Genomic DNA, 282,936 nt, shown 5'->3' with positions numbered 1-282,936 from the left:
AATTCTTTGCACAGAGAGTAGTGGGTGAGTGGAAGAGGCAGTGACATTCAGAAAGTTTCAAAGATTCAAGAGTCAAAAAAACTTTATTGTCATTCTAACCCTACATCAGCTCTGCAGGGCAGAATGAGACAGCGTTTCTCAGGAGCAGTGCAATCATAACATAACAAACACAAGACTAAATAATAAACATAACAATAAATAGTAAAACACAACAGCCACATGTCAGTTAAAATCAAGTTATATGTGTCCAAAGCAGAGTCAGGTGGAGCAGCTATTTAGCAGTCTGACTGCCTGTGGGAGGGAGCTATTTAGTAGCCTTGTGGTTTTAGTTTTGATGCTCCTGTAACGTTTACCTGATGGCAGAAGAACAAACAGTTCATGGAGAGGGTGTGAGGGGTCTTTAATGATGTACCGTGTGTTCTGGAAGCATCGACTCTGAAAGAGGTCTTGGACAGAAGGTAGGGAGACCCCAATAACCTTCTCTGCTCCCCTAACCACCCTCTGCAAGGCTTTTTTTGTCGACAGCACTGCAGCTGGACTACCATTAGAAGCATTTAAGAAACTCTGAGACAGCCACATGGATGATAAGAAAAATGGAGGGATATGTCAGAGGGAAGGGCTAAATCAATCAGAATAGGATAAGAGGTTGGCACAATATCACAGACTGAAGGGCCTGCACTATGCTGTATATGGATGAGAGGGTTATGTCCATGTATGGGTCGATGGGACCATGCAGAATAACATATTAGCATACACTGTATTGGTCAAAGGGTCCGTTAGTCTGCTGCAGTGCTCTATGACCCAATGATTCTATAACTGTTGTGAGCAGGGCAGTGGGCATTGTCTACGTGGACCAGCAAGGCTTTGGACAAAGTCCTGCTCAGGAGGTTGCAAGAAGACTAGATCACATGGGATCTACAGTGGCAAGACTGGCCTTGTAGACAGTGAAGCGGCTAGATTGTAACTCATACTGCTAACCCATGATAAGTAATCTGTCAACACACATCAAAGTTGCTGGTGAACGCAGCAGGCCAGGCAGCATCTCTAGGAAGATGTACAGTCGACGTTTCGGGCCGAGACCCTTCGTCAGGAAGCATAATTAGACCATTTGACCTATCAGGTCCGCTGCACCATTTCATCATGCTGACCCGATCTTCCTCACAGCCTCAATCTCCTGCCTTCTCCCCATATTCCTTCAATCAGTCAATAAGCTATCAACCTCTTCCTTAAATATAAAGACTTGGCTCCCACAGCTGCCTGTGGCAAAGAATTCCACAGATTCACTATTCTCTGGCTAAAGAACCCATTTCTGGTTTAAGAAACTCTTAGACGTGCATATGAATGATGGAAAACGGTAGGCTATGTAAGACAGAAAGATTGGATTGATCTTATAGCAGATTAAAAGGCTGGCACAACATTGTGTGAAGTGGTATTCTTTTCAATGTTCTTTGTAAACCAGAGGAGGACTGAAGCAGTAAATGGCATGGCTCTGGGAAGTGCTGTAGAACAGAGAGATTATGGTGGACAGGTACATAGTTCCCTGAATGTGGTAACACAGGTAGACAGGATGGTGAAGAAGGTAATTAGCACAGTGGACATTGAGTACGGCCATTGGGACATCATGATGTCATGTTACAACTGTACAAGATCCTGGTGGAATAACATGTGAGGAAGGATATGATTAAGCTAGTGAGTGTGCACAAAAGATTCAAAGGGATGTTTCTAGGCCAGAGGACTAGATAGGCTGGGACTGTTTTCACTGGAATTAGTGAATTTGAGGTTTGAACTTATCATGGGGGGCAAAGATAAAAGATGGATGGTCATAATTTTTCTTCCACAGAGTAGAAGCTGAAATAAAGAGGAATAGATTTAAGATGAGGGGAGAAAGATTAGAAAGAGACCTGCGGGACAACTTCTCCACACATAAACAATGAGCTGTCAGAGGAAGTGGTGGAGACAGGTACAATTATAATGTTTAAAAGACATTTGAACAGGTATATGGGCGGAAAAGATTCCCAGCGGGGGTCCCCAACCTTTTCTTATCCCATGGAACCTTATCATAAATCAAGGGGTCCGTGAACCCCTAGTTTAGAGGGACATGACCCAAATACAGATAAATGGGTCTCGCTCAGGTAGGCACCTTAGTTAGCATGAATATAAGAGCAATACCAGAAGATAGGACAGATTCTAGTCCTTTCAATATTCGACAGACTTTTCAATGAGATACTCCCTCCATTTTTCTAATCTCAGCAAGTGCAATCCCAGAGCTATCAAACACTCATTATATGTTAATCCTTTCATTCCTAAAATCCTTCTCATGAACCTCCTCTGGGCCCTCTCACAACTAGCACATCTTCTCTTAGATAAGGGCCCCAAAACTGCTCACAGTACGCCATGCTGTCTGAGCAATGTCTTATAAAACCTCAGCATTACATCCTTGCTTTGATATTCTAATCTTCTCAGAATGACATTACGTTTCCCTTCCTTAACACCAACTCAATCTTTAGGAAACCCTGTACAGGTACTCCAGACCACAACACAAGAAGTTTGCCACACAATCAGTGATAAAATTTCCTCCCACATCACAATTGAGTTTCCAAAATCTTGACTAATCAGTTGATTGTTAAGTATATAAAGGACAAGCATTCGGAGAACACGCCACAATTAACAGTGCACGGTTGATGTCTCCTCAGTAATGAAATGTTTGCAAGTAAATTGCCATGATCAGAGTACAACTCAATCCAACCATCAACTACCCAAGCTACACATTTTCTGAATTACTACCAATAGTCTATGCCTTTAATCCTGTTACCACAGTGCATGACCATACATTTTCCTTCACTATATTCCATCTGCCACTTCTTTGTCCTCAGGATTACTGCCTGTGCCACGTGATAGTGAGAGTAGGACTGCAATGAGGTGGAGGATAAATGCGTGGCTGAGGGATTGGAGCAGGAGGCAGGGATTCAAGTTTTTGGATCATTGGGACCTATTTTGGCGCAGGTGTGACCCGTACAAAAAGGACAGGTTACACTTGAATCCTAGGGGGACCAATATCCTGGCAGGGAGATTAGCGAGGGCTACTAAGGTGACTTTAAACTAGAATGGTTGGGGGGTGGGAATCAAATTAAAGAGGCTAGGAGAGAGGAGGTTAGTTCACAACAGGGAGATGGGAACCAGTACAGAGAGACAGAGGGGTGTAAAATGAGGGTAGAAGCAAAAAGTAGTAAGGTGAAAAGTAAAAGTCGCAGGCCGGCAAATCCAGGGCAAGCATCAAAAAGGGCCACTTTTCAACATAATTGTATAAGGACTAAGAGTGTTGTAAAAGCAAGCCTGAAGGCTTTGTGTGTCAATGCAAGGAGCATTCGTAACCAGGTGGATGAATTAAAAGTGCAGATTGTTATTAATGAATATGATATAGTTGGGATCACAGAGACATGGCTCCAGGGTGACCAAGGATGGGAGCTCAACATTCAGGGATATTCAATATTCAGGAGGGATAGACATGAAAGAAAAGGAGGTGGGGTAGCATTGCTGGTTAGAGAGGAGATTAACGCAATAGAAAGGAAGGACATTAGCCGGAAGGATGTAGAATCGATATGGGTAGAGCTGCGTAACACTAAGGGGCAGAAAACGCTGGTGGGAGTTGTGTACAGGCCACCTAACAGTAATAGTGAGGTTGGGGATGGCATTAAACAGGAAATTAGAAATGTGTGCAGTAAAGGAACAGCAGTTATAATGGGTGACCTCAATCTACATGTAGATTGGGTGAACCAAATTGGTAAGAGTGCTGAGGAAGAGGATTTCTTGGAATGTATGCGGGATGGTTTTTTGGACCAACATGTCGAGGAACCAACTAGAGAGCAGGCTATTCTGGACTGGATATTGAGCAATGAGGAAGGGTTAATTAGCAACCTTGTCGTGAGAGGCCCCTTGGGTAAGAGTGACCATAATATGGTGGAATTCTTCATTAAGATGGAGAGTGACATAGTTAATTCAGAAACAAAGGTTCTGAACTTAAAGAAGGGTAACTTTGAAGGTATGAGACGTGAATTAGCTAAGATAGACTGGCAAATGACACTTAATGGGTTGACGGTGGATATGCAATGGCAAGCATTTAAAGATCGCATGGATGAACTACAACAATTGTTCATCCCAGTTTGGCAAAAGAATAAATCAGGGGAGGTAGTGCACCCATGGCTGACAAGGAAAATTAGGGATAGTATCAATTCCAAAGAAGAAGCATACAAATTAGCCAGAAAAAGTGGCTCACCTGAGGACTGGGAGAAATTCAGAGTCCAGCAGAGGAGGACAAAGGGCTTAATTAGGAAAGGGGAAAAAGATTATGAGAGAAAACTGGCAGGGAACATAAAAACTGACTGTAAAAGCTTTTATATATATGTGAAAAGAAAAAGATTGGTTAAGACAAATGTAGGTCCCCTACAGACAGAAACAGGTGAGTTGATTATGGGGAGCAAGGACATGGCAGATCAATTGAATAACTACTTTGGTTCTGTCTTCACTAAGGAGGACATAAATAATCTTCCGGAAATAGTAGGGGACAGAGGGTCCAGTGAGATGGAGGAACTGAGGGAAATACATGTTAGTAGGGAAGTGGTGTTAGGTAAATTGAAGGGATTAAAGGCAGATAAATCCCCAGGGCCAGATGGTCTGCATTCCAGAGTGCTTAAGGAAGTAGCCCAAGAAATAGTGGCTGCATTAGTGATAATTTTTCAAAATTCTTTAGATTCTGGAGTAGTTCCTGAGGATTGGAGGGTGGCTAATGTAACCCCACTTTTTAAAAAAGGAAGGAGAGAGAAACCATGGAATTATAGACTGGTTAGCCTAACGTCGGTGGTGGGGAAAATGCTAGAGTCAGTTATCAAAGATGTGATAACAGCACATTTGGAAAGCGGTGAAATCATCGGACAAAGTCAGCATGGATTTGTGAAAGGAAAATCATGTCTGACGAATCTCATAGAATTTTTTGAGGATGTAACTAGTAGAGTGGATAGGGGAGAACCAGTGGATTTGGTATATTTGGATTTTCAAAAGTCTTTTGACAAGGTCCCACACAGGAGATTAGTGTGCAAACTTAAAGCACAGGGTATTGTAGGTAAGGTATTGATGTGGATAGAGAATTGGTTGGCAGACAGGAAGCAAAGAGTGGGAATAAACGGGAACTTTTCAGAATGGCAGGCAGTGACTAGTGGGGTACCGCAAGGCTCAGTGCTGGGACCCCAGTTGTTTACAATATATATTAATGACTTAGATGAGGGAATTAAATGCAGCATCTCCAAGTTTGCGGATGACATGAAGCTGGGTAGCAGTGTTAGCTGTGAGGAGGATGCTAAGAGGATGCAGGGTGACTTGGATAGGTTAGGTGAGTGGGCAAATTCATGGCAGATGCAATTTAATGTGGATAAATGTGAGGTTATCCCTTTGGTGTCAAAAACAAGAAAACAGATTATTATTTGAATAGTGGCCGATTAGGAAAAGGGAAGGTGCAACGAGACCTGGGTGTCATTATACACCAGTCATTGAAAGTGGGCATGCAGGTACAGCAGACGGTGAAAACGGAGAATGGTATGCTGGCATTCATAGCAAGAGGAATCAAGTACAGGAGCAGCGAGGTACTACTGCAGTTGTACAAGGCCTTGGTGAGACCACACCTGGAGTATTGTGTGCAGTTTTGGTCCCCTAATCTGAGGAAAGACATCCTTGCCATAGACGGAGTACAAAGAAGGTTCACCAGATTGATTCCTGGGATGGCAGGACTTTCATATGATGAAAAACTGGATCGACTAGGCTTATATTCATTGGAATTTAGAAGATTGAGGGGGGATCCTATTGAAACGTATAAAATCCTAAAAGGATTGGACATGCTAGATGCAGGAAGATTGTTCCCGATGTTGGGGAATTTCAGAACGAGGGGTCACAGTTTGAGGATAAAGGGGAAGCCTTTTAGGACCGAGATTAGGAAAAACTTCTTCACACAGAGAGTGGTGAATCTGTGGAATTCTCTGCCACAGGAAACAGTTGAGGCCAGTTCATTGGCTATATTTAAGAGGGAGTTAGATATGGTCCTTGTGGCTAAAGGGGTCAGGGGGTATGGAGAGAAGGCTGGTACAGGGTTCTGAGTTGGATGATCAGCCATGATCATACTGAATGGCGGTGCAGGCTTGAAGGGCCAAATGGCCTACTCCTGCACCTATTTTCTATGTTTCTATGTTTCTATGTTTCCTTATCTGTCTCAATCCTCCTGCAGATTCCCTGCTTCCTCAATACCAGCAGCTCCTCCACCTATCTTTATATCAACTGCAGACTTGGCCACAAAGCCATCAATTTCTTCATCCAAAATAACATGAAAGGAGGCAGTTTGAAAACCAACCCCTATGGAACACCACATTACCAGCAGCCAACCAAAAAAAGCTCCCTTTATTCCCATTCTTTGCTTTCTCAGTCAGCCATGCTAGTGTGTTTTCTGCAATACCATGAGCTCTTGTCATATTTAACAGCCCCACGTGCATCATTTTGCCAAAGGCCTTTTGATAATCCAAGTACACATCATCCACTGACTCTCCTTTGTCTATCCTGCTGTTATTTTCTCAAAGAATTAGAAACCATAGAAACCATAGAAACTACAGCACAGTAACAGGCCCTTTGGCCCTTCTTGGCTGTGCCGAACCATTTTCTGTCAAGTCCCACTGACCTGCACACGGACCATATCCCTCCATACACCTCCCATCCATGTATCTGTCCAATTTATTCTTAAATGTTAAAAAAGAACCCGCATTTACCACCTTGTCTGGCAGCTCATTCCATACTCCCACCACTTTCTGTGTGAAGCCCCCCCCTAATGTTCCCTTTAAACTTTTCCCCCCTCACCCTTAACCCATGTCCTCTGGTTTTTTTCTCCCCTTGCCTCAGTGGAAAAAGCCTGCTTGCATTCACTCTATCTATACCCATCATAATTTTATATACCTCTATCAAATCTCCCCTCATTCTTCTACGCTCCAGGGAATAAAGTCCTAACCTACTCAACCTTTCTCTGTAACTGAGTTTCTCAAGTCCCGGCAACATCCTTGTAAACCTTCTCTGCACTCTTTCAACCTTATTTATATCCTTCCTGTAATTTGATGACCAAAACTGAACACAATACTCCAGATTCGGCCTCACCAATGCCTTATACAACCTCATCATAACATTCCAGCTCTTATACTCAATACTTCGATTAATAAAGGCCAATGTACCAAAAGGTTTGTCAGGCAAGACTTTTCCTGAAGGAAACCAGGCTGACTTTGGCCTTTTATATCATGTGCACTATGCTATCTACGTGAATGTTGTAACAGTTCGATCCACTGAAACTTTGTTGTATGCTGACAGACTTTTGCACCCATCAATATACTGTCATGTAATTACACATGAAACCAGTGCGAACAGGAAGTTAATGGACTCTTATTGTGCATTTCCAGAATCACACACTGTTGCACAAATTAGGAAAAGTCATAATGGCTGAACTTTGAAATTGAAGGTGGCCCCCAACACCCCCCCCAGCCACAATGGGCACTACAGGAGCCTTGGGTGCTATGGAAGGGATCACTCCATTTGGTTGGTATTTATTCAGCCCAAACAAGATGTATCCGTGGCAGTGTTAGCTGTGAGGAGGATGCTAAGAGGATGCAGGGTGACTTGGATAGGTTGGGTGAGTGGGCAAATTCATGGCAGATGCAATTTAATGTGGATAAATGTGAAGTTATCCACTTTGGTGGCAAAAATAGGAAAACAGATTATTATCTGAATGGTGGCCGATTAGGAAAGGGGGAGTTGCAATGAGACCTGGGTGTCATTATACACCAGTCATTGAAAGTGGGCATACAGGTACAGGAGGCGGTGAAAAAGGCGAATGGTATGCTGGCATTTATAGCAAGAGGATTCGAGTACAGGAGCAGGGAGGTACTACTGCAGTTGTACAAGGCCTTGGTGAGACCACACCTGGAGTATTGTGTGCAGTTTTGGTCCCCTAATCTGAGGAAAGACATCCTTGCCATAGACGGAGTACAAAGAAGGTTCACCAGATTGATTCCTGGGATGGCAGGACTTTCATATGAAGAAAGACTGGATGAACTGGGCTTGTACTCGTTGGAATTTAGAAGATTGAGGGGGGATCTGATTGAAACGTATAAGATCCTAAAGGGATTGGACAGGCTAGATGCAGGAAGACTGTTCCCGATGTTGGGGAAGTCCAGAACGAGGGGCCACAGTTTGAGGATAGAGGGGAAGCCTTTTAGGACCGAGATTAGGAAAAACTTCTTCACACAGAGAGTGGTGAATCTGTGGAATTCTCTGCCACAGGAAACAGTTGAGGCCAGTTCATTGGCTATATTTAAGAGGGAGTTAGATATGGCCCTTGTGGCTACGGGGGTCAGGGGGTATGGAGGGAAGGCTGGGGCGGGGTTCTGAGTTGGATGATCAGCCATGATCATAATAAATGGCGGTGCAGGCTCGTAGGGCCGAATGGCCTACTCCTGCACCTATTTTCTATGTATGTTTCTATGTACATTTTGGTGTCAGAGAAGGGGATGGGCTCTCGGTTGTACCAGACCCAGAGAAAGAGATAAGGAGTCTGTATTACCAGACCCCTGGAGATAGCTCTCCGTTGTACCAGACCCAGGGGAGGGGTGAAGAGTCTGCAAAACCAGACACAATGGAGGAGGGCTCTGTAGTACTGGACATCCCCACTCGGAAGGAAACCACGAAGTCAATGCAGGAATTATATTATGTATTAAATCTTGAACATATCTTAAGCTTCATGTTGACAAATGTGATACTGTAAATAACTTAAATTTCCCTAGAAATATTACCTTGCCAGTAATATACTTCAAAATAAATGTAGAGTTAGCATGCCTATTAATGAGAAAATAACTAATTTGTCGTACTGCAAAGCCTAGGTGTTCATATGCCTTTTCTCAGTAATAAATCAGAAACCACAAGGGAATAACCTTACAAGGTTTGGTTTGTCATTGAACACTAACAAACTCCTAGGGATTTACTGTTAACATAGCACATAGAACATAGAAGGGTTCGGCCCACGATGTTGTACCGAATCAAAACCACCCTAACGATTCCAGCCCGATATAATTTTTGCTCAAGAAATGCATAGCAGAACGGGCGATCAAAGTAGATTTTTTAAAACGTGGAAGGGCCTTCAATATCATGCCACTTGTCAAAATAAAGCAAAAGGAGCATAAATCTAATATTTTATTTATCTAAGAAGACATTGTGTCAGATACTAATGGTAGATTTTTGATTACCAAAGGAACAATTTGTAATAGAAAAATTGTCCTGTTTAATCTACATGGACCTAATGTAGATGATCCTTCTTTTTTTAAAAACTTATTTGGTTTATTGCCAGATTTAAATGAATATATGTTGTTAATGGGTGGTGATTTTAACTGTTGTTTAAATCCTTTGATTGACAAGAGTTCAACCAATCAGCGGCTTCCGAGTTGTTCAGCATCACTTATTAACTCTTTTTTAATTGATTATTGTTATGATTCTTGAGAAATCTACATCCTAATGATAGAGATTATTCCTTTTATTCACATGTTCATAAAAATATTTGAGAATTGATTATTTTATAGCTGATTTCCAATTTTTGTCCCAAGTCCAGAAATGTGAATATGACGCTATCGTTGTTTCGGATCATGCGCCTTTAAGCTTAACTTTTGAATTGAATGATGTCGGTATTGCAAACTTACCTTGGCATTTTCCAGAAAATTTATTACACAATTTGGACTTCGTCAAATTTATTGAGACTCAGATAAAAGATTTTCTTCTTTTTGAGAATTACGGGAGCTGTGTCGAAATTGATTATATGGGATACATTTCAAGCATATTTGTGAGTTCAGATAATCTTCTATTTGGCTAAGCTTAGGAAACAGACAAAAATAGAGTTAGATAAGATTTCAAAACAAATTAAAGGCTTGTATAATACTTATGCAGTCTCTCCTAACATTGATTTATAAAAACAAAGGGTTGAACTTCAATCACAATATAACTTACTATTAACTTATCCTATTGAAAGAAATTTGCTTAAATTGAAAAGTCAATCTTATGTGTTTGGAGATAAAAAAATAATAAGCTATTAGCATCCCAATTAAAGGCAGCGAGAGCTAAAAGATAAATTTTAAAAATTCGTAAGGGAGGTGGTAGTTTAGCCTGTAATTATGAAGACATTAATAAATTTTTTCAAGACTCTTACAGTGAACTTTATAAATCTCAGTTTCCACCTGATCCTTCTGAAATGAATGCCTTTTTACAAAAATTGATTTTCCTAGAATATCTGTTGGAGATCAACAAACTCTTGATACTCCTATTACTGATAAAGAAATTCAGAAAGCTATTCTTTCAATGCAATTTGGTAAAGCTCCTGGATTGGGTGGTTTTTCTGTAGGATTTTATAAAAAATTTGAAAAATTGCTTTCTCCATATATGTTGGAAACGCTTAAAGGTTCTTTTTTGTTAGGAGAGTTACCTTCCACATTTTATGAAGCTTCTATTTCTTTAATTCTTAAGAAAGATAAAGACCCTACTGATTGCGCTTCATAAAGACCTATTTCATTATTAAATGTGGATGCTAAAATTCTTTCAAAAATAATGGCTAGTCGACTGGAGAATATTCTAGCTAAAATTATTTCTCAGGACCAAACAGGTTTTATAAAAGGCCGTTATTCCTTTTCTAATACTCAGAGACTGTTAAATATTATATACACATCCCTGTCTAAGACTCCCCAATGTGTTGTTTCTCTTGATGCTGAAAAGGCATTTGATAGAGTTGAATGGAAATATTTATTTAACGTTTCAGAGAAATTCAATTTTGGTACTAATTTTAATAAGTGGATTAGAATGATTTATAAAAGCCCTATTGCTACTGTTATTACTAATAATTGCAGATCTCCTTTTTTTCGACTTTCGCGGGGTACGAGACAAGGATGTCCGTTAAGTCCCCTGTTATTTAATTTGGTGTTGGAACCTTTGGCCATTGCACTTCGTGAAGCTAAAGATATTCAAGGAATTTCCATAAATGGGACTATTCATAAGATCTCCCTTTATGCTGATGATCTCTTAGTTTATGTTTCGAATCCTGAAGAATCCATTCCTAGTTTATTGAAATTATTAAATGAATTTGGAAAGTTTTTGGGATATAAGCTAAACCTTTATAAAATACATAATTCCCTGTGTGTCACAGGTAGACGTCACAGACGGCGTCACAGGTAGACAGAGTTGTAAAGAAGGCTTTTGGCATCCTGGCATTCATAAATCAAAGTATTGAGTATAGGAGTTGGGATGTTATGGTGAGGATGTATAAGACATTGGTGAAGCCAAATTTGGAGTATTGTGTACAGATCTGGTCACCTAACTATAGGAAGGATATGAGTAAGATTGAAAGAATGCAGAGAAGATTTACTAGGATGTTGCCGGGTCTTCAGGAGTTGAGTTACAGGGAAAGATTGAACAGGTTAGGACTTTATTCCTTGGAGCGAGAAGAATGAGGGGAGATTTGATAGAGGTTTACAAAATTATGAGGGGCATAGACAGAGTAGTCCTCAGTGACATCAGCACCGGACTCTGCAGCGAAGGTTCCCGAGTTCGACCCAGTCGGGCCGCTCCCGGGCACGCTTTCCATCCGTGCTGGGTTGAGTGTCAAGCTCGCAACAGGGCCTCGTAAAAAAAGAAAAACTGTGCTGGGAGAAGGACATGGGGGACCACTCATAGAATCCTTCCTCCAAGACAACCACTTGAAAAGTGGTCACCGAGGCTCTGGCAGAGAATGGCCCACACAAAAAAAAATAGACAGAGTAAATGCGAGTAGGCTCTTTCCACTTAGATTAGGAGAGATAAATACAAGAGGACATAGCTTGAGAGTGAAAGGGGAAAGGTTTAGGGAGAACTTCTTCACTCAGAGAGTGGTGGCAGTGTGGAACGAGCTGCCATCTGATGTGGTAAATGCAGGCCACTCTTAAGTTTTAAGAATAAATTGGATAGATACATGGATGGGAGAGGTCTGGAGGGTTATGGACTGGGTGCAGGTCAATGGGACTAGCAGAATAAAGTTTTGGCACGGACTAGAGAGACTGAATGGCCTGTTTTCTGTGCTGTAGTGTTCTAGGGTTTAAAAAATAAAGGTATCAATCACAGTTAAATTTTAAATAGCGCAAAACAGAAATCATAAATATAAAAAAGATGAGGTAGTGTCCATGGGTACCTCCTTTCTGATAGTAGCAATGAGAAGAGGGCACGCCTTGGGTGATGGGAGTCTGTAGTAATGGATGCCACCTTTTCCAGGCACTACTCCTTGAAGATGTCTTGGATACTATGGAGGCTAGTGCCTAAGATGGAGCTGACTAATTTCACAATTTTCTATAGCTTCTTTTGGTCCTGTGCAGTCGCACCCCCCCCCCCCCCACCCTCCAACATACCAGACAGTGATGCAATCAGTCAGAATGCTCTCCATGAAGTTTGAGTGAATATAGAAGTTTCAGTGTTTTAAGGACAAACCAAATCTCTTCAAAATCCTAATGAAATATAGTCGCTGTATTCCCTTCTTTATAGCTGCATCGATATGTTGGGACCGGGTTAGATCCTCAGAGATCTTGACACCCAGGAACTTGAAATTGCTCACTCTCTCCAGTTCTGGTCCCCCATGATGATTGGTGTGTGTTCCTTCATCTTACCCTTACCGAAGTCCACAATCAGCTCTTTCGCCTTACTGACATTGAGTGCCAGGTTGTTACTGCGACACCACTCCACTAACTGATATATCTCACTCCTGTATGCCCAATCATCTCCATCTGAGATTCTACCAACATCATCAGCAAATTTATAGATGGTATTTGAGCTATACCTAGCCATACGATCTACGGTGTAGAGAGAATAGAGCAGTGGGCTAGGCACGCATACTTGAGGTGCACCAGTGTTGATCGTCAGCCAGGAAGAGATATTATCCGCAATCCACACAGATTGTGGTCTTCCAGTTAGGAAGTTGAGGATCTAATTGCAAAGGGAGGTACAGAGGCCCAGGTTCTGTAGCTTATTGATCAGGACAGTAGGAACGATGGTGTAAAAAGCTGAGCTATAGTCAATGAACAGCAACCTGACATAGGTATTTGTATTGTCCAGGTGAAGAACTATTGGTATTGTGTCTGCTGTAAACTTATCATGGCAAAAGGCAGACTGCAGTGGCTCCTTGCTGAGGCAGGAGTTGATTTTAACCATGACCAACCACTCAAAGCATTTCACCACCATAGATGTGAGTGCTAGCTACTGGACGATAATCATTGAGGCAGCTCACACTACTCCTCTCAGGCAAAGCAATCCCGTAAGAACCTGTTAACCACGCCTTTTACACTAAGGCAGCAAGTTCTTATGGAAGTTCACATTCCAATCATTCCCTTACAAGGGACACTAGCAACATTAAAGTACCTGAGATCCAAAGTACATTTCACAGTGGACAAATTGACAATGGAGTTCCTGTGGTAATGCTTTCATCATCAAAGCACAAGCACCGGTGTTAATGTGTAAAGAGGCTGCACAATGTGACAGCTTTAATGAGTACAGCTTTTCATCCTACCCTGCCTGAGGACGAACATGGTGTCTAACTGGTGCTTTCACAATATGCCAATGAACAAGAAGCCAAGAGTCAATTTGTCCAAAAGGTCAGTGCATTACTTTGTATTCCATGTGATTGGTTTCAAAAATGTATTTGTTACTGAGGCTGGACATTAAACCACAGTTGTTGTTGCCCTTTCTGCAGGACCTACTGGAACCTTGAAATACAGAGGGGTTTTGGGGTGTAAGTCCATAGCTCCCTGAAATAGACAACACAAGTAGGTAGAGTGGTAAAGGTGTATGGTACACTTTATCAAACAAGGCTTTGAGTATTAAAGTTGGGAAGTTATGACACAGCTGTATAAAACTTCAGTCAGACCACATTTGAAACATTGTGTGCATTCTTGGTTTCCATATTATAGGAAAGTTGGGGAGGCTTTGGAAAGCATGTCAAAGAGGTTCACCAAGGTGCTGCCTGGAATGAAGTGTATTAGTTTTTTAGGAGGAGCTGAACAAATTTGGACTGTTTTCTCAAGAGCCTTGGAGGCTAATGACAAGACATGCACAATAAATGCAGGACCAAGGAGGAAATTGGAAGATGGTGAAAGTAGCATTTGGCATGCTTGTCTTCAGTATTGGGAGTTGGAAACACCGTTTTCTTGAACGCACCAGTATCCCTGATTGGCAGCCACGTTTTCTTCGAGGAGTCTGACAAGAAGTATGTCCACAGTCGGCATTGTTTCCAGGGGTGTTAAGCAGTAATAGATTAGTCAATCCCATTAAAACATCTTTGTTAACTGAACAGACCTTGGAAGCAGTTGTGATTCTCAGCTGTATCAGGCTGAAAGAGGAATATTTAATTGCATCCTTAGAGCCATGCTGCATGAGATTGCCATTCCCAAGGCGCCTGGAAGCCATTTCCTCGCACTCACTGACTTCTCTCTCACAGCCAATGTCGAATTAAGTTTACTACCTCATCTTGCATATCGACTGACTGAACCTTTTTGAACAATCTCCTATGTGGGACTTTTTCAGATGCCTTGCATCTAGATGTAGACAACATCCACTGCCTGCCTTCATTTACTTTCTCAGAAAAACTCCATAAGACTGGTACACAAAGTCATACTGACTATCCCTAATCTTTCCATGTCTATCCAAGTGCTCATATATCCAGTCCCTTGGAACGCCCTCCAATAACTTTCCCACTTCTGATGATAGGCTCACCAGCCTATAATTTCCTGGTTTATTTTTAGAGCCTTCCTCAAACAGCAGAACAACCTTAGCTATCCACCTCCACCCATCCTCTAGTACCTCACTTGTCGCTAAGGATGATTTAAGTATCTCTGCAAGAGGCCCTGCAATTTCTACATGCTTTCCACAGGGTCCAAGGGAACACTTTGTCAGGTGTGGGTATTTATACATACTAATTTACCTTAAGACAGCATACACTCCCTCCTGTTGTAATCTGTATAGGGTCCATGACCTTGCTGAAAATTTGCCTCACCCTATCTCAGTCATTTGAGTAAATACAAATGCAACATATTAGTTTAAGATCTCCCCCATCTCTTTTAGCTCCACACATAGATTATCATTCTGATCTTCCAGCGGACTAATTATGTCCCTTGCAGTCCTCTTGTTCTTAACACATCTGTAGAATCCCTTGAGGTTCTCCTTCACCTTGTCTGCTAGAGCATCTTCATACCTTCTTTCAGGCCTCCTGATTTATATAAGTGTTCTCTTGCATTTCTTACACTCCATGTACTTCATTTGTTCCTCCTGCCTATAGCTCCTATGCGCCTCCATTTTTTCCTTAACCAGGGCTTCACTATCTCTTGAAAACCTAGGTTCACTAAATTTGTTATCTTTATTCCAAGCACGTACAAGCTTTATACACTCAAAATTTCACTTTTCAAGGCCTGCCACTTACCAAGTACACTTTTGCCAGTAAACAGCCTGTCTCCAATCCACACTTGCCAGATCCTTTCTGATACCACCAACATTGGTCTTTCTCCAATTTTGAATCTCAATGCATGGACCACACCTATCTTTTCCATATTTACCTTGAAGCTTATGCCATTATGATTACTAGATGCAAAGTGTTCCCCTACACAAACTTTTGTCACCTGCCTTGTCTCATTCGCGGATAGCTGATCAAGTGTCACACACTGTCTTGTTGGGACTACTATGTACTGATTAAGGAAACTTTCCTGAGCCTATTTGACAAACTCTATCCCATCTGGCACTTTTACACTATGGATAGTTAGAATCACCTACTATAATAACCCTATATTTCTTGCAACAGTCTGGAATCTCTCTACAATTATGTTCCTCTAAATCCTGTGGATTGTTGGGTGGTCAATAATATAGAATAATTAATGCAGTCATGCCTTTTTTATTCTTTCAGTGCAATGCAGTTCCACAGGACCCCACATTGACTGTGATCCATAAGACCATAAGATATTGGAGCAGAATCAGGCCATTCAGCCCATCGAGTGCTTAGCCATTCCATCATGGCTGATCCTGGATCCCACACAAACCGATACACTGCCTTCTTGCCATATCTTTCAATGCCTTGATTGATCAGGAAATGATCAAATTCCACTTTAAATATACCCACAGACTTGGTCTCCACCACAGTCTGTGGCAGAGCATTCCACTACCCTCTGGCTAAAAAAAATCCTCCTTGCCTCTTTACCCTCCAGTTCTGGATACCTCCATCACAGGAAACATTCTCTCCCCATCCACCCTATCTAGTCCTTTCAACATTTGGGAGGTTTCAATGAGATCACCCCACGTTCTTCTAAATTTTAGTGGGTACAGGTCCAGAGCTGCAAAATGCTCCTTATATATTCACCCCTTCATTCCCGCGATCATCCTCGTGAATCTCCTTTGGGCTCTCTCCAAAGACAACAGATCCTTTCTGAGATATGGAGCCCAAAACTGTTGACAGTACTCCAAGTGTGGCCTGACTAGTGTCTTATAAAGCCTCAGCATTATTCCCTTGCCTTTATATTCTATTTCCCTTGAAATAAATGCCAAAATTGCATTTGCCTTCTTTATCACAGGCTCGACCTGTAAATTAACTTTCTGGCAGACTTGCACGAGGACTGCTAAATCCCTCTGTACCTCTGATGTTTGAACCTTCTCCCCATTTAGATAATAGTCCATACTATTGTTCCTTTTACCAAAATGCATTATCATACATTTCTCAGCACTGTATTCCATCTGCCACACTTTTGCCCATTCTTTCAACTAGTCTAAGTCCTGCTGCAATCGCATTGCTTCCTCAGCACTACCTATCCCTCCACCTATCTTAGTATCATCTCCAAACTTTGCCACTAAGCCATCAGTTCCAGTATCTATATCTTTGACAAAGTAGCAGTCCCAATACTGACCCCTGAGGAACACCACTAGTCACTGCCAGCCAACCAGAAAAAGCCCCTTTTATTCCCACTCACTGCCTGCTGCCTGTCAGCCATTCCTCTATCCATACCAGTATCTTTCCTGTAATGTCACAGGATTTTATCTTGTTAAGCAGCCTCTTGTGTGGCACCTTATCAAATGCCTTCTGAAAATCCAAGTAAATAACATCCACTGCCTGTTCTTTGTCCACCCTGCTTGTTACTTTCTCGAAGAACTCTATCAGATTTGTCAGGCAAGATTTTCCTTTACAGAAATCATGCAAACTTTGACTTATTTTATCATTAGTCTCCAAGTACCTCGACACCTCATCCTTAATAATAGATTCCCAACACTCTCCCCATCACTGAGGCTACGCTAACTGGCCTATAATTTCCTTTCTTTTGCCTTCCTCCCTTCTTAAAGAGTTGAGCGACATCTGCAATCTTCCAGTTCTTCAGGACCATGCCAGAATCAAGTGGTTCCTGAAAGATCATGACCAATCCATCCATTATCTCTTCAGCAACCCCTCTCAGGACTCTAAGTTATCCACCTTAAGACATAGAAACATAGAAAACCTACAGCACTACACAGGCCCTTCGGCCCACAATGCTGTGCTGAACATGTACTTACTTTAGAAATTACCTAGGGTTACACATAGTCCTCTATTTTTCTAAGCTCCATGTATCTACCCAGGAGTCTCTTAAAAGACCCTATTGTACCCGTCACTACCACCATTGCCGGCAGCCCATTTCATGCACTCACCACTCTCTGCGTAAAAAACCTACCTCTGACATCTCACCTGTACCGACTTCCAAGCACCTTAAAACTGTGCCCTCTTGTGTTAGCCATTTCAGCCCTGGAAAAATGACTATCCACACGATCAATACCTCTCATCATCTTACACACCTCTATAAGGTCACCTCTCATCCTCCGTCGCTCCAAGGAGAAAAGGCCAAGTTCACTCAACCTATTCTCATAAGGCATGCTTCCCAGTCCAGGCAACATCCTTGTAAATCTCCTCTGCACCCTTTCTAGTTTCCACATCCCTCCTGTAGTGAGGTGACCAGAACTGAGCACAGTACACCAAGTGCGGTCTGACCAGGGTCCTATATAGCTGTAACATTACCCTGAGTTCCCATGGTTGATGAAGGCCAATGCACCGTATGCCTTCTTAACCACAGAGTCAACCTGCGTAACAGCTTTGAGTGTCCTATGAACTCGGACCCCAAGATCCCTCTGATCCTCCACACTGCCAAGAGTCTTACCATTAATACTATATTCTGCCATCATATTTGACCTACCAAAATGAACCACTTCACTCTTACCTGGGTTGAACTCCATCTACCACTTCTCGACCCAGTTTTGCATCTTATTGATGTCCCGCTGTAACTTCTGACACCCTTCCACACTGTCCACAACACCCTCAAACTTTGTGCCATCATCAAATTTACTAACTCATCCCTCCACTTCCTCATCCAGATCATTTATAAAAATCATGAAGAGTAGGGGTCCCAGAACAGATCCCTGAGGCACAACACTGGTGACCGACCTTCATGCAGAATATGAACGGTTTACAACCACTCTTTGCCTTCTGTGGGCCAGTTCTGGATCCACAAAGCAATGTCCCCTTGGATCCCATGCCTCCTTACTTCCTCAATATGCCTGGCATGGGGTACCTTATCAAATGCCTTGCTGAAATCCATATACACTACATCTACTGCTCTACCCTCATCAACGTGTTTAGTCACATCCTCAAAAAAGTTCAATCAGCCTCATCTGGCATGACCTACCTTTGACAAAACCATGCTGACTATTCCTAATCATATTATGCCTCTCCAAATGGTCATAAATCCTGCCTCTCAAGCTCTTTTCCATCAACTTACCAACCACTGAAGTAAGACTCACTGGTCTATAATTTCCTGGGCTATCTCCACTCCCTTTCTTGAATAAAGAAACAACATCTGCAACCCTCCAATCCTCTGGAACCTCTCCTGTCCCCATTGATGATGCAAAGATCATCACCAGAGGCTCAGTAATCTCCTCCCTCACCTCCCACAGTAGCCTGGGGTACATCTCGTCTGGTTCCAGAGATTTATCCAACTTGGTGCTTTCCAAAAGCTCCAGCACATCCTCTTCCTTAGTATCTACATGCTCAAGCTTTTCAGTCTGCTGTAAGTCATCACTATAATCACCAAGATCCTTTTCCATAGTGAATACTCCAGCACATCCTTTTCCTTAATGTGTATATGCTCAAGCTTTTCAATCCACTGTAAGTCATTCTTATAAGTACCAAAATCCTTTTCCATAGTGAATACTGAAGTAAAATATCCATTAAGTACCTCTGCTATCTCCTTCAGTTCCATACACACTTTTCCACTGTCACATTTGATTGGTCCTATTCTCTCGTATCTCATCCTCTTGCTCTTCACTCAAAGACCTTTAAGTTTGCCTTGCACTTTTTACTTTGTAATAGCAATGGCGCTCACTCCTGCTTCCTGACACTCATTGGCCTCTGGCACACTGCTCGTGTCTTCCACAGTGAAGACAAATGCTAAGTACCCATTAAGTTCATTGGCCATTTCTTTGTCCCCCATTACTACCTCACCAACATCATTTTCCAGTGGTCCAAAATCAAATCTCATCTTCTTTTTACTCTTTATATAACTGGAAAAAAACTTTTCTTATCCTGCTTTATATTATATAGTCTGACCTCGTATTTCATCTTTTCCTTTCTTATAGCTTTTTAGTTGTCTTTTGTTGGATTTTAAAAGCTTCCTAAACATCACTCACTTTTGCTACCTTATATACCGCTTCCCTGGCGGTTATGCAGTCCTTACCTTCCCTTGCCAGTCACAGTTGCCTATCCCCACCATTTGAGAACTTCTGTGAGACATACCTATTGGCGCCTTGTGAACTATTCCCAGAAATCTCAGCCATCTCTGCTGTGCCGTCATCCCTGCCAGCATCTTCCTCCAATCCACCTGGGCAAGCTCCTCTCTCATGCCTCTGTAATTCTTTTTATTCCATTGTGATACTGTTACATATGAGTTATGCTTCTCCCTCTCAAATTGCAGTACGGATACAATCATATTATGATCACTGCCTCCTAAGAGTTCCTTTACATTAAGCTCCCTAATAAGATCTGGGTTGTTACACAACACCCAATCTAAGTTAACCTTTCTCCGAGCAGGCTCAAGTACAAGCTGCTCTGAAAAGCCATCTCGCGGGCATTCAACAAATTCCTCTCTGGCGATCCGACACCAACTTGATTTTCCCGATCCCCTTGCATATTGAAATTTCCCATTGCAATTGTGACAATGCCCGCAGTATATGCTTTCTCCAGCTCCCTTTGCAATCTCAACTGCACTTCTTGGCTACTATTTGGAGGCCTATATGTGATTCCCACAATGGTTTTTTGTACTGTTGTTCTGCAGGATCTCACACTCAATAGGATCTGGTTCTACGGGACACCATACTCACTGATCCAGTTCCACACTCACAGGGATCTGGATCCACATGATCCTTTTCTCACTGCATTCCAGTTCCACAGGATCCCAGTCTTACTGGGATCCGGTTCTGCATAAATCTGCTCTCAGTGGGATATGGTTCCACATGATCCTACTCTTACATGAATCTGTTCCAACAGAAACACATTCTCTTTGAGATGATCCTATGGGATCCTGCTCGCTCCATGGGAGCCTCACTCACTGGGATCCAGTTAGAAGAAACCTACTCACTGGCATAAATCTATGGCTTTCCTCTCTGTGGGATCTGGTTCCACGGAACACCACTCTAACCATAGGACCTTGGTGGATTCTATCGATCACAGCTGTCACTGGGATTTGATTCTATGGGGCCGTCTTTTTACTGGGATCCAGTTTCAAGGGATCCCACACTCACTGGGATTCGATTCCTCAGGACCTCAATTTGAGTGGGATCTGTTTCCACTGGACTGCACAGTCACTGGGATCACATTCCAGAGGACCCATCTCTGACTGGCATCTGATATTATCTGACACTCCTCTGACTGGCATCGGATTCCATAGCATCACACTCTCTCTGAGATCTGGTTCCACAGGACACTACTCTCCACAGGATCCCACACTCACTGTGATCGGGTTCCACATGATCCCACACTCACTGTGAGCGGGTTCCACAGGATCCCACACTCACTGTGAACGGGTTTCACATGACACACACTCATTGTGAACAGATTCCACAGGATCACACACTCACTGTGAAAAGATTCCACAGGATCCCACACTCACTGTGAACAGATTCCACAGGATCACACACTCACTGTGAATGGGTTCCACAGGATGCCACACTCACTGTGAACGGGTCCCACGGGATCCCACACTCACTGTGAACAGATTCCACATGACACACACTCACTATGAACAGATTCCACGGGATCCCACGCTCACTGTGAACATATTCCACAGGATCCCACACTCACTGTGAACAGATTCCACAGGATCACAAACTCACTGTGAACAGATTCCTCGGGATTCCACACTCACCGTGAACCGTTTCCATAGGATCCCACACTCACTGAACAGGTCCCACAGGATCCCACACTCATGTGAACAGGTTCCATAGGATCCCACACTCACTAAATGGGTCACACAGGATCCCACACTCACTGTGAACAGATTCCACAGGATCCCATACTCACTGTGAACAGGTTCCACAGGATCCCACACTCACTGTGAACCGTTTCCATAGGATCCCACACTCACTGAACGGGTCCCACAGGATCCCACACTCATGTGAACAGGTTCCATAGGATCCCACACTCACTAAATGGGTCACACAGGATCCCACACTCACTGTGAATAGATTCCACAGGATCCTACACTCACTGTGAACGGATTCCACAGGACCACACACTCTCTGTGTACAGATTCCATAGGATCCCACACTCACTGTGAACGGGTTCCACAGGATCACACACTCACTGTGAACGGGTTCCACAGGATCACGCACTCACTGTGAACAGGTTCCACAGAACCCGACACTCACCGTGAACGGGTTCCTCAGGATCCCACACTCACTGAACGGGTCCCATAGGATCACACACTCACTGTGAACAGATTCCACAGGATCACACACACACTGTGAACAGATTCCACAGGATCCCACACTCACTGTGAACAGATTCCACAGGATCACACACTCACTGTGAATGGGTTCCACAGAATCACACACTCACTGTGAACGGGTTCCACATGACACACACTCACTGTGAACAGGTTCCACATGATCCCACACTCACTGTGAACATGTTCCACAGGATCCGACACTCACCGTGAATGGGTTCCACAGGATCCCACACTCACTGTGAACAGGTTCCACAGGATACCACACTCACTGTGAACTGATTCTACAGGATCACACACTCATTGTGAATGGGTTCCACAGGATCACACACTCACTGTCAATGAGTTCCACGGGATCACACACTCACTGTGCACGGGTTCCACAGGATTCCACACTCACTGTGAACGGGTTCCACAGGATCACGCACTCACTGTGAACAGGTTCCACAGAATCCGACACTCACTGTGAACGGGTTCCTCAGGATCCCACACTCACTGAAGGGGTCCCATGGGATCACACACTCACTGTGAACAGATTCCACAGGATCACACACACACTGTGAACAGATTCCACAGGATCCCACACTCACTGTGAACAGGTACCACAGGATCACACACTCACTGTCTATAAGTTCCACACAATCACACACTCACTGTGAACGAGTTTCACAGGATCCCACTCTCACTGTGAACAGGTTCCACAGGATCCCACACTCACCGTGAGCGGGTTCCACACAATCACACACTCACTGTGAACGAGTTTCACAGGATCCCACTCTCACTGTGAACAGGTTCCACAGGATCCCATACTCACCGTAAGCGGGTTCCACAGGATCCCGCACTCACTGAACGGGTCCCACGGGATCACACATTCACTGTGAACAGATTCCACAGGATCACACACTCACTGTGAACAGATTCCACAGGATCCCACACACTGTGAATGGGACCCACAGGATCCCACACTCACTGTCAACAGATTCCACAGGATCCCATACTCACTGTGAGCAAGTTCCACAGGTTCCCACACTCACTGTGAATGGGTTCCACTGGATCACACACTCGCTGTTAACGGGTTCCACATGACACACACTCACTGTGAACGGGTTCCACATGACACACACTCACTGTGAACGGGTCCCACGGGATGACACACTCACTGTGAACGGGTTCCACAGGATCACACGCTCACTATGAATGGGTTCCACAGGATCACACACTCACTGTGAATGGGTTCCACAGGATCCCACTCTCACTGTGAACAGATTTCACATGACACACTCTCACTGTGAACGAGTTCCACAGGATTACACACTCACTGTGAAAGATTCTACAGGATCACACACTCACTGTGAACAGATTCCTTGGGATCTCACACTCACTGTGAATGGGTTCCACAGGATAACACACTCACTGTGAACGGGTTCCACAGGATCACACGCTCACTGTGAACAGATTCTACAGGATCACACACTCACTGTGAACAGATTCCACACGATCACACACTCACTGTGAACAGATTCCTTGGGATCTCACACTCACTGTGAATGGGTTCCACAGGATAACACACTCACTGTGAACGGGTTCCACAGGATCACACGCTCACTGTGAACAGATTCTACAGGATCACACACTCACTGTGAACAAATTCCACAGGATCACACACTCACTGTGAACGGGTTCCACAGGACCCCACACTCACTGTGAACGGGTTCCGGCATTCTGGCAGGCAGGTTTGCCACTGCTGCACGGGTGTGTTTAAACTAAGTAGTAGTGGGGGGTGGGGGGGGGGACGAACTGGAAATATAAGGATGGAGTTAAAGGGAAAGAGAGAATAAGGAAAGTTAAGGAAGACAACAGAATTAACGGGGCAGAAAGCTCAGGAAGGGATCGGAGAGCATGGCCAAGTGCAATCGGAATCGATGTGAAAGGTGAGGGGAGTACTGTAATGGATTAAAAGTATTATATATCACTGCACGAAGTACGAGAAATAAAGTGGATGAGCTTGAGGCTCAGTTGGAAATTGGCAAGTATGATGTTGCAGGAATAACAGAGACATGGCTGCAAAAGGACCAGGGCTGGGAAATAAATATTCAAGGGTATACGTCCTATCGAAAGGACAGACAGGTGGGCAGAGGGGATGGGGTGGCTCTGTTGGTGAGGAATGAAATTCAGTCCCTTGCAAGGGGCAACACAGAATCAGGAGATGTAGAGTCAGTATGGATAGAACTGAGAAATCTCTAAGGGCAAAAAGACCCTAATGGGAGTTATCTACAGGGCCCTAAACAGTAGCCTGGATATAGGGTGCAAGTCGAATCAAGAGTTAAAATTGGCATGTCGCAAAGGTAATGCTACGGTTGTTATGGGGGATTTCAACATGCAGGTAGACTGGGAAAATCAGGTTGGTCCAGACCCCAAGAAAGGGAGTTTGTGGAGTGCCTCTGAGATGGATTCTGAGAGTAGCTTGTACTGGAACCTACCAGGGAGAAGGCAATTCTGGATTTAGTGTTGTGTAATGAACCGGATTTGATAAGGGAACTCGAGGTAAAGAAGCCATCAGGAGGTAGTGACCATAGTATGATAAGTTTTCAAATACAATTTGAGAGGGAGAAGGGAAAATCGGAAGTGTCAGTATTGCAGTTGAACAAAGGGGACTATGGAGCCATGAGGGAGGAGCTGGCCAAAGTTGATTGGAAAAATACCCTAGCAGGGATGACAGTGGAACAACAATGGCAGGTACTTCTGGGAAGGTGCAGGATCAGTTCATTCCAAAGAGGAAGAAAGATCCTAAGGGGAGTAAGGGACGACCATGGATGACAAAGGAAGTCAAGCATAGTATGAAAATAACTGTCTACATCTGCGCCAGGTGCATCGAGATGCAGCTCCTAAGGGACCGCGTTACGGAACTGGAGCTGCAGCTCGATGACCTTCGTCTGGTCAGGGAGAGTGAGGAGGTGATAGAGAGGAGTTGCAGGCAGGTGGTCACGCCGGGGCCACGGGAGGCAGACAAGTGGGTCACAGTTAGGAGGGGGAAGGGGAAAGGTCAGGTAATAGGGAGTACCCCAGTGGCTGTGCCCCTTAACAACAGGTACTCCTGTTTGAGTACTGTTGGGGGGGACAGCTTACCCGGGGGAAGCGACAGTGGCTGTGCCTCCGGCACAGAGTCCGGCCCTGTAGCTCAGAAGGGTAGGGAAAGGAAGAGGAGGGCAGTTGTGATAGGGGACTTGATAGTAAGGGGGTCAGATAGGCGATTCTGTGGACACAGTCCAGAGACCCGGATGGTAGTTTGCCTCCCTGGTGCCAGGGTCCGGGATATTTCTGATCGTTTCCAAGAAATCCTGAAGTGGGAGGGTGAGGAGCCAGAGGTCGTGGTACATATAGGTACCAATGACATAGGTAGGAAAAGGGATGAGGTCCTGAAAGGAGAATATAGGGAGCTAGGAAGGGAGTTGAGAAAAAGGACCGCAAAGGTAGTAATCTCGGGATTACTGCCTGTGCCACGCGACAGTGAGAGTAGGAATGTGATGAGGTGGAGGATAAATGCGTGGCTGAGGGATTGGAGCATGGGGCAGGGATTCAAGTTTTTGGATCATTGGGACCTCTTTTGGCGCAGGCGTGACCTGTACAAAAAGGACGGGTTGCACTTGAATCCTAGGGGGACCAATATCCTGGCAGGGAGATTAGCGGGGGCTACTGAGGTGACTTTAAACTAGAGTGGTTGGGGGGTGGGAATCAAATTAAAGAGGCAAGGCGTGAGGAGGTTAGTTCACAACAGGGGGATGGGAACCAGTGCAGAGAGGCAGAGGGGTGTAAAGTGAGGGTAGAAACAAAAAGTACTATGGAGAAAAGTAAAAGTGGCAGGCCGACAAATCCAGGGCAAGCATTAAAAAGGGCCACTTTTCAGCATAATTGTATAAGGGCTAAGAGAGTTGTAAAAGAGCGCCTGAAGGCTTTGTGTGTCAATGCAAGGAGCATTCGTAATAAGGTGGATGAATTGAAAATGCAGATTGTTATTAATGATTATGATATAGTTGGGATCACAGAGACATGGCTCCAGGGTGACCAGGGATGGGAGCTCAACGTTCAGGGATATTCAATATTCAGGAGGGATAGACATGAAGGAAGGGGAGGTGGGGTGGCGTTGCTAGTCAAAGAAGAGATTAACACAATAGAAAGGAAGGACATAAGCCGGGAAGATGTGGAATCGATATGGGTAGAGCTGCGTAACACTAAGGGGCAGAAGACGCTGGTGGGAGTTGTGTACAGGCCACCTAACAGTAGTAGTGAGGTCGGAGATGGTATTAAACAGGAAATTAGAAATGTGTGCAATAAAGGAACAGCAGTTATAATGGGTGACTTCAATCTACATGTAGATTGGGTGAACCAAATTGGTAAAGGTGCTGAGGAAGAGGATTTCTTGGAATGTATGCGGGATGATTTTTTGAACCAACATGTCGAGGAACCGACTGGAGAGCAGGCTATTCTAGACTGGGTTTTGAGCAATGAGGAAGGGTTAATTAGCAATCTTGTCGTGAGAGGCCCCTTGGGTAAGAGTGACCACAATATGGTGGAATTCTTCATTAAGATGGAGAGTGACAGAGTTAATTCAGAAACAAAGGTTCTGAACTTAAAGAGGGGTAACTTTGAAGGTATGAGACGTGAATTAGCTAAGATAGACTGGCAAATGACACTTGAAGGATTGACGGTGGATATGCAATGGCAAGCATTTAAAGGTTGCATGGATGAACTGCAACAAATGTTCATCCCAGTTTGGCAAAAGAATAAATCAAGGAAGGTAGTGCACCCGTGGCTGACAAGAGAAATTAGGGATAGTATCAATTCCAAAGAAGAAGCATACAAATTAGCCAGAGAAAGTGGCTCACCTGAGGACTGGGAGAAATTCAGAGTTCAGCAGAGGAGGACAAAGGGCTTAATTAGGAAGGGGAAGAAAGATTATGAGAGAAAACTGGCAGGCAACATAAAAACGGACTGTAAAAGCTTTTATAGATATGTAAAAAGGAAAAGACTGGTAAAAACAAATGTAGGTCCCCTGCAGACAGAAACAGGTGAATTGATTATGGGGAGCAAGGACATGGCAGACCAATTGAATAATTACTTTGGTTCTGTCTTCACTAAGGAGGACATAAATAATCTTTCGGAAATAGTAGGGGACTGAGGGTCCAGTGAGATGGAGGAACTGAGCGAAATACATGTTAGTAGGGAAGTGGTGTTAGGTAAATTGAAGGGATTGAAGGCAGATAAATCCCCAGGGCCAGATGGTCTGCATCCCAGGGTGCTTAAGGAAGTAGCCCAAGAAATAGTGGATGCATTAGTGATAATTTTTCAAAACTCGTTAGATTCTGGACTAGTTCCTGAGGATTGGAGGGTGGCTAATGTAACTCCACTTTTTAAAAAAGGAGGGAGAGAGAAACCGGGGAATTATAAACCGGTTAACCTAACGTCGGTGGTGGGGAAACTGCTGGAGTCAGTTATCAAGGATGTGATAACAGCACATTTGGAAAGCGGTGAAATGATCGGACAAAGTCAGCATGGATTTGTGAAAGGAAAATCATGTCTGACGAATCTCATAGAATTTTTTGAGGATGTAACTAGTAGAGTGGATAGGGGAGAACCAGTGGATGTGGTATATTTGGATTTTCAGAAGGCTTTTGACAAGGTCCCACACAGGAGATTAGTGTGCAAACTTAAAGCACACGGTATTGGGGGTAAGGTATTGGTGTGGGTGGAGAGTTGGTTAGCAGACAGGAAGCAAAGAATGGGAATAAACGGGACCTTTTCAGAATGGCAGGCGGTGACTAGTGGGGTACCGCAAGGCTCAGTGCTGGGACCCCAGTTGTTTACAATATATATTAATGACTTGGATGAGGGAATTAAATGCAGCATCTCCAAGTTTGCGGATGACACGAAGCTGGGTGGCAGTGTTAGCTGTGAGGAGGATGCTAAGAGGATGCAGGGTGACTTGGATAGGTTGGGTGAGTGGGCAAATTCATGGCAGATGCAATTTAATGTGGATAAATGTGAAGTTATCCACTTTGGTGGCAAAAATAGGAAAACAGATTATTATCTGAATGGTGGCCGATTAGGAAAAGGGGAGGTGCAACGAGACCTGGGTGTCATTATACACCAGTCATTGAAAGTGGGCATGCAGGTACAGCAGGCGGTGAAAAAGGCGAATGGTATGCTGGCATTTATAGCGAGAGGATTCGAGTACAGGAGCAGGGAGGTACTACTGCAGTTGTACAAGGCCTTGGTGAGACCACACCTGGAGTATTGTGTGCAGTTTTGGTCCTCTAATCTGAGGAAAGACATCCTTGCCATAGAGGGAGTACAGAGAAGGTTCACCAGATTGATTCCTGGGATGGCAGGACTTTCATATGAAGAAAGACTGGATGAACTGGGCTTGTACTCATTGGAATTTAGAAGATTGAGGGGGGATCTGATTGAAACGTATAAGATCCTAAAGGGATTGGACAGGCTAGATGCAGGAAAATTGTTCCCGATGTTGGGGAAGTCCAGAAAGAGGGGCCACAGTTTGAGGATAGAGGGGAAGCCTTTTAGGACCGAGATTAGGAAAAACTTCTTCACACAGAGAGTGGTGAATCTGTGGAATTCTCTGCCACAGGAAACAGTTGAGGCCAGTTCATTGGCTATATTTAAGAGAGAGTTAGATATGGCCCTTGTGGCTACGGGGGTTAGGGGGTATGGAGGGAAGGCTGGGGCGGGGTTCTGAGTTGGATGATCAGCCATGATCATAATAAATGGCAGTGCAGGCTCGAAGGGCCGAATGGCCTACTCCTGCACCTATTTTCTATGTTTCTATGTTTCTATAAAAGAGAAGTAGTATAACATAGCAAAGATGAGCAGGAAGCCAGAGGATTGGGAGACTTTTAAAGAGCAACAGAGGATAACTTAAAAGGCAATATGGGGAAAAAAGATGAGATACGAAGGCAAGCTAGCCAATAATAGAAAGGAGGATAATAAAAGCTTCTTTCAGCATGTGAAGAGGAAAAAATTAGTTAAGGCCAAAGTTGGGCCCTTGAAGACAGAAATGGGTGAATTTATTATGGGGAACAAGGAAATGACAGACGAGTTGAACAGGTACTTTGGATCTGTCTTCACTGGGGAAGACACAAACAATCTAACAGATGTAATAGTGGCCGGAGGACCTAGGGTAACGGAGGAACTGAAGGAGATTCACATTAGGCAGAAAATGGTATTGGATAGACTGATGGGACTGAAGGATGGTAAATCTCCAGGGCCTGATGGTCTGTACCCCAGGGTACTTGAAGTGGTTCTAGAAATCTTGGATGCATTGGTAATTATTTTCCAATGTTCTATAGATTCAGGATCAGTTCCTGAGGACTGGAGGGTAGCTAATGTTATTCCACTCTTTAAGAAAGGAGGGAGAGAGAAAACAGGGAATTATAGACCAGTTAGCCTGACATCAGTGCTGGGGAAGATGCTGGAGTCAATTATAAAGGATGAAATAGCGGCACATTTGGATAGCAGTAACAGGATCGGTCCAAGTCAGCATGGATTTATTAAGGGGAAATCATGCTTGACTAATCTTCTGGAATTTTTTGAGGATGTAACTATGAAAATGGACAAGGGAGAGCCAGTGGATGTAGTGTACCTAGACTTTCAGAAAGCCTTTGATAAAGTCCCACATAGGAGATTAGTGGGCAAAATTAGAGCACATGGTATTGGGGGTAGAGTACTGACAGGGATAGAAAATTGGTTGGCAGACAGGAAGCAAAGAGTAGGGATTAATGGGTCCCTTTCAGAATGGCAGGTGTTGACTAGTGAGGTACCGCAAGGCTCGGTGCTGGGACCGCAGCTATTTACAATATACATTAAATGATTTAGATCAGTGGTCCCCAACCACCGGGTCGCGGACCAGTACCGGGCCGCAAAGCATACGCTACCGGGCCACGAGGAAACGATATGAGTCAACTGCACCTTTCCTCATTCCCTGTCACGCCCACTGTTGAACTTGAATGCACGTGAGATCATTACCCACGCGAGGTCATCAGTCGGTTATTAACCTGCAACTACTTGATGAGTGAAAAAGAAACGTCGCTTGAGGGTTTCTTTGGAAGAGATGGTAGGGGACATAAAAGGCCTAATGATGATGATAACACAGAGACAGCTGAGGCCGAGACTGCAAAAAAAAGAAAGCTTCCTACAATACGACGAGTCGTACTTAAACTATGGCTTTACTGCGACCGGTGACTCTCACACTCCAAGCCCCCTGTGTGTGATATGTGGAGACAAGCTGTCTAATGAAGCAATGAAGCCCTCAAAACTGCTTCGGAACCTTGAGTCCAAGCACCCTGCAGTTAAAGACAAACCCGTGAGTTTTTTGAGCAGAAAAAACGTGAGCAAGCGGGACAGAAGCAAGTGCTGAGAGGCACCACGTCCACAAATGCTGCTGCTCTGAGAGCGTCTACTTAGTGGCTGGCCTTATTGCTAAGGCTAAGAAGCCTTTCACTGTTGGTGAAGAATTGATTCTGCCTGCTGCCAAGGACATGTGCTGTGAACTGTTGGGAGAAGCTGCAGCTAACAAGATGGCACAGGTTTCTCTTTCAGCTCCCACAGTTTCAAGGAGAATCGATGACATAGTGGAGGACATCGAAGCACAGCTGTTGGAACAGCTTAACGAGTCTGGTTTCATTACCCGAGTCAAAGAGGTTGCTCCTGAATGCCAGTCTACACACTGTGTCACATACAGGGAAATGCTGGCTAGCCGAAAATTGTCACCTGATCTTAACAGTGTATTGAGTGATGTTGATGAAGTTATCAATCACATCAAAGCAAAAGCCCTTAACTCACGTCTGTTTGAGCAACTTTGCGAGGAAATGGATGCAGAGCACAAATGCCTTCTCTTACACACTGAAGTCAGGTCGCTATCAAGGGGGAGAGCCCTGGCCAGGGCTTTTGAGTTAAGAGAGCAGCCACAGAGATTTCTTTCAGGAAAAAAGTCACCACTGGCACACACACTTCAGTGACGAGGGGTGGATAGCATAACTGGTTTATCTGTGTGACATCATCAAGCTGCTCAATGAACTCAATTTGTCACTTCAGGGGACAATGACAACTGTCTTCAAGTTCGCAGTGTGACACCAAACCAAGTTATCAGACGATTGACGCTAATGAGAGAGATAAAAGAGACAATGGAGAAACGTTCAAAATGTTAATGAGAGAAGAGAGAGATTAACGGAAAAGAAAGACAATTCAGCTATTGACAGACTGGTTACTTTGAACCTGAACTGTTTGAAGTTTGATGGACAGGCGATACCCCAGCAGGGGGATAAAAAGAACAGGTTCGCTAAGGCACGGGAAACACAACGAGATCATGAGATAACGAGACCCTGGAAGAGTGGTGTGCCCCCACAAGTTGGTGGGAGTTTGGAGGTCCGGTTCCCGGGAACCGACCATAGACTCACAGGGTGTAAAGGTACGATTGGTGGGAACCTGGTGTGTGTGTCCGCCCTTGCCTGGGTGCCGGATTCACCGCGGAAGAACGATCGTATCCAGAATGGAGGGGTCACAGTCGGTGACCACAGCGGGATAGAAAACATAAAAGGATCCGCCCGAAAACCAACTGCGAAGAACATCAAAAGTCTGCCTGAATCAAATTGCATCCCCCTCCCTCTCTCTCTCTCCAATGACAGAACAGCGATTACTGCGAACTGTACTACACTGAACTGAACTCTGCATCACTTCAGACTGATCATTTTACCCCTAGACTGTGATAGAGCTTGGTTGATTCCTGTTACCCTAGTTCTGTGTACACGTGTGTATTATCATTGCTAACCTGTTGCATTTATATCCTTACGATTAGAGTACTGTGTTACTTATTTCTTTAATAAAACTTTCTTAGTTCCAGTAATCCAGACTCCAATGAGTGGTCCATTTCTGCTGGTTTGGCAACCCAGTTACGGGGTACGTAACATAAGTGGGGGTTCGTCCGCGATTTTGAACGCCAAATTTGAGACTGGGTAAATTGATTGGGTTAAAATTCCCAAAAGGAAGAAAGGGCAAACAGCAGAAATGGAGAGTGAGGAATTTCTAAAGGCGCCAACCTTGGAGGCATTAGAGGAGGCCAGGAAATCAGAATTGGCGACTGTTGCCAAATGGTTGAATCTTTTTAAGGGGAAGCCGACAATAGGAGAGCGGGGATGCACAGAGCTATCATTGAGCATTATGTATCTAAAAGTGTGTTTCCACAAGGGGAGCTGGAGGTGGTGTCTATGAGCAAACCTGGTGCAGCTGCAGATGGAAAAACTGAGACTCGAGCACGAGTTCCAGGTAAAACAGCTGGAACAAGAAGAGAAACAGTTAGAACGACAAGAGAGAGAGAGGCAGTTAGAACAACAAGAGAGAGAGAAGCAGAAGGACAGGGAATTTGAGCTGGAGAAGTTAAGGATGATGCTAGCGCAGAGCCCCATGCCAAACCAAGGTGGAGGGTTCAGGACGACCCAGGAGGTTAGGTTGGTTCCCCCATTTGAGGAGGCCGATGTTGATCGGTACTTTCTACATTTTGAAAAAGTTGCTGCAAGTCAGGACTGGCCAAGGGATAAGTGGGCTGTTTTGCTTCGGAGCGTACTTAAAGGGAAAGCTCAGCAAGCTTACTCAGCATTGTCCACAGAAGATGCCCAGAGGTATGATGTGGTGAGAGAGACGATAATCAGGGTTTATGAGTTGGTCCCGGAGGCATACCGGCAGAGGTTCCGGAATGTGAGGAAGCAGTGGGGCTGCACGTACTTAGAGTTTGCCCGTGAGATGCAGATGTATTGTGAGCGTTGGTGCGCCTTGAACGGGGTCAGTGGGGATTATGACAGACTGCTACAGCTAATACTGATTGAGCAGTTTAAAAGTTGTGTCCCTGAAGGTATGAGGCCCTATCTAGATGAGAAGGAGGCAGAAACCTTAGCCGCAACTACTAAGTTAGCGGATGAGTACGCGTTAGCACACAAAGTGAAGTTTATCCCGAGTAAAAGCTACCAGAAGGATAGTTGAGAGGGCGGAGAGAGTCCACCGGAAAAGCCAGAAATTGAGCCGGGGACTAGTGAGAAGGTTAAGGAAGACAGGAAGCAGTTTGGTAGGGAGTCTCCTGGGGTTGTATGCTATAATTGTGGGAAAGCTGGTCACTTTGCGTCCAGGTGCTTTGCCCCAAAGAAGGAGACGGGGAAGGGAAAAACAACGACTCCGACTGGCTGTATTGAGCCGGCAAACAAACCGCTAGGGGAGAAGAGGTCTGATAGAGTTCAGGAAGGGCGCGAGAAGTTTATTTCGGCCGGATTGGTGTCGGTGAAGGAGGGGTCAAACCCAGTTCCAGTACAGATCTGGAGAGACACTGGAGCTTGTCAGTCATTGATTTTAAGGAGTGTTTTAGCTTTAGTTCAGAGACTGAGACTGGGGAGGTCAGTATGATAAAAGGCATTGGGAAAGGGACTGAAGCAGTACCTTTGCACCAGATACACCTGAAAAGCGACTTGGTCTCTGGACCGGTCACGATCGGGGTGAGGCCCAAACTATCGATGGAAGACGTGGAGGTCTTACTCGGTAATGACCTTGCAGGTGGAGAGGTGCACCCAGCAGTAAAGCTGACGAGCCAGCCTGCCAGCATTGAGGCCCCGTCCATGGACTCACAGGTTTATCCTGTTTGCGCAGTGACTCGGCGTATGTCCAGAAAGGCTGCCGAAGCGAATGTAGATTTAGCTGAGACGTTTTTATCAGCCTTGTACCAGGAGGGTTAGAAAGTGAGAAGAAGGAGCATAGTGGAGTGGAAGGAAGTGAGGGTGTTGAGGTAGATTTATCATTAGCGAGGAAGGAATTTATACAGGCACAGGAGCGAGACGAGGAGCTGATGGTTTTGACGGAGACAGCTCTCTCCGAGGCAGAATTAAAAAGGGAGCCAGTGGGCTATTATGTGAAGGAGGGAGTACTAATGAGGGAATGGAGACCAAGTACCATGCCCGCAGATGAGAAGTGGTGCACCGGGCGGTAGTGCCGACAATTTATAGAGACGAGATTTTTAACCTGGCCCACAAGATACCCCTCGGTGGACATTTTGGGGTGAGGAAGACAGTCGATACAATTCTGAAAGAGTTTTAGGGCCCGAACATGAGGAAGGATATTATTGAGTATTGTAGACGTGAGCCGACACAGTTAGAACCTATTAATATGTTAACCGCTTACCACACTAAGGAAGCAGACCTAGTCGGTGTTATCACGAAAATTAATGAGGCTAGGGTGCCACCTGATAAGGGGAAACCCCATCTTGAAAAGTTAAGTATAGTGTCGACCAGATTGGAGAGCTCTATTGTTTTGGCCAACTTTGCTGATAAGGTTTCTCCATTAACCCCAGAACAGAGCGAGCCGCTGAGAAAGCTAATTAACCGGCAGGCAGACGTATGTCCGGATGTCCCGAGGCGATGTAAAGAGCCGGGACATGGTGTTCTTGTCACATCAGGTCAACCTAGTAAGCAACACCCTTATAGGATGATTAATTCAGTGACAAAAGGGCTAAAGAACGCAGGAGCATAGATTGACGATTTAGTGGTCTGGAGTGACACGTGGGAGGAGCACATTGTGGCAGTAGAGGAACTCTTTAAATGGCTGTTTGAAGCCAACCTGACAGTGAACCTCGCAAAAAGTGAATTCGGTCATGCGAAGGTCACTTATCTGGGATTTGTGGTAGGACAGGGGCAGCTGGCTCCGATGCAGGCTAAGGTGCAGGCTATCTCTGAAGTCCCCACCCCGACATACAAGAGAGCCCTGAGAAGGTTCTTGGGGATGGTGGGGTACTATCGGAAGTTTTGCAAAAACTTTGTGGATATTACCCTCCCTCTTACTAAGCTTTTGCCAAAGAATGCTAAGTTTGTGTGGGACGACCTTTGTTATATTTGACCGGCACGGAAACCACTGATAATTTACACTGATCACAACCCATTAGTGTTTTTGGCCACTATGAAGGATAAAAACAAAAGGTTACTAAGTTGGAGCCTGGTCTTACAGGAATTTGATATTAAAATAAAACATATAAAAGAAACAGACAATGTGATTGCTGACTGTCTGTCAAGGTGTTGAAACTTAAAGTCCTCTGTATTAGCCGAATAGCTGATGACCCTGTATATTAGTGTGTATCTAACAATGTGCATTCATGCCCATGAATTTTACCCCGGTAAAAATCCTTTGAAGGGTAGGGGTGTGACGCCAAACCAAGTTATCAGACGATTGACGCTAATGAGAGAGATAAAAGAGACAATGGAGAAACGTTCAAAATGTTAATGAGAGAGGAGAGAGAGATTAACGGAAAAGAAACACAATTCAGAATATTGACAGACCGGTTGCTTTGAACCTGAACTGTTTGAAGTTTGATGGACAGGCGATACCCCAGCAGGGGGATAAAAAGAACAGGTTCGCTAAGGCACGGGACACCACGAGATCACGAGATAACGAGACCCTGGAAGAGCGGTGTGCCCCTACAAGTTGGTGGGAGTTTGGAGGTCCGGTTCCCAGGAACCGACCATAGGCTCACAGGGTGTAAAGGTACGATCGGTGGGAACCTGGTGTGTGTGTCCGCCCTTGCCTGGGTGCCAGGTTCACTGAGGAAGAACAATCGTATCTGGAACGGAGGGGTCACAGTCGGTGACCACAGCGGGATAGGAGACATAAAAGGGTCCGCCCGAAAGTCAACTGTGAAGACATCAAAGGTCTGCCTGAATCAAATTGCATCCCCCTCCCTCTCTCTCTCTCCAATGACAGAACAGTGATTACTGCGAACTGCACTAAGCTGAAATGAACTCTGCGTCACTGTAAGACTGATCATTTTACCCCTAGAATGCGATAGAGCTTGGTTGATTCCTATTACCCTAGTTCTGTGTATAGGTGTGTATTATCATTGCTAACCTGTTACATTTATATCCTTACGATTAGGGTACTGTGTTACTTATTTCTTTAATAAAACTTTATTAGTTCCTAGTAATCACAGACTCCAACGAGTGGTCCATTTCTGCTGGTTTGGCAACCCAGTTACGGGGTACGTAACAGCAGATAAAGTGTCTGCTTTCTGCTTTCACAGACAAGCTGGAACTGTGGGGACGGCGAGCGGACAGGGGGCATATCTGACTTGTTCCCAACATTAGCTGGGAAATTGGGAGAGACTGAGGCTGCACTGTCCTTCTCACAGCTGGTGCGCGAACACTTATCTTCGCTGTCAACAGAATTCGAGCGTTATTTCCCAACCGCATGTGACCTAAGACGTGCAAAGGAATGGGTCCGTGACCCATTTGTGAATGTCCCCGGTGTCCATGTCAGCGCGGGAAGAAGATCAACTCCTCGAGCTTGCAAATGATGGTGGGCTGAAAAGTATGTTTGACATAACATCTCTGCCGGCATTCTGGATCAAAGACAAGGCTAAATATCCTGAGATAGCCACGAAAGCACTGAAAACGTTGCTTCCATTTCCAACATCATATCTCTGCGAAGCAGAGTTTTCTGCAATGAATGCAACGAAAACTAAATTGCAGAATAAACTGGACATAAGGAACCCCCTTATGACTTATAATTGACTTATCACTATATTCATGCAAGAAAAATATGCGCTTTGTGTTTAATATTAAATTCGTTAGATAAACTCTTTTAGAAAAGAAATTGAGTGTATTTGCCACTGATGTGACTTATAGATGGCTTATCACCTATATTCCAGTCGTGATTAACACCGTCCCCACCCCCCCCACCCCCGGTCGGCCGGTCCGCAAGAATATTGTCAATATTAAACCGGTCCGTGGTGCAAAAAAGGTTGGGGACCCCTGATTTAGATAAAGGGATTAAAACTAACATTAGCAAATTTGCAGATGACACAAAGCTGGGAGGCAATGTGAAATGTGTGGAGGATATTGAGATAATGCAGAATGACTTGTACAGGTTGGGTAAGTGGGCAGATGCATGGCAGATGCAGTTTAATGTGGATAAATGTGAGGTTATCCACTTTGGTGGCAAGAACAGGAAGGCAGATTACTATCTGAATGGTGTTAAGTTAGGAAAAGGGGAAGTATAACAAGATCTAGGTGTTCTTGTACATCAGTCACTGAAAGTAAGCATGCAGGTACAGCAGGCAGTGAAGAAAGCTAATGGCATGTTGGCCTTCGTAACAAGGGGAGTTGAGTATAGGAGCAAAGAGGTCCTTCTGCAGTTGTACAGGGCCCTGGTGAGACCACACCTGGAGTATTGTGTACAGCTTTGGTCTCCAAATTTGAGGAAGTACATCCTTGCTATTGAGGGAGTGCAGCGGAGGTTCATGAGGTTAATTCCTGGGATGCTGGGACTGTCATATGCTGAAAGATTGGAGCCACTGGGCATTTAGAAGGATGAGAGGGGATCTCATTGAAACATATAAGTTTATTAAGGGATTGGACACGCTAGAGGAAGGAAACATGTTTCCGATGTTGGGGGAGTCCAGAACCAGGGGCCACAATTTGAGAATAAGGGGTAGGCCATTTAGAACGGAGTTGAGGAAAAACTTTTTCACTCAGAGAGTTGTGGATCTGTGGACTGCTCTGCCTCAGAAGGCAGTGGAGGCCAATTCTCTGGATGCTTTCAAGAAGGAGTTAGATAGAGCTCTTAATGATAGTGGAGTCAAGGGATATGGGGATAAGGCAGGAACTGGATACTGATTGTGGATGATTAGCCATGATCACAGTGAATGGCGGTGTTGGCTCGAAGAGCCGAATGGCCTACTCCTGCACCTATTGTCTATTGTCTATTATCACACACTCGCTGTGATCTAGATACACAAAACTCTTCTCTCAATGGGACCTGGTTCCACTGAACTCCACTCACTAGGTTGATTCAAAGAGATGTTGTTCTCACTGGGACTGGGTTCCATTGGACCTTAGTCTCATTTGGATCTTGTTCCACACAGTTTCATACTCTCTGAGATCTGTTTCTATGGGATCACACACGTCCTGTCATCTGGTTCCACAGAACCCCACACTCATAGGATCCAGTTTAACTGCACACCACTGTCACTGCTATCTAGTTCCATAAGATCCTACTCACACTGGGATCTGTTTCCACATGGTCACATTCTCACTAATATCTGGTTCCACGGGACCTCACTTTCACTGGAATCTAGTTCCACAGGATGCTAGTCACAGTGGAATCCAGTTCCACAGGACCACATACTCACTGGGATCCAATTCCTAAGGACCCCACACATTCTTAAGATCCAGTTCCACAGGACACGATGCTGACTGTGATCTGGGTTCACAGGATCCCACACTTATCAGCATCCAGTTCCAAAGGACTATGCTCTCACTGGGACCTCTGTGGTTGGGAAGACTTTGGAGTTGCTTATTAAGGTTGTGGTTTCGAGGGTACTTGGAGGCACATGAGAAACTAGGCTGTAGTCAGCACGGTTTCAAAGGAAAATCTTGCCTGACACGGTTGTGGAATTCTTTGAAGAAATAACAAGCAGGATAGACAAGGGGAATTGGTCGATATTATGCACTTGGATTTTCAGAAGGCCTTTGACAAGGTGCCACATATGAGGCTCCTCAACAAGTGCCCTTGAAATTACGGGAAAGACACTAGCATGGATGAAGCAGGAGGCAAAGAGTTGGAATAAAAGGAACCTCTTCTAGTTGGCTGCCGGTGACTAGTGGTGTTCCACAGGGGTCTGATGGAACCATTTCTATTTTCATTTTTAATTAAAGACTAAAGTCTGTCACAAACCTTGTGGCCCATCAGGTTGGTGCTTATGTTGCTTTCCATGGCGTGAAGCGACTGAGAGTACCAGACTCCCCCCCACCCCCACCCCCGGATAGGATGCCAGTCTATCGCGAGGTTAACCCCTAGCATTTTTCCCGGTGACCATTCTCAGCTGGGTAGACTGGAGCATTGTGTGGTTAAGTACCTTGCTCAAGGACACACACGCTGCCTCGGCTGAGGCTCGAAGCCACGACCTTCAGATCGCTAGTCCAACACCCTAACCACTTGGCCACGCGCCGCACTCTTTTTTCATTATATGTCAATAATTTGGATGATGGAATTGATGACCTTGTTTCAAAGTTTGCAGATGATCTGAAAATACCTGGTGGGGAAGGTAGTTTTGAGAAAGTGGCTGATGGAATACAGTGTTGGGAAGTGTATGGTCATGCACTTTGGTAGAAGAAATAAAAGGATAGACCTTTTTCTAAATGGAGAGAAAATTCAAAAATCTAAGGAGCAAAGGGACTTGGGAGTCCTTGTGTGGTATTCCCTAAAGGTTAATTTGCAGGTTGAGTCCGTAGTGTGGAAGGCAAATGTGATGTTAGCATTCCTTTCAAGAGGACTAGAATATAGAAGTAAGAATGTAATGTTAAGGCTTTTCAAAGCATTGGCGAGGCCTCACTTGGAATACTGTGAGCAGTTTTGAGCCCCTTATTTTAGAAAGGGTGCGCTGATACTGGAGAGGTTCAAAGGAGTTTCACGAAAATGATCGCAGGATTGAACAGCTTGTCAAATGAAGAGAGTTTGATAGCTCTGGGCCTGTATTCGCTGAAAGTCAGAAGAATGAGGGGTGATTTTGTTGAAACCAATCAAACGGTGAAAGGCCTGGATGTGGAGAGGATGTTTTCTATGGTGGGAGAGTCTAGGAACAGAGGACACAGCCTCAGAGTAGTGGGGTATCCTTTCATAATGGAGATGAGGAGGAATTCCTTTTGTCAGAGAGTGGTGAATCTGTGGAACTCCTTACCACATGCAGCCATGGAGGCCATCTCTTTCTGTATATTTATGGCAGAGGATGATAGATTCTTATTGGCCTCTGCATGAAGGTACGGGGAGAAGGCAGGAGACCTGGACTGAGAGGAAAAATGGATCAGCCATAAACAAATAGCAAAGCAGTCTGGATAGGCCAAATGGCCTAATTCTTCACCTATTTCTTAAGGTTTTATGCTTCCACAGGATCCCATTCTCATTTGGATCTGTTTCCACAGGTACTCACTCTCACTGGGATGATTCTATGGCACCCTGTTCTGAATGGGATCCCATTCCATTAGATCTCATATTCACTTTGGTCCAGTTCCACAAGACACACACTCACTGTGGTCTGGTTGAATCCTGCTCTGAATGCAATTGGTTCCACTCTCACTGGGTGCATGAATTGGACAATCAACATTATTAAAAGAGCTATTTTTTTTAAAATCAGGGTGGCGATCGGGATTTTAAAGGCAGAATTCCACAGCAGTTTCTCTGAGTTGAGGAGTGACCCCAATCAGCAATCAGGGATTCATTAGAAAGGGCCAATAAGAATAATTGAAGTGCAAGCAGAGTAGCCAATCTTTTAGAATGTGCCAGTCTTTAGAGTGGGTTTGGCTCATCAGGATTGGGTGATGTAGACTGTCTTGTAAGTTGCTCTCCCTCTGTTGTTATCTGTTCATTCCTCATCTATTAGTACAGTGAAAATGTCTCCAGGGGCAGCGTTTTGTACTGCGTGGGGGATGTGGGAAGTCTGGAGATGCCCAGTCTCCCAGATAAACATGTGCAACACCCCGGGAAAGATTTCACTACTAATGTAAAGGGTTTTCTGTAGAAATACTGCTAATGTAATGGTTTTTCTGTAGCTGCAATGTTTGGGCTATGGCAAGAGATAACGGGGACTTTGGAATGTGCGCCGTCCAATGAAGGGAGTGTTTTTTCTTATTGTGTGCCTGCGACCGAGGTATTCTGAGCTGTTTGTTCGGCGGAAGATGAAGAGAGAAAATGCCAGAGCGCAGAGGTCATAGACAGTAGGATGGAGTGGACCAGGAGTCAACGAAGCCCAGGGAAATCAATGGAGGACCAGCAGAAGGGAAGTGTGAGCTCCAACGTGCACATTAGACTGTTTTGTTAAAATGGGCCCTTTTCTTTTTGTTACACTGTACTAACCCTTTAGTCAAATTAAGAATTGTAAAGCTAAATCGTTTAATTGCATATGGTGTACTATCTGTTATTTCTTGGTACTGATTTGTAACAGGGTAATACATCAGCACCTTGTGAACTATTTCCAGAAACTTCAGCCATCATCCCTGCCAGTATCCTCCTCCAATCCACCTGGGAAAGCTCCTCTCTCATGCCTCTGTAATTTTTTTTACTTCATTGTGATACAGATACATGTGAGTTATGCTTCCCTCTCTGTTCTTATCTGTTCATTCCTCATCTATTAGTATAGAGAGGACTTTGATACAACGTGTATCCTTTTACATTAGGCTGCCAACTATAATCTTTCAGCCATGATTCAGTGATGCCTGCAACATCATACATGCCAATCTGTAACTGTGCTACAAATTCATTGACTTTATTCCATATACTACAGGAATTCAAATGTAACACCTTCAGTCCTGTATTTACCTGTTTCAATTTTGACCACTTTTTACATTGCAGTCATTAGCCTCTCCTTGGTAGGAGTGTCATTACACATTGCTACTGTTTGCAAACCAATTACATCATCTTTGGCACTACCATTCCCGTTCCCATCCTTCTGCCAAGTTAGATTAAACTACCCAAACAACCTGTCCACAAGGATATTGGAGCCCCTCAGGTTCTGGTGCAACTGATCCCTTTTGTATAGGTTATACCTTCCCCTGAAGAAATCCCAAAGATCCATAAATCTGAACCCCTGCTCCCTGCATCAGCTCCTCAGCCATGCATTCACCTGCCAAATCATCCTATTCTTTACCCTCACTGGCACAAGTGGCAATCCAGTGATAACTACCCTGGAGTTCTTGTTTCTTAGCCTTCTACCTAGCTCCCCAAAATCTGCCTTCAGGACATCCTCACCTTGTCTACTCATGCCATTGGTGCCAATACGCATCAAGACTTTTGGCTGCTCACCCTCACCCTTGAGAATGCCATGGACATGATCCAAGACATCCCTGATCCTGACACCAAGGAGGCAATATCCCATCAGGGTGTCCGTATCTCTGTTCCACTGACTAAGGAATCTCTTATCAACACTGAAGTCCTCTTCACCTCTCTGCTCTTCGGAGCCATAGCACCAGGCTCAGTGCCAGAGACCCGGTCACTGTGGCTCCACCTTGGTAGGTTGTCCCCTAAATAGTATCTAAAGTTATATACTTATTGTTGAGGGGAACAGCCACAGGTGTTCTCTGCACAGGCTGTGCATTTCCCCTCCTTCTCCTGATAGTCACCCATCTACCCGTCTGTAGCTCCTGTCTATCCCTTCCTCCTTCTCCCGTACGAGTTGAAGATCACTGAGCTGCAGCTCCAGTTCCTTAATACCATCTCTCAGGAGCTGCTGCTTGGAGCAGCTGGTGCAGATGTGTGTAAACTTCAGGCTCGGCCGGCGGCATTAGTCTAGGGAAGACAGTCTCTGGCCTCGCCAAACGTGTGAAATGTGAGGTGCAAAACCTCCTGTTTGTGTGGATGCTGTGTGGTGTGTTACCCTGTTACCAGCAGAAGGCAAGCAGGAGTTCCACCATGCACATTGATCAGCTTGTCAAGTGAAGAGAGTTCGATAGCTCTGGGCAGTATAGATATGTCCCACAGAGAAAGAGGCTCTCAAATGGCAGGGGTAGGCAACCGTGGCTGACAAAGGAAGTTAAGGACTGCATAAAAGCCAAGGTAAGGGTATATAAGGTAGCAAAAGATAGTGGAAAGTTGGATGATTGGAAAGCTATTAAAATCCAACAAAAGGCAACTTAAAAAAAACTATAAGAAAGGAAAAGATGAAATATGAGAGCAGACTAGCCAATAATATAAAGCGGGATACCGAAAAGTTTTTTTTCAGTTATATAAAGAGTAAAAGGGGTGTAAGGATCAATATTGGACTACTGGAAAATGATGCTGGTGAGGTAGTAATGGGGGACAAAGAACTGGTATATGAACTTATGAACTTAACGGGTACTTTGAATCTATCTTCACAGCAGAAGACACTAGCAGTGAGCCGGTGGTCTGTGAGAGTCAGGGAGCAGGAGTTGCCATTGCTATTACGAAGGAAAAAGTGCTAGGAAAACTCAAAGGTCTGAAGGTGGATAAGTCACTTAGCCCAGATGGACAGCATTCCAGAGTCCTGAGAGGGGTAGCTAAAGAGATAACGGATACATTAGTCATGATCTTTCAAGAATCACTTCATTCGGGAGGAGAAGATGGAGGCACGACGCAGCTTGCAGTGGCCACTCCGGTGGTGATATCTATTATCTGCCGTGCACAATCCTGATTTGATGGAGACAGACGTGAGAGCACGGAGGAACATCTGGTGAAACTTCTGAAATGCCTGCTTCACTGCTGCTGCTGCTGTGTGGTCCAGAATCTCCAGAGAAGGCCCCGAGTCCTCGGCTTTCCTTATTGCTCAGCGGCTGGGGTGGGATCAAAGCACTCGGCAGAGAATGGTGCCCAGAGAGGCTGTGTCAGAGGGGCTGGTCGGAGGCTCGAAGTTTTTGGACGGACTCAGAATTCGTTGCGGTCGGGTGCTTCCAATGGTGCTGCATCGGCAAGTTGGCGGCACTTGGAGGTTCATGGCGGGGAGAGTTCCTCCATTCTGCCGCCTGCATGAGATGATGAGTCTATCGGGGCTTTGAGACTTTTTTTTTACCATGCCCATGGTCTGCTCTTTATCAAATTATGGTATTGCTTTGCACTGTTGTAACTATATGTTATAATTATGTGGTCTTGTCAGTATGAGTCTTGGCTTGTCCTGTGTTTCTGTGATATCTTTCTGGAGGAATATTGTATCATTTTTAATGCATGCATTTCTAAATGACAATAAACGAGGACTGAGTGTCCTCATAATCTAATCTCATCTAATCCTGGCATGGTCCTGGAGGACTAGAAGATTGCAAATGTCACTCCACTCTTTAAGAAGGGAGGAAGGCAAAAGAAGGAAATTATAGGCCAGTTAGGTTAATCTCAGTGACTGGGGAAGTGCTGGAATCTATTATTAACGATGAGGTTTCCAGGTACTTGGAGACTAATGATAAATTAGGTCAAAGTCAGCATGATTACTGTAAAGGGAAATTTTGTCTGACAAATCTGTTCAAGTTTTTCGAGGATATAACAAGCATGGTGGGCAAAGGAGAGGCAGTGGTTTTCATTTACTTAGATTTTCAGAAGACGTTTGATAAGGTGCCACACATGAGGCTGCTTAACAAGATAAATCCTATTGCATTACAGGAAAGATACTGGCATGGATAGTAGAATGGCTGACAGGCAGAAGGCAGCGAGTTTGTGGATGATGTGAAGACAGGTGGAGGGTTATGGAGTGCTGAGGAAGCAATGTGATTGCAGCAGGACTTAGACAAATTGGAAGAATGGGCAAAAAAGTGGCAGATGGAATGGAGTGTTGGGAAATGTATGATAATGCAGTTTGGTAAAAGGAACAAAACTATTATCTAAATGGAGAGAAGATTTAAACATCAGAGGTGCAGAGGATCTTAGGAGTCCTCATGCAAGACTCAGAAGGTTAATTTACAGGTTGAGTCTGTGGTAAAGAAGGCAAATGCAATAATGGCATTTATTTCAAGGGGAATAGAATATAAAAGTGAGGAGATAATGCTAAGCCTTTATAAGACACTAGTCAGGCCAAACTTGAGACTATTTCCAACAGTTTTGAGCCCCAAATCTTAGAAAGGATGTGTTAACCTTTGAGGCAGTGTCCAATCAAGAACCTACCAAGCTCTGCACACAATGACCTGGCCTCTACAGCTGCCTGTGATAACAAATTCCACAAATTCACTACCCTCTGGGTAAAGAAATTTCTCCACATCTGCGTTTTAAATGGACGCCCCTCTATCCTGAGGCTGAGCCCTCTTGTCCTAGATTCCCCACCATGGGAAACATCCTTTCCACATCTATTCTGTCCAGGCATTGCAACATTCGAAAGGCTTCAATGAGTGCTTTGACCCCAGCATCTGCAGATTATTTTGTGTTTAAAGGTTTCAATGAGATTCCCCTTCATCCTTCCAAATTCCAGAGAGTGCAGGCCCAAAGCTATCAAATGTTCCTAATATGATAAACGCTTCATTCCCAGAATCATCCTTGTGAACCTCCTCTGGACCCTCTCCAATACCAGCACATCTCTTCTAAGATGAGGAGCCCAAAACTGTTCACAATACTCAAGGTGAAGCCTCACCAGTGCCTTATAAAACCTCAGCATCACATTCCTGTTCTTGTATTCTAGATCTGGCTACACAAGACACCATTCTCACTGGAATCCTGTTCCTCAGGACCCCATTCTCCCCGGGATCGTGTTACACAGTACCCTCCTCTCCCCAGGATTGTGTTGCACAGGACCCAGATTTCCCAGGGATCAGGGTCCACAGGAACCTGCACTCCCTGGGATGTGTTCCACAGGACCCTATTCTCCCCGGGATCAGGTTCCACAGGACGTCGTTCTACCTAGGATTGTGTTCCACAGGACACCGTTCTACCTAGGATTGTGTTGCACAGGACCCCACTCTCCCCAGGATCAGTTCAACAGTCTCCCACTCTCTCAGGGATCATGTTCCACAGGGCCCGACACTGCCCGGGACGTGTTCCACAGGACACCGCTCTCCCCAGGATGTGCTGCACTGGACCCTGCTCTCCCCTGGATCGTGTTCCACAGGACCCCACTCTCCTTGGGATTGTATTCCACTGGACCCTGCTCTCCCCGGGATTGTGTTGCACAGGACCACGCTCTCCCCGGGATCAGTTCAACAGGACCCGTCCTACCCGGGATCATGTTCCACCAGACCCCACTCTCCACGGGATTGTGTTCACCAGGACCCCGCTCTTCCCAGGATCATGTTACACAGGGCCCGGCACTGCCCGGGATGGTGTTGCATGGGACCCCACTCTCCCCAGGACAGTGTTCCACAGGACCCCGCTTCTCACTGGGATCATGTTCCACAGGACCCCTCTCTCCTCAGGATGTGTTCCACAGGACCCTTCTCTCTATTGGATTGTGTTCCACCGATCCCTGCTCTCCCTGGGATATGTTCCACAGGACCCTGTCTCTCTGGGATGGTGTTCCACAGTACCCCGCACTCCCCAGGATAGTGGTCCATACCCCACACTCCCTGGGATGGTGTTACACAGAACCCTGTCTCTCTGGGATCGTGTTCCACAGGACCCCGCTCTCCCAGGGACCAGGTTTCACAGCACCCCGCTCTCTATGGCATATGTCCCACAGGACTCCGCTGTCCCTGCTAAACAGAACACCACCCATCCAGGATTGTGCTGCACAGCTCCCTGCTCTCTGTGGGATCTTGTTCTACAAGACTCCGCTCTTACCAGGATGTGTTCCTCAGGATACCACTCTCCCCAGGATCATGTTCCACAGGATACCACTCTCCCCGGGATAGTGTTTCACTGGACCCAGCTCTGCCCAAGATGTGTTCCACGGGACCCCACTCTCGCAGGGATCAGGGTCTACAGGATCCCGCTCTCCCCGGGATGTGTTGTACAAAGCACCGCTCTCCCCAGTGTGTGTTCCACAGGATCCTGCTCTCCCCTGGATCATGTTCCACAGGACCCCACACTCCCCAGGATGTCTTCCACAGGACCCCACTCTCCCTGGGATCTTACTGCACAGGACTCCGCTCTGCCTGGGATGATGTTCTACAGGACCCTGCTCTCCCCGGCATTGTGTTTCACTGGACCCCACTCTCTCTGGGATCGTGTTCCACAGGAATCCGCTGTCCCTGGGATCATGTTCCACAGTGGCCTTCATGTGGCCTTCTATATATTGGCGAGACCCAACGCAGACCTGGAGACCACTTTGCTGAACCCCTATGCTCTGTCCGCCAGAGAAAGGAGAATCTCCCAGTGGCCACACATTTTAATTCCACATCCCACTCCCATTCTGACATGTCTATCCACGGCCTCCTCTACCGTAAAGATGAAGCCACACTCAGGTTGGAGGAACAACACCTTATATTCCATCTGGGCAGCCTCCAACCTGATGGCATGAACATCGACTTCTTTAACTTCCGCTAACGCCCCACCTCCCCCTCGTACTCCATCTGTTATTTATTTTCATACACACATTCTTTCTCTCACTCTCCTTTTTCTCCCTCTGTCCCTCTGACTATACCCCTTGCCCATCCTCTGGGTCCCCCCCCCGGTTGTCTTTCTCCCCGGACCTCCTGCCCCATGATCCTCTCATATCCCCTTTGCCAATCACCTGTCCAGCTCTTGGCTCCATCCCTCCCCCTCCTGTCTTCTCCTATCATTTTGGATCCCCCCTCCCCCTCCCACTTTCAAATCCCTTACTCACTCTTCCTTCAGTTAGTCCTGACGAAGGGTCTCAGCCTGAAACGTCGACTGTACCTCTTCCTAGAGATGCTGCCTGGCCTGCTCACCAGCAACTTTGATGTGTCTTGCTTGATGTTCCACAGGAACCTGCTCTCTCTGGGATCGTGTTGCACAGGAATCTGCTCTCCCCGGGATCGTGTTGCACAGGTCCCTGCTCTCTCTGGGATCATGTTCCACAGGAATCTGCTCTCCCCGGGATCGTGTTCCACAGGTCCCGGCTCTGCCTGGGATGTGTTCCACAGGACCCCTCTCTCCCCCGGATTTGTTGCACAGGACCCTGCTCTCCCCGCGATCTTGTTGCATGGATCTCTACTCTCCCTGGGACCTTGTTCCACAGAACCCTGCTCTGCCCGGGATTTGTTGCACAGGTCCCTGCTTTCCCCAGGACCCTGTTGCACACCACCTAGCTATGCCTGGGATGTGTTCCACAGGACCTGGTACTCTCATAGATCGGGATTTGGTCCCACAGAACTGCACACTCATTGGGGTCTGATTGTATGGACCCCACTTCAACTGTGATCGGGTTCCACAAAACCCCACTCTCGCTGGGATGATTCTATGGGATCCAACTTTCACAGAGCCCTCACAGTTTCCCTTCCAATACAGATGTCCAATTGACCAGTTGTGCAGATGATGGATCAGGTCCTCAGGCACCACTCCAACTGATTACATTCCACAAGAGGCTCTCTGAAGGGTACCGTCTTAAAGAGAGCACTAGTTTCACTGCCATAATAAGCATTGTTTCCTTTAACAGGGTTGGAATATATTTCATTGAGACCTGGGCATTTATCCTGTTGATTTTTCTCACCATCTATGGTAATTATTGAACTCTCTACTTAATGTTGCCATTGAACATGTACCCACTCCTCTTTAAGGAACTGAATTCTGGAACAGAACTTACCTATGATCACATTCTCAGCATTTCAGTGACTGAGAAGACTGGTGGTCAGCCGTTAATCTGTTGATCTCACAGGATTCAGAGCTGGAGATACAATTACAGCTTATTATGCAGCTGAAGCAGTGAAAGGAATCACATAAATATTCTCCCTCATTCCCTCAGTACTCAGGTTTATAATAGAAAATTCATGTACTGTAAATATAGTTTACAGTGGGCAGTTGTTTGTATAAATATCTTGGAAAGAATACAAAGTCCATTATAGAAGTAGGTGACAGTTATGCTTATACAAAGGGAAGTTTCTCCAATGCTACGTTCCAGGATGTTCAGCCAGGTAACAGACAGCCGTGCCAGATCCTGATGCCAGTCTTGGCCTGTGACTTGCAAGAATGACAGTACAGTGACGCTCCCTCCTGCACACCAACTTTGCCACTGCTGCTTAAGGAATCTGTAACTGCAATAGCTCAGGGTCATCATCAAAGTCACTGCCGGTCTCACTGGGCTCATCTGGGCCAAAACAAGAGCTCCTTTTCCCAAAGACGGTCTGCTGTCTCCGTAACCTGCATGACAGAGAGAAAAAATCACTGCTGAAGACTGAACTGAACAGTACACCAACACGCATCGATTCCGCCTCCTCAGTGTGTACCGGACATCAATTCAACTTGAACACTGAAATATCAGAGTGCATTACAGTCAGACAGTAGATCACCGATGACAGTAATGTGGGCTCACATCGTTCATGTAATACAACTAGGTCCAAACAAATAAATGAAATTAGATGTGGCTGAAGAAGATTAGAGCCATGGATACCTTTCATATCAATGTATCCATCCAAATGTGTTTTAAACTTGGTGACTGTACCCATCTTTACCATTTTCCTCTAGGAGCTTGTTCCATGTACCCACCACCCTCTGAGTAGAAAAAAAAAGCCCCTCAGGTCCCCTTTAAATCTTTCTCCTCTTAACCTTAAACCTCAACCATCAGGATGTTGAACGTGAGGGGATAACTCCTCTCGCCTCATCAGTGAATGGTTCCCACAATCTACGGGCTCGCAGACTAGGCCTGCTGCTACTGACCATTGCACAGGGGTGGGTTAAACTGGAGTTGCAGGAGGGTGGGAACCAGTGTCAGAACAGATAATAGTGAGGCTGTGGAGACAGATGTTAAGAGCGCAGATAAAGTCAAGAATCAAAAGGTTGAGCGTGGTGGGACTAATGGGATAAATTGCATTATTTCAATGTAAGGAGTATTTTTAAAAAAGGCAGATGAGCTCAGGACACAAATCAACACATGGAATTATAATATTGCAGATATTAATGAGCTGGTTGCAAGAGGGGAAGGAATTCTGGGGTTCCATCGTTTTAGATGTGATACAGCGGGAGGGATGGTGCTACCAGTCAGGGAAAATGTCATAGCAGTGTTCAGTCAGAACAGACAATAAAACTTGTCGAGTGAGGCTTCGTGTGTGGAACTAAGGAATAAGAAAGGTATGACCATGTTCATGAGGCTATAATATAGACCACACAATAGTCCACAGGATTTATAGGAACAAATTTGTAGAGAGATCACAGACTGTTGCGAGAAGCACAAAGTTGTGATAGTAGGTGACTTTAACTTTCCCGAAATTGACTGGGACTCCCATACTGTAAAAGAACTTGATGGGATAGAGTTTGTCAAATGTGCTCAGGAAAGTTTCCATAATTGTTAGATAAAAGACCCAAGAGAGAGTGCGATACTTTATCTCTTATTAGGGAGTGAAACAGGGTGGGTGACAGAAGACTGTGTAGGGGAACACTTTGCATCTAGTGATCATAATGCCATTTGCTTCAAAGTAATTACAGAAAAGGTTACGCCTGGTCCTTGGGTTGACATTCTAAATTGAAGAAACGCCAATTTTGATGTTATCAGAAAGGATCTGGTAAGTGTGGATTGGGACAGGCTGTTTCCTGGCAAAGGTATACTTGGTAAGTGGGAGGCCTTCAAAAGTGAAACTTTGAGAGTACAAACCTTGTATGTGTCTGTCGGAATAAAAGGTAAAGATAAAACATTTAAGGAATCTTCATTTTGAGGTATGTTCAGGGATCAGTGCTGCTGTTGTCGTCTATACCAACAACCTGGTTAATAATGTAGTTAACTGGATCAGCAAATTTGCCAACGACACCAACATTGGGGGTGCAGTGAACAGAGAGGAAAACCATGAAAGCTTGCAGCTGAATCCCGACCAGCTGGGAAAACAGGCTGAAAAATGGCAGATGACACTTAATACATACAAGTGTGAGGTGTTGCACTTTGCAGGACCAACCAGCGTGGGTTTTACACAGTGAACGGTAGGGCTCTGAGGAGTGCGGTAAAACAAAGGGATCTGGGAATAGAGGTCCATAATTCATTACAAGTGCTGTCACAGGCATACAGGGTCATAAAGAAAGCTTTTGGCACATTGGTCTTTACAGATCAAAGTATTCAATACAGGAGTTGGGATGATATGCTGAAATTGTAGAAGACATTGGTGAGGTCTAATTTGGAATATTGTGCGCAGTTTTGGTCAACTACCTGTAGGAAAGATGTAACTAAGATTGAAAGAGTACAGAGAAAATTTACAAGGATGTTGCCAGGATTGGAGGACCTGAATTTTAAGGAAAGATTGAATATCTTATTCCATTGAATGCAGAAGATTGAAGGGAGATCTGATAGAGGTATACAAAATTGTGACACTGCAGATAGGGTAAATGCAAGCAGGCTTTTTCCACTGAAGTTAGGTGAGAGTGCAACTAGGTCAAGGGGTTAGGAGTGAAAGGTGAAATGTTTAAGGGGAACGTGAAGGGAAATTTCACTTAGAGAAGGTGGTGAGAGTGTGGAACAAACTGCCAGCACAAGTGGTGGATGCGATTTTGATTTCAACATTTAAGAGAAGTTTGAATAAGTACATGGACAGGAAGGGTATGAATGGCTATGGCCTGGGTACAAGTCGATAGGACTAGGCAGTTTTAAATAGCTTGGCACAGACTAGATGCGCAGAGGGGCCTGTTTTTGTGCTGTAGTCTTCTATGACTCTTCCTGTTCTCAATATTTATTCCTTCTTTCTTTATTATTATTATTCATTTTTTTCTCTCATATTTGTGCAGTTTGTTGTTTGCCCATCCTGTAGGGGGTGGTCTTTCACTGATTCTATTGTGTTTCTTGGTTTTACTGTGCATGCTCGCAAGGAAACAAATCTTGGGGTTGTATCCGGTGCCTTCCAGGACGTCTAGGTGTGACCTGAATAGCCGCAGTACTCACTATGGATACGATTAAGTATTCCCATTACAGCCTGTTACAGCTAAAAAGCACAACTACTTCCAAGGTCAGTACAGTCAACAAAGATGCCTTAAAGCATTTAAACGAACTATCGCTGCTTAAACCAAACCAAGAGCCGTGGATGAACCAGGAGGTGCGTCGTCTGCTGAAGGCTAGATCTGTGGCATTCATATCTGGCAACCCAGGCCTGTACCAGAAAAACAGGTATGATTTGTGGAGGGCTATTTCAAGGGCAAAGAGACAATTTCAAACGAGGTCGGAGGTGATATCAGATGCACGGCAACTCTGGCAGGGTCTGCAAGCAACACACATCAAAATTGCTGGTGAATGCAGCAGGCCAGGCAGCATCTCTAGGAAGAGGTACAGTCGACGTTTCGGGCCGAGACCCTTCGTCAGGACTAACTGAAGGAAGAGTGAGTAAGAGATTTGAAAGTGGGATGGGGAGGGGGAGATCCAAAATGATAGGAGAAGACAGGAGGGGGAGGGATGGAGCCAAGAGCTGGACAGGTGATTGGCAAAAGGGATACGAGAGGATCATGGGACAGGAGGCCCGGGGAGAAAGACAAGGGGGAGGGGGGAAAATCCAGAGGATGGGCAAGGGGTCCTAAAGCCAACTGGAGTAAGTTGGCGGCAGAGGCACGTTCCAAGAAAGGATATATGGCTGTGATAGCGAGTCTGAGTCAAAATGTGGTCTGCAACACATTACTTCCCACAAAGTGAAACCCAACTGTATGAATGGCAGCAATGCTTCACTACCAGATGAACTCAACACCTTCTGTGCACGCTTTGAAAGGGAGAACACAACTACAGCTGTGGAAGTTCCCACTTGCTTCAAAAAGGCAACAATTATACCAGTGCCTAAGAAGAATAATGTGCACTGCTTTAATGATTATCGCCCAGTAGCACTCACATCAACAGTGATGAAATGCTTTGAGAGGTTGGTTATGACTGGACATTATTCCTGCCTCAGCAAGGACCTGGACGCATTGCAATTTGCTTATTGCCACAACAGGTCAACGGCAGACGCAATCTCAATGGCTCTTCACACAGCCTTAGACCACCTGGACAACACAAACACCTACGTCAGGATGCTGTTCATTGACAATAGCTCAGCATTTGATACCATCGTTCCCACAATCCTGATTGATAAGTTGCAGAACCTGGGCCTCTGTACTTGTCTCTGCAATTGGATTCTCGACTTCCTAACCGGAAGACCACAGTCTGTGTGGATTGGTGATAACATATCCTCTTTGCTGACGATCAACACTGGCGCACCTCAGGGGTGTGTGCTTAGCCCACTGCTCTACTCTCTATATACCCATGACTGTGTGTCTAGGCATAGCTCAAATACCATCTACAAATTTGCTGACGATACAACCAATGTAGGTAGAATCTCAGGTGGTGACAAGAGGGCGTACAGGAGTGAGATGTGCCAACTAGTGGAATGGTATCACAGCAACAACCTGGCACTCAACGTCAGTAAGACGAAAGAGCTGATTGTGTACTTCAGGAAGGGTAAGATGAAGGAACAGATATCAATCCTCATAGAGGGATCAGAAGTGGAGAGAGTGAGCAGCTTCAAGTTCCTCAGTGTCAAGATCTCTGAGGATCTCACCTGGTCCCAACATATTGTTGTAGTCATAAAGAAGGCAAGACAGCAGCTATACTTTGTTAGGAATTTGAAGAGATTTGGCATGTCAACAAATACACTCAAAAACTTCTATAGATGTACCGTGGAGAGCATTCTGACAGGCTGCACCACTGTCTGGTATGGAAGGGCTACTGCACAGGACCGAGAGAAGCTGCAGAAGGTTGTAAATCTAGTCAGCTCCATCTTGGGCACTAGCCTACAAAGTACCCAGGACATCTTCAGGGAGCAGTGTCTCAGAAAGGCAGCGTCCATTATTAAGGACCTCCAGCACTCAGGACATGCCCTTTTCTCTCTGTTACCATCAGGTAGGAGGTACAGAAGCCTGAAGGCACACACTCAGTGATTCAGGGACAGCTTCTTCTCCTCTGCCATCTGATTCCCAAATGGACATTGAAGCTTTGGACACTACCTCACTTTTTTTTAACATATAGTATTTCTGTTTTTGCACATTTTAAACCTCTTAGGGCCTGCAATCTCCTGCACAGCTTCTGCTCAGGCTCCAGGAATTATGCCAACATTCATTTTGCAATGTTAATACCATATGTTTAGACATCACTGAGCTCCTAAAGGGTGTTGAAGCCCATGACCAATGACTGGTTGCCTGTACGTGTTCAGTGAAAGAACAGGATGATCATACAGGACTGCCCATTAAATGGCTCATACAGCACTCAAACTGTTACTCACATTCATTCCCTTAAGCACAGGTGCACAGAAAGCTCAAGCACTTCCGGAGATGCAGCAGGGACTATCACAAAACTGATCAATGCTGAAAGTGAACCGATCAGGGCAGCTAGCTAAGGAAAAGGGAATTAATATCAGTCTCAAAGGCTTTGTTAGCTCAATGATCAAGGTAATGAAGGAATCTTCAGACAGCAGTTTGCAATGAGTCAGCATGTTGTGGTGTTATCTTTGGAGCTTCTACCCTGCTGGTTTAAGACTGCTGACTGGTTCCTTAGAGTGATAAGATGACTGCACAATCTATCTCGTTATGATGTTGCACCTTATCGTCTACCTGCACTGAATTTTCTCTGTAGTTGTTGCACTTTATTCTGCATTCTGTTAGTTCTACCTTGTACTAGCTGAATGCAATGTGTAATGATCTGACCTGAATGAACAGTATGCAAGACAAACTTTTCTCTGTATCTCAGTACATGTGACTAAAATAAACTACTTCCAATTCTCACACACGTGGTAAACATGGGGATCCTCCTCACACCATGCACTGGGAATTAGACTCTCTCCTCCCCATTCACGTTCTCTGCCTGAGTATTCATGGCATGCATTTCCTGTAGTTTAGCAGATTAATTCCTGGATCAACAGATCAGTGTGATAGGACCTGGTGAAGTAGGATGCCACAAGATGCTGAAAATAAAAAGCACTGCAGATGCTAGAGATTTGGTTGTGATGAAGCTCTTAAACCTGATAATTTAGCAGCTTCTCTTCCATGTCCTAATGAATATTTCCAGTATCTTTTACTTTACCGCACAGGTTGTCTTGTGTCTGTGTAGCCTTTCTAGGGAACCCACAGCACATTTGTCAGCAAGCAAGTTGTCAGATTCAGATCCAGCTATGACCATGCACAAGGTTGCACTGTGAATGAGAAAGTGACTAAACAGTATAAGCAAACATGGTAGCAGGAGGTAATGATTTCCAGCTCATCGACACCTCTCTATTGCAGATCTCAGGCTCATCAGGAGAGTCACGAATGTCCGCATGCATTGGTAGCAAAGGAAGAAGCATGAGCAGACAAGTAGCTCCATATTCAGCAAGATCAACATGTAGACCACGAGTCTTATCTCCCCTTTGATGTCCAGTTCCGCAGCATGATGAAAATCATGGAACCCAGCCTTAACCACTCTCAGAGACTGAGCATCTACATGGAGAGATTTCCCACTGCCTTAGTCCCACCACCAACCCTTCTCCTTAGACCTCGTTTTGTGATATCTCAGAAGAGGGAACAGCTCTCCAGAGAGAATGTTTTGGTGAGAGGAGAGTTTCAGTCAGGGACAGGAGATCCCAAGAAGATATTTCTTCACCCAAGTAACAGTAAAAATGGTTGTGGAATTCTCGTTCACGGAAGACAGCTGGGGCCAAGTCAAGTCACGGAATGTTGAAGGAAGGAGGAACAGGGGCCTGCAATAATGCAACTGTGATCATGTAGGTGGCAGAGTAGGACTGAAGGAGAAAACAGCCTCCTCCACTAGTAATCCCTGTTTCTAAGAAGGGTTCAGATCCTGTAGGCAGAGCTCAAGGATCCAGGGAACCAGGACTCAACAGGTGGTATTTTTAGGATGATTGCCAGTGCACATATTAACAAGTATTAAGAAGCATGGGCAGCAAGGGCTTTAGCTGAAGAGATAATGCAGCAGCGCAGCCTCTGGACTTCTAAGGAACCGGAAACGTTTCTTGAGCAGGTGGGACCTGCACAGATCAGACTGCTCACACCTCAGTAGGGTTGGGACCAGTATCATTACTGTAAGGTTTGCCATGGCTATCAGGATAGGCTTGAACTAGGGGATGGGAAATCTCAGATTCCTCAGAAGAAGAGAGACAAGGCAAGAAGGGGAAGTTACAAAATAAATATAACTAGACGGCAAAAGCCAAGTAAAAAGGCAAATGGAGACCATGTACAGAAAGATGTTAAAACAAAATTAAAAGTAGCTAGTAAATGATTTAAACAGAAGGAAAAAGGTATAATCTATTTACAGTACAGAAACACAACTACAGTGTAACTACAGCTGGGGTGAAATATATAAGGACATTTAATATTTAGAAAAGTCAGGAAAAAAGGTAAAAGGGGCAACATAGCACAAATTAATATAGAGATCAGTATGGTGGTGAGAATTAATCTTGTTTTCTTGGATCATGAAGTACAGTTATATTCATCATCGGTCAAGCTGAGAAAGCAATGGTCAGGAAACATTGTTGGTAGTTAATTTTAGGGCACTAAATACTACTTGTAATATTCATTGTGGCATAAATCAATAGATCTGAGATATGTGACAAGGGTGATACAGTGACCTTTGTTACTGACTAACAGGGTTTTCACATACTTGTAGAACGCCTTGATGTTTTCCTTTACCATAATCGCCAAGGCCTTCTCACGTCTCCTTCCAGCTCTCTTAAGTCCATTCTTAAGTTCCTTCCTGGCTAGACTTGCAACTCTTTAGAGCTCTCAGAGAGTTATAGAGAAGTACAACACAGAAACAGGCCCTTCAGCCCATCTAGCTCATGCCGAAAACCATTTAAACTGCTTACACCAAATGACCTGCGCTGGGAGCTTTGCCCTCCATATCCCTACAATCCATGTACCTATCCAAACTTACCTTAAACATTGAAATCGAGCTTGCATGCACCACTTGTGCTGGCAGCTCAATCCACACTCTCACAGCCCTCTGAGTGAAGAAGTTTCCCCTTATGTTCCCCTTAAACAACTCACCTTTCATTCTTAAGCAATGTTCCCTGGTTATAATCCCACCAAAACTCAGTGGAAAAAGCCTGCTTGCATTAACCCTATCTATACTACTCATAATTTTGCATACCTCGATTAAATCTCGAGACCTGGCAACATCCTTGTAAATTTTTCTTTGCACTCGTTCAACCTTGTTTACATCTTTCCTGTAGGTAGGTGAACAAAACATCACAAAATACTCCTAATTAGGTCTCAATAACGTCTTATACAACTTCAACATAACATCCCATCTTCTGTACTCAACATATTGATTTATGAAGGTCAATGTGCCAAAAGCTTTCTTTATGACCATATCTACCTGTGACATCCCTTTCAACAAATTATGTATCTGTTTCAGCTGATTTTTCCAGCTGATGCAGACCCCTCTGCAAGCCACAATAGCCTTTCTCGCTATCCACTGCACCCCCAGTACTGGTGTCACCTGCAAATCTGCTGATCCAGTTACCCACATCATCATCCAGATCACTGACGTAGATGACAAACAGCAAAGAACCCAGCACCGATCCCTGCCGCACACCAATAGTCACAGGCTTCCACTCAGACAGGCTACCCTCTACGATCATTCTCTGGCTTCTCCCACAAAGTCAAGGTCTAATTCAATTTACCACCTCATCCTGAATACCAAGCGACTGATCCTTCCCGACCAGCCTCCCATGTGAGACCTTGTCAAATACCTTACTAAAGTCAATGTAGATAATACCCACTGCCTTGCCTTCATCCACTTTCCTGCTAACTTCCTTGATAAACTCCAGAAGATTGGTTGGACAAGACCTATCACAAACAAAACCATGCTGACTATTCTTTATCAGTCCATGTCTATCCAAATACTTATATATCTGGTCCCTCAGAATACCTTCCAATAACTTTCCCACTACTGATGTTTGACTCACCTGTCTATAACTCCCTGGTTTCTGTTTAGAGCCTTTTTTAAACAGTGGAACAATATTGGCTATCCTCCAATCCTCTGGTAGCTCCCCTGTCGCTAAGAATGTTTTAAATACAGGTATCTCTGCACAATGCCTGACCATTTCTTCCTAAACCTTAAGTATGGCTGTCTTCCTCTTGACTAGATATTCCACATCTGTTGTCAACCAGGGTTTTTCACCATACCATCCTGTCTCAATGGGACAAACCTATAGAAAATCCCATACAAGTACTCTCATAACATCTTCCACATTTCCAACTTGCAGTTCCCTGAGTGCAACTTTCCCTAATTTATGCCTCCAAATATTATAATTCACCCTCCTCCAATTAAACATTTTCCTATTGTGTCTGCTCCTACCCTTGTCCAAGGCCATAGGGAGTTGTGGCCACTGTCTCTGAAATGCTCACCCCACTGAGAGAACTGACACTCGATCTGATTCATTGCCCAGCACTGGATCCAGCATGGTCACACCTCTACTTGACTAATCGGACACATTCTGTCCCATCTACACCACTTGCACTAAGGAGGTTCCAATTAATAGAAGGGAAGATGAAGTCCCCCATGACAACAACCCAGTTATTTTGGTACCTTTCCAAAATCTGCCTCCCTATCTGAATAGTCATCATTTCAGTTGCCTTTGAGGGGCTCTAAAGAATAGGGCCAATAGAGTGATTGCTCCCATCCTGCTTCTGACTTCCACCACTGCTGACTCAGTAAACAATCACTCCATGATGTCAACACGAGGAAATCTGCAGATGCTGCAATTTCAAGCAACACACATAGAAGTTGCTGGTGAACGCAGCAGGCCAGGCAGCATCTCTACGAAGAGGTACAGTCGACGTTTCGGGCCGAGATCCTTCGTCAGGACTAACTGAAAGAAGAGCTAGTAAGAGATTTGAAAGTGGGAGGGGGAGGGGGAGAGGAGGGGGTCCTTCCTTTCCATAGCTTAAAATTATTCCTGATTAGCAAAGCCAAGCTCCATCACTTTTATATCTCAGCCTGTCCCTTTTGAAAGTTCTAAATTGGTGGTGGAGTGGTTGATTGCATGGAAGGATGTTGGAGATTGCAACGGTTCATTGACAGGATTCAGAGCCGGGCTGAGAAATGGCAGATGGAGTTCAACCTAGAAAAGTGTGAAGTGATTCACTTTGGAAGGTTAAATTTTAAGGCAGAATATAGGGTTAATGTAAGGATTCTTGGCAGTGTTCAGGAACAGAGGGATCATGGGGTCCACATTCATAGATTACTCAAATCCTCTATAAGGTGACATGGTAGCATGATGCTTAGCACAAGCTTTACTGTACAGGTGACACAGGTTCAATTCCCGCCACTGCCTGTAAGGAGTTTGCACATTCTCCCTCTGACCATGTGGGTTTCCTCTGGAGCTCCAGTTTCCTCCCACAGTCCAAAGACGTACTGGTTGGTAGGCTGTAAGTTGTCTCGTGATTAGGCTAGGACTGAATTGAGGGATTGCTGGGCCACGTGGCTCTAAGGGCGAAGGGCCTGTTCCGCACTTTATCTCAATAAATAAAAAAAATTTTAAAAGGTGCCACGCATGAGGACTCCTGAGTCCTTTTGCACCTCTGCTGCTTGAACCTTCTCCCCACTTAGATAATAGTCTTCACTATTGTTCCGTTTACCAAAATGCATTATCATACATTTCCCAACACTCCATTCCACATGTCACTTTTTTGCCCATTGTCTAAGTCCTGCTGCAATCGCATTGCTTCCTCAGCACAACCTACCCTCCACCTATATTCGTATCATTGCAAACTTTGCCACTAAGCCATCAATTCCATTATCCAAGTCAATAACAATATGAAAAATAGCAGCGCTAGTACTGACCCCTGAGGAACACCACTAGTCACTGGCAGCCAACCAGAAAAGGCCCCCTTTATTCCCACTCACTGCCTCCTGCCTGTCAGCCATTTCTCTATCCATGTCAGTATCTTCCCTGTAATGCCATAGAATTCTATCTTGTTAAGCAGCCTTATGTGTGGCACCTTATCAAATGCCTTCTGAAAATCCGAGTAAATGACATCCACTGCCTCTCCTTTGTCCATCCTGCTTGTATCCCTCAAAGCACTTTAACAGGTTTGTCAGGCAAGATATTCCTTTACAGAAACCATACTGACTTTGACTTAATTTTATCATTAGTCTCCAAGTATCCTGAAACCACATCCTTAATAACAGACTCCAGCACTTTCCCTAACAACTGAGGCTAGGCTATCTGGCCTATAATTTCCCTCCTTTTGCCTTCCTCCTTTCTTAAAGAGTGGAGTGATAGTTGCAATCTTCCAGTCCTCTGGGATTACGCCAGAATCAAGTCATTCTTGAAAGATCATGACCAATGCAGCTGTTTTCTCTTCAGCAACCTCTCAGGACTCTGGGATGTAGTCTATCTGGCCCAAGTGACTTATCCATCTTAACACCTTCGAGCCTGCCTACCAACTGCTCCTTTATGCAATTATTTAATAAGGGAACCATAGACCAGTAAGTCTTACGTCAGTAGTAGAGAACTTTTTAGGGAATTCTTAGGGATAGGATTTATGAGAATTGTGGAAAACTACAGCCTGATCAGAGAAAGAGAGCACAGATTTAGATGGAGCAGGTCGTGCCTTGATTGAAATTTTTTGGTGAGGTGCTGAGGGCAATTCATGAAGGTGGAGCTGTGGATGTTGTCTACATTGATTTTAGCAAGGTGTTTGACAAGGCCCCTCCTGGAAGGATCATCCAGAAGACTAAGATGTATGGGATCAATGGTGAATTGGCTTGACCACAGGAGACAGACAGCAGTGCTCAAAGGGACTTATTGTAGCTGGAGGTCTTGCGTGGCACCTTGTCTAAGGCCTTTTGAAAATCCAAGTACACCGCAACAACCGATTCTCTTTTGTCTATCCTGCTTGTTATTTCTTCAAAGAATTTCAACAGATTTGTCAGACAAGATTTTCCCTTGAGGAAACCTGGCTGACTAAGGCCTATTTTATCATGTGCTTCAAAGCACCCAGAGACCTCATTCTTAATAATCGACTTCAACATCTTCCCAACCATTGCAGTCAGACTAACTGGTCTAGAGTACCCTTTCTCCTGAAAACATACACTCAATGATTCAGGAACAACATCTTTCCCTCTGCCATCCAATTTCTGTACATACATCGAACCCATGAACACTACCACACCACTCCCTCGCTCTCCACACCACTCCCTTGCTCTCCACACCACTCCCTCGCTCTCCACAACACTCTCTCGCTCTCCACACCCCTCCCTCGCTCTCCACACCCCTCCCTCGCTCTCCTCACTCCCTCGCTCTCCACAACACTCTCGCTCTCCACACCCCTCCCTCGCTCTCCACAACACTCTCGCTCTCCACACCCCTCCCTCGCTCTCCACAACACTCTCTCGCTCTCCTCACCCCTCCCTCGCTCTCCACAACACTCTCTCGCTCTCCACACCCCTCCCTCGCTCTCCACACCCCTCCCTCGCTCTCCTCACCCCTCCCTCGCTCTCCACACCCCTCCCTCGCTCTCTACAACACTCTCTTGCTCTCCTCACCCCTCCCTCGTTCTCCACACATCTTCCTCGCTCTCCTCACCCCTCCCTTGCTCTCCTCACCACTCCCTCGCTCTCCACACCCCTCTCTCTCTCTCCTTACCTCTCCCTCGCTCTCCACACCCCTCCCTCGCTCTCCTCACCACTCCCTCGCTCTCCTCACCACTCCCTCGCTCTCCACACCCTCCCTCGCTCTCCACACCACTCCCTCGCTCTCCACACCACTCCCTCGCTCTCCACATCACTCTCTTGCTCTCCTCACCCTTCCTCGCTCTCCACACATCTTCCTCGCTCTCCACACATCTTCCTCGCTCTCCACACCCCTCCCTCGCTCTCCACACCACTCCCTCGCTCTCCTCACCCCTCCCTCGCTCTCCTCACCCCTCCCTCGCTCTCCACACCCCTCCCTCGCTCTCTACAACACTCTCTTGCTCTCCTCACCCCTCCCTCGTTCTCCACACATCTTCCTCGCTCTCCTCACCCCTCCCTTGCTCTCCTCACCACTCCCTCGCTCTCTCTCTCCTTACCTCTCCCTCGCTCTCCACACCCCTCCCTCGCTCTCCTCACCACTCCCTCGCTCTCCTCACCACTCCCTTGCTCTCCACACCCCTCTCTCTCTCTCCTTACCTCTCCCTCGCTCTCCACACCCCTCCCTCGCTCTCCTCACCACTCCCTCGCTCTCCACACCCCTCTCTCTCTCTCCTTACCTCTCCCTCGCTCTCCACACCCCTCCCTCGCTCTCCACAGCCCTCCCTCGCTCTCCGCACCCCTCCCTCGCTTTCCTCACCTCTCCCTCACTCTCCACACCCCACCTTCGCTCTCCTCACCCTCCCTCGCTCTCCACACCACTCCCTCGCTCTCCACACCACTCCCTCGCTCTCCACATCACTCTCTTCCTCTCCTCACCCCTCCTCGCTCTCCACACATCTTCCTCGCTCTCCACACCCCTCCCTCGCTCTCCACACCCCTCCCTCGCTCTCCACACCCCTCCCTCGCTCTCCTCACCCCACCCTCGCTCTCCACACCCCTCCCTCGCTCTCCACACCCCTCCCTCGCTCTCCACACCCCTCCCTCGCTCTCCACACCCCACCCTCTCTCTCCACACCGGTCCCTCGCTCTGCACACCGGTCCCTCGCTCTCTACAGCCCTCCCTCGCTTTCCTCACCTCTCCCTCGCTTTCAACACCTCTCCCTCGCTCTCCAACCCCTCCCTCGCTCTCTCCTCACCTCTCCCTTGCTCTCCACAGCCCTCCCTGGCTCTCCACAGCCCTCCCTGGCTCTCTGCACCCCTCCCTCACTCTTCGCACCCCTCCCTCATCCGTCCCTCGCTCTCCGCACCCCTCCCTCGCTCTCCTCACCTCTCCCTCGCTCTCCAGCCTTGGAAAGAAACCTGAGAGAAAGTTTTGTTGTCCATACTGCCTGGAAATCCTGTGTCTCTGGCAGTTCTATGAAGGGACAGTGTGATATACTGTCAATAGTCGGGGCTAACAGAAGGTAGATTTTGTAATGACACTCAGTTTAGGATCTCAACAATGATGAAAATTGGTGATAAATTTGGCTATACAAACAATCTGCTGGAGGAACTGCATGAGCCAAGCAATATCTGCTGGGGGGAAGAATTGTTGAGCTTTTGCATTGAAATGCTGCATCAGGACTGAGGGTGGAGGGGAAGTAGGGAGATGGCTGGTATAAAAGGGTGAAGGAGAGTAGTGAAAAGAAGACTCCTGAGTGTCTGGTGGGCTGAGGAGGGATGTAAGATGAAGGCAGTGCAAGGTAGAGGAGATGAGTCGGGTGGAGCTGGGAGATAGGCAGGTGAATTATAGATGGAGGCAGACAAAAAGAGAGAGAAGAAAAATGAAAAAAGACAACCGTTGAAACAAGGTGATGGTGGGAATTCAGAGGTCCATGAGCCAAAGGATCAGAGGTGGAGAGGTTCAGCAACTTCAAATTCCTCGGTGTATCACTTCGCAGGACCTGCCCTGGGCCCAGCACACAAGTGCAATATGAAGAAAGCATGGCAATGCTTCCATAGAAACACAGAAATCTACAGCAGGTTACAGGCCCTTCGGCCCACAATGCTGTGCCGACCATGTAGTCTACTCCAGAAACTACCCAGAATTTCCCTACCACATAGCCCTCTATTTTTCTAAGCTCCATGTACCTATCTAAAAGGGTCTTAAAAGATCCTATTGTATCCGCCTCCACCACCGTCGCTGGCAGTGCACTCCACACACCCACCGCTTTCTGTGTCAAAAATTTACCTCTGACATTTTCCTTGTACCTACTTCCAAGCACCTTAAAACTATGCCCCCTCATGTTAGCCATTTTAGTCCTGGGAAAAAGCCTCTGACTACGCACACAATCAATGCCTCTCACTATCCTATAAACTTCTATAGGTCACCTCTCATCATCCGCTGCTCTAAGGAGAAAAGGCCAAGCTCACTCAACCTATTCTCATAAGGCACGCTCTCCAATCCAGGCAACATCCTTGTAAATCTCCACTGCACTCTTTCTATAGTATCCACATCCTTCCTGTAGTGAGGTGACCAGAACTGAGCACAGTACCTAAGTGCGGCCTGACCAAGGTCCTATATAGCTGCAACATTACCTCACGGCTCTTGAACTCAGTCCCACGGCTGATGAATGCCAACTCACCATACGCCTTCTTAGCAACACTGTCAACCTGTGCAGCAGCTCTGAGAGTCCTATGGTCACGGACCCCAAGATCTCTCTGATCCTCCACACTGCCATTAATATTATATTCTGTCTTCAAATTTGACCTACTGAAATGAACCACCACACTTATCTGGGTTGAACTCCATCTGCCACTTCTCAGCGCAGCTCTGCATCAGATCAATGTCCCGTTGTAACCTCTAACAACCCTTCAGACTATCCATAACATCCGCCCCCAACTTTTGTGTCATCAGCAAACTTACTTATCCAAGTAATTTATAAAAACCATAAAGAGGAGGGGTCCCAGGACAGATCCCTGTGGAACACCACTGGTCACTGTCCTCCATGCAGAATATGACCCATCCACAACCACCCTTTGCCTTCTGTGGCAAGCCAATTCCGGGTCCACAAAGCAAGGTCTCCTCATCCCTTGCCTCATTACTGCCTGAATGAGCCTAGCATGGGGAACCTTATCAGATGCCTTACTGAAATCCATATACACTGCGTCCACATCTCTACCTTCATCAACGTGTTCTGTTTCATCTAGTTCTTTGCTTCTAGTTCCTTCAGAGTTCGCAGAGATTTGGCATGACATCTAACACTTTAATAAACTTCTATAGATATGTAGTGGAGAGTGTATTGACTGGCTGCAGCACAGCCTGGTATAGAAACACCAATGCCCTTGAACAGACAATCCTACAAAAAGCAGTAGGTACAGCCCAGTCCATCACGCGTAGAGCCCTCCCAGTCACTGAGCAAATCTACACGAAACATTGCTGCAGAAAAGCAGCATCCATCATCAGAGACTCCCACCACCAAGTACCTCCTCTTTTCTTGCTGCTTCCATTAAGAAGGTGGTACAGGAGCCTCAGGACTCACACCACCAGGTTCAGGAACAGTCCCTACCCCTCAACCATTAGGCTCTTGAACCAAAGGGAACAACCTCACTCAGGTACTCACAAATATATATAGATGTAGCATGGAGAGAACTCTAGCATCCTATCTGGCTGCGTTCCAGTCTGGTATGGGGGAGTCAACTGCACAGGATCGAAAGAAGCTACAAAAAGCTGTGATCTCAGCTTCATCATGGGCACTAGACCCCCGAGCATCCAGGACTTCTTCAAGGACTGATACCTCGGAAAGGTGGCATCCATCATTCGGAACGTCATCACCCAGAACATGCCTCTTCTCACTGCTACCGTCAGGAAGGAGGTACAGGAGCCTGAAGACGCTCAAAGATTCAGGAACAGCTTCTTCTCCTCTGCAATCCAATTTCTGAACGGACACACACACAGTATCTATCCTGGAAAATAGTTCTAATATGCCAAGTTGCTGTTTATAGGTTTCAGTTCAGCGTTTAATACTATCATACCCCAGAAACTGATGGGGAAACTGCCCTTGCTGGGTCTCAATGCTCCCTCTGTAACTTGGTCTGGGTTTCTTAATACAGTCAGTCCAAATGTCTCTAGTTCCATGACGCTGAGCACTGGCACTCCCCAGGGCTGTGGGCTCAGCCCACTGCTGTTCATGCTGCTGACACATAACTGTGTCGCAGGATTTAGCTCAGACCATATTATTAAATTTATGGATGACACAACAGTGGTTGGTCTCATCAGTAATGATGATGAGTCAGAGTACAGAGGGGAGGTGGAGTGGCTGATGGACTGGTGTGAGAACAGCAAGCTAAGTCTGAACGTGAAGAAGACCAAGGAAATGACTGTGTACAACAGGAATTCTGCAGATGGTGGAAATTCAAGCAACACACATCAAAGTTGCTGGTGAATGCAGCAGGCCAGGCAGCATCTCTAGGAAGAGGTACAGTCGACGTTTCGGGCTGAGACCCTTCGTCAGGACTAACTGAAGGAAAAGTGAGTAAGGGATTTGAAAGTTGGAGGGGGAGGGGGAAATCCAAAATGATAGAAGACAGGAGGGGGAGGGATGGAGCCAAGAGCTGGACAGGTGATTGGCAAAAGGGATACGAGAGGATCATGGGACAGGAGGTCCGGGAAGAAAGACGGGGGGGGGGGACCCAGAGGATGGGCAAGGGGTATATTCAGAGGGACAGAGGAAGAAAAAGGAGAGTGAGAGAAAGAATGTGTGTATAAAAATAAGTAACAGATGGGGTATGAGGGGGAGGTGGGGCATTAGCGGAAGTTAGAGAAGTCAATGTTCATGCCATCAGGTTGGAGGCTACCCAGACGGAATATAAGGTGTTGTTCCTCCAACCTGAGTGTGGCTTCACCTTTACAGTAGAGGAGGCCATGGATAGACATGTCAGAATGGGAATGGGACGTGGAATTAAAATGTGTGGCCACTGGGAGATCCTGCTTTCTCTGGCGGACAGAGCGTAGGTGTTCAGCAAAGTGGTCTCCCAGTTTGCGTCGGGTCTCACCAATATATAAAAGGCCACATCGGGAGCACCGGACGCAGTATATCACCCCAGCCGACTCACAAGTGAAGTGTTGCCTCACCTGGAAGGACTGTTTGGGGCCCTGAATGGTGGTAAGGGAGGAAGTGTAAGGGCATGTGTAGCACTTGTTCCGCTTACAAGGATAAGTGCCAGGAGGGAGATCAGTGGGGAGGGATGGGGGGGGACGAATGGACAAGGGAGTCGCGTAGGGAGCAATTCCTGCGGAATGCAGGGGGGGGGGGGAGGGAAAGATGCGCTCAGTGGTGGGATCCCGTTGGAGGTGGCGGAAGTTATGGAGAATAATATGTTGGACCCAGAGGCTGGTTGGGTGGTAGGTGAGGACCAGGGGAACCCTATTCCTAGTGGGGTGGCGGGACGATGGAGTGAGAGCAGATGTACGTGAAATGGGAGAGATGCGTTTAAGAGCAGAGTTGATAGTGGAGGAAGGGAAACCCCTTTCTTTAAAAAAGGAAGATATCTCCCTCGTCCTGGAATGAAAAGCCTCATCCTGAGAGTAGATGCGGCGGAGACGGAGGAATTGCGAGAAGGGGATGGGATTTTTGCAAGAGACAGGGTGAGTAGTGGAATAGTCCAGATAGCTGTGAGAGTCAGTAGGCTTATAGTAGACATCAGTGGATAAGCTGTCTCCAGAGACAGAGACAGAAAGATCTAGAAAGGGGAGGGAGGTGTCGGAAATGGACCAGGTAAACTTGAGGGCAGGGTGAAAGTTGGAGGCAGTTAATAAAATCAACGAGCTCTGCATGCGTGCAGGAAGCAGCACCAATGCAGTCGTCAATGTAGCGAAGGAAAAGTGGGGGACAGATACCAGAATAGGCACGGAACATAGGTTGTTCCACAAAGCGAACAAAAAGGCAGGCATAGCTCGGACCCATACGGGTGCCCATAGCTACACCTTTAGTTTGGAGGAAGTGGGAGGAGCCAAAGGAGAAATTATTAAGAATAAGGACTAATTCCACTAGACGGAGCAGAGTGGTGGTAGAGGGGAACTGATTAGGTCTGGAATCCAAAAAGAAGCGGAGAGCTTTGAGACCTTCCTGATGGGGGATGGAAGTATATAGGGACTGGACATCCATGGTGAAAATAAAGCGGTGGGGCCCAGGGAACTTAAAATCATCGAAAAGTTTAAGAGCGAGAAGTGTCATGAACATAGGTAGGAAGGGATTGAACAAGGGGGGATAAAACCGTGTCGAGGTATGCAGAAACGAGTTCGGTGGGGCAGGAGCAAGCTGAGACAATAGGTCTGCCAGGATAGGCAGGTTTGTTGATCTTGGGTAGGAGGTAGAAACGGGAAGTGCGAGGTGTGGGAACTATAAGGTTGGTAGCAGTGTATGGGAGATCCCCTGAGCGGATAAAGTCGGTGATGGTGTGGGAGACAATGGCCTGGTGCTCCTTAGTGGGGCCAGGTTCGAGGGGTAAATAAGAGGAGGTATCCGCAAGTTGTCGCTGTGCCTCAGCAAGGTAGAGGTCAGTACGCCAGACTACAACAGCACCCCCCTTATTGGCGGGTTTAATAATAAGGTTAGGATTAGTGTGGAGGGAGTGGAGAGCAGAGCGTTGCAAAGGAGTGAGGTTGGAATGGGAACAAGGTGCGGTGAAGTCAAGACGGTTGATGTCCCGTCGGCAGTTAGCGATGGCTGTGGCCTTTAGGAAGGTGCAGATGAACCACACCCTCTGCTCATGCACGGCTCCTTCATAGAGAAAATTAAGTGCACCAAGTTTCTGCAGTTCACATCGTGGGCAATCTCACTTGGCCCCTCAATATCACCTCCTGGAATAAGAAGGCATAGCAGCGCTTCCACCTCTTGAGGAAGTTGAGGAAAGTGAGGCAACTGAGGTTCTTCCCCCTCCCCCCCCCCACCAACTTAACTGAATTTTACAGAGGCACCATCGAGAGTGTTCTGACGAGCTGCAACTCCATCTGGTTTGGGCGCAGCACAGCACGGGATTGAAAGTCCCGACATAGGACTGTGAGGATCATAGGGGTCTCCCTACCATCCATCTGGGATATTTATCAGGAGTGCTGCATATGCAGATCCCACTCATCCATCCAGCACCTTCTTTAACATTTACCATCAGGCAGGAGACTCCGATGCAGAAAGACAAGAATGGTCAGAAAGGGATACGGCTTATTCCTTCAGCTTCTGAACTGCCTGCCTCAACACTTATGAAGTGTCACTTGGTAATTCATACTGTACATTACAATATTTAATTTGTGCACAATACTTTATTTTGAATGTGTAAGTTAGTTGTAGTTTTAATTCTTACTTTCCTAAGTTATTGTGTGTTATGTGTACTACTGTGCCTTGTATTCTCGTCCGGAGAAATATTGTCTCATTTAGCAGTATGCATGTATATTGTTAAATAATACACTTGACGTAACTTACTGTAATTCCGTTTTTATTATGTATTGCAATGTACTGCTGCTGCAAAAACCATTTCATGTCAGCGATTCTGATTCTGCAAAATGTTCCCACAACCAACACACTCACTATCAAGGGCTTTTCATCTCACGTTTTTTAAAAATTTCTATAGTCATAGTCATACTTCATAGATCCTGGAGGAAATTGGTTTTCGCTACAGTTGCACCATAAATAATTAAATAGTAATAAAACCATAAATAGTTAAATAGTAAATATTATGTAAATATACATACTATGTATGTACGTATGTATTTACAGAATTTGTTGCCTTCTGCACTCTGAGTAAACTCCAAAGTTGGGCAGTCTTTCATTGATTCTGTTATTATTATTATTATTCTGCAAACTTATTGAGTATTCCCACAAGAAATGAAACTTAAGAGTCATATATGGTGACATATATGAATTTTGATAATAAATTTACTTTGAATTTTGAGGGTGGAGTGAAGGCAGATGCTGGGGGGAGATAAATGGGTATACAAAGGACTATCAGAGCCGGACGCTGATAAGTAGGTGAGTGAGAACAGGACTTTAGGGGAGAGGTGAAGGACAGTTCAATCCAGATGGTGGGGTGGCTGGGAGAAACCTATGTGTCAAGTATGAGAGTGAGTGAGTGAGTGTGAGTGTGATTGAGTGAGTGTGTGAGTGTGAGTGTGAGAGTGTGTGTGTGTGTGTGTGTGTGTGTGATTGAGTGTGTGTGTGTGAGTGTGAGTGTGATTGACTGTGTGTGTGAGTGTGAGTGTGACAGTGTGTGTGTGTGAGTGTGATTGTGTGAGTGTGAGTGTGTGTGTGTGATTGAGTATGAGTGTGTGTGAGTGAGAGTGATTGAGTGTGTGTGAGTGAGAGTGTGATTGAGTGTGTGTGAGTGAGTGTGTGACAGTGTGTGTGTGAGTGAGTGTGAGTGTGACTGTGTGTGTGTGTGTGTGTGTGTGTGTGTGTGTGTGTGTGTGTGTGTGAGAGAGAGTGTGTGTGAATGAGTGAGTGTGAGTGTGTGTGTGCAGTGAGTGAATGTGTAACCTAAAATAGGGTTGTAGACCCATTGTGTTTCAGAATATTTAGGCCAGATAAGGTGCTGTTACTTTAGTTTGTGTTGTACAATACCTCACCCTGCAGTGCAGTAAAGCTTACCTCACCCTTTACTGCAGTGCAGTAAAGCTGGCAGACATTTTGTAAGTAGAATACGGTACTAATTACAGATAAAATGTACCTACAGAAGCAGAATTCATACAGTAGCAACAGAGCCTGTACCTCTGCTATCACTTCACAGTACACAGGGCAGACCAGCTCTCACCCACAAACCGAACCACTCAATCAAGCCAGTCCTTCATCAGCCATGCCACCAATCTTGAGAAGCAGAGGTTCCAATTAAGTGGAGATTAACTGACAACGTGCACCAAATCATAATCCAAAACGCAGAAAACCAAGCAGCAGCACAGACTTTCAAGGAAAATAAAAGTTTAGGCCCGATTCTAATTCTCAACCATTAACATGGAGTTAGTGGCTGAGATTTAGAATCAATGTGGAGTTTAACGTCCTTTCAACTGATGGCTATTATATATGCTCCTCTGGTGAGCACACATCTTTTTGATATTTGTATAGCCAGGAAGGATTGACATTAAATATTTATGCTCTAATCAATAATATACATCAGTATGTTCAATGAGAGATTATTTAATATTTTTAAGTGATTAGCCTCCTATATCTGGAACATACAAAAGCAAGAGAGGAGTTTAATACCATGGGTAATGGTAAACAATTCAATAACTAGCTTTATATAATGGAAAGGAAATGAAATAAAAGACCAAGAAACATCCAGAGTTCAGACGTAGCATTGGTGTGGCTCTGAGTTTATGAAGGAAATCAGAAACTGCTTTGCAGAGATGACACAACAGGGCCTATGCAACGGTCACACCGCATCTGTGCTGTTGATCTCACTTTCCTAACCAAGTGAAAACCTTCCTTATGGTGTGCTGCAGTTTGGCTCTGCACAACAAGATTCAAAACATGAATCAGTACTTGCTGGACATGTTATATAATTTACAGTAGGGATAATCGGGTTTATTCACATGGCAGGCAGTAATTATGATCCCATCAAGTCATTGTGCATGCAACTCATTTGGATAGGAGATGATGGGGGGGAGAGAATAGGGTCCCCTCAAACACTGAACAGGGTAGGACTTACACAGTAGGGCACGAAGGAGTGTGGTAGAAACTTTGTCATATGGTGTGAGCAGAATTATCTGCAGCTTCATGTGAAAAAGACTAAGGAGCTGGTGATAGACCTGAGGAGAGCTAAGGTACAGGTGACCCCTGTTTCCATCCAGGGGGTCAGTGTGGACATGGTGGAGGATTACAAATACCCGGGGATACGAATTGACAATAAACTGGATTGGTCAAAGAACACTGAGGCTGTCTACAAGAAGGGTCAGAGCCGTCTTTATTTCCTGAGGAGACTGAGGTCCTTTAACATCTGCCGGACGATGCTGAGGATGTTCTACGAGTCTGTGGTGGCCAGTGCTATCATGTTTGCTGTTGTGTGCTGGGGCAGCAGGCTGAGGGTAGCAGACACTGACAGAATCAACAATCTCATTCGTAAGGCCAGTGATGTTGTGGGGATGGAACTGGACTCTCCCACGGTGGTGCCTGAAAAGAGGATGCTGTCCAAGTTGCATGCCATCTTGGTCAATGTCTCCCATCCACTACATAATGTACTAGTTGGGCACAGGAGTACATTCAGCCAGAAACTCTTTCCGCCACTGAGTGCCATAGGAAGTCATTCCTGCCTGTGGCCATCAAACTTTACAACTCCTCCCGTGGAGGGTCAGACACCTTGAGCCAATAGGCTGGTCCTGGACTTATTTCATAATTTACTGGCATAATTTATATATTACTGTTTAACTATTTATGGTTCTATTACTATTTACTATTTATGGAGCAACTGTAACGAAAACCAAGTTCCCCCGGGATTAATAAAGTATGACTATGACTAGAAGAAAGGGATCTGGGAATACAAATTCATCATGGAAGTGGCATCACAAGTAGACAGGGTCATAAAAAGAGCTTTTGACACATTAGCCTTCATAAATGAAAGGACTAAGTGCAGCACTTGGGGTGTTATGATGAAATTGCATACGATGTTGGTGAGGCTGAATTTGGAGTATTGTGTGCCATTCTGGTCTATCCACCTTAAGCAAAGATATCAATAAGATTGAAAGAGTACAGAGAAAACTTACTTGAGGAACTGAGTTACAGTGAAAGGTTGAATTAGTTCAGACTTAATTCCCTGGACCAAGGGTGAATAAGGGGAGATTTGAAAGAGGTATACAAATCTCTGATGGGTGTAGAGAGTGTAATGCAAGTAGGCTTTTTCCACTGAGGTTGGGTGAGACTAGAAGTAGAGGTCATAGGTTAAGGGTGAAAAGAGAAATATTTAAGGGGATCCTGAGGGGGAATCTTCTTCAGTCAGAGGGTGGTGTGAGTGTGGAATGAGCTACCAGAGGAAGTGGTGGCTTCAGGTTCAGTTGCAACATTTAAGAGAAGTTTGGGTAGGTACATGGATGGAAGGGGTATGGAAGGCTACGGTCCAGGTGCAAGTTGATGGGACTTATCAAACTAACAGTTTGACATGAACCAGATTGGCAGAAGATCCAGTTTTGTGCAGCATCAAAGAAGTCTTCAAAAGATGATGCTTCAAAAAAGCAGCAGCCATTATTAAGACATGCCCTTTTCCTGTCGCTATTATCAGGGGGGCCGTTAAGGAGTCTGAAGACACAGATTCAACATTTTAGCAACAGCTTCTTCCCCTCCACCATCAGATTTCTGAATGGTCCAATATTTTGTTCTCCTCTTGCACTACTTACTTATTTTTTATGTTTTGCTTGTTGAAACTTATAATTTTTAACGTATTGCACTATGCTGCAGCTGCAAAAAAAACAAATGTCATGACGTTATGTCAGTGATAATAAAACTGACTCTGAGAACAAACTGCAAACTCCCAGTCTGTGACATGTGCATCATTATTGGCCACAGGTGAAGCAGTGGAAGACTGGACGGTAGTGAATTTTGTGCCTTTACCTAACAAGAGCTGCAAAGAAAAACCTGGTAAATATACACCAGTAGGCCTAACACCTGTGTAGGTAAGTTACTGGAGGAGATTCAAGGGATAAGGTGTACAGGAATTTGGATAGACAGTACAGCCAGCATGGCTTCGTGTGTGGGAGATCATGTCTCACAAATTTGATTGAATCTTTTGATGAAGACAGTAAGACTTAGGAACAGAATCAGACCATTTGGCCATTGGGTCTGTTCCACCATTCCACCTTGGCTGATTTAATATCCTTCTCAATCCCATTCTCCTGTCTTCTCCACATAACCTTTAATACCCTGACTAATCAACAATCTGACAACCCTCCCTTTAAATACACCCAATGATTTGGCCTTCACAGCCATAAGAGGCAATGAATTCCTCATATTCACTATCTCTGGATAAAAGAATTCCTCTTCGTCTGTTCTTAATGGATGTCCCTCCACTCTGAGGCTCTGCCCTCTGATTCTAGAATCTCCTAAGAAAGGAAAATCCTCTCCACATCTGCTCTATCCAGGCCTCCAGGCCTTCACTAGTCGATAGGTTTCAATGAAATATCTCCTTATTCTTCTAAACTTCAGTGAGTACAGGCCCAGAGTAATCAAACTCTCCTCGTACATTAATCCTTTCATTCTCAGAATCATTCTTGTGGACACCCTCTGCACACTCTCCAAGGTCAACACATCTTTTGTTTGATAAGGGGCCCAAAACTGTCCACAATACTCACAGTGCAGTCTGAGTAATGCCCTTTTGAAGTCTCAGCATTATGTCCCCCCTCTTACATTCCAGTCCCTTCAAAAAGAATGCTCACCCTTCATTTGCCTTCCTTACCTGCAAGTTAACTTAATTCTTTAAAAGTAGTGTCACAGGTATAGCGTCGTAAAGCCTGTTTTTGCTACATTAGCCATCATACATTAATCTATCAGGTCCAGAAGACGAGTTGTTATGTTGAAGTTGTATAACTTGGCCAGGCCTAATGTGGAGCATTTGTACAGTTCTGGGCATCTACCTACAGGAAAGATCATCAATAAGACTGAAAGACTATAGAGCAAATTTACAAGGACATTGCTGGGAGTTAAGGACCTGAATTATATAGGAAGTTTGAAACAGTTGAATCCCTGGAGCATAGGAGGATGAGGGGAGATGTGATAGAGGTATGCAAAATTATATGGGGTATAGATAGCTTAAGTGTATGCAGCAGACCTTTTCCACGGAGGCTGGGTGAGACTAGGACATAGGTTGAGGGTGAAAGGTGAAATAATTAAGGGGAACTTGAGGGAGAACCTCTTCACTCAGAGGGTGGAATGAGCTGCTGTAGAAATGGTGGATGAGGATTCGATTTCAATGTTTAAGAGAAATTTGGGTAAATATGTGCACGGAAGGGGTATGGATGGCTATGGCCCAAATGTGGGTCGACAGGGTTAGGTGAAGGTGAGGAGAAGCTCCAGGTTGAGGGGGTGGGCATATATGAGTATAGCACAGATAAAGGTAGGGTTACCCACTTTAATGGCAACAATGGTAAGCCTGTTTATTACCTGAATGAGATAACAGGTTTAGAAAGAGAATGATGCAGTGAGACCTGGGACCCTGTGCATCTAAGCTAAGTGTGAAGGTGGTTCGGAAGGCAAACAATACGTTGACATTCATGAAGAGGGAACTCAACCGAGGTACGTTGGCCCTCACAGTGAACGTATTTGAATATGGGAGCAGGGCTGATACGCTACAATTGAATTTGTTTTTGGTAAGACCACAAGTCAAGTGTTGAGTGCAATTTCTGTCTCCCTATTTGAGGAAGGGTGTTCTTATTATGAAGGCAGTCTAATAAAGGTTCACTGGTCTGGGTTACTGGGATCGATCAACTGACACAGGAAGGGAGAGTGGTTCACTTGAATGGGATCTCAGAGAAACCTACAAAAGTCTAACAGATTAGATGCAGGAAGGATGTTTTAGATGGCTGAGATCCAAGATCAGAATTCACAGTGAAGGGATAAGGAACAAACCATTTACACGTGTCCCCTGCTTTTCAAACGTTCGCTTTACGAAACCCCACTGTTACGAAAGATCTACATTAGTACCCTATTTTTGCTTTCAGAAGGTGTTTTCACTGTTACAGAAAAAAAATTCAGCGCGCGATAAAAGACAGCATGCCCTGAGCAGCTGCCATTCGGAACGGCATTGCTTGAACACAAGCCTGTGAGCAGCCGTTTGCAAGATGAGTTCTAAGGATTCGGAAAAGCCTGAAAGAGCTCGTAAGGGTGTTAGACTTACGGTAAAACTAGACATAATTAAGCGTTTTGATCGTGGTGAAAGAAGTAAGGACAACGTGAGTTTGGCTTGTGGAAGTTGACGAACATGATGTTGAAGAGGTTTTGGCATCCCATCACCAAGAACTGACAGATGAAGAGTTGATGCAATTGGAAGAAAAAAGGATAACAATTGAAGCCGAATGAGTAATGATAAAGTACGACTTTAATTTTGAAAGGGTACTTCAGTTTAGGGGATATTTGCAGGATGGTTTGAGTCCTTATTAAAGAATTGCGTGATAGAAAAATGCGCAGGGCTCAGCCGTCAAGTAAGCCTTCCACATCAGCAACAGCAGACGACGAACCTCGACCTTCGACATCGAGGCAGGCAGAGATAGAAGAAGATGAGCTGCCTGCTCTAATGGAAACAGGCGACGAGATGACACCCCAGTGTCCACCACCCCAACCCCCAGGCCACGGACAGATACCGATTCGCGGAGAATGCAAAGGTAGCCGGGAGGCACACAGCACATCTTTAAGAAAAAAGCCGAAATAAACATGCTAATTAATTAGGTGCCACCGACACGTAATTGTCGGCCCAGATCAGAGACGACGCAATCGGAAATCGGCACTGATCTGGGCCGATAATTACAGGCAGCACCTAATTAATTAACATGTTTGTTTCAGCTTTTTTCTTAAAGATGTGCTGTGTACCTCCCGGCTACTGCTGCATTCCTGCATGCTTTGCGGCAACGTATCGCTCAGCGGTCTGGAGGGTGGGGGCCACTGCACCACTCAACCTGCGACGACTCAGACTAACACACCATCATCAGTGTGCTCTGCGCTGTCCTGATTCCGGTAAGTGATACTACACTGTACATACATTATTTCTACTTTATATCGGCTGTGTATTTTTACGTGTTATTTGGTATGATTTGGCAGCTTTATAACTTAAAGATTACTGGAGAGTGTTTTTGCCAACAGCGCTTACGTGAGATTTTCTGCCGACGGCGCTTGCGTGAGATTTTCGCTACGGAGAACAGTGCCGACAATGATTGTGGAAAAGTATTTCTACTTTATATAGGCTGTGTATTTATCATATCATTCCTGCTTTTACTATATGTTACTGTTATTTTAGGTTTTATGTGTTATTTGGCATGATTTGGTAGGTGATTTTTGGGTCTGCAAACACTCACAAAATTTTCCCATATAAATAAATGGTAATTGCTTCTTCGCTTTACGATATTTCGGCTTACGAAATGTTTCATAGGAACGCTCTACCTTCGGATGGCGGGGGAAATCTGTACAACTGAAATCAGGTGAAATTGCTTCAAGGGCGAGGTGAAACCAAGGAGTTCATTATCACAGGAAACAGCTAAAGCCAATTATTAACAAATATTGAAGGAGAAATAAGATTGTTTCAGCACAAATGGGATTTAGGGTAAAGACTGGAATAGGGCAATTGTTGGCCATGAGTATACTGAGTGGTGAAGCAGGCTGGAAGAGCTGAATGGCCAACTCTTGCTCTGATTGACTATATTAACTCCTTTAGACTATAACCAGCTAAATGTGCACACAGCGTAAAGTCTGCAGGTTATACCAAGGCCCATTCAAAGCACCAACCCCTTGCAATCAGCAACTGGATGCAAGGACGAAAATAGAAAATATTCAGGACAATTGAAATGTTAAAACTGTTTTGTCTTCCCACAGTAGCTATATGACACATGCTTGCCACCTTTTCTGCCTTTGTGTCTGCTTTCCAGTATGTGCAAATTATTGATTTTTCTCAGATTAAAGTACTCTTCCAGTGTGCGGCAGTGAGGCTGAAACACTGACGGGAATCGAAAGGATGAGCATGATGGTAAAATATCCTGAGATGCATCTAACCGAAGGCAAATGCACTTACAGCAAGGATCAACACACACAATTATGAAATTGTAGCCACTGGTGAAATTTATTTGCAGGAGGGGCAGGACTGGCCAGGATCATTATTTGAAATGTGATAGAGCGAAAGGGATTAAAGGGTGGTTTTATGATTTTCAGAACAGATTGAAACTCAAATTCTGGTAGGAAAAGAGATGGTGGCATATGGTTTTTCGTCAATTCTCGTTGGTGCACAGATGATGGAGTTTCGTCAACTTCTTGTTTTCCTGACTTAGAATAACTACTAATTAAAGGCAGACCATTCTATTTGCCTCAAGAGTCCTCGTTCGTGATCTTGACCGCAGCTTACATACCACCAGCGGCCAATTGTAAGCAAGCACTCACTGAGGTGTGGTTACAGGATTGCCTTGGACTGTTTTCAAGGACTCATCTGATGACTTGAATGACACTAGGATCATTACAGACTGTATTAAAACAGCTGTGGGTGAGTGCGCCCCCACGAAATGGTTCAGGGTTTTCCCTAATCAGAAGCCCTGGATGAGAGCTGAGAGCCAGATCAGAGGCATTCAAGTCTGGAAATCAAGAATGCTACAAGAGGTGCAGATATGATCTCCAGAAAACCATCTCGGGCGAAGTGGAGATTCTACATTAGATTGGAATCAACAGGGGATGCTCGTCAGCTGTGGCAGGGTTTGAATGCCATAAACTCCTACAAAGCTACGAATTGCGACATAGGGGACAGCAGCTAGCTTCACTTCCAGATGTGCTTGATGCCTTCTATACTCACTTTGACCACCCGAACAGAGAAGAACTTTCGCGAGCCCCCATGTCTTCCGATGATCCTTTGAACTCAGAATCTGAAGATGACGTGCAGGCTGCCTTCAAGAAAGTGAATCCAAGGAAACCATCTGGTCCAGACATAGTACCTAGCTGAGCACTGAAGACCTATGCCGACTGATTAGCTGGTGTATTCACGGATATCTTCAACCTATTGCTCCAGCAATGCATTGTACCCACCTGCTCAAAACAGGCTTCAGTCGTACCGGTGCCCAAGAAGATCATTGTAATCCATCTAAATGACTATCGCCCAGTGGCACTTACAGTGATGAAGTGTTTTGAGAGGCTATGTTGAAACATATCAGCTCCTGGCTGAATGGTGACTTGGATCGCCTCCAATTCGCCTATCGAAGCAGATGCTTTCTTGTTGGCTCTTCACAGGACCCTGGAACATCCGGACAGCAAAATGCATACATCAGGATGCTCTTTATCGATTGCAACTTGGCAATGAACACCATCATCCCCTCAAAACTAATCAGTAACCTCCAAGACCTGGGCCTCAATACACCCTTGTGCAATTGGATCCTGGATTTCTTCACTTGTATTGGATTGGCAAAAACATCTCCTCCACAACCTCCACCAGCACAGGAGCACCACAGGCATGTGTACTTAACCCCCAGCTCTACTCATTTTACACCTATGACTGTGCGGCTAAGTACAGCTCCAACACCATAACAAGTTTGCTGGTGACACCACGGATGTGGGCTGTATCGAAGGGGGTGATGAATCAGCGTATAGCAGGGAGATCGAAAACTTGGCTGAGTGGTGTAATAACGACAAAATTTCACTCAATGTCCTAAGACCAAGGAACTGATTGTAGACTTTGGGAGAAGGAAATCAGAGGTCTATGAACCAGTAACCATTGGAGGATCAGAGGGGGAGAGGGTCAGTAACTTTAAATTCCTGGGTGTCACTATCTCAAAGGACCTGTGTTGGACCCATCATAAAAACACTGTTTCGAAGAAAGCACAACAGCACCTCTACTTCCTCAGCAGTCCGCAAAGGTTCAGCATGTCATCGAAAACCTTGGAAACTTCGACAGATGTGTGGTGGAAAGGGTCCAAGAACAGTTATTAGCCTTCAACCACCCAGCTCTTCAACAAATGGGGATGGAAACACTCATTTGAGGACTCCAGTATATTGTTATTTCATGCTCGTTACTTATTGCTATTTATTTATACCTGCATTTGCTCAGTTTAGATACAGTTAACAACTCCCGATGTTTATAATTTACAGTTACTGTTCTATAGATTTGCTAAGTATAGCTGCAGAAAATGAAGCACAGGGTTGTATGTGGTGACATGTTTGTACTCCGATAATAAATTTTACTTTGAAATTTGAATGACCACATTAATGGGATTATATTATACACCATCCAACAGACAGCAGGGTTTTGAAGAGCAAATTTGTAGAGATTGAAGAGTGTTGCAAGAAACACAAGGTTGTGATAGTAGGTGATTTAACTTTCCACATATTGACTGGGACTGCCCCACTGTGAAAGAGATGAATAGGATAGTTTGTCAAATGTGTTCAGGAAAGTTGCTGTAATGAATATTTAGAGGACCCAACTAGAGATAGTGCAATACTGGATCTCCTATTAGGAAATGAGACAGAGTGTGACAGAAGTATGTGTGATGGAACACTTTGGATTTAGTGATCACTAGTGAAATTTTGAGTGTAGGGAGCTTGTATGTTCCTGTCAGAATAAAAGGCAAGGATAATAGGTTTAGGGAACCTTGGTTTTTGAGAGATATTGAGGGAGGCCCTGGTTAAGGAGGAGGAGGAGGAGGAGGAGGAGGAGGAGGTGCATGGTAGGTACAGGCAGTAAGGAACAAGTAAGATATGAGAGGAGTATATGAAATGCAAGATTAACACTTAAGAAGGAAATCAGGAGAGCTAAAAGGCACCATGAAGTTGTTCTAGCAGACAAGGTAAATGAGAATCCATAAAACCATAAGATATAGATGCAGAATTCAGCCATTTGGTCCATCAAGTCTGCTCCATCTTTTCATCATGGCTGATCCAATTTTCCTCTCAGCTCTAATCTCCTGCCTTCTCCCTGTATCCCTTCAATCCCTACCCAATCAAGAATCTATCAGCTTCTACCTTAAATATACATAAAGACTTGGTCTCCACAGCTGCCTGTGGCAAAGAATTCCACAGAATGCCAAAGGTTTCTACAGATATTTTATATCTGTATATATAACATACACAGGGGTGCCACAGTAGTGTACCAGTTAGTGCTATGCTATTACAGCTCACAGCGTTCCTGAGTTCAGAGTTCAATTTCAGGGCCATCCGTAAGAGCGTCTGTATGCCCTCTCCGTAGATAGAGTGGGCTTTCTCCAGTTTCCTCCCACAGTCCAAATACGTACTGGTTAGATTAATTGATCATTGTAAATCGTCTGTGGTTAGGTTAGGTTTAAATGGTGTTGTCAGGAGTTGTTGGGCAAAGTGGTTCAAGGGGCTTCCTCTGCGCTGTATTTCTAAATAAATTTTATAAAAAGCAAAAAGATAGCAAGGAAGAAAATTGATTCTCCTGAAGATCAATGTGGTCATCAATGCATGGAGCCAAAAGAGATGGGGGTAATCTTAAATGGATTTTTTGTATCTGTATTTACTTGGGAATCTGACACAAGGTCTATAAAAATGAAGCAAACCACTGGTGAGAGCAATCACAGTTCAAAGATTACAGAGGAGGAGATGTCTTTAAGACTATAACTTCCCTTTGTGCATCGGGGGTCTGGAGAGAGTTAAGAATGTAAGGAAGGATTCAAAAAACCTACTGAAGGACAATTAATTTACTAACTTCAAAGTATCAAATCAGAATCAAGAACGGGAGCACCTAAGACCATGGCAGAAGTTCAGAGAACGATGCCTAAAATACTATTATCTGTTGTTAGCTTGTGGTTTCAATTGACTTCCAAAGCCTATAGTATAGAAACATAGAAAGCATAGAAACACAGAAAACCTACAGTACAATACAGGCCCTTCAGCCCACAAAGTTGTGCCGAACATGTCCCTACCTTAGAAATTACTCGGCTTACAGATCCCTGAAGCACACCACTGATGACCGACCTCCATGCAGAATATGACCCATCTACAACCACTCTGTGTGCAAGCCAGTTCTGGATCCACAAAGCAAAGACTCTTTGGATTCCATGCCTCCTTACTTTCTCAATAAGCCTTGCATGGGGTACCTTATCAAATGCTTTGCTGAAATCCATATACACTACATCTACTGTTCTTCCTTCATCAATGTGTTTAGTCACATCCTCAAAAAATTCAATCAGGCTTGTAAGGCATGACCTGCCCTTGACAAAGCCATGCTGACTATTCCTAATCGTATTATACCTCTCCAAATGTTCATAAATCCTGACTTTCAGGATCTTCTCCATCAACTTACCAACCACTGAGGTAAGATTCACTGGTCTATAATTTCCTGGGATATCTCTACTCCCTTTCTTGAATAAAGGAACAACATCCGCAACCCTCTAATCCTCCGGAACCTCTACTGTCCCCAATGATGATGCAAAGATCATCGCTAGAGGCTCAGCAATCTCCTCCCCCGCCTCCCACAGTAGCCTGGGGTACATCTCATCCGGTCCAAGCGACTTACCCAACTTGATGCTTTCCAAAAGCTCCAGGCACATCCTCTTCCTTAATATCTACATGCTCAAGCTTTTCAGTCTGCTGCAAGTCATCACTACAATCACCAAGATCCTTTTCCACAGTGAATACTGAAGTAAAGTATTCATTAATTACCTCTGCTATTTCCTCCAGTTCCATACACACTTTCCCATTGTCACACTTGATAGGTCCTATTCTTTCACGTCTTATCCTCCTGCTCTTCACATTCTTGTAGAATGCTTTGGGGTTTTCTTTAATCCTGCCCACCAAGGACTTCTCATGGCCCCTTCTAATTTCCTTCTTAAGCTCCTTCCTACTAGCCTTATAATCTTCTAGATCTCTACCATTCCCGAGCTCTCTGAACCTTTTGTAAGCTATTTCCAATTTAAGCTTCCAATTTCTTGCCTGATAGCCTCATAATTCCCCTTACTCCAATTAAACACTTTCCTAACTTGTCTGTTCCTATCTCTCTCCAATGCTATTGCAAAGGAGATAGAATTATGATCACTATCTCCAAAATGCTCTCCCACTGAGAGATCTGACACCTGACCAGGTTCATTTCCCAATACCAAATCAAGTACAGCCTCTCCTCTTGTAGGCTTATCTGCATATTGTGTCAAGAAATCTTCCTGAACACACCTAACAAACTCCACCCCGTCTAAACCCCTTGCTCTAGGGAGATGCCAATCGATATTTGGGAAATAAAAATCTCCCATCATGACAACTCTGTTATTATTACACCTTTCCAGGATCTGTTTCCTTACCTGCTCCTCGATATCCCTGTTACTATTGGGCAGCCTATAAAAAACACCCAGTAAAGTTATTGACCCCTTCCTGTTCCTAACCTCCACCCACAGAGACTCTGTAGACAATCCCTCCATGGCGTCCACCTTTTCTGCATCCGTGACACTATCTCTGATCAACAGTGCCACGCCCCCACCTCTTTCGCCTCCCTCCCTGTCCTTTCTGAAACATCTAAAACCCGGCATTTGAAGTAACTATTCCTGTCCCTGAGCCATCCAAGTCTCTGTAATGGCCACCACAACATATATCTAAGTACTGATCCACGCTCTAAGCTCATCCGCTTTGTTCACAACACTCCTTGCATTAAAAATAGACACATCTCAAACCTTCAGTCTGAACTCGTTCCTTCTCTATCACCTGCATATCCTCCCTCTCGCACTGCCTACAAGCTTTCTCTATTTGTGAGCCAACCTTCTCTTCCCCGGTCTCTTCAGTTCGGTTCCCACTGACATCTGGGAAGCTGGGGATTTCTGGAGGAGGCCCAGCTGGATCATCTACTCGGCACTTCTGACTGAAGATTGTTGCAAATGTCTCACCCTTATCTTCTGCACAGGTGTGATGGGCTCCTCCATCATTGAGGATGGGGATATTTGTGGGGCCTCCAACTCCAATGAATTGTTTGACCACTATTCACAGCTGGATGTAGCAGGATAACAGAGCTTAGATCTGATCCACTGGTTGTGGGACTACTCAGCCCTATTACTTGCCAATTATGGTGTTTGGCATGAAAGCAATCCTGTATTGTGGCTTCACCAGGGTGTGCCCTTGCCACCCTCAATGCCTCCTCCAAGTACTGCTCAACATGGTGAAGTATCGATTCGTCAGCTGAGGGAGGACGGTACGTGGTAATCCGCAGGTTTCTTTGCCCATGTTTAACCTGGTGTCGTCAGAGTCGATGCTGAGCGTTGCCAGGGCAACTCCCTCTCTACTGTACTGTGCCACCAGCTCTGCTGGGTGTGTCCTGCCGGTGAGACAGTACAGACCCAGGAATGGTGATGGTGGAGTCCAGAATGTTAACTGTAAGGTCTGATTCCGTCAGTACAACTATGTCAGCCTGTTGTTTGACTAGTCTGTAAGTCAGCTCTCCCAACTTCGGCACAAGTCCCCAGATGTTTGTAAGGAGGACTTTGCAGGGTTGACAGGGCTAGTTTTGCTGTTGTCGTTTCCAGTGCTTAGGCTAATGCCGGGTTGTCCATCTAGTTTCATTCGTTATTATTTTCTTTTTAGTGGTTGGGTACAGCTGAATGGCTTGCTAGGCCATTTCAGAGGGCATTTAAGAGGCAGCCACATTGCTGTGGATCTGGAATCACATATAGGCCAGAACAGGTAAGGACAGCAGGATTCTTCCCCTAAAGTACATTAGTGAATCGCTAATTCTCCTGTAAAATGATTGGTGACAATTTTGAATTCATTGTACTCTCAACAATTGCAAGCTGTCCAGGCTCTGAGGCACTAAAGCAACCCCAAACCATGATGCTGCTTCCACCATGCTTCACAGTTGGGATGAGGTTTTGGTGTTGGTGCTCTTGCCCCTTTTCCTCCAAACATAGCAATGTGCATTTCTGTCAACAAGTTCAACTTTCGTCATATCTGTCCACAGAACATTGTCCCAGAAGCATAGTAGAACAGTTTTTGGAGAACAGTGGTTTCCTCTGTGGTGTCCTTCCATGAACAGCATTCTTGTTCAGTGAACAAAGATTTTTACAAGTCCTAGAGGTTTCTGCAGATCTTTTACTATTACCTTTGGATTCCTTTTCACCTCTTTCAGCATTGCATGTTGTGCTCTTAGTGTGATCTTTGCAGGATGCCCATTCCTAGGGAGAGTAGCAACGGTACTCAGTTTCTTCCATTTATAGACAATTTCTCTTACTGTGGAATGATGAGCACTCGGATCTTTAGAAATGCCCTGTCACCCTTTCCAGCTTCATGTACCTCTACAGTTCTTCTTCTAAGGTCCTCTGGAAATTGCTTTGATTGAGGCATGGTGCACATAAACAGATCTTTCTTGAGAAGAGTAACCTGACCTCGTATTTTTTATAGGGCAGGGCACCTCTACAACGCACACCTCCAATTTCATCTCATTGATTGGAACACCTCAATCCAAACAGTTTTTGTAGAAGGGATCACCCCAGAGGTTTACATACTTCTTCCAATGAATACAGGTGTCCCCTGCTTTTCGAACGTTCGCTTTACCAAACCTCACCGTTACGAAAGACCTACATTAGTTCCCTGTTTTCACGAACAGAAGGTGTTTTCACTGATACGAAAAAAGACAGCGCACGATAAAAAGCAAAGCGCCCCCCGAGCAGCTGCTCCTCCCCCGGATTCGGAACTGCATTCTCGCCGGCATTGCTTAAACATGTGCCCATGAGCATCCGTTTGCAAGATGAGTTCTATGGTACTGTATCGGAAAAGCCTACAAGAGCTCGTAAGAGTGTTACACTTAGCGTAAAACTAGACATAATTAAACGTTTCGATCGTGGTGAACAAAGCAAGGACAAAGTGAGTTTGGCTTGTGGAAGTTGATGAAGATGATGTTGAAGAGGTTTTGGCATCCCATGACCAAGAACTGATAGCTGATGCAATTGGAAGAGGAAAGGATAACTATCGAAACCGAATGCAGTAGCGAACGGACTGAAAGTGAAGTCGTCCAGGAACTGAACGTGAAGCAACTGCGTGAGATTTTCGCTGCAATAATTGCAGAAAAGTACGACTTTAATTTTGAAAGGGTACGTCAGTTTAGGGCATATTTGCAGGATGGTTTGAGTGCTTACAAAGAACTGTATGATAGAAAAATGCACGAGGCTAAGCAGTCAAGCATACTGTCGTTTTTCAAGCCTTCCACATCATCCACAGCAGACAACGAACCTCGACCTTCGACATCAAGGCAGGCAGACATAGGAGAAGATGAGTTGCCTGCCCTGATGGAAACAGACGACACCCCTGTATCCCACCACCCCAACCCCCGGGCCGCGGACAGATACCGATTCGCGGAGAATGCAGAGGAAGCCCGGAGGCACCCAGCACATCTTTAAGAAAAAAAGCCGAAATAAACAAGCTAAATAATTAGGTGCCGCCCGGCACGTAAACGTCGGCCCAGATCAGAAGCGATTGCCGATTGTGTCGCCTCTGATCTAGGCCGACATTTATTTATAGGCCTTGTTTACTTCGGCTTTTTTCTTAAAGATGTGCTGGATGCGTCCCGGCTACCCCTGCATGCTTCGCAGATCTGTATCGGTTTGCTGCCCAGAGGGTAGGGACCACTGCACCACCCCAAACTCCGACGACTCAGCCTAACACACCATCATCAGTGTGCTCGGAGCTGTCTTCCAGATTCCAGTAAGTGATACTACACCGTACACATATTATTTCTACTTTATATAGGCTGTGTATTTTTATGCATTATTTGATATGATTTGGCAGCTTCATAGCTTAAAGGTTACTGGAAAGAGTGTTTTTGCCTAGAGCGATTGCGTGAGATTTTCATTACGGAGAACAGTGCCAGCAATGATTGTGGAAAAGTATTTCTACTTTATATAGGCTGTGTATTTATCATATCATTCCTGCTTTTACTATATGTTACTGTTATTTTAGGTTTTATGTGTTATTTGGCATGATTTGGTAGGTTATTTTTGGGTCTGCAAATGCTCACAAAATTTTCCCATATAAATAAATAGTAATTGCTTCTTCGCTTTACGACCTTCCGGCTTACGAACCATTTCATAGGAACGCTCTACCTTCGGATGGCGGGGGAAACCTGTACGTGTAATATTGAATCATTTTTCTTGATAAATAAATGGACAACTATAATGTTCGTGTTAGTTATGTAATTACGTTCTCTTTATCTAGTTTTAGAATATGTGAAGATCTGATCATATTTATGCAGAAATAGTGAAAATTCTACAAGGTTCACAAACTCACTGTAGGAGCAGAACTGGGCCATTCTGCCCATCAGGTCTGCTCTGCCATTCCATCATGGCTGACTTATTATGTTCTCAACGCAATCTTCTGCCTTCTTCCTATAACCTTGTTATCCTTACTAATCAAGGACCTGTCAACCTCCGCTTTAAATATACCCAATGACTTGGCCTCCATAGCTATCTGTGGCAATGAATTACACCGGCTCACAACCCTCTGGCTTAAGGGATTCCATCTCATCTCTGTCCTAAAGGAATGTCCTTCTATTCTGATGCTGTATCATCTAATCTTAGACTCACCCACTACAGGATACATCCTCTCAATGTCCTTTCTATTTTGGCCTTTTGATGAGATCCCCTTCTTTATGATCTCTCTTCTCTTTGGCTGTCCATCGATTTCGATGCTGACTGTGCTGAGAGTTTAGTCTCTGCAGGCACGTTTATGGGCCACAAGACCAGCATTGCATCGGCACTGTCTCCTACATCGGTGGAATTTGTGATTTGACTGGTCTAGCACCAAATGTCTGCGTTCATGACCTGCTTCATATTTCTTCTGTCTTTTCTCCTCGATAGCTGGGATAGATTTCTTGACAATGCAGTGCCAACTTCTTCTGTCCAAAGCATCTTTCTCCCAGGTGTTGACATTCATGTCAGTGTTCTTCATATGGTGCTTGAGCACATCTTTGTAGTGCAGCTTCTGACCACCATGCTTCCTCCTTCCTTCATGTAGCTCGCTGTAGAAAACAGCTTTGGGTAAACGATTATCACTCATTCTTGTGCCATGACCAGTCCAACGCAGCTGAGAAGCTGTAATGAGCGATTCTACGCTGACTGTCCCAGCACGTTTGAGCATCTCCACATCTGGTACCCTCTCCTGCCACTTGATGTGTAATATTTGGCGTAAATGCCTGTGCTGTCTTTTGGTCTATTTGTTGACGTGCTTCTGATACAATGTCATCATTTCAGTTGAATAAAGCAGAGATGGTAAAACAGCTGTGTATACACTTTGATCTTGGTTGCCATTTTAATGTTGTGGCAAGACCAAAGTCGCTTCTGCAAAGCACCAAAGACTTTTGTGGCTGATTGAATTCTCCTCTCAACTTCCAGATCTGATGAATTGGCGTTGGTCACAGCGCTTCCTAAGTATGTGAAAGAGTCAGAACATTTCAGCACTACCCTATTGACCGATATGACTGGTGGTTGGGTCTCACTGGGACTACACAGAGGAGGAGGCTGGTACAGAAGTTCGGTTTTGGAGACATTGATTCTTAAGCCAAAAATAGTGGCAGCAAACGAGAAGCGGTCTACAATTTCTTAAATCACATTAACATCAGTAGCTATCAGGGCGGAGTCGTCTGCATACAGAAACTCTCTGACACATCGCCCTCTTGATTTAGTTGAGGCTTTGAGTCTTGACAGGTTGAACAATTTTCCATCTGAGCGAGTCCTGATGTACACACCTTTGTCCAAATTATGGTCCATTACTTCCAAAACTGCAGCAAGATATAGTGTGAACAAAGTTGGAGGAAGAACGCATCCTTGTTTTACCCCGTGGTTGATGGTGAAGGCTTCGCTGACGTCTCTTCCGATAGGTAGTTTGCCAGACATATTCTTATGAACAACTTGATCATCGTAATCAGCCTATCTGGACAGCCATAAGTTTTGAGCACTTCCCAGAGTGTATCTCTGTCCACCGCATCAAATGCTTGTGAGAAATCAACAAGGACAATGTTCAATGGTTGCTGCTGCTCTACCGCCTTCTCCTGGAGTTGCCTCAAAGTAAAAATCATGTCAGTGGTTGCTCTTCCAGCCCTAAAGCCACATTGGCTTTCAGGAAGCACACCTTCTGAGATGATCTTGAGCCGGCTGAGCAGTATCTTCAGCATCATCTCCCCAGCTGTGGACAGAAGGGAGATTCCTCGGTGGTTTCCACAAACACTGCGGTCACCTTTCTTCTTGTAGATGGTGACTATCAGCGCATCTTTGAAGTCCTGAGGGAGACATTGACTCTGCCAATGAGCATTATGTAAGTTCAACAGTTCAGTCTTCAGAGCAGGACCACCTTGCTTCAGTCTGATGGAATACCGCCTTGCCCGAGTGCTTTACCACTTCTGGTATCTTTTAAAGCCTTATTAAGTTCTGTCATAGTGATGAGTCCACATAGCTCTTCTCTTACCAGTCTAGTTGTGAGCCTTTCACATGCATTGCAGTCAGCGGCACCTTGTTGGTTTAGAATGGTCGCCAGCCGGTCGATCGCGATTGACCAGTCGATCTTTGAGACTTTCCCAGTAGATCACGAAAAAAATTAAAAGTAAATACACAAATACTGTTGTGTTGTGAGCATTATAAAGTAATACTAATTAGGATAATGGTAATACAGGTGTCCCCCGCTTTTCAAACATTCGCTTTAAGATACCTCACTGTTACGAAAGACCTACATTAGTTCCCTGTTTTCGCTAACAGGTTTTTTCACTGTTACGATAAAAGGCAGCGTGCAATAAAAAGCAGCGTGCGCCCCAAGCAGCCGCTCCTCCCTCGGATTCGGAACGGCATTCCCGCCGGCATTGCTTAAACACGTGCCTGTGAGCAGCTGTTAGCAAGATGAGTTCTAAGGTATCGGAAAAGCCTAAAAGAGCTCGTAAGGGAGTCACACAGCGTAAAACTAGACATAATTAAACGTTTCAATCGTGGTGAACAAAGCAAGGACAAAGTGAGTTTGGCTTGTGGAAGTTGATGAAGATGATGTTGAAGAGGTTTTGGCATCCCATGACCAAGAACTGATAGCTGATGCAACGTGAAGCAACTGCGTGAGATTTTCGCTGCAATGATAAAGTAGGACTTTAATTTTGAAAAGGTACGTCGGTTTAGGGCATATCTGCAGGATGGTTTGAGTGCTTACAAAGAACTGTATGATAGAAAAATGCGTGAGGCTAGCAGTCAAGCATACTGTCGTTTTTCAAGCCTTCCACATCAACCACAGCAGACGACGAACCTCGACCTTCGTCATTGAGGCAGGCAGACATAGAAGAAGATGACTTGCCTGTCCTGATCGATGAGATGACACCCCAGTGTCCTACCACTCCAACCCTTGGGCCACGGACAGATTCCGATTCACGGAGAATGCAGCAGTAGCCGGGAGGCACCCAACACGTCTTTAAGAAAAAAGCCGAAATAAACAAGCTAATTAATTAGGTGACGCCCGACATGTAATTGTCAGCCCAGATCAGAGGCGACGGCATCGGCAATCTCCTCCTATCTGGGCCGACACCTACGTGCCGGGCAGCACCTAATTAATTTGCTTGTTTATTTCGTTTTTTTTCTTAAACAGGTGCTGGGTGCGTCCCGGCTACCACTGTACCGCTGCATTCTTCGCGAATCGGTATCGGTCGGTGGCCCAGAGGGTGGGGGCCACTGCGCCGCCCCAGCCTCCGACGACTCAGCCTAACACACCATCATCAGTGTGCTCGCTGTCTTCCCAATTCCGGTAAGTGATACTACACTGTACATATATTATTTCTACTTTACACAGGCTGTGTATTTTTACGTATTATTTGGTATGATTTGGCAGCTTCATAGCTTAAAGGTTACTGGAGAGTGTTTTTGCCAACAGTGCTTGCGTGAGATTTTCTGCCGACGGTGCTTGCGTGAGATTTTCGCTACGGAGAACAGTGCAGGCAATGATTGTAGAGAAGTATTTCTACTTTATATAGGCTGTGTCTTTATTATATCATTCCTGCTTTTACTATATGTTACTGTTATTTTAGGTTTTATGTGTTATTTGGCATGATTTGGTAGGTTATTTTTGGGTCTGCGAACGCTCTCAAATTTTTCCCATATAAATAAATGGTAATTGCTTCTTCGCTTTACGACCTTTTGGCTTACGAACTGTTTCATAGGAACGCTCTACCTTCAGATGGCGGGGGAAACCTGTATAGCAATACTCCCGCTACTGAAAGCTGTTTATAAAGAGAGATTGTTTCCAGGTTGCGGGGTTTTAGTTCTGTACTTTCTGCCCAGTGCTCATGTGTGTATAGCTCCCCTGCCATGCACCGCGGTAGGAAAGACCGGAAGTAAAACCCCGCAACCCGGAAGCAACCTCTCTTTACAAACAGCTTTCCATAGCGGGAGTATTGCCATTTTACCATTACAGGTTTCCCCCGCCATCCGAAGGTAGAATGTTCCTATGAAACAGTTCGTAAGCCGGAATGTCATAAAGCGAAGAAGCAATTACCATTTATTTATATGGGAAAATTTTGTGAGCGTTTGCAGACCCAAAAATAACCTACTAAATCATGCCAAACAACACATAAAACCTAAAATAACAGTAACATATAGTAAAAACAGGAATGATATGATAAATACACAGCCTATATAAAGTAGAAATACTTTTCCACAATCATTACTGCACTGCTCTCCGTAGCGAAAATCGCACGCAAGCGCCATCGATGAAAATCTCATGCAAGCGCTCTTGGCAGAAACATGCGCAAGCGCTCTCCAATAACCTTTAAGCTATGAAACTGCCAAATCATACCAAATAACACGTAAAAATACACAGCTGATATAAAGTAGAAATAATGTATGTACGGTGTAGTATCACTTACCGGAATCGGGAGGACAGCGAGCACACTGATGATGGTGTGTTAGACTTGTCGGAGTTTGGGTGGTGCAGAGGCCCCCACCCTCCAGGCCGCCGAGCGATACATTGCCGCGAAGAATGCAGGGGTCCAGCGGTAGCCAGGAGGTACACAGCACATCTTTAAGAAAAAAGCCGAAACAAATATGCCAATTAATTAGGTGCCGCCCGTAATTATCAGCCCAGATCAGTGCTGATTTCCGATTGCATCGTCTCTGATCTGGGCCGACAATTACGTGTCGGCGGCACCTAATTAATTAGCATTTTTATTTCGGCTTTTTTCTTAAAGACGTGCTGTGTGCCTCCCGGCTAGCTTTGCATTCTCTGTGAATCGGTATCTGTCCGTGGCCTGGGGGTTGGGGTGGTGGGACACTGGGGTGTCATCTCGTCGCCTGTTTCCATTAGAGCAGGAAGCTCATCTTCTACCTCTGCCTGCCTCGACGTCGAATGTCGAGGTTCGTCGTCTGCTGTGGCTGATGTGAAAGGCTTGCTTGACTGTTGAGCCTCGCACATTTTTCTATCACACAGTTCTTTAATAAGGACTCAAACCATCCTGCAAATATACCCTAAACTGACGTACCCTTTCAAAATTAAAGTCGTACTTTATCATTACTCATTCAGTTTCGGTTGTTATTCTTTTTTCTTCCAATTGCATCAGCTCTTCATCGGTCAGTTCTTGGTGATGGGATGCCAAAACCTCTTCAACATCATGTTCGTCAGCTTCCACAAGCCAAACTCACTTGTCCTTACCTCGTTCACCACGATCAAAATGCTTAATTATGTCTAGTTTTACCGTAAGTGAACACCCTTACGAGCTCTTTCAGGCTTTTCCGATACCATAGAACTCATCTTGCAAACGGTTGCTCACAGGCACGTGTTAAAGCAAAGCAGTTCTGAATCCGGGGGAGAGCAGCTGCTTGGGGCGCGCTGCCTTTTATCGCGCACTGAATTTGTTTTCGTAACAGTGAAAACACCTTCTGAAAGCGAAAACAGGGTACTAATGTAGGTCTTTCGTAACAGTGAAGTTTCGTAAAGCGAACGTTCGAAAAGCGGGGGACACCTGTATCCTAATTTGTATTAACTCAGACATCCCACTTCTCCCAGAAGTTCCAGGAGTCTCTCGCAAATTATATACGATATCCTGGAAATCAATTTTTTTTGAGAGCGAGCGAGAGCGAGAGAGAGAGAGCAAGAGAGCACTTGAGAGAAAGCGAGAGAGAACGAGCACGCAAGAGAGAGACAAAGAGAGAGCGAGCGCGTACCATGGCAGAGTGTTCCAAAAAAAGAAAATATAAAACATACATCACCCCAGACTACCCTAAAGTGTAACCCTGCCTAATAGGGGTCAAAAATAATGACAGTGTTGTTCACTGCACTGTTTGCAACAGTGACTTTTCTATTGCCCATGGTGGGTTAAGACTGTAAAAGACATGTTGAGGTGAGTTTAACAGGTCTCATTTGTTCATTAGCATAGCTAACGTTATTTAAACTAGCTGGCTAGCTGCTAAGGAGCTACTCTATTGCAGACATCCCACCTCTCCCGCAATTTCCACAAGTCTCCCGCAAATTGATGGTGCTACCTCCCTGAAATGAGTTTTTGCAGGGTGGGATATCTTTTAACTTATCTTTATAATATTCACATTACAACACTTCTCCCCCTTTAAATTCCAACATTCTCCAAATGTAAATAATTGGGAAACAAAAAACAGTAGTGTCATCATCTTGCGTACCTCTGAAACTTGTACTAGTATCTCAGTAACAGCTTTCCAATACAAAACACCTGATAAACGTGGCAGATTCAACATTCAGTCTAACAAAGGAAACTGTCCATTCAAATATTCAGTCTGTCAAGAGGTTTGTGAGTGTTCTGTGCTGCAGCAGATGAAAATTATGAAATCTAAGTACAGGAGCTGTCTTACTGACAGACACCTCACAGACTGTCTCAAACTGGCTGTCTGTAGTTATGAGCCAAATTTTAGGGAACTAGCAGAAAGTATTCAGCCCCAGTCATCACACTGAGTGCAACAGTCAATTTTTAATCATTTATTTTTGGTGCTGAGATAAAATTAAATAATGAAACATAGAATTAAAGGTGTTGTAATGTGAGCATTATAAAAATAAGTAATACTAACTTAAGATAATGGTAATATAGTAATACTCCCGCTACGGAAAGCTGTTTGTAAAGAGAGGTTGTCTCCGGGTTGCGGGGTTTTACCTCCGGTCTTTTCTGCCTGGTGCGCATGCGTGTGACTAAACGATTTAGTAGGTTGATCTTGCCTTTCACTAAGGCTGAAGTAGGGGATCTTGGGCTTAAAAAGGTCGGCGACCACTAATTTAGGAGGTTACAGAAGTGTTCCCTCCATTGTTTATTGATGCCTTTCCTGTCAGTGCTTAGCTTGCTCCCATCTGCAGTTTTTACTGGGGCCACTATATTGCTTCTTGGACCATAGATAGCTTTCAGTCCTGAGAAGAGCCATTCCTGTCTGACACTGAGTAGTCATTCTTGTCTGACATTGCTTGCAGTTCTTCCACTTCCTTATTCCACCAGTTGTTCTTCATAGCCCTGATCTCCCTTTGAACTTTGGCTTTCACGGCCTTAAATGCTGCTTTTCTTCTTTCAGAGTTCTCTTTCAAGGTACACATATAAAGCCTTTGTTTCATCTCCAACAGTTCTTGAATTGAATCATTTTGTTCTTGAAACCAGTCAGGAGTTTTTCTCTTCGGGTGACCAGGCACCGCACTTGCAGTTGAGTGGATGGTTTTCTTGAGCTGCTTCCAGCATTCTTGGTTGGGTCATTGAGAGGGTCTTTGTCTTCTTGGAGAGATAATGTCAATGCTGTGACAATTCTCCTCTGATGTTCCTCACTGGCCAACTTGTTGACATCCAATTTTTTGGGTGCTTCACTGGGTGTTTTTCGCCTTGGCAGCAGCAGTTTAAGTCTAAGCTGTGATCGTACCATGTAATGATCTGATGATCACTCTGCTCCGCGCATTGCTTTTGTCGATAGAACCTCCGGCATGTCTGCTCTGCGAGTCACAACGTAGTCAAGCAAATGGAGATGCTTTGACCTTGGATGCATCCAGGTGACGTAGTTCTTCTCAGGTTGACAAAAGAAAGTGTTGGTAACAGACAATTCCCTCTGAGTGCAAAAGTTTAGCATAAGGACACCATTGATGTTGATTTTGCCTTTGCCAAATTTGCCAGTGACATCTTCAAAGGTACTTTGATCCTTGCCTACCCTGGCATTGAAATCTCCCAAGATGAGCAACCTGTCTGCCCTTGGGACATTATCAGTTACTTCAGCCAGTTCCTGACAGAAGGACTCTTTGTCTTTGTCAGAATGTGCCATGGCTGGTGCATACACATTGATCAAACTCAGGAAACGATCCTATCCGATGGGAACACGTAGTCGCATGATCCTTTCAGATATCCCTATCGGAAGTGTTGGCAATTTGCTAGCAATCTTGTTGGAAACAGCAAAGGGCACACCTGCATCTCTCCTTTCATTGGTTTTCCCAATCCAGAAGAAAGTATGAGTATTTTCTTGGATCTGGCCTTGTCCTTCAGTCCTCGTCTCTGGGAGCGCAGCAATATCAATGTTGTATCTTGCCAATTCCTTAGCTATCAAAGCAGTTCTCCTTTCCGGTCTTGAGTTGTTATCCAGCATTGTTCGCACCTTCCATGTGGCAACAATCAGTTTCATCTTTTTAAACGTCTTACTGCAGTGGTGAAGACCCGCTGGGCACGGTGAGCCAGCCGGGTGAAACCTGAGCAAGCTTTCTTCACCCCACCTTTTCTCAGGGCTTCCTCTTCCAGGGTGGGCAGTGCTATCCCTAAAAAGGGCTGCCCGGACACTCACATAGCTGCCTCAGCCCTGTTGTTGCTCAGAAAACTCAACAAGGTGGAGACTATCTTATGTGAGCCGCCTATGTGCAGAGTTCATGCTAGCAGCTTCCAGCTGCTCAAGCCTGCTGCCGTCACATGACCTCCGTCACTACAAGGCTTTCCACACCAGCCAGAAACTCTACTCCAACATGCCTTGCACAGTAAAAAGACAGACGGTGTCAGGCCCCCACCACACAGTCTCTCCGGGTTTCCAAATCTGATGTTACAGGAGTGTAACATAATCCTACCTTGGCGCCTCACGGTGGCGTAGGAGTGACACTGGCTGAACATCAGCAAAGTACGGCAGAGATTCGTTCTCTGGTAGGTCTAACCGAGCCGTGAAGGTAATGTACCACTAGACTAGATCTAGTAGTAGGATCGTGGCTAGCTGAGTCAAGGAGGTCAGCATGCCTTTGCTACTTTGTAGGTTATGCCTCTTCAGGCAAAGGCTGCAGCCAACGAGGACGCCGGCACCAGGGCGTCTGATGGTGTCTGTGGCAGTGAATCCAAAAGGGTCAATGATACAGCCACCCCGGTGGCATGCGGAGGAACTAGGGAGCTGGTCAACGGACGGTATCACTGGACCAGTTAGTTGTCACTGAGGGGCAGCTTCCTTCATTATGATAAAAAGCGCATGAAATGCGAGTGGGCCACTATTTCAGTGCACATTATCTCAAGTGTAATTAAATTTCATGGTCACAGGGTCAGTACTCCCCTTCCCAATTTTGCAAAGAGCTCCCATTGATCAAGGCACCATCTTTGTTTCCTCTATTAGTTGAGAACCTTGGCTGGAAACTCTCAGCTTGTGGGATTTCCCTCAGTCCCTCAATTTATAAAGCTGGTTCAAAGATTTTGTGTACCTCTCTGTACAAGCACTTTTCACCCACTAAACAACTCTACATAACATAGAACATGAAATGCTACAGTACAGGCCTTTCAGCCACGATGTTATGCTGACCACTTAACTTACTCTAAGGTCAATTTAACTGTTCCCTCCTCCATAAACCTCCATGTTTCTATCATCCATTTGCTAACTAAGAGACACTTAAATGTCCCTGATGTATCTGCCTCTACCACTACCCTTGGCAGAGTGTTCCAGATAAATTATGCCTCCTTGTAGTAGCCATTTACACCTTGTGAAAGAAGTATCCGCCTATCCACTCAATCTATGGCTCTTATCATCTTGTACACCTCTATCAAATCACCTCTCATCATTTTTTTTCTCCAAAGAGAAAAGCCCTAGCTCGCTCAACCTATCCTCATAATCTACACAGCATTTTGGTAAATTTCCTCTGCACTCTCTAGTTTCCACATCTTTACTAAAATGAGGTGACCATAACTGAATGCAATATTCCAAGTGTGTTCTGACCAGTTTCGTAGAGCTGCAACATTACTTTGCGGTACTTGAACTCAATCTCTTAATTAATGAAGGCCAACACACCATACGACTTCTTAACAACTCTATCAGCTTGCACAGTAACTTTGAGGGATCTATGGACGTTGCCTCCAAGATCTCGTGTTCCTCCAAACCGCTAAAATCCTTGCATTAATCCTGTATTCCGCCTTCAAATTCAACCTTCTAAAGTAAATCACTTCATACTTTTCTGGATTGAACTCCATCTGCCACTTCTCAGTCTAGCTTTCCACTCTGTCAATGACCTGTAGTAACCTATGACGATCTTCTACACCATCACAGCTCTTTATGAGGACAAGAATATTCCTAAGATTTCATCTTCCACTGATATCAAAGCAGGTCTTTCTAATGCATTTTATACACCCCAAACTGAAATGATAGAAAGTGACATTATAAACTCTCAAGCTCTGAGTTTCCAATGTAGCTTTCGCAACTTAACTTATTTTGTCCATTATTATGGCTTTAAGTAATTTTGAATTGAGCTGTATACTTCGTGAAATAAATAGAAACTCTTCTTTCTCAAAATCACTGGTAGAGTCGCTCAGTTCTCTGCAATTTACCACTTTCTGCCTTACCCTCATTTTAATAGCTTGCAAGTATGACACGAGAAAAGCATGGCCACAAATCAATGGTGCGTGTGCACGCACACACACACACAAACACACACTCACTCACACACAAACACACGCACAAACACACACACACACACACAGTCACACTCACACACACAGTCACACACACACACATGCACGCACCAAGATATCCCTTCCTGTAGGTGGAATTACATCAATCCTGCAAAGGTTTTGAAAATCAAATATAAATTCCACACTGGTTTTAAGCTTCAATAGGTAGAAGGGCAGCACAACGCAGGAGTAGGTAATGCTACCCGTATCTTGTTTGAAAGAGAAAGATTGAACAGGTTAAGATCTTATTCTCTGGAGCATAGGAGAATGAAGGGGTATATAAAATTATGAGTGGTATAGATAGACTAGAACTAGAGATCATGGGTTAAGGGTGAAAATTGAAATGTTGGAGGGGAACATGAGGGGAAGCAGAGCTGACAGTGGATGCAGATTCGATTTTAACATTTAAGAGGGGGAGGGGAGGGAATGGAGGGATTGTCGACTCAAACCAGAGGTCAGCGTCAGGCATTTTCGTGCCTTACAAGGCGCGCCACTCCTCACAGAGACATAAGTGCCTTGCTCAAGGACACAACATGCTGCCTCAGCTAAGGCTCGAACTGGCAACCTTCAGATCACTAGACAAATGCCTTAACCACTTGGCCACATGCCCAACATACTTAAGAGAAGTTGGGATAATTACGTGGAAGGAAGAGGAATGGAGGTCTGTGGTCCAGGTGCAGGACTAGGTAGAATAATAGTTTGCATGGACTAGATGGGCCGAAGGGCCAGTCTCTGTGCTGTAGTGCTCTATGACTGGGTTCACTACATGTGGGACAACGGTCAGCACAGCACTACTGCATCTGCAGGAGCTCAGATCCTGGAAGTTTAGTCCTGTTTGGGGATCCCATCGATGGTCTTCCCATCCTTCCATTGTTTGTGGGTGATTAGCAGAGACACGAGAGGTATTATTCTCACAATGGCAGGCAGTCCAGATTCAAATTCAGATTTACCTGCTTACCACATGTAAATCAAAGCATGCAGTGAAATGCATTGTTTGCGTTAACCACCAATACAATTTCACAATGTGCTGGAGGGAGTAAGTAGGTTTTGTCACACATTACAGCGCTAACGTAGCATGCCCACCAGGGGTTCTGAACAGTGAGCACTGCTGCCTGGTAGAGCCAGGTGCCAAGTCAGAGGTCTCACTCAGTCACCAGTGATGAACAGGCCATGTTGTTCACATATCCAAAACCAGATCTGAAAAAGACACAAACATGAGAAAACCTGTAGATGCTGGAAATCCAAGCAACACACACAAAATGCTGGAGGACTCAGCAGGCCAAGCAGCATCCGTGGAAACAAGAGTACAGTTGCTGTTTCGGGCGGAGACCCTTCAGCAGGACTGGAGAGAAAAAGAATGATGAATCAGAGTCTGGACGATACACTATCCCCGGCTCTGACAACAGAACTTATCAGGCAGGCAGAGAAAATAATTCAAGGATAATCTTAAAGGTTCCCTTCAAGAAATGTGACACTGCACTCACTCCTGGAAATCCCTGGCCCATGACTGTTCACGGTGGAGAAAGAGAAACAGTGGGGTACTGAGAACTTGAAATCTGTGCTGGAAGCATTTAGAAGCCCAGGATGGAAACAGTATCATCCACCCTTTCAGGTTTGTCCTGACCCCTCTGCAGACTCCTGAACAGTCACATCAGAACCCAGAAAGCAAGTTATCCTTGATCCAGAGATACTTCAGAAGAATAACAACATGATTTTCTATGTTCTACCTACCTGGATTGTAGGTGCTCCAGCTGTACCTGAAGGTTCTCCGACTCCTCTGTCTGTTCATCCAAGGACCTCTGTAACCTCCTGGTTTGGTTGTGAGCTTCATCCAGCTGGAATATGGAAAGACCCAGATATTTAGCTGACCTTTCCCAACCAATCAGTTCCCTATTGTAAAGGGCACTCTGGATTTTTACCTATGTTGGACAGAGTTCCACTAACTTCCATCAAGTCACCTCTCTTCCTCCTTCACTCCAAAGAGAAAATCTCTTGCTGACTTAACATTTCCACATAGACATGTTCTCTCATCCAGGCAGAATCCCAGCCAATCTATTCTACATCCTCTCTAAAGTATCCACATCCTTCCCATAATTATGTGACCAAAACTGAACACAATACTCTAAGTATGGCCTAAGTATAACAATGCAACATTGTCTCACAGCTCTTAAACTCAATCCTCCTACTAATGAAGGCCAGTAAATCATAATCCTGAACCACCTCATCAACTTTTGCAGCAATGCTGAGGGATCAATGGACTTGGACTCCAACATCCCTCTGTTCATACACACTGCTAAGAATCCTGCCATTAACCTGGTACCCTACACAAAATGCTGGAGGAACTCAGCAGGTCAGGCAGCACCCATAGAAATGACCAAATAGACAGCGTTTCAGACCGAGACCCTGCTCCAGAAATGGAAAGGATGGGGAAAGACGCCAGAATAAAAATGGTGGGGGATGGGGAAGTAGGGGAGCTAGAAGGTGTCAGGTGGGTGGGAAAGGTAAAGGGCTAGAGATGAAGGAATCTGAAAGGAGAAGAGAGTGGACCATAGGAGTAAGATAAGAGGGGCACCAGGGGGAAGTGATAGGCAGATAAGAAGAGGTAAAAGGTCAGAGTGGAGAATGGAAGAAGAGGGGAGGGGGAGAAGAAGAGGTAACCATCTATTCTACCTTCAAATTCGATCTTCAAACTGACTTCATTTTGCAGCTAACTAGCCACAGTCAGGAAAAGGTAATATAACCAAACAGAGTTGGCATATTTAAGTTGCTGGTGAACGCAGCAGGCCAGGCAGCATCTCTAGGAAGAGGTACAGTTGACGTTTCAGGCCGAGACCCTTCGTCAGGACTAACTGAAGGAAGAGTTAGTAAGAGATTTGAAAGTGGGAGGGGGAGGGGAAGATCCAAAATGATAGGAGAAGACAGGAGGGGGAGGGATGGAGCCAAGAGCTGGACAGGTGATTGGCAAAAGGGATATGAGAGGATCATGGGACAGGAGGTCCGGGGAGAAAGACGGGGGGGGGGAACCCAGAGGATGGGCAAGGGGTATAGTCAGAGGGACAGAGGGAGAAAAAGGAGAGTGAGAGAAAGAATGTGTGTATAAAAATAAATAACAGATGGGGTACGAGGGGGAGGTGGAGCATTAGCGGAAGTTAGAGAAGTCAATGTTCATGTCATCAGGTTGGAGGCTACCCAGACGGAATATAAGGTGTTGTTCCTCCAACCTGAGTGTGGCTTCATCTTTACAGTAGAGGAGGCCGTGGATAGACATGTCAGAATGGGAATGGGATGTGGAATTAAAATGTGTGGCCACTGGGAGATCCTGCTTTCTCTGGCGGACAGAGCGTAGGTGTTCAGCAAAGTGGTCTCTCAGTCTGCGTCGGGTCTCGCCAATATATAGAAGGCCACATCGGGAGCACCGGACGCAGTATATCACCCCAGCCGACTCACAGGTGAAGTGTCGCCTCACCTGGAAGGACTGTCTGGGGCCCTGAATGGTGGTAAGGGAGGAAGTGTAAGGGCATGTGTAGCACTTGTTCCGCTTACAAGGATAAGTGCCAGGAGGGAGATCAGTGGGGAGGGATGGGGGGGACAAATGGACAAGGGAGTCGCGTAGGGAGTGATCCCTGCGGAAAGCCGGGGGGGTGGGGGGAGGGAAAGATGTGCTCAGTGGTGGGATCCCGTTGGAGGTGGCAGAAGTTACGGAGAATAATATGTTGGACCCGGAGGCTGGTGGGGTGGGAGGTGAGGACCAGGGGAACCCTATTCCTAGTGGGGTGGCGGGAGGATGGAGTGAGAGCAGATGTGCGTGAAATGGGGGAGATGCGTTTGAGAGCAGAGTTGATAGTGGAGGAAGGGAAGCCCCTTTCTTTAAAAAAGGAGGACATCTCCCTCCTTGTCCTGGAATGAAAAGCCTCATCCTGAGAGCAGATGCGGCGGAGACAGAGGAATTGCGAGAAGGGGATGGCATTTTTGCAAGAGACAGGGTGAGAAGAGAAATAGTCCAGATAGCTGTGAGAGTCAGTGGGCTTATAGTAGACATCAGTGGATAAGCTGTCTCCAGAGACAGAGACAGAGACAGAAAGATCTAGAAAGGGGAGGGCTGTGTCGGAAATGGACCAGGTAAACTTGAGGGCAGGGTGAAAGTTGGAGGCAAAGTTAATAAAGTCAATGAGCTCAGCATGCGTGCAGGAAGCAGCGCCAATGCAGTCGTCGATGTAGCGAAGGAAAAGTGGGGGACAGATACCAGAATAGGCACGGAACATAGATTGTTCCACAAAGCCAACGAAAAGGCAGGCATAGCTAGGACCCATACGGGTGCCCATAGCTACACCTTTAGTTTGGAGGAAGTGGGAGGAGCCAAAGGAGAAATTATTAAGAGTAAGGACTAATTCCGCTAGACGGAGCAGAGTGGTGGTAGAGGGGAACTGATTAGGTCTGCAATCCAAAAAGAAGCGGAGAGCTTTGAGACCTTCATGATGGGGGATGGAAGTATATAGGGGCTGGACATCCATGGTGAAAATAAAGCGGTGGGGGCCAGGGAACTTAAAATCATCGAAAAGTTTTAGAGCGTGAGAAGTGTCACGAACATAGGTCGGAAGGGATTGAACAAGGGGGAGTTCGTTTCTGCATACCTTGACACGGTTTTATCCCCCCCTTGTTCAATCCCTTCCTACCTATGTTCGTGACACTTCTCACGCTCTTAAACTTTTCGATGAATTTAAGTTCCCTGGCCCCCATCGCTTTATTTTCACCATGGATGTCCAGCCCCTATATACTTCCATCCCCCATCATGAAGGTCTCAAAGCTCTCCGCTTCTTTTTGGATTCCAGACCTAATCAGTTCCCCTCTACCACCACTCTGCTCCGTCTAGCAGAATTAGTCCTTACTCTTAATAATTTCTCCTTTGGCTCCTCCCACTACCTCCAAACTAAAGGTGTAGCTATGGGCACCCATATGGGTCCTAGCTATGCCTTCCTTTTCGTTGGCTTTGTGGAACAATCTATGTTCCGTGCCTATTCTGGTATCCGTCCCCCACTCTTCCTTCGCTATATCGACGACTGCATTGGCGCTGCTTCCTGCACGCATGCTGAACTTGTTGACTTTATTAACTTTGCCTCCAACTTTCACCCTGCCCTCAAGTTTACCTGGTCCATTTCCGACACAGCCCTCCCCTTTCTAGATCTTTCTGTCTCTGTCTCTGGAGACAGCTTATCCACTGATGTCTACTATAAGCCTACTGACTCTCACAGCTATCTGGACTATTCCTCTTCTCACCCTGTCTCTTGCAAAAACACCATCCCCTTCTCGCAATTCCTCCGTCTCCGCCACATCTGCTCTCAGGATGAGGCTTTTCATTCCAGGACGAGGGAGATGTCCTCCTTTTTTCAAGAAGGGGCTTCCCTTCCTCCACTATCAACTCTGCTCTCAAACACATCTCCCCCATTTCACGCACATCTGCTCTCACTCCATCCTCCCACCACCCCACTAGGAATAGGGTTCCCCTGGTCCTCACCTCCCACCCCACCAGCCTCCGGGTCCAACATATTACTCTCCGTAACTTCCGCCACCTCCAACGGTATCCCACCACTAAGCACATCTTTCCCTCCCCCCTTCTCTCTGCTTTCCACAGGGATCGCTCCCTATGTGACTCCCTTGTCCATTCGTCCCCCCCATCCCTCCCCACTGATCTCCCTCCTGGCACTTATCCTTGTAAGCCGAACAAGTGCTGCACATGCCCTTACACTTCCTCCCCTACCACCATTCATGGCCCCAGACAGTCCTTCCAGGTGAGGCGACACTTCACCTGTGAGTCGGCTGGGATGATATACTGCGCCCGGTGCTCCCGATGTGGCCTTCTATATATTGGCGAGACCCGACGCAGACTGAGAGACCACTTTGCTGAACACCTACGCTCTGTCCGCCAGAGAAAGCAGGATCTCCCAGTGGCCACACATTTTAATTCCACATCCCATTCCCATTCTGACATGTCTATCCACGGCCTCCTCTACTGTAAAGATGAAGCCACACTCAGGTTGGAGGAACAACACCTTATATTCCGTCTGGGTAGCCTCCACCCTGATGGTATGAACATTGACTCCTCTAACTTCCGCTAATGCCCCAGCTCCCCTTCGTACCCCATCCGTTATTTATTTTTATGTACACATTCTTTCTCTCACTCTCCTTTTTCTCCCTGTCCCTCTGACTATACCCCTTGCTCATCCTCTGATTTCCACCCCCACCTTGTCTTTCTCCCCGGACCTCCTGTCCCATGATCCTCTCATATCCCTTTTGCCAATCACCTGTCCAGCTCTTGGCTCCATCCCTCCCCCTCCTGTCTTCTCCTATCATTTTGGATCACCCCCTCCCCCTCTCAAATCTCTTACTAACTCTTCTTTCAGTTAGTCCTGACGAAAGGTCTCGGCCTGAAACGTCGACTGTACCTCTTCCTAGAGATGCTGCCTGGTGTGCTGCGTTCACCAGCAACTTTGATGTGTGTTGCTTGAACTTCCAGCATCTGCAGTATTCCTGTTGTTAGAGTTGGCATATTATCAGTTCTCTGAATAATCACGATTCAGACAAGTGCAGTAGAGAAAACTATTTAAACTAGTATACCTCTGTAGGCTCTTTGAAACAGCTCTCCAATGAGCAATACAGTCGGCCCTCCGTATCCGCGGGTTCCACATCTGCGGATTCAACCAACTGCGGATTGGGATCGAAAAAATAATCCCCGGAAGTTCTCTCTCTTTCTTCTCATTCCCTAAACAGTACAGTGTAACAACTATTTACTTAGCATTTTCATTGTACAGTTTTCCCCTGCTATCCAAAAGTACAGCGTTCCTGTGAAACCTTTCGTAAGCCAAAATGGCATAAAGCGAAGAAGCAATTACCATTAATTTATACGGGAAAAATTTTTGAGCACTCCCAGACCCAAAAAATAACCTACTAAATCATACCAAATAACACATAAAACCTAAAATAACACTAACATATAGTAAAAGCAGGAATGATATGATAAATAGATAGCCTATATAAAGTAGAAATAATGTATGTACAGTGTAGTTTCACTTACCAGAATCGGGAAGACAGCGAGCACACTGGAAGGTTCACACATCTTTCTATCATACAGTTCTTTGTAAGCACTCAAAACATCCTGCAAACCTGCCCTGAACCTATGTGCCCTTTCTAAATTAAAGTCATACTTTTCTGCAATCATTGCAGCACTGTCAATCATAGCAAACATCTCACGCAGTTCAAAGCTATAGCGGCTTGATGCTGAGTGTTTGTTTTGCTGAGAGCGAAACAAACGCTGAACGCTATTTTCACTTTTTGCCACTCTCACTGCTCGGGGTTCGCGGAAGAGTTATGATTGTTGTGTCTGTAGTGAATATGGACAGACTTTTTTCTTTTCATTATTCCTTGAACAATACAGTATAACAACTATTTACAGAGCATTTACATTGTATTAGGTATTATAAGTAATCGAGGGATGACTTAAAGTATACGGGAGGATGTGCGTAGGTTATATGCAAATACTACGCCATTTTATATACGGGACTTGAGCATCCACGGGGGGGGGGGGGGGTCCCCAGAACCAAACCCCCGCTGATACGGAGGGTTGACTGTACTAAACCACACTTGTTCCAAATTTATCTATCGTCAGTCGGGACTAAGTTGAGGTCTCCCCGAGTGGTTTTACCTCATGGCTACAAAAACAATAAATGTCAAAACTTACTGTTGCTAGGTTCTAAGTCACAACATCAGGAATTGGTGAGCATAGTGTTCCACTTTTCAGCCTTTACCCGATTTAAAAAATATCAGTAGGTATAATTTTTTAAGCTTATAACCAGGATTCTGCCTGCATTTCGAAAATATCATCTGGGTTGGCATCAGAAAAGGGGCACAAAGTTGCCACTTGAACCCATCTCACTGATTAACTTCTAAACAGAAATGATGGGCCTGTTAATGAAGCAATGCTGGAACCCGTGGAGAGGAGTTAACAGCGGTTCTCGACATGGGCCACATGGCCCCCAGGGAGCTATGCCATATTTTGTAGGGGCCACAGGTAAAAAAAGAACAAGAAACTGAAGGCCACAAGAGCTTTTTGATTAGGCAGACCAGAGAGAGAAAAGGTGAGTAGATTTAAAAGCTGGGGGAGGGGACAGAGAAACACAAGGGTGATCGGTGAAACCAGGTGGAAGAGGGATGAGACATCCCTCCCCCTCCCGGTTTCAACTAATCCCGTGTGTTTCTCTCTCCCCTCCCCCACCCTTTAAACCTGCACCTCATGTTTTTTTCTCCAGTCCTGCTGAAAGGTCTCAGCCTGAAACATCAACTGTACTTATTTCCATGGATGCTTCCCGGCCTGCTGCACTCCTCTAGCATTTTGTGTTCGTTCCTTAGCCAAGATATAAGGATACCAAAGGTTTTTTCCAGTTATACAAAGATTAAAAGGGAGGTGAGAGTTGACATTGGACCACTGGAAAATGATGCTGGCGAGGTAGTAATAGGGAACAAAGAAATGGCAGATGAATTTAATGGGTACTTTGCATCTACCTTCACTGTGGAAGACACTAGCATTGTAGCATTTCTAAGCGGCTAGGAGAACAAATTGCCACGATTAAGTCTGATGTATTTTAGATTCTGAGCCACTTTCTCAAAATACTGAAAGTATTTATCAACCTCAGTTTCATCAAATGGAGGGTCCAATTTAACTTCCCGACTGGCAGCAAATATCACCAAAGTCAAACACTAGACCCTTTTGCTGCAACTTCTTTATCTTCTCTAACTTCATTTGTTTCAGTCGTAACTGGGTCTCAAGTTTACTTTCAGGAAACCACTCTAATACCTCCTCCTCAAATTTCTCCTTATCTATGTAGTGCTCAGCTATTACCCTCTGAATCTGCACCTTTTTTATAGACCATTTCACCTCAGTAAGTTTTAGATTTTTATCAATGGCCAACAAGTCGTCCTTTCTGGCATCCCCTAATGCTTTAGGGTCTGGCGACACCAGAAATGCTGCTGGTTTCCCCACACAAGTCAATCAAAAGCGTAGTAGCCAATGAGATCGATAATCAATCAATCAATAAGCCCCAATTTTGTTCATTTCGCGGACGAGTCCCCAATTTTGTCATGATTTTGTAATGTCATGATTTTGTAATGTGTTATGTGTCTATAGCTCCCTTACAGTCAAACATAGAATTTGATCTTAACAAATCTTACTCAAGCACAGTCTTAAAGTGGCAGTTCAGAGAGTCCCAGTAATTCGCAAGATAGTTGAGAGGAGAAACTTGTGGATTCACAGGGCAGTGACGAGGCGATCATGGCGAATTCCAAAGATTCCATGGCTAGCGAACGAAGAAACAGTTACCAAAGATCCCAGCCGAGGAATACTGTTCCGAAGTCCACGAAGAGCGATTTCACGAAGTGACCGTCATGAAATCAACACCCACGGATCATACAAAGGACAGACACGTCTCCACAATGCACAGTGTGCCGCCGATTAACCCAATCCTTTGGGTATGGTGTAAGGGGTTTCTTCTTTCATGCTACTTGCTAAGGCTAATAAAATGGCTTCCTTGTAATGATGACTGCTAAGTAAGGGGTTCTCTGTAGCAGCATGCTTGGGTTATAATTACTGATAACGGGACTGGTATTCATTTGCTCACCAATTGGGATAGATGTTATTCTTTCTTATGTGTTTGTAAGCTGTTGTTTGCACGGGATTTGGGCAGAATGTGCCATGGGGAAGAAAAGAGAAGACGCACCCGAAGAGATGCTGTGACCCGTTGACTGGAGCGAACCCTGAGTGGGGGCTCAGGACCCGGTGGAGTTCAGAGGAGATCGAATGGTGGAAAGTGGATATTGCATGAGCTCCAACAAATTAATTGTGCACAGACTGAATAAAGATATAGTGGCATTTTTTTTAGTATTTCATATTTTGGTTCTCTACTAACCCTATAGTTCAAGTAAGAATTATAAAATCTTAATTATTTAACCGCATCCTGTGTACGGCTTGTAATTACGAGGTACTGATTTGAGACAGGACACATCGCACAGCATTCACTCAAACCCGAATTTAAGGTTTGGCCGGGCAGGGGGTTATCACCCTGAGATCATGCCACCAGGCAAAACGAGTGTTACATTTGGGGGCTTTGTCCATGGATTTGATTCTGTGGAAGGCTGTGTGATCGCTGTATTTAAATCAGTGCTGGTGCGTCTGTGGGATTGCGGGTATAATGTGTGTCTCTGTGGGATTGTGGTTAGGAGCAGGTTCAGTGGGGTGGATATTTGTACCCAGGAGGAATTGTTCATTCGATTTTGGAGTTTGGGTAAGCTGAGGGTGAAGTTGAAAGTGTGGCATGAAGGTCTGATAAAATAGCGGTCTTTGTTCTAGGTCAGCCTAGCGCTGACGTCACGGTGGTGGGACTGCCAGTGTCTGTCGGTGAGGCGGGGCCATGGGCTGTCCATACTGTCAGCAGTGAGGGGAAAGAGTTGTGGGAATGTTCCAGCGACAGCAGGCTCCGCCCGGTTTTTGGAATACTGTCCATCCCTAAAGGGGTGGAGTCGTGGGCGGAGCGGACCTCTCAGTTGTTAGGTGAGTGGCAGTGCTTGGCTGAGGGAGAGCGACCGGGATCGGTTGGAAGTTTGGATAGGCGGGCTGCTGACGTTGTTAGAACTGTCAGGTTCAATGACCCCATAGTGACAGCTGCCAGTTATTGGCAGGCGTGGGAAAAGGCGTTTGGTTCGACTGGGGGCAAACAGTAGCTCAGGGTGAAGTTTCCATACGCGAGTCGGGAGAACATGGAAAAGCTTTCACAGTATTTTTTTTTGGCTGGAGAAACAGCTAAATTGGTTGCAGTGCGGAGGGGGAGGGGGGTCATCCAGCTGATCAGAGAGGTGTCAGGAAACTTAGAGGAGATTCAGTGGGGAAACTGCCTGGTGTCTCCTGGGGAACACGTTCCCAGCAATGTACCGAGGAACTCCCGAGAGGAAAAGACCCTATTCCTGAAGGCTAAATGGGACCGCGCCCCAGTGGGTAGTTAAGGAGGGATGGAAGCTATGCTAAAGCCATACTCGACGCCGAGTCAGCGGTCGAGTTGCTGCACAGTTCATTTTACAACCGGTTTCTGAAGCATTTACCCTTGACAACCTTCAGGGCACTGAAGATTTGGGATACCAGTGACAACCATCAGGGCACTGGAGATTTGGGGTACCAGTGCCGGTGATTATCCAGACGACGGTTACTGGTCAGTGAAACTAGAGTTCTCAGAGGCCAATGTGTGGGTGTCAGAGGGTCGTCAATCGTTAATGCTGATGTGTCCAGACACTGTTGAGACGGGCAGCGTTTTGATCCTGGAGGGGACCAGCACCCCACTGGTGAGGAGGTGCATGGGGGCCTGCAAGAGCTCTTTGGGGGCATTGTCCGTGCACCCAGTAGCAGCTTGGAGGACATGTGTAGCAGCATTGGGCCGGTACCAAATTGAAACGAGAGCCGATGGTGGTACGGCTCGGGGGAAGTATCTGAGGGTGAGACCCTCTTAGTGGATGCTCCGACGTACCACCTGGGGGTGGGGGGGGGGCGGGGGGAGTTGACCACTGAAGGCACCTCAGTGAAAGAGAGGTCGCGGCGACTGGACCCTGCAGACATGGAGGATGCAGGCAGTGTGTGTGTGGATTATAGGACTCTGAACAGGCGCACCGTCCCTGATCAGTATGCGGACCCAAGGGTCGAAGACGCGCTGGTCTGTCTGAGTGGTGCAAAGTGGTTTAATGTGCTGGATCTGAGGAGTGGATGTTTCCAGATCTCGGTGAGTGAGGCCGACAAGGAGAAGATGGCCGTTACAGGTCCCTTGGGATTCTTCCAGTCCGAAAAGATGCCCCAGGCATATCTGGAGCCCTTGCAACCTTCCCGCGAGGCATGGGGGGAAGACCATGGGAGATGTGGACTTGTGTGGAGTTTTGGCGGATTTGGATGATCTCCTTGCATTGGGGTTCGCCTTGGAAGACTATGAAGTGAGGCGAGTGAGGGATCCCGGGCGACTAGGGATAAACGAAGTAAAACTTTCTTTGGACGAGTGCCAGGTCTGGAGAAGGATGCAGCTCGTGAGTGTTCTGTGTTCATTTGTGGAATTCTGTGGTTATTTTTGGAGAAATTACCCATTGGAGAACTAGCAAATGAGTTAAATGTGGCAGGGTACTTGATGTTCAACATGGACATGGAGGGATGGCTAAAGGTGTGTTTCTAGACTTTAAGGCATGAAGTACAAAAGTAGAACAAATGCATGAACACAGCACTTGGTAGAGTCCTGTATTATATGCTTAAGAAAGGACATCCTCGTATTGAAGGCAGTGCAGAAAGGTTCTTTTGGTTGATTTGAAGGTTTTAATGTATACATAAATGTTGATCTTGTTGGAGTTTAGAAGAATGAGAGATTATCTTATTCAAATATATAGGATTCTCAGAGGGGCTGAGAAGATGTTTGCCTAAAGGAGGACACCAAGAACCGAGTACATACATAGAACATAGAATAGTACAGCACAGTACAGGCCCTTCGGCCCACAATGTTGTGCCGACTCTCAAAACCTGCCTCCCATATAAGCCCCCACCTTAAATTCCTCCATATACCTGTCTAGTAGTCTCTTAAACTTCACTAGTGTATCTGCCTCCACCACTGACTCAGGCAGTGCATTCCACACACCAACCACTCTCTGAGTAAAGAACCTTCCTCTAATATTCCCCTTGAACTTCCCACCCCTTACCTTAAAGCCATGTCCTCTTGTATTGAGCAGTGGTGCCCTGGGGAAGAGGCGCTGGCTATCCACTCTATCTATTCCTCTTACCATCTTTCTATCATGTCTCCTCTCATCCTCCTTCTCTCCAAAGTGTAAAGCCCTAGCTCCCTTAATCTCTGATCATAATGCGTACAAGCCAGGCAGCATCCTGGTAAATCTCCTCTGTACCCTTTCCAATGCTTCCACATCCTTCCTATAGTGAAGTGACCAGAACTGGACACAATACTCCAAGTGTGGCCTAACCAGAGTTTTATAGAGCTGCATCATTATATCGCGACTCTTAAACTCTATCCCTCGACTTATGAAAGCTAACACTCCATAAGCTTTCTTAACTACCCTATCTACCTGTGAGGCAACTTTCAGGGATCTGTGGACATGTACCCCGAGATCCCTCTGCTCTTCCACACCACCAAGTATCCTGCCATTTACTTTGTACTCTGCCTTGGAGTTTGTCCTTCCAAAGTGTACCGCTTCACACTACTCCGGGTTGAACTCCATCTGCCACTTCTAACTCCATCTGCCAATTCAGAACAGGGGTGGAGATAAGGAATTTCTTATCTCATGGGGCCATGAATCTTTGGAATTTCCTACCCCAGAGAATTGTGGAGAAAGATATGCTGAATACATTGACACTAACATCTGACAGAAACTAAAAGCAGAAAATGCTGGAAAAACTCAACAAGTCAGGCAGTATCTGGGGAAAGAGGAACTGCCAAAGGTTCAAGTTAGACTCCTTCAAATTAGATAGAAATACAACTCCTTTTAGTTTTCAGTCAGAAAGAAGATGGGGAGGAATATGAGGAACAAAGTGAATTTCTCTGACAGGGAGAGACAGACTGACTTACAAGGATAGTTATCAACACACTGAGCTCCTCAGCCTATGTGTCAACAGCAAGATTGTGGGACATGTCAGCTTGACAGCTGTAAGAGGTTTGAGATGTTTGAGGAGATGGGGGAAAGTGGTAATGAAGCTAAGGCTGGATAGTCACAATGTGGTGCAATATTGGGAGGTTAAGTGGTTTATATTTATTTGATGAAAATCTTGCTATTCTTAGTTGGTCTGGCCAATTTATGAAAAGTAGGCACTCAGTACCTTTGAGTTAAACAATGCTGCTGGTGTAACCCATAACTCAGCAACAACATTCACACCAGTGCCGCCAAGAACATGGGAAAAGGTCGAAGAGTTTTACATCATAGCCTTATAGGAGTATCAACCCAAAGTCAAATAAAATGATTTGTATCAATTGAATGCACAAAAATGGAAACCAAATGGGAGGTATTTGACTTTGAAAGAATAAAAAATCAAATTATCATTTAAATGGAATAAGATGACAAAAAATTTTAAGTAAAAAGGGATCTGGAAGCCAAAGTGATTAAATGGGAAAACAAAAGCAGAGGTGGTAGGCATGATGGGATTCCGCAGAAAAATGGGAAAACTCACAGCAAATAGGGGCTCTGATCAGGAGGAACATAAATCAAATGGTTCTGAACGGAGAGAGAACATTTCCTGATTCATGCATCTCAGCTCTTGCATTGTTCCAAAACTATTCAAATGACATAAATATTATCCACATTTTTAGAAGCTTAAAAAAACATTGAGGTATCTGAATAATAAGCATCATTCAAATAAAATCTAAGTTACTTAACTTTCTGGCTATAGATCTGAAGCCCTGAACCACACTTGTGAAGAGAAGACACCATCATACCTCATCCTCCGCTAGTGCTAGCTCTTTCTTTAACTCCTCCACTCGCAGCCGCAGTTTCTTCACTTCGACTTCATGCTGTTCCACTCTTCTGTTTGCATGGGCCAATTCCGTCATCTTTTCCTGATACTGTTTCTTTAGTTTGGCATGAACATGCCTAAGATCTGACAACTCCTATGATCAAAATACATCACACAATCAATCAATTATCCAACTATCTGCTCAAATTGCCATTCTGATAAAGTAAGTCTTAAATCTACTGAATACTATTAGGTAAGTCATTGAAAGATTGAATTAATTTTCCGGAAAATGTAGGTTGAATTACCCTGCCCTTAGCAGAATTTGAAATTAGAATAAAGTTTTGGAACTCTGCAATTATGCTCAACTAGGCTTTGTCTACTGAAGCTATGTGGGTAGACCTGAGGAATAAGAAAGATATGACCACATTAATGGGATTATATTGTAGACCACTCGGTCGTCAACAGGATTTAAAAGAGCAAATCTGCAGAAATGTTCACAGGCAGTTGAAAGAAATATGAAGTTGAGATGGTAGCTAACAGTAACAACTTTCCACATACGCCTGGAATACCCATACTATAATAGGGCTGGATAGGTTAAAGTCTGTGAAATGTGTTTAGAAAAGTTTCCTTAAACAATAAAAGCAGGTCCCAACAGAGAGAATTTGATATTGGATTGTAATAGTGAAGGTGACAGAAGTATGTGTAGGGGAATATTTCTATATTTCAAGATAATTATGGAGAAGGATAGGTCTGGTTCTCAGGTTGAGATTCTAAATTGGAGAACAACAAATTGTGATGGGATCAGAAAGGATCTGGCAAGTGTAGATTGGGTCAGGATGTTTTCTGGCAGAGGGCTGCTTAGTAAGTGGGAGGCTTCAAAAGTGAAATTTTGAGAGTACAGGGATTGTAGGTCCTGAAGGTCAGTAGGTTTAGGGAACCTATGTTTTCAAGATATTGAGGCCCTGGTTAAGAAGGAGGTGTTGCAAAGCAGGTACAGGCAGCAAGGAACAAATAAGGTACTTGAAGAGGATAAATATAGGCAAGATAACATTTAAGAATGAGGGCTGAAGGAGGAATGAGGTTACTCTAGCAGACAAGGTGAAGGAGTATCACAAGGGTTCCCACAGATACATTGAGAACAAAAGGATAGCACGTGACAAAATTGCTCCTCTTGAAGATCAGCACAGTCATCTATGTATGGAGTCGAAAGAGATGGGGGTGATCTAAAACGGAGTGTTTGCATATTTTATCTACTTGGGAGATGGACACAGAGTCTGATTACAGAGGAGGAGGTTCTTGTATTGAGGAAAGTTACAGTGGATAAATCCCCAGGGCCTAACAAAGTGCCCCCCTTGGACTTGGTGGAAGACTACTGCAGAAATTGCAGGGGCCCCTAGCAAAGGTATGTAAAATGTCGCTAGCCGCAGGTTAGTTGCCAGAGGATTGGAGGATAGCTAATATTATTCTGTTGTTTAAGAAATGCTCTAAGAATAAGCAGGGAAATTATAGACAGTGGTGAGCCTTACCTCAGTAGTGGGTAAATTTTTGGAAGGTATTCTAAGGGACTGGATATTTGGAAAGAAAGGGCCTGATTAGGGATAGTTAACTTGGCTTTGTACATGGTAAATCGTTCCTAACCAGACTTAAGAGTTTTTCAAAGAAATTTCAGAATCAGAATCAGGTTTATTATCACCCGCATGTGACGTGAAATTTGTTAACTTAACAGCAGCAGTTCAATGCAATACATAATCTAGCAGAGAAAAAAATAATAAATAAATAATAATAATAATAAATAAACAAGTAAATCAATTACATATGTTGAATAGATTAAAAAATGTGCTAAAACAGAAATACTGCATATCAAAAAAAGTGAGGTAGTGTCCAAAGATTCAATGTCCATTTAGGAATCGGATAGCAGAGGGGAAGAAGTTGTTCCTAAATCGCTGAGTGTGTACCTCCAGGCTTCTGTATCTCCTGCTTGATGGTAACAGTGAGAAAAGGGCATGTCCTGGGTGCTAGAGATCTTTAATAATTGACACTGCCTTTCTGAGACACCGCTCCCTAAAGATGCCCTGGGTACTTTGTAGACTAGTGCCCAAGATGGAGATGACTAGCTTTACAACCTTCTGCAGCTTCTGTCGGTCCTGTGCAGTAGCCCCTCCATACCAGACAGCGATGCAGCCTGTCAGAATGCTCTCCATGGTACAATTATTGAAATTTTTGAGTGTATTTGTTGACATGCTAAATCTCTTCAAACTCCTAATAACGTATAGCCACTGTCTTGCCTTCTTTATAACGACATTGATATGTTGGGACCAGGTTAGATCCTCAGAGATCTTGACACCCAGGAACTTGAAGCTGCTCACTCTCTCCACTTCTGATCCCTCTATGAGGATTGGTATGTGTTCCTTCATCTTACCCTTCCTGAAGTGCATCATCAGCTCTCTCGTCTTACTGACACTGAGTGCCAGGTTGTTGCTGCGACACCACTCCACTAGTTGGCATATCTCACTCCTGTACGCCCTTTCGTCACCACCTGAGAGTCTACCAACAATGGTTGTATCGTCAGCAAATTTATAGATGGTATTTGAGCTATGCCTCGTCACACAGTCATGTGTATATAGAGAGTAGAGCAGTGGGCTAAGCACGCACCCCTGAGGTGCACCAGTGTTGATCGTCAGCAAGGAGGATATGTTATCACCAATCCACACAGATTGTGGTCTTCCGGTTAGGAAGTCGAGGATCCAATTGCAGAGGGAGGTACAAAGGCCCAGCTTCTGCAACTTCTCAATCAGGATTGTGGGAATGATGGTATTAAATGCTGAACTCTAGTCGATGAACAGCACCCTAACGTAGGTGTTTGTGTTGTTGAGGTGGTCTAAAGCTGTGTGAAGAGCCATTGAGATTGTGTCTGCCGTTGATCTATTGTGGCGATAGGCAAGTTGCAATGGGTCCATGTCCTTGCTGAGGCAGGAGTTCAGTCTAGTCATGACCAATGTCTCAAAGCATTTCATCACTGTACTGGGGGATAGTCATAAGGCAGTCCACATTATTCTTTTAAGGCACAAATATAATTGCTGCCTTTTTGAAGCAAATGGGAACTTTCATCTGTAGCAGTGAAAAGTTGAAAATGTCCTTGAATACTCCCGATAGTTGGTTGGCACAGGTTTTCAGAGCCTTACCAGGTACTCCATCGAGACCTTCTGCCTTGCGAGGGTTCACACTCTTTAAAGACAGCCTACATCGGCCTCTGAGACAGAGATCACAGGGTTATCAGGCGCAGCAGGGATCTTCACAGCTGTAGTTGAGTTTTCCCTTTCAAAGTGTGCACAGAAGACGTTGGGACCAAAAGAAGCTTCTTGCATTAAAATAGACACATCTCAAACCATCGGTCTGAGTGCATTCCTTCTCTATCACCTGCCTATCCTCCCTCACACCAGCTACAAACTTTCTTTATTTGTGAGCCAACTGTCCCTTCCTCCGTCTCTTCAGTTCAGTTCCCACCACCCCCGCAATTCTAGTTTAAACTCTCCCATATAGTCTTTACAAACCTCCCTGCCAGGATATTGGTCCACCTCGATTCAAGTGCAACCTGTCCTTTTTTTACAGGTTGCATCTGCCCCAAAAGAGGTCCCAGTGATCCAGAAATCTGAATCCCTGCCCCCTGTTGCACTCCCTCAACCATGCATTTATCCTCCACCTCACTCTATTCCTATACTCACTGTCACGTGGCACAGGCAGTAATCCTGAGATTACTACCTTTGTGGTCCTGCTTCTCAACTTCTTTCCTAACTCCCTGTAGTCCCTTTTCAGGACCTCCTCCCTTTTCCTACCTATGTCGTTGGTACCAATATGTACCATGACCTCTGGCTGTTCACCTTCCTACTTTAGGATATCGTGGACCAGATCAGAAACATCCCAACCCTGGCACCTGGGAGGCAAACTACATCCGTGTTTCTTTTCTGCATCCACAGAAACGCCTGTCTGACCCCGCGCCCCCCCCCCCCCAACTAGAGTCCCCTATTACTGCTGTGTTTTTCCTTTCACCACTCTTCTGAGCCACAGGGCCAGACTCTGTGCCAGAGTCACAGCCATTGTTGCTTCCCCCAGGTAGCTAGTTCCCCCCTCCCCGCCCCCAACAGTACTCAAACAGGAGTACCTATTGTTAAGGGGGACAGCCACTGGGGTGTCCTCTAGTATCTGACTCCTGCCCTTTCCACCTACCTGTCCTCCGAGGCCCTGGTGTGATTACTTGCCTATAGCTCCTCTATCACCTCCTCACTTTCCCTGACCAGGCAAAGGTCATCAGGTTGCATCTGCAGTTCCCTAGCCTAGTTCCTAAGGAGCTGCAGCTCGAAGCATCTGGCACAGATTTTGCCGTCCGGGAGGTTGTTCCTGTTTCTGTTCTTCACTGGTAACTTACCTAGCCTCCACCTGTTATTGCCGAAGCCCTGGTGAACCAAAGCCTCCTATTCTGATGCCTGCTCTATAAAGCTGTCTTCCTTTTTAACTCTTCCTGCTGGTCTAACTCGCTGACATCCACACGCTTGCGCAGTCGTGCCTCGATCAAACCGCTGATGAAAATACAGTCTCCTTTTAAACTTTCCCGCTGGTCTAACTCGCTGACGTCCACGCGCTTGCGCAGTCGTGCCTCGACTCCCCAGTATATTCTCCCCTTGGCTGTACGGGTTTCTTCCGGGTGCTCTGTTACAGGCTTCTAGAGAGAGAGGGAATCATCTGCTACCAATCTGATTTGTCCCTTCTTGAATGCTAAGTGACGTTCTTGAGCAACTCCCATACGGGACTTTATCAAAGGCCTTGCTGGACTCCATGCAGATAACATCCACTGCATTTCTTTCATCCTTTCCTGAAAAAGGAAAGGATGCATTCCACCTCAGGCCAATGTCAGGCTTCAGATGATCTGAGCAGTAGTGGGATCAACATGCACGAAACAGCTATCCTCGAGACTTCACCATTGTTTTACGAGATTTTAACCAAGCCAGTCTGAAAAAAATCACTAGGCAACTACCATCAACAGATCACTTGCAATACCAGAGGAAACAACACACTGGACCATTGCTACACCACCATCAAGAACGCCTACCGTGCTATTCCACGCCGTCACTTCGGGAAGTCTGATCACCTAGCTGTACTTCTACTCCCTGAGTATAGGCAGAGACTGAAGACTGCAGCACCAGTAGTGAGGACCAAGAAGGTATGGACAAGGGAAGCACAGGAGTGCCTACAGGACTGCTTTGAATCGGTGGAGTGGACTGTATTTAGGGATTCATTTTCGAACTTGGATGAGAATGCTGCAGTTGTTACCAACTTCATTAAAACCTGTGTGGATGAGTGTGTGCCCACAAAGACTTACTGTACATTCCCAAACCAACAGCCGTGGATGAACCAGGAGCTACATCATCTGTTGAAGGCGAGATCTGTGGCATTCAAGTCTGGTGACCCAGGCCTGTGCCAGACAACCAGGTATGATTTGTGGAGGGCTATTTCATGGGCGAAGAGACAATTTCAAACGAGGTTGGAGGCAACTCTGGTAGGGTCTGCAAGACATTACTTCCCATAAAGCGAAACCCAATAGCATGACGTCAGGCAGTAGAGCGGGAAAAGTTCAAAAAGAAGACTGCCATCTCCAGCAGGCAGCATTCGGACCGGGCAGCGGAGTGATAGGGCTTTGGCTCAACGCCTCAACGGTAACGAGGCAAGGTAGGTGTACCTGTGTTAATTGTGGAAACGAAGTAGCATGAGTGTGAGGCCGGTTTTCTGTGCTCGGTGTCAGATGTGGGAAGTCCTGGAGTCTCCCAGCCTCCTGGACGGCCATATCTGCACCCGGTGTGTCGAGCTGCAGCTCCTAAGGGACCGCGTCAGGGAACTGGAGCTGCAGCTCGATGACCTTCGTCTGGTCTGGGAGAGTGAGGAGGTGATAGAAAATGGTTATAGGCAAGTGGTCACACCGGGGCCACGGGAGACAGACAAGTGGGTAACAGTCAGGACAGGGAAGGGGAAGAGTCATGTACTAGAGAGTACCCCTGTGGCTGTATCCCTTGACAATAGGTACTCCTCTTTGAGTACTGTGGGGGGGGGGGGGGAATGGCCTACCTGGGGGAAGCAACAGTGGCCGTGCCTCTGGCACAGATTCCGGCCCTGTGGCTCAGAAGGGTAGGGAAAGGAAGAGGAAGGCAGTAGTGAGAGGAGACTCTATAGTTAGGGGGTCAGACAGGCGATTCTGTGGACGCAGAAAGGAAACTCAGATGGTAGTTTGCCTCCCAGGTGCCAGGGTCCGGGATGTTTCAGATCGCATCCAAGGTATCCTGCAGTGGGAGGGAAAACAGCCAGAGGTCGTGGTACATATTGGTACCAATAACATAGGTAGGAAAAGGGTCCTGAAAAAAGACTACAGGGAGTTAGGAGGGAAGTTGAGAAGCAGGACCTCAAAGGTAGTAATCTCGGGATTATTGCCTGTGCCACGTGACAGTGAGTATAGGAATAGAATGAGGTGGAGGATAAATGCGTGGCTCAGGGATTGGAGCAGGGGGCAGGGATTCAGATTTCTGGATCATTTGGACCTCTTTTGGGGCAGGTGTGACCTGTACAAAAAGGATGGGTTGCACTTGAATCCCAGGGGGACCAGTATCCTGTCAGGGAGGTTTGCTAAGGCTACTGGGGAGAGTTTAAACTAGAATTGTTGGGGGGCGGGAACCGAACTGAAGAGACTGGGGAAGAGGCGATTGGCTCACAAATAGAGAAAGCTTGGAGACAGTCTATGAGGGAGGATAGGCAGGTGATGGAGAAGGAACGCACTCAGATCGATGGTTGGAGATGTGTCTATTTTAACGCAAGGAGTATTATGAACAAAGCAGGTGAGCTTAGAGCGTGGATCAGTATTTGGAGCTATGATGTGGTGGCCATTACAGAGACTTGGATGGCTCAGGGCCAGGAATGGTTACTTCAAGTGCCGGGTTTTAGATGTTTCAGAAAGGGCAGGGAGGGAGGCAAAAGAGGTGGAGGCGTGGCACTGTGGATCAAAGATTGCATCTTGGCTGCAGAAAAGGTGGACATCATGGAGGGATTGTCTACGGAGTCTCTGCGGGTAGAGGTTAGGAACAGGAAGGGGTCAGTAACTCTACTGGGTGTTTTTTATAGGCCGCCCAATTGCAGGGATATCGAGGAGCAGATAGGGAAACAGATCCTGGAAAGGTGTAATAATAACAGAGTTGTCGTGATGGGAGATTTTAATTTACTAAATATCAATTGGCATCTCCCTAGAGCAAGGGGTTTAGATGGGATGGAGTTTTTAGGTGTGTTCTGGAAGGTTTCTTGACACAATATATAGATAAGCCTCCAAGAGGAGAGGCTGTACTTGATTTGGTATTGGGAAATGAACCTGGTCAGGTGTCAGATCTCTCAGTGGGAGAGCATTTTGGAGATAGTGATCATAATTCTATCTCCTTTACAATAGCATTGGAGAGAGATAGGAACAGACAAGTTAGAAAAGCGTTTAATTGGAGTAAGGGGGATTATGAGGCTATCAGGCAGGAAATTGGAAGCTTAAATTGGGAACAGATGTTCTCAGGGAAAAGTATGGAAGAAATGTGGCAAATGGTCAGGGGATATTTGTGTGGAGTTCTGCATAGGTACGTTCCAATGAGACAGAGAAGTTATGATAGGGTACAGGAACCATGATGTACAAAGACTGTAATAAATCTAGTCAAGAAGAAAAGTTTACAAAAGGTTCAGAGAGTTAGGCAATGTTAGGGATCTAGAAGATTATAAGGCTAACAGGAAGGAGCTTAAAAAGGAAATTAGGAAAGCCAGAAGGGGCCATGAGAAGGCCTTGGCGAGCAGGATTAAGGAAAACCCCAAGGCTTGGGGTTTCCCCTAAGGAAAATCTACAGGTATGTGAAGAGCAAGAGGATAAGATGTGAAAGAATCGGACCTATCAAGTGTTACAGTGGGAAAGTTTGCATGGAACTGTAGGAAATAGCAGAGGTACTTAATGAATACTTTACTTCAGTATTCACTATGGAAAAGGATCTTGGTGATTGTAGTGATGACTTACAGCAGACTGAAAAGCTTGAGCATGTAGATACTAAGAAAGAAGATGTGCTGGAGCTTTTGGAAAGCATAAAGTTGGATAAGTCGCCAGGACCAGATGGGATGTAGACCAGGCTACTGTGGGAGGCGAGGGAGGAGATTGCTGAGCCTCTGGCAATGATCTTTGAATCATCAATAGGGATGGGAGAGGTTCCGGAGGATTGGAGGCAGAGGCGGAAATTAAACTTAGGTCTCTGGTACAGTAAAGTGCTGTACTAACCACTATGCTACTGTGCTGCATACAAATCCATCTTCCTTGAAAGTGGCGTGACAGGTATATTGGGTCATAAAGAGCACACTGGCTTTCATAAATCGAAGTATTGAGTACAGTTTTGGCCAACTGCCAATGGGAAAGATAAAAATAATATTTTCAATGTTGCTGATCCTTGAGGTCTTGACTTAGGTGGAGAGTTCACTAAGAAGATGGCGCTGTATATCAGCAACCTTGGGGGCTACAGGAAATTCTACCAGATTTTCTCTGGAATATACTCCTTTTGAAATACTTTTGCAGCAATCTGCAACATGTGAATTTCATCTCAACAATGGAATAGGAAATCACATCAATGATCTTCAGATCTCACATTCGACAGTCAAATGTGGAGCCATTAAGGGCCAACTCCAAGGCCATGGCCGAATATGCAGGATGAGAGGTGGGATTCAAACCAGGCTGAGGTGCAGGAGATGAGGTTTCCTCTACCCACCATCCTGTCAGTTAATGTACAGTCACTTGAAAACAGGATCAACAATCTCAGGGCAAGGCTGCTGTATCAGAGGCAGATGAGGCAGATCTCAATTGTCTGTTGCATTGAGACTTGGTTAACAGTGAACACGTCGTACATAGCTGTCCGACCAGAAGGTTTTACCTTTTTCAGAATGATTCGAACCTTCATTGGGTGCAGCGTATGCCTTTTAATCAATTTTCGTTGGTCCACGGATGTTGGGGTTCTGTCACCTTCTTGTTCTCCTGACCGAGAACAACTAACGATTAAATATAGACCATTCTACCTGCCTTGGAGTTCTCACTTGTGATCCTGACTGCAGTTTATGTACCACCAGCGGCTGACTATAAGTAAGCATTTGTGAAAATGCACGATGCTGTCTTAAACAAGAAATGGCCCATACCGAAGCATTTCAAATTATAGTTGGTGACTTCAATCAGGCCTGTTTGAAGAAAACTCATGCCAATTTTCACCAGCACATAACCTATAGCACCAGAGGTCCCAACACACTAGGCCACTGCTGCACTATAATAAGGAATACCTGCTGTTCTCTCCCGAGACCGCCTTTTGACAAGTCGGATCATTTGGCTGTACTCCTACTACCTGTATACAGACAGAGCCTAAACAGCAAGGCTCCAGAGATCAAGACAACTAAGAGGTGGTTGTGGGAGGCCGAGGAACGGTTACAGGATTGCCGTGAATCAATGGACTATTCAAGAACTCATCTGGGGACCTGAGTAACCACACCAGTATATTTCAGACTTCATTAAAAACAGCTGTGGATGAGAGTGTCTCCATGAAATCATTCAGAGTTTTCCTCAATCTGAAGCCTTGGATGAACAATGAAATCTGGAATCTACTGAGAGCCAGATCACAGGTATTCAAGTCTGGAGATCAAGAATGCTACAAGTAGTACAGGTATGATCTCCAGAAAGTCATCTCAACGGCAATGTAAAGATTCTGGACTAGACAGGAATCAACGAGGGATGCTCAAAGCTGTGGCAATGTTGGAATGCCATAACCTCTTGCAAAGCTAAATGTTACAACACAGGGGACAGCAGAACTTCACTTTCAGATGAACTCAATGCCTTCTATGCTCACTCTGACCACCAGAAAAGCGAAGAACCATCGTGCACCCCCATGTCTCCTGATAATCCTTTGGACTCAGTACCTGAAGATGACATGCGGGATTCAAGAGAGTGAATCCGAGGAAACTATCTGGTCGGCATGAAGTACCTGGATGAATACTGAAGACCTGTGCTGAGAATTGGCTGCTGTATTCACAAGTATCTTCAACCTTTTGTTCCAGCAGTGTGTTGTATCCAGCTGCTTCGAGCAGGCTTCAATCCAGTGCCCAAGAAGAGCGTGGTAACCTGTCCAAATGACGATCACCCAGTGACACTTATATCCAGAGTGATGAAGTGTTTTGAGAGTCTGGTGTTGAAGCATATCAGCTCCTGTCTGAATTGTGACTTGGGCCCACTCCAATTCGCCTACCAAAGTAACTGCAGTCTCACTGGCTCTTCACACAACCCAGAACATCTGCACAGCAAAGATGCATACATCAGGATGCTCCTCATTAATTACAGCTGGGCATTTAACACCATCACCTCTTTAACACTAATCAGTAAACTCCAAGACCTGGGCCTCAGTACCCCCTTGTGCAATTGGATCCTGGATTTCCTCATTTATGGACCCCAGTCAAATTGGATTGGTAAAAATATCTCCTCCACAATCTCGATCAGCACAGGAGCACCACAGGGGTACGTACTTAGTCCCCTGCTCTACTCGCTTTACATCTATGACGGTGCGGCTAGGTACAGCTCCAACACCATAACTTTGCTGATGACACCACTGATGTGGGCTATATCAAAGGGGGTGATGAATCAGCATATAGGAAGAAGATTGAAAACTTGGCTGAATGAAATTGAATTGAATGATCTTTATTGTCATTATATACAGGTACAATGAAACTCTGGCTTCCTCTCAGGCAATTAAATAAAGCGGTAGATAAAAACAAGACAGTAATAGAAAAACAGTATTAAATAGATAAGTAGCAGAAAATAAGTTGTAGCAGCACCAGAGTATCACAGTAATGCACAAAGTATTTGAGTCCTTGTGTGTGCATGTGTGTGCTCACAGTTTCAGTCATTGTTCTGTGGGAGTGGTGTGATGGAGGCCACAGCTCTGGGATAGAAGCTGTTCCTCTGCCTATTTGTTCTAGCTTTTAGTGTCCTGAACCTTTTGCTGGACGGCAGTGGGTCAGACAGGGAGTGGCCGGGGTGTGTGGTGCTGATTGCTTTCCTCCTGAGTCTGCTGGAATAGATGGTGTCCAGTCCTGGGAGCTCCATCCTGACAATTTGCTGGGCCGCCTTCAACACGCGATGCAGGTCTTGTCACTCAGCGGCTGTGCAGCTGAGATACCACACTGTGGCACTGTCGGTCAGGATGGTTTCAGTTGTGCTTCTGTAGAAGTTAATGGTGCAATAACAACAACCTCTCATTCAATGTCGATAAGTCAAAGGAACTGCTAGCAGATTTCAGGAGAGGGAAGCCAAAGGTCTATGAGCCAGTAACCATCGGAGGATCAGAGGTAGAAAAGGCCAGTAACTTTAAATTCCTGAGTGTCACTATCTCAGAGGCCATGTCCTGGACCCATCATATAAATATTATTGCGAAGAAAGCACGACAGCGCCTTCACCTCCTCAAGAATCTGCGTAGGTTCAACATGTCATCGCAAACCTTGGCAAACTTCTATAGATGTGTGGTGCAAAGTGTGTTGACTGGTTGCATTATGGCCTGGGACGGCAACACCAATGTCTTTGAGTGGAAAATCCGAAAGATAGTAAATTTGGCCCAGTACATCACAGATGAAACCCTTCCAACCATCGAGCACATCTCCATGAAACACTGCTATAGAAAAGCAGCATCCATCATCAAAGATCCTCACTACCCAGGCTGCGCTCTTTCAAAAACAGTTACAACCCCTCAACCATCAGGTTCTTGAACAAAAGGGGAAAGCTACACTCATTTAAGGACTGCGTTATATTGTTATTTCATGCTTGTTATTTATTGCTATTTATTTACATCTGCATTTGCAGCTTGTTTACAGTTTACAATTCCTAATGTTTACAGTTTACAGTTCCTGTTCTATAGATTTGCCAAGTATGACCGCAGAAAAAGAATCCTCCTTGCCTCTGCTCTAAAAGGCCACATCTCAATTTTGAGGCTGTGCCCTCTAGTTCTGGAAACCCCCACCATCGGAAACGTACTCTCCACATCCAGCCTATCTAGTCCTTTCAACGTTCCGTAGGTTTCAATGAGATCCCCATGTATTCTTCAAAATTCCACTGAGTACAGGCCCAAAGCTGCCAAACACACCTCATATGTTAACCCTTCATTTCCGGAATCATCTTGTGAACCTCCTCTGAACTCTCTCCAATGACAACATATTCTTTCTGAGATACGGGGCCCAAATCTGTTGACAATACTCAAGGTGTGGCCTGACTAGTGTCTTATAAAGGCTCACCCTTATCTCCTCACTTTTATATTCTATTCCCCTTGAAATAAATGCCAATATTGCACTTGTCTTCTTTACCACAGACTCAACCAGTAAATTAACCTTCTGGGAGTCTTGCATGGGGACTCCTAAGTCACTCTGCACCTCTGATGTTTGAACCTTCTCCCCAATTAGATAGCAGTCCACACCACTGTCCTTTTTACCAAAACGCATTATCATACATTTCCCAACACCGTCTTCCATCTGCCACTTTTCCACGGGCAGTTTTTTGCCCATCCTTTCAATCTGTCTAAGTCCTGCTGCAAACACGTTGCTTCCTCAGCACTACCTACCCCTCCACCTATCTTCATATCATCAGCAGTCCCAATCCTGACCCCCGAGGAACACCTCTAGTCACCGGCAGCCAATCAGAAAAGTCCCCTTTTATTCCCACTCACTGCCTCCTGCCTGTCAGCCATTCTGCTACCCATGCCAGTGTCTTTCCTGCATTGCCACAGGGTTTTATCTCGTTAAGCAGCCTCATCTAGGGCATCTTATCAAATGCCATAATCCAAGTAAATGACATCCACTACCTCTCCTTTGTCCACCCTGCTTGTTAGTTCCACAAAGAACTCTAACAGATTCGTCAGACTAGATTTCCCTTTACAGAAACAATGCTGACTTTGACTTAGACTTATTTTATCATTAGTCTCCAAGTACCCCAAAACCTCATCCTTAATAGATTCCAACACTTTCCCAACTAAGGCTAGGCTAATGGGCCTGTATTTCCTTTCTTGTGCCTTCCTCCTTTCTTCAAGAGTGGAGTGACATTTGCAATCTTCTAGACTTCTTAGACCATGCCAGAATCAAGTGATTCTTGAAAGATCATGACCAATGCATCAGCTATCTCTTCAGCAACCTCTCTCAGGACTCTGGGATGGAGCCCAACTGGTCCAGGTGATTTATCCACCTTAAGAACTTTCTGTTTGCCTCGCACTTTTTCCTTTGGAATATCAACGGCCCCACTCCTGCTCCTTGACACTAGAGGACTGGAACATTGCTAAAGTCGTCCACAGTGAAGACAGATGTAAAGTACCCATTAAGTTGATCTGCCATTTCTTTGTCCCCCATTACTACCTCACCACCATCATTTTCCAGTGGTCCAATAACAACTTTTACCTCCCTTTTACTCTTTATATAACTGAAAAATACTTTTTGGTATCTTGTTCTATACTATTGGCTAGTTTGCCCTCATATTTCATCTTTTCCTTTCTTATAGCTTTTTTAGTTGCCTTTTGTTGGATTTTAAAAGCTTCCCAATTATCCAACTTCACATTTAGTACCTTATATGCCCTTCCCTCGGCTTTTATGCAGTCCTTAATTTCCCTTGTCAGGCACGGTTGCCTACCCCTGCCATTTGAGATCTTCTCCTTCTGTGGGACATACCTATCCTGCGCCTTGTGAACCATTCCCAGAAACTTCAGCCATCTCTGCTCTGCCATCATCCATGCTATATCCTTCTCCAATCCACCTGGGCAAACTCCTCTCCCATGCCCCTGTAATTCCCTTTATTCCATTATGATCACTGCCTCCTAAGGGTCCCTTTACATTAAGCTCCCTAATATGATCTGGGTTAATACACAACATTCAATCTAAGATAGCCTTTCCCCAAGTAGGTTCAAGCACAAGCTGCTCTAAAAAGCCATTTTGTAAGCATTCAACAAATTCCCTCTCTTGTGATCCGATACCAACCCGATTTTCCCAATCCCCTCGCACACTGAACTCCCCCATTACAATTGTGTCATTACCCTTATTACACGCCGTTTCCAGTTTCCTTTGCAATCTCAAGCCCACATCTTAGCTAGTATTTGGAGGGCTATATCTGATTCCCATTTTTTTTCTTACCCTTGCAGATGCCTACCTCCACCCACAAAGATTCAAAATTCTCTGACCCTCTGTAACCTCTCTCTAAAGATGTAATTCCATCTCTTACCAAGAAAATCACACCACCACCTACACCTTCCTGCTTGTTCTTTCAATACAAAGTATATCCTTTGATGTTAAACTCCCAACTATGGCCTTATCTCAGCTGTGACTCAGTAAGGCCCACAGTGTCATACTGACCAATCTCCAACTGCACCACCAGTCCATCCATCTTATTCTGAATGACGCGTATTTAAAGACAGCACCCTCAGTCCAGAATTCTTTGCCCCTTTGAATTTTGCCTCTGTGGAACAATTTAACTCTTTGCTCTGTCTGCATTGTACCCAGTCATTGACTTGTCCTTCCTTACATTCATGTTACATCCGTCATCTACTTGTAAACCTGCTGGCTCATCCTCAGCTCTATCATACTAGTTCCCATCCCCCTGCCATATTAGTTTAAACCACTCTTAACAACTTGAGTAAACTTGCCCACAAGAATATTAGCCCCCCCCCACCAAGAAAACTAAGTGATTTTCTGGCAACCATCCAATAATTACATTGTCTGGAGTCTGAAACCTGTCACCCTTATCCAGTCTGCTCATATAGCAATTCCAGTCACTGCAATTAAACCCTCTAAAGTAACTATGTGTGAAGACAACAACAGTGCAACAAGACCTGTGGTTCAAAGATTGCAATGTTGAAGCAGCAACCTCAATATCATGGCAACTGGATAGGTGAAAATTGCAGCAATACCCAGCAGTCAAAATTAAAACATCCCAAGCATTTAAAATGACGAAGTGTTCTCATTGCATATTTGGTAAGTAGACTGGTCAACAGTGATTTATATTCAAAACCAGAATTGGAGGATATGGCTTATCAGTCAATAGGGGGGCATCTCTCAAATGACAGAAGGATCAACCCACTACAGAGTAAAGTTATCACAGACTTCATCTCCAAGGACAAGAGCACACAGGAGGTGCCAAGGAATGAAAGCAGGAGTTCCATCTAGTTTCAATTGTTGTCTATTGTATGGGATGTGAAATTGAGACCTTGGTTAGCTCGTTAGAATGCCATTGAAACCAACCACGAAAGAACAGTTTGGAATCTTCTAGTTTCCAGGAAATTTCAGAAACCACCAAGAAAATCTATGAACAGTATGAACGCAAATGGAAGTCATCAAGATACAGTAGGTAGGAATCCAGGGAAATGGGCTGCAGGTTCATGGAATGTAATTACAATTTGTAAGGAATTTTAGTAAATTAGAGTGAAACCTTAAAAAAGAAGTTGCAAATCACGAGTTAACTAAGACTTGAATTAATTCCAGAGAAGATTCTAAACAGGAGCTTAATCTGATGAATTATAGTAGGGAAGGGAGAGACAAGGGTGAATGTGATGTACAGAATAAGGCACCAGCTCCTCTGGAACTTGGGGTGGAGCAGGCACTGTGGAGAGCAGGGTCTGAACCTCGTGGAAGAGCACCAAGAGTGTGGAATCTGATGAGGCAAGGATGAAACAGGGAGTGGCTGTGGAATAGAATATGACAGCACTGAAATAGGAAAGCTATAGAGAGCACATTGTGAGACAACCCTCAGACTAAGGAACTTGTGAACATTCGGGGGGGTAGGAAGGGCGAGCTGAGGATAAAATTAAATCTGCCATGATCACATTAAATGCAGAGAAGGCTCCAGGGACTGAGGCTTGACCCTCATTAGAATGAAAGCCAGTGAGATGATATCAAAAGAGGAGTGAGTGAAACCAGGAGGGACATCACTCAAACAGTAGAGATAAATATGCTGAATATCCCCACCTTGGCTTTGGACCAAACATGGATAAATTAGACAAGTGTACGTACATGGTGCCAAAGAGACTGTGCTATTTGGCTTCATGACCCTCTGACTCTGGAATGAAACAGGCAAACCTGCTCAAGCATATCTGTCTCTCCTGGTGCACAGCCCATTTATCTCTACTTCCAGCCCTTGGATAATCTTCCATGTTGAACACACTATTGTTTTTGAACCGATCAAATGTTTTGACATGGTTCACTCTCTCCTATCTTTGCACATCTTTTGGGTTCTATGTCTAATTTTCCCTTATTAATGGTTATACTTCCACTGAAGCTTCTCTCCTCCTTTCCCAGAAGCCAGTCACTACAGAATGCTGCACATTTTATGGTTGCGATTTGAGTGATCTATTGCCTCGAAAAGCTCATTCCAACTTTTTACTCAGCAGGCCATGCAGCATTTTGTGTGTGTTGCTTGGACTTCCAGCATCTGTAGATCTCCTCTTGTTTCCAACTTTTCACCAATGGCTGAAGAGTAAGAATGCACTCAAGCTAGTGTCAAATCTGTGAGAATATCAAAATATCTATGATTGAAAGAAAAGTGTCATTGCAGCTGCTGACAAAGATATTTGGTGCAATCTAGCATACAATTCCCTTGAGAAGTTCCATGATAACTGTAAACATTTACAAAGAATTTCTTACCTTATTTTTCTCAAAAAGCTCACTCTGAATCGTTTTCAGGTCTGCATCCAGGGCACTTGCAGCTTGCTTCCTCTTCTTCGTCAGCACTTCCATCAAGTCCTCAATCTGTGCCTTCTGTTTTTTGTTCTCTCTTTCAAGATTCAGCTTCTCAGTCTCCAACCGCTCCCTCTTACCCCACTCGGATGTGTTCTCTGCTTGTAGTCTCTCCATCTGATCACAGAGAGCCAAGATTCAATCAGCAGGCTCAGTTACCTGCAGTCTATGACACCAAACAGAAAAGTAGGCTGGGGCCTGCAATATTGATGACCCGCAGTATCTAACATCAACTATCAACAGCATTCGCTCTTGCAGGGAGAATTCAGTGTCTTTTTTTGCTAAATCATAAGTGCAGGAGCTAGGGAATTGTAAAACATGGTCTTCAAAAGTGGTTTTGAAATATTATACTGTGCATAAATTGCCCATTTTACATGGGAATGCTTATCAATTAAATACTCCCTTCAGAGGCTAACACTTGGTATATGGAGCTAACCGTCAGCAGCTGGGCTTGATCTCCATGCATCAGAAAAAGACATACAGTGCTTATAAAAAATATTCACCCACCCCCCCCCCCGGAAGATTTCATGTTTCATTGTTTTACAACATTGGATCACAGTAGATTTAATTCAGCTTTTTTCACACTGGTCAACAGAAAAAGACTCATTTGTGTCAAAGTGAAAATAGATCTCTACAAAGTGATCTAAATAAATTACAAATTAAAAAAAAAATAATTGATTGCATCAGTATTCACATCGTTCCAGTCAGTACTAGTAGATGCTCCTTTGGAAGCAATTACAGCCTTAAGATGTGGATAGGTCTCTATCAGCTTTGCACATCTGGACACTGCAATTTTTCCCCATTCTTCTCTAGAAAACTGCTCAAGCTCTGTCAGATTGCACGGGGATCGTGAGTGAACAGCCCTTTTCAAGTCCATCCACAAATTCTCGATTGGATTGAGATCTGGATTCCGATTTGGCCACTCCAGGACATTAACTTTGCTGTTTTTAAGCCATTCCTCTGTAGCTTTGGCCTTGTGCTTGGGGTCATTGTCTTACTGGAAAACAAATCTTCTCCCTAGTTGCAGTTCTCTTGCAGACTGCAGCAGGTTTTCCTCCAGGATTTCCCTGTATTTTGCAGCATTCATTTTACCCTCTATCTTCACAAGCCTTCCAGGTCCTGCTGCAGTAAAGTCTCCTCACAGCATGATGCAGCCACCATCATTCTTCACAGTAGGGATGGTGTTTTTGATGATATGCGGTGTTTCGCTTCCACCAAACATAGCATTTAGTCTGATGGTCAAAAAGCTCAATTTTGGTTTCATCAGACCATAGAACCTTCTTCCAGCTGACTTCAGAGTCTCCTACATGCCTTCTAGCAAACTCCAGCCGACATTTCATGTGAGTTTTTTTCAACAGTGGCCTTCTCTTTGCCACTCTCCCTTAAAGCTGTGGCTTGTGAAGCACCCAGGCAACAGTTGTATGCATAGTCTCTCCCATCTCAGCCACTGAAGCTTGAAACTCCTGAGTTGGCATAGGTCTCTTAGTGGCCTCTCTCACTAGTCATCTTTCTGCACAGTTACTCAGTTTTTGAGGATAGTCTGCTCTACGCAGATATACAGCTCTGCCATATTCCTTCCATTTCTTGATGATTGACCTAACTGTATTCCAAGGGATATTTAGTGACTTGGAAATTTTCTTGTACTGATCTCCTGTCTTGAGCTTTTCAATCGCCTTTTCATGGAGTTCCTTGGAGTGCTCTTTTGTCTTGATGGTGTAGTTTTTGCCAGGATACTGACTCACCAGCAGTTGGACCTTCCAGACGCAGGAGTATTTTTACTACCTTCAGTTGAAACCTTGACTGCATACGGTGACCTCCATTTAACTATGTGACTTCTCAAACCAATTGGCTGCACCAGTGATGAATTGGTGTGTCAAATTAAAGGGTTGTGAATATTTACACAATAAATTATTTTGTGTTTTATATTTGAAATTAAGTTTGATCACTTTGTTAAGATCTGTTTTCACTTTGACATGGAAGAGACTTTTTCTGTTCATCAGTATATAAAAAAAAGCCAAATTAAATCAACTGAGATCCAATGTTGTAAAACAATAAAACATTGAAACTTCCAAGGGGGTTGTGTGTGAATACTTTATATGGGCACTGCACATACATGCCTTTCTTGTAGTAATTGTGGTATCTACAAAGTGCTCCATAAGGTCCTTCCAGCCTGCAGCACCAGTCAATGAAGTTAGGGCTGCCTTGACTGAGCTTTGCACTTCTGCCTGTGCTTTATCGCCATCGACTCCCCAACAGTCTCCACTACGAGCATTGGCAAGGACTCCAATTTCACAGGCAGGATCCGGTTTAGTATCACTGGCATATACGGGATGTCTGTTATTAAGCGGCTACAGTAGTACATTGCAATATACAAGAATACAAACTGTAAATTATAGAAAATATGTATTTAACTTTTTGAAATACATAAGTAGTGCAAAAAGAGAAAAAAAGATAAAGCAGTCTGTTCATGGGTTCAATGCCCATTCAAAAAACTGACAGCAGAGGAAGAAGCTGTTCCTGAATTACTGATTGTGTGCCTCAAGGCTTCTGTACCTCCTCCCTGATTCAAAAAAAGATTCGAGATTCAAAAAACTGCATTGTCATTCTAACCCTACATCAGCTTTGCAGGGCAGAATGAGACAGCGTTTCTCAGGGGCAGTGCAATCATAACATAACAAACACAACACTAAATAATAAACATAACAATAAATAGTAAAACACAACAGGCACATGTCAGTTAAGATCAACTTATAAGTGTCCAGTGCAAGTTAAAAGTGTCCAAAGCAGAGTCAGGTGGAGCAGCTATTTAGCAATCTGACTGCCTGTGGGAGGAAGCTGTTTAGTAGCCCTGTGGTTTTAGTTTTGATGCTCCTGTAACGTTTCTCTGATGGCAGAAGAACAAACAGTTCACGTAGAGGGTGTGAGGGGTCTTTAATGATGTACCGTGTCTTCTGGAGACATCCACTCTGAAAGAGGTCTTGGACAGAAGGTAGGGAGACCCCAATAACCTTCTCTGCTCCCCTAACCACCCTCTGCAAGGCTTTTTTGTCGACAGCACTGCAGCTGGAGTACCAGGTTGTGATGCAAAAGGTCAGCACACTCTCAACCACGCCTCTGTAGAATGTAGTTAAGATGTTAGTAGGGAGTGATGCTTGTTTAAGCTTCCTCAGAAAGTGCAATCTCTGCTGGGCCCGTTTCACAATCCCAGTGGTGTTCCTGCACCAGGTGAGATTGTCCGAGATCTGCACCCCGAGGAACTTGATGTTTTCCACTCTCTCCACTGTGGAGCCGCTGATGCTGAGGGATGTGTGCTCAGGCTGAGACCGTCTGAAATTGACAATCATCTCCTTGGTTTTGGTGACATTATGCATCACGTTGTTATCCCTGCACCAGCTCTCTAGGTGTTTGACCTCCTCCCTGTACATCGTTTCATCATTTTTGCTGATGAGCCCCATCATTGTGGTCTCATCAGCAAATTTAATGATAACAATGAGAAGTGGCACATCCTGGGCATTGGGTTTCTTAATTAGGATGCTGCCTTTTCGAGGCGTTGCTCCATGAAGATATCCTGGACACTGGGGAGGCTAGTGCCCATGATGGAGCTGAGTTCACAACTTTCTGCAGCTTGTTTTGGTCCTGTGCAGTGACACCACCACCCATCGCCGCCCCCCCCCCCGCAACCTCTGTACCATGATTCTGCCAGTTAAAATGCTTTCCATGGTACATCTGCAAGAATTTGCAAGTATCTTTGGTGACATACCAAATCTTCTCAAATTCCCTGAATTTGAGCCTGAAAGATAGCCACTGTTATGCCTTCTTTGTAACTGCTTCAATATGTTGGACCCAGGATAGTTCCTCAGAGATGTTGACACCCAGGAGCTTGAAATTGCACAGCCATTCCACTTCTGATCCCTTGATGAGGAATAGACCATGACACAGGAGCAGAATTAGGCCATTTGGCCCATCAATACTACCCTGCCATTCGATCATGGCTGAATGCTTTTTGTTCCCTCCTCAGCCCCACTCCCTGGCCTTTTTCCCATAACCTTTGATGCCATGTCCAATCAAGAACTTCCGCCTTAAATATATCAAACGACGTGGCCTCTACAACTGCCTGTGGAAACAAATGCTACAATCTTACCACCGTCTGGCTAATAAATTTCTACATTTCTCTGTCTTAAATAGACGTCCCTCTATCCTGAGGCTGTGCCCTCTTGTCCTAGACTCCCCCATCATGGGAAACATCCTTTCCACATCCTACTCTATCTAGTACTTTCAACATTCGGTAGGTTTCAATGAGATCCCCCATTCCACCCCGCATTCTTCTAAATTCCAGTGAGTACAGGCCCAAGACTGCCAAACGTTCCTCATACGTTAATCCCTTCATTCCTGGAAACATCTTCGTGAATCTCCTCTGGACTCTCTCCAATGACAACACATCCCTTTTGAGATATGGGGCCCAAAACTGTTGACAATACTCTAAGTGCAGCCTGACTAGTGTCTTATAAAGGCTCACCATTACCTCCTTACTTTAATATTCTATTCCCCTTGAAATAAAAGCCAACATTCCATTTGCCTTCTTTACTACAGACTCAACAAGTAAATTAACCTTCTGGGAGTCTTGTACAAGGATTCTCAAGTCCTCCTGCATCTCGGATGTTTGAACCTTCTCCTCATTGAGATAATAGCCAACATTATTGTTCCTTTTACCAAAATGCATTATCATACATTTCCTAACACTGTATTCCATCTGCCACTTTTTTGCCCATTTTTCCAATTTGTCTAAGTCCTGCTACAATCTGCAAACTTTGCCACAAAGCCATCAATTCCATCATTTAAACCAATGACAAACAACATGAAAAGTAGCGGCCCCAATACTGACCTCTGAGGAACACCACTGGTCACTGGCAGCCAACCAGAAAAGGCCCCCTTTATTCCCTCTCGCTGCCTCCTGCCTGTCAGCCATTCTGCTATCCATGCCAGTACTTTTCCTGTAATGCCAGAGGAATTATCTTGACAGCAGCCGCATGTGTGACACATTATCAAACACCTTCTGAAAATCTAACTAAATGGCATCCACTGTTTCTCCTTTGTCCACCCTGCTTGGTACTTCTTGAAAAACTCCAGTGTGTTTGTCAGGCAAGGTTTCTCTTTACAGAAACCATGCTAAATTTGACTTACTTTATCATTAGTACCTCGAAACCTCATCCGTAATAATAGAATGCAACACTTTTCCAACTACTGAGGTTAAGCTAGCTGGCCTATAATTTCCTTTCTTTTGCCTTCCTCAATTCAAGTGGTGTGACATTTGCAATCTTCCATTCCTCCAGGACCATGCCAGTATCAAGTGATATACATGACATATATCATATACATGACATCATTGATCATGACCAATGCATCCGTGATCTCTTCAGCAACCTCTCTCAGGACTCTGGGATGTAATCCATTTGGTCCAGATGATTTATCCACCTTAAGAATTTCCTGCTTGCCTAGCACTTTTTCCTTTGGAATAGCAATGGCACTCACTCCTGCTCCCTGACACTCACAGAGAACTGGCACACTGCTAGTGTCTTCCACAGTGAAGACAAATGCAAAGTACCCATTAAGTTCATCTGCCATTCCTTTGTCCTCCATTACTACCTCACCAGTATCATTTTCCAGTAGTCCAATGTCAACTCTCATCTCCCTTTTACTCTTTATATAACTAAAAAAAAACCTTTTGGTATGTTACTTTATATTATTGGCTAGTCTGCCCTCATATTTCATCTTTTCCCTTCTGATAGCTTTTTTAGTTACCTTTTGTTGGATTTTAAAATCTTCCCAATCACCTAATTTCAACATAATATTCCAACTCCTGTACTCTTTTACAAAGCTCTCTTTATAACTCTATATACCTGTGACAGCACTTTCGAGGAATTAAGGCTTTATATTCCCAGACCACTCTGTTCTACTGCACTCCTCAGGGCCCAGTTACTCACCATCTAAGTCCTACCCTGGTTGGTCCTACCAAAGTGCAACTCATTGCACTCGTCTGCATTCAATTCCATCTGCCATGTTTCAGCCGAATTTCCCAGCTGATCCAGATCCCACTTCAAGCTTTGAGTCTTCCTTGCAGTCCACTAGACCACACCCCCCCCAATCTTGGTGTCATCTGCAAATTAGCTAATCTAGTTCACCACATTATCATCCAGGTCATTGATGATAATCAATAATATAGCCAGCACTGAAATCTGTGGCATATCACGAGTCACAGCCTTCCAGTTAGAGGTAATCATTTACTCTGGCGTCTATCATGAAGCCAGTGTCTAATCTAATTTACTACCTCATATTGAATGCCAAGACCGAACATTTTTGACCAACCTCCAATGCAAGAACATATCTTCTGCATGGGACCAAAAGAAGATGCAGAGGATTGTAAATTTAGTCGGCTCTATGTTGGGTACTAGGCTACAAAGTACCCAGGACATCTTCAAGGAGCGGTGTCTCAGAAGGGCAGCATCTATTATTAAGGACCTTCAGCACCCAGGGCATGCTTTTTCTCACTGCTACCATCAGGGAGTAGATACAGAAGCCTGAAGGCACACACTCAGCGATTCAGGAACAGCTTCTTCCCCTGCGTAGTTCCCTGTGTCCTGCACCTTGGGTGTAACTAACTTACTCTATGTATATCCTGTCAATCAAACACGCAACCTCCCAAATAACCTGGAGTTCATTCAGCTCCAGCTCCACTTCCCTCACAGCATCTGTGAGAAGTTGCAGCTCAATGCGCAGAAACATAGAAAACCTACGGAACAATACAGGCCTTTCAGCAACAATGCTGTGCCGAACATCTACTTACTTTACCAAGGGTTACGCGTAGCCCTAACTTTTTCTAAGCTCCGTGTACCTATCCAGGAGTCTCTTAAAAGACCCTATAGTACCCACCTCCACCACCATCGATGGCAGCCCATTCCATGTACTCACCGCTCTGCATAAAAAACCTACCCCTGTTATCTCCTCTGTATCTACCACCAAACACCTTAAAACTGTGCCCTCTCGTATTAGCCATTTCAGCCCTAGGAAAAAGCCTCTGACTATCCACACAATCAATGTCTCTCATTATCTGATACACCTCTATCAGGTCACCTCTCATCCTCTGTCGCTCCAAGGAGAAAAGGCCGAGTTCATTTAACCTATTCTTGTAAGGCAAGCTCCCCAATCCAAGCAACATCCTTGTAAATCTCCTCTGCACCTTTTCGTAAGTTTCCACATCCTTCCTGTAGTGAGGCGACCAGAACTGAGCACAGTACTCCAAGTGGGGTCTGACCAGGGTCCTATATAGCTGTAACATTACCTCTCGGCTTTTGAACTCATTCCCACAGTTGATAAGGCCAATGCACCGTATGCCTTCTTAACCACACAGTCAACCTGCGCAGCAGCTTTGAGTGTCCTATGGACTCAGACCCCAAGATCCCTCTGATCCTCCACACTGCCAAGAGTCTTACCATTAATACTATATTCTGCCATCATACTTGACCTACCAAAATGAACCACCCCGCAATTATCTGGGTTGAACTCCATCTGCCACTTCTCAGCCCAGTTTTGCACCCTATCGATGTCACACTGTAACCTCTGATAGTCCTCCACATCATCCACAACACCTCCAACCTTTGTGTCATCAGCAAATTTGCTAACCCATCCAGGTCATTTATAAAAATCATGAAGAGAAGAGGTCCCAGAAGAGATCCCTGAGGCACACCACTGGTCACTGACTTCCATGCAGAATATGACCCGTCTGCAACCACTCTTTGTCTCTGTGGGCAAGCCAGTTCTGGATCCACAAAGCAAGGTCCCCTTGGATCCCATGCCTTTTTACTTTCTCAAAAGCCTTGCATGGGGTACCTTATCAAATGCCTTGCTGAAATCTACTGCTCTACCTTCAGCAACGTGTTTAAGTCACATCCTCAAAAAGTTCAATCAGGCTCGTAAGCCATGACCTGCCTTTGAGAAAACCATGCTGACTATTCCTAATCATACTAGGCCTCTCCAAATGTTCCTAAATCCTGCCTCTCAGGATCTTCTCCATCAACTTACCAACCACTGAAGTAAGATTCACTGATCTATAATTTCTTGGGCTATCTCCACTCCTTTTCTTGAATAAGGGAACAACATCCGCAACCCTCCAATCTTCCGGAACCTCTCCCGTCCCCATTGATGATGGAAAGATCATTGCCAGAGGCTCAGCAATCTCGTCCCTCATATCCCACAGTAGCCTGGGGTACATCTCATCCGGTCCCGATGACCACTGCAACTTGATGCTTACCAAAAGCTCCAGCACATCCTCGTTCTTAATGTCTACATGCTCAAGCTTTTCAGTCTGCTGTAAGTCATCCCTACAATTGCCAAGGTCTTTTTCCATAGTGAATACTGAAGCAAAATATTCATTAAATACCTCTGCTATCTCCTCCGGTTCCATACACACTTTTCCACTGTCACACTTGATTGATCCTATTCTCTCATGTCTTCTCCTCCTGCTCTTCACATACTTGTAGAATGCCTTGGGGTTTTCCTTAATCCTGCTTACCAAGGCCTTCTCATGGCCCCTTCTGGCTCTCCTAATTTCATTCTTAAGCTCCTTCCTGCTAGCCTTATAATTTTCTAGATATCTATCATAACCTAGTTTTGTTGAACTTTTTGTAAGCTTTTCTTTTCTTCTTGACTGGATTTTCAACAGCATTTATATACCATGGTTCCTGTACCCTACCATCCTCTCCCTGTCTCATTGGAACGTACCTATGCAGAACACCACGCAAATATCCCCTGAACATTTGGCACATGTCTGCCATACATTTTCCTGAGAACATCAGTTCCCAATTTATGCTTCCAAGTTCCTGCCTGATAGCTTCATATTTCTGCTTACTCCAATTAAACACTTTCCTAACTCATCTGTTCCCATCCCTCTCCAATGCTATGGTAAAGGAGATAGAATTATGATCACTATCTCCAAAATGCTCTCCCACTGACAGACCCGACAACTAACCAGGTTCATTTCCCAATACCATATCAAAAACAGCCTCTCCTCTTATAGGCTTATCTATATATTGTGTCAGGAAACCTTCCTGAACAGACCTAACAAACTCCAACCCATCTAAACCCCTTGCTCTAGGGTAGTGGTCGCCAACCAGTCGACCTTTGAGACTTTCCCAGTAGATCCGGAAAAAAAATGAAAAATAAATACACAAATACATTATGCCTGATAAATGCAAAAGCAAATTTTACCCCGAGAGCACATATGTGAGTCATTTTTAACCCACACTTAGTTGCTTTCCCTGGTTATTGTGTTTCTCTTTTTCCACTGCCCAGCGTCATATGTCACATGTGTGCTGATAACATGTGACTATTGCCGCTGTCTGTCAAATTTCCATGGAATGTGGGAGAGCTTCGTTTATCTTAAACATAAACGACCAAATGGGCAAACTGTCCAATGGCGAAAGAAAGCAACACGTGTGGGTAAAAATAACTCACTTACGCATTCATGGCTTAACTAAAATTTGATCAACTTTAAATTGGTTTTGACTCTGTTATGCTGCTATTTATATTACGTCAGTTATGCAAAAGTTTGATCAGTTGTACTGCTCTTTCTTTCCAATTTTTTGCCTTTGCTAGTGTGAATTCATGTTTAGCATTTCGGATAGTGTGCTAATAATTAGCATTAATTTTAGTTTTTACTGAGAAGTTAGTACCTCTCTCTCTCTCAATTTAGCTGTTGTATTTTTTTCAGCGCAGCGTGTGCTGCATCAAAGTGACCAGTTAGATTAGATAAGAGTACAGACTGTTGCAAACATCAATATACGGCACTCGCTGGTGATATCCTGCAAGGTAGCTGGCTAGCATGGCGGAGGCTCCATGAAAGAAGGCGAAAATGTAGAAATTCCATCCAGAATGGGAAGAGGAATTTCTATCGTTTTTCACAAAACATGCTGCTCAAAATAAGGCCGCTATTGAAGCATCATTTCGTGTCAGACACCTTTCGGCCAAACACAAGAAGCCTTTTACAGATGGTGATTTATTCAAGGAAGCAATGGCCATTACCGCACAGACTGTTTTTAATGACTTTAAAAACAGAAACGACATCAAAATCGCAATACGTAATATACCGTTTGGCCCTGCAACAGTGATAAGGAGGGTGGAGTCACTGTCAGAGGACGTGGATCGACAAGTGTTAAAAGACTTGTCACTCTGTGAATATTTTTCACTACAATTCGATGAATCCCTGGATGCAATGCAAACAGCTCAGCTTGGTGTATTTGTCAGAATGGCTTTCCAGGATCTTACAACAAAGGAGGACTTCCTCATTCTTTTGCAATTAAAGGAGAGAGCAAGAGGTGAGGATATTTACAATGAGTTTAAAAAATATGTCCATGAAAATGACATCCCCATTCATAAACTGGTGGCAACTACTACTGATGGGGCCTCAGCAATGCACGGTGTGCGCATTGCTTTTATAGCACCGTGCTGTAATGACCCTGATTTTCCCAACTTCCTGGATTATCACTGTGTGATTTATCAGCAGGCCTTGGCTGGGAAGGTCGTGGATTTTTCTCATGTAATGACACCGGTGGTCAAACTGATAAACTTGATTCGAGGAAAAGCGCTTCAGCACCGCTTATTCAAGGTGTTATTGGATGAGCTTGATGCCGCTTACGGAGACATAATTCTTCATGCTGATGTTCGGTGGTTGAGTCGCAGCAAAGTGCTGCAACGATTTGTTGACTTGCTGCCTGAGATAAAGACTTTTCTGTCAACAAGAAACGAGGAGCACGAGGAGCTGTCAGATGATGCGTGGCTACTAAATTTAGGGTTTCTGACAGACCTAACAGCTAAATTAAACGCACTTAACAACGAGCTCATGGGGAAAGACCGACACCTACCCCACATGATAAGCGCAGTAAATGTGTTTAAGGCCAAGCTCGGTTTTTGGATTTCAAATTTAAAGAACGGGAGGCTGACACACTTTCCCAACTTGGAGAAAATGTTACAGGCCATCAAGGAAAAAAATGCTTTTCGCCTTGAGCAGTGCTGTGCTTACCTAGACAAACTGGCATTTAGGGGAGTTAAACATCGTGAAAGATATTGCTGCATTTATTTCAAACCCATTTCTGCCCATCGATATAGAACAGATAGCAGCCAAATTCCAGCAAGTATCTGGTGTACCAAGTGATATTGAAATGGAAATAATTGATTTGCAAAATGACGGGCTTAAGGCAAGATCAAGGGACGGTGACTTCTGGGGGCTTGTCAGCAGGGAGAAGTTTCCTCATCTCACCACATGTGCACTAAAAGTCAGTGCCTACTTCGGGTCAACTTATCTGTGTGAAATTGCATTTGCACAGATGAAAATAATTAAATCTAAGTACAGCAGCTGTCTTACTGACAGACACCGGACAGACTGTCTCAAACTGGCTGTCTGTAGTTATGAGCCAAATTTCAGGGAACTAGCAGAAAGTATTCAGCCCCAGTCATCACACTGAGTGCAATAGCCAATTTTTATTCATTTATTTTTCGTGTTGAATTAAATTAAATAATGAAACATAGAATTAAAGGTATGAAGTATTGTAATATTCTTAAAGAAAGACAGCTATGGCCTGTTTGATATGCTAGTTACAGTGTTTTCTTGGTTGAATTAATTTGAGAGTTTGACAAAAGCATTTTATGTCATTCAAATACAATCAGCCTGAATAAAAAGCCTCAAGTTGGAAGTACAATCTGAGCTGGTTTTTTCTCTCAACGATTTAGTAGGTCAATCTTGCCTTTCACTAAGGCTGAGGTAGGGGATCTTGGGCTTAAAAAGGTTGGCGACCACTACTCTAGGGAGATGCGATTCAATAATGGGGAAATTAAAATGTTCCACAACGACAACCCTGTTATTATTGCACCTTTCCAGAATTTGTCTCCCTATCTGCTCCTTGATGTCCCTGTTACTATTGGGCGGTCTATAAAAAACACCCAGTAGAGTTATTGACCCCTTCCTGTTTCTAACTTCCACCCACAGAAACTCCGTAGACAATCCCTCCATGACTTCCTCCTTTTCTGCAGCCGTGACACTATCTCTGATCAGCAATGCCACGCCCTCACCTCTTTTGCCTCCCTCCCTGTCCTTTCTGAAACATCTAAAGGTTGGCACTCGAAGTAACCATTCCTGCCCCTGAGCCATCCAAGTCTCTGTAATGCCCACAACATCATAGTTCCAAGTACTGATCCATGCTCTAAGCTCATCCACTTTGTTCATGATACTCCATGCATTAAAATACACATCTCAAACCATCAGTCTGAGTGTATCCCTTCTCTATCACCTGCCTATCCTCCCTCTCACACTGTCTCCAAGTTTTCTCAATTTGTAAGCAACTGCCCCTTCCGCTGTCTCTTCAGTGTCGTTCCCACTCCCCAGCATTTCTAGTTTAAACTCTCCCTAATAGCCTTCGCAAACTTCCCTACCATGATATTGGTCCCCCTCGGATTCAAGTGCAACCGTCCTTTTTGTACAGGTCACGCCTGCCCCAAAAGATGTCCCAATGACCCAGAAATCTGAATTCTTGCCCCCTGCACGTCTTGCATGTGTAGTCATCAAGGACATTGGAGTTCTCCCAATCTTCCCACTATCTTGCCTGGCATCCTCACTGCTCTAACTATGCAATAAAAAAAATAAACACCCAAAGCCTACACACAGCCTCCGCTTCTCCTCTCCAACCCCCAGAATCAAAGCCTCAATCTCGCCACTCTAACACTGGCCCACTCACACAATGGCTGCTCCAATGAAACCGAGCTTCTTTTTAATAGCCCTTGTTAAGTGCCCGCAATCTTAGGCTTGCAGAACGTCCTGACTGCTCCCACTTGCTTTTTCAAATCATGCTCCCACAACTTCTGAAAGAGGGCCATAATGAAAGCTTTCCAAACTTTAAACAGCTGTCAGTCTGGACTAACGGATCACCGATTCCTTTTAACCACACCGCTCCACACACCTACAACACTGTAACATATGACTTGTACAAAAGGGATGGGTTATACATGAAGGTATAGAATCGGTGTCAATAGAGCTAAGAAACTGCAAGGGAAAAAAGATTCTAATGGAGATTATATAGAGGTCTCTGAACTGTAGCAACAAGGTGGGCTACAAATTACAAAGTGAGATAGAAAATACATGTCAAAAGGGCAATGTTATGATAGTCACGAGGGATTTCAATACAAGATCATAAGTCCATAAGCTATAGGGGCAGAATTAACACACATCAAAGTTGCTGGTGAACGCAGCAGGTCAGGCAGCATCTCTAGGAAGAGGTACAGTCGAAGTTTCGGGCCGAGACCCTTCGTCAGGACTAACTGAAGGAAGAGTTAGTGAGAGATTTGAAAGTGGGAGGGGGAGGGGGAGATCCAAAATGATAGGAGAAGACAGCGGGGGGAGGGATGGAGCCAAGAGCTGGACAGGTGATTGGCAAAGGGGATATGAGAGGATCATGGGACAGGAGGTCCAGGGAGAAAGACAGGTGGGGGGGAAAAAAAGAGGATGGGCAAGGGGTATAGTCAGAGGGACAGAGGGATCTTTATGCCCGCGTTGTCCACGGGAATGGTACCGGAGGATTGAAGGGAGGTGAATGTTGACCCCTTGTTCAAAAAAGGTAGTAGGGATAGTCCGGGTAATTATAGACCAGTGAGCCTTACGTCTGTGGTGGGAAAGCTGTTGGAAAAGATTCTTAGAGATAGGATCTATAGGCATTTAGAGAATCATGGTCTGATCAGGGACAGTCAGCATGACTTTGTGAAGGGCAGATCGTGTCTAACAAGCCTGATAGAGTTCTTTGAGGAGGTGACCAGGCATATAGATGAGGGCAGTGCAGTGGATGTGATCTATATGGATTTTAGTAAGATATTTGACAAGGTGCCACACGGTAGGCTTATTCAGAAATTCAGAAGGCATGGGATACAGAGAGGTTTGGCCAGGTGGATTCAGAATTGGCTTGCCTGCAGAAGGCAGACGGTGGTGGTGGAGGGAGTACATTCAGGTTGGAGGATTGTGACTAGTGGTGTCCCACAAGGATCAGTTCTGGGACCTCTACTTTTCGTGATTTTTGTTAACAACCTGGATGTGGGGATAGAAGGGTGGGTTGGCAAGTTTGCAGACATCACAAAGGTTGGTGTGTTGTAGATAGTGTAGAGGATTGTCAAAGATTGCAGAGAGACATTGATAGGATGCAGAAGTGGGCTGAGAAGTGGCAGATGGATTTCACCCGGAGAAGTGTGAAGTGGTACACTTTGGAAGGACAAACTCCAAGGCAGAGTACAAAATAAATGGCAGGATACTTGGTAGTGTGGAGGAGCAGAGGAATCTCGGGGTACATGTCCACAGATCCCTGAAAGTTGCCTCACAGGTAGATAGGGTAGTTAAGAAAGCTTATGGGGTGTTAACTTTCATAAGTCAAGGGATAGAGTTTAAGAGTCGCGATGTAATGATGCAGCTCTATAAAACTCTGGTTAGGCCGCACTTCAAGTACTGTGTCCAGTTCTGGTCGCCTCACTATAGGAAGGATGTGGAAGCATTGGAAAGGGTACAGAGGAGATTTACCAGGATGCTGCCTGGTTTAGAGAGTATGGATTATGATCAGAGATTAAGGGAGCTAGGGCTTTACTCTGGAGAGGAGGATGAGAGGAGACATGATAGAGGTGTACAAGATAATAAGAGGAATAGATAGAGTGGATAGCCAGCGCCTCTTCCCCAGGGCACCACTAATCAATACAAGAGGACATGGCTTTAAGGTAAGGGGTGGGAAGTTCACGGGGGATATTAGAGGAAGGTTTTTTTACTCAAGAGAGTGGTTGGTGCGTGGAATACACTGCCTGAGTCAGTGGTGGAGGCAGATACACTAGTGAAATTTAAGAGACTACTAGACAGGTATATGGAGGAATTTAAGGCGGGGGCTTATATGGGAGGCAGGGATTGAGGGTCGGCACAACATTGTGGGCCGAAGGGCCTGTACTGTGCTGTACTATTCTATGTTCTATGTTCTATCTTTCCCTCCCCCCGCCGCCCGCTTTCCGCAAGGATCGCTCCCTACGTGACTCACTTGTCCATTCGCATCCCCCATCCCTCCCCACTGATCTCCCTCCCGGCACTTATCCTTGTAAGCAGAACAAGTGCTACACATGCCCTTACACTTCCTCCCTTACCACCGTTCAGGGCCCCAGACAGTCCTTCCAGGTGAGGCGACACCTCACCTGTGAGTTGGCTGGGGTGATATTCTGCGTCTGGTGCTCCTGATGTGGCCTTCTATATATTGGCGAGACCCAACGCAGACTGGGAGACCGCTTTGCTGAACACCTACGCCCTGTCCGCCAGAGAAAGCAGGATCTCCCAGTGGCCACACATTTTAATTCCACATCCCATTCCCATTCTGACATGTCTATCCACGGCCTCCTCTACTGTAAAGATGAAGCCACACTCAGGTTGGAGGAACAACACCTTATATTCCGTCTGGGTAGCCTCCAACCTGATGGCATGAACATCAACTTCTCCAACTTGCACTAATGCACCACCTCCCCCTCGTACTCCATCCCTTATTTATTTTTATACACACATTCTTTCTCTCTCTCCTTTTTCTCCCTCTGTCCCTCTGACTATACCCCTTGCTCATCCTCTGGGTTCACTCCCCCCTTGTCTTTCTCCCCAGACCTCCTGTCCCATGATCCTCTCATATCCCCTTATGTCAATCACCTGTCCAGCTCTTGGCTCAATCCCTCCCCCTCCTGTCTTCTCCTATCATTTTGGATCTCCCCCTCCCCCTCCCACTTTCAAATCTCTTACTAACTCTTCCTTCAGTTAATCCTGACGAAGGGTCTCGGCCTGAAACGTCGACTGTACCTCTTCCTAGAGATGCTGCCTGGCCTGCTGCGGTCACCAGCAACTTTGATGTGTGTTGCTTGAATTTCCAGCATCTGCAGAATTCCTGTTGTAGGGGCAGAATTAGGCCATTTGGCCCATCGAGTCTGCTCCACCATTTCATCATGGCTGATCCACTTTTCCTCTCAGCCCCAATCTCCTGACTGCCTCTCGTATCCCTTCATGCCATGACCAATCGAGAATCTATCAACCTCTGCCTTAAGTATACGTAAAGAATTGGCCTCCACAGCTGCCTGTGGCAAAGAATGCCACAGATTCTCCACTCTGTAGCCAAATTCATCTCATTGCCATTCTAAACGAATGCCCCTGCATACTGATACTGTGTTCTCTGGTCTTAGCTGTTCCCACCAAAGGACACGTCCTCTCCACATCCACTCTATGAAGGCCTTTTACCCCTCACACCGCTCATTCTTCTGAATTCCAGTGAATACAGGCCCAGAGCCATCAAACGGACTATATATGACAAGCAGTTTAGTCCTGGGATCATTTTTGTGAACCTCCTTAGAACCCTTTCCAGTGTCACCATATCCTTTCTAAGATGAGGGGCTCAAAACTGCTAACAATACTCTCTGTGGGCTCACCAGTGCTTTACAAAGTCTCAACATTACATCGTTGCTTTTATATTCCAGTCCTCTTGAAATGAATGCTAACATCACTTTGCCTTCCTCACTACAGACTCAACCTGTAAACTAACATGGGAATCCCGCACAAGGACTCCCAAATCCCTTTGCGCCTCAGATTTTTGTACTTTCTCTCAGCTCTTTCATTTCTTCTGCTATGTTGCATGATCATACACTTCCCAACAATGTATTCCATCAGCCACTTCTTTGCCCATTCTCCTAATATGTCTGAATCCTTCTGTACCCTCTCTATTTGCTCAAATGACCTACCCTTCCACCAGTCTTCATATCATAGAAACACAGAACATAGAAAAACTACAGCACAATACAGGCCCTTTGGCCCACAATGCTATGCCGAAAATGTACTTACATTAGAAATTACCTAGGGTTACCCATAGCCCTCTATTTTTCTAAGATCCATGTACCTATCCAGGAGTCTCTAAAAAGACCCTATCGTATCCGCCTCCACCAGTGATAGCAGCCCATTCCACCCACTCACCAATCTCTGCATAAAAAACTTACCCCTGATATCTCCTCTGTACCTGCCTCCAAGCACCTTAAATCTATGCCCTCTCTTGATAGCCATTTCAGCCCTGGGGAAAAAACCTCTGTCTCTCCACATGATCAATGCTCCTCATCATCTTACAATCTCTATCAGGTCACCTCTCATCCTCCGTCACTCCAAGGAAAAAAAGCCAAGTTCACTCAACCTACTCTCATAAGGCACACTCCCCAATTCAGGCAACATCCTTGTAAATCTCCTCTGCACCCTTCCTATAGTTTCCACATCCTTCCTGTAGTCCGGTGACCAGAACTGAGCACAGTACTCCAAGTGGGGTCTGACCAGGGTCCTATATAGCTATAACATTACCTCTCAGCTCTTAAACTCAGTCCCATGATTGATGAAGGCCAATACACTGTATGCCTTCTTAACCACAGAGTCAACCTGCACAGCAGCTTTGAGTGTCCTATGGACTCGGATCCCAAGATCCCTCTGATCCTCCACACTGCCAAGAGTCTTACCATTAATACTATATTCTGCTATCATATTTGACCTACCAAAATGAACCACCTCACACTTATCTGGGTTGAACTCCATCTACCACTTCTCAGCCCAGTTTTGCATCCTATCAATGTCCCGCTATAAATTCTGACACCCTTCCACACTGTCCACAACACCCCCAACATTTGTGTCATCAGTATATTTACTAACCCATCACGAAATCACGAAGACAAGGGGTCCCAGAAAAGATCCCTGAGGCAATAAGCCTTGCATGGGATACCTTATCAAATGCCTTGCTGAAATCCATAAACACCATCTACTGCTCTACCTTCATAAACGTGTTCAGTCACATCCTCAAAAAATCAATCAGGCTCGTAAGGCATGACCATCCTTTGACAAAGCCATACTGACTATTCCTAATCATATATGCCTCTCCAAATGTTGATTAGTCCTGTCTCTCTGGGTCTTTTCATCAACTTACCGGCCGCTGAAGTCAGACCCAACTGGTCTATAATTTCCTGGGCTATCTCTACTCCCTTTCTTGAAAAAGGGAACCACATTTGCAACCCTTCTATCCTCCTGAACCTCCCCCGTCCCCACTGATGACGCAAAGGTCACCGCCAGAGGCTCAGCAATCTCCTCCCTCGCCTCCCACAGTAGCCTGGGCTACATCTCATCCGGTCCAGGAGACTCATCCAACTAGATGCTTTCCAAAAGCTCCAGCACATCCTCTTTCTTAATGTCTACATGCTCAAGCTTTTCAATCCACTGTAAGTCATCCTTATAAGCACCAAAATCCTTTTCCATAGTGAATACTGAAGCAAAGTATTCAATTAAGTACCTCAGCTATCTCCTCCGGTTCCAAACATACTTTTCCACTGTCACACTTGATAGGTCCTATTCTGTCACATCTTATCCTCTTGCTCTTCACATACTTGTAGAACGTCTTGGGGTTTTCCTTAATCCTGCTTGCCAAGGCCTTCTCATGGCCCCTTGTAGTTCTTTTAATTTCATTCTCACGCTCCTTCCTGTTAGCCTTATAATCTTCTAGATCTCTGTCATTAACTAGTTTTTTGAACCTTCCGTAAGCTTTTCTTTTCATCTTGGTTAGATTTTCAACAGTCTTTCTATACCACGGTTCCTGTACCCTACCATCCTTTCCCTGTATAATTACCTATGCAGAATATCACGCAAATATCCCCTGAATATTTGCCACATTCCTGCTGTACATTTCCTTGAGAACATCAGTTCCCAATTTATGCCTCCAAGTTCCTGCCTGATAGCATTATATTTTCCCTTATTCCAATTACACGTGTTCCTAACTCCCCTGTTCCTATCTCCCTCTAATGCTATGGTAAAGGAGATAGAATTGCGATTACTAGCTCCAAAATGCTCTCCCACTGAGAGACCTGACACCTGACTGGGGTCATTTCCCAGTACCAGATCAAGTACAGCCTCTCCTCTTGTAGGCTTCTCTACATATTGTATCAGGAAACCCTCTTGGAACACAGCTAACAAACTCCACCCCATCTAAACCCCTTGCTCTAGGGAGATGCCAATCAATATTTCGTAAATTAAAATCTCCCACCATGACAACCCTGTTACTATTACCCTTTTCCAGAATCTGTCTCCCTATCTGCTCCTCGATGTCCCTGTTACTATTGGATGTTCTATAAAAAACACCCTGTAGAGTTATTGACCTCTTCCTGTTTCTAACTTTCACCCAGAGGTCAGTAGACTATCCCTCCACGTCTTCCTCCTTTTCTGCAGCCGTGACACTATCTCTGATCAGCAGTGCCACACCCCCACCTCTTTTGCCTCCCTGTCTTTTCTGAAACATCTAAAGCCTGGCAATCTAAGTAACCATTCCTGGCCCTGAGCCATCCAAGTCTCTGTAATGGCTAGAATATCATAGCTCCAAGTACTGATCCATGCTCTAAGCTCATCCGCTTTGTTCATGATGATCATCTGAAAGCTTTGCAACAAAGGCATCAATTCCATCATCCAAATCATTGACATATAATGTAAAAAGGAATGGGTCTGAACACAGACCCTGTGGAACACCACTGGTCACCAGAAGTCAAGAAAAGGATCCATCCTGCCAATCAGCCACTGCTTTGTCCATGCTAGAATCTTTCCCATAATACCATGGGCTCGTAGCTTGTTAAGCAGTCTCATGTGTGGCAATTTGTCAAAGGCTTTCTGAAAATATAAGTACACAACATCAACACAATCTCCTTTGTCTATCCTGCTTGTTATTTCTTCAAAGAATTCCAACACTTTTGTCAGAAACCATGATCACTACGGCCTACTTTATCATATGCCTCCAAATTTCCTGAGAGACCTCAGCTTTAATAATCCACTCCAACATCTACCCAACCACTGAGGTCAGACTAATTGGCCTATAATTTCCTTTCTTCTGCCTTTCTCACTTCTTGAAGAGTGGAGGAAAATTTGTAACTTTCCAGTCTTCTGGAACCATTCCAGAATCTAGTGATTCTTGAAAGATCATTACTAATGCATCCACAATCTCTTCAGCCGCCTCTTTCAGAACCCTAGGGTGTACACCATCTAGTCCACGTGATTTATCTACCTTCAGACCTTTCAGTTTCTCAAGAATTTACTCCCTAGTAATGGTAACTTCACACACTTCATGACCCCACCCCTGACACCTGAAACTTCCATCACACTGCTTGTGTCTTCCACAGTGAAGACTGATGCAAAATACTTCTTCAGTTTGTCCACCATTTCCTTGTCCCCTATTGTTAACTCTCCAGCATAGTTCTCCAGAGCTCTGATATCCACTCTCGCCTCTCTTTTACACTTTACATATCTGAAGAAACTTTTGGTATCTTTAATATTATTGGCTAGCTTACTTTTGTATTCCATCTTAACCTCTTAATAACATTTTTAATTGCCTTCTGTTGGTTTTTAATACCTTCCCAACCCTTTAACTTCCCACTAATCTTTGCTGTCTCTTTGGCTTTTATGTTAGCTCTGACTTCTCTTGTTAGTCATGGTTGTATCACCTTGCCTTTAGAATACATCTTCCTCTTTGCGATGTATATATCCCGTGCCTTCTGAACCGTCCAGAAATTCCAGCCATTGCTGCTCTGCCATTGGCCCTGCCAGTGTTCGTTTCCAAACAATTCTGGCCAACTCCTCTCTCATGCCTCCGTAATTCCTTTGCTCCACTGTAATACTGAATTATCTGACTTTAGCGTCTCCTCAAATTTCAGGGTGAATTCGATCAGATTTTGAACACTGCCCCTAATGGTTCTTTTACCTTAAGGTTTCTAATCAATTCCAGTTCATAGAACCATAGAACCATAGAACACTACAGCACAGAAAACAGGTCCTTCGGCCCTTCTAGTCTGTGCCGAAACATTATTCCACTAGCCCCATTGACCTGCACCCAGTCCATAACCCTCCAGCCCTCTTCCATCCATGTACCTATCCAATTTATTCTTAAAACTTAAGAGTGAGCCCGCATTTACAAGTCACATGGCTCACTCCACACTCCCATCACTCTCTGAGTGAAGAAGTTCCCCCTAAACCTTTCCCCTTTCACCCTAAAGCCATGTCCTCTCGTATTTATCTCTCCTAATCTGTGGAAAGAGCCTATTTACATTTACTCTGTCTATACCCCTCATAATTTTGTAAACCTCTATCAAATCTCCCCTCATTCTTCTACGCTCCAAGGAATAAAGTCTTAACCTGTTCAATCTTTCCCTGTAACTCAACTCCTGAAGACCCAGCAACATCCTAGTAAATCTTCTCTGCACTCTTTCAATCTTACTCATATCCTTCCTATAGTTAGGTGACCAGAACTGTACACAGTACTCCAAATTTGGCCTCACCAATATCTTATACAACCTCCCCATAACATCCCAACTCAATACCTTGATTTATGAACGCCAGGATGCCAAAAGCCTTCTTTACAATGCTGTCTACCTGTGATGCCACTTTCAGGGAATTATGTATCTGAACTCCCAGATCTCTTTGTTCCTCCGCACTCCTCATTGCCCTACCATTTACTGTGTATGTCCTACCTTGATTTGTCCTTCCAAATTGGAACACCTCACACTTGTCTGCATTAAATTCCATCTGCCGCCTTCTGGCCCACCCCTCCAGTTGGTCCAGATCCCTCTGCAAGCTTTGAAAGCACAACACCCGGTCCAGAATAGCTGATCCTCTAGTGGGCTCAACCACAAGCCACTCTGAAAAGCCGTCTTGTAGGCTCTCTAGAAATTTCCCCTCCTGTAATCCAACACCAACCTGATTTTTCCAATCTACCTGCATATTGAAATCCTCCATGATTATTGTAACATTGCCCCTTTGGCGTGCATTTTCTATCTCCCACTGTAATTCACAGGCCACAACCTTACTACTGTTTGGAAGTCTGAATTCAACTCCCATCAGAGTCTTTTTAGCATTGCAGTTCCTTAGCTCTATCCACAATGATGCTACACCTTCCAGCCCTCTGTCACCTCTTTCTAATAATTTGATTTCATTTTTTTTTTAACTAAGTAACGCCACCCCCTCCACCTTCCTTTCGATACAATGTGCATTCTATGGACATCAAGCTTTCAGTCATGATTCCGTGATAGTTACAACATCATACCTGCCAATTTGCAACTGTACTGGAAGTTCATCTCCCTTATTCCATATACTGCATGCATTCTGATACAAAACCTTCAATCATGTATTCACCCTTTTCAATTTTGTTGCACCATGCTCAATTTTGATTCCTAACTTTGTCTGAGGTCTTACCAACATCTGCCCCCACATCATCTCCACCAACTGTTCCGGCACTCTGGTTCCCAACTCCCTGCAACTCTAGTTTAAACCCCACCATGCAGCATTAACAAACCTTACCACTAGGATATTAGTCCCCCTCCAGTTCAGGTGCAAACTGTCCCTTCCATAAAGGTCCCACCTGGAAGGGAGACCAGTGATCCAAAAATCATGCCCTCCATCCTGCACCAGCTCCTTAGCCATGTATTGAACTGTATAATCTTCCTAGTTTTAGCCTCACTACCACATGGCATGGGTAGCAATCCTGAGATCAAAACCCTGGAGATCCTGCCCTTTAACTTAGCACCTAACTTCCTGAAATCCCTATGCAGAACCTCGTAACTCATCCTACCCATGTCACTTGTACCTACATGGACCAGGACTTCTGGCTATTCACACTCCCACTTGAGGATGCCGAGGACTCGATCCCAGATATCCCGGAATCCCGACCTCACTTACAGAACCTTCTGTCCGTTCCCTGAACTAACGAATCCCCTATCACCACAGTGTAGCTCAGTGCCAGAGACCCGACCACTGTGACTTTGCTCTGTTAGGTCATCTCCTCCGACAGTATCCAAAGTGATATACCTGTTGCTGAGGGGATAGCCACAGGGGTAATCTGCACTGCTCCTTAATCCCTTTCCCCTTCCTGACTGTCACCCAGTTTCCTGTATGCAGCACCTTGGGTGTAAACACCTCTCTATCTGTCCTATCTATCACCCCTTCAGCCTGCTGAATGATCTGGAGTTCATCCAGTTCCAACTCCAACTCCTTAATGCAGTTTGTTAGAAGCTGCAGCTGGATGCACTTCTTGCAGTTGTAGTCATCATGGACACTGGAGGCCTCTCTGCCTTCCCACATCTGGCAAGAGGATCATTCCACTATCCTGCCTGTCATCTCAACCCAGTTGAGCAGATATAAAGAAGAGAAGGAAAAAACTTGAGCTTTTCTTTTCTTTGTTTTGTCTGAGTGAAGCCTCTCTTCGCTGAAACCTCGAAGAGCTAAAGCCTCAAGATCCACCACTCTGACTATGTCCACTCAGATGACAGCCAGTTTGACGATTGTATTTCTTTCCATGGACTTCTTTTGATTAATTTCTGGAGTTACAAAACATAACAATAGCAATGAGGAAGTTATAAACAACCTGAGATAACTACCCACCTGTGGAAGTGCAGCAAGATGTTTGAGTAAAGTGCCAGAGATGTTTGGGAAGTGCCAGAGATAATCGAGCTTAAAAAAACACGAAAATTAACTAATTCACAGGTTCACGAACACTGAGTACTGAGTGATAGTAATCATAAATTTTAAAAAAGCAGAAATTGTTGGAAGGACAAACCAAGGTAGAACATACAGGGTTCTCAAGGGATATTGCAACTCTGATAAAGAAGAAGAGGGAGTTGTATGAAATGTATAGGAAACAGGGGGTAAATCAGGTGCTTGAGGAGTATAAGAAGTGCAAGAAAATAGTTAAGAAAGAAATCAGGAGGGCTAAAAGAAGACATGAGGTTGCCTTGGCAGTCAAAGTGAAGGATAATCCAAAGAGCTTTTACAAATATATTAAGAGCAAAAGGATTGTAAGGGATAAAATTGGTCCTCTTGAAGATCAGAGTGGTCGGCTTTGTGCGGAACCAAAGAAAATGGCGGAGATCTTAAATAGGTTTTTTGCGTCTGTATTTACTAAGGAAGCTGGCATGAAATCTATGGAATTGAGGGAATCAAGTAGTGAAACCATGGAAACTGTACAGATTGAAAAGGAGGAGGTGCTTGCTGTCTTGAGGAAAATTAAAGTGGATAAATCCCCGGGACCTGACAGGGTGTTTCCTCTGACCTTGAAGAAGACTAGTGTTGAAATTGCGGGGGCCCTGGCAGAAATATTTAAAATGCCGCTGTCTACGGGTGAAGTGCCGGAGGATTGGAGAGTGGCTCATGTTGTTCCGTTGTTTAAGAAAGGATCGAAAAGTAATCCGGGAAATTATGGCCGGTGAGTTTAACGTCAGTAGTAGGTAAGTTATTGGAGGGAGTACTAAGAGACAGAATCTACAAGCATTTGGATAGACGGGGACTTATTAGGGAGAGTCAACGTGGCTTTGTGCGTGGTAGGTCATGTTTGACCAATCTGTTGGAGTTTTTCGAGGAGGTTACCAGGAAAGTGGATGAAGGGAAGGCAGTGGATATTGTCTACATGGACTTCAGTAAGGCCTTTGACAAGGTCCCGCATGGGAGGTTAGTTAGGAAAATTCAGTCGCTAGGTATACATGGAGAGGTGGTAAATTGGATTAGACATTGGCTCGATGGAAGAAGACAGAGAGTGGTGGTAGAGAATTGCTTCTCTGAGTGGAGGCCTGTGACTAGTGGTGTGCCACAGGGATCAGTGCTGGATCCATTGTTATTTGTCATCTATATCAATGATCTGGATGATAATGTGGTAAATTGGATCAGCAAGTTTGCTGATGGTACAAAGATTGGAGGTGTAGTAGACAGTGAGGAAGGTTTTCAGAGCCTGCAGAGGGACTTGGACCAGCTGGAAAAATGGGCTGAAAAATGGCAGATGGAGTTTAATACTGACAAGGGTGAGATATTGCACGTTGGAAGGACAAACCAACGTAGAACATACAGGGTTAACGGTAAGGCACTGAGGAGTGCAGAAGAACAGAGGGATCTGGGAATACAGATACAGAATCCCCTAAAAGTGGCGTCACAGGTAGATAGGGTCGTAAAGAGAGCTTTTGATACATTGGCCTTTATTAATCAAAGTATTGAGTATAAGAGCTGGAATGTTATGATGAGGTTGTATAAGGCATTGGTGAGGCCGAATCTGGAGTATTGTGTTCAGTTTTGGTCACCAAATTACAGGAAGGATATAAATAAGGTTGAAAGAGTGAAGAGAAGGTTTACAAGGATGTTGCCGGGACTTGAGAAACTCAGTTACAGAGAAAGGTTGAATAGGTTAGGACTTTATTCCCTGGAGCGTAGAAGAATGAGGGGAGATTTGATAGAGGTATATAAAATTATGATGGGTATAGATAGAGTGAACGCAAGCAGGCTTTTTCCACTGAGGCAAGGGGAGAAAAAAACCAGTGGACATGGGTTAAGGGTGAGGGAGGAAATGTTTAACGGGAACATTGAGGGGGCTTCTTCACATAGAGAGTGGTGGGAGTATGGAATGAGCTGCCAGATGAGGTGGTAAATGCTGGTTCTTTTTTAACATTTAAGAATAAATTGGACAGATACATGGATGGGAGGTGTATGGAGGGATATGGTCCGTGTGCAGGTCAGTGGGACTAGGCAGAAAATGGTTCGGCACAGCCAAGAAGGACCAAAAGGCCTGTTTCTGTGCTGTAGTTTCTATGGTTTCTAAATGGCTGGCTGAATCAGAAAGACAGACACAGTTGAGTGGCAACGAAAACTTGCTGCCGTATATGGGACTAATTGAGCAGTATTTTGAAGCAAGTGAAATAGCAAATGAGAACCGAGTGCCAGTTTTGCTGAGTGTAATAGGTGGAAAAGCATACAGTTTGCTTAGAAGACAAAATTAGCTTTGCAAATATTGTGAAAACAATGTAGGAAAATTTAGAACCAAAATCATTGCTGATTGCAAAACACTCTAGGTTTCATAAATGGAATCATAAGGAATGAGAGAGTATCATCATGCATGGCTGAATTCAAGAGATTGTCTAAGCATTGTCAGTTCAGTGATGGGCTTAATGATGGACTGAGAGATTGTTTAGTTTGTGGAAATTACAAGAAAACATTCAAAAACAGCTCCTAATTGGCGGGAGGAGAAGATGGCAGCGCGACACAGCTCGCAGCAGCCACTCCGGTGAATGATGTCTGTTATCTGTCAAGAAGGGTGCCGTGCACAATCCTGATTTGATGGAGACAGACGTGAGAGCACGGAGGAACATCTGTGAAACTTCGGAAATGCCTGCTTCGCTGCCGCTGCTACTGTGTGATCCAGAATCACTGGAGGGGAAGGCCCAGAGTCCTCGGTTTTGCTTGTTGCTCAGCGGCCGGGGCGGGGGCGAAGCACTCGGCAGAGATGGTGCTCGGTGTCGGAGGCTCGAAGTTTTCGGACGGACTCAAGAGTCAGCTGTGGTCGGGTGCTTCCAATGCATCGACAACTTTGCAGCGCTTGGAGGTTCATGGCAGGGAGAGTTTCTCCCTTCTACGTGAGGTGATGGGGCTATCCGCACTTGAGACTTTATTTTACTGTGCCCATGGTCTGCTCTTTATCAAATTACGGTATTGTTTTGTACTGTTGTAACTATATGTTATAATTATGTGGTTTTGTCAGTTTTAGTCTTGGTTTGTCCTGTGTTTCTGTGATATCTTTCTGGAGGAACATTGTATCATTTTTTAATGCGTGCATTTCTAAATGACAATAAACGAGGACTGAGTGTCTTCATAATCTAATCTAATCTAATCTAATCACAACTCAAATTTAAAAGAGCTCACATTTGAAATTGGGGGAAACCACAGACAGAGACAGAGTCAGGAATGAATATGATAATGAACAAAATTGCAATTTCTAAACAGAAATCTGTATGGCAGAATGAAGTGTGTTACCATTGTGATGGAGCTCACATACACCAGACCAATACAGGTTTGAAGGGGAAAATGCAATAAAGTAGGACACAAAAAAAGAGCATGTCGGGCAGACAAAAATAAATGCACTGCACAGGGTAGAGAAAAAGATAAAAAAGACAAGCTGCAGTTTCAAAAAAAAAAACACTAATCTGAACGTTGCTGATGAAACAACTGATAATGATCCAGGACTGAGTAGCCTTGAGAGTTACAATGTGAAATCTAACTATGGCTTAGACCAGAAGTGAATGGCAAGTTAATTAAAATAGAATTGGATGTTGCTTGGCTGTTTCAGTCATTGCACAAAATGTGTTTGAACAGCATTTCAGAGACACTGAACTGAAGCCTGCAGGTATCCAATTAAGAACTTATACTGAAGAAGATAGCTCCAGTGGAAATGACATTTGTAACTGAAATACAACAACCAATAAGCCACATTGAGCTTGTATGTGGTAAAAACAGGAGTGCCGACATTGTGGGGGTCATGACTGGCTAAGACAACTGCGACCTGATTGGAGATCCACCCACAATTTCATGCCACATTCCCTGTAACAGGACCAACTGAAAATGATTTAGGAAAGGTACTGGATGATGCCACAGCAAGGATGGTGGTGAAAAATTCAAACACATCAAGGGTGAAATAGTGTTAAATGAAAATGCCACACCAAATCTTTATAAACCTCGTCCGATTCCTTACACCATCCATGATAAAGTAGCAGTTCAGCTGGATTTCATAGAGACTGAAGGAATTCTTTCCAAGGTTGACTGGAGCCCATGGGCAACACTAGTGGCCCCAGTGGCCAAGACAAATAAGTCTGTCATGACCTATGGTGATCTTAAGGTCACCATCAACCCAGTACTGAAAGTAGATCAATACCCACTGCCCAGTACAGAGGATATTTTTGCCATCCTTTCTAGAGGGAAAACAGTGGACTTAGCTGAGGCCTACCTACAGATGGAGAAGGAAGAAGAGACCAAAGTGTCTCTCACCATAAATACTCACAGAGGCCTTTATCATTTTAACAGGCTTATTTTTGGAGTAGTCAAGCAGAAGGTCAGGAACCAGTCGTTTCAAGGCTGCCCAGGCACTCAGGGTTACCTGGATGACATCACTGTTAAGGATAAAGATCTCAAGGAGCACCTCCAAAATCTCAAACTGCGTTAAAAAGATTAGAAGATTATGGGCTCATAGCACAACACAACAAGAATGAATTCTTTAAACCAAGCATCACCTACCATGGTCACCACATACCTACTGACGCAGAAGGATTACACAATTTTGTGAGAAAATTCAAACAGTGGTAGATGCCCCAAAGCTAAAGTATATGTCACAGCTGCGATCAATTACTATAACTGATTTCTGCCAAACCTGGCTACTGTGCTCTATCCCTTGAACTTATTACTGTAGATCAGGAAAAAATGGGCAAAGCAGTATGAGGTGGCTTTCCAAAAGACAAAGGAAATGACGACGTCGGACACTGTACTCACACATTATGATCTACATCGCCCTGTGAAGCTTGCCTGTTGTGCCTTGCCTTATGGTATGTCCAATCATGTCACATGTTATCATTGATGGAAATGAATGCCCCCATAGCCTTTATATTACATTCCCTTACTGCTGCAAAAAAAATTTAAACACAGATTGACAGAATCTGGTTTGCAGTGCAAAACATTTCAACCAGTACTTGTATGGGAAAATTTACCCTCATTACTGATCAGCAATCACTAGTGTTCCTTTCAATCCACGGAAGGGTGTTCCACTGCGAGATGTAGCACAAATGTAGGGATGGGCTCTGTTTCTTTGAAGACACAATTGCAAGATTGAATGCAAGAGGACAACTAATCATGCAGATGATGATAGACTGTCCCATTTCCATTGGGAAAAGAAAATGCCTGAAATATTTTGGAAAAGAGGACATTCCCCTTGACGTATTCTCCCCATTATTAAAAGCAAATCTTAAGTCTTCCTATTAAGGCAGAGATGATCCAAACAGAAACCAGAAAAGATCCCACACTGTCTCAGGTCCAAATGGCAACCCAAAATGACTAGAATGTGCAGCAGAAACTCCAGTTCTGCCATTTTTACCAGCACCAGGAAGAACTTGTCCCTTGACGGACATTAACTTATGTGAGGACTGAGAGTTGTTGTACCATCCGAACTGAGAATTGAAGTGTTGCAGGTGCTACATTCTGGCCATCCAGACATGACCAAAGTAAAAGCTTCAGCTTAAAGCTTTGTCTCCTTGGTCAGCAGATCGAGCAGCTTACTGTGCATTGTTTGGGATGCCAGCACATCCGGAAGGTGCCAAGAGTAGCACCTCTCCATCCCTAGGAATGGCATGTATTGTGGCAGAGGATTCATGTGAATTTTGCCAGACCGCTTATAGACAAAAATGTCTTGGTCGTAGTGGATGAGGCTACAAAGTGGTCAGAAATGTTTCCAATAACCTCCATTATACCCTTGTACATTGCTAATATTTTGAGAAGCCTCTTCTCAAGGACCAGTGTTCAAGAACACTTAGTTAGTGATAATGGAGCACAGTTTGTTGTGGCTCAGTGTCAGTCATTTCTGAAAATGAATGGAATAAGACACTTCACATCTGCACCATACCACCCAGCTACAAATAGCTCAGCAGGAAGGTTTGTCCAGAGACTAAAGAACACACTGTGAGCAATGTCAGCAGAATGCATTACATTAACATTAAACCAGAAGCTCACCAATTTCCTTCTTGCATATCACAGTGCTGCACACTGCACAGCCACAACTCATCAGTTAATGCTATTGCTGGGTAGGCCCTTGAGTTCACCCTTGGGTCACTTCTCACCCAATCTTAGAATGAGCATGCAGGACAAACAGCTGAGACAAATTTAGAGGTCGTCAAGCAAGGAGATTCGATGTTTCACTCCTGGATACACATTCCTGGCGAGGGACTACAGAGGTGATCAGAAGTGTGTACTTGGAAAGATTAAGGACAGAACTGGACCCCTCTCCTAGACAGTGGATGTTGTGCCTGATGTCATCTGGACATGACACATTGATCAGTTGAGGAGAGGAGAGTCAATTATTGGAGAAGAAAGGAGCCTGAACTACTTCCTGCAGTCCCAGAGTCATCTCTTACAACCACCGTGAACCAGAGATTGCTTCACAGCCACAAATCTCACCTGCTGAACAGAGAGACACCACCCCATCTGTCAGGGTAGATGTTACCCACAAGAGTAAGAAATCCTGCACGGCAATTAAATCTTCAGACCTGAATGGGGCAATTTAAAATTTATTATGCTATGGATGCTTATTTAGTAGATGTATTTTATAGTGTATTGCATATATGTTGAGATGTATTCTATATTGAGTTGGTTTACAGGTAAGCAGGGAGAAGTGTTGTGTACTTAATATCTTAGTAATATTTGAGTAAAGTTGTAAATATATTGTTTGATTAAGCATTCTTAGTTGTTTACAGCATTCATTATGGGTTATATGTAAAAGTATGTGAACTGCATACATCATTACACTACCTCATCATATTTTCACATCTTGCTGAAGTAAAAATGAAACTAGACATGTGTTATCCCTGGCTCTCCTTTGCTTTTCTTTAGATTAATTTCTGGAATTATTTTCCTTATTGAAGATTGCTTCTAAATTGGACAGGACAGTGTATTACAAACGGCTAGAGTTCAGGAATGAGCTTTTTGCAAATTCAGTTTTATTTTCACTTTTCTCTTTTCAATCTATCCAATGTCATTTTTAGACTGTCCAGCGATGCAGGAGACAGTTAAGCCACAGAACTGAGCAGCAGATGTGATGTGATCTGAAGTTGGGTTTGTTGTGGCCCACATACTTGCCTTGTTCCGAACAGCTCCTCACACAACCCACTCCTTTCTTGCTGTAAGACAAGTATGGCAACCCAGCTACCACTTAATCTGACTCATGGCACAGAGTTGATGCCAGTGTGATTGACTGCTGCAGTTGTGTTGCCTGAAATACAGCTACATATTACTGTAAAGTACAACCTGCAGACAGGGTAGAGGGACAGTTACTTCATACCTCAGCTCTCAGTTCTGCTAGTTTTTTGTCCATGCTTGTCCGAGCTCCCAACTCATCTTCCAAGTCTTCCGAAATTCGACCCAACTCATCCTGGTGCACTTCCTTTAAGATGTTCAGCTAAAAATCAGAAACAAATTGTTAACAGACAGGAGATAAATCCCAGCTAGAAAAAGATTACAATTTACTAACAGGAGGCAAAATGATGGCATCATTGCACATACAGAAAATAATAAAGAGATGTATTGCTTGCTGCAGAGCAGTTGGGCAAGAAAATAAAGACAAGCAGGAGATAACAACACATCTCATTTTTTAATGGTGATTTTAAATTAAATTTGGAGAAAGCCTGAGATAACACTTTGTATTAATCAGTGAATCTAGAAGAGGCCTTGCTACATTTGATTTCATAAAGAATAATTGCCAGATGTCAGATAGGCACATACAAAACAACAAGATTCATCAGGAGTGATCGTCGCCACAGTGACATAAGGCCAATCTGCTGCCATTCTGTACCATGACACTGCAGCAGCACACGATGGTGGACTTATTTTAAGTAGAGACAGGAACCATCTTAGATAGATATAGATTAGATAGGCAGATGATCTTAGATATGTATAGAACAAATTCTGGCAAAGTTCCAGGGGACTGGAAAATCGCAAATGTCACTCCACTTTTGCAAGAAGATGGTGAATCTGTGGAATTTGTTGTTACAGGCAGTTGTGGAAGCCAGGCATTGGGTATATTTAAGGTGGAGGTTGATAGGCTCTTGATTAGTCAGACCTTGAAAGGTTACAAGGAGAAGGCAGGAGAACGGGGTTGAGTGGTAAATGGTTCAGACATGTTGAAACAGCAGAGTGAGCTTGATGGGCTGAGTGGCCTAATTCTGCTCCTATGTCTTATGGTCTTAGCTTAGAATTCAAATAAAACATCAGTTTCTCATCAAACATTTTTTGTTATTTGATCCACACTGATAAACTGAACGAGTCCAGCAATCTGACAGCAAGTCCAACACAGCTCTTGGTAAAATACAAATTACATTTTTCTGCACTCTCCAAACTCATTTCAACAATAAGTCCAACCAGTAGTCTGGGAGGATACGAGCAAGAAGCTGAAGTACATGATGGGATTGGACGAGTGAAGAAACACAAATTACAGACAGAGAGATGACAAGAAATGAAGAAGAGAAGAAAAGGAAATAAGATTGGGAAGTGGGGTAAAAAGTAAAAGAATGATAATACAGTGGGCAAGCATGGAGCCAGATAAAGTGGGACTGCAGGCAAAACAGAGTAAACTTTTGAAGAGAAGTGATCTGTGTGTTAATTTCATAGCTCATGTGGCTCCTGCTTCTGAGGTTTTAGGTTGAAACAACAGGAAAATAGGTAAGATCACAGTTCTAGGATGGTGAATCTTTCCAGTCTTTGCTATTTTCTCTCCAACTATCTCTCCAGGAGCTGGAGAGAAAATTACAAGACCTTTACTCAGTGGCTTAGACAAGAGGAGAGTGTGTTGGTGTCAGAGCCCTACGGAAATCGGGGGAGAGAGGATAAAAGGAGAAGATTCAGACAACTGAGGTATTTTTGGGCTGCGCAGCCACGCAAAGTGTCAGCATCCAAAGCCTATTGAAGCTAGGAGTGTGAGTATAAAAAAAAAAGAGTAGTTTCACATAAAGCCAGTCGATTTATAGCGGCTCAGATGAGAGGAGTGTGTGTCGGTGTCAGAGACCAACAGAAGCTAGGAGAGAGAGGATAAAAGGAGCATATTCGGGCAAGGCCAAATATTTGGGGCTGTGGCGGTATGGAAAATGTCTGCGTCAGAGGCCTAACCTCAGTTGCATTGGGTAGGCCTAAGCAGAGCGGCCATCGTCAGAATATGCCAGTGATAAGAGTGTGAAGACTTTGGCTTAACAGGCTCCAGCGTGAACAGGTGGAGGCAAAGTTAAGAAGAGGCAAACCTTTTGTCTCTTTTGGTGTAGAGCAGTCAGGAAGGAATGCCCCTCCAGTCAGACGTAGGAATTCAGGGCACCCGATGCATACTGGCACAAATGATATAGACAGAAAAGTTCAGGTTGCAATGGTGTGATAGCATGGATGAATGAGTGGCTACTGAAATAGTACACAGGACAGGAATTCAACTTCTTGGATCATTGGAACCTTTTCTGGGGAGGGGGTGACCTGTACAGGTGGGGAAGGGTTGCACCTGAATTGGGGGGGGACCAATATCCTGGCCACAAGATTTGCTGATGATACTCAGGCAGATTAAACTAGTTTTGCAGGGGGAGGGAACCAGAGCCCCAGGTCAGTAAGGGGAGGATTGGACCAGAAGATAGATGTCTGAGAAGGTACTCAAAGGCAAAACTGAAGTAACAGGTGTACGCCCTGGTAAAAGTTTCACTGCTAATGTTGTAGAGTATTTCATGTAATGATCTTTCTGTAGAAGCAGTGTTTGGGTTATGGTTACAGATAACGGGTGCTTCAGGATGTGAGCCATCCAATCAGGGGAGCGGGGTTTTTTTGTGTGCCTGACACCAGGGTGGGCTTTGAGCTTTGTTCATCTGGAGCTGAAGAGAACCGATCATAGGATTTGATCTGGTGGGGACCGGGATTCAATGGAGCGAGGTCCAGGAGTCTAATGAAGATCAGCGAATGTGACTTTTGGAAGAGCTGAGCTCCACCCTATCCACATTTGACTGTTTAATTATAATGGGCCCTTTTTGTTATTTTTCCTTTCTTTTCTTTACTAACCCTTTAGTTAATATTCATAAATATATTTCCTTTAATTGTATGCAGTGAGTGGTCTGTTATTTCCTGGCAACGAGTTGTAACAGGGCAGCAGATCACACAGCATTCACATAAACTGGGCTTGAGGGTGGGAGAGATCCCAGTCTCACAGATTTGCCAACCATGGAGTGTGTATTCCCCAGACGTACTGGCCCAAGAACAGTGGGTCTTTCGGTGCCGAGTTGGGAGACTGCCAGCGAGGGCGTGCAAGCCGGTTCCAGAGACACCCAAGAAGAAAGGGGGTTCACAGGTATGATGGGTCGGATAGTTTGAAGTGTGCTTATCTTAATGCTGTAGTATTATGCAAAAGGGTGATGAACTTAGAGCATGGATCAGTATTTGGAACTATGATATCATAGCCGTTACTGAAACTCGGTTCAGAGAGGGGCAGCAATGGGTAATTAGTGTACCAATGTTCCGATGTTTTAGAAAGCATAGAGGAGGAGGTTGGGGGGTCTGGTGCACTACCAATCAGTTACAATATCACTGTTGTACTAAGAGGAAACATTATGGAAGGGTCAGACACTGAGTCCATTTGGATGGAACTCAAGAACAGGAGGGTGCAATTACACTGATGGGATTGTACTCAGACCCCCTAATAGTCAGTGGGACATTGAGGAACAGATATGTAACCAGATTAAAGAAATGTGTTAGAAATATGGTTGTTGTCATGCAAGATTTCAACTTCCCTAATATTAACCGGGACCTTCTTAGTGTAAGAGGTTTGGATGGGGCTGAATTTGATAAGTTTTTCCAGGAAGATTTCTCAAATCAGTATCTTGGTGGTCCAACGAGAGGTGGGGCCATACTGGACCTGGTGTTGGGTACTGAGCCTGGTCAGTTGACTGACCTTTCAGTGGGTGAACAGTCAGGAAACAGTGACCACAACGCCATAACTGTCAGGATAGCTATGGAAGAGGATAGGCACCATCCTTGTGGGAGAGCTTTAAACTGGAATACAGCAAATTACAAGGGCATTAGGCAGGAATTAAGAAGTGTTAATTGGAAAGACCTTTTCTCTGGCAAATCTACATTAGACATGTGGAGGGTGTTTAAAGAGCACAGGAAAGATGTGTTCCTGTTAGAAAGAAGGACGGAGATGGAAAGTTAAGAGAACCTTAGATATCCAGAGAGGCGATGAACTTAGTCAAGAATAAAACAGAGAAGTACATAAAGCTTCGGAAGTTAGGATTAAGTGAAACACATGGGAGGTATAAAGAAGCCAGAAAAGAACTAAAGAAGGGAATCAGGAGAGCCAGGAGGGGCCGTGAAGAGTTCCAGGCGAGTAGGATTAAGCTGACTCCCAAGGCATTCCACGCAAACACCTGGAATAAGAGGAGGGGGTAGGACCACTCAAGGATAAAAGGAGGGATCATCCCCTTGGATGCTGAGAATGTGAGTGAGGTACTTCATGTGTACTTTGTATCAGCATTTACCAAGAGAAAAACCATGGAGGACCAGGAGATCAGTGCTGAAAGTGTATAAATACTTTAGGGTGTTTAGATGTCAGGGAGGAGGAAGTGTTGGGCCTCCTAATCAGTATTAAGGTGGATAAGTCCCCAGGGCCTGATGGGGTTTACTCCAGATTATTGAAGGAGGCAAGAGACCAGATTGCTGGGCACTTGACCAGTTTCTTTCTGTCCTGTCTAGGCACAGGTGAGCTCTCAGAGGAGTGGCAAATGGCTAATGTTGTACATCTAGTTAAGGAGGAAACGGGAAATTCCTGGGAACTATAGACTGGTGAGTCTCACGTCAGTTGTAGGAAAATTGCCGGAGAAAATTCTTGGGAATAGGATATATGATCATTTGGAAACCCATGGCCTAATTAAGGAGAGCCAGCAGGGCTTTGTGCTCGTTAGGTCATGCCTTACCAACTTGACTGAGTTTTTTGACAAGACGATGAGAGAGATTGATATGGTAGGGCAGTTGGAGGGTAGTGGATGTCGTCTACATGGATTTTAGTCAGGCATTTGACGAAGTCCCTCATGGGAGGTGAATCCAGAAGATTAAGATGCATGGGATCCATCTTCTGTTTGGATTCAGAACCGGATGTGCACAGAAGACAGTGTGTAGTGATTGATGGGACTTATTCGAGCCAGAGGTCTGTAATTAGTGGATTTCTGCAGGGATGTGTGCTGGGACCTCTGCTATTTGTAATGTATATAAATGATCTGGATTAAAGTGTGGATGGGTAGGTTAGTAAGCTTGCAGATGATACCAAGATTGGTAGACCCATGGATAATGTAAAAGACTGGCAAAGAACATAGCATGATACACTGTAGATCAGTTGCAAATACGGGCTGAGAAATCACAGAAAGATGAGAGGTATTACACCCCAGCAGGGAAGATGTGAGGTGTCACACCCCAGCAGGGCAAATGCAGTAGGTTGTCCCCCTAAATTTATCTAAATGAAACCCCCTTTTCTGGGTGTCTAGAAAAGACTCGCTAGCCCCTTGCTGACAGCCACCAGACTCAGTGCTGAGAAAACGCAACTGTCTCTGGCTTCGTATGTCTAGGCTACACACAATTCTGGTCCCACCAAATCCATTTGATTGGGATGTCCTGCCCACCCAAGCCCTGGTTTGTGTGAATGCTGTGTGATTTACTGACCTATTTACAGCCTGTCCGCACAAAATAACAGATCATACACTGCGTACAAATATACAAATAAAGTATATTTATGAATGTTAACTTAACTAAAGGGCGAGTAAAGAAAAGAAATAAGTAAAAACAAAAAGGGCCCATTATAATTAAATGTGCACAGGCTGGAGTGCAAATCTTCTAAAAGCCATACTCACTGATCCTCGGCAGACTCCCGCACCTTGGCTCACTGAATCGCGTTTCTCACCAGATTGAATCCTACCACCAGTTCTCTCCAGTGTTTTCTCCTCATCTCCTGCCGAGCAAAGGCCAAAACCAACCTTTGTGCCCCTCACAAAACCTCTCCCCCCAGCATTCTCCAGAACCTTCTCCCAGTTCCACCATCCTAAGTGGATACTCCTCAGCATCCCTTATCTTCAACAGTAACAGAAACAGGCCAAAAGCAAAACAGACTGCTCTTACAGAACTGCTAAAATGAAATACCTTCAGCATAGCAGTAAAACTGTGAACCAGGGGGTTACATAAAGTTGCATATTTATTATTAAGGGCAACAGCCATAGGTGTACTCTGCCTATGCATTTCCCTCCCTTCTCCTGAGTCACCTATTTACTTGTCTCCTGCAAACTAAGGGTGACTACCTCTTTGTAACTCTTGTCTATCACCTCCTTGTTCTCCCATGTTTTACTGGAACGGGGCTGCACGAGGACATACCCAATCAAATCTTTTCCATGGACAGCTTCCAGACTGTTCGGGCTGACGGGAAGTGCACTGAGAGCGGTAAGCATAAAGGAGTTGGGTAGTTACTGTTCTGGTTAACAACAGATAGTGCAATCCTGGTCATATTAGGATCGAGGAACGTGTTTGTAGACCGGATATTGAACTTTTTGCTGTTGGACTCCGGCCATATTCCACCGAGATACAACACTGGTGTCACGGGAGGTTGTTCCTGCCTGTGGCCATCGAACTTTGCAGCTCCTCCCGTGGAGGGTCAGACACCCTGAGCCAATAGACTGGTCCTGGACTTATTTCCATCTGGCATAGTTTGCATTTTGTTGTTTGAATGTTTGTGGTTTTTGTATTGCTATATTTATGCTCTATTCTTGGTTGGTGCGGCTGTAACGAAACCCAATTTCTCTCGGGATCAATAAAGTATAACCTATCTATCTATCTATCATATGAGTCGAAGGTCATCGAGCTGCAACTCAGTGCGCCTGGTGCAGATGTGTTTATCTGGGAGACTGGATGTCTTCCGGACTCCCTACATCCACAGAGTACAAAGCAATGCCCCTGGAGCCATTCTCACTAAACTACCATGCCCTAATCGGAATGAACAAATAAGTAAATGAAGAGAGTAATTTATGAGACAATTTACCTCACCCAAGCCTGATGAGCCAAAGCCACAGTAAACAGTGGCGCAATGGTCATGCCACTTGCACTTGGGATAGTCTTACTGGCAGATTCTAATGAATCCCTCTTGCTGATTGGTCAAACAAACTTCCGCAAAACTTTGCCTTTAAATCTCCATCATCATCCTGATTAATACGTAGCTATTTTACACACCCATGATGTGGATTGTCCAGCTGGGTGAAAACGAGCTCAAAACTCTGCTTTTTTCAATCTTGAACACAGACCTGATTAAAAGGTAGCTCTTTCCAAGTCAAGTCAAGCCAAGTGTATCCACATTTCGACCATAAGCTGCTGGTACAGTACACAGTAAAAACGAAACAACGTTCCTCCAGGACCATGGTGCTACATAAAACAACACAAAACTATACTAGACTATGTGAGACAGCACAAGGCTACACTAGACTACGTAAAACATAAAAACTGCACTAGACTACAGACCTGCACAGCACTACATAAAGTGCACAAAACAGTTTAGGGCAGTACAATAAATAATAAACAAGACAACAGGCACAGTAGAGGACAAATTACAATATAATAATAAATGATGTAGATGTCAGTCTAGACTCTGAGTATTGAGGAGTCTGATGGCTTGGGGGAAGAAACTGTTACGTAGTCTGGTTGTGACAGCCTGAATGCTTCGGTACCTTTTGCCAGATGGCAGGAGGGAGAAGAGTTTGTATGAGGGGTGCGTGGGGTCCTTCACAATACTGTTAGCTTTACGGATGCAGCGTGCGGTGTAAATGTCTGTGATGGCGGGAAGAGAGACCCTGATGATCTTCTCAGCCGACCTCACTATCCACTGCAGGGTCTTGCAATCGGAGATGGTGCAATTCCCGAACCAGGCAGTGATGCAGCTGCTCAGGATGCTCTCAACACAACCTCTGTAGAATGTGGTGAGGATGGGGGTGGGAGATGGACTTTTCTCAGCCTTCACAGAAAGAGACACTGTTGCGCTTTCTTTGCTATGGAGCTGGTGCTGAGGGACCAGGTGAGATTCTCCGCCAGGTGAACACCAAGAAATTTGGTGCTCTTAACGATCTCTACGGAGGAGTCGTCGATGCTCAGCAGAGCGTGGTTGTTCCGTGTCCTCCTGAAGTCAACAACCATCTCTTTTGTTTTGTTCACATTCAGAGACAGGTTGTTGGCTCTGCACCAGTCCGTTAGCTGCTGCACCTCCTCTCTGTATGCTGACTCGTCGTTCTTGCTGATGAGACCCACCACGGTTGTGTCATCGGCGAACTTGATGATGTGGTTCGAGCTGTGTATTGATGCACAGTCGTGGGTCAGCAGAGTGAACAGCAGTGGACTGAGCACACAGCCCTGGGAGGGCCCCTCCCCATGCTCAGTGTGATAGTGTTGGAGATGCTGCTCCCGATCAGGAATGACTGAGGTCTCCCAGTCAGGAAGTCTAGGATCCAGTTGCAGAGGGAGGTGTTCAGGCCCAGTAGGCTCAGCTTTCCAATCAGGTGCTGAGGGATGATTGTGTTGAGTGCTGAACTGAAGTTTATGAACAGCATTTGAACGTACGTGTCTTTTTTGTCCAGGTGGAGAGTGGTGGCGATGGCGTCGTCTGTTGAGCAGTTGGGATGATACGCGAACTGCAGGGGGTCCAGTGAGGGGGGCAGCAGGGTCTTGATGTGCCTCATGACGAGCCTCCCGAAATATTTCATGATGATGGATGTGAGAGCCACAGGATGCACTCCCTCTTCAGATCGGTTGCTCCTGAACTCAGAAACTACCACGAATTTCTGCCTTTAAAACCTCAGTCGCCATCCTGATTTAAAATTACCGTAGCTCTTTTTACGAACCCATGATGTGAATTGAACTTCCTCAAATACAGTCCTTAAGAATACCCTCCATTAACTTGCCCACAAGTGATGTCAGACTCACTGGCCTATGATTTCCTGGTTTAGTTTAGAGCCTGTTTTAAGCTGTGGACCAACATCAGCTATCCTCCAATCCTCTGGTCCCTCTCCTGTCACTAAGGATGATTTAAATATCCCTGTTAAGGGCCCTGGCAATTTCTGCACTTGCCTCCTGTTGTGCCCAAGGGAACACCTTGTCAGGTACTGGGGACTTATGCACACTGACTTGTCTCAGTTGAGCAAACACCTCCTCCTCTGAAATCTGTACAGGCTTAGGGTTGATGCCACTATACCTCACTTCTATATTCTCCATGTCTGTCTTCTGAGTAAATACAGATGCAAAAAAATTATTGAAGATCTCCCCTATCTGTTTTGGCTCTACACATGGATTACCATTCTGGTCATCCAGAGGATCAATTTTGTCCCTCGCAAGCCTTCTGCTCTTAAAATGTAGAATCCCTTAGAATTCTCCTTCACCTTGTCTGCCAGAGAAACTTATGCCTTCTTTTATCCCTCCTGATTTCCTTAAGTGTTCTCTTGCATTTCTTATACTCCATAAGCACTTCATTTCTTATTACCTGCAACTTGCTATACACCTTTTTTCTCTTAACCAGGACCTCAATATCTCTTGAAAAACAAGGTTCTCTGCATTTACATAAAACCATAGAAAACCTACAGCACAATACAGGCCCTTCGGCCCACAAAGCTGCGCCGAACATGTCCTTACCTGAGAAATTACCTAGGGTTACCCATAGCCCTCTATTTTTCTGAACTCCATGTACCTATCCAGGAGTCTCTTAAAAGACCCTATCGTATCCGCCTCCACCACCATCGCCGGCAGCCCATTCCACGCACTCACCACTGAGTCAAAAAACTTACTCCTGATATCTTCTCTGTACCTACTTCCAAGCTCCTTAGAACTGTGCCCTCTCGTGCTAGCCATTCCAGCCTCAGGAAAAAGCCTCTGACTATCCACACGATCAATGCCTCTCATCATCTTATACACCTCTATCAGGTCACCTCTCATCCTCCGTCACTCCAAGGAAAAAAAGCCAAGTTCACTCAACCTATTCTCATAAGGCACACTCCCCAATCCAGGCAACATCCTTGTAAATCTCCTCTGCACCCTTTCGATGGTTTCCACATCCTTCCTATAGTGAGGCAACCAGAACTGAGCACAGTACTCCAAGTGGGGTCTGACCAGGGTCCTATATAGCTGCAACATTACCTCTTGGCTCCTAAACTCAATCCCACGATTGATAAAGGCCAATGCACCAGATGCTTTCTTAACCACAGAGTCAACCTGTGCAGCAGCTTTGAGTGTCCTATGGACTCAGACCCCAAGAACCCCCTGATCCTCCACACTGCCAAGAGTCTAACCATTAATACTATATCCTGCCATCATACTTGACCTACCAAAATGAAGCACCCCACAATTATTTGGGTTGAACTCCATCTGCCACTTCTCAGCTCAGTTTTGCATCCTATCAATGTCCCGCTGTAACCTCTGACAGCTCTCCACACTATCCACAACACCCCCAACCTTTGTGTCAACAGCAAATTTACTAACCCATCCCTCCACTTCCTCATCCAGGACGTTTATAAAAACCACGAAGAGAAGGGGTCCCAGAACAGATTCCTGAGGCACACCACTGGTCACCGACCTCCATACAGAATATGACCCGTCTACAACCACTATTTGCCTTCTGTGGGCAAGCCAGTTTTGGATTCACAAAGCAATGTCCTCTTGGATCTCATGTCTCCTTACTTTCTCAATAAGTCTTGCTGAAATCCATGTATACTACATCTATTCCTCTACGTTCATCATTTTTAGTCGCATCCTCAAAAAGTCAATCAGGCTCGTAAAGCACCACCTGTCTTTGACAAAGCCATGCTGTCTATTCCTAATCATATTATGCCTCTCCAAATGTTCATAAATCCTGCCTCTCAGGATCTTTTCTATCAATTTACCAACCACAGAACTAAGCCTCACTGGTCTATAATTTCCTGGGCTATCTCTACTCCCTCTCTTGAATAAGGGAACAACATCCGCAACCCTCCAATCCTCTGGAACCTCTCCTGTCAAAGATCATCACCAGAGGCTCAGCAATCTCCTTCCTTTATATATTTACCTTTATTTGGACAGGCACATACAAGCTGTATACTCTCAAAATTTCAGTTTCGAAGGCCTTCTAGTTACCAAGTACACCTTTGCCAGAAAACAGCTTGTCCCAGTCCACACTTGCCAGATCATTTCTGATACCATCAAAATTGGTATCAGAAATTACTCCAGTTGTAATCTCAACCTGCAGACCAGGCCTATCACCTTTGCATATTTACTTTGAAACTAATGGCAATAGATAATCTTCCTGTCCCTGGTGCAGCTCAGCAACTGCTTGCTGGTAGCAAATAAAACAAAAATAACAACTAAATACTTCAATAAGTACACCTTTTCTGTTTAATGATCACTGCAAAGAACAGACTGTAACTTCCCTGTCGGAATCGAGTTTTTGAACCGTCTGTATGACCTGGCACTTTTGCAGTAGGAACCGAAAGTTTCAAATGCAAGAGGACTGTGGCATGGTGTGAGAGGGCTGAATCAAGGTGGGGGTCCAGGTGGGAGAGTGGGGAATGAGCCAATGTTTGGCCATTCCTGGAGCGAACCTGGAGGCAATTTGATTCGGCAGAACCAAGGCAAGGTGAGTGCAGCCCATGGAAAGTCAAGGTGACAGGGCCCAGAACTGGGCCTGAGAGCAAGGAAAGACCCAAGATTTGATCAATTTAAGCACCAAGCCAAATTGGAAAGGTTGGGTACGGGCCAACAGCCCAAGAGCATATTGAAGCGGCAGGACCCAGGTCTGACGGCAACATCTGGACGATTTAAGCGCCAGGCCAGATTGAAAAGGACAGAGTGTCAACGTCGGAGCCGAGGCACAGGCCAGTTCAAATTGCTGCTCCGCGAGGTTTACTCAACTCTGCACTGAACTGTGGCTGAGGCCTGCGACTGTAACCTTTCTGAAATTCAGTTCTGAATGCTATTTGCTTACTTTTATTGTTTGTATATTTTTTTTCCTCTGCACACTAGTTGTTTGACAGCCTTCCTTTGCTTTAATGGGTTCTACTGGGTTTCTTTGTTTTACAGCTGCCTGTAAGGAGACGAATCTCAAGGTTGTATAAAGTATACATACTTTGATAATAAATGTACTTTTGACTTTTGCATTGTGATCACTAGAAGTGGTGCCCTATACAAACTTCTGTCACCTGCTCTCTCATTCCATATCATGTCCAGTATCACACGCTCTCTCTTTGGCTCATCTACGTGCTGATGAAGAGCACTTTCCTGAACACATTGTGCTTTAGAGGCTGGATATACTTGGATTGTTTTCTCTGCAGCACCAAGAGGCTGAGGGGAGATCTGATAAAGGTTTACAAGATTACGAGAAGAATAGATAGAGAGGACAGAAAGTATCTGTTTCCCAGGGTTGAAATGACTATTACTGGAGGGCATGCATTGAAGGTGAGAGGGGGTAGGTTCAATGGGAATGTGAGAGGTAAGTTCTTTTACTCAAGAGTCATGGCTGCCTGGTATAGTGGTAGAGGAAAATACATTAGAGGCTTCTAAGAGACATTTGGATATACACTTAGATCTAAGGAAGATGAAGGGATATGGACATGTTGTAGCTGGAGAGGTTAGAGTTTAGGTGTTTCTCATTTGCCTTTTAGCTAGTTCAGCCCCTCACACAAACTCTTCTCCCTCCTGCCATCTGGCAAAAGGCACTGAAATGTTCAGGCTCTCACAACCAGACTAAGTAACAGTTTCTTCCCCCAAGCCATCAGACTCCTCAATACCCAGAGCCTGGACTGACACCTCTATTTATTTATAATTATAAACCTACTGCCCTCTACTGTGCCTATTGTCTTGTTTCTTATTTATTGTAATGCCTGCACTGTTCTGTGCACTTTATGCAGTTCTGGGTAGGTCTGTAGTCTAGTGTAGTTTTGTGTTGTTTTACTTAGTTCAGTGTAGTTTTTGTACTGTTCATGTAGCACCATGGTCCTGAAAAACGTTGTCTCGTTTTTACTGTGTACTGTACCAGCAGTTATGGTCGAAATGACAGTAAAAAGTGACTTGACTTGACACTGTGGGCCAAATAGCCTGCTCCTGTGAAGACCTCTTCTTCGTTAATAATTAGATGGCCTTCATCCCAAATGGATGCCAGAACATATTCTGCCATAACAAGCCATGAAAAAGTAACAAGACTACGGTTATGAAAACTGTACCTCAGAAGCAAAGTAGTCAGTGACAGTTTGAATATAATATTGAATCAAGGATAAGCAATGGTGTTGTAGATAGCAGCTTTTAGCAGCTAACACCAAACTTTGCTCAGATAAAACCAAGGTAGTAACAAACTGCAAGAGAATGTAGATAAACTGGCAGAATGGGCAGACACAGCAAATGAAGAATACATAATTACACCATAAGACAGGAGCAGAATTAGGCCATTTGGTCCATTGAGTCTGCTCAGTGATTTCATCATGGCTGATCTGGTGCTGAGAGGAAAACTAATCTCCTGTCTCTTCCCCATATCACTTCACGCCATGACCAATCAAGAATCGATCAACCTCTGCCTTAAATATACATAAAGGTTTGGCCTTCACAGCTGCCTATGGCAAAGACTTCCACAGATTCACAATGCCCTGACTAAATAATTTCCTCCTCATCTCTGTTCTAAAAGGACACCCCTCTATTCTGATGCTGTGTCCTTTGGTTTTACACTTTCCCACCATAGGAAACATCCCCTGCACATCCACTCTAACAAGGCCTTTCACTGTTCAATAGATTTCAATTAAATCAACCCTCATTCTTTTGAATTCCAGTGAATACAGGCCCAGAGCCATCAAATGCTCATATGTCAAGTCACTCAATCCTGGAATCATTTTCGTGAACCTCCTTTGAACCCTTTCCAATGTCAGCACATTATTTCTACGATAAGGAGCCTAAACCTGCGCATAATACTCCAAGTGAGGCTCACCAGTGCTTTATAAAGTTACAACATTTACATTCTTCTTTTAATATTCCAGTCCTCTTGAAATGAATGCTAATATTGCATTTGCCTTTCACACCACAGACTCAACCTACAAACTATCATATAGGGAATCATGCACAAGGACTCCCAAAGCCCTTTGCACCTCAGAGTTTTGTATTTTCTCTCCATTTAGAAAATAGTCAATCCTTTCATTTCTTCTACAAAAGAAAATGATCATACACTTCCCGACACTGTGTTCCATCTGCTACTTCTTTGCCCATTCTCCTAATCTAAGTCTTTCTGTAGCCTCTCTACTTCCTCAAAACTACCTGTCACTTCACCCACCTTCATACTGTTTGCAAACTTCACAAAGCCACCATCCAAATAAATGACATATAAAAAGAATCGGTCCCAACACCGACCCCTGTGCAACACATTAGCCAATCAGAAAATACTCCCTTTATTCCCACTCTTTGCCTCCTAGCAATCAGCCATTGAGTTTGTCCCACACTGGCTGCAGTGCCGGTGAGGGGGACACCCGCTGAGGCAGAGAGCGACATGATCTGGAACTCACTGCAAATCCAGTGTAAACAGGAACAGTAAGGGCTAGTGAAAAAGAATTGTGAGGGGAAATTATTTTAAGAGCTGTGGGCGGAGTGAACTGAACTGAAAGGTTGTCAGAAAGGTAAAACAGAATTAATCAGACAAACAGCCTTATTATGAGGAGCAAAGGTGCTCCCAGGGCTATGCGCTGAACCCACTGGTGTATACTCTGCTCACACATGACTGTACGGCCAAACACCCAAGTAATCGTACTGTTAAGTTCACCGGTGACACAGCAGTATCATGATCAACAGAGAGTAGACGGCAGAGCTCAAGGGCTGGTGCCAGTCAAGTGCATTGGGAGCACGGCAGTGGAAACCGCAAACAGTTTCAAACTCCTGGGAGTGTACACCTTGCATAAACTACACAAGCTGGAAAGCTCACCAAAGCCTCGACTTTCTAAGGCGGCTGAAGGGATCTGGACGACGTACACCTACACTCACACCATTCTACAGTTACGCAGTCGAGCCCATCCCAACATGCTACATCACTGCACGGTCTGGAGGCCGCACGGCAATGTACGAGAATGTTCTACAACAAGTAATCAGAACTGCCCAGCGCATCACCAGGACCAGTCTACCCGCTACCAAGGACATATATATAGTAAAGTGCTGGAAAAGGTCGGTAACATCATGAAGAATCCCACCTACCCTACTCATGGACTGCTTGTCCACTCTTATCAGCTACGTAGCAAACATGCCAGGACCACTGACTCAAGAACAGTTACTTTCCCAAAGCAGTAACGCTGATCAATGCCTCCACCCACTAACCCACCCTCCACACCACACCACTACTTTACCTTTCCCTGTCAGTCACACTGTACGGACACTCCTGTGCCTAGAGTCACTTTATGAACATGCAATCAATTTATATAAGCTATCTTATGCATTTATATTTATTGTGTTCTTCATATAGCGTCCATCGGATCCGGAGTGACAATTATTTTGTTCTCCATTCCACTTGTTCTGTTTCCAGAGGCACTGCTTGTTCTGTTTTGTACAAATATCACTCACTGTTCATAGCTGTTTTTTTTATATCACTTCCCGTGTGGTTTAATTTAGATTTTGACTTGCAGCAAACACGCTAGAAAGACATCCATCTCCATCCACTCTTTATTCGCCCTTGAAACTACAATGTCTGTGAGTCTTAAGCTTTCTTAATATTGGTAAACAGTTAGCAGATTTACTTTGAAAGAAGTATTATGTTTATCATTAATGGTTATTAAGTTATTGTTGTACCATGAATTCACTCTGCAGCAGAGCTACAGAATGCTGCGTGTATATTTAACACTACGAAAATTAGTACATTCAGGTGCACAACAATTCTGTATTGATTCTATTACTGGTGTTCCTTAATTTTCTGTAGTTTCACAAAGTTCTTGGATTTAAAAACCTGAAGAAAGCTTCTGGCTTGGATGACTTTTGATCAGGTGTTTGACTGCCTGCCTAGCTTTGTACACAGTGCACCGCAAGGTCTGTAGAACACCTGTGTACTGGACTCTACATTAAACAATCTTGAATCTTCAAAGGTTTCATGATTGTAGCCAGAGGATGTATTCTCCAAGCCTTAGCATTCATACTGCTGAGTCCACTGCCAAACCAGGAGGCACTACTGACTCAGAACTTACCTCCCAACTCCCTGAAGCCCTTCTGTCACTCCCCAGAAGAAATCCCAATGATCCACGAACCAGAAGCCCTGCCCCCTGCACCAGCTACCCAGCCACGCACAAATCATCCTGTTTCTACCCTCACTATCATGTGGCACAGGTAGCAATCCAGAAATTACTATCCTGGAGGTCTTGCTTCTCAGCTTTCTCTCTACCTCTCCAAATTCTCTCTTTAGGACCTCATTGATCTTCATTCCTAGGTCATTGTTACCAAGACATCTGGCTGCTCTCCCTCACTCTCTAAAATGCTGTGGACGCAATCCGAGATGTTCCTGACCCCAGCACCTGGTTGGCAACATACCACCCGGGTGACCCGTTTACGTCCATAGGATCTCCAATCCGTTCTTCTGACAATTGAGTGCCCTATCACTACCGCTCCCCACTTCTCCCTCTTTACCTTCTGCACCGCGGACCCTTGCTCAGTGCCAGTAACCTGGTCTCTGTGGCATTCCCCTAGGGGTGGGATCATCCCCCACAACACTATCCAAAACTGTATACTCATTATTGAAGGGAATGGCCACAGGGATGCTCTGTGCTAACTGCCTATTCACATTTCCATTCCTCCTGACGGTCACCCAGCTACTTGCCTCCTACAGCTTCGGCATGCCTACTTCTCTGTAACGCTGATCGATTGTCTCCTCACTCTCCCGTATAAACCAAACGTCATCCAGCTGCTGCTCCAGATCCCTAACACGGTCTTCAAGAAGCTGCAGATGGATGCACTTCACACAGATGTAGTTCCCTGGGACTCCAACATCTGGCGTGAAGAACACACAACAGCCATTTACTATACTAGGTACAGTATAGAGATTTTTATGAAATGCAACCTTAACAGAAGCTTACCCAGAGCCAACGCCTCTTCCGAGCTGAAGCCTCCTTTGAGCCAAAGCCTGACACCTCTCCTCTCATCACTGATCAACTGGTCTTCCCTCAACAATGGCCACACCATTTGTCCTTTTGTACTTGTATGTAATTGACTGTGCTCCGCTCCAGCCACTGACTGGGCCTCTGGAATGTCCAAATAACTGCAGAACTCTCCTTTTAAACGAGCGTTGCCAACCTGCTGTGCTCTACTGTTGCTGCTGATTATAAAAACAAGGACATAATGCTGGGGCCTTTGTAAGACACTAAAAACAAGGAGATAATGCTGAGGCCTTTGTAAGACACTAGTCAGGCTGCACTTGAGAATATTGTTGACAGTTTTTGGTCCCATATCTCAGAAAGGATGTGCTGTCATTGGAGAGAGTCCAAAGGAAGTTCACAAGGATGATTACAGGAATGAAGTGGTTGTCATTTGAGAAGCGTTTGGCAGGTTTGGGCCTGAACTCACTGGAATTTAGATGAATGCGGCAGAGGCGGGATCTCATTGAAACTTACCAAACATTGAAAGGACTAGATAGTGTGGATGTGGAGACAATGTTTCCTATGGTGGGGCTATCCAGAACTAGAGGGCACAGCCTCAAAATTGAGAGGTAACTTTCTGGAAAAGAAGTAAGCAGGAATTTTTTTAGCCAGAGAGTAGTAAATCTGTGGAACACCCTGCTGAGGCCAAATTGATCAGTCAAGGCATCAAAGGATGTGGCGAAAAGGCAAGTGGATGGGGTTGAGCGGGATCCAGGATCAGCCATGATGGAATGGCGGAGTAGACTCGATGGGCTGAATGGCCTAATTCTGTTCCTGTATCTTACGATTTTATGTTACAGGGGTGAGAGAAGTACAAGTAAACAAGGAGGGGTGTTGACTTTCTGATGCGAGAGGACATAACAGGCAGTACTTAGAGATGACATTCTCAGGGATTCGTCCAGTGAGGCCACATGGGTAGAACTTACGAACAATGGAAGGTTACTCTGGTGAGGTGTGTTATCGACCCCGCAATAGTCAGCAGGAACTAGGAGTGCAGTCGTATAGAGAAATTGCTTATGGTTGCTAGCATATTAGTGTTGTATTACTGAAAGATGTTAATTTCCCCATCTTTGAGTGATCCATCCTAAATGTTAAGGACTTCCATGGAGTGGAATTTGTGAAATGTATTGAGTAAAGTTTCCTGGGTAAGTATATAGAGAACCCTACAGGGGAGGGTGCAATACTGGACCTCCTGATAGGGAGCAACGTAGGGCAGGTAGGGAGCACTTTGGTTCTGGTGACCAGGACTAATTCTAATTCTATGTTTTCAGATAGTTTCAAGACAGAGCCACAGGTCATGGTCCTAAACAGTGCAAGGTTAATTTTGGGGAAATTAGACAGAAGTCGATTGGGTGAACCTGTTTGAAGGTAACAGTGACAAAATGAATAGCAAATGGGAGGCTTTTTCGAGTGATATATTAGGAATACAATAAGCAGCATGGTCCTGTTAGAGTGAATGGTAAACCTGGCGAATTTTGGGAGCCTTGTATGAATACTCTTAGAAGTGAAACCAGAAGGCAAAGAGAGGGAATTAGATGGATCTGGCAGATAAGGTTAAGGAGCATCCCCCTATAGCTATATTAAGATTAAAAGGGTGGCTAGAGAGAGAGTAAATCATTATAAATCAGAAGGATTGCCTGTGGTTTGGGCCACAAGAGATAGGTGGGGTTTTTAAAGAATATTTCTCCTTGGTGTTTTTGTAGAAGAAAGTCATGGTAGCTTGAGTGGTAAGGAAAACTAGGGGAGATGTATTGGATAAAATTCATACCATCAGTGAAGAGGTATTTTCACTCTTATAGCACATTAAGATAAATAATTCCCAGGGACTGACCATTATGATTATCTTTTGTGGAGATTTTTTTGTGCTGCATCGGATGCAGAGTAACAATCATTTCATTCTCCTTTACAATTGTGCATAGGAAATGACTTTAAATAATCTTGAATACTGAATTCCATAAACAAATTTTTAAGAAGGCTCAGAATTGGCATGTTTCACTCATTTTTATTTTGACTGCGGTAGAACCATATGACCCAATGTTTTTCTGTCAGTAACTCTTCCCAGGCACAAAACTCTACTTCCTTTAAAAAAAAAAAATCAGTTTACCTTTTGGTAATTGTGGCCGTATTTTCCACTGAAGTGCAGTAGCATTTAAAACTTTGCATGTCCCTTGAATCAACCAACTCTACGTTGGCATTGAATGACACTGAACCAACCCAGTGTTGGAAGCTGCAGTCCTGCTCACCCGTCACAGTCAGAGTCTGACACCTTTGTTTCAAAAAAGAAAATAGGTGCTCTGGTTGAACAGGCAGAAGCCTTCAAGCAAGATAAACTCCATCTCAGGTTTATCGTTCCTGTGCCGTCGACTGTAGGTACACTGTGTAACCTTATGCTGGACAAAAGGGCAGAATGGGGAACTGAGACAACTTCAAATGCTGCCCAAGTTGTTAGTTGCTTTCTTTGGGCAATATCGAAGATGGGGATAGTTTTGTGAGCCACATTAAAGTCAATTTACACATAATTCACCAGCATCAAAATTCTTCCCCCAGAGGTTGTCTTCCCTTTAGATTCAGCTGTTGTTGTGTTAATGATAAAAAAAAACACATGACTACAGTGATTACACGAACAGGTCAGATATTGGTTATTCTCTGGAGAATCAGCCACTCTCCAACCCCAAAAACACCCACACCATCCATTGGGATTGTTATAGGATATTCTCCACATGATAAGTCCAAAAAGACCCTGAACAAAGGAACCAAGTTGATTGGCAAACATTCACCACTCTGAACTAGTTCCATCAGCCACATTCCATGCCTGTATATTGTAATGTCAATAAAATGCACTTCAGCAACTCAGAAAATCTCATCAACAAATTTTCAGTGCCCCACCACTGAGAATGTTTTGGCCATAATGGATTTAAAATACGGAAGAAAATATCGAACTTGAATGGGTGAAGGACAGTGGAAGCAGAAAGATCAATTGTCTTTATTCCTGCCATGTGCTTGGAGATGGAGGCTACCATTTTGTGGAACTGTTTTACGTCCTCTTATTTTGTGAGATGAAGTTGCTTGCTTTCAGTGTTTTGTAGAAGACACAATCATGCTTCAAGTAATCTGCAGGCCTAGAGATAATTTCCAAATAAGAAGTTATTTGTGAGATGTTCTTTGGTTGGACATAACATGTAGGTTTGTGAAAGTTGTGTTGGTGCCAGCTTGGAGTGAATTGAGATGGTTACTGAAGAGAACAAAAAGCCATAAATTACTGACTGTTACTTGCTGGGAAGAAGGCAATAAATGGATGCTGGCCTGGAGCAGAGCCAATAAAAAGGTGTTAAAGGTCAATCAGATGGCCTGCAGCCAATGATCTGGAATGCAATATTTGAATTGGTAAGGAACATATACAAAAGTAGCACTTGGAGTGTGCTATCAGTGATAACTCTCTCAAGAGCCACACCATCGCAAGGAAGAACCCCCATGCTGGGGGCCGGGCGAAGAAAGGATTAATCATCTGGCCAACAGAGTTATAAATTGGACAAGTTGTCTGAGTGAGCTGTTGGCCTGGAGTCAACATAGTTTTGTTGTTGTTTGTGCAGACACAATAAAGTGCGAGCTTTAATTAATTACAAGTTGCATAGTGAATTTTCTAGCCTAGTTCCGTTGACAAATAGTCAATGGTCAACAGATGGACAAGAGCCGCTGGCACAAAGGAAGATTAACTTACAAGTTTGGAAGCTCTGGTTCAGGAACCTGGATCCTCTTAAAGCATTGAGAGAATTCCTTCATACAGGGACTGCAGAGGTGCCAAATGGCAACTCTCCACAAGGCAGTTGGCAGTTTAGTCTTGCTAGTGATGCCCACAACCTACGAGAAAATAAAAGGCTAAAGTCCCAAGGAGGCAAGGATCCAATAAGAGCAGTAAGTGTACCTGGAATATGGTACCAGGGATATTGGTGGAGGCAGATAAAGGTTTTAACAAGGAACACCAGTGTGCAATGAATGGACGAATATGGGCGTCGTGTACACAGTACAGATTAGTTGACTCCTCATGCGGTCAAAATGCCGTTCCTGTGCAATAGTTTTCTATGCTCTATACAGTCGGCCTTCCTTATCCGCAAGTTCTGCATGCGCCAATTCAACCACCACAAATCGGGAAAATCCGGAAGTTCTCTCTCCAGCACTCGTTCGAGCATTGCTCGCCTCGCATCTCGTTCGTTCGTGACTTCGTTTCTGTGAAAAAATGGCTCCTAAAAAGCAAATACATGGTCAAACCAATTCCTCAAAGGCTAAGGAGGTAAGGAGGGCCGACTGTATATCTGAACATTACAAAATCATAATGTTAAAATGCAGAGAAATTATTTGGATTGCTTTGCATATAATTATGTACAAGTGACTTGTTTGAAAATGTAGATGGTGTGCTTACAACATTAAAACTAGTAGAGTCCTTGACAGTCCAAATATACAGTATGATAAAGTAGAGTCCTTGACAGTCCAAATATACAGTATGATAAAGAACAGCTGGGAAGTTAGGCAATGTGGTAGCAGCTGAAATTAATCCAGACAAGTGAGAGATTATGCATTTTGGGAAGTCACATTCCTGTGGCACATATGGAGTAAAGGGCAGGGACATTAGAAGCATTCATGTACAGAGATACCTTGGGTTTGAAGTCCATAGCTCCCTGAAAATGGAGACACAAGAGGATGGGGTAGTGAAGAATGCATTTGCTATTCTTGGAGACACCAGAAACCAGAGATACTGGAATCTGGAGCAAGATAAGGCAAGAAACAAGTTGACATGAAGGGGTTCAACTCAAAACTCTGACAGTCCATTTCCCTCCATAAATGATGCCTGACCATTTGATTTCTCTAACACGTTTTGATTTGCTATGCTTGCCTTCATAGAATGAAAAAAACACTACAACGCAGAAACAGGCCATTTGGCCCAACTATCCATGCCAAACTATTCTGATGAGTCCCATCAACCTACACCCAGACTATAGCCCCCCATACTCCTCCCATCCATGCACTGAAATGTTGAAATCTAACCTGCATCCACCTCTTCCGCTGACAGCTCTCACCACCGTCTGAGTGAACAAGTTCCCCCATGTTTCCCTTAAACATTTCACCTTTCACCCTTAACATATGACCTCAAGTTCCAGTCTCACTCAATCTCAATGGAAATAGCCTGCTTACAATTACCCTTCCTGTACCTATCATAATTTTGTATGCCCTTATTAAATCTCCTAACCAATTCAAACTTTCCCTCTAACTCAGGTCCCCAAGTTCTGGTACCATCCTTGCAAATTTTCTCTGCATCCTTTCAATCTTATTTCAATCGTTTTGATAGATAGATGACCAGAACTGGACAGAAACCTTCACATTAGGCCTTATCAATGTCTTATACAACTTCAACATAACTTCCCAATGCCTGTAATCAGTACTTTGATTTATGGAAGTCAATGTGCCAAAAGCTCTCTTTACAACCCTATCTAGCTGTGACGCCACTTTCAAGGGATTGTGGATGTGTATTCCCAGATGTCTCAGCTCTACCGCACTCCTCAGCACCCTGTTGTACACTGTCCAAGTCCTACCCTGATTGGTCCTCCTAAAGTGTAAGACCTCACACTTGCCTGCATTAAATTCCATCAGCCATTTACAGGAGGAAATCTGCAGATGCTGGAAGTTCAAGCAACACACATAAAAAATGCTGGTGAACGCAGCAGGCCAGGCAGCATCTATAGGGAGAGGTACAATCGATGTTTCGGGCCGAGACCCTTCCTCAGACGAAGGGTAGCCACTTACAGCTCATTTTTCCAGCTGGTCCAGATTCCACTACAAACTTTGATAGCCTCCCTCTATCTACTAAAACCTCAATCTTAGTGTAATCGGCAAATTCGCTGATCCTGTTTTCTACATTATCACTCAGATGGCTGATACAAACAAACAACAACAGACCCGGCACCGATCCCTGCAATACTCCATCAGTCACAGGACTCCAGTCAGAGAGGTAACCATATACTACCACTCTCCGGCTCTGTCCACAAAGCCAATGTCTAATCCAATTTACTATTTAATAAAATACTTAATAAATCTACTACTACTACTATTAATCCTGAATGGCAAGCCACTGAACCTTCTTAACCAACCTTCCATGCTGGACCTTGTCAAAGGCCTTGCTAAAGTGCATATAGACAACACCTTCTGCTTTCATCAACTTTCCTGGTAGCCTCCTCGAAAAACTCTGCAACATTGGTTAAGCACGACCTATCATGCACCAAGCCATGTTGACCACACCTGTCTATTGAGATACTTATACATCTGGTTCCTTACAATGCCTTCCAATAACTTACCCACCACTGATGTCAGGCTCACCAGCCTATAATTTCCCAGCTTATTCTTCAAGCCTTCCTTAAACAATGGAACATAGATTGAAGCTTTCAGTATAAAAGCTGGGAGATGAGACTAGTGTCACCTGGAGTGTTTAAACTCGATTGGTGAGGGGTTGCACCTTGAGCAGTAGAGACTGATGAGAAATTCAGGTAAATACTAAGAGCACTTTAACAGTCAAGACAGTTAAAAGCACAGTAAAGGGAAAAGAGAGACAGCTGGTTTAAACTGCATTTATTTCAAGCCAAGAGGCAGATGATCTGATCTACAGGTGTGGATTGGCTCTATTTGGAATGTCACAAATAGGGACAATTTGAAATGTTACAATAGGGTCTTTTAAGAGACTCTTGGATGGGTGCATGGAGCTTAGAAAAACAGAGGGCTATGGGTAACCCTAGGTAATTTCTAAAGTAAGTACATGTCAGCACAGCATTGTGGGCTGAAGGGCCTGTACTGTGCTGTAGGTTTTCTATGTTTTATGTATCTATGTTCTAAATCTCATGATTGGGATGTCTCAGGGACATAGCTGAGAGACGGACGACTGGCAAATCAATGCAGGACACAAATACTGCGGCTGCAATACACATATAAATAAAAGAGGAGGGGGAGTTGCCTAATTGATGGTGGAGGACACAACAACAACCTTTGGGGAGCGGATATTCCTGGTGGATAGCCATAGAACTTAGAAATAAGAAGGAGACAATCATTCTTATAGGGCTGTATTATAGTCAGCAGGAATTAGAAAAGCAGATAGTTAGAGACTGCAGATGGTTGTAAATAGGGTAGTATTTGTGTGAGATTTGAACTTCCCTCATAGTCTGCATACAACAGCTCCCGAGGAGATAGTCATAGTCATACTTTATTGATCCCGGGGGAAATTGGTTTTCGTTACAGTTGCACTATAAATAATTAAATAATAATAAAACCGTTAATAGTTAAATAGTAATATGTAAATTATGCCAGGAAATAAGTCCAGGACCAGCCTATTGGCTCAGGGTGTCTGACCCTCCAAGGGAGTAGTTGTAAAGTTTGATGGCCACAGGCAGGAATGACTTCCTATGACGCTCCGTGCTGCATCTCGGTGGAATGAGTCTCTGGCTGAATGTACTCCTGTGCCCACCCAGTACATTATGTAGTGGATGGGAGACATTGTCCAAGATGGCATGCAGCTTGGACAGCATCCTCTTTTCAGACACCGCCGTGGATTGTGTAGCACGAGAGAAAGTTCAGGAGAAGTGAGCAGGAACACTTGGGACATTCTGTGTGCCACATCTCTTGAGGAGACATTGGATTGCACAGCAGGAGATAGTGTTCAAAGAAAGTGAGAGAGGTCGGACAAGACATTCTGCACATGACAGTCCCCTTGGAAACATTGGATTATGCATAATTAGGCATTGACAACAGCCAATAAAAAGTTAGGTTTTTTTGTCTTTCTTATTGCACAACTAGAGCAGTGGGGATGCCAGGCAAGATAGAGGAATGCTCTTTTGTGAGATGTGGGAAGGTAGAGGGACCTCCAGTATTCCTAATAACTACACCTGCAGTTTCTTTCAGACTGTCTTAAGGAACTAGAGAGGGAATAGGGGATGGGAAATGGAGAGGGGGGAGTTGGGAGGCATCACCGGAAGTTAGAGAAATCGATGTTCATGTCATCAGGTTGGATGCTACCTAAACGGAATATAAGGTGTTGTTCCTCTAACCCAAGTGTGACCTCATCATGACAGTGGAGGAGGCCATGGATGGACTTATCAGAATGGGAGTGGGAAGTGGAATTAAAATGGGTGGTCACTGGTAGATCCCACTTGTTCTGGCAGTCAGAGCACAGATGCTTGGCAAAGCGGTCTTCCAATCTACATCGGGTCGCACCAATGTACAGGATCTACTCATTAGCTTTTTTTCTCCAGGCCTATCAAAGGATTTTGGCCTGAAACATCGACTGTACTTTTTTCCATAGATGCTGCCTGGCCTGCTGATTTCCTCCAGCATTTTGTTTGTGTAACTTTGATTTCCAGCATCTGCAGATCTCCTCTTATTTGTGATTTGAGGACCTACAGGAAGGTAGTTTGGCCACCTTGCTTGTTACTTCCTCAGCTTTGTCAGGTAAGATTTCCCTTAACAGAAATCATGACTTACTTTTAGTCTCCAAGCAACCAAAAACCTCATCCTTAAAAATAGACTCCAGCACTTTCCCAACACTGAGGTTAAGCTAACTGGCCTATAATTTCCTTTTTTTTGCCTTCTTCCCTTCTTGAAGAATGGAATGACATTTGCAATTTTCCAGTCCTCAGGGACCATGCCAGAATCAAGTGATTCTTGAAAGATCATGACCAATGCATCCGTTATCTCTTCAGCAACCTCTCTCAGGATTCTGGGATGTAGTCCATCTAGTTCAGATGACTTATCTGCCTAAGACCTATGAGTTTGCTTTGCACTTTTTCCTTTGCAATAGTCATGGCACTCACCCCTGCTCCCTGACACTCACAGACCTAGTGTTTCCCACAGTGAAGACTGAGGCAACGTACCCATTAAGTTCATCTGCCATTTCTTTGCCCCCCATTACTACCTCGCCAGCATCATTTTCCTGTGGTCCGATATCAACTCTCACCTCCCCATGACTCTATATAACCGTAAAAACTTTTTGTATCATGCTTTATATTATTGGCTAGTTTGCCCTTATATTTCATCTTTTCCCATCATATAGCTTTTTATTGATCCCGAGGGAAATTGGGTTTCGTTACAGTTGCACCAACCAAGAATAGAGTATAAATATAACAATATAAAACCATAAGTAATTAAATAGTAATATGTAAATTATGCCAGGAAATAAGTCCAGGACCAGCCTATTGGCTCAGGGTGTCTGACCCTCCAAGGGAGGAGTTGTAAAGTTTGATGGCCACAGGCAGGAATGACTTCCAATGACGCTCTGTGTTGCATCTCGGTGGAATGAGTCTCTGGCTGAATGTACTCTTCTGCCCACCCAGTACATTATGTAGTGCAGTACATTTTGTTGCCTTCTGTTGAATTTTAAAACTTTCCAGTCATCGAAATTCCCACTCATTTTGCTACCTTATATGACTTTTCTCATTTGTATGAACTTTAGCAACACTTCACAGGATCCTGCATGGAATGTTGTCTGCAAGGTTAGATTACATGGAATCCAAAAGATGATAGCTAATTGGATTCATTATTGATTTAACGGTAGGAAGCAGAGGGTGATCATAGCAGGCTGTTTCTCGGACTTGCCTTGGAGTTGTGGTGTCACAAGTAGGACATTTGTTGTTCGTCACCTATGTCAACAACTTGGATGTGAATTGAACATGAATGTAACATGGTTGGTAAATTCACACATGATATGAAAACAGGTGGCATTGTATACAGTAGGAAGGATATCAAATATTACAGGGGGATCTTGATCAGCTAGGTAAGTCTGTCCAAAATTGGCAAATGGCTTTTAAATGGGATAAGTGCAAAGTGTCGCATTTTAGAAGGTCAATCCAGGACAGGATTTACACAATGAATGGTTGTCTCTCTGGAGTGTTGTGAAAGTTAGTACATAGTTTGCTGAAGGCAATGTCAGAAATAGACAGGGAATTTTAGAGTGCAGATCCTCAACAGTCAGGGCACTGAGAATAGAGGTTGCAAAGTTATGTTGTAGTTGTACAAGACATTGCTGAGACCTTACGTAGAGTATTATGTTCAATTCTGGCTGTCCTGTTTTAGGAAAGACATTTTTAAACTGGAAAGAGTGCAGAAAGATTTATGAGGGTACTCTAGGATTTGAAGCCCCTAGTTATAGGGAAAGGGGATTTTTTTGTTTGGAATGTAGGAGATTGAGGGTGACCTAGTAGAGGTGTATAGAAACCGTTAGACATGTAGATAGGATGACTGCATGGTCTCTTTCCCAGGGAAGAGGAACTAAAAATTAGGTATACTGCTCAAGCAGTGCATATGTACAAAGCTATGCAATGAGTTAAACACCTTCTCAAAAATCAACTGAGATGGAAGCTTCCTTCAGGGTTTTTAAATAAGATCTTACTTAGTAAACTACAAAAAGTTAAGTAAAATACTTATTAAGTTCAATACAGAAGTGTCACTCACTGGAATATACTAATACTGCCGATTGTCCTCGCAATTGGTGTTAACCAAGGTATCACACACGCACCCATGCTACACTTCATAATGATGCCATGTAAACAAGAGTAAACTCATGGCACAACTATATCTTCAAAGTAAATTTATTATGCTGGGCTGACGGGTGGCGCAATGACATCGGTGCCGGACCCGGGAGCGGAGGTTCCCGGGTTCGAAACCAGTCAAGTCCGCTCCCGAGTACACTTTCCGTCTGTGCCGGGTTGAGTGTCGAGATCGCAACTCGACCTCATAAAATGAAAAAGGGAAAAGTACTGCGAAAATGTCTGTGTGAGGAGTGGCACACCACACAGTCTCACTCGTTCAGCGCCTTGTAAAAGCCATGAAAAAGACGTCATCACGGACGCACACACACACATGCAGACGCACAGACACGCACGCAGGCGCATGCCAAAAAAAAAAAATTATTATGCCACTATTTACAACCCTCAGATTCATTTTCATGCAAGCGAACAGTAAATACAAGAAATATAATAGAATCAATTAAAGACTGCACCCAACAGGATGGACAACAACCAAAGAGCAAACAAAAAAAACTCTATAAATACAAAAAGAGGGGAAAAAAAATAATAATAATAAATAAGCAATAAATATCAAGGACAAGAAATGAAGAGGACATTCTTTACAATAAATATAATACTCTCTTCAAAATACATCTACCAAATGTTTACCAATATTAACAAACAAGACTCACAGACGTAAGAGAGGAGGATGTCTTCCCTTGTGTTTCAACACAAATCCAAATTAACCCGTGCAGGAAATGATATAAAAACAGCTTACATGCAGGAAGTGATGCTCATACAAAACAAGCTACATACAAAATGAACTGATCCTCGACAGGCCAGAAGATAAGTTAAAGGCAAGAAGAGAAAGATTTAAAAAGGGACTTGAGGAACAACTTCTTCAGACAGAGGGTGGTGCAAATATGGAATGTGCTGCTAAAGGAAGTGACTGAGGCAGTTACAATAACAACCTCTAAAATTCATTTATGCTAAAGTACACGGATAAGTGGGGTTGAGAGGGATATGGGCCAATGGATGTTAATGACGTTAGCTTGGCCAGCATGGAAACATTGGGTCAAAGGGTCTGTTTTCATGTTGCAAAACTCAATGACTTTAGCGTATCATGCTGAATCTGTACAGAACAAGGGTTAGACTGCACCTTGAACAGTTCCAGTCATCACACTACAGGAAGCACGTGGAAGTACAAAAGACGATGTTACCTAGAATGGAGGGATCTCATAATAAAGACAGTCTGGATAGTCTGGGATTGTCCTCTCTGGAACACAGCAGGCTGAGGGGTCATCACACAGCAGCTTATAAAACGATGCAATAGTCAGAATCTTTATCCTAGGACAAGGGAATTTAGAACTAATATTTATATCAGGTTAAGGTGAGAGGGGAGAAATTTAAAGGTGATCTGAGGGGCAAGTTTTTCCACACAGTGGATGACGGCTTTGCAGAACAAGCTGCCGGAGGGGGTGACTGAGGCAGGTACTATTTACAGCAGTTGGATAGGTATGGGTAGGAAAGGCTTGGAGGGGTACAGGATTAATGAGGGTAAATGAGATTTGTGTAGACAGGTGTCACAGTCAGCAAGGACAAGGAGGCCTGTCTCTGAGCTGTACAATTCCATGATTAACATCACCAAGTAGACTTGGCAGATGTTTTTCTTATCCATATAACCATTGCACACTTGACAACTAGTGGCTATAGATGACTGAAAAAACAGGCTTAATACAATGAAAAAACAAGTAAAAGAAAATAGTGTTTATATGAACAGGTTTTACAAATTGTCAATTAAATACACAGGTAAAAAAAATGCTGCCTGATTCACTTCAGTAAACTTTTAGTCCTATGCTCCTGCTAATTATAAATGCCACTTTTTTACTTCAAAATAAACTTTATTCATAATAAAAATATTTACAAGAGTAAACCCTGCAATGCCTTTTTATTTTTTGACCATATATTAAGTCGTTTTCTATCATTTCTTGAAACTAAGAGTTTTGGGGTAACATGAGGGGGAACTTCTTTACTCAGAGAGTGATAGCTGTGTGGAACGAGCTTCCAGCAGAAGTGGTTGAGGCAGGTTCGACGTTGTCATTTAAAGTTAAATTGGATAGATATATGGAGAGGAAAGGAACAGAGGGTTATGGGCTGAGTGCAGTTCTGTGGGACTAGCTGAGAGTAAGAGTTTGGCACGGACTAGAAGGGCTGAGATAGCCTGTTTCCATGCTGTAATTGTTATATGGTTGTTTATATGGTTATAGGACTGTTCCACTCATGTCTCCTGGAATGGTACAATAATTGAGGGGCTTCCTCATCCAACTTGGCCCCTCCTATATTTTTTCTTAAACAAAATAAACTTCATAATTTTAAAATTAAACAAATAAACCATCTTTTCATTCTTTACATTCAAAGTCAATGACTCAGTATGGTTCTATTCCATCTAAATGTGGCCTCCTAGGGTGGTACACTACTACAATAATTGCAAAGCTTCCTCCCCAAATCCAGCCCCTCTCTCTGTGGTCCTTCCCCACTGAGCCATTGCATCGAGCTACAGTACATCAGGGAGGGAGGCAAAAGAGGTGGGGGTGTGGCACTGCTGATCAGAGACAGTGTCACGGCTGCAGAAAAGGAGGAAGTCATGGAGGAATTGTCTACCAAGTCTCTGTGGGTGGAAGTTAGGAACAGGAATCGGTCAATAACTCTACTGGGTGTTTTTTTTATATATATATAGACCACCCATTAGTAACAGGGACATCGAGGTGCAGGCAGGGGGACAGATTCTGGAAAGATGCAACAATAACAGGGTTGTTGTGGTGGGAAATTTTAATTTCCCAAATGTTGCATGGTATCTCCCTAGAGCAAGGGGTTTAAATGGGGTGGAGTTTGTTAGGTCTGTTGAGGAAGGTTTCCTGACGCAATATGTAGATAAACCTACAAGAGGAGAGGCTGGATTTGATCTGGTATTAGGAAATGAACCTGGTCAGGTGTCAGGTCTCTCAGTGGGAGAGCATATTGGAGATAGTGATCACAATTCTATCTCCTGTACCATAGCATTGGAGAGGAATAGGAACAGACAAGTTAGGAAAGCATTTAACTGGAGTAAGCGGAAATATGAAGCTATCAGGCAGGAACTTGGAAGCATAAATTGGTAACAGATGTTCTCAGGGAAATGTATGGCAGAAAAGTTCAGGGGATATTTGCGTGATGTTCTGCATATGTAAATTCCAATGAGACAGGGAAAGGATGGAAGGGCACAGGAACCGTGGTTTACAAAGGCTGTTGAAAATCTAGTCAAGAAGAAAAGAAAAGCTAGGTTCAAAAAACCAGGTAATGAAAGAGATCTAGAAGATTATAAGGCTAGCAGGAAGGAACTTAAGAATGAAACTAGGAGAGCCAGAAGGGGCCATGAGAGGGCCCTGCCGAGCAGGATTAAGGAAAACCCCCAAGGCATTCTACAAGTAGGTGAAGAGCAAGAGGATAAGACGTGAAGAGAGAATAGGATCAATCAAGTGTGACAGGGAAAAAGTTTGCATGGAACCAGAGGAGATAGCAGAGATACGTAATGAATACTTTGTTTCAGTATTCACTATGGAAAAGGGTCTTGGCGATTGTAGGGCTGTCTTGCAGCGGACTGAAAAGCTTGAGCATGTAGACATTAAGAAAGAAGATGTGCTGGAGCTTTTGGAAAGCATTGAGTTGGATACGTCTCCGGGACCGGATGAGATGTACCCCAGGCTACTGTGGGAGGTGAGGGAGGAGATTGCTGAGCCTCTGGCAATGATCTTTGCATCATCAGTGGGGACGGGAGAGGATTGGAGGGTTGCAGATGTTGTTCCCTTATTCAAGAAAGGAAAGCCCAGGAAATTATAGACCAGTGAGTCTTACTTCAGTGTTTGGTAAGTTGATGGTGAAGATCTTGAGAGGCAGAACTTATGAAGATTTGGACAGGCATAATATGATTAGGAATAGTCAGCATGACTTTGTCAAAGACAGGTCATGCCTTATGAGACTGATTGAATTTTTTGAAGATGTGACTAAACACATTGATGAAGGAAGAGCAGTAGATGTAGTGTACAAGGATTTCAGCAAGGCATTTGACAAGGTACCCCATGCAAGGCTTATTGAGAAAGTAAGGAGGCATGGGATCCAAGAGGTCCTTGCTTTGTGGATCCAGAATTGGCTTGCCCACAGAAGGCAAAGAGTGGTTGTAGATGGGTCATATTCTGCATGGAGGTCACTGACCAGTGGTGTGCCTCAGGGATCTGTTCTGGGACCCCTGCTCTTCATGATTTTCATAAATGACCAGATGAGGAAGTGGAGAGATGGGTTAGTAAATTTGCTAATGACATAAAGGTTGGGGGTGAGGTGGATAGTGTGGAGGGCTGTCAGAGGTTACAGTGTGACATTGATAGGATGCAAAACTGGGCTGAGAAACGGCAGATGGCGTTCAACCCAGGTAAGTGTGAGGTGGTTTATTTTGGTAGGTCAAATATGATGGCAGAATATAGTATTAATGGTAAGACTCTTGGCAGTGTGGAGGATCAAAGTGAATCTTAGGGTCCGAATCCATAGGACACACAAAGCTGCTGCGCAGGTTGACTCTGCGGTTAAGAAGGCATATGGTGCATTGGCCTTCATCAACCGTGGGATTGAGTTTAAGAGCCGAAAGGTAATGTTACAGCTATATAGGACCCTGGTCAGACCACACTTAGAGTACTGTGCTTAGTTCTAGTCACCTCACTACAGGAAGGATGTGGAAACTATAGAAAGGGTGCGATGTGGATACTATAGAAAGAGTGCAGAGGAGATTTACAAGGATGTTGCCTGGATTGAGGAGCATGCCTTATGAGAATAGGTTGAGTGAACTCAGCCTTTTTTCCTTGGAGCAATGGAGGATGAGAGGTGACCTGATAGAGGTGTAGAAGATGATGAGAGGCATTGATCATGTCGACAGTCTGAGGCTTTCTCCCAGGGGTAAAATGGCTAACACGAGAGGGCACAGTTTTAAGGTGCTTGGAAGTAGGCACAGAGGTAAGATTTTTTACGCAAAGAGTGGTGACTGTGTGGAATGGGCTGCTGGTGATAGTGGTGGAGGCGGATACCATAGGGTCTTTTAAGAGACTCCAGGATAGGTACTTGGAGCTTAGAAAAATAGAGGGCTATGGGTAACCTTAGGTAATTTCTAAGTAAGTTCATGTTCGGCACAGCATTGTGGGCCGATGGGCCTGTACTACGCTGGAGGTTTTCTATGTACTCCTGCAGCCTTGTGTGCTAGATGGCAGCATACCTCAACAGACATCTCAATGTCCCTGTACCAAAAAAGACCAAGGTAACATGCCTGAACAACTGGCATCCTGTTGCACTCACCTCAATAATAAGCAAATGCTTTGACAGGCTGGTCAAGGATTACATCTGCAGCTTGCTACCACCCACAATGGACCACCTACAATTCGCCTACTGATACAACCGATCGACAGATAACGCAATAGCCACAGCTCTACATACTGTCCTTACACCTCTGGAGAAGAAGGGTATTTTGTTGAGAATGCTGTTCTTGGACTACAGTTCAACATTCAACACCATAATTCCATCCAAGCTCAATAGGAAGCTCAGAGACTTCAGCCTTGCCCTGCCTTGTGCAGCTGGATCCTGGACTTTCTGTCAGATTGCCAGTAGATGGTAAGAGTGGGCTCCCTCATCTCCAACCCTCTGACTCTCAATACAGGAGCCCCTCAGGGCTGCGTACTGAGTCCCCTCCTTTACTCCCTATATACCCATGACTGTGTTGCCACCCACAGCTCTAAGGGAAAAAAGATTATGAGAGAAAACTGGCAGGGAACATAAAAACTAACTGTAAAAGCTTTTATAGATATGTGAAAAGAAGAAGATTGGTTAAGACAAATGTAGGTCCCCTACAGACAGAAACAGGTGAATTGATTATGGGGAGCAAGGACATGGCAGACCAATTGAATAACTACTTCGGTTCTGTCTTCACTAAGGAGGACACAAATAATCTTCCGGAAATAGAAGGGGACAGAGGGTCCAGTGAGATGGAGGAACTGAGGGAAATATATGTTAGCAGGGAAGTGGTGTTAGATAAATTGAAGGGATTAAAGGCAGATAAATCCCCAGGGCCAGATGGTCTGCATCCCAGAGTGCTTAAGGAAGTAGCCCAAGAAATAGTGGATGCATTAGTGATAATTTTTCAAAACTCGTTAGATTCTGGACTAGTTCCTGAGGATTGGAGGTGGCTAATGTAACCCCACCTTTTAAAAAAGGAGGGAGAGAGAAACCGGGGAATTATAGACCAGTTAGCCTAACATCGGTGGTGGGGAAAATGCTAGAGTCAGTTATCGAAGATGTGATAACAGCACATTTGGAAAGCGGTGAAATCATCAGACAAAGTCAGAATGGATTTGTGAAAGGAAAATCATGTCTGACGAATCTCACAGAATTTTTTGAGGAAGTAACTAGTAGAGTGGATAGGGGAGAACCAGTGGATGTGGTATATTTGGATTTTCAAAAGGCTTTTGACAAGGTCCCACACAGGAGATTAGTATGCAAACCTAAAGCACAAGGTATTGGGGGTAAGGCGTTGATGTGGATAGAGAATTGGTTGGCAGAACAGGAAGCAAAGAGTGGGAATAAACGGGACCTTTTCAGAATGGCAGGCAGTGACTAGTGGGGTAACGCAAGGCTCAGTGCTGGGACCCCAGTTGTTTACAATATATATTAATGACTTGGATGAGGGAATTAAACGCAGCATCTCCAAGTTTGTGGATGACACGAAGCTGGGTGGCAGTGTTAGCTGTGAAGAGGATGCTAAGAGGATGCAGAGTGACTTGGATAGGTTAGGTGAGTAGGCAAGTTCATGGCAGATGCAATTTAATGTGGATAAATGTGAGGTTATCCACTTTGGTGGCAAAAACAGGAAAACAGATTATTATCTGAACGGTGGCCAATTAGGAAAAGGGGAGGTGCAACGAGACCTGGGTGTCATTATACACCAGTCATTGAAAGTGGGCATGCAGGTACAGCAGGCGGTGAAAAAGGCGAATGGTATGCTGGCATTCATAGCAAGAGGATTCGAGTACAGGAGCAGGGAGGTAGTACTGCAGTTGTTCAAGGCCTTGGTCAGACCACACCTGGAGTATTGTGTGCAGTTTTGGTCCCCTAATCTGAGGAAAGACATCCTTGCCATAGAGGGAGTACAAAGGAGGTTCACCAGATTGATTCCTGGAATGGCAGGACTTTCATATGATGAAAGACTGGATCAATTAGGCTTATACTCGTTGGAATTTAGAAGATTGAGGTAGGATCTTATTGAAACGTATAAAATCCTAAAGGGATTGGACAGGCTAGATGCAGGAAGATTGTTCCCGATGTTGGGGGAAGTCCAGAACAAGGGGTCACAGTTTGAGGATAAAGGGGAAGCCTTTTAGGACTGAGATTAGGAAAAACTTCTTCACACAGAGAGTGGTGAATCTGTGGAATTCTCTGCCACAGGAAACAGTTGAGGCCAGTTCATTGGCTATATTTAAGAGGGAGTTAGATATGGCCCTTGTGGCTAAAGGGATCAGGGGGTATGGAGGGAAGGCTGGGGCGGGGCTCTGAGTTGGATGATCAGCCATGATCATACTGAATGACGGTGCAGGCTCAAAAAGGCCGAATGGCCTACTCCTGCACCTATTTTCTATGTTTCTATGCTTCTAATTTGCTAATTAAATTTGCCAATGACACTACATTGATTGGCCTTATCTCAAACAATAATGAGGTGGCCTACAGAGAAGAAGTCATCTCTCTGACATGGTGTCAAGAAAACAACCCCTCCCTCAATGGCGCAAAAACGAAGGAGCTGGTTGTGGATTACAGGAGGAACGGAGATAGGCTAACCCCTATTGACATCAATGGATCTGGGGTTGAGAGGGTAAACAGCTTTAAGTTCCTCAGTATCCAATCACCAAGGACCTCACATGGTCTGTACACACCAGCTGTGTGATGAGAAAGGCACAACAGCACCTCTTTCACCTCAGACAGTTGAGGAAGTTTGGCATGGGTCCCCAAATCCCGAGTAATTTCTACAGGGGCACAATTGAGAGCATCCTTACTGGCTGCATCACTGCCTGGTATGGGAAAAGCGCCTCTCTTAATCACAGCGAGTGGTGCGAACAGCCCAGTGCATCTGTAGTTGTGAACTTCCCATGATTCAGGATATTTACAACGAAAGGTGTGAAAAAAGGGTCCAAACGGTCATTGGGAACCCGAATCACCCCAACCACAATCTACTCCAGCTGCTACCATCCAGGAAGAGGTACCGCAGCATTAAAGCCAGGACCAACAGGCTCCGTGACAGCTTCTTTCACCAGGCCATCAGACTGATGAACTCACGCTGACTTGAGCATATTTCTCTGTTACATTGACTGTTCTAATTATTATAAATTATGTTACCATGATTGCACATTGAGACAGAGACTTAACGTAAAGATTGTTACTCTTCTTGTATGTGAAAGATGTAAGAAATAAAGTCAATTCAATGTGCTGCAATTTTCAGGCATCTTTCACTGAGTTAATGATCTGCCTGCAGCACCTCATGTTCACCTCCATATGTGCCCCAGTAGACAGAGAGTCCTCTGTCGTGCAGCTGCTCAGGATAAAGCTTGGCAATACCCAAGCATCTTTCTCCACACTCTCTTCATAAACCCACAATTATGAACGTCACTTCAATTAATCAACTATACTTTCAGATGTTTAGTCAGCATCTTTCTCCAGTATCTTTTTAGAGTCAATATCTCAAGTACTAGATGTTTTTAAAAGGGGTGTACAGCATCTTTTTCTTACTGGAATGCTCGGTCAGAGGTGGTAGTGAAAGCTCTCAGATAGGAATATGAATATGCAAAGAAAAGAGGGTTTCCGACCATACTCAGGTAATTTAATTACTTAATTAACACAGAACATCATTGCAGGATAAAGGGTTTATTCCTGTGCTGTACACTTCGATGTTCCATGCTCTATTTGACAGCTTGTTGATTATTGATACCTCACCTGTTGTAGTACCTCCTTCTTGGATTTGTTGAGCTCTTCATACTTGATTTTCCATTGGGAGATATCAGTCTCCAAATTCTCTATGTGCTTACTGAGTGCATTCTTGTCTCTGAGAAAACATGGCACAACTGTGAGCAAATATCATTAAACCAGCACTTTCAGTGTAAATTGTTCTTACTGATTAATAGCATTGCATTTTGAAAATTATGCAAAACATTGTCAGGGATCTTATATCTTTTTTTCCTGCAATGCAAAATCACAACACAAGGATATAAGGATCCTTCACTCTCTACAGGAAGAGTTCATGCTTTTGTGCTTGCCAGTGTGAAGAATCTCAGATATCGCCACATTGCATGCCAGCAGCTATCTTTATGCTTATTCACTTAAAGGCACATTCTTATCATGTACTTGTCCACATGTCTTTTAAACAATTAAAAGGGATAGGAAGGGGTGACAAACATAAGGGTCAAATGGAACTAGTTTACCCACAGGCAGCCACAAAGCAAGAAACCTGAATAACCCAATATAAGAACAAAAAAACTTTAAAAATCAACCTCTGAAGCACAAGAAAAAGGAAAAAAACCACAAATTATGCGAACAACTGAAGCCAACAACTACATTCCAAACCAAATTGAGTTGGAACCTCGGAGCAGGCCCGAAGCCTCCTTTACCGGTTCATCACATTAGTGGGTACGAAGCACACTGCTGGGGCAGCATTCATAGCCTCAACACCATGCAGAGAGAAGTGACCATCGCAGAGAACGAGCAAAATCAGCTCTTGCCTTGGATCCTGACACCCAGTCTTTTCAGTCTATCAGGGCCGGTGTTTAAATTGACCAAACGGAATAGCGAAAGGCAGCGGTTATACCTCGCACTAGGACCCAACTACTTCGAAGGACTTGGGTCTTAGATCACGCCACCCAGTGACTTGCTCTGGGCCCAGATTTCCCATCCAGTCCAAAGCTGCTCTCAAACTCCTCAGATCAGCTCGGATCCCAGAACAGTTCAACATTGCACCTGGGCCAATTATACAGGCATGGGAACTCTATCTGCAACACACCATCTTGGCTCATCCCTCGAACTAGCCTCACCATTGCTCGCACCTGCATTGTTTGTGGCGACAATTTAACATAATTTACCTCAGAAAAGGTATTTTTAGTGATGTTTTTAGTCGGATTTCTTAACTTTATAACTACTAGTGAGTTGTCGCACGATTCAGTAGTGCCATCTTAACTATGTTACGTAACCGGCAACAATGAATATCAATTGAGTCAGGTTATATAAAAACAACCAAACATTTATTAAACACGGATAAACTACAAAAAACAAACGAAACCCTTAACCGGATGTTAACCGCTATGCGGCCGTTCAACAAATTGCCACTGGTTCTTAAAGCGTTAAATGCGAAAACAGTTCTTAAAGCGGTAAAGTCAAATACAGTTCTTAAAATGGTAAATTTGAAAGTCCAACATATTTATACATTTAATTCGGAGAGACTTCTCTGGAGAAGGATTTCTTCATAGACGCGACTTTCCTGCTGGCTCTGTCCAAAGAATTCACGATGAAGGAAATAAACGGCTTAAAACAACTGACCTTAATTTGTAGAGAGCACCTTGCATGAACTTCCTTTCTCTTTTGGCAAGAGTTATCTTCGATGCAGGTCACTACTCCGTAAATGAAGACTCAATAAGGTCGATCCTTTATTGAACTGCTGAACATTCCCAACTTCTCTTAATCCTTAATATCCTGTACTTCGATGAAGTCTTCACTCTCCAATACTACTGAAAAGGTACATCAACAAATCTAGCAGAAATTGCCAGTCCAGCACTATTGTACCTTGCAACAGAGCGTAACACTCCGTTTTAAAAATGAAACTGCGTCATAAAACAAATATGCAACGGACCGGAGACAACGACAAACGTTCTAGCTGGAAAACTAACTGCGTCACCAGAGGTCTTCCCTTTTATACCTGTGGTGAACATGTCATCACGTGACCTCACATCAGCGGGAAAATTACATCAGGTGACCTCCAAAAGACCATTACATCATTCTCACAAGAAAATCACAAGATCTCCTTGAGGTATGTAACAACTAGAAGTCCATATGTTGTTAATATCAGATATAGATATAATGTTGGCCATCTTCAGGAAGCAGAGGCTTGAGGAGGATGGACGTAGATGGGCCAAGCCAATGGGCAGGGATTTGCCAACTGGAATGGAACGTGGAAGTGCGTAAAATCACCTGGACTAGGTGGATCCAGAGTTCTAAGAGAGGGAGCCAAAGAGATAAGGAGGCTTTATCTTTCAAGAATCACTGGAGTTAGTTCCAGAAGACTCCCAGAGAGCATCACAAATGTTCCACTGCTGCTACATAAGGGAGGGAGGCAAAAGGCAGGAAGACCCGTTACCGTAGCCACATATCCTTCCCTGGGAACATGCCTTCATCGTTCCTATCCGATTCTCGCTTCTCCAAACCTTTATCTCATTCACCATTCAATTTCCCAGCTCTTTACTTCACCCTTTCCTCTCTCCTTGCTTCACCTATCACCTACAACCCTGTACTTCTTCCTCTCCTCCCCCTACCTGCTTACTCTGACTTCTCATCTCCTTTTTTCAGTCCCGATGAAGTGTCTTGGCCCGAAACGTGAACTGTTTACTCTTTTCCATAGATGCTGCCCGGCCTGCTGAGTTCCTCCAGAATTTTGTGTGTGTTACTTTGATTTTCAGCATCTGCAGATTTTCTCTTCTTCGTAATTATATGCCAGTTAGCTTTACCTTGGTGACTGGTAATATTTTAGAGCCCATTATTAAGGATGAAATTTCAAGTACTTGGAAGTATATGATAAAATAAAGCAAAGTCTGCATGTATTTTAAGGGGAGACCTTGTCTGACAACTCTCAGAAATCTTTGAGAAGGTAACAAGCAAGTTAAACAAAGGAGAGTCAGTTCATTACATGTATTTTCATGAGGCATTTGACAAGGTGCTGCACACAAGCTACTAAACAAAATAAAAGCACATGGTATTACGAGGTAGCACTGTAACAGACATAGAAAGTTGGCTGACCAGTAGAATTCAGAGAGTGGAGATAAAGGACTAGTGACTGGTGGTGGTATACAGGTGTCAAGTGTTGAGACCACAACTTTTCATTTTGTACACATGAAAGAATTGATGACAATGTGGCCATGTTTGCAGAAAATACCAGGACAAGTGGAGGAGATGGCAGCAGCACAGAGACACTGAACCCGTAGCAGGTTGGGAATGTGGGAAAGTTAGTGGCAGATGGAATGTAGCACAGGGAAGTGTGAATTTGTGTCCTTCAGCAGGAAGAATAAAGATGCAGACTATTTTCTAAAGAATTATAGAATGAGGACCTCAGAGAGCACAGAACAAGTACCTTTAGGCCAAAGTTGGCCATACTGAATGAAATCTGTATTCAAGCAAAGGCCATTCCCCAATTTAGCCAATTTTTCTAAACTCCTATCCTTCATATACCTGTCTACATATCTCTTAAATGTATCTCACGTGCCTGCCTCAACCATTTCCTAGTTCCATATGCAATGCTCAGCTATATTGGCTCGTATTTATCTAGGGGAAACCTCGTCTGCCGCCCACCTTGTCTCCTGGTTACGTCGGTTGCTGTACCACTACCACCTGATCCAGCCTCAAACATCAGTCATCAGCCAGCACACAATGTACGTTGTACCAATCACACTTTATCGATATTACTAAGTCTATGAGATTAATAGAAGTTCAATACAAAAAAAGGAATGGAAAAGGAGCCAGACTTATCAAAGTTCAATTTCTTCGTGCACACGTTGGAGCTCGGGAACCTCTTCGAGACCACCCTGACCCCATCGACTCGCAGCTCAGGACCACCCAGAGTGATCAGCCTGAGCTTTCCCCTCACGTCCGTCGTCCTCCCCGTCTCTCCTCCGACTCCCCGCCAAAACCTCCTGGTACCCAGCCACATGAGACAGCACATCACCCCCAGAAAGAATAACATGGACACCCATTGGCTCATAGTACATCTGCAATCTGTTATAACCCAAGCAAAGTGCTAGCTCGAGACTTTCTCAGCATTTAACATAACAAAGAAGCCATTTTAATTTTAACATAACAAAGAAGAAACCCTGTACACATATATGGACCAGCTGAGTTGCAGCTGAGGTTATTAAATCTTCCACTTCTAACACTAAAAGTATGCTAACTGATTACATCACCATCTGGTATGGATCGGCACAGAAATGGGCAATAACATCAAGGACACCACAAAAAGGCAGTATATATCATTCAGAAACCCCATCACCCTCTTTGCATTGCTATCGTCAAGCAGAAGGTACAGAAGCCTCAAGTACACACGCTCAACGTTCCAGTAACAGTATCTTTGGTACTGCCATCAGATTTCTAGATGGAAAATTAACCCATAAACACTATTTCACCTTTTTTTTTGCTTTCTTTTTGTACTCATCATCATTGTTATGGGTCTTGAGACTTTATAAGGCACCGGTGAGCCCTCATTTGGAGTATTATGTGCAGTTTTGGGCCCCTTATGTTAGAAAAGATGTGCTGAAACTGGCAAGGGTTCAAAGGTTCACGAAAATGATTCCAGGATTGAATGGCTTGTCGTACGGAGAGTGTTTGAAGGCTCGCGGCCTGTGTTCAGTAGAATTCGTTAGAATGAGGGGTGATCCCAGTGAAACCTATCGAATTGTGAAAAGCCTTGATGGAGTGGATGTTACCTATGGGAATGTCTAAGATCAGAGGGGACAGCCTCAGAATAGAGGGATGACCACTTACAACAGAGGTGGGAAGGAATTTCTTTAGACAGAGTGGTAAATCTGTGGTGTTCTTTGCCAAAGACAGCTATGGAGGCCAAGCCTTTATGGATATTAAAGACAGAGGTTGGTAGATTCTTGATTGTTCAGGGCATGAAGGGATATGATGGGAAGGCAGGTGATTAGGGCTGAAATGGTGGAACAGACTTGATGGGCCAAATGGCCTTATTTTCCTCCTATATCTGATGCTTATCATGGTTTCCAAAATGCCCTATTGTACCAGTCTCCCCCATCACCCTGGTAGTGCACCCCCAAGCATCCACACTCTTAACTCCTATCTGGTCTCCACCTGCGTACAGACTGAAGACCATAGCAACAGTGTAATGGACTACATAGAGCTGGATGGGAGAATTTGTGATTACTTTGATTCATAGGTGGGTCTATGTTCCAGGGTTTGTCAGTGGACCTAAATGGACATGCCACACTAACAGTAACACCTATGTCAGACTGCGGTTTATTGATTAGAGCTGAGCATTCAACACAATCATACCCTCAGTCCTAATCATCAAGTTCCAAAACCTGTGCCTTTGTACATCCCTCTGCAAATAGATCCTTGACTTCCTAATGGGGGACAACAGTCAGTGCAGATCAGAAATAGCATTACTTCCTCCCTGACAATCAACATAGGAACACCTCAAGGATGCATGCTTAGCCCACTGCTCTACACTCTCTACAACCCCCACTGTGAGGCTAGCTGCAGTTCAAACAGCATCTATAAATTTACCGTTGACAGAACTTCAGAAAGTGATGAGAAGGCATACAGGAACCAAAGTAGCATAGCCTCCTTTAAGGGGAAATCTTGCCTGACAAGTCTGTTGGAATTCTTTGAGGAAGTAACAGGCAGGATAGACAAAGGAGAATCAGTGAATGTTGTTTGTTTGCAGTTTCAGAAGGCCTTTGACAAAGTGCCACACATGGTGGCTAAATAAGATAACGGCTCATGACATTACAGGAAATATACTAACATGGATAGAAGATTGGCTGACTGGCAGGAGGGAAAGTGTGGGAGTATAGGGTACCTTTTCTGGTTAGCTGCCAGTGACAAGTGGTGTTTCACAGGGGTCAGTGTTGGGATCTCTACTTTTCACATTGTTGTTGTTCATCCATCGTTGATGTCGATGAGGACCTCAACACCATTATGATGGTGCCAAGACTAGCACTTGATTTGGATTAAAGTGAGGGAGAGTTGTGCAGCGTCAGCCTCGCTCTCTCCTCCCAATTCCCATCTGGATTCAGTGGCAAGACAAGAGTCGAGGTGGCTGGAGATGGGACTAGGCGCAATGGATGACCAGGACGTCTTCTGTGTCTTGTCATGCTCTACATGTTCCACGACGCTTGCAGAGACCACCTTCTTGACCGCTGGACCTTCCACTGGTCTCATCTGCTCAATCTGCCGGAGTCTGTCACATTGTACTGTATATCAATTACTTAGATGAAGGGAATTGATGACCATGTTTGTGGATGATATGAAGATAGGTAGCAGCTGGAATATAGTGTAGGGAAGTGTATGGTCATGCACATTGGCAGAAATAGTACAGGCCAACCTTCACTAATCCGACTACCTGTAATCTGGTTCCTTTGATAGTCCGGCACTGATTATGCTTAATTTGATCCTTCTGTAATTCGGCATTTTCACTAATCCGGCACCATTGGGACCTGAGGAGTGCCGGATTAGTGAATGTTGACCTGTAAAGGCATAGACTACATGCCAAACAGGAAGAAAATTCTGAAATCGGAGGTGCAGAAGGACGTGGGATTCCCATAAAGGTAGCTTGCAGGTTGAGTCAGTGCTAAGGAAGGCAAATAGAATGTTAGCATTCATTTTGAGGGGACTAGAATATAAAAGCAAGGATGTAATGCAGAGTTATAGTACACTGTTCAGACTGTACTTGGAGTATTGTGAGCAGTTTTGGACCGTGGCATAGGATAGGCTCCAGAAGAGGCTCATGAGAATGATCCTGGAAATGAAAGGGTTAACATATGAGGAGCATTTCATGGCACTGGGCCTGTATTCTCAGGAGGTTAGAAGAGTGAGGGGGGATCTCATTGAAATATACCAATGAAAGGCCTAGATAGCCGATGTGGAGCGGAGGTTTGCTACAGTGGGGGAAACTCAGACCAGAGAGCACAGACTGAGAATAATGCATTCCTTTAGAACAGAGATGAGGAGGAAGTTTTTAGGTACAGGGTGGTGAATCTGTGGAATATATTGACACAGTTGGCTGTGCAGGCATTGGATATATATAAATTGAAGGTTGATAGCTTCTTGATTAGGAAGAGTGTCAAGCATTTTGGAAAAAGGCAGGAGAACCGGCTTGAGAGGACTAATAAATCAGCCATGGTGGAATGACGGCGCAGATTCAATAGGCTAAATGGCCTAATTCTGATCCTAAGTCTTATGGTCTCTCCCTCTCATTACTCCTCTTTTACTTTGTTCATAATTTTCCCTTTGATAATTTTGTCTGAAACTCTACCCACAACCTATTTATGCTATTGAACAGGACCCTGGTCCCAGCATGGATGAGATTAATTCAGTCCGTTTGGAACAGCTCTCTTCTTCCCCAGAATAGGTGCGAATGTCCCACAAGTTCAAACCCACTTCTCCCACACCAGTCTTTAAGCCACACTTTTAGCTTTTTGATCTTAAATACCAAAAGTTTCTTCAGATAGACATAGTGTAAAAGAGAGGAGAGAGTGGGTATCACACCACTGGAAAACTATACTGGAGAGATAGTAAAGGGAGACAAGGAAATGGCAGACAAACTGAAGTATTTTGCATCAGTCTTCACTGTGGAAGAGTCGAGCAGTGTGGTGGAAGTTCCAGGTGTCGGGTTATTAAGCGTGTGAAGTTATCATTAGTAGAAAGCAGGTTCTTGGGAAACTGAAAGATCTGAAGGTAGATAAGTCGGTTGGAGCAGATGGTGTTCACCCCAGCATTCTGAAAGAAGTGAGTGAATAGATTGTGAAGGCATTAGTGACGATCTGTTAAGAACCACAAGATTCTGGAATGGTTCCAGAAGACTGGAAAACTACAAAATGTCACTCCACTCTTCAAGAAGGGAGAGGGGCAGAAGAAAGGAAGTTATAGGCCAGTTAGTCTGACCTCAGTGGTTGAGAAGATATTGGAGTCGATTATTAAGGATGAGGTCTCAGGTTACTTGGAGGCACATCGGACGTAGTCAGCATGGTTTCCTCAAGGGAAAGCCTTGTCTGACAAATCTGTTGGAATTCTTTGAAGAAATAACAAGCAGGATAGACAAAGAAGAATCGGTTGATGTTGTGTACTTCGATTTTCAGAAGGCCTTTGACAAGGTGCCACACATGAGCTTGCTTCACAAGCTACAAGCCCATGATATTACAGGAAAGATTCGACCATAGATAAAGCACAGGCTAATCGGCAAGAGGCTAAGAGTGGAAATAAAGGAAGCCTTTTCTGGTTGGCTGTCAGTGATTAGTAGTGTTCTACAGCGATCTCTGCTGGGACCGATTCTTTTTATGTTATATGTAAATGATTTGGATGATGGAATTGATGTGTTGTTGCAAAGTTTGACGACGATATAAAGATAGGTGGAAGGGCAGATAGTTTTGAGAAAGTAGAGAGGCTTACAGAAGGACAGACAAATTAGGAGAATGGGGAAAGTAGTGGCAGATGGAATACAGCATCAAGAAGTGTTTGATCATGCACTTTGGTAGAAGAAATGAAAGGTCTGACTATTTTCTAAATAGACAGAAAATACAAAAACTGAGGTGCAAAGGGAATTTTTTAGATTATATTATGAGGACACAGTCCTCATTTATTTTCATTTAGAAATGCATGCATTAAGAAATGATACAATGTTCCTCCAGAGTGATATCGCAAAAGAAACAAGACAAACCAAAGACTAACACTGACAAGACCACATAATTATAACATATAGTTACAGCAGTGCAAAACAATACCATAACTTGATAAAGAGCAGACCATGGGAACGGTAAAAAAAAAGTCTCAAAGTTCCGATCAACTCCCCATAGTCCCCGATAGCAGGCAGCAGAAGGGAGAAACTCTCTCTGCCATAAACCTCCAGGCACTGACAACTGTTGATGCATTGGAAGCACCCGACCACAGCTGACTCTGAGTCTATCCGAAAACTTCGAGCCTCCGACACCGAGCACTGAGCACCATCTCTGAGCGTTTTGACCCCATCCCGGCCGCTGAGCAACAAGCAAAGCCAAGGATTCGGGGCCGTCCCCTCCGGAGATTCTGGATCCCACAGTAACAGCGGCAGCAAAAAAGGCATTTCAGAAGTTTCTCCAGATGTTCCTCCATTCTCTCATGTCTGTCTCCATCAGATCAGGATTGTGCACAGCACCCTACTTGACAAATTACAGAGTGCTATAGAATTAGGAGTGTTTGTGCAGGATTCCCACAGGTTAATTTGCAGATTGAGTCTGTGGTGAGGAAGGCAATTGCAATGTTGGTTTTCATTTCAAGATGACTAGAATATATAAGTCAAGGTGTAATGTTGAGACTTTATAAAGCACTGGTGAGGCCTCACTTGGAGTATTGTGAGCAGGTTTGGGTTCTGGGCCTTTACTCGCTGGAATTCAGAAAAATGAGGGGTGACCTCAATAAAACCTATCGAATAGTGAAAGACCTTGATAGAGTGGATGTGGAGAGGATGTTTCCTATGGTGTGAGAGTCTAAGACCAGAGGAAAACAGCCTCAGAATTGAGTTCTGACGAAGGATCTCGGCCCAAAACATCGACTGTACCTCTTCTTATAGATGCTTTACTTTATAATTTATACTTTATACTTAATTGTCGCCAAACAATTGATACTAGAACGTACAATCATCACAGTGATATTTGATTCTGCGCTTCCCACTCCCTGGATTACAAATATTAAATATTTAAAATATTAAAAATAGTAAAAATTAGTAAATATTAAAAATTTAAATTATAAAGCATAAATAGAAAATAGAAAAATGGAAAGTAAGGTAGTGCAAAAAAACCGAGAGGCAAGTCTGGATATTTGGCAGGTACGGCCCAGATACGGGTCAGGATCCGTTCAGCAGTCTTATCACAGTTGGAAAGAAGCTGTTCCCAAATCTGGCGGTACGAGTCTTCAAGCTCCTGAGCCTTCTCCCGGAGGGAAGAGGGATGAAAAGTGTGTTGGCTGGGTGGGCCGTGTCCTTGATTATCCTGGCAGCACTGCTCCGACAGCGTGCAGTGTAAAGTGAGTCCAAGGATGGAAGATTGGTTTGTGAGATGTGCTGTGCCGTGTTCACAATCTTCTGCAGCTTCTTTCAGTCTTGGACAGGATAGCTTCCATACCAGGTTGTGATGCACCCGAGAAGAATGCTTTCTACGGTGCACCTATAAAAATTAGTGAGGTTTTTAGGGGACAGGTCAAATTTCTTTAGTTTTCTCAGGAAGTAAAGGCGCTGGTGGGCCTTCTTGGCAGTGAACTCAGCTTGGTTGACCAAGTCAGATCATTTGTGATATTGATCCCGAGGAACTTAAAGCTTTTGACCTGTTCCACTTGCGCACCACCGATGTAAATTGGGTCGTGTGGTCCGCTACTACTTCTGAAGTCAACAACCAATTCCTTTGTTCTGCTGACGTTGAGGGATAGGTTATTGTCTTCGCACCATGCCACCAGCTTCTTAATTTTCTCTCTGTACTCAAACTCATCATTACCCGAGATACGGCCTAGAATTGTTGTGTTATCAGCAAACTTATATATTGAGTTTGATGGAAACTTGGCTACACAATCATGGGTGTACAGTGAGATCAGCAGGGGGCTGGGTACACAACCTTGTGGGGCACCGGTGCTCAGAGTGATTGTAGAGGAGAGCTTGCCCCCTATTTTTACAGCCTGGCCTTCTGCGTTCACCAGCATTTTTTATGTGTTGTCAGAGTAGAGGTATGTCCTTATAGAACAGCGATGAGCAGGAATTTTTTTTTAGCGAGGAGCAGGAAAATAGAGGAATTCTTTGCCACAAACAGTTTTGGAGGCAAGTCTTTACGTATATTGATAGATTCTTGATTGGCCAGGGCATGAAGGGATACAGGGAAAATTGAGAGGAAAATTGGATCAGCCATGATGAAATGGCAGAGGTGACTCAATGGGCTGAAAGGCTTGATTCTGCTCCTGTTTTATGGTCATATTAACCCTGTTCCAATTTGCACATGGCTCAGGTAACAATCCAGACATTTAGTCCCTATCTTCTCAAATCCCATCAGCAAACCCTTCTCTCTTGTACTTCCTTCATCATTGGTACCCGCATGGAAGTCCATAAAAATGAAACCTATTTGTTACCTGAGGCTGTCCTATATCTATTTTGATAGTAGGTACTGCAGGGAATAAATCTGATCTTCACCGTGCTTCCCCTTAAACTAATCCGCAGGATCCATTGCATCAACCACCTCAGTTTGACATCTGATAGTAAGCATTCCTACATTGGAGCCTATAATTAAGTTCCTAGAGTCGGGCTTGAACCTCAGTCGCAAGTCCTTATCCCTTATCCTTAAAGGTGTTACAATGGAAACAAGTATTCAATGTATGAACTCTGGTAAGTCTGGACATCAGTACTTACTCCCTCTCTTTCTGCAGAGTTTTCTGAGATTCATCCAAACGCAATTGCAACACAGTGACCTTCGATGTATCCTCTTCCAGAACAGATACTTCTTCCCATAGGATGCGGCTCCTCTCCTGGCGGTTGAGCGAAGTCCTCACACTTTGTGCAGTGTGCTTGTCCCACGCTTCCCAGCCTTCCTGCTCACTTTTCAGAATTGCTTCCATGAACAAGTCCTGCAGAATATAAAATAAATCATAATTTATATTCATAATTTATATAAAATAATATCATATTATTTCAAATAACATCATATAAAATAATAATATAATATAAATTATATCATAATTTATATAAAATAAATCAAATGAATAGAAAGTTGCACAACTGCAGTTTTTATTCTAATAAAATGAGGTTTGCTTAGCTCAACCCCACAACAAAAGTGAAAGAACTAAGGCTTGTTCGGCCAGAAATTCTGTTGTGGAACAGTACGCCTTTGGACACCTGGTTCATTACAATCACAAAGAAATTCCAACAGAGAAATCACACACAGCCAGATCCCACCATCTACTGTATGACAGTATGGTTCACAGAGACAGACCCTTTAGCCTATTACACCCATGAGAATCATCAAATTCCTACCCATTTACTAGCATTTAGTCTGTAGTTTTGTCTGCTTTGGCAATTCAGTGCTGAACCAGATGCTGCCTCCACCTTCTCAAACAACGTGTTCTAGATTCCAATCATCACTTTGATTTAAAATTGTAACCTCTGATCTCTATTTACCTGAAATCTCGAATCCCTTAGATACAGTCATAGAGTAGTACTACCAGAAATGGGCCTTTTGGCCCACATAGTCCATGCTAACCTGTCCCATCTACCTGCACTGAACAATAGCTCTCCATATCTTTCTCATCCATGTATCTATTCAAACTTCTCTTAAAATGTTACAATTGAACTTGCGTCGACCACTTCTGCTGGTATCAAGTTTCATCCCCAAGTGAACAAGTTCTCCCTCAGAATTCCTTTAAATATTTCACCTTTCACCCTAAACCTATGATCTTTAGTTTCCCCTCACCTGACCTGAGGGGAAACACCCTGCATGCACTTGCGCTTTCTATAACCTTGCATAATTTTGCACACTTCTACAATGCTTCTGTATTTCCTTGGGAGACAGACATAGTCTACTGAATTAAGGCAAAAAAAAAAGAGCAGTGATGTTATGGACCATACACAGATTACAGAAGAGAAGGTGATTGTGGTCTTTTTCAATATTTTTATTGATTTCTATATAGAAGAATACAGAGTCCAAGAGAATACATATTATAAAACAAAAGAAAAAATATAATAATACCAGATACAGTATATTGAATCACATTAATGAACTCCTTACTCTATATTCATATAGATTAGATTAATTCATGTATTAGAATATAAACAATTTTATATAAAAAAAAATGATCTACACCCACTACCAAAGTCGAAGTTGTTTGGGATAAAAAAAAAGGGAAAAAAACCTTATCAGATAATTAAATATGCTATTAACCAACTTCTGTACTTTAAAAAATCAAAGATTATGAAAATAATTTAAAAATGGCCCCCACAAATTTTGAAAATCTTGGCTAGATTCAGAAATTGAACAACGAATCTTTTCTAAATTTAGGCGTGCCGTAACATCCCACAACCACTGAGCATGATTAGGCGGAACAGCATCCTTCCATTTAAACAAAAGCGCCCTTCTAGCCTTAAGAGGGATAAAAGCCAGAATGTACAAATCAGATGCCTTCAAGATGATATCTTCCCTTCCAACAATACCAAATAGGGCAGTCAAAGGATTAGGCTTAAAATTTACTTTAAAGAGTACAGAAAAATTGTGGAATACTTCCTTCCAATATTTTCCAAGACTTGGGCACGTCCAAAACATATGAATAAATGAAGCTTCTCCATTGTTACACCTATCACAGTAGGGAGATATATCCCTATAATAACAAGATAACTTATCCTTGGTCATATAAGCCCTATGAACCACTTTAAATTGTAGGAGGGAATGACCAGCACATAACGATGAAATATTAACCAATTTAAAAATCTCATTCCAAGCTTCTTCAGAAATTGAAGTCTGTAAATCTTGTTCCCAAAGATCTTTGACTTTGTCTAAAGAATCATTTCTCATTCCCAACAACATATCATAAATATTGCATATTGAACCATTATAAAATGATTTTATATTAAGAATTTCATCTAATACGGTCTTATCAGGACTATTAAGAAATGTATATAATTGAGATCGCAGAAAATCTCTAATTTGTAAGTACTGAAAAAATGGGTTTTTGGTAAACTATATCTAGTTGACAATTGTCCGAACGAGGAAAGACTTCCTCCCACAAACAGGTCCCGGAAACATGTAATGCCCAATCCTTCCCATTGTTTAAAAACTACATCAGTCATAGAAGGCTTAAAAAGATAATTTTAAAAAATGGGACTAGAAAGGGAGAATCTCAATAAACCAAAGTGTTTTCTAAATTGTATCCAAACCCTCAAAGTATGTTTGACTACCACATTTTCAGTTATCTTACTTACGGTTAAAAGAAGTGACGATCCCAAAAGAGAGATAATAGAAAATTTATTAACCAAGTTAGCTTCTAAAGAAACCCACCCGGGACAGTCCTCATGATTAATATTGTATAACCAAAACGTGAGATTCCGTAGATTAGCTGCCCAGTAATGAAACCTAAACATTTGGTGAAGCTAAACCTCCATTCTTTTTAGCTTTCTCGAGATGGACTTCATTCAATCGAGGATGTTTATTTTTCCATATGTAGGGGGATAAAATAGAGTCCAGACAGTCAGAAAAGGATTTAGGAATAAAAACGGGTAAACCCTGAAAGAAGTATGTAAATTTAGGAAAAACATTCATTTTAATAGAATTAATTCGACCAATCAATGATAACGAAAGGGGTGACCAATTTGATATTAAATTCGACCAATCAATGATAACGAAAGGGGTGACCAATTTGATAATGTTCGTTTTATCTAATTTAACAAAGTAAGAAAATTTTCCTCAAATAGGTATTTACAATTCTTAGTAATTGTTACACCCAAATAAGTGAATTGGTTTCTTACAATTTTAAAAGGAAGGTTAACATCAGTTAATGGCAAATTATTCAAAGGAAAAAGTTCACTCTTGTGTAGGTTCAGTTTATATCGAGAAAACTGACTAAAACAAGAGAGTAAAGAAAGGACAGAAGGTAACGAAGTTTCTACATTAGAAAGGTAAAGCAATAAATCATCTGCATAAAGTGAAACTTTGTGGATAGTACCCTTCCGTAAAATACCACTGATATCATTAGATTCTCAAAAAGCAATAACTAAAGGTTCTAAAACCAGGTCAAAGAGCAAAAGACTCAAAGGGCAACCTTGTCTGGTTCCAAGTTGAGGTTTAAATGGTTTAGAATTCTGAGAATTAGTAAGAAACCGAGCAAAAGGAGATAAGTACAGTAATTTAATCCATTGAATGAAGTTGGACCCAAAATTAAATTTTTCTAAAATTTTAAATAAATAATGCCATTCAACCCAATCAAAAGCCTTCTCAGCATCTAAGGGTATCACACACTCCGATATCTCCTTAGAAGGAAAATAAGTAACACTTAATAATCGGCAAATATTAAAATGAGAATATTGATTTTTAATAAAGCCAGTCTGATCGTCAGAAATGATAGATTGCAAGATATTTTCCATCCTACGGGCCAGAACTTTAGATAGAATTTTAGCATCAACATTAAATAAGGAATTGGTCGATATGAAGAACATTCAGTTGGGTTCTTATCTTTTTCTAAGGATAAGCGAAATAGAAGCTTCGTAAAAAGATTGCGGCAACCTACCTGACTTAAAAGAATCTGAAAAAACTGAACATCAATGGGGTATGAGCAAAGAAGAAATTGGTGTCAATTTTATAATATCAGGAAATAACTGAATCAATAAGTTTGCAAAAAATTCCGTAGGATGATCACCTTCAGTTAACTCTTCAAGATCAAGAATTCGTACGTTATTCCTTCTACGTCTGTTTCCTAAATCAGTAATCTTCTGTCGTAGTTCATCGTTAACGTTGGATTGTTTTTCATAAACACTGGGCCAGTGAAAGAGTAGGAGCTCTGAGGCTTTGACTCGAGAGGCTTCGACAAGAAAAGGCGGAGGACAAGCTTGCTCGCAGTTAGTCTTTACAATGCCTCCTGAGACAGTGATGTGCCTCTCATGTGAGATGTGGCAGTCTTGGGAGAACGCCCCTCTCCCGCAGAGTCACATCTGCCAGAAGTGCATATGGCTGGGCGATCTGGAAGACCGTGTAAGAAATCTGGAGCAGCAGCTGGATGACCTTCGACTCATAAGGGAGAATGAGGCAATCATAGATGAGAGCTACAGAGAGGTAGTCACACCTAGGCTGTCGGAAGCAGGTCGTTGGGTGACAGTCAGAGGGGGGAAAGTGAAGGTGAGCAGACAGGTAGTGCAGAGCACCCCTGTAGCCATTCCCTTGAATAATAAGTTTAACCCTCCTGGATACTGTTGGCGGGGACGACTGACCAGGTGTGAGCCACAGTGACAGGGCCTCCGGCACTGAGTCTGACCCGGTGGTGCAGAAGGGTGGGACGGAGAAGAGGAGAGCTGTCGTCTTTGAAGACTCTATACTCAGGGGAACAGACAGGAGATTTTGTGGACGTGAGAAGGACACCCGCATGGTTTGTTGCCTCCCGGGTGCCAGGGTCCGGGATGTCTCTGACCTGGTGCACGACATCCTGGTACAAGAGGGAAAGCAGCCAGAAGTCGTGATACATTTTTGGGAATAACGACATAGGCAGGAAGAGGGATGAGGTCCTGAAGTGTGAGTTTCAGGAACTAGGCAGAAGGCTGAAGAACAGGACCTCAAGGGTGGCGTCCTCAGGATTGCTGCCAGTGCTACCTGACAGTGATGGTAAGAATTGGAGGAGATGGCAGTTGAATGCATGGCTGAGGAGTTGGTGCAGGGAGCAGGGTTTTAGATTTTTGGATCATTGGGATCTCTTCTGAGGAAGGTGGGACCTGTACAGATTGGATGGGTTGGACCTGAGCTCGAGGGGGAGCAATATCCTTGCAGGTAGGTTTGCGAGCATAGTTCAGGAGGGTTTAAACTAATTTACAAGGGGGATGGGACCCGGAGCGATAGAGCAATGAACGAAGTGCATGAAGTAAAGCCAGGTCTAACATATAGAGAGGCTTTGAGGAAAGAGAAGCAGAATAAACGGTGTAAAGACAGTAAGGTAGAAGGGCTGAAGTGTGTGTACCTCAATGCAAGAAGCATCAGGAACAAAGCTGATGAACTGAGAGCTTGGATACATACATGGAATTATGATGTAGTGGCCATTACAGAGACTTGGCTGGCACCAGGGCAGAAATGGATTCTCAGTATTCCTGGATTTCAGTGCTTTAAAAGGGATAGAGAGGGAGAAAAGGGGAGGAGGGGTGGCATTACTGGTCAGGGATACTATTAGAGCTACAGAAAGGGTGGGTAATGTAGCAGGATCCTCTTTTGAGTCAGTATGGGTGGAAGTCAGGAACAGGAAGGGAGCAGTTACTCTATTGGAGGTATTCTCTAGGCCCCATGGTAGCAGCAGAGATACACAGGAGCAGATTGTGAGGCAGATTTTGGAAAGTTGCAAAAATAACAGGGTTGTTATCATGGGTGACTTTAACTTCCCTAATATTCATTGACACCTGATTAGATCCAAGGGTTTAGATGGGGCAGAGTTTGTTAAGTGTGTCCACGACGGATTCCTGTCACAGTATGTGGACAGGCTGACTAGGGGGAATGCCATACTAGATCTAGTACTAGGTAATGAACCGGGTCAGGTCACAGATCTCTCAGCGGGTGAGCATCTGGGGGACAGTGACCACCGCTCCCTGGCCTTTAGCATTATCATGGAAAAGGACAGAATCAGAGAGAACAGGAAATTTTTTAATTGGGGAAGGGCAAATTATGAGGCTATAAGGCTGGAACTTGCGGGTGTGAATTGGGATGATGTTTTTGCAGGGAAATGTACTATGGACATGTGGTCGATGTTTAGAGATCTCTTGCAGGAAGTCAGGGATAAATTTGTCCCAGTGAGGAAGATAAAGAATGGTAGAGTGAAGGAACCATGGGTGACAAGTGAGGTGGAAAATCTAGTCAGGTGGAAGAAGGCAGCATACATGAGGTTTAGGAAGCAAGGATCAGATGGGTCTATTGAGGAATATAGGGAAGCAAGAAAGGAGCTTAAGAAGGGGCTGAGAAGAGCAAGAAGGGGGCATGAGAAGGCCTTGGCGAGTAGGGAAAAGGAAAACCCCAAGGCATTCTTCAATTATGTGAAGAAAAAAAGGATGACAGGAGTGAAATTAGGACTGATTAGAGATAAAGGTGGGAAGATGTGCCTGGAGGCTGTGGAAGTGAGCGAGGTCCTCAATACTTCTCTTCGGTATTCACCAATGAGAGGGAACTTGATGATGATGAGGACAATATGAGTGAGGTTGATGTTCTGGAGCATGTTGATATTAAGGGAGAGGAGGTGTTGGAGTTGTTAAAGTACATTCGGACAGGTAAGTCCCCGGGGCCTGACGGAATATTCCCCAGACTGCTCCACGAGGCGAGGGAAGAGATTGCTGAGCCTCTGGCTAGGACCTTTATGTTCTCGTTGTCCACGGGAATGGTACCGAGGATTGGAGGGAGGCGAATGTTGTCCCCTTGTTCAAAAAAGGTAGTAGGGATAGTCCGGCTAATTATAGACCAGTGAGCCTTACATCTGTGGTGGGAAAGCTGTTGGAAAAGATTCTTGGTGATAGGATCTATGGGCATTTAGAGAATCATGGTCTGATCAGGGACAATCAGCATGGCTTTATGAAGGGCAGATCGTGTCTAACAAGCCTGATAGAGTTCTTTGAGGAGGTGACCAGGCATATAGATGAGGGTAGTGCAGTGGATGTGATCTATATGGATTTTAGTAAGACTTTTGACAAGGTTCCACACGGTAGGCTTATTCAGAAAGTCAGAAGGCATGGGATCCAGGGAAGTTTGGCCAGGTGGATTCAGAATTGGCTTGCCTGCAGAAGGCAGAGGGTGGTGGAGGGAGTACATTCAGATTGGAGGATTGTGACTAGTGGTGTCCCACAAGGACCTGTTCTGGGACCTCTACTTTTCATGAATTTTATTAACGACCTGGATGTGGGGGTAATGATGCAGCTCTGTAAAACTCCGGTTAGGCCAGACTTGGAGTACTGTGTCCAGTTCTGGTCGCCTCACTATAGGAAGGATGTGGAAGCATTGAAAAGGGTACAGAGGAGATTTACCAGGATGCTGCCTGGTTTAGAGAGTATGCATTATGATCAGAGATTAAGGGAGCTAGGGCTTTACGCTTTGGAGAGAAGGAGAATGAGAGGAGACATCATAGAGGTGTACAAGATAAGAGGAATAGATAGAGTGGATAGCCAGCGCGTGTTCCCCTGGGCACCACTGCTCAATACAAGAGGACATGGCTTTAAGGTAAGGGGTGGGAAGTTCAAGGGGGATATTAGAGGAAGGTTTTTTACTCAGAGAGTGGTTGGTGCGTGGAATGCACTGCCTGACTCAGTGGTGGAGGCAGATACACTAGTGAAGTTTAAGAGACAACTAGACAGGTTTGTGGAGGAATTTAAGGTGGGGGATTATATGGGAGGCAGGGTTTGAGGGACAGCACAACATTGTGGGCCAAAGGGCCTGTAATGTGCTGTATTATTCTATTCTATTCTATCTCTGTATTGTGACAAATGTAATAATGGAGAAGCTTCACTCATTCATATGTTTTGGACATGTACGAGTCTTGGAAAATATTGGAAAGAAGTATTTCAAACCTTCTCAGTACTTTTTAAAGTAAATTTCAAGCCTAATCCTTTTACTGCTTTATTTGGTATTGTTGGAGGAAAGGATATTATTTTGGAGCCATCGGATTTGTACATTTTGGCTTTTATGTCTCTCATGGCCAGAAGGACGCTCTTGCTTAAATGGAAAGATGTGGCCCCTCCTATTCACGCCCAATGGTTACGTGATGTGATGTCATGTTTAAATTTAGAGAAGATTCGATGTTCAATCTTTGAATCTAATCAAGAATTTCAAACATTGTGGGGACCTTTTTTGAATTATTTTCAAAACCTTTGATTTACTGTTAAAGCACAGATGATGACTAACAATCTTTTTTTCTACTAATCAGCTTCGGTCTTGGTAGTGGGTTAGGTTTTTTTTATATAATAAAATTATTATTTTTCAATGTTACGAACTTGTACAAATACAGGGTAAGGAGTCTTTATATGTGATCTAGTTTAATGTATTGACATATTTTTTCCTGTATTCTGTACGTGTGGTGTGTGTAATGTAATATATATACACATACACACACACACATTAATAATAAAAATATTGAAAAGAAAAAACTGCTCTTAAGTGTTGAAATCGAGCTCGCTTGTACCACTTGCGCTGACAGCTCAATCCACACTCTCACAACCCTGTGAGTGAAGATGTTTCCCCGTATGTTCCCCTTAAACTTCTCCCCTTTTCATTCTTAACCCATAACCTCTGGTTGTAGTCCCACTCACCCTCAATAGAAAAAGCCTGCTTGCATTTACTTTATCTGCACCCCTTTTAATTTTGTATGCCTCTATTGAATCTCGTCTGAATGTTCTACATTCTGAAGAATACAGTCCTATCCTATTCAATCTTTCCTTATAACTCAGCTTCTCCAGACCCGGCTACGCCCTTGTAATTTTTCTCTGTACTCTTTCAACATCCATTACATCTTTCTTGTAGGTGGGTGACCAAAACCATGCACAATACTCCAAATTAGGCCTCATTAACATCTTATACAAATTCAACATAACTTCCTATCTCTTATACTCAATGCACTCAATGCACCAAAGTGGCAAAACCTCTTAACGACCCTATCTACCTCTGATGCCACTTTCAACAAATAATGCACCTGTATTCCCAGATCCCTTTGTTTTACCACACTCCTCAGTGCCCTACCATTAACTGTGTAGGATCTACCCTGGTTGGTCCTACCAAAGTGCAAAACCTCGCACTTGTCTGCATTAAATTCTAATTACCATTTTTCAGCCCCCTTTTCCAGCCGGTGCAGATCCCTCTGCAAGCTGTGATCATCTTCCTCGCTGTCCTCTGCACTCCGATCTTGATGTCTGGGCATGGAATGGTAGGCATTCCTTATCCTCGTATTATAATGGTCTAGAGTGTTGGGGCCTCTGGTGCTACTTCATATGCTGATAGTAATTGGGCAAGGATTTCGTTGAAGACCCTATGATTTGAAATGCATCGGGATGGACTGTTTCTTGTTTGGAGATGACATGATGCAGTATCTGAAGCACCTGATTACAGTCAGCTGTTGGTGGTATGTAAATTGCGGTCAGGATCATGGAGAATTCCCAAGTAAGTAGAGTGGACGGCATTTGACCCTTAGATGTTCAAGGTCAGGGGAACATGAGCTTGAACAAAACTGCCACATCGCAGCACTACCGAAAATTCATCATGAATCACACCTCCACCCTTTACCTTTTCTGAATCAGCAGTTTGGTCCATCCTTTGAATCAAGAAGTCTTTAGGTCTGATCACCGTATCTACTATGTTCAGAGTAAGCCATGCCTCAACAATCTCTCATTTCCCTCTGATACATCAAATTTGCCCTCAGGTCCTCAATTTTATTCTCCAGAGCCTGCATATGTGCTAACAAGATGTTGGGTAGAGGTGGTCTCATTTCTCTGTGTTTCAGCCTGGCTCAGAGTACCCCCTTCCTACCTCGCTTCCAGCCATGGTGATGAATCTTTGTCCACCTAAAGGTGCTGTATCATCCTGCTTGAGAGTAACTCCACTGAGCCCTTCAGGAGATTGTGAAATTTGTAGTTCATTAAGTCGATTTAAAAGTACATTGCTTATAGGGAATCCCATGCTGTAGATTGCAGTGAGAGTAATTCAAAAGTGTTATTTAGGAGTATTATATGTAGTCCACAAAATGTTGCCAAGATAGACTGGATGTGGAGAGGATGTTTCCTGTATTGCAGTTGTCTCAAACTGGAAGGCACAGTCTTAGAACACAAGGATATCCCTTGAAAACAGAGATGAAGAGGAATTTCTTTAGCCAAAAGATGATGAATCTGTGGAATTAATTTTCACAGATGTCTATGAAGGCCAACTCATTAGGTACATTTAAAGCAAAAGTTGATAGGTGCTTTGTTAGTAAAGGCATCAAAGGTTACCTGGAGAAGGCAGAGAAGGGGATTTGAGAGGGATGATAAATCAGCCATGATTGAATGGTGAAGCAGAGTAGATGGGCATATTCGCCTGATTCTGCCCCTATATCTTATGGTCTTATACAAGTAAACAAAGTGTGATTGAGAAACAAGTCCAGGTTGTCAGATTGTAGTTAATCAGTGATTACAGCTTCTTCGTTGCACTGTTCGATCAATAACCAGGATAAGTAACTGACACTTAATGCTTGAGAACACCTTCTGAATGAAAATCCAGCAAGAATACAACCCGCACATCTGGTTGCTCTGTGCATCAAGGTGTTGAATGGCTGTATGGGGTATCTTAGATGTCATTTGTCAAAGCAAACCAGGATGGATTGGTCATCTCTGAATTCGTCCTGCACAAAGCTTGCTGATGTTCACTGCACCATCGGTGGCAAGTTTCTGGTGCATATTTTGACACTTGGTAATACTGATCATTGGAAATGAACTGAACTGCACAAATTTGTGGTCACTTCCAATACAGGAATTTCAGGTTATCTAGAGAGACAAATGTGAAGTAAGTGGCAGCCTCGATGAAGGCTGATATTAATCCTTCAGACACACAAGTGATAGCCCTTACAGCTGCAGGGACCATATCAACATGTTCCAAGAAGCTTACCTTGTTTTTAAAAGTTTTCTCTGTTCCAACATCTCGCACTGGTTCCTGCTCTGCAATATTGGAGATTACGCTCTCCTTTGAAGAAACCAGTTTATTATCCACCGTCTCTTCATTGTGCTGACTATTCTTTATGCGCACAGTCTCCAACCTCAGCTGCTCATTCTCGTTGAACAGCTCCTGCTTTTCACGTTTCACTGCTGTTAACTCTTTGTTGACCGCCTCCAGCTTCTGTCTCAGCAGTCTCACCTCTTCCCTGGACTTATTTCTCTCTGCTCGTACCTTGCTCCACTTTTCACGCCAGTTTGCAGTACAGTCTGACCACCAGCGCATCGTCTTCTCCATCTGAGCTGCCCGGGCTCGAGCCTCTTCCAGCTCTCGCAGCCGCAGCTCCTCTTGGCTCTCCCAGTCATTATCCAGGCAGAGTGCGAGCTGCGGGCTTGGAGTCTGCCTCCTGATCATGGAAGTTGCTGGAGAGCACATTCTCTCAGGCTGCAGTCTAAAGCTTGGCTGACCATGGGTGCTAAGTGGTGGAGACTTGCTCAGAGGCCCAGTTTCCACTATCAAGGACTCACTACTCTGATTCATCTTCAGAAGAGATTTCTGCAGGTGACGAGCCGTCATTACAGCCCGCTAACTTTGAACTCCATCCCTGCCGATACCTAGACAGCAAGGAACAGACACATGGCACGATATTAGAAAAAGGAGCAAATCTGCTGCCCACTCCAAGCACACTTTCCAATTACCGGATCTAATGCAGGGAAATAGGATTAGTGGAGCTGGACAAAATGTCTGCAATGGTGGCTGAAAGGCCTGCTTCTAAACTGCGCAACTCTGACTTGATGGTACAGGGTTCGCCAGGCAATGGCAACTGTGAGATTACTGGTGACTTTGAAATAGTGAGCCAATCTAAACAGAGGTGGGAGGGGTGAGGAAGAGGACTGCTGAACACTGCCACCAACAATCCAATGTGGAGGTACACTGTCACTAAGTCAAACTCAAAGTAACACCATAAGAGTGTAGTCGTTCACAGTTCAGATAGGTATAGTGCAAAGGGAGTGACCATTAAATGATCGGGTCACAACCAATACCCATATCACACCAGGCTCAAAAGGCATCCGAATTATAGAAGGGCTGTACTGGATCTGGTATTGGGTAATGAGCTTGGCCAGTGGGTGAATAGTTAGGATACAGTGACCACCACTAGTTAAATTTTAAGATATTTATAGTTAAGGATAAGCATGGATATTGTGGGAGCATATTAAACTGGAGCAGGGCAAATTAGGAGAACATTACACAGGAACAGTTGTTTATGGGCAGCACAACATCTGACATGTCGTGGGTGTTTAAATAACAACTGAACAGAGTACAGGGCGAGGATAACACGGTGACAGAACTTTGGATGCTGCAAGGTAATGCATTTAGTCAAGAAGAAAAAGGAAAAGTGCGTAAAGCTTTGGAAACTGGAATCAAACAAAGCCTTGAGGATTATAAAGAAGCCGGAAAAGAACTGAAGAAGGGAATTAGGAAAGCCAAGAGAGCATGAAAAGTTCTTGGCAAGTAAGAATAAAGAGAATCCCAAGAAATTAAGCTGAATCCCAAGACATTGTTTGCACTCATCTGGGGCAAGAAGATAACTCGGGAGAGCAGGGATCACTCAAGGATAAAGCAGGGCTCTTTTGCTTGGACGTGAAGGATTAAATCATAGAGTCAGGCTCCGTGGCTCAAAATTGAAGGGGGCAGAAGAGGTGAATTGTATGATAGGGGATTCATTGGTTAGGGGAACAAACAGGAGATTCCGTAGATTCTCCTGATATGTGCAAACAATGTCTTGGGATTCAGCTTAATTTCTCGAGTTTCTCAGATAGTCTGGTTCCTCCCGAGTACCAGGGTCAGGGACATCTCGGATCAAGTCCACATCACTCTTAAGTGGACATGATCCACATCAGTATTAACAACATGGGTATGAGAGGTGACAAGGTCTGCTAGTGAGGACAGAAAGAGGAAGATCATACAGTTTAACACATGGCTCAGGAGATGGTGCAGGAGGGAATGTTTCAGATTTTTTGGATCATTGGACTCCCTTCCAGGAAAGGTTGAACCTGTACAGAAGGGACAGTTTGCATCTGAACTGAACTGGCTCTAATATCGTAGCAGAATGATCTGCTAGTACTGTACAGAGGTGGTGGGGGGGGGGGGGGCGTTAAACTAGAGTTGCAGGGGGATAGAAACCACAGCATCAGAACAGTGGTAAAGTTGTGTAGAAAGGTGTTAAGCCTACAAAGGAAGTCAGGAATCAATAGGTTGATGACGGTGGGCTAATGCTTTGAGCTGTGTATATTTCGAAGCAATGAGTATTTTGGACAGGTGCATGAGCTTAGGGTATGGATCAGCATGTGGAATTATGGCAATGCAGTCATTAGTAATATGTGGTTGCAGGACGGGCAGGACTGGCAGCTGAGTGTTCTGAATTTCTGTTGTCTCAGATGTGATTAAAGGATAAGAGGTGGCAACTCTAGTCAGGGAAAATGTCACAGCAGTGCTCAGTCAGGGCAGACTGGAGAGCTTGTCTAATCAATATCTAATCGTCTATTTGACTGGGGCTTCCACGCTGTAAAAGGACTGGAAGGAAAACATTTGTCAGAAGTATTCAGGAAAGTTTCCTTAATCAGTACCTAGAAGCCCAACTAAAGGGAGTATGATACGAGATCTCCATGTGAGAATGAGATTGGACAGGTGACAAATGTGTAGAGGAACACTTTCAATATAGTGATTAGAATGCCATTAGTTTCATGGTAATTATGGAAACAGATGGGTCTGGTCCTCAGGCTGAGATTCTAATTTAGAGGCCAATTTTGATGGTAGCAAAAGATATCTAGCAAATGTGGACCGCAACAGATGTACTTCGTAAGTGGCAAAGGTGTACGTTTCTGGCAAAGGTGTATTTTGAGTGTATGCATGTTCCTATCAGAATAAAAGGTAAGGTTAACAGGTTTAGGGACTAGTGGTGCTCCTCAGGGCTCAGTATTAGGACTGCCACTTTTCACATTGTTTGTCAATGACTGGTTATGGAATTGATGGCTTTGTGGCAAAGTCTGCGGATGATACAAAGATAGGTAGTGCTGGGAAAGCAGTGCAATCGCAGCAGGACACACAAATTGGGAGAATGGGCAAGAACATGGAAGATGGAATACAGTGTCAGGAAATATATGATAATGCATATTGGTAAAAGTAGCACAGGTGCAGACTATTATCTAGATGGAGAGAAGGTTCAAATACCAGAGATGCAGAGGGACTTGGGAGTCCTCATGCAAGACTCTCAGAAGGTTCATTTACGGGTTGAGTCTGTGGTAAAGAAGGCAAATGCAATGTTGGAATTTATTTCAAGGGGAATAGAACAGAAACGCAAGGGGATAATGCTGAGGCTTTATAAGACACCAGTCAGCTGCACTTGGGGTATGGTCAACAGTTTTGGGCCCCATATCTCAGAAAAGATGTATTGTCATTGGAAAAAGTCCAGAGCAGGTTCACGAGGATGATTCCAGGAATGAAGGGGTTAATGTATGTGGAGCCTTTAGTAGCTTAGGCCCTGTACTCATTGGAATTTAGAAGAATAAGAGGTGATCTCATTGAAACCTATCGAATGTTGAAAGGACTAAATACAGTGGATGTGGAGAGGATGTTTCCTATGGTGGGGGTATCCTGAAGTAGAGGGCACAGCCTCAAAATTGAGCGGTGACCTTTTAGAACAGAGGTTAATAGCATTTTTTTTTTAGCCAGAGTAGTGAATCTGTGGAATGCTCTGCCAAAGACTGCAGTGGAGGCCAAGTCCATGGGTATATTTAAGGCGGAAGTTGATTACTTCCTGATCGATGAGGGTACCGAAGGATATGGCGAGAAGTCAGGTGTATGGAGTTGAGTGGGTTCTGGGATCAGCCATGATGGAATGTAGGAGCAGGTTCAACAGGCTGTATGGCCAAATTCTGCTCCTACGTCTTATGGTCTTATGGACCAGCACTGGGACCATTGCATATTCCTACTATCGATGCAGCTATCTAAACTTCTCTTAAATATTGAAATCGAGCTTGCATAGACCACTTGTGCTAGCAGCACATTCCACTCTATCACGATATTCTGAATGAAGTTTCCCTCGTGTTCCCCTTAAACTTTTCACCTTTCATTCTTCAGCCATGGTCTCTGGTTGCAGTCCCACCCAATCTCAGTGCAAAAAGCCTGCTTGCACTTACCCTATCTACATACCTCAATTTTGTATACCTCTATAAAAAATCTCCTCTCAATCTGCTATGTGCTAAAAATAGTCCTAATCTATTCAATCTTTCCTTATTACTCAGGCCCTCCAGACCCAGCAACATTCTTGTTCATTTTCTCTGTACTTTTTCAACCTTGTTTATATCTTTCCTGTAGGTAGGTGACCAAAGCTGCACACAATACTCCTAATTAGGCTTCAACAACGTCTTATACAACTTCAACATAACATCACATCTTCTGTATTCCACACGTTGATTATGAAGGCCAATGTGCTGTTTTTACAACCCTATCTACCTGTGATGCCATTTTCAATGAATTATGTACCTGTATTCCCAGATCCCTTTGTTCTACCACACTCCTCAGTGCCTTACTGTTCACTGGGCAAGACCTACCTTGGTTGGTCCTGCTGAAATACAAATCCTTGCACTTGTCTGCATTAAAGTTCATCTGCCATTATTCAGCCCGATTTTCCAGCCATTCCTACACTATCTGAAGAATTACTCCATGAATGCCAATGTGGTTTCTGGCCATCTAGAGGTCATGATCTTCACAGTGTGGCAACTACAGGAAAAACGCCATGAACAAAGGCAAACCTTGTACTTAGCTTTCATAGGCATTTAATACAGTATATTCACAAACAAGAGAAAGCCTGCAGGTGCTGGAAAATCCAAGCAACACCACAAAATGCTGGAGGAACTCAGCAGGCCCTGCAGCAACTATGGAAAAAAGTACAGAAACGTTGACTGTACTCTTTTCTATAGATGCTACCAGGCCTGCTGAATTCCTCCAACATTTTGTCTATGATACAATAGATTGCCAAGCTCTCAGGCATACGTTTTCCAGACATGGCTGTCCTGTATGAATAACTGAGGCTACTGCATGATGGTATGTCAGCCACAGGACTCAGTAACAGTGGCTCTGAATCAGAACCTTTAACTGTCAAGACAGGGGTCAAACATTGCATCATTACACCCACTCTATTACTGCCATCCTTCGCCTCATTGGCCAAGACCTACCACAGGGAATCCAAATCATAGAAACATAGAAACTAGGTGCAGGAGTAGGCCATTCGGCCCTTCGAGCCTGCACCGCCATTTATTATAATCATGGCTGATCATCCAACTCAGAACACCGCCCCAGCCTTCCTTCCATATCCCCTGACCCCCGTAGCCACAAGGGCCATATCTAACTCCCTCTTAAATATAGCCAATGAACTGGCCTCAACTGTTTCCTGTGGCAGAGAATTCCACAGATTCACCACTCTCTGTGTGAAGAAGTTTCTCCTAATCTCGGTCCTAAAAGGCTTCCCCTCTATCCTCACCAAGGCCTTGTACAACTGCAGTAGTACCTCCCTGCTCCTGTACTCGAATCCTCTCGCTATAAATGCCAGCATACCATTCGTCTTTTTCACCGCCTGCTGTACCTGCATGCCCACTTTCAATGACTGGTGAATAATGACACCCAGGTCTCGTTGCACCTCCCCTTTTCCTAATCGGCTACCATTCAGATAATAATCTGTTTTCCTATTTTTGCCACCAAAGTGGATAACTTCACATTTATCCACATTAAATTGCATCTGCCATGAATTTGCCCACTCACCCAACCTATCCAAGTCACCCTGCATCCTCTTAGCATCCTCCTCACAGCTAACACTGCCACCCAGCTTCGTGTCATCCGCAAACTTGGAGATGCTGCATTTAATTCCCTCATCCAAGTCATTAATATATATTGTAAACAACTGGGGTCCCAGCACTGAGCCTTGCGGTACCCCACTAGTCACTGCCTGCCATTCTGAAAAGGTCCCGTTTATTCCCACTCTTTGTTTCCTGTCTGCTAACCAACTCTCCACCCACACCAATACCTTATCCCCAATACCATGTGCTTTAAGTTTGCACACTAATCTCCTGTGTGGGACCTTGTCAAAAGCCTTCTGAAAATCCAAATATACCACATCCACTGGTTCTCCCCTATCCACTCTGCTAGTTACATCCTCAAAAAATTCTATGAGATTCGTCAGACATGATTTTCCTTTCACAAATCCATGCTGACTTTGTCCGATCATTTCACCGCTTTCCAAATGTGCTGTTATCACATCCTTGATAACTGACTCCAGCAGTTTCCCCACCACCGACGTTAGGCTAACCGGTCTATAATTCCCCGGTTTCTCTCTCCCTCCTTTTTTAAAAAGTGGAGTTACATTAGCCACCCTCCAATCCTCAGGAACTAGTCCAGAATCTAACGAGTTTTGAAAAATTATCACTAATGCATCTACTATTTCTTGGGCTACTTCCTTAAGCACCCTGGGATGCAGACCATCTGGCCCTGGGGATTTATCTGCCTTCAATCCCTTCAATTTACCTAACACCACTTCCCTACTAACATGTATTTCGCTCAGTTCCTCCATCTCACTGGACCCTCTGTCCCCTACTATTTCTGGAACATTATTTATGTCCTCCTTAGTGAAGATATGTATCATGTATAGAATGTTTTAGTTAAATCATGTATAGAATGGACAACAGGCTTTTCAACCTCAACTGGCTCAAAGCCAAGAACAAGGTCACCACCACCAATATCACAGAGCTTCAGTATGCAGACGACAATGCCATCGCAGTACACTTGGAGGAAGACCTCTACTGTATCCTGAATGCCACTGCCAAGGCATATATAGCCCTGTGTCTTGTTTGGAATATCAAAAAAGTCACAGGTCCTGTATCAGCCACCAGCCACTTATCTAGTCCTCCATAAAATTTGACAATATCACCCTTGAAAATGTAGACCACTTTCCCTACCTTGGCAGCATCCTCTCCTCAAAAGCAGACCGATTCAGAGATCAACCACCACCGACTGGAGGTTATGCAAAATTAACTAAAACAGTCTGTGAAGACCACAACCTACAGGGTCAAACAAAACTTTTGGTTCATAGAGCAAATGTCCTTCCTACATTATTCTATGGAGCTGAACAATAGACCATCTTCAGAACATAGCTGAAAATCCTTGATCAGTACCACCAAAGAACCTTATGAAAGATTGAGGATCAGCTAGAAGGACAAACTCACACCAGTGTACTGGAAGAGACCAACACTGAAAGCATTTCCACCATGGTAAAGCAACATCAACTCCAGTGTAAAGGTCATGTCATTCATATGCCTAATTCACATCTCTTCAAACAGATCCTTTACTCCCAGTTGAAGGAAGGCCAGTGAGCTCCTCCTAGTGAGCAAAGGAAACACTTCAAAGATAACATCACAAACATCCTGAAGAAATCCAAAATGACATCTCAAAACATGGAAGACATTGCAATCAATAGATGCACCTGGAGGAAATCTGTTCAAGAGGGAGCTGTGCTGCATAGTGGTGACCTCTGCTGTGTCACAGAGAAAAAGTGACAGCTATTAAAGGAGAGAATGAACAACCAAAAGACCCAACCACTGAACACTGCACTAGAACATGTGAATTCTGGATTGGCCTTTACAGCCACATAAGAACCCACCAACAGACAACCCCTTAGGAGAACATCTTACTTGACTCAAGTAATTGCACTAAGAGGAGCAGATACATTTTGGATCAGCATTTAGATAGGCATCTGGATGGCCATTTGGTATTTCCAATTGGAGGGCCATTTTTCCCAAGAAATATACTCAATCTCCTGATTTATGAAGGCCAATATGCCATAAGATTTCTTCACCACCCTGTCAACCTGCAACTGTACATTCAGGGAAATCAAACAGTAGAGCACAGTGTAGATCTTTCAGCCCATGATGTCCCAACCTTTCAACCTACTCCAAGATCAATACAACTCTCTGTAATGTTGAATCAGATTTGTGGGGCCAGCAAGTGCAACAGGAAATGCATCAACTTCAAAAAGATATGTTAAACATTTATTTACGAATAGTAAAAATTCGACCAAACATTTATGTTCTCCAATTTACAGACAATACAAAGCTGAATATTTAACACACATAGAAACATAGAAAACCTACAGCACAACACAGGCCCTTTGGCCCACAATGCTGTGTCGAAGATGTACCTACTTTAGAAATTACCTAGGGTTACCCACAGCCCTCTATTTTTCTAAGGATCATGTACCTGTCCAGGAGTCTCTTAAAAGACCCCATCATATCCACCTCCACCACAGTCGCTGGCAGCCCATTCCATGCATTCACCACTTTCTGCGTAAAAAACTTACCCCGACATCTCCTCTGTACCTACTTCCAAGCACCTTAAAACTGTGCCCTCTCATGTTATCCATTTCAGCCCTGGGAAAAAGCCTCTGACTATCCACACAATCAATGCCTCTCATCATCTTATATACCTCTATCAGGTCACCTCTCATCCTCCAAGGAGAAAAGGCCAAGTTCACTCAACCTACTTCTTCAGCGGTTTGATCGAGGCACAACTGCACAAGCACGTGGACGTCAGCCAGTTAGAACAGCGAGAAGATTTTAAAAGGAGACAGCTTTATAAAGAGGACATCAGGGGTGTGGAAGGCAGAACAGAGGGAGACAGAGCAGGAGGGCATTGGTTCAACGGCGTTTGGGCGATAACGGGTCGAGGCGAGGCAAGTTGCCTACAGACAGGCAATGTGTGTGAGGCCAGTGTCCGTGCTGGGTGTCAGATGTGGGACTCCCAGCCTCCCGGACGGCCATATCTGTACCAGGTGCATCCAGCTGCAGCTCCTTAGGGACCGCATTAGGGAACCAGAGATGCAGCTCGACGACCTTCGTCTAGTTAGGGAGAGTGAGGAGGTGATAGATAAGAACTATAGGCAGGTAGTCACACCAGGGCCTCGGGAGACAGATAGGTGGGTAACAGTCAGGACAGGGAAGGGCTGGAGTCAGATACTAGAGAGTACCCCTGTGGCTGTCCCCCTTAACAATAGGTACTCCTGTTTGGGTACTGTTGGGGGGAGATGGCCTACCTGGGGGAAGCAACAGTGGCCGTGCCTCTGGCACAGAGTCTGGCCCTGTGGCTCAGAAGGGTAGGGACAGGAAGAGGCTGGCAGCAGTAATAGGAGACTCTATAGTTAGGGGGTCAGACAGGCGATTCTGTGGACGCAGGAAAGAAACATGGATGGTAGTTTGCCTCCCAGGTGCCAGGGTCCGGGATGTTTCTGATCACATCCACGATATCCTGCAGTGGGGGGGAGAACAGCCAGAGATGATGGTACATATTGGTACCAACGACATAGGTAGGAAAAGGGAGGAGGTCCTGAAAGCAGACCACAGGAAGTTAGGAAGGAAGTTGAGAAGCAGGACCACAAAGATAGTAATCTCGGGATTATTGCCTGTGCCATGTGACAGTGAGTATCAGAAAAGAATGAGACGGAGTATAAATACCTTGCTGAGGAATTGGAGCAGGGGGAAAAGGTTTCAAATTTCTGGATCTGGGACCTCTTTTGGGGCAGGTGTGACCTGTACAAAAAGGATGGGTTGCACTTGAATCCCAGTGGGACCAATATCCTGGCAGGGAGGTTTGCTAAGGCTATTGGGGAGAGTTTATACTAGAATTGTTGGGGGGTGGGAACTGAACTGAAGAGACGGAGGAAGAGGCGATTGGCTCACAAATAGATAAAGCTTGTAGACAGTGCGAGAGGGAGGACAGGCAGGTGATAGAGAAGGATGGCTCAGACCGATGGTTTCAGATGTGTCTATTTTAATGCAAGAAGTATTATGAACAAAACAGGTGAGCTTAGAGCGTGGATCAGTACTTGGAGCTATGATGTTGTGGCCATTACAGAGACTAGGATGGCTCAGGGGCAGGAATGGTTACTTCAAGTGCCAGGCTTTAGATGTTTCAGTAAGGACAGGGAGGAAGGCAAAAAGGTGGGGGCGTGGCACTGTTGATCAGAGATAGTGTCACGAACGCAGAAAAGGAGCAAGTCATGGAGGGATTGTCTATGGAGTTTCTGTGGGTGGAAGTTAGGAACAGGAAGGGGTTAATAACTCTAGTGGGTGTTTTTTATAGCCCATCCAATAGTAACAGGGACATTGAGCAGATAGGGAGACAAATTCTGGAAAAGTGTATTAATAACAGTGTTGTCATGGTGGGAGATTTTAATTTCCCAAATATCGATTGGTATCTCCCTAGAGTGAGGGTTTGGATGGGGTGGAGTTTGTTAGGTGTGTTCAGGAAAGTTTAGAAGGGTAGGAAAGTTAGGAAAGAGGCTGAAGAGAAGGACTTACAAGTTGGCAATCTCAGGATTACTCCCATTGCAGTGTCATACACTAGTGCAGACCGGAATAGGGTAACAATGTGGATGAATGAGTGGCTGAGGAGATGGTGCAGGGGACAGGGCTTCAAGTTCTTGGATCATTGAAACCTTTCCTCAGGAAAGGTGACCTTTAGGAGAGGGACAGGTTGCACCTCAACTGGGAGGGAGCAGATACCCTGGCCATGAGGTTTGCTAATGCTACTCGGGAGAGTTTAAACTTGTTTTGCAGTTGGCTGGGAACTAGAGCACCAGGTCAGTCAGTGAAGGATTGGATTGAAAGGTAGATGCCAGGGAAGTATAGAAAGGCAAAATCGAAATAACAGGTATGATGGGTTGGATAGTTTAAAATGTGTGTATTTTAATGCTGGGAGTATTATGGGTAAAGGTGATGAAATGAACGTGGGTGAACATGGAACTTGGAACATGAAGGTAACAATCACATTGAGGGGATTGTGGTACATACTCCCCAGCAGCCAACAAGACACTGAGGTTTCAGAAGGGGAAATCTTGCCTGGCAAACCTGCCGGAAATCTTCGAGGAAATAACCGGCAGGTTAGACAAAGGGGAGTCAGTGGATTTTGTTCACTTGTATTTTCAAATGACCTTTGACAATGTGCCTCACATGAGGCTGTTAAGCAAAATAAGATCCCATGGTACAATGGGAAAGATACAAGCATGGACAGAAGATTGACGGATCGGCAAGAGGAAAAGAGTGTGAACAAAAGGGGACATGAGTGGTGTTCCACAGGTGTTGGTATTGGGACCACTTCTTTTCACGTTTACTGTCAACAATTTGTATAACGGGATTGGTGGCTTTGTGGCCATGTTTGCAGACAACATGTAGACAGGTGGAGGGGCAGCTAATGCCTATGAAGCGGGGAGTCTGCAGAAGGACGTACACAGATTAGGAACATAGGCAAAGAACTGGCAGAGGACTATAGTATAGAGAAGTGTACGGTCATGCACTTTGATAGAAGGAACAAAAGTGTAGACTGTTTTCTAAACATGGAAAAAAAAATTAGAAGTCTGAGGTGCAGAGGGATTTGAATCCTTGTGCAGGAAACCCTTAAGCCTAACTTGTAGATTGATTTAGAGATAAAGAAGGTAAATGCAAGGTTAACATATCAAAGCAAGAATGTAATGCTGAGGCTTTATAAGGCATGGCCAGTTGGAATATGGTGAGCAGTTTTGTGATCTTTATCTTTTAGGCATTGGAGAAGGTCCAGAGGAGGTTCAGGAGAATGATCATTCTGGAGAACGAGAATGAAAGGGTTAACATATGAAGAGCATTTGATAGTACTTGGTCTGTACTCACTGGAGTTAACAAGAATAAGAGGGGATCTCATTGAAACCTATGTAATACCAAAAGGTCTAGACCAGAGGTTCCCGATCTGGGGCACATGAACCCCTTGCTTAATGGTATTGGTCCATTGCATAAAAGAGGTTGGGAACCCCTGATCTTGAGTGTGTGGATGTGAAGATGTTGTTTTATTTATTATTTATTTGTTTGTTTGTTTATTGACATACAGTGCAGAGTATGCCTTCCAGCCTTCGAGCAACACCACCCAGCATTCCCCCAATTTAATCCTAGCCTAATCACAGGACAATATACAATGATCAATTAACCAATCAACCGGTATGTCTTTGGACTGTGGGAGGAAACCGGAGCACCCGGAGGAAACCCAAACAGTCACAGGGAGAATGTACAAACTCCTTAGAGGCAGTGGCAGAAATTGAACCCAAGTTGCGTACTGTAAGGTGAAGTGCTAACCACTACGCTACCGTGCCGACTGTATAGTGTAGACCCAGCGGGCACAGCCTCAGAATACAACCTTAGAACAGAGATGAGGAGGAGTTTCTTTCAGCAGAAGGTGGTAAATCTGCAGAATTCATTGCTACAAAAGGCTATGGAGGCTAAGTCACTGCCTATATTTGAAGTGGAGGTTGATAGGTTCTTGATTATTAAGGACATCAAATGTTACAGGGGGGAGGAAGAAGAACGGGGTTGAGAGGGATAATAAATCAGCCACGATGGAATCGCCAAACACCCTAATCCTTTTCCTATGGTCAAAATAATTGAAGTGGCAAGTGGAAAGGACTTTGGGTCCAGTGACCATAACTAAAATAGTTATGGAAAAAGATTGCACAGATCCACAGGTTAAATCCTGACCTGGAGCAGGGCCAGATTTTAGGATCTAGCTGGCATTGACATGGTTACTGCAAAGCCAAAGGAACAGCGGGCAAGAGGTTTTTAAAAGGATCATACAAGCAGTCAACAATTCCTGTTAGGGTGAAATGTACAGATATCAAGTTCAGGGAACCTTGGCTAATGAGCGATATTGAGGCTGTAGCAAGAAAAAAAAAACATGCATCACTTTTCAGATACTGGTACATAGTACCAAATGATTCCACTGATGAATATATGTAACCTTAAGGGTGTGCTTAAGAGGGAAATCGGGACAAAAAGGTTCAATATGGATTTAGCAGGTAAGGTCCAAGAGGTTCTTGTGTTAATAGTAAAATGGTGACCAGGGAGGGACTAAGTCCTCTTCCAGACCTTCAGAGCTGCCTATATGGAGCCACAGGAGATGGCTGAGATTTTTTAATGTCTATTTCTCCTTGGTGTTTACTAAGGATATGTAGTGAGGTCTTGGAACATATGCATATCACAAGGAAGGAGGTACTTGTAGCCTCGAAGCACATTAAGATGAGCTTGACCAAGTGCTTCCCATGTAAGCCATGGAAGAAATTGCCAAGGTCCTTGTAGAACTATCTGTTGCATCATCAACCACCGGTAAAATTCCAAAAGACTGAAGGGTGGCCAATACAATTCCGATGTTCTGGAAGAGTAACAATAACAGGACAGAAAACCACAGGTCAGTCAGCCTGACTTCAGTTGTAAGGAAGTTACTGCAGGGAATTCTGAGAAACAACACTTAGCTGGTCAAAGACTGATCAGAAATAGCCAGCATGGTTTTGTGAGTAGGAAGTCATGAGTGCGAATCTTGGAGTCATGAAAAGGACAGCACACAAATAGACCCATCAGCCCATCTAATCTGTGCCGAGCCATTTAAACTGCTGTGACAAAAGAGGGTTACAAAAGTACCCATAGACTAAAATGTTAACTGTCCTGTGCTGGCACCAGTGGGGTCAACAGTTGATCTGCCACCTGTCTTCAGGAGAGAGAGAGATACGTAAGACAATGGAGCAGCATTTGGAAATGTTAATGAAGAGACGAGAGAGTTTAACGGAAGGAGACACCGGTCTGAGTATTGTCAAGACCGGCTCCTTTTGAACCCTGAACTGTTTGAAGTGTGATGGACAGGCGATACCCCAGCAGGGGGATAAAAAGGGGCAGGTTCGCTGAAACACCACACACAACTCCACGAGGTAACGAGACCCTGAAAGCGGTGTGCCCCCCCGCCCCCCCCCCCACTAGTTGGTGGGAGTATGTTGGAGGTCTGATCACGGGACCAGCCCTAGACGCACAGACTAGAAAGGTATGGATCGGCGGGAACCTGGTGTGTGTGTCCACCCTTGCCTGGGTGCTGGGTTCACTGCAGAAGAACGATCGTATCTGGAACGGAGGGGTCACAGTCGGTGACCTCAGAAGACATTACAAAGGGCTCGCCCGAAAGCTGACTGCGAGGAATATTGAAGGTCTGTTTGGAATCCGATTTGAATATTCATTCATTCTCTCTCTCTCCCCCCACCCCCAACGGCACAACAGTGATTACTGTGAACTGAACTGAACTCAATTGAACTGAACTTTGCGTCACTTGAAACTGGTCATTTACCCCTAGACAGCGATAGAGCTTGATTAATCCTATTATCCTAGTTCTGTGTACATGTGTTTATTCATTGTTAACCTGTTGCATTTTATATCCTTACTATTAGAGTACTGTGTTGCTTATTTCTTTAATAAAACTTTCTTAGTTCCAGTAATCCAGACTCCAACTGAGTGGTCCATTTCTGCTGGTTTGGCAACCCAGTTACAGGGTACGTAACATAAGTGGGGTTCTCGTCCGCGATTTCGAACGCTAAATTTGGGACGGGGTAAGTTGATTGGGTTAAAATTCCCAAAAGAAAGAAAAGGCAAACAGCAGAAATGGAGGTTGAGGAATTTCTAAAGGCGCCGACCTTGGAGGCATTAGAGGATGCCAGGAAAGCGGAACTGGCAGCTGTGGCCAAACAGTTGAATCTTGTTAAGGGGAAGCCGACAATGAGGAGAGAGGAGATACACAGAGCTATAGTAGAGCACTATGTATCTAAAGGTGTGTTTCCCCAAGGGGAGCTGGAGGTGATATCTATTGGAAAACCTGGTGGAGACGCAGTACAGATGCAGCTTGAAAAACTGACACTCGAGCACGAGTTCCGGGTACGGCAGCTAGAACACGAAGAGAAACAGAGGGAAAGGGAATTCGAGCTGGAGAGGTTAAAGATGATGGCAGCGCAGGGGCCCATGCTGAACCAAGGTGGAGGGTTCAGGGCGACCCAGGAGGTAAGGCTGGTTCCCCCATTTGACGATACCGATGTGGATCGATACTTTCTCCATTTCGAAAAAGTTGCTGCAAGTTAGGACCGGTCGAGGGATAAGTGGGCTGTTTTGCTTCAGAGTGTACTTAAAGGAAAAGCCCAACAAGCTTACTCGGCTTTGTCTGCGGAAGGTGCCCAGAGGTATGAGGTGGTGAAAGAGGCCATCCTCAGGATTTATGAGTTGGTCCCGGAGGCATACCAGCAGAGGTTCCGGAATGCGAGGAAGCAGTGGGACCGCACGTATTTAGAGTTTGCCCGTGAGATGCAGACATATTGTGAGCATTGGTGCGCCTCGAAAGGGGTAGATGGGGATTATGACAGACTGCTACAGCTGATCCTGATTGAGCAGTTTAAAGGTTGTGTCCCTGAAGGTATGAGACCCTACCTAGATGAGAAAGAGGCAGCCACGTTAGCCGCAACTGCCAAGTTAGCGGATGAGTACACGTTGACGCATAAAATGAAGTTTGCCCCGAGTAAAGGCTACCAGAAGGGTAGTTAGGACGGCGGGCAGAGTCCGCCAGAAAAGTCAGGAAGTAAGCCAGGGACTAGTGAGAAGGATAAGGTAGACCAGGAACAGTCTGGTAGGAAGTCTCCTGGGGCCGTCTGTTATAATTGTGGGAAAGTCGGACACTTTGCGTCCAGGTGCTTTGACTCAAAGGAGGAGACGGGGAAAGGAAAAACGGCGATTTCGTCTGGCTGTATCGAGCAAGTAAACGAACCGCTAGGAAAGGAAAGGTCTGCCAAAGTTCAGGAAGGGCGCAAGAGGTTTATCTTGGCCGGATTGGTGTTGGTGAAGGAGGGGTTAAACCCAGTTCCAGTGCAGACCTGGAGAGACATGGGAGTGTGTCAGTCATTGATATTAAAGGGTGTGTTAGACTTTAGTTCAGAGACCGAGACTGGGAAAGTCAGGGTCATAAAAGGCATTGGAAAAGAGACTGAGGCAGTCCCTTTGCACCAGATACACCTACAAAGCAACTTGGTCTCTGGACTAGTCACGATCGGGGTGAGGCCCGAATTACCGATGAAAGGTGTGGGAGTCTTGCTCGGTAATGACCTCACCGGGGGAATTGTGTTCTCGGCAGTGAGATTGACAGGTCAGCCTGCCAGCATTGAGGCCCCGCCCATGGACTCACAGGTTCATCCTGTTTGCGCAGTGACTCGCTGTATGTCCAGAGAGACTGCTGAGACGTTTCTACCAGCCTTGTACGAGGAGGGGGTAGAAAGTGAAAAGAAGGAGCGTAATGAAACAGGAGGAAGTGGGGAAATTAAGATAGATTTATCATTAGAAAAGAAGGACTTTATACAGGCACAGGAGCGAGACGAGGAAACAGCTCTCTCTGAAGCAGGATTAAAAAGAGAGCCAGTAGGCTATTGTGTGGAGGAGGGAGTGGTAAGGAAGAAAGGGAGACCAAGTACCGTACCCGCAGATGAGGAATGGGGGGTGGTGCAAAAGAGTTATGGGGATGAGATTTTTAACCTGGCCCACAAGATACCCCTCGGTGGACATTTTGGGGGGAGGGAAACGTCAGCGGAATCATGAAAGAGTTTTACTGGCTGCACAGGAGGAAGGATGTTATTGACTATTGCAGGCGTGAGTTAACACAGTTAGAGGCTATTAACATGTTAAAAGCCCACCACAGTCAGAGAACAGATCTAACTGGTGATATCATGAAAATTAATGAGGCTAAGGTGCCACCTGATAAGGGGAGGACCCATTTTGAAAAGATAGGTGTGGTGCCGACCAGATGGGAGATGTCTATTGTGTTGACCTGTTTTGCTGATAAGATCTCTCCCTTAATCCCCGAACAAAGCGACCCTTTAGGAGAGCTAATTAAACAACTCGCACACGTGTGTTTGATTGTCCCGAGGCGATGCAAAGAACTGCGACGTTGGGTGGTGTTTGTCACACTAGGTCAGCCTAGTGAGCAATACCCTATAGAATGAGTAATTCAGTGACGAAAGGGCTAACGAACACAGAAGTGTATATTGGTGATGTAATACGGCTGTCTGAAGCCAGCTTGATAGTGAACCTTGAAAAAAATGAGTTCAGCCACGCAAAGGTCACTTACCTGGGAATTGTGGTAACACAGGGGCAGCTGGCAGCGATGCAAGCTAAGGTGCGGGCTATCTCTGACATCCCAACCCCGACAGACAAGAGGGCCCTCAGAAGGCTCTTGGAGATGGTGGGGTACTGTAGGAAGTTTTGCAATAACTTTGCGGGTACTACCCCTCCCCCTCCTGCTAAGTCCTTGCGAAAGAAAACTAAATCGGGATGGGACGACCCTTGTTATCGTGGTCCAGGACGAAACCCAATTAGAGGTTACATTGATCACAATTCATCAGTGTTTTCGGCCACTATGAAGTTTGCTAAATTGGAGCCTGGTTTAGAGGATTATTAAAATAACACATATAAAAGGAACGGAAAGTGTGATTGCTGACTGTCTGTCCAGGCGTTGACAACTTAAAATTCTCTGTATTAGCCAAATAGCTGATGAAGATGTATATTTGTGTGTATCTAATAATGTATTCATGCTTATAATTTTTACCCCGGTAAAAATCCTTGAAGGAGAGGGGTGTGACGAAAGAGGGTTACAAAGAGTACACATAGATTAAGATGTTAACTGTCCTGTGCTGGCACCAGTGGGATCAACAGTTGATCTGCCACCTGTCTTCAGGAGAGAGAGATAAGTAAGACAATGGAGCAGCATTTGGAAATGTTAATGAAGAGATGAGAGAGTTTAACAGAAGGAGACACCGGTCTGAGTATTGTCAAGACCAGCTCCTTTTGAACCCTGAACTGTTTGAAGTGTGATGGACAGGCGATACCCCAGCAGGGGGATAAAAAGGGCCAGGTTCACTGAGACACCACACACGACTCCACGAGGTAACGAGACCCTGAAAGCGGTGTGCCCCCCCCCCACTAGTTGGTGGGAGTATTTTGGAGGTCTGGTCGTGGGACCAGCCATAGACGCACAGGGTAGAAAAGTACGGATCGGCGGGAACCTGGTGTGCGTGTCCACCCTTGCCTGGGTGCTGGGTTCACCGCGGAAGAACGATCGTATCTGGAACGGAGGGGTCACAGTCGGTGACCTCAGAAGACATTACAAAGGGCTTGCCCAAAAGCTGACTGCAAGGAATATCGAAGGTCTGTTTGGAATCCAATTTGAATATTCATTCGTTCTCTCTCCCCCCACCCCCCCCACCCCCAACGGCACAACAGTGATTACTGTGAAATGAACTCAATCGAACTGAACTTTGCGTCACTTGAAACTGGTCATTCAGCCCTAGACGGCGATAGAGCTTGATTGATCCTATTATCCTAGTTCTGTGTACATGTGTGTTTTACCATTGCTAACCTGTCGCATTTATATCGTTACTATTAGAGTACTGTGTTGCTTATTTCTTTAATAAAACTTTCTTAGTTCCAGTAATCCAGATTCCAACTGAGTGGTCCATTTCTGCTGGTTTGGCAACCCAGTTACGTGGTACATAACACTGCCTACTCTCATCGATCTGCAATGGGACCATAGTCCTCCATATTTCTACCATCCATGTCCCTATCCAAACTTATCATAAACATTGAAATCGAGCTGGCATGTACCATGTGCACACTCTCTCAACCCCCTGAAGTGAAGGCTTCCCCTCAAGTTCCCACTAAACACTTCACCTTTTAGCCTTAACCCATTACCTTTAGTTGTAATCCCACCCAACCTCAGTGGAAGCAGCCTGTCTACATTTACCCTATCTATATTACTCATAATTTTGTATACCTCTACTAAATTTCCCCTTAGTCTTTGATGTTCAATGGAATGAAGTTCCTTATAAACTTGGGTCCTTCAGTCCCAGTAACATCCTTGTAAATTTTCTTTGTACTCTTTCAACCTTATTCAAGAGTTCAATATTTCCACAATATCAGAGAAATGTATGTAATATAAATCCTGAAATTCTTTTTCTTCATAGGCATCTATGAAAATAGGAGTGCCCCAGAGAATGAGTGACAGTTAAAACGTTAAAGCCCCCCCCCCCGCCGCCCAGAGACAGAGGTAGAGTTACGATGGCCCTAAACGGCGACTCTTTTGCTTGCATCTTTGGACGCAGCTCTATTTCCATCTTTACTTTTCCCTTTCAGGGTTCTTTTTAGGACCTTGACCTGGAATTACACACTGACTTCGGTTCTTTGTGGGAATGGGACCCGTTCTCGGGGTTTCAGGACCGGCTGCTGTGGTTGGGCACGCCAAGGGATCGGCCTGAGAGGCCGCCTCGTGTTTGGAAACCTCAGATCTCAGGGTTCTGGAGATGGGCAGATTGAAGGCCGGTGTCACGTCAGGAGATTCGTGTGTCATCAGGGAGGCCTGAAAATCTTTCGCTGTGGGCCTGAAGACCCGAGATCTTTGCGCTCTTCATGCACAGAGCTAGTAAAAAGTGATGAAATGGACTTTTTAAAACATCATGAACCAGCGGGTTGCTGTGATGTCTCCCACTCGGTGTGAAAATGGAGGACACCTCCCTCTCCCTTATTAGGGAGAGAACCTGTGGGTTGCCAAATGCCGGATGAATTGCGATAGTCTTTGGGGTAACTGCAAGGTCTGTGTCTTTGTTATCGCTAAGCTCACGCTTGTACTCCGTAGCCGGTGAGGGGAGAGGGGGGATTGTTGTTCACCGTCACTTATGCACAGGAGGGAGCTGGAGGGGGGGACTTTGGGGTTACCCTGTTTAACTGTCATTCACTCTTGGGGCACTTCTGTTTTTGTGGATGCTTTGCAAAGAAAAAGCATTTCAGGGTGTATATTGTGTACATTTCTCTGACATTAAATTGAAGCTTTGAACTCCCCCCTCCCACGCACAAGCAGCAGTGAAGGAATAAACCACCTTTCCTGCAGGAAGGTGACCAAAACTGCACAATACTCCAAATTAGACCTCACTAACATGCAACTTCAACACAACATCCCATTTCCTGTACTCAGCACTTCAATTTATGAAGGCCCATGTGCCAAGTGCTTTCTTTACAGCCCTGTCTACCTGTGGTGCCACTTTCAGTGAATTATGGATCTGTATTCACAGACCCCTTTGTCCTACAGCATTCCTCACATTGTTAGACCTACTTTGGATAGTGCTATCTGAGAGCGGTAAGCTTAAAGGAGTTGGGGGCTTACTGTTCTGGTTAACAGATGGTGTAATCCGGGTCATATTACAATCAAGGAACGTGTTTGTAGACCGGATATTGAACTTTTTACTGTTGGACTTCGGCCATATTCCATCAAGATACGACACTGGGCGGCACGGGAGGTCGTTCCTGCCTGTGGCCATCGAACTTGCAGCTCCTCCCGTGGAGGGTCAGACACCCTGAGCCAATAGGCTGGTCCGGGACCTATTTCCATCTGGCATAGTTTGCATTTTGTTGTTTGATTGTGGTTTTTGTATTCCTATATTTATGCTCTATTCTTGGTTAGTGCTGCTGTAACGAAACCCAATTTCCCTTGGGATCAATAAAGTATATCTATCTATCGAAGTGCAACATCTCACACCTGTCTACATTAAAATCCATCTGCTATTTTGCAGCCCATTTTTCCAGCTGGTGCAAATCCTGCTGCAAGCCCTGACAGTTTCCCTCGCTGATATGGTGGAACAGTTACCCACATCGTTGAGATCACTGATATTAATGACATTCAACAACTGACCCAGCACCAATTCCTGCAGTACTCCTCTAGTCACAGGCCTCCAGTCCAACCAAACACAACCACTCTCTCGCTTCTCCCACAAAGCCACGAATCCAATTTACTACCTCATTGAATGCCAGGCAACTGAACTTTCTTAACCATCCCGCCACGTGGGACCATCAAATGCCTCACTAAAGTCCATGCAGTCAACATCCACTGCCTTGCCTTCATCAACTTCCCTGATAACTTCCTCAAAATACTCTATAAGATTGGTTAGACACAACCTACCACGCACGAAGCCATGCTGATTATATCTAATCAGTACATGTCTATCCAAATACTTGTATATCCTGTCCCATAGTATACCATCCAATAACTTTCTCACTACTGATATCAGGCTCACTGGCCTATAATTTGCTGGCTTATTTTTAGAGCCTTTCTTAAGGAGTGAAACATTAGCTATCCTCCAATCCTCCAGTATTTCACCTGTCACTAAGGATAATTTAAATTCTCTGACAGACATACAAATTTTGTACTCTCAAAAGTTCACTTCTGAAGGCCTCCCACTACCAAGTACATCTTTGCTAGAAAACTGTCTGTCCCAATTCACACAACACAGATAAAAATTGCTGGTGAACGCAGCAGGCCAGGAAGCACCTAAAGGAAGAGGTACAGTCGATGTTTCGGGCCGAGACCCTTCGTCAGATTTCGTGTTTGTGTTTTGTCCCAATTCACCCTTGCCAAACCTTTTCTCATATCATCAAAATAGGCCTTGGCCCGATTTAGAATCTCAATGCACAGACCACACTCATCTTTTTCTATATTTACTTTGAAACTAATGGCACAATGATTACTAGATGCAAATTGTTCCCCCATACAAACCTCTGTCACCTGCCCTCTTCCATCCCTTAACAGCCGATCAAATATCGCGCACTCTCTCATTGGGACTTCTATGTACTGATTACACAAACATTCCTGATCACATTTGACAAACTTTATCCCATGTAGATCTTCCACAATATGACAGTCCCAGTCATCATGTGGAAAGTTAAAATCACCTACTGTAACAACCTCTTGTTTCTGCAAATTCTGTACAAATTTGTTCCCTGATCACATCAACTTCTGTGTGGACTGCAATGTTCCGACAAGAACTATCCATTGTTATTCAAATAACAAGCCATGGGTAACAAAGGACATTAAGGACATCTTGAATGCTAAAAAGAGGGCATTTAGAGATGGAAATACGGAGGAGCTGAGGGCAATATAGAGGGACCTGAAAGCCAGGATCAGGGAGGCTAAAGACAAGTACAGGAGGAAGCTTGAGTGGAAACTCCAGCAGAACAACATGAGAGAGGTCTGGAGGGGGATGAGGACCATCACTGGGTTCCGACAAACTAGCAACAGAGGAGCTGAAGGCAGTGTGGACAAGGCCAACGAACTTAGCCTGTTCTTTAACAGATTTGACATTGCGATGCCTGCCTATCCCCCACATGAGCCATCTGTTGTCGGCCCCCAACCAACACATATTCCACTCTCCCCTCCTACTCCTCCTCACAGACCCCACCCTGCTCTCATGACTATACCCCTTCCCCACATGAAACCACCACGGTGGGCTTCACAGCTGAGAAGACAGCTGAAACGTCTCAACCCAAGCAAGACTGCAGGACCGGATGGTGTCAGTACCAGGGTACTCAAAGCCTGTGCCCCTCAGCTATGTGGAGTACTTCGCCATGTCTTCCATCTGAGCCTGAGGCTCCGGAGGGTTCCTGTGCTGTGGAAGACGTCCTGCCTCGTCCCTGTGGCCTCAATGACTACAGACCAGTGGCATTGACCTCCCACATCATGAAGACCCTGAAGAGACTTGTTCTGGAGCTGCTCCGGCCTATGGTCAGGCCACACTTAGATCCCCTCCAGTTCGCCTACCAGCCCCGACTAAGAGTTGAGGATGCCATCGTCTACCTGCTGAACCGTGTCTACGCCCACCTGGACAAGCCAGCGAGCACTGTGAGGGTCATTTTTTTTTTTTTTTGACTTCTCCAGTGTGTTCAACACCATCCGCCCTGCTCTGCTGGGGAAGAAGCTGACAGCGATGCAGGTGGATGCTTCCCTGGTGTCATGGATTCTTGATTACTTGACTGGCAGACCACAGTACATGTGCTTGCAACACTGTGTCCGACAGAGTGATCAGCAGCACTGGGGCTCCACAGGGGACTGTCTTGTCTGCCTTTCTCTTCACCATTTACACCTCGGACATCAACTACTGCACAGAGTCTTGTCACCTTCAGAAGTTTTCTGATGACTCTGCCATAGTTGGATGCATGCATCAGCAAGGGAGATGAGGCTGAGTACAGGGCTACAGTAGGAAACTTTGTCACATGGTGTGAGCAGAATTATCTGCAGCTTCATGTGAAAAAGACTAAGGAGCTGGTGGTAGACCTGAGGAGAGCTAAGGTACCGGCGACCCCTGTTTCCATCCAGTGGGTCAGGGTGGACATGGTGGAGGATTACAAATACCTGGGGGTACAAATTGACAATAAACTAGACTGGTCAAAGAACACTGAGGCTATCTACAAGAAGGGACAGAGCCATCTCTATTTCCCGAGGAGACTGTGGTCCTTTTAACATCTGCCGGACAATGCTGAGGATGTTCTATGAGTCTGTTGTGGCCAGTGCTATCATGTTTGCTGTTGTGTGCTGGGGCAGCAGGCTGAGGGTGGCAGACACCAACAGAATCAACAAACTCATTCGTTAAGGCCAGTGATGTTGTGGGGATGGAACTGGACTCTCTGACGGTGGTGTCTGAAAAGAGGATGTTGTCTAAGTTGGCATGCCATCTTGGACAATGTCTCCCATCCACTACATAATGTACTGGTTGGGCACAGGAGTACATTCAGCCAGAGACTCATTCCACCGAGATGCAACACAGAGCATCACAGGAAGTCATTCCTGCCTGTGGCCATCAAACCTTACAACCCCTCCCTTGGAGGGTCAGACACCCTGAGCCGATAGGCTGGTCCTGGACTTATTTCTTGGCATAATTTACATATTATTACTTAACTATTTATGGTTTTATTACTATTTATTATTTATGGTGCAACTGTAACAAAAACCAATTTTCCCAGGGATCAATAAAGTATGACTATGACTACGACTGTTATGTGGTCTGACCATTAACTTGGTCATACCTTTCTTATTCCTCCCATTACACCTCACTAGACACATTCTCCAGTATGTCCTGACTAAGCATGGTCAGGGAAAATGTCAACACTAGTAACGACACCCCTCTTCCTTTAATCCCTCCTGCTCTGGAGCATCTAAAGCAACAGAACCCTAGAATATTGAGCTGGCAGTCCTGCCCCTCCTGTGATCAAATCTCATTGATGGTTACGATATAATAATTCCATGTGTTGATCCATGCCCTGAGCTTACTTGTCTTTCCTATGATACTTCTTGCAATGAAATGTTTGCAGCTCAGGGCATTAGTTGACCCATGCAACCCCCATCTCCACAACCTCTCCACTCTCTGCTCTGGCATACTGGTTCCACTCCCCTGCAACTGTAGTTTAAACTTCCCCGAACACCACTAGCAAACATTCCCATCAGGGTATTAAAAACTCTTCTGGAGTTTTTCCAAAGAGGCAACTTAGGGGCTAGATGAAGCTAAAGCAGTGGATGTTGTCTATGTGGACTTTACTAAGACATTTGAAAAGGTTCTGCATGGCTGGCTGATGTTGAAGATGATTCTGGTTGGGAATCAGGGGGAGCTGGTGAAATGAATTCAGAATTGGCTTGATGACAGTAAGCAGAGGGTGATGATGAAAGGTTGATTCTCCAACTGAAGACCTGTGACTAGTGAGGTACCCAAGGGGTCAGTGCTGGGACCGCTGTTATTCATTATGTGTTTAAAAGATTTGTATATGAATGTACATGACACAATAAGCAAGATTGCTGATGATACTAAGGTGGTCTTGTTGATCATGAAGCAGGTTCTAATGAATTGCAACGAGATCTTGATCAGTTAGGGAGATGGGCTGAGGAATGGCCATTCATCTTAGTTAAATGTGAGATGATGCATTTTGGACCTTCGAATCAAGGCAGAACCTATACTCTGAATGGCTGAGTACTGACAAGTGTAGTGGAATTGATGAATATAAAAGTACAAGTGCTAAGTTAGCTGAAAGTAGCTACGCAGTCAGAGAGGGTGGTGAAAAAGGCATTTTATATGCCAGCCTCCATTACACGGGTCATCAAGTTTTCAGTAGAGACATTATGTAGGTGTTGAGACTACACAGAATATTACAATTGTGGTCATCCCCTGAGAAAGATGCACTTGTCAAGCTAGAGTGGTCGTAAAAGAGATTGATGAGGATGCTCTGAAGTAGAGAGCCTGAGTTATAGGGAGAGATTGTCCACACTGTATCTTTATTCCTTGGAGACTAAAATAAAATGCGACTATAGAAGTTTATAAAATTACAAATAGTATCGATAAGGTGAATAGTCTGTCTTTTTCCCAGGGTTGGAGAATCTAAAACCAGAGGGTACAGATACAAGAGGGAAGAGATTTAAAGCAGATTTGAGAGGTAACATCTTCACACAGAGGGAAGTGAGTACTTCTTAGATTGTATCTACTTCAGTACTTAGCTGAAGTAGATACAATTGCACATTTAAGAGACATTTGGATAGGTACATCAGAGCAAAGATGTACGAGCAGAAATAGGCCATTCAGCCCATCAAATCTCCTCCGCCATCCCATCATGGCTGATCCCAGATCCCACTCAACTTCATACAACTGCCTTCTCACCACATCCTCTAATGCCCTGGCTGAGCAGAAAACAATCCACTTCCACTTTAAATATACCCATGGACTTCTCTCCACTGCAGTCTGTGGCAGTGCATTCCACAGATTCATTACACCCTAGCTTAAAAAAAAATTACTCCTTACCTCTGTTCTAAAAGGTCACTCCTCAATTTTGAGGCTGTGCCCTCTAGTTCTGGATGCCCCCACCATAGGAAACATCCTCTCCATATCCATCCTATCTAGTCGTTTTTAACATTCAGTAGGTTTCAATGAAATCCACCCGAATTCTTCTAAATTCAAGTGAGGACAGGCCCAGAGCTGCCAAATGCTCCTCATATACGAACTCCTTCATTCCCAGAATCATCCTCGTGAACCTCCTCTGGACTCTAACCAATGACAACACATCCTTTCTGAGATATGTCGCCCAAAACTGTTGACAGTACTCCAAGTGCAGCCTGACGAGTGTCTTGTAAAGGATCAGCATTATCTCCTTGTTTTTATATTCTACTCCCCTTGAAATACATGCCAGTATTTGCCACCTTTGCCACAGACTGCACATGTAAATGAACCTCCTAGGACTCTTGCATGAGGACTCCCAAGTCCCTCCGCACCTCTGATGTTTGAACTTTCTCTCCATTTAGATAACAGTCCGCACTATTGTTCTTTTTGCCAAAGTGTATTATCATACATTTTCCAATACTGTATTCCATCTGCCACATTTTTGCCCAGTCTTCCAATTTGTCTAAGTCTTGCTGCAATTGTACTGCTTCCTCAGCACTGCCTACCCCTCCACCTATCTTTGTATCATCTGCAAACTGTGCCACAAAGTCATCAATTCTATTATCCAAATCATTGACAAACAATGTGAAAAGCAGCAGTCCCAATACTGACCCCTGAAGAACACCACTAGTCACTTGCAGCCAACCAGAAAAGGCCCCCTTTATTCCCACTCACGTTTTCCTGCCTGTCAGCCATATCCATACCAGTATCTTTCCTGTAACACCTTAATTTTATCTTGATAAACAGCCTCTTGTGTGGCACCTTATCAAATGCCTTCTGAAAATCCAGGTAAATTACATCCACAGCCTTTCTTTTGCCCACCCTGCTTGTTACTTCCTCGATGAACTCTAACAGATTTGTCAGACAAGATTTCCCTTTACAGAAACCATGCAAACTTTGACTTATTTTATCATTAATCTCCAAGTACCCCAAAACCTAATCCTTCATAATAGACTCCAACACTTTCCCAACCACTGAGGTTAAGCTAACTGGCCTATAATTTCCTTTCATTTGCCTTCCTCCCTTCTTAAAGAGTGGAGTGACATTTGTAATCTTCCAGTCCTCCAGGACCATGCCAGTGTCAAGTGCTTCTTGAAAGATCATGACCAATGCATCCAACATCTCTTCAGCAATCTCTCTCAGAACTCTGGGATGTAGTCCATCTGGTGAATTGCCCACCTAAAGAACTTTCAGTTTGCCAAGCACCTTTTCCTTTGTAATAGCAAAGGTACTCACTCCTGCTCCCTGACACTCATGGGCTTCTGGCACACTGCTAGTGTCTTCCAAAGTGAAGACGGGTGAAAAGTACCCATTAAGTTCATCCGCCATTTCTTTGTCCCCCATCATTACCTCACCACTATCATTTTCCAGTGATCCCATATCAACCCTCACCTCTGTTTTACTCTTTGTATAACTGAAAAAACTTTTAGTATCCTGCTTTATATAATTGGCTAGTTTGCCCTCATAGTTCATCTTTTCCCTCGTAGGTTTTTAGTTGCTTTTTGTTGGATTTTAAAATTTTCCCAATCATCCAACTTTCCACTCACTTTTGCTACCTTATATGCCCTTTCCTTGGCTTTTATGCAGTCCTTAACTTCCTTTGTCAACCACAGTTGCCTATCCCTGTCATTTGAGACGAACTTCCTCTGTAGGACGTATCGATCCTGTGGCTTGTGAACTATTCCCAAAAACTTCAGCCATCTCTACTTTTTCATTATCCAGTATCCTCCTCCAACCCACTTGGGCAAGCTCCTCTCTCGTGCCCCTGTAATTCCCTTTATTCCACTGTGATACTAATACATCTGACTTGTGCTTCTCCCTCTTAGAATGCAGTATGAATTCAATCATATTATGATCACTGTCTCCTTAGGGTTCCTTTATATTGTTCCCAAGATCTGGGTTATTACACAACACCCAATCTAAGATAGCCTTTCCCTGAGTAGGCTCAAGCACAAGCTGCTCTAAAAAGCTATCTTGTAGGCATTCAACATATTCCCTCTTGGGATCCGACACCAACCTGATTTTCCCAATCCCCTTACATATTGAAGTCCCCCATTACAATTGTATCATTACCCTTATTACATGCCTTTTCCAGCTCCCTTTGCAATCCTAACACCCCACATCTTGGCTACTATTTGGAGTCCTATATATGATTCCCATAATTTTTTTTAACCCTTATAGTTTCTTCAACTCCACCCATAAAGATTCAACATTCTCTGATCCTATGTCACCCTCTTGTAAAGATATAATTCCATCTACATGGAGGGGAGGGTCCTGGAGTGTTACTGGCCGAATGCAGGCAACAGAGACTAGCAAAAAAGATGCTGTGGTTGGCATGGCCCAGTTGGGCTGAAGGGTCTGCTACCATGAGGGGTACTCTATGACTTGATACCAGCCGTTGACTCTATCTATGCCTCTCCTAATTTTGTACATATCTATTGCATCTCCCCTGAGCCTCCATCACTCCAGAGAGAAAAGTCATAATTAGAGGAATTCATCGAGCAATGCCTTTGGTACCATCAGATGCTTCCAAAATGACATTCACTCCATCTTAAGCACATTTTTGGTTCTTGTTTGAAGAATTACATATAACCAAACAATTCACATCCCAATCTAGTCAGACCTGGACAATACTCAAGCTTTGGCTGATCAGCAACAAAACCATTCAGGTAATAACGATTTCAATGAATTACTGTTGTTGTTCAAAGGTACCATTGACAAATACCTTAATATCAACAATTTTAAAGTGCTGAGTACACTCAACAGATAGTTGACCTGAGAATTTATCTGTCTTAGAGATGTCCCTTGTGATTTTATCAGCCTCTGTAAAATCACCCACAGCCTCTCTTGCCCTTAGGAAATCAACTTTTCCAAATCCTCAATTTCTGTTCTCTTTTGTATTACTTATTTAAATTAATTAATCTATAACTAATTTAACTTAATTAACGTGATAGTGAGTATAGGAATAGAGCAAGGTGGAGGATGAATGCGCGGCTGAGGGGGCAGGGATTCAGATTTCTAGATCATTGGGACCTCTTCTGGGGCAGGAGTGACCTGTACAAAAAGGACAGGTTGCACTTGAATCTCAGGGGGACCAATACCCTGGTGGGGAGGTTTGCTAAGGCTATTGGGGAGAGTTTAAACTATGATTGCTAGGGGGTGGGAACAAAACTAAAGAGACAGAAAGAGGCAGTTGGCTCAAAAATAGAAAGCTTGGAGAGGGAAGATAAGGTGATAGAGAAGGGACATGCTCAGACTGATGGCTTGAGATGTGTCTATCTTAATGCAAGGAGTATTATGAACAAAGCAGATGAGCTCAAGAGCATGGATCAGTACTTGGAGCTATGATATGGCGGCCATGACAGAACCATAACCATAGAACCATAGAAACTACAGCACAGGAACAGGCCTTTTGACCCTTCTTGGCTGTGCCAAACCATTTTCTGCCTAGTCCCACTGACCTGTACACAGACCATATCCCTCCATACACCTCCCATCCATGTATCTGTCCAATTTATTCTTAAATGTTAAAGAACCCGCATTTACCACCTTGTCTGGCAGCTCATTCCATACTCCCACCACTCTGTGTGAAGCAGCCCCCACTAATGTTCCCTTTAAACTTTTCCCCCCTCACCCTTAACCCATGTCCTCTGGTTTTTTTCTCCCCTTGCCTCAGTGGAAAAAGCCTGCTTGCATTCACTCTATCTATACCCATCATAATTTTATATACCTCTATCAAATCTCCCCTCATTCTTCTACGCTCCAGGGAATAAAGTCCTAACCTATTCAACCTTTCTTTGTAACTGAGTTTCTCAAGTCCCAGCAACATCCTTGTAAACCTTCTCTGCACTCTTTCAACCTTATTTATATCCTTCCTGTAATTTGGTGACCAAAACGGAACACAATACTCCAGATTCGGCCTCACCAATGCCTTATACAACCTCATCATAACATTCCAGCTCTTATACTCAATACTTTGATTAATAAAGGCCAATGTACCAAAAGCTCTCTTTACGACCCTATCTACCTGTGACGCCACTTTTAGGGAATTTTGTATCTGTATTCCTGGATCCTTCTGTTCCACTGCACTCCTCCGTGCCTTACCATTAACCCTGTATGTTCTACCTTGGTTTGTCCTTCCAACGTGCAATACCTCACACTTGTCTGTTTTAAACTCCATCTGCCATTTTTCAGCCCATTTTTCCAGCTGGTCCAAGTCCCTCTGCAGGCTCTGAAAATCTTCCTCACTGTCCACTACACCTCCAATCTTTGTATCATCAGCAAATTTGCTGATCCAATTTACCACATTATTATCCAGATCATTAATATAGATGACAAATAACAATGGACCCAGCACTGATTCCTGTGGCACACCACTAGTCACAGGCCTCCACTCAGAGAAGCAATTCTCTACCACCACTCTCTGGCTTCTTCCATCGAGCCAATGTCTAATCCAATTTACCACCTCTCCATGTACACCTAACGACTGAATTTTCCTAACTAACCCCCCATGCGGGACCTTGTCAAAGGCCTTACTGAAGTCCATGTAGACAATATCCACTGCCTTCCCTTCATCCACTTTCCTGGTAACCTCCTCGAAAAACTCCAATAGATTGGTCAAACATGACCTACCACGCACAAAGCCATGTTGACTCTCCCTAATAAGTTCCTGTCTATCCAAATGCTTGTAGATTCTGTCTCTTCGTACTCCCTCCAATAACTTACCTACTACCGACATTAAACTTACTGGCCTATAATTTCCTCGATTACTTTTCGATCCTTTTTTAAACAACGGAACAACATGAGCCACTCTCCAATCCTCCGGCACCTCTCAGTGACATTTTAAATATTTCTGCCAAGGCCCCTGCAATTTCAACACTAGTCTCCTTCAAGGTCCGAGGGAACACCCTGTCAGGTCCTGACAGAGACTTGGATGGCTCAGGGGCAGGAATGGTTACTTCAAGTGCCGGGTTTTAGATGTTTCAGAAAGGACAGGGAAGGAGGCAAGAGGTGGGGGCGTGGCACTGTTGAGCAGAGATAGTGTCACGGCTGCAGAAAAGGAGGAAGTCATGGAGGGATTGTCTACTAAGTCTCTGTGGGTGGAAGTTAGAAAAAAGAAGGGGTCAATAACTCTACAGGGTGTTTTTTTATAGACCTCCCAATAGTAACAGGGACATTGAGGAGCAGATGAGGAGACAGATTCTGGAAAGATGCAACAATAACAGGGTTGTTGTGGTGGGAGATTTTAATTTCCCAAATGTCGATTGGCATCTCCCTAGAGCAAGGGGTTTAGATAGGGTGGAGTTTGTTAGGTGTGTTCAAGAAGTTTCTTGACACAATATGTAGATAAGCCTACAAGAGGAGAGGCTGTACTTGATCTGGTATTGGGAAATGAACCTGGTCAGGCGTCAGATCTCTCAGTGGGAGAGCATTTTGGAGATAGTGATCACAATTCTATCTCCTTTACCATAGCACTGGAGGGGGATAGGAGCAGACGAGTTAGGAAAGTGTTTAATTGGAGTAAGAGGAAATATGAGACTATCAGGCAGGAACTTGGAAGCATAAACTGGGACAGATGTTCTCAGGGAAATGTACGGAAGAAATGTGCAAATGTTCAGGGGATATTTGCGTGGTGATCTGCATAGGTGCGATCTAATGAGACAGAGAAAGGATGGTAGGGTACAGGAACCATGGTGTACAAAGGCTGTTGTAAATCCAGTCAAGAAGAAAAGAGCAGCTTATGAAAAGTTCAAAAAACTACTTAACAATAGAGTAGAAGATTATAAGGCTAACAGGAAGGAGCTTAAGAAAGAAATGAAAGCCCAAAAGGCCCATGAGAAGGCCCTAGCAGACAGGATTAAGGAAAACCCCCAAGGCATTCTACGTACGTGAAGAGCAAGAGGATAAGACGTGAGAAAATAGGACCAATCAAGTGTGACAGTGGAAAAGTGTGTATGGAACTGGAGGAGATAGCAGAGGTACCTAATGAGTGCTTTGCTTCAGTATGCACTACGGAAGTGGATCTTGGCGATTGTAGTGATGACTTACAGCAGACTGAAAAGCTTGAGCATGTAGATATTAAGAAAGAGGATGTGCTGGTGCTTTTGGAAAACTTTAATTTGGATAAGTCACCGCGACCAGACGAGATATACCCTAGGCTACTATGGGAGGTGAGGGAGGAGACTGGTGAGCCTCTGGCGATGATCGCTGCATCATCAATGGGGAATGGAGAAGTTCTGGAGGATTGGAGGGTTGCGGATGTTGTTCCATTATTCAAGAAAGGGAGTAGAGATATCCCAGGAAATTACAGACCAGTGAATCTTACTTCAGTGGTTGGTAAGTTGATGGAGAAGATCCTGAGAGGCAGAATTTATGAACATTTAGAGAGGCATAATATGATTAGGAATAGTCAGCATGGCTTTGTGAAAGGCAGGTTGTGCCTTACGAGCCTGATTGAATTTTGAGGATGTGACAAAACACATTGATGAAGGAAGAGCAGGAGATGTAGTGTATATGGATTTCAGCAAGGCATTTGATAAGGTACCCCATGAAAGGCTTATTGAGAAAGTAAGGAGGCGTGGGATCCAAGAGGACATTGCTTTGTGAATCCAGAACTGGCTTGCCCACAGAAGGCAAAGAATAGTTGTAGACAGGTCATATTCTGCATGGAGGTCGGTGACTCAGGGATCTGTTCTGGGACCCCTACTCTTCATGGTTTTTTATAAATGTCCTGGATAAGGAAGTGGAGGGATGGGTTAGTAAATTTGCTGATGACACAAAGGTTGGGGGTGTTGTGGATAGTGTGGAGGGCTGTCAGAGGTTACAATGGGACATTGATAGGATGCAAAACTGTGCTGAGAAGTGGCAGATGGAGTTCAATCTAGATAAGTGTGAGGTGGTTCATTTTGGTAGGTCAAATATGATGGCAGGATATAGTATCAATGGTAAGACTCTTGGCAGTGTGGAGGATCAGAGGGATCTTGGGGTCACTCAAAGCTGCTGCACAGGTTGACTGTGGTTAAGAAAGCATATGGGTGCATTGGCCTTTATCAATCGTGTTATTGAATTTAGGAGCTGAGAGGTAATGTTGCAGCTATATAGGACCCTGGTCAGACCACACTTGGAGTACTGTGCTCAATTCTGGTCGCCTCACTACAGGAAGGATGTGGAAACCATGGAAAGGGTGCAGAGGAGATTTACAAGGATGTTGCTTGGATTGGGGAGCATGCCTTGTGAGAATAGGTTGAGTGAACTTGGCTTTTATTCCTTGGAGCAACGGAGGATGAGAGGTGACCTGATAGAGGTGTATAAGATGGTGAGAGGCATTGATCGTGTGGATAGTCAGAGGCTTTTTATCCAGGGCTGAAATGGCTAGCATGAGAGGGCACAGTTTTAAGGAGCTTGGAAGTAGGTACAGAGGAGATGTCAGGGGTAAGTTTTTTTTTTTTTTAAATATACACAGAGTGCTGAGTGTGTGGAATGGGCTGCCGGCGACCGTAGTGGAGTGGATACAATAGGGTCTTTTAAGACACTCCTGGACAGGTACATGGAGCTCAGAAAAATAGAGGGCTATGGGTAACCCAAGGTAATTTCTAAGGTAAGGATGTGTTCGGCACAGTTTTGTGGGCTGAAGGGCCTGTACTGTAATGTAGATTTTCTATGTTTCTCTATTTCTTATTACAAATGATGATTTTGTATTATTTTCCCCAATGTACTGCCCCCGCAAAACAGCATATTTCATGACATATGCCAGTGATCTTAAACCTGATTCTGGTCCATGTGAATCTTTTCTGCACCCTTTCCAGCTCAATGACAGCTTCCTCGTAACTGGATAACCAGAACTTCACACAATACATAAAGTGCAGTTTTAGACAATTTCAACGTAATACTTCAATTATATATCACAAGCAGCAGAGGTCCCAGCACAGGTCCCTGCGGAACACCACTAATTACAGACTTCCAGCTCAAATAAATCCCTTCAACCACTACCTTCTGTCTTCCATATGCAAACAAGCTCAGAATCCAAATAGGCAATTTGCCACAGACCCCATGCATCTTAATCTACTCGGTTAGCCCCCCATGAGAGACTTTGTCAAATGCCTTACTAACATGTAAACATCATCAATCTCTCTCATCACCTGATCAAAAAACTCAATCAAGTTGGTATGAAACAACCTTCCACACACAAAGCCATGCTAGCTCTCCCTTATTAGGCCATGGGTTTCCAAATACTCATCCTTTCCTTAAGAATTTTCTCCAGCAATTTCCCTGTAACTGATATGAGACTCACTGGACTATAGTTCCCTTGTTCCATTCTTAATAGAGGTACAACATTAGCCACTTGCTAGTCCTCTAGGATCTTGCTTGTGGCTGGAGAGGACACGAAGGTACTGGTCAAAGGCCCAACAATCTCATCTCTTGCCTCCTTCAACAACCTGGGATTTACTCAATCAAGTCCTGGGTACTTATCCATCGTAATACTCATTAGGAGGCCTAACCCTTCCTCCTCCTTGACCTCTAAATCTCCGAACATATTTACACACTCAGCACTGATCTGCTGGTCCTCCATATAATTTTCCTTGGTAAGTACTGAAGCAAAGTACTCAGTCACTCTCATTCTCTGCATCTAATCAAATGCTCCCCCCTTTATCCTTGAGCGGTCCCACCCACTCCCTAGTTATTCTGTTGTTCTTGATGCATGTATATAATGCCTTAGAATTCAACTTAATTCTACTTGCCAAGGACTTTTCCTGGCATTCTATTCCCTTCTTTATTTTGTTTCTGGCTTCTTAATACTCATGTGTTTTGTGTCATCCTAACTTCCAAAGCTTTAATACATTTCCTTTTTCTTCTTGACTAAATCCATCACCTCTTCCAAGATTCTCTTGTCTTTCGATCTCATCGTTCCTTCTAACAGGAACATACCTTTCCTGTACTCTGTGCAATTGATCTTTAAACACCCTCCACATGTCTAATGTGGACTTGCCAGAAAAAGTGTTCCCAATTAACGCATCTTATATCCTGCATGATATCCTTGTACTTTACCCTACTCTTGTTTTATACTCTCCCACAAGGACCATAAGACATGGGAGCAGAATTAGGCTCGCAGGCCCATCGAGCCTGCTCTGCCATTCAATCGTGGCTGATACTTTTCTCCCCTCCTCAGCCCCACTCCCTGGTGTTTCCTCTGTAACCTTTGATGCCGTGTCCAATCAAGAACCAATCAGTCTCTACCTTAGATATACCCACAGCGGCCTTCTAGTAAAAAATTCCACAAATTCACCAACCTCTGACTAAAGAAATTTCTCCACATCTGTTTTAAATGGACACCCCTCTATTCTGAGGCCGTCCTGGACTTCCCTACCATAGGAAACATCCTTTCCACATCTATTGTCTAGGTCTTTCAATATTCGAAAGGATTCAATGAGATCACCCCTCATCCTTCTAACTTACAGTGAGTACAGATCCAGAGCCATGAAATGTTCCTTGTATGATAATCCTTTCATTCCTGGAATCATCCTTGTGAACCTCCTCTGAAACCTCTCTAACACCAGCACATCATTTCTCAGATGAGGAGCCCAAAACTGTTCATAATCCTCAAGGTGAGGCCCCACCAATGTCAGCATCACATCCTCGCTCATGTTCTAGACCTCCTTGAAATGAATGTTAACATTGCGTTTGCTTTCCTCACCACTGACTCAACCTGCAAGTTGACCATTGAGGTGTTCTGCACGAGGACTCCCAAGTCCCTTTGCATCTCAGATTTTTGGATTTCCTTCCAGTTTCAAAAATTGTCTGTACATTTATTTCCCCTCCTGAAGTGCCTGACCATACATTTTCCAACATTGCATTTGCCACTTTCTTGCCCATTCTCCTAATCTGTCTGAGTCTTTCTACAGCCTACCTGTTTCCTCAACACTACCTGCCTCTCCACCAATCTTTGTATCATCTGCAAACTGTGCAACAAAAAAATCTATTCCATCATCCAAATCATTGATATACAGCATAAAAAGCGTTCCCAACACTGACCCCTGCAGAACACCACCGGTTGCTGGCAGCCAACCAGAAAAGGAACAATTAATTCCCACTTGCTACCTCCTCCCAGTCAGCCAATGCTCTAACCAAGAACTTTCCTGTAATATCATGGTATTAACTTGGTTTAAGCAGCCTCATGTGTGAGACCTTGTCAAAGGCCTTCTGAAAGTCCAAATATACAATATGCACTGCATCCCCTTTAACTATCCTACAAGTTTGTCAGGCAAGATTTTCCCTGAAGGAAACATGCTGATTTTGTCCTACCTTCTCCTGTATCATCAGGTACACTATAATCTCATCATTAACAATCGACTCCAATGCCTTCCCAACCACGTCTTTGAAATCAGGCTAACTGGTATTGGCTAGAAGAAACTGCAGTATGAAATTAGCAGATCTGATGAATCAAGAACAGAGAAAGCAGACTAACCAGTTGTCTTTGTTTCCCCCCATTTTGTGGACTCTGAATTGATTCTTGCTCCTGGATAATCTAATCAGAGTCATTGAATGTGGACACAGTAGCTTCAGGTAATGACCCACTAAACCTGAGACTATTCTCAGAGTTATGTAAAATGGTAGACCTACCAAAAAAGCAATCTGTAATCTTGTTAGACTCTGTTGAGGTCACTTTATTTAACTGGTTTGGACCAGTCAGAGTTGAAAGACACAAGGCTGGGTTGGGCAGAACCATGAAACAATGTTGGTTGTACCCCTGTACAAGGACATGTAAGAAGGTGACACAGGTAGGCCAAGTGACCTTGAGCCAATGGGATGAAGATCCACCAGTTCAACTGATCAGGAACACTGCAGGAGTCAGCAGCCCCAAGTACACACGGGGCAATAACACTCCGGCAACCGGAGACCAATGGATAACGACGACCCCACAGACACGGAGATCGGGACCATGAGGAACACCTCAACAGTGTAGACTCTTTCCCAGGCAATACCTTTTCTCTTCACTGACTGTTTCTGGAGGGTCAGGGCTTCTGGTAGTTTGTGAACCCACGTGCCTTTCAGTTGAGACAATAAAAGTTACTTGTTGGCAAGTACAGATTCTCTGTGTCTCACTGATCATTATTACAAAGGGCGATTCTTATAACACTGGTCTATAATTTCATTTCTACTGCCTTCCTCCTTTCATAAAGAGTAGAGTGACATTTGCAATTTTCCAGTTCTCTAGAACCATGCCAGAGTCGAATGATTTTTAAAAGATCATACCTAATACCTCCACAATCTCTACTACTAACTCGTTCAAAACCCGAGGGTGCAGTTCATCTGGTCCGGGTGACTTGTGTACCCATAGGTCTTTCACCTTTTGAGGCACCTTCTCCCTTGTAATAGTAACTGCACTCACTTCTCTTCCCTCACACCTTTAAACATCTGACACACCACTAGTATCTTCCACAGTGAAAACTGGTGGAAAATACTCATTTACTTCATCTGCCATCTCCTTGTCCCCCAATGTTATTTCCCCGGCCTCATTTTCTAGTGGTCCTATATCCTCTCTGATCTCTTTTTTTTAAAAAAACATATTTGAAGAAGCTTTTACTATCTCCTTTGATATTATTTGCTAGCTTGCTTTCATATTTCATCTTTTCCCTCTAATGATTCTTTTAGTTGTTCTTTGTAAGTTTTTAAAAGCTTCCCAATCCTCTGTCTTCCCTCTAATTTTTGCTTTGTTGCATGTCCTCTCTTTTGCTTTTACATTAGCTTACCTATTTTTATTGATAGCTATCCTGAAGGTTAAGGAGTTTTGGTCACTGTTCTCTAACTGTTCACCCACTGAACAATCAGTCACCTGGCAGTTCAATCCCATCAGTGTGATTGCACCCTTCCTATACCCGAGTTTCACCCAAATGGACTCAGTGTCTAACCCCTCCATTTTGTCTCCTCTGACTGCAGCAGTGATATTGTCCCTGATTAGTAGAGCAACACCCCCCACCTTTTCACATTCTCTATCTTTCTAAAACATTGAAAACCTGATATATTTCTGCCCCGCTCTCAACCCAAGTTTCAGTAATGGCTACATTAAAATGGGAATGATAATTATAATTTAATTGTGAAATTTTTTTTTCAAAATTTAATTGTAATAGTGTTGAGATTGCAAAGGGAACTGGAAAGGGCATGTAATAAGGGTAATGTCACAATTGTAATGGGGAACCAATATACAGTTTGTTATCTACCAGTGATACTTCACATCCCTTTTTCCTCAAATCTTTTTTTTTTTCCAAGCATCATTTCTACAGCCTCCTGATTTCTGAATGACCTCTGCTATTGTCAGTGCATACCTCCACAGCATCAACATCGATGAGTAATAAACCCTTGTCCCACTAGCATCACAGATGACGAGCACAAGGTATACAGAATGGAAACAACCCTTTAGGCCCACAGTAGCCATGCCATCTGCCAAGCCCAAAGCAATACTAACCGTATATTAATCCCACTTTCTACTCTCGCCAGGTTCTCATCAGTTCTCTCCAAATTCTACCATTCAACTCCACGAGCTAATTGATCTACCAACCAGCACATCTGTGGGATGTGACATGCCATTCATATTAACACAAGCCTACTGTGCAAACTCCACACAGACAGTACAAGAGGTTATCATCGCAGTAGAGTCACTGGATTGGCTGGTGGCACAGCGGCATCCGCACTGGACTTCAAGGCAAGGGGTCCTGAGTTCGAGTCCGGCCAGCTCCCTTGCACGTTCGCCATCCGTGCTTGGAGTGAATATCGAGCTAACAACTTGACCTCGTAAAAAAACCTGGGGAGGGATGGGCTCCGTCAGATTTCAGATGCCCTAGACACGCCGTTCAATGAGCATACCAAAAAAAAGATCGGTGCAAAAGCTTGTCATGACAGTGCCCCGACGACTCCACCAGGAGTTAAGGGTGCGCGCACTCACACACCAATATACGAGGGCACTGGGAAAATCAGGTTGAGTTCGGATCGCAAAAGGAACTTTGTTGAATGCCTACGACACGGCTTTTCAGAGCAGCCTGTGCTTGACCTACTTCAGATTGGATGTTATGTACTAATCCAGTTTTTTTTTTGGTAGCTTAAGGTAAAGAAACCCTCAGGAGTCGACAACAATAAGTGTACTATTGTGTATACTGTTGGTGGGGACAACCTACCAGGAACAAGTTGTGGTGGCCGCGTCTCTGGCACCGAGACTGGACCCTCAGCTCAGAAGGGAAGGAGAGAAAAGAGGAAAGCAGCAGTGATAGGGGATTCCATAGTTAGGGGGACAGATAAGAGGTTCTGTGGGAAAGCTCGAGAATCCCAGATGGTCTGTTGCCTCCCTGGTGCCAGTGTCCGCGATATCTCGGATCAAGTTCTCGGTATTGTCAGGAGAGAGGATGAGCAGCCAGATGTCATGGTCCATGTAGGGACCAATGACGTGGATAGAAGTATGGATCAGGTCCTGAAGAAGGAATACAGGGAGTTAGGAAAGAAGTGAAAAAGCAGGACCTCAAGGGTGGTAATCTCCGGATTGCTACCTGTGCCACGAGACAGAGAGGGTAGGAACAGGAAGTTATGGCAGAGGAACGTGTGGCTGAAGAGTTGGTGCAAGGGGCAGGGGTTCAGATTTCTGGATCATTGGGATCTCTTCTGGGGAAGGTCTGACCTGTACAAAAAGGACGGACTACACCTGAACTGGAAAGGGACCAATATCCTAGTGGGCAGATTTGCTGGAGCTGTTGGGGAGGGTTTAAACTAGTTTGGCAGGGGGGTGGGAATCAGAATGTGAGTGCAGAGGTTAGGGTAGAAGGACAAGGGCATGATGCTGTGTGTTCTGAGTTGCTGAGGAAGGACAGGCAGGGGACAAAACATACATGTAGCCAGTTAGAGGGGTTGAAATATGTATACCTCAACAATAGGAGTATTAGGAATAAAGGGGATGAACTTAGAGCATGGATCAGTACGTGGAACTACGATGTTGTGGCCGTGACTGAAACTTGGCTGGAGGAAGGGCAGGATTGGCTGATGCAGGTACCGGGGTTTAGGTGTTTTAAAAGGAATAGGATGGGAGGTAGAAAGGGGGTGGGGGGGGGGGGGGGGGAGTAGCATTACTGATCAGGGATAGTATCACGGCTATAGAAAGGGAGGACGCAGCAGAGGGAGTGTCCACTGAGTCGGTGTGGGTGGAAGTCATAAATAGGAAGGGATCAATCACTGTGCGGGAGTAGTCTATAGGCTCCCAACTAGCCCTCGGGACACCGAGGAGCAGACAAGCAGGCAGATTTTAGAATGGTACAGGAAATACAAGGTTGTAGTTATGGGTGATTTCAACTTCCCTCAGTGACTGGCTCCTCCTGACTGCAAGGGAGATAGATAGAAACATAGAAAATAGGTGTAGGCCATTCGGCCCTTCGAGCCTGCACCGCCATTTATTATGATCATGGCTGATCATCCAACTCAGAACCCCGCCCCAGCCTTCCCTCCATACCCCCTGACCCCCGTAGCCACAAGGGCCATATCTAACTCCCTCTTAAATATAGCCAATGAACTGGCCTCAACTGTTTCCTGTGGCAGAGAATTCCACAGATTCACCACTCTCTGTGTGAAGAAGTTTTTCCTAATCTCGGTCCTAAAAGGCTTCCCCTCTATCCTCAAACTGTGGCCCCTCGTTCTGGACTTCCCCAACATCGGGAACAATCTTCCTGCATCTAGCCTGTCCAATCCCTTTAGGATTTTATACGTTTCAATCAGATCCCCCCTCAATCTTCTAAATTCCAACGAGTACAAGCCCAGTTCATCCAGTCTTTCTTCATATGAAAGTCCTGCCATCCCAGGAATCAATCTGGTGAACCTTCTTTGTACTCCCTCTATGGCAAGGATGTCTTTCCTCAGATTAGGGGACCAAAACTGCACACAATACTCCAGGCGTGGTCTCACCAAGGCCTTGCACAACTGCAGTAGTACCTCCCTGCTCCTGTACTCAAATCCTCTCGCTATAAATGCCAGCATACCATTCGCCTTTTCCACCGCCTGCTGTACCTGCATGCCCACTTTCAATGACTGGTGTATAATGACACCCAGGTCTCGTTGCACCTCCCCTTTTCCTAATTGGCCACCATTCAGATAATAATCTGTTTTCCTATTTTTGCCACCAAAGTGGATAACTTCACATTTATCCACATTAAATTGCATCTGCCATGAATTTGCCCACTCACCCAACCTATCCAAGTCACCCTGCATCCTCTTAGCATCCTCCTCACAGCCAACACCACCACCCAGCTTCGTGTCATCCACAAACTTGGAGATGCTGCATTTAATTCCCTCATCCAAGTCATTAATATATATTGTAAACAACTGGGGTCCCAGCACTGAGCCTTGCGGTACCCCACTAGTCACTGCCTGCCATTCTGAAAAGGTCCCGTTTATTCCCACTCTTTGCTTCCTGTCTGCTAAACAATTCTCCACCCACACCAATACCTTACCCCCAATACCGTGTGCTTCAAGTTTGCACACTAATCTCCTGTGTGGGACCTTGTCAAAAGCCTTTTGAAAATCCAAATATACCACATCCACTGGTTCTCCCCATCCACTCTACTAGTTACGTCCTCAAAAAATTCTATGAGATTCGTCAGACATGATTTTCCTTTCACAAATCCATGCTGACTTTGTCCGATCATTTCACCGCTTTCCAAATGTGCTGTTATCACATCCTTGATAACTGACTCCAGCAGTTTCCCCCACCACCGACGTTAGGCTAACCAGTCTATAATTCCCCGGTTTCTCTCTCCCTCCTTTTTTAAAAAGTGGGGTTACATTAGCCACCCTCCAATCCTCAGGAACTAGTCCAGAATCTAACGGGTTTTGAAAGATTATCACTAATGCATCCACTATTTCTTGGGCTACTTCCTTAAGCACTCTAGGATGCAGACCATCTGGCCCTGGGGATTTATCTGCCTTCAATCCCTTCAATTTACCTAACACCACTTCCCTACTAACATGTATTTCGCTCAGTTCCTCCATCTCACTGGACCCTCTGTCCCCTACTATTTCTGGAAGATTATTTATGTTCTCCTTAGTGAAGACAGAACCAAAGTAATTATTCAATTGGTCCATGTCCTTGCTCCCCATAATCAATTCACCTGTTTCTGTCTGCAGGGGACCTACATTTGTCTTTACCAGTCTTTTCCTTTTTACATATCTATAAAAGCTTTTACAGTCCGTTTTTATGTTCCCTGCCAGTTTTCTCTCAATCATTTTTCCCCTTCCTAATTAAGCCCTTTGCCCTCCTCCGCTGAACTCTGAATTTCTCCCAGTCCTCAGGTGAGCCACTTTCTCTGGCTAATTTGTATGCTTCTTCTTTGGAATTGATACTATCCCTAATTTCTCTTGTCAGCCACAGGTGCACTACCTTCCTTGATTTATTCTTTTGCCAAACTGGGATGAACAATTGTTGTAGTTCATCCATGCAACCTTTAAATGCTTGCCATTGCATATCCACCGCCAATCCTTTAAGTGGCATTTGCCAGTCTATCTTAGCTAATTCACGTCTCATACCTTCAAAGTTACCCCTCTTTAAGTTCAGAACCTTTGTTTCTGAATTAACTATGTCACTCTCCATCTTAATGAAGAATTCCACCATATTATGGTCACTCTTACCCAAGGGGCCTCTCATGACAAGATTGCTAATTAACCCTTCCTCATTGCTCAGAACCCAGTCCAGAATAGCCTGCTCTCTAGTTGGTTCCTCGACATGTTAGTTCAAAAAACCATCCCGCATACACTCCAAGAAATCCTCTTCCTCAGCACCTTTACCAATTTGGTTCACCCAATCTACATGTAGATTGAAGTCACCCATTATAACTGCTGTTCCTTTACTGCACACATTTCTAATTTCCTGTTTAATACCATCTCCGACCTCACTACTACTGTTACGTGGCCTGTACACAACTCCCACCAGCGTCTTCTGCCCCTTAGTGTTACGCAGCTCTACCCATATCGATTCCACATCTTCCCGGCTTATGTCCTTCCTTTCTATTGCGTTAATCTCTTCTTTAACCAGCAACGCCACCCCACCTCCCCTTCCTTCATGTCTATCCCTCCTGAATATTGAATATCCCTGAACGTTGAGCTCCCATCCCTGGTCACCCTGGAGCCATGTCTCTGTGATCCCAACTATATCATAATCATTAATAACAATCTGCACTTTCAATTCATCCACCTTATTATGAATGCTCCTTGCATTGACACACAAAGCCTTCAGGCACTCTTTTACAACTCTCTTAGCCCTTATACAATTATGCTGAAAAGTGGCCCTTTTTAATGCTTGCCCTGGATTTGTCGGCCTGCCACTTTTACTTTTCTCCTTAGTACTTTTTGCTTCTACCCTCACATTACACCCCTCTGTCTCTCTGCACTCGTTCCCATACCCCTGTTGTGAACTAACCTCCTCTCGCCTAGCCTCTTTAATTTGATTCTCACCCCCCAACCATTCTAGTTTAAAGTCACCTCAGTAGCCCCCGCTAATCTCCCTGCCAGGATATTGGTCCCCCTAGGATTCAAGTGCAACCCGTCCTTTTTGTACAGGTCACGCCTGCGCCAAAAGAGGTCCCAATGATCCAAAAACTTGAATCCCTGCCCCCTGCTCCAATCCCTCAGCCACGCATTTATCCTCCACCTCATCACATTCCTACTCTCACTGTCGCGTGGCACAGGCAGTAATCCCGAGATTACTACCTTTGCGGTCCTTTTTCTCAACTCCCTTCCTAGCTCCCTATATTCTCCTTTCAGGACTTCATCCCTTTTCCTACTTATGTCATTGGTACCTATATGTACCACGACCTCTGGCTCCTCACCCTCCCACTTCAGGATATCTTGGACACGATCAGAAATATCCCGGACCCTGGCACCAGGGAGGCAAACTACCATCCGGGTCTCTGGACTGCGTCCACAGAATCGCCTATCTGACCCCCTTAGTATCGAGTCCCCTATCACAACTGCCCTCCTCTTCCTTGCCCTATCCTTCTGAGCTACAGGGCCAGACTCTGTGCCAGAGGCACAGCCACTGTCGCTTCCCCCGGGTAAGCTGTCCCCCCCAACAGTACTCAAACAGGAGTACCTGTTGTTAAGGAGCACAGCCACCGGGGTACTCCCTATTACCTGACTTTTCCCCTTCCCCCTCCTAACCGTGACCCACTTGTCTGCCTCCTGTGGCCCTGGCGTGACCACCTGCCTGCAACTCCTCTCTATCACCTTCTCACTCTCCCTGACCAGACGAAGGTCATCGAGCTGCAGCTCCAGTTCCGTAATGCGGTCCCTTAGGAGCTGCATCTCGATGCACTTGGCGCAGATGCAGATGGGGCTGAATTTGTCAGGTGTGTTCAAGAAGGATTCCTGACACAGTATGTGGGCCGGCCGACGAGAGGAGAGACCATACTGGATCTAGTTCTGGGTAATGAACCTGGCCAGGTGGCAGACCTTTTGGTGGGGGAGCATTTTGGTGAGAGTGACCACAACTCCCTTAGCTTCAGCATAGCTGTGGAAAAGGATAAAAACAGACAAAATGGGAAAGTGCTTAACTGGGGAAGGGCTAACTATGAAGGGATGAGGCAGGAAATAGAGTAAATTGGAAATAGATGTTCAAGGGTGAAAGCACAGAAGTAATGTGGAGGAAGTTTAGGGATCACTTCTGCTGGGTTCAGGATAGGTTTGTCCCACTGAGACAAGGAAAAAATGGTAGGAAAAGGGAACCGTGGCTGACAAAACACGTGAGGCAACTCGTCAAGAGGAAGAAGGCAGCATATGTTAGATACAAGAAGCAGGAGGGGCTCATCAGAGATGTAGAGTAGCCAGGAAGGAGCTTAAGAAAGGACTTAGGAGAGCTCGAAGGGGGCATGAAAAGGCCTTGGCATGTTGGATTAAGGAGAACCCAAGGCACTCTATGCGTATGTGAAGAACAGAAGGATGACAAGAATGAAGGTGGGGCCGCTAAAGGATAAAGAAGGCAACATGTGCCTGGAGGCGGAGGAGGTTGGGGAGGTCCTGAATGGATACTTTGCTTCAGTATTCACAAGTGAAAAGGACCTTGATCAGGGTGAGGTCGAAATAGAACAGGCCTGTGTGCTGGACAACGTGGAGATTAAGGAAGAAGTGTTGGATCTTCTTAAAAACATCAAGATTGATAAGTCCCCAGGGCCGGACGTGATACACCCCAGGTTGCTGTGAGAAGTGAGAGAAGAGGTTGCTGGAGCAGTAGCTATGATCTTTGAATCCTCTTTGGCTGCAGGGGAGGTGCTGAAGGATTTGGAGAATGGCAAATGTAGTTCCCTTGTTTAAAAAAGGTAATAGGGAGAATCCAGGGAATTATAGACCAGTGAGTCTTACATCGGTGGTCTGCAAACTATTGGAAAGGACTCTTAAGGATAGGATCTACGAGCACTTGGAGAAGTACAGTCTACTCAAGGATAGTCAACATGACTTTGTGAAGGGAAAGTCATGCCTCACGAGCCTAATTGAGTGCTTTGAAGAGGTAACAAAAGAAATTGATGCGGGTAGGGTGGTAGATGTGGTCTACATGGATTTTAGCAAGGCGTTTGACAAGGTCCCCAAGGAGAGACTCATCCAGAAAGTCATGAGGCATGGGATCAGTGGAACCTTGCCTGTTTGTTTAAAAAATTGGCTTACAGGAAGAAAGCAGAGGGTAGTAGTGGAAGTAAAGTATTCTGCCTGGAGGTCGGTGACTAGTGGAGTGCCGCAAGGATCTGTCCTGGGACCTCTGCACTTTGTGATTTTTATAAGTGACCTGGATGAAGAGGTGGAAGGATAGGTGAGTAAGTTTGCAAATGACATGAAGATTGAAGGAGTTGTGGGTGGAGCTGTAGGTTGTCGAAGGTTACAAGAGGATATAGACAGGATGCAGAGTTGGGCAGAAAAGTGGCAGATGGAGTTCAATCCAGATAAGTGTGAGGTGATGCATTTTGGAAGGACAAACCAGAAGGCTGAGTACAGGGTTAATGGTCGGCTACTTAAGAGTGTGGGTGAACAAAGGGACCTTGGGGTTCAAATCCATACATCCCTCAAGGTCGCTGCACAGGTTGATAGAATAGTTAAGGTGGCCTATGGTATGCTAGGCTTCATTAATAGGGGGATTGAGTTCAAGAGTAGAGAGGTCATGTTGCAACTCTACAAATCTCTGGTGAGACCACACTTATAGAGCACTGTGTTCAGTTCTGGTCACCTCATTATAGGAAGGATGTGGAAGCTATGGAGAGGGTGCAGAGGAGATTTACCAGGATGTTGCCTGGATTGGAAAACAAGTCTTTATGAGGCAAGGTTAGCAGAGCTGGGACTTTTCTCTTTGGTGCGTAGAAGGATGAGAGGGGACTTGATAGAGATCTACAAGATTATGAGGGGCATAGATAGAGTGGATAGCCAGTACCTGTTTCCCAGGGCATGAATAGCAAACACCAGAGGGCATATGTACAAAATTAAGGGAGGGAAGTTTAGGGGAGACATCAGGAGTAAGTTTGTTAGTTTGTTTTTACACAGAGGGCTGTGGGTGCCTGGCATGACTTGCCAGGGATGGTGGTAGAGGCTAAAACATTAGGGGTATTTAAGAGCCTCTTGGACAGGGACATGGATGAAAGAAAAATAGAGGGTTATGGGGTACTGTGGGTTTAGCACTTTTTTTTTTAGGAATATATGGGTCGGCACAACATCAAGGGTACTGTGCTGTAGTATTCTAGTGTCTAGAATCTAGAGGCAGTGATTGTAATATGATTGAATTCATACTGCAACTTGAGAGGGAGAAGCACAAGTCAAATATATCAAGATCACAATGTAATAAAGGGAATTGTAGAGGCATGAGAGGAGCTTGCCCAGGTGGATTGGAGAGGGGTTTTGGCAGGGATGACAGCAGAGCAGAGGTGGCTCCAGCTTCTGGAAATAGTTCAGAAGGCACCAGATAGATATGTCCCACAGAAGTTGTTCTCAAATGGCAGGAATGCACAACCGTGGCTGGCATGGGAAGCTGAAAGCCAAGGAAAGGGCATATAATCTTACAAAAGTGAGTGGGAAGTTAGATGATTGGGAAGTTTTTAAAATCCAACAAAAGGCAACTAAAAGACCGTAACAGCAGGAATTCTGCAGATGCTGGAAATTCAAGCAACACACAAAGTTGCTGGTGAACGCAGCAGGCCAAGCAGCACCTGTAGGAAGAGGTGCAGTCGACGTTTCAGGTTGAGACCCTTCGTCAGGACTAACTGAAGGAAGAGTGAGTAAGGGACTTGAAAGTAGATTTGAAAGGAAGCACCGGACGCAGTATATCACCCCAATATATAAAAGGCCACATCGGGAGCAAATGCTCCCAATGTGGCCTTTTATATATTGGCAAGACCCGACGCAGACTGGGAAACCGCTTTGCTGAACATCTATGCTCTGTCCGCCAGAGAAAGCAGGATCTCCCAGTGGCCACACATTTTAATTCCACATCCCATTCCCATTCTGACATGTCTATCCACAGCCTCCTCTACTGTAAAGATGAAGCCACTCTCAGGTTGGAGGAACAACACCTTATATTCCGTCTGGGTAGCCTCCAACCTGATGGCATGAACATCGACTTCTCTAACTTCCGCTAAGGCCCCACCTCCCCCTCGTACCCCACCTGTTACTCATTTTTATGCACACGTTCTTTCTCACCCTCCTTTTTCTCCCTCTGAATATACCTCTTGCCCATCCTCTGGGTCTCCCCCCCCCCCCCCCCCATCTTTCTTCCCGGACCTCCTGTCCCATGATCCTCTCGTATCCCCTTTTGCCTATCACCTGTCCAGCTCTTGGCTCTATCCCTCCCTCCCTCCCCCCCACCCCCCGTCTTCTCCTATTATTTTGGATCTCCCCCTCCCCCTCCAACTTTCAAATCCCTTACTCACTCTTCCTTCAGTTAGTCCTGACGAAGGGTCTCGGCCTGAAACATTGACTGCACCTCTTCCTACAGATGCTGCTTGGCCTGCTGCATTCACCAGCAACTTTGATGTGTGTTGCTTAAAATACCATAAGGGAAAAGATGAAATATGAGGGCAAACTAGCCAATAAAATAAAGCAGGATATTAAAAGTTTTTTCAGATACACAAAGGGTAAAACGCAGGTGACAGTTGATAGAGGACCACTGGAAAATGATGTTGACAAGGTAGTAATGGTGGACAAAGAAAAGGCAGATGAATTTAACAAGTATTTCACTGTGGAAGACACTAGCGATATGCCAGAGGTCTGTGAGTGTCAAGGAGCAGAAGTGAGTGAGATTCCTATTACAAAATAAAAAGTGTTAGGCAAACTGAAAGGTTTTCCCGTGGATAATTCACCTGGACCAGATTAACTAGATCCAAGAGTTCTGAAAGAGGAGGTTGAAGAGATAACAGATGCATAGATTATGATCTTTCAAGAATCACTTGATTCTGGCATGGTTCTGGAAGACTGGAAAATTGCAAATGTCACTCCACTCTTTAAGGGGGGGGGGGGGGGGGGGGAGGCAAAAGAAAGGCCAGTCAGCCTAACCTGAGTGGTTGTGAAAGTTCTGAGTCCATTATTAAGGATGAGGTTTTAGGTTACTTGCAGACTAATGATAAAATAAGTCAAAGTCAGCATGGTTTCAGTAAAGGGAACTCTTGCCTGACAAATCTGTTAAGTTATTCGAGGAACTAATAAGCAGGGTGGACAAAGGAGAGGCCATGGACGCCATTTACGTGGATAACAAACTGTAAAAGAAAATGTCAAAGCATTCTGTAAGTATTTTAAGAGATTTTAAGAGTAACCAGGTTTATCACCAACAGAATCAACAAACTCATTCGTAAGGCCAGTGATGTTGTGGGGATGGAACTGGACTCTCTCACGGAGGTGTCTGAAAAGAGGATGCTGTCTAAGTTGCATGCCATCTTGGACAATGTCTCCCATCCACTACATAATGTACTGTGGGCACAGGAGTACATTCAGCCAGAGACTCATTCCACCAAGATGCAACACAGAGTGTCATAGGAAGTCATTCCTGCCTGTGGCTATCAAACTTTACAACTCCTCCCTTGGAGGGTCAGACACCCTGAGCCAATAGGCTGGTCCTGGACTTATTTCCTGGCATAATTTACATATTACTATTTAACTATTTATGGTTTTATTACTATTTATTATTTATGGTGCAACTGTAACAAAAAACAATTTCCCACAGGATCAATGAAGTATGACTATGACACAGTGTCACATTCTCCTGCTATGGATGACTCTTGAATTCCCTTTCTACTCCAAATTAGAGGAGGAAATAATTACACAGGGGACTTTATTCCACTTCAAACACAATCCAGTATACTTTTGCAAGAATTACAGCAGTAAAGAAAATTAAAATCACAAGCTCTTACTCCAATGATCCTCTTCACTGAAGCCCTTGTACTAAATACCTGTCGATAACACAGACAGCACTCAGTGTTTTCTCCGGCTGACTTTTTTTCCCCCACAATCCTATCAAAACAGACAAGTCATCTGTAGAAAGAAAAAGAGTTAACATTTCAGGAGCATTGAACAACAATTCTGTGCTTGAATAGAATATCCCACTGACTGACGAAGGCCAGCATACCAAAAAGAATCCCTCACCACTGTCTACCTGTGATGTCACTTTCTGGACGACATACATTCTCAATGTCATATGCACTGTTGGATACAACTGTTTAATTCTTAGATTAGACAATTTTTATTTCCTCTGCAATGAAAGTGAAAACAGATCTCCACAAAGTGATCTAAATTATTTACAAATATAAAACACAAAATAATTGATTGCATAAGTATTCACCTCCCCCCCATTAATACGACTCCCCAAATCATCACTGGTGCAGCCAATTGGTTTCTGAAGTCACATAATTAGCTAAATGGAGATCACCTCTGTGAGGTCAAGGTGTTTCAATTGATTGTCATAAAAATACATCTATATCTGTAAGGTCCAACTGCTGGAGAGTCAGTATCCTGGCAAAAACTACACCATGAAGACAAAAGAACACTCCAAGCAACTCCATGAGAAGATTATTGAAAGGCACAAGTCAGAAGATGGATACAAAAAGTTTCCAAGACACTGATTATTATCCCTTGGAGTACAGTTGTCAATCATCAAGAGATGGAAAGTACATGACACAGCTGTAAATCTGCCCAGAGCAGGCCATCCTCAAAAACTGAGTGACCATGCAAGAAGGGGACTGGTGAGGAAGGCCAAGAGACCTATAACAACTCTGGAGGAGTTACAAGCTTCAGTGGCTGAAATGGGAGAGGCTGTGCATACAACTGTTGCTTGGGGTGCTTCACCAGTCATAGCTTTATGGGAGAGTGGCAAAGAGAAAGCCACTATTAGAGAAAAAAAACTAACATGAAATCTCAGCTGGAGTTTGCCATAAGGCATGTGGGAGACTCTGAAGTCAGCTGGAAGAAGATCCTATGGTCTGAAGAAACCAAAACTGAGCAGCTTGGCCATCAGACTAAACACTGTTTGGTGTAAGCAGAACACCACACATCATCAAAAACACGCCACTCCTACTACAAAGCGTGATGGTGGCTGCATCATGCTGTGGGATCCGTCACTGCAGCAGGCCCTGGGAGGCTTGTGAAATGAATACAGCAAAATACAGGGAAATCCTGGAGGAAAACCTGATGCAGTCTGCAGTGACTGGGGAGAAGATTTGTTTTCCAGCAAGACAATGACCCCAAGCTTAAAGCCAAAGCTACACAGAAATGGCTTCAAAACAACAAATTTAATATCCTGGAGGGGCCGAGTCAGAGTCCAGACCTCAGACCTCAATCCAACTGAGTGTGTGTGGCTGGACTTCAAAAGGGCAGTTCAATCACAATCCCCATGCAATTTCAGAGTTGAGCAGTTTTCTAAAGAAGAATGGGTGAAAATTGCAGTGTCCAGATGTGCAAAGCTGAGACACCTATCCACACACACTCCAAGCTGTAATTGCTGTCAAAGGTGCATCTTCTAAATACTGACTTGAAGGGGGTAAATACTTATGCAATAAAATATTGTTTTATATTTGTAATTAATTTAAATCACTTTGTCAAGATCTATTTTCACTTTGACACAGTCTCACTTCCCAGTGGCACAGACACTTTCTTGGTATCTTAATTCTATCTCTTCCATGATTATCACTTTTGCACTCCTTGTTCAAAGTCAAAATTCACTGTTTATTGTATGCTCAAGTACATTTATGCACAGATATAATGAAAAACTAACTTGCAGCATCGTTACAGGCATATAGCACCACACCAGCAGCATTTACAAAGTAAACAAATTAATGGTAAATTAAAGGTCTATGAGTGCAAAGTGATCAAAGTATTGCGATAGGGGTAGTGATTAGGGTCTTGTCGGTTTGTTCAGGAAACGACTTTTTGTTTTAGTTGTTCTATACATTGTAAGTTCCTCCAGCCTTCTGTGTGTGTTGCTCAGATTTGCAGCATCTGCAGATTTTTTTTTCTTGCTTGTGGTTTTATATAGTGTTGTGCTTTATCGCCACAACTGATTACTCACTGAGTTTTCTCCAGCAAGTTCGGTGAGTTTTAGTCGAGCAAAAAACTTCATTATTGTCAATGAGAAACTCATCGGAATCTGAAAATGAATATCATGTACCATGTATTTATCCAAATCACTGGGTTCTACCACCCCACCATCCCCACACCTCCCCCCACCCCCAATCCTGTAGCGCCCGGGACTGGGAGCTGGTGGAGCCTGGTTGCTGGTCAACTACTGCTACAGTCCCATCTCTTCCGTGGAAGGGTAGCCAACTAAGACCACGAACTCCCTCGGTTAATAGCAGGGGACCGTAGCATTATAAAAAAGTTTGTGAACCCCTGCTTCCGTGGCACAGCGGAGACCCAGGTAACTTGGGCGATGGGATGAGGCGGTATGCACCCGCCGGCCCGGCAAATCACGGCACCCTCTACCCTGAACCCAAAATCAACCCCTTCCCCAGCGCCGGGCTCCGGACCAGCGAGACAGAGAGACCCCGCCCCCAGCCCACCAGACTCTGACTTTCATCCGGAACTAATCTGACTCACCAGCACCCCACCACTTGCCGAAGTCCCCTCAGTCTCAGCAGCCAAACTCCAGCAACTCCGGCCCGCCGAACAGCCTGAAGGCCCGGCGCAGGCGATCGGACCGCTCCCCCAATCAGATGATCGAGCGCCTGGCCATCTGGAAGACCGCCGTGTCAGTCTACCAATCAGCTAAGGGCGCTGCACTTCAGATGACCAATCACCTGGAGGCGCATCAAACTCCTGTAAAGCGTTCGTTCTCTCCCCAGTCAATCAGATGGGAGAGTGATGACCCAACCTGCCAATCAGTTGGCGGAGCGCCGGGCCAGCTCACCAATTAACCGTTCGAGTACCGGGCTCACACTGGACTTACCTGCTCCGTGGTCTTCCCTGAGCCTGAAACGATAACCGCGAGGAGCGCACGTATGTAATCCTGCGTATTATCCATGGGTCGGCAACCGGGTGAAGGCCAGTGTCAGAACGCATTGGCCCCGACACTTCTCTTGGTCACCCCACATGGAGCCAAGCTTCATCCATCCCGCCACAGAATCTCCGCCCCAAATCTTGACAATTCCCCTCCTCACTGATGTCGCACAACCTGTTGACTTCATCCAGCAGGTAATAACATAACGCATTGAGCATAATTGGGCTATTCTGTCTCTCCAGTCTGCTCTGCCATTTTACCATGGCAGATCTATTTTCGCTCTCAACTCATTTCCATTCCTTTTCCCCATAACATTTAATGCCGAGACGAATCAAAAACTTTAAATACACCTTATCACCTGGTCTCGACGGCTCTGTGGCAACGAATTCCACAGATTCAACATTCTCTGGTTAAAGAAATATCTCATCTCCGTTCTGAATGGACACCCACTTTTCCGGGGTTATGCACGCTGGTTCTAAACTCCCCTACTACAGGAAACATCCTCTTCACAACCACACTTTCAAGGTCTTTCAAGATTCGATAGAGTTCAGTGAGATCGACCCTTATTCGTCTAATTTCCAGCGTGTACAGGCCCAGAACCATCAAATGATCCTCACAGGATAAGCCTGTCATTCCTTGAATTCTTCTGGTGAACCTTCTCTGAACTCTCCAATAACAGCATGTCATTTCTTAGATAAGATGCCTGATAAAGCCACAGCATTACATCCTTTCTTTTATATTCTAATCTTCCCAAAATGAATACTAATACTGTATTACACATGACTTCCTCACCCCTGACTAGAATATAAAAGCAAGGAGATAATGCTGAGGCTTTATAAAATACTAGACAGGCAATACTTGGGGTATTGTCAACAGTTTGTATCTAAATGTGTGTAGTATAAGAAATAAGGTGGATGATCTTGTTCTGCTATTACAGATGATGTTGTGGCCATCACTGAATCGTGGCTGAAGGATGGTTGTAGTTGGGAGCTGAATGTCCAAGGTTACACGTTGTATAGGAGGGATAGGAAGGTAGAAAGAGGGGGTGGGGTGGCTCTACTGGTAAAGAATGGCATCAAATCAGTAGAAAGATGTGACATTGGATCGGAAGAGGTTGAATCCTTGTGGGTTGAGTTGAGAAATTGCATGGGTACAAGGACATTGATGGCAGTTACATACAGATTACAACAGGAAATAGAAAAGGTGTGTCAATGTAATGGTAGTCAAGGGAGATTTTAAACACACAGGTCAATTGGGGAAAATCAGGTTGGTAATGTATCTCAGAGAGTGAGTTTGTTGAATGCATAAGAGATGGCTTTTTACAGCAGTTTGTCATTGAACCTACAAGGAGATAAGCTATACTGGATTCAGTGTTATGTAATGAACCGGAGGCAATTAGGGAGCTTAAGGTAAAAGAACCCTAAGGAACCAGTGATCACAATATGATTGAGTTCAACTTGATAGGGAGAAAGTAAAGTTTGATGTAGCAATATTTTAGTGGAGTAAGGGAAATTATGGTGGTATGAGAGAGGAGCTGACTAACGTAAAATAGAAGGAGCTACAGGCAGGGATGTCAGCAGAGCAGCAATGGCATGCATTTCTGGGGAAATGAGGAAGGTGCAGGACATAGGTATTCCAAAAATGAAGAAATACTCAAATGGTAAAATAGTGCAACCATGGCTGACAATGGAAATCAAAGCTATTGTAAAAGCAAAAGAAAGGGCACACAACAAAGCAAAAATTAATGGGTAGAGGACTGGGAAGTTTTTAAAAATACAGAGCAACAAAAAAATCATTAGAAGGGAAAAGATGAAATATGAAAGCAAGCTAGCAAATAATATCAAAGTGGATAGTAAAAGTTTTTTTTCAAGTATGTTAAAAATAAATGAGAAATAGTGGATATAGGACTGCTAGAAAATGAGGCAGGAGAAATAATAACAGGGGACAAAGAGGTGGCTGATGACTTAAATGAGTATTTTGCATCAGTCTTCACTGTGGAGGACACCAACAGTACACCTGATGTTGTAGCGTGTGAAGGAAAAGAAGTGGGTGCAGTTACTATTACAAGAGAGAAGGTGCTCAAAAAGCTGAAAGACCTAAAGGTACGCAAGTCACCCAGACCAGATGAACTGCACCCTAGGGTTCTGAAAGAGGTAGTGTTAGAGATTGAGGTGACATTAGAAATGATCTTTCAAAGATCACTGGACTCTGGTATGGTGTCAGTGGACTGGAAAATCAATGCTTTCCTTAAAGAAAGGAGGAAGGCAGAAGAAAGGAAATTATAGACCAGTTAGCTTGACCTCAGTGGTTGGGAAGATGTTAGTCAATTGTTAACGATGAGGTGATGGAGTACTTGGTGACACAGGGCAAGATCGTACAAAGCCATCATGGTTTCCCTCAGGGAAAATCCTGCCTGATGAACCTGGTGGAATTCTTTGAGGAGATTACAGTAGGATAGATCAAGGGGATGCAGTGGATGTTGTATATTTGGGCTTTCAGAAGGCCTTTGACAAGGTGCTACACATGAATCTGCTCACCAATTTAAGACCCCATGGTATTGCAGGAAAGTTACTAACATGGTGACATCATAGAACCATAGAAACTACAGCACAGAAACAGGCCCTTTGGCCCTTCTTGGCTGTGCCGAACCATTTTCTGCCTAGTCCCACTGACCTGCACACGGACTATATCCCTCCATACACCTCCCATCCATGTATCTGTCCAATTTATTCTTAAATGTTAAAAAAAACCTGCATTTACCACCTCGTCTGGCAGCTCATTCCATACTCCCACCACTCTAAAGCCCCCCCCCCCAATGTTCCCTTTAAACTTATCCTCCCCCCTCACCCTTAACCCATGTCCTCTGGTTTTTTTTCTGTCCTTGCCTCAGTGGAAAACGCCTGCTTGCATTCACTCTATCTATACCCATCATAATTTTATGTACCTCTATCAAACCTCTATCCTAAAGGGATTGGACAGGCTAGATGCAGGAAGGTTGTTCCCGATGTTGGGGAAGTCCAGAACAAGGGGTCACAGTTTGAGGATAAAGGGGAAGCCTTTTAGGACTGAGATTAGGAGAAACTTCTTCACACAGAGTGGTGAATCTGTGGAATTCTCTGCCACAGGAAACAGTTGAGGCCAGTTCATTGGCTATATTTGAGAGGGAGTTAGATATGGCCCTTGTGGCTACGGGGATCAGGGGGTATGGAGATAAGGCTGGGGCAGGGTTCTGAGTTGGATGATCAGCCATGATCATAATAAATGGCGGTGTAGGCTCAAAGGGCCAAATGGCCTACTCCTGCACCTATTTTCTATGTTTCTATGTTTCTAAACCTCCCCTCATTCTTCTACGCTCCAGGGAATAATGTCCTAACCTATTCAACCTTTCTCTGTAACTGAGTTTCTCAAGTCCCGGCAACATCCTTGTAAACCTTCTCTGTACTCTTTCAACCTTATTTATATCCTTCCTGTAATTTGGTGACCAAAACTGAACACATATTCCAGATTCAGCCTCACCAATGCCTTATACAACCTCATCATAACATTCCAGCTCTTATACTCAATACTTCGATTAATAAAGGCCAATGTACCAAAAGCTCTCTTTACGACCCTATCTACCTGTGACGACACTTTTAGGGAATTTTGTATCTGTATTCCCAGATCCCTCATTAGCTGATTGGTAGGAGGCAGCAAGTGGGGATGAAAGAATCCTTTTCTGGTTGGCTGGCAGAAACTAGTGGTGACTAGTGGTGTTCCACAGGGGTCAGTGTTGGGACCATTTCTTTTAATGCTGGATATAAATGATAGATGATGGAATAGATGGCTTTGTTGCCAAGTTTGCAGATGATATGAAGATTGGTGACCCAACCTGCAAGTTAACCTTTAGGGTATTCTGCACAAGGACTCCCAAGTACCTCCGCACCTCAGATTCCTGAATTTTCTCTGAGTTTAGAAAATAGTCCACACATTTATTTCTACTACCAAAGTGCATAACTATGCATTTTCCAACATTGTATTTCATATGCCACCTTCTTACCCACTCTCCTAATCTGTCTCAGTCCTTCTGCAACCTACCTGTTTCCTCAACACTACCTGCCCCTCCACCAATCTTCATATCATCTGCAAACTTGGCAACAAAGCCATCTATTCCATCATCTATCATTTATATCCAGCATTAAAAGAAGTGGTCCCAACACCAACCCCTGTGGAACACCAATAGTCACTCGTAGCCAACCATAAAAGGATCCTTTTATTCCCACTCACTGCCTCCTACCAATCAGCCAATGCTCTAACCATGTTAGTAACTTTCCTGTAATACCATGGGCTCTTAAATTGGTAAGAAGCCTAATGTGTTGCACCTTGTCAAAGACCTTCTGAAAGTCCAAATATACAACATCCACTGCATCCCCTTTATCTATTCTACTTGTAATATCCTCAAAGAATTCCAACAGGTTCGTCAGGCAGGATTTTCCCTGAAAGAAAGCATGCTGACTTTGTTCTATCTTATCCAGTGTCACCAAGAACTCCCTCACCTAATCCTTAACAATTGACTAACACCTTCCCAACCACTGAAGTCAGGCTAACTGGTCTATAATTTCCTTTCTGCTGCCTTCCTCCTTTCTTTCAGAGTGGAGTGACATTTGCAATTTTCTAGTCCTGTGGTGCCATGCCAGAGACCAATGATTTTTGAAAGATCATTTCTAATGCCACCTCAATCTCTAATGCTACCCCTTTTAGAACCCTAGGGTGACTTATGTGCCTTTAGGTCTTTCAGCTTTTTGAGCACCTTCTCTTGTAATGGTAACTGCACCCACTTCTCTTCCTTCATACACTACATCAGGCATTCTGCTAGTCTCTTCCACAGTGAATACTCATTTATTTCATCAGCCTCCTCCTTGTCCCCAGTTATTATTTCCCCTGCCTCATTCTCTAGCGGTCCTATATCCACTATCATTTCTCTTTTAATTTTAACATACTTAAAAAAACTTTTCTGATCCACGTTGATATTATTTGCTAGCTTGCTTTCATATTTCATCTTTTACCTTCTAATGATTTTTTTTAATTGCTCTGCAGGTTTTTAAAAAACTTCCCAATCCTCTATCTTCCCACTAATTTTTGCTTTGTTGTATGCCCTTTCTTTTTCTTTTACATTGGCTTTCCTTGTCAGCCATGGTTGTGCTATTCAAATGCACGTAGCTTTCAGGATAAGGTGGACGATCTCGTGGCGCAATTAGAGATTGGTCGGTGTGACATGGGCATCACTGAGTCATGACAGAAAGACTATAAATGGCAGCTTAACATCTAAGAATATACTTTGTTTCAAAAGGACCGGCAGAAAGGCCTAGGCGATGGTGTGGCTCTGTTGCCAAGAGATGGAATCATATCTTTAGAAAGAGTGACATGGGGCCAGAAAACTTTGAATCTCTGTGGGTGGAGTTAAGAAATTACAGGGGTAAAAAACCATTATGGGAATCATATATAGACCTCCAAACAGTAGCCAAGACATGGGGTTGAGATTGCAAAGGGAGCTGGAAAAGGTGTGTACTAAGGGTTACGACACAATTGAAATGGAGGAGTTCAATATGCAAGGTGACGAGGAAAATCAGGTTGGTGTCGGATCGCCAGAGAGGGAATTTTTTGAATGCCTACAAGATGGCTTTTTAGAGCAGCCTGTGCTTGACCCTTCTCAGAGAAAGGCTATTTTAGATTAGGTGTTGTGTAATAACCCAGATCTTATTAGGGAGCTTAAGATATAGGAACCCTTGGGAGGCAGTGGTTAGAATATGATTGATTTCATTCTGCAGTTTGAGGGGGAGAAGCATATCTCACATGAATCAGTATCACAATGGAATAAAGGGAATTACAGGGGCATGAGAGGAGTTTGCCTCAGTGGATCACAGGAGAATATTGGCAGGGATGACAGCAGAGCAGAAACAGCTGAAGTTTCTGGGAATAGTTCACAAGGCACAAGATAGATATGTCCCACAGAGGAAGAACTTCTCAAATAGCAGGGGTAGGCAACCATGGCTGACAAAAGAATGTAATAACAGAATAAAAGCCAAGGAAAGTGCATATGAGGTAGCAAAAGTGAGTTGGAAGTTGGATTAGGAAGCTTTTAAAATCCAACAAAATGCAACTTAAAAAAAAAGCTATAAAAAGGACAAAGATTAAATATGAGGGCAGACTAGCTAGTAATATAAAGCAGAATACCAAAATTTTTTCCAGTTACGTCACTTCACTCTTTAAGGGAGGAAGGCAAATGAAAGGAAATTAGGGGCCAGTTAGTCTAACCTCAGTGATTGGGAAGCATTGGAGTCTATTATTAATGACAAGGGGTCGAGGTACTTGGAGTCTAATGATAAAATAAGTCAACATCAGCATGGACTAAGGAGAGGCAGTGAATGTCATTTACTTGGATTTTCAGAATGCATTTGATGAGGTGCCACACATGAGGCCGCTTAACAAGGTAAAATCCTATGGCATTTCAGGAAAGATACTGGCATGGATAGCAGAATGGCTGACAGGTAGGAGTCAGCAAGTGCAAATAAAAGGAGCCTTTTCTGGTTGGCTGTCAGTGACTAGTGGTGTTCCTCAGGGGTCAGTATTGGGACTGCTACTTTTCACATTGTTTGTCAATGATTTGGATACTTGAATTGACAGCTTTGTGGCAAAGTTTACAGATGATGCAAAGGTAGGTGGTGAGGTAGGTACTGCTGAGGAAGCAATGTGATTGCAGCAGGACTTAGACAAATTGGAATAACGGGAAAAAAATGGCAGATAGAATAGTGTTGGAAGTGTACAATAATGCATTTTGGTATATGGAACAAAAGTACAGACTATTATCTAAATGGGGAGAAGGCTTAAACATCACAGGTGCAGAGGGACTTGGGAGTCATTCAAGACTGCTAAATGGTTTATTTACAGGTTGAGACCTCAGTAAAAATGGCAAATGTAATGTTGGCAGTTATTTAAGAAGTGGAGGGATGGGTAAGTAAATTTGCTGATGACACAAAGGTTGGGGGTGTTGTGGATAGAGTGGAGAGCTGTCAGAGATTACAGCGGGACATTGATAGGATGCAAAACTGGGCTGAGAAGTGGCAGATGGAGTTCAACCCAGATAAGTGTGAAGTGCTTCATTTTGGTAGGTCAAATATGATGGCAGAATATAGTATTAATGGTAAGACTCTTGGCAGTGTGGAGGATCAGAGGGATCTTGGGGTCTGAGTCCATAGGACGCTCAAAGCAGCTGCGCAGGTTGACTCTGTGGTTAAGAAGGCATACAGTGAATTGGCCTTTATCAATCGTGGAATTGAATTTAGGAGCCGAGAGGTAATGTTGCAGCTATATAGGACCCTGGTCAGACCACACTTGGAGTACTGTGCTCAGTTCTGGTCGCCTCTCTACAGGAAGGACATGGAAACCACAGAAAGGGTGCAGAGGAGATTTACAAGGATGTTGCCTGGATTGGGGAGCGTGCTTTATGAGAATAGGTTGAGTAAACTCGGCCTTTTCTCCTTGGAGTGACGGAGGATCAGAGGTGACTTGATAGAGGTATATAAGATGAGAGGCATTGATCGTGTGGATAGTCAGAGGCTTTTTCCCAGGGCTGGAATGGCTAGCATGAGAGGGCACAGTTTTAAGGTGCTAGGAAGTAGGTACAGAGGAGATGTCAGGGGTAAGTTTTTTTTATGCAGAGAGTGGTGAGTGTGGGGAATGGGCTGCCAATGATGGTGGTGGAGGCCAATACGATAGGGTCTTTTAAGAGACTCCTGGACAGGTACATGAAGCTCAGAAAAGTAGAGGGCCATGGGTAACCCTAGGTAATTTCTAAGGTAAGGACATGTTCAGCACAGCTTTGTGGGCCGATGGGCCTGTATTGTGCTGTAGGTTTTCTATGTTTCTATTCCAAGGGGGAGCATCCCTCCCTCCCCCTATTTCAAGGGGAATAGAATTTAAAAACAAGGAGATAATGCTGAGCCTTTATAAGATACTAGTCAGGCCTCACTTGGAATATTGTGAACAGAATTGGGCCCCTTATCTCAGAAATGATGTGTTGTCATTGGAGAGAGTCCAGAGGAGGTTCACAAAGATGATTCTGGGAATGAAGGGGTTAACATATGAGGAGCATTTGGCAGCTTTAGGCCTGTACTCACTGGAATTTAGAAGAATGCATGGGGATCACATTGAAACCTAGCGAATGTTGGAAGGTCTAGATAAGGTGGATGTGAAGGGGATGTTTCCTATGGTGGTGGTATCCAGGAATAGAGGGCCAGCCTCAAAATTGAGGGGCCACCCTTCAGAACAGAGGTAAAAAGAATTTTTTAAGCCAAAGAGTAGTAAATCTGTAGAATGCTCTGCCACAGGCTGCGATAGAGGCCAAGTCCGTGGGTATATTTAAGATGGAAGTTGATAGTTTCCCTCAAAGGATATGGCAAGAAGGCAGGAGTATGGGGTTGGTTGTGATCTGGGATCAGCCCTTTTGGAATGGCTGAGTAGACTCAATGGGCTGAATGGCCTAATTCTGCTCCTATGTCTTATGGTCTTATCCAGCAAAGTTTACCTTTAGGAAATCTCAGTGGGGACTCCCAAGTCCCTTTACACCATGGATTTTCTTAAATTTTCTCTGTTTAAAAAAATAGTCTGGGTCTTGATTCCTTCTAACAAAAGCACATGACCATACACTATCCAACACTTCTTTACCCATTCACCTTCTGACTAAGTCCATCTGCATCCTTTGCTTCCTCAGCACTACCTACCCACCATCTATCTTCGTATCATCCACAAACCTGGCCACAAGGCCATGAATCCCATCATCAAAATCACTGACATCCTGTAAAACTGAAAAATAAACTGTCCTTCAGTAGCACTACACATCACTGGTAGAGCAGTAGTTAATAGTCTTATTCCTATGCCACTCAGTTGGCCACCCCCATTTTGGAGCAGATCACATATCAAGCAGCATTATCAATAAAGTTCAGTTGAATATCCTACAAAGGTGCATTTTCCAGTGTGTGCTCTGCACTCTCCCTCAATATTGAATACCAGTGTCAAAAGTCATTGATTGGTGAATTGGTGTGACAGACCAAGCAAGATCCTCAACAAGAATTTACAGTAAGACTGTTCTTGTTTGCTTATATCTATGAAAACTACATGGACATTTATCAAGCTGAACTGCTTATCATCATCGTCTTGGCTATCCCTCAAGGTCGAGGATGATAGTCTTCGTTCTGAAGGGGCCCCACAGAGTGAAGATGCCCGTGCGTGTGTTTGTTTGTACTTGATGTTGCACTCCAAGAAGCACACGATACTTCACAAATCAACCCACTGATTCCAATGGCACAGAAACCACGACGATTGGAGCTGATGAATTTGCTGCAGCCTTCATCCGCCTTCACAGCCATTGAGTTCAAAGTAACTTCGTCCGCCTGTTCCACCGTTGAGGTCTTGTTTGGATTGTTCTTTGTCAGGGACCTCACCCTCAACCTTACTGCCATGGTGACCCTACCAGGAGCATAGCTCCAGACGGCATTGCTGTCGGGCTCACAGGACCACACAAGCTTCTCCACCGCGACAAGGTGACAATCCACAGAGAAGTAAACTCACAAAGGTTCTGAACTTAGAGGGGTAACTTTGAAGGTATGAGACGTGAATTAGCTAAGATAGACTGGCAAATGACACTTAAAGGATTGACAGTGGATATGCAATGGCAAGCATTTAAAGGTTGCATGGATGAACTGCAACAAATGTTCATCCCAGTTTGGCAAAAGAATAAATCAAGGAAGGTAGTGCACCCGTGGCTGACAAGAGAAATTAGGGATAGGATCAATTCCAAAGAAGCATACAAATTAGCCAGAGAAAGTGGCTCACCTGAGGACTGGGAGAAATTCAGAGTTCAGCAGAGGAGGACAAAGGGCTTAATTAGGAAGGGGAAAAAAAGATTATGAGAGAAAACTGGCAGGCAACATAAAAACAGACTGTAAAAGCTTTTATAGATATGTAAAAAGGAAAAGACTGGTAAGGACAAATGTAGGTCCCCTGCAGACAGAAACGGGTGAATTGATTATGGGGAGCAAGGACATGGCAGACCAATTGAATAATTACTTTGGTTCTGTCTTCACTAGGGAGGACATAAATAATCTTCCAGAAATAGTAGGGGACAGAGGGTCCAGTGAGATGGAGGAACTGAGTGAAATACATGTTAGTAGGGAAGTGGTGTTAGGTAAATTGAAGGGATTGAAGGCAGATAAATCCCCAGGGCCAGATGGTCTGCATCCCAGGGTGCTTAAGGAAGTAGCCCAAGAAATAGTGGATGCATTAGTGATAATTTTTCAAAACTCGTTAGATTCTGGACTAGTTCCTGAGGATTGGAGGGTGGCTAATGTAACTCCACTTTTTAAAAAAAGGGAGAGAGAAACTGGGGAATTATAGACCGGTTAGCCTAACGTCGGTGGTGGGGAAACTGCTGGAGTCAGTTATCAAGGATGTGATAACAGCACATTTGGAAAGCGGTGAAATGATCGGACAAAGTCAGCATGGATTTGTGAAAGGAAAATCATGTCTGACGAATCTCAGAATTTTTTGAGGATGTAACTAGTAGAGTGGATAGGGGAGAACCAGTGGATGTGGTATATTTGGATTTTCAGAAGGCTTTTGACAAGGTCCCACACAAGAGATTAGTGTGCAAACTTAAAGCACACGGTATTGGGGGTAAGGTATTGGTGTGGGTGGAGAGTTGGTTAGCAGACAGGAAGCAAAGAGTGGGAATAAACGGGACCTTTTCAGAATGGCAGGCGGTGACTAGTGGGGTACTGCAAGGCTCAGTGCTGGGACCCCAGTTGTTTACAATATATATTAATGACTTGGATGAGGGAATTAAATGCAGCATCTCCAAGTTTGCGGGTGACACGAAGCTGGGTGGCAGGGTTAGCTGTGAGGAGGATGCTAAGAGGATGCAGGGTGACTTGGATAGGTTGGGTGAGTGAGCAAATTCATGGCAGATGCAATTTAATGTGGATAAATGTGAAGTTATCCACTTTGGTGGCAAAAATAGGAAAACAGATTATTATCTGAATGGTGGCCGATTAGGAAAAGGGGAGGTGCAATGAGACCTGGGTGTCATTATACACCAGTCATTGAAAGTGGGCATGCAGGTACAGCAGGTGGTGAAAAAGGCGAATGGTATGCTGGCATTTATAGCGAGAGGATCTGAGTACAGGAGCAGGGAGGTACTACTGCAGTTGTACAAGGCCTTGGTGAGACCACACCTGGAGTATTGTGTGCAGTTTTGGTCCCCTAATCTGAGGAAAGACATCCTTGCCATAGAGGGAGTACAAAGAAGGTTCACCAGATTGATTCCTGGGATGGCAGGACTTTCATATGATGAAAGACTGGATGATCTAGGCTTATACTCGTTGGAATTTAGAAGATTGAGGGGGGATCTGATTGAAACATACAAGATCCTAAAGGGATTGGACAGGCTAGATGCAGGAAGATTGTTCCCGATGTTGGGGAAGTCCAGAACGAGGAGTCACAGTTTGAGGATAGAGGGGAAGCCTTTTAGGACCGAGATTAGGAGAAACTTCTTCACACAGAGAGTGGTGAATCTGTGGAATTCTCTGCCACAGGAAACAGTTGAGGCCAGTTCATTGGCTATATTTAAGAGGGAGTTAGATATGGCCCTTGTGGCTACGGGGGTCAGGGGGTATGGAGGGAAGGCTGGGGCAGTGTTCTGAGTTGGATGATCAGCCATGATCATAATAAATGGCGGTGCAGGCTCAAAGGGCCAAATGGCCTACTCCTGCACCTATTTTCTATGTTTCTATGAAGCATGAGCTGAGAACTGGCCAGAGATACTAGGCAATGCCTTCAAGCTGCATGTGAAAGTGGATAAATTGTAATAATCTATGGGCCACCAGCCTGGGAAGTGCACAGAGTCACAGACACAGCAGAAAAGTCAGTCGACTCTGAGGGTGAGAAGAGAATATTTTTCTAGTACAATACTGAACAAACAGGAAAATAGAGCAAATACATGTAGTTCCTACATCCACTTACCAAATAAAGTCTCAAGATATTTGATTTCTTTAAACCATAGGACTTTGAGAGATGGGTCAGACTCTTTGAAAGATTTCACTCAGGCTTAAGAGCATCAAGTGAGCACACTGATATACTGCATGGTGACAAAGCAGATGACATCATGGGTGGATTGAGACTGACAGATACTCAGAAAAAGGAGTACAAAACATTGCAGGACAAATATTTCACTGGAAAGTGAAATGTGGTATATGACAGTACAAAGTTCAACTTGAGAAAACAAACCAGATGAAAGTGTGAATGATTTCATCACAGCACTGTATGCCCTATCAGATAACTACATAAGGAAATATGAGAGATATGCTCATTAGAGATAGGATTGTTGTCAGCCTCTAGACACCAAATTTTCAGAAAGACTTTAGTTGCAGGTAAATCTCACACTAGAGATAACTATTACTATGGTCAGGCAGAGTGAGACTGTTCATCAGTAACAGGTAAAACTCAGGCACAAAAACAATGCTGATGTAAAGCTAGAAGCTGTACAAACAAGGTGCAGTCAGAAAGATTACAGTAGAGCTCAGCTCAAACAAAACAGACAAATGCAATAAAGGGCAGGTAAAATGTCTGGCTGCAGGAGATGCAGCATCTCCATTCCACATCAAAGAGCTCTGTCCAGCAAAACAACTGAAATGCTACCAATGCGATAGAGTTAGCCATTACAAAAGCAAGTGTCACTCAAAGACAGTTCTTCAGGAGGTCAAAGGAGGCCATGATTCAGATGAAAAAGAGCTTTCTTTAGGGCTCTAGATTCAAATAGACATGGCTGATGTACAATGGTTCAATTGCAAAATAAGGCAATTACATTC

The 282,936-nt window shown here is 44.4% G+C and overlaps 1 protein-coding gene across 4 annotated transcripts; it reads right to left on the bottom strand.

Annotated features, from left to right (window-relative positions):
• Positions 1 to 47,365: 47,365 nt before the first annotated feature.
• Positions 47,366 to 269,743, bottom strand: ccdc102a (coiled-coil domain containing 102A). 4 transcript variants are annotated; one of them, XM_072279224.1, is made up of 10 exons: positions 269,641 to 269,743; positions 266,964 to 267,084; positions 217,827 to 218,485; positions 206,900 to 207,114; positions 195,487 to 195,595; positions 159,061 to 159,177; positions 127,991 to 128,200; positions 111,240 to 111,410; positions 98,473 to 98,576; positions 47,366 to 48,875 (listed from the first exon to the last, which is right to left on the bottom strand). In XM_072279224.1, exons 3-10 carry the CDS (start codon positions 218,445 to 218,447, stop codon positions 48,755 to 48,757), a joined length of 1,668 nt encoding a protein of 555 aa, XP_072135325.1. In that variant the 5' UTR covers positions 218,448 to 218,485; positions 266,964 to 267,084; positions 269,641 to 269,743; the 3' UTR covers positions 47,366 to 48,754. The 4 variants fall into 4 exon arrangements, 3 of the variants coding, with proteins under 3 accessions (XP_072135325.1, XP_072135326.1, XP_072135327.1); XM_072279225.1 differs by lacking the exon at positions 269,641 to 269,743 and adding an exon at positions 269,114 to 269,182; XR_011889222.1 differs by lacking the exon at positions 47,366 to 48,875 and adding an exon at positions 103,354 to 103,498 and having other exon boundaries at positions 98,490 to 98,576.
• Positions 269,744 to 282,936: the final 13,193 nt, after the last annotated feature.

Source organism: Mobula birostris, chromosome 15 (genome assembly GCF_030028105.1).
Source record: "Mobula birostris isolate sMobBir1 chromosome 15, sMobBir1.hap1, whole genome shotgun sequence".
Classification (NCBI taxonomy): domain Eukaryota; kingdom Metazoa; phylum Chordata; class Chondrichthyes; order Myliobatiformes; family Myliobatidae; genus Mobula; species Mobula birostris.
The sequence above is the reverse complement of the archived record's forward strand: the minus strand, read 5'-3'. Positions and strand labels throughout refer to the sequence as shown.

Excerpts from the sequence above, each read along its gene's own strand:
- ccdc102a (XM_072279224.1), bottom strand. The coding sequence starts at position 218,447 with ATGACGGCTCGTCACCTGCAGAAATCTCTTCTGAAGATGAATCAGAGT. Across the intron at positions 195,596-206,899 it reads ACTCTGCAGAAAGAGAGGGA|AGACAAGAATGCACTCAGTA; the intron begins GTAAGTACTGAT and ends ATGTTTTCTCAG. Across the intron at positions 128,201-159,060 it reads TAGCAGAACTGAGAGCTGAG|ATGGAGAGACTACAAGCAGA; the intron begins GTATGAAGTAAC and ends CTCTGTGATCAG.